The sequence below is a fragment of the Rattus rattus genome, chromosome 14, assembly GCF_011064425.1.
Source record: "Rattus rattus isolate New Zealand chromosome 14, Rrattus_CSIRO_v1, whole genome shotgun sequence".
NCBI classification, from domain to species: domain Eukaryota; kingdom Metazoa; phylum Chordata; class Mammalia; order Rodentia; family Muridae; genus Rattus; species Rattus rattus.
The window spans coordinates 67,976,482-68,213,269 of NC_046167.1; the positions used below are offsets into that span (position 1 = coordinate 67,976,482).

The window sequence follows — 236,788 nt, forward strand, 5'->3', positions numbered from 1 at the left end:
GCCCTCTTCTGTTGTGTCTGAAGACAGCTACAGTGTACTTATATATATAAATGAATAAATCTTTTAAAAAAATTTTTATTCACCTGTCATCTCCGAGGCAGTCCTGCTGGAAGCTTCTAGCCTCCGTACAATCCTGTGTAGGCTCAGAAAGTTCTCAGCCTCTGAGACTTACTGTTGAATCAGCTCACTCTTTTAAGCTCTTTCTGAACTCTGGCTGGCTGGTTCAACTCAGCTGTTCTGGCTCCAACTCCTCTCCAAGCTGACTGCTTCCATCTGGCCTCTCTCATCAACTGGATGAGAAATATCAAATTGCTCTGCTTGGCTGCGAACCGACTTGAGCAATCTGTTCTCGCCTTCTGGCTCCTTCCTTCTCTAGTTCGTTCTGTCTTCACCTGTGTCTCGGTTGTTCCCTTTTCAACCTGACTCTGTTAAATTCTTTCAGTAGAGCAGCCTCCTCTCTCCCCGATGCTCTCTTTTGAGTAGCTTCTCTTTTCTCCCTGTTCTTGTGAGAGCGGGGCATCTCCTTCTTTGACAAATCTTTCTCTGGTTCATCACTGCGTCTGCCACTCAATTACTCATCACTTTCAAACTTGGGTGCTTCCTTCTACAAACTAACTTTACCTTCATCTGGGGGGTGGGTGTTAAAAGTGTGTACTAAGGGTGCATCTGTATTCCAGCCAGAGGGATTAAAGGTGTGTGCTGAGGCTCTCACACCACAAGTAGAAACAGGTTTTTCCAGTAAACAACACAACCTCAGGGTTCACAGTGTGATCAAATATCCTGCAAAGCTGGATAGCTTCTTTTAAATTTTGTTTGCTCACCATGGGTGCTGGGAGCCAAAGTCAGGTCTTCTGCAAGAGCAGCATATGGTCTTAGCCACCGAGCCATGTCCCTAGCCCTGATTTATACAGCTTCTTTTTGAGGTTATGAAAATTAAGGAACTATACATTGACGGCAGATGTGAAATAAAAGTCAGTAATTGTACGCCATAAGATGCTTCAATGGGAAATTTTAAGTTATGTGTATTTTACTACAGTTTTTTTTTTTTTTTAACTGATCCTGTTGGGGCTGGTGAGATAGTTCAGGAAGTAAGAGTGCCTGCAGCTAAACTGAGCGCCTGAGTCAGATCCATGGGGCCGCATGGGAAAGAGAGAACCAGCTCCAGGAAGTTGTTCTCTGATCTCCACACCAGCACTGTGGAACGGACAGGAGCCCATTCTCGTATGCACGTGTGCACACGATAATGGTAAATACATAAATTAAAAAACATTGTACTACAGCAAAAAAAAAAATCATTAAATGGCACACACAGTTGGGTGGGCTGTGTGTAAATTATGTCTCAATATTTTATGTGCGCGGGTGTTTTACTACAGGTATGTCTGTGTAGCATGGTCTGTTCCTGGTGCCTTCGAAGGCCAGAGTGGCAGTACTAATTGGACTCAGTGGGTTATGAAAAAGGATAACAAAGAACAGACCATGAAAGTGAGAGAGATGATGGGGAAGGCTAGGGACAGACATGCTCAGGGTACGTTATATAAAGTTGTCAAAAAATTTTCTTTTAAAAATGTCGGGGGGGGGTTTGGGGATTTAGCTCAGTGGTAGAGCGCTTGCCTACCAAGTGCAAGGCCCTGGGTTCAGTCCCCAGCTCCGAAAAAAAAGAAAAGAAAAGAAAATGTCGGGGGGCGGGGGCCGCAAAGATGGCATCTTTGAGTCCGGTTTGGAGTTCCCTCCCTAGGTAGTCCCATAACTTAACTCAGCTCCAGGGGGGCTACACCTTGTTCTGGCCTCCAAGGGTACCTACAGGAAGGTGTCTAAGCACGAGTGCACTCTCTCTCTCTCTCTCTCTCTCTCTCTCTCTCTCTCTAAATTAATTATTTAACTAATTAACATGAAAAATGTTTTGTAAAGAGTTGTCCTCTGACCTCTGCATGGGCCCCCTGGAACACACACATGCCCCTCTACACACACACACACACACACACACACACACACACACACACACACACGGATATATGCATAACACACATAATAAACTTAGGGACACTTAAAATGAAATCAAGTCCAACAAATATGTAACTTTTAGTAAATGTCTGACATCTTGAATCATGCTGTAGCTAAACACAGACAAAACTCTCCTGCTCGTCTGTAACGCTGCACAAGAGGCCATCTGTACATTTGTGGGATAAATAAGTGCTGTAGAGAGGTTCTGCTCAGCTCCTTTGTCATGGGCCACAGAGAGGAAGAACTTGTTAACCCGTTGCTAAGCAACAGTACTTCCTGGACCGGGACTTCTGCACGGTGAAGGGAGGGTGCAGTGCAGATCTACAAAGGAAAGAGCGGGCGCAGTGCACGCATGAATAGAGAGACAGGAAGCCACCTCTGGAAACCAAGCAGAGGATTCAAGAGAGCATCTGAGAAGCGAGCCCCAGGCCCCATTCTCAAGTCCTGCCAGCTCCTAACCCCCCACTGAAGAGCAGAAGACTGGCCTCGCCGCCACTCCATGAAATCAAAGTGAAAAGCAGCATGGTGAATTTTATGGACATTTTCTCTACAAGACTTTGCTAAGATCTTCAAGTGCTCAGAGAATAACAAACAGTGCTTGCCACCAAGCCTGGGGACCTGAGTTTGATGGCTAGAACCCACTCCCACAAGTTGACCTCTGACCTCTGACCTCCACATGAGCACTGTGGTATATGAGTCACATTCTCTCTCTCTCTCTCTCTCTCTCACACACACACACACACACACACACACACACACACACAGACACTCATGCAGTCATGCATACACGTGCGTGTACACACACTAAATAAATGTCGTTAAAAAAAAAAAAACAACTGGGGTTGGGGATTTAGCTCAGCGGTAGAGTGCTTGCCTAGCAAGCGCAAGGCCCTAGGTTCGGTCCCCAGCTCGAAAAAAAAAAAAAGAAAAAAAAAAAAAAAAAACCTACCATCTTCACCGTGATAGAGAAAAGGCACTAAGATTGTACTAAGAGTTCAGTAAGTTCTCAACCTGAAGCACAAAACCAACTTAAGTGGAAAGGTTAACCTGCTTCATTAAGATTAGAGACTTAGATTTTCCCTTAAATTTTAAATTAAAACATGAATTCTATTTACTTCTTTTTTTAAAGACAGGACAGGCTCTCTCGTTGAAACTAGAGCTTGCTATCTTGGTTAGCTGGCTCCAGGGACCTGTCTGGTTTTGTACCCTTCCGCCCGGAGCTGGAAGAACAGTCGTACTGCCTGCCGTGCGCGTGCGCAGGATTAAGGCCCAAACTCAACTCCTCGCGCTTGCTCAGTAAGCACTTAACTCTGAGTCATGTGTCCGAGGCCCCAGGCTTCATCTCTTAATGACCCTGCTCCTGCTGCCTTACACATCGTCAGCTGAAGACCAAATTCCTAAAACACGAGCTTCTAGAGGAGACACACAATCCCACCCAGACCTTAGCACAATTACTGATGACGTGGGAAAGAACTCGTCGGTGTGGCTGATTACCAAATGAAGCAGGCCATGTCTTAAGTTTCAACTCCCTCTGCTGTGATCAAATACTCGGACAACTGCAACTTAGAGGAGAAAGGGTTTATTGAGCTCACAGTTCCGGGTTATAGGTCCATTGCTGTGGGGAAGTCAAGCCTGCAGGAACTTCACGTAGCAGCTAGTCACATCACGTGCATAGTTAAGCAGCTGACAGCATTGCAAGCGCGCTATTGCGCAGTTCACACTCTCCACTGGAACGCAGTCCAGGATCTCCGGCCTAGGAGTGGTGTCACCAAACTTGGTGGGCCTTCCTGCATCAAATACTGCTGTCAAGACAGATATGTCCACGGGGCGAGGGTTCTAGACAATTCCTCACTGAGACTCTCTTCCTAGGTGATTCTCGATTGCATCAAGTTGACAATTAAAAGCAACCACCTTGTGCTGTTGCCCTGGGAAACCGCTTGGTAGCTGTGCAGAAAGTTAAACTTAGAACTGTCATATGTTGCAGTCATTCCGTGTCTAGGCATTTATCCCCAAATAACTGAAAGCAGGTACAAAACAGACACTTTGCACTAATGTTCATTGAGGCTTCATTTCCCAACAGCCAAAGACAGAGGGACGGACACACACACACACACACACACACACACACACACACACAAATACTCACCTATGAGCAGGTGAGTGTAAAAAATTAAAATGTTACATATATGTTATACTCTGTTAACATGAGTGTAACATCTGTAACATAACTGTTACATATGCTAAATGGAATAGTTTAACAATAAAAGGAATGGAATGTTGACTTATGAGACTACATGAATTGCACTAGCTTTCTGTCACTGGAACAGAGAACCTTAGAAAATACATTTACAAGATAGATTTATTTATATAAATCGCTAGCTCAGGCTTGGTCTCAAAATCACCACACAGCAAAGAATGACCTTGAACTTCTTTCAGGAAAATGTTTTTAGATATATTTACTTCACTTTATGCTCAGGACGCTTTTGCCTGCATGTACTTATGTGTACCGTGTGCATATCTGGTACCTGCAGAGATCAGAAGAGGGTCAGATCCCCTGGAACTGGAATTGTAAGCCACCATGTTTGTCCTCAGTAGGCCTCACCTCCTTCAATTTGTATCCCCTCCCAACAATGCCATCCCCTGGCTACTAAGGCTGACATCATCATCATCATCATCATCATCATCATCACCATCATCATCATGTAGCATGGAGCCCCTGTGCTAAGGGAAATAGTCCCACACCAAAGGACAAACATTGTATGGCTCACAGAATTTGAAATGTATAGAACTGGTAAATTTTCAGAGAAAAAGTACATAGGGCAAACAGGCTGAGGAAAGGGAAGTTGTTCGTGGGAACAGAACTTAAGAATGATGAGTTTCTGGAAACAGCTGTGATGTTTGCTGAAGAGTCTGACTATCATTAATGCTGCAGCATTTAAAAATTTAAAAGGGCTGGATGGTAGATGTTATGTTGTATACATTTTACCAAAAACTTAGAAAACTATATTAGGGGGTTGGAGAGATGGCCCACTGGTTCTGAACACTGGCTTCTCTTGCAAAGGATACAGGTTTAGTTCCCAGCCTCTTCAAGGTGTCTCACAACTGTTTATAACTCCAGTTCCTGGGGATCCAAAGCCCTTTTGGTTTGATACAGCACACTGCACACACAGTGCACAGACATACATGTAGGCAAAACACCCATATACACAAAATGAAAATCTTAAAAATTTATATTTGGGGGGTTGGGGATTTAGCTCAGTGGTAGAGCGCTTGCCTAGCAAGCACAAGGCCCTGGGTTCGGTCCCCAGCTCCAAAAAAAAAAAAAAAATTTATATTTGGGTATTGGGATCTATCTAGCTCCATAGTGAAGCATTTGCCTGGCATGCGAGATGCCCTAGGTTCCTTCCCTAACACTAAAACCAAAATCCCCCCTCTCTAAAGAAAGGTACCCACTGCATTCAAACACAGCCCCACTCCCGGCTGTGTAACGAGACAAGTGAGGAAGATGTCACGTGACATCAACGCAGCTCCCAGAATGTCTCTACCCACAATTCCCTTCTGCAGCCAATCTCCTCAAAGCTATATCCTCAACAAAGAACCCCTGGCTTGAAAGTCCTCAAACAGGGGTTGGAGATTTAGCTCAGCGGTAGAGCGCTTGCCTAGCAAACGCAAGGCCCTGGGTTCAGTCCCCAGCTCCGAAAAAAAGAAAAAGAAAAAAAAAAGTCCTCAAACAGTTCGTCAGTTGTATAGGCTAATGAGGCAGAAGTGGCTTCTGTCTGCTAGGTCACTAGGGTTTGTATTTTTTCATAATGAGCTGAGATGTTTTCGTCAAATGCCTACCGATATCAGACTCCAATCTGTACACATCCAGCTGTTTTAAATATCCTCCAGATGACCAGAGTATAAGTCACTTGGAACACGCCTGTTTTGCATACTGGGAAACCTGTGCCCAGCATTTGCTAAAGTTAAGACTAACCCCCAAACTGTGATGACCCGCAAGTCATTGCTGCTCCTGGAATTCTGTGACCTAGAATGTCCCTTCCATGCTGCTGGGTCATATCACCCAGCCCCGACAGCATTCCTACAGTCCTAAAGGATCTCTTTCCTCTGTGTGTCTTCCCAACCTCTGACTGCATCTAGCCCAAAGGACTTCTCTGGCCGCATCTCTTCAAGTTTTTGCGTTCTACTGCCACCTTGTGGTCATACTTTCTCCGTACTCCTGGTTTCCTCTTGAACCCCAACCCCAACTGTAACTGGTCTGAGTAGAAGGGCTTCATGGGAAGCAGCCGGCAGATAGAGACATGGAACTAAGCAGCCTGGGCTCTAGTCTTGTCATCCTGCAGATGGTTGGCTGTTAGCCTAGACCCAGACTCAAGCTCCCTAAGGCCTCATCTATAAAAAGGGCTAACAGAAGTACCCGTTGTGAGGTGCTGTTGTGAAGATTAAATGAATTGTCTACCCGGAAAGAGTCTGACCCAAAATAAGCTCCCAAGTGGTGGAACCGTGATCTCCTGTGCGAGTGAAAGTAAATTCAGGTTCTCTGAAGCTCACCAGGGCAAAGTTTCACTAACATATCCTCCGAATACATTTCAGCTCACTAAAAGCCGTTTCACAGGCACGCACATGGGTGGACACAGCGTGTTAACAATTTTGCGATCTGTTTGGCGCAATAACATATTGGTAGAAAGTTCTATGTGAAGCCTTCAGGTTGACAGCATAATATTTTTGGCCTCAGAAGTCGTCCCCAAACAAATAGGCCAACGCCATTATTCCTGGAACTTAGCCCTCCCAAAACCCTCAAAGGCCCTAGCCAATTTCAGAGTTAACTGAACCCCTAGAGATAGAGCCAACCAATCAAGATTAAAGTCACCTGTCCCTCCCTGGAGTTCCCCTAGACCTGCATAAAAGGGGGCCTGCCAGCCCCTCAAAGGGTCTCCGTTTGGATCTGGAGTACCCCAGCACGCTGGTAATTTCTGCAGAATAAACACTCTTTGCCTTTGCATACTGTTTGAGTCTGAGGTCTCATCTTTCAGTGGTTCATGGACCCTAACAGCAGGGCAGAGAAAAATCAAGCTGGAAGTGAGCCAGAAGTACCTTCCCTGCTGGGTAGTTTTACAGTGCTGGAAGGGGCTGCACGGGTCTCTCGAGAAGAAACATCACCAGTGGAATTACCTAGCAGTATATTCTCCATGTTTTAATGCTAACTGCACACAAGATGTGCCAACTGGCTCATTACTGGCACGACTGTTAACAGGGCAATCTGATGCTTTCTGATTGGGTTTGAGGCCCACTCATTGGGAGGGAATCCATGTCTGGTACTGATCAAAAGCCCATAGCTAAGGACGGCATAAGCTACAGTGGGAAACCTACCAATGTTGGTTTGCTAAGTGGACACTGCTTGTAAACATGTATAAAATGCCTTCTGAATATTTGCGTTTCTGCCCATGGAATAGTGCTACTCCAATCTTAGCTGCCGAAGCTCAGTTTTGCAGTGGGCAGTGGTTGATGCCAAAATGTGCAACCAGTAACTGTTGGGGGTTCAACCCTAACAGGACACAGCATCCACCTTCCCCTCATTCTAGGGGAATTCATGGAAGAGTGGATGGGAAGAACGTAAGAGCTAGCCTGGCAGTGGTGATATACGCCTTAGGAGGATCTCTGTGAGTTCAAGGCCAGTCTTGTCTACAGACATAACATGGTCATTGCACACATGGACTCACAACAACTGTGGTTATTTGCCCAAGACCTGCACACAACTGAGCCCATCAACACTCTACACTCCAGCATTTATGGAAGAAGGGCTTATGAGACCCACCCCACTTAGCTGAGGATCTAGTCGGTTAATGCAGCTGGTGGCGGGGGAGCCATTTTTCTTCAGTGGTGTAGCCACTGGTGATTTGCCCATGGTTCAACAAATAACCCCAAACCCAAATAAAAGAAATGGTAAACTATAAAAAGTAAAATAATAGCAATTTAGAGCTGGGAAAACAGTTCCATTGGTCAAATACTTGCTTGGTAAGCATGAGGATCTGGATTCAATCCCCAGAGCTCACGCAGAGAGAGCATGAGTAGGGTCAGTGCAAAAACAAAACTCTCACCTCAAAGGGGAGAAAAGATTGTTTATTCTGAAGCTAAATATGAGTGGCCAGGACTGGGGAATGAAGATTCAGGTTACCCCAAATTCCATATTCCAATGTGGTAACAATTCAATAAAGGTTTTATAGCAACAGAGCAAAGAATGTTGTAAATGAAGACGCTTTTCCACAAACATCGGTGGAGACATTACAGCAGAACAGCGAGAGACTATAGAAGCTATCCGCTGACGCTCTTAACTTTGAGCTGGTAGAAAGAGGTTTTGTCCAGTTAATACATTCCAAAGGGTTTTCTCTGTTAGTCACAGGATGTTAGGTCAGACATAGGATAGAAAGGAATGGCGATTTAGGGGGTTAGAGATGGCCCAAGATAAATTGTAATTTGACTATGGACCTGCAACATCCCAACCTCTCCAAGGTCACTAGAGTCCTAATCGGTTAATCAGCCTTGTGGAAGGTTCAACAGTCATGAGCAGTAGTGGTCCCTGGGGCTCGATGACGCACAAAACCAACAAGACTTCCTGTCTTAGTGGTGCCTGAGGGGATGACATCCCTCTAGCCTCCACAGGGACATGCACATATCCGCATCACCACCACCACCACCCCCCACTCAAAAATCATTCTTTTCGTTTGAGGCAAAATTTCATTATGCAGCCCAGATTGGCCTCAAACTTACAATCCTCTTGCCTCTACCTCCCAAGTTTTGGAATTTCAGGTGTGTGTCTGGTGTGAGATAATTTTTAAATAGCTATATTACAGGTTGATAAACATACTATTTGGGAGCAGTGGAGTTTGTTTTTGTTTGTTTGTTTTTGTTTTGTTTTGTTTTTATATGTACTGCTATCTGGTGTTGTAGGAGGTCTTTTTCCCCCCTTACTTTGAGTCTTCACTGGTACAGTAGGCTGGGCTGGTACATGAGGATGGCGGAAATTAAGCAGAGGGACAGTGACAATGGTAGGGTCTGTTGGGGTAAGGGCAATGGGCAGCGCTCAAATGAGAGAGAACGTCCGGGACAGAACCACAGGGAGAACAAACAGGAAGACAGGGCTATGAGGCACTGACCTCTCCCTGAAGGTGCTGCAGGCCTTCTCCCTGGAAGCTTCTCCGGAAGTTGCCGAGACTTCAAAGCTGAGTAAGAGCTCCAGACACAGTGGGCCTAAGGGCTTTAGCCTCTCCTGCTCTAGGGCCAATGCGTTGGCAAAGGAAGCACTTCTCCTTGTCTGTCCACAGTTCCTGTTTGGATAGGCTAAAAGTCCCCAGCTGATCAGTTACAGGGAGACTTCAAAAGATTTATTTATTTATCATATACAAGTACACTGTAGCTGTCTTCAGATACACTAGAAGAGGGCATCGGATTCCATTACAGATGGTTGTGAGCCACCATGTGGTTGCTGGGAATTGAACTCATGACCTCTGGAAGAGCAGTCGGTGCTCTTAACCACTGAGCCATCTCTCCAGCCCCCACAGGGAGACTTCTGAAACAAAACATGTCCCATATTTGCAGAGACAGAGGCTACCCCATGAACTCTGTTTCAGCAAGAGCTGGGGAGAAGCTTTATTTCCTGTTGACAGAAAGCCCTCTCCCCCCAGAAGATGGTCACATGCTGTCCAGTTCAGCCACTGCTGTGCCACTGCTGTGCACAACGCTGAGTGATGTTTTCTCAAGTTCCGTAGACAGCACTGGACTCCAGAGAGAGTACTTCTCAAAAACATGTTCCTTTTAAAAAATTTTTTTAAATATTTATTTTATTCATATAAGTACACTGTAGCTGTCTTCAGACACAACAGAAGAGGGCATTGGATCCCATTACAGATGGTTGTGAGCCACCATGTGGTTGCTGGGAATTGAACTCAGGACCTCTGGAAAAGCAGTCAGTGCTCTTAACCACTGAGCCATCTCTCCAGCCCTAACATTTTTTATGTTATGTATGCATGTACATCTTAGGGTTTTATGGCTGTGAACAGGCACCATGACCAAGGCAACTCGTATAAGGACACTGTTTAATTGGGGCTGGTTTATAGGTTCAGAGGTTCAGTCCATTATCATCAAGGTGGGAGCATGGCAGCATCCAGGCAGGCATGGTGCTGGAGGAACTGAGAGTTCTACATCTTCATCTGAAGACTGCTATCAAAATACTGGCTTCCAGGCAGCTAGGAAAAAGATTTTAAAGCCCACAGCCACAGTGACAAACTTCCTCCTAAAAGGCCACACGTACTCCAACAGGGCCATATCTTCTAATAGTGCCATTCCCTGGGTCAGAGCATATACAAACCATCACATGTATATAAGTATGTGTTTTGTGACTAGTTCTCTCTATGTAATCCTAGCTATCCAGGAACTTGCTATTTAAACCAGGCTGGCTATAAACTCATAGAGATTTGCTTACCTCTCTCTGCCTCCCAAGTGCTGAGATTAAAGGCGTGCATTGCCAGGCTCTCAGTCATTACAGATTGTGTGTGTGTGTGTGTGTGTGTGTGTGTGTGTGTGTGTGTGTGTGTGTGTGTGCGTGTGTGTGTGTGTGCAGGTGCATATGTGTTATGTGTTTGTCGATGCATGAAGAAACCAGAGATCAATTTTGGTTAGACCCGGAGTTTTGCTTGTCTGTCCTACCTCTTCCCCAGAGCTGGCATTGTAAGCACACGTCACCATCAGGTTCTCAAACATTTGCCTTGCAAGGCAAGCACTGTACCAACTGTGACCTCCCTAGCACTCCCCGGCGGCGTCTTAGTATGTACTTAGTTTTGTTTTGGTTGGTTTTCATTCTCTGTGTAATCCTGGCTGCCCTGAGACTCACTTTGTAGACCAGGCTGGTTTAAACTCACAGAGAGCCACCTGCCTCTGCCTCCTGAGTGAGTACTGGGATGAAAGTTGCGTACCACCACTGCCCAGAAGGATGTACTTCTTTTGGACACATTATCTTTACAATAACAGAGCCTCTGCAGTGAGAATAAGAAATTTATTTTCAACTAGATTAAAAGCTCCTGTTACTAAAGCCGCCCTTGAGGTTTGGGGTGGGCAGAGTTTAAGATGATAGACAACTGTGTACGCTGAGAGCTGCCAGTGATAACTCTGACAGATTGGCTGCCTTGTGTACATATTGATCAGTCTAAAACAGTGATTAAAAACTCACAACAACTAAGCAATAAACCCAACCTGTCAAAATGTGGGATATTGTCATTAAATTATCACCACTGCACACAGATTAACTTAGGGTCTTGTCACCAGCGACCATGGCTTCTTTTCCTTTTGCTCTGAGTCTTTAAGGTCTCATCTTTTCATGTGTGTGGGCACGTGTGTGTGTGTGTGTGTGTGTGTGTGTGTGTGTGTGTGTGTGTGTGCGCTCATGCATGTATATGTCTCTATGTGTGTATGTGTCTCTGTGTGTCTGTCTCTCTGTTCACAGATACATCTCACGACATGTGTGAGGAGGTCAGAGAACACTTTGAAGGCCTAGCTTTCTCCTTCCACCTTGAGGGCACCAGGATTGAACCTAGGTCGTCAGGCTTGGTAGCAGTTGCCTTAAACTGCAGCATCATCTTGCTCATCCCCTTGTTTGGAATTTAAAAGTAATTTTTTGTTGTTGTTTTGCTTTTAAGTGATTTTTTTTTTTATGTAGTGAAGATAGAAATCTGTGTCCTATGAACTGACGTTAGAAACTACTTACTAGGATGGGGGCCTTAGGAGTACAGTGCTTGCCATACAAACCTGACCACCTGAGGTCAGATCCCTAAAGCCCATGTAAGGGCTGGGTGTGGGGCTGCTCCCAGGAGATGGAAAGTGGAGACCGGAGACTCTCCGGAAGCTCAAAGCCTAGCTAGCCTGGCTTACACAGTGGCCAAGAGATGGCCTCTCAAACCAGACCAAACCAAAGGACTTGAGAGCTGTTCTCCAACCTTCCCTGGCATAGGCATGCCTACTCCCTCACACACACACACACACACACACACACCAATCTTTATAGATTAACTTACCCAATGAAAAGTCTTCCTATAGTGGCAAAAATATGGACACACTAACACCCCATTTCATACACACTAGAAATTAAGGGACAATGGTGACCATATCTCATGACTCAGTCAGTAAGAGCAACGCTAGAACTCAGGAGAGAACTGATCCTAAAGGTTGTGTTCTGACCTTGAAGCATGCCAACACCACACACACACACACACACACACACACACACACACACACACACACACACACACACACACACACATACACAGAGTTACTAGGGTGTATTATCTATCTATCTATCTATCTATCTATCTATCTATCTATCATCTATCCATCTAACATCTATCTATCATCTATCTATCTATCTATCTATCTATCTATCTATCTATCTATCTATCATCTATCCATCTAACATCTATCTATCATCTATCTATCTATCTATCTATCTATCTATCTATCTATCTATCTATCTATCATCTATCTATTTCATGTGTGTGCATTAGGTCTGGTTGAATTTCAGTCAGTACACATACATGAGGAAGAGGGAAAAGCACAAGAAGCCATCTTTGGTGCTCACACAAGACTAGGGAGCATTTCCATACCACGCCCCGCCCCATCCAGGGAGGGGGGCATCAGGAAGGAACTGTCGAAGCAGCAGCTGAGGAAAATGAGTTCCACATTCAGTTTTCCAACCTTAGCATCATGGTCGTTCTGTGTTGGGTGGTTCCTCACTGTGTGGTTGTCCTTCCACAGCCTTGTTAACAGCAGTTCAGGCTTCTACCCTCCAGGCACCTTAGCAAAAACCCTCAACCAATGACGAAAAGACTTGAAATAACTCCTCTTAGAACAGTGGTTCTCAGCCTGTGGGTCGCCATCCTTTTTTGGGGGTGGAATGACCCTTTCAAAGGGGTTGTCTATCAGATATCCTGCATTCCAGATATTTACATTACGATTCATAACAGCAACAAAATTATAGTTCAGGTTTATGGCTGAGAGTTACCACACCATGAGAAACAGTACTAAAGGGTTGAAGCATTAGGAAGGCTGAGAACCATTGGCTTAGAAGGAAACAGTCTCTGTTGAACTCTGCTGCTTAACAATGATAACCACTCTTTTTCTGCTGAGCAAAACTTGAACAAAGTCTCAAAAGAGTCAATCCAGTTTAAGTAAATCAACTGCATTCTAGAACAAAGTGTAATATTTACTGGAACACAAAAATAACTGGGCATGTCAAAAAGGTTAAAAAAAAAAACAAGCACCCCAAAAGTACAAGTTTACAACAGCTGGCATGCAACCTGAAAGACCTCCGGAGAGGACCTTTCCCTCAGGAGGAGACCCAAGTGCCCAATGACCGAGCCGAGACCTCTCGGATGCAATCAGCAAGAGGGTTTATTGGAAAACACAGGTACCTGCGGGCACACAGTCTCTTCGGAGGACTTGCGCGCCCAGCAGCTCCAGCATGGGACTTTTATAGGGTTTGGGGAAGCAGACGTGGGTGTACAGAAGCAGATGCATAGTTACGGGGATTGGTGGATTCAAACGAGGCACATAGCCATGTTCACATATGATTGGCTATTTCACATGATGAGGTAATAAGGTATAGCTACACACATTGGCAGGTTTGAATCATATTCAAATGAGGTTGTAACGTGGTAAGAGAGTACATGCAGGCTGGGGCGTCCTGAATGTTGGGGGCTGGGGGCTTATCTCTTCCTGCCAGGTGGCTGGTGAGTCAGATCCGGTACTCCTGGTCTGTTCTGCATTCCTTTCCTTTTATGGTCTGTTAGTTTTAAAGGTGACTTGGCCCTAGGTATCTGGGCGTGCCTGGGCTCATTCCAGCCTGTTGCAGCTCTGAGTTAAGACTCATGGGGGTCTTTCAAACCAAAGGTTGTCAGGCAGGGCTGGATGTGGTGGTGCACACCTTTAATCCCAGAACTCGGGAGGCAGAGGCGGGTGGATCTCTGTGAGTTCCAGGAGAGCCAGAGAAACCCTGTCTCAAAAAACCCAAAAACAAAGAAAAACAAACAAATGAACCATCAAACAAACAAAGGTTGTCAGGCATGGAGTAAAGGGGAAGTAAACGAATAAAAACAGATTCAGAAATAAGACACAGTAGAATTAATAATCGGTGACATCAAACATATATTTAGGGGCTGGGATGATGGCTCTGTGGTTATGAGCACTTGCTGCTCTTGCAGAAGACCAGGTCTAGTTCTTTTCACTCATACATTGGCCTATACCTATCCCTAACTAACTCCAGTTCCAGGGAATCTAATAGCCCCAGGTACTGCATGTATATGGTGCAGTGTACATGCATGCAAGCAAAACACTCATACACATAAAATAAATCCATCTAAAAATTTAAAAGTATGACGAGTTAGATTATAACACACTCAAGGCATTCAAGAAGACAAAAGAAGGGCTGGAGAGATGGCTCAGTGGTTGAGAGCACCGACTGCTCTTCCAGAGGTCCTGAGTTCAAATCCCAGCAACCATATGGTGGCTCACAACCATCTGTAATGGGATTGGATGCCCTCTTCTGGTGTGTCTGAAGACAGCTACAGTGCACTTATAAACATAAAATAAATAAATCTTTAAAAAAAGAAGACAAAAAAAAGATTCAGTATATATATATTTTTAAAGATTTATTTATTTAATTTTATGTATATGAGTCCACTATTCCTGACTTCAGACACACCAGAAGAGGGCATCAGATCCCATTACAGATGGTTGTGAGCCACCATGTGGTTGCTGGGAATTGAACTCAGGACCTCTGGAAGAGCAGCCAGTGCTCTTAACCTCTGAGCCATCCTTCCAGTCCCAAGACTCAGTAAAATTTAACTGAAGACATGGGAGCATAAGAAATGACATCTGAAAAACATTCTGAATGAAAGCCTGAGATAAATACATAAGAGAATAGGATACAGTCATACAGGGCAGAGGACGTGAATTCGGCTGGAAGCTAAACAATAGACAGCGTCGAAAACAGAACTGAAAAGACCCAATGACAGCTGAAGAGTGTGCCAGAGCTGTGAGATCTCAAGTGTTCTAGGGCACAGTTCTGGAGTGTTTAAAGGAAGGGAAGACTTGGCCATTTTGAAGAAATAATAAAAGCTTCCCAAATTTAGTGAAATTATAAAATCCTTTGTCCCAGTAACTTCTTCTGCTGTGGTTTGCCCTGGAGTTATCTGTATTTTGATGCTAATTTCTCTGCCCCAAGGACAGCTGCCTAGTCACTCAGGAATCAGGTGACTTCACCAGAACCTTTTCCCCATTGAATTTGTAAAGTACAGGTGAGGGGCAGGTACAGGATAGAAGGAGGCCTGTCATTGGAGGAGAAGGAAGGATGGGCGGGAGAGAAGTTTGAAGGAAGAGGAGGAGACTGGAAGAAAAGGAGAGACAGGAGATGGAGAGAGGGGAGAAGCCATGGCAGGTGATGTTAAGATTCTGCTCTGTGTATTTACAATGTTCCTAAGGGATGGATGGTACCGGGCTTTGTATGTTTAAGTGGGCAATTATATCTTATCAATTGGGTCTAAGATTATTGTGTTGTGTGTTCTTTTATGTGAGGGTTTGAGTGTAGGAAAGTGTGGCTGGGATGTGTTTCTGCCAAGATATCTAGCAGATATCTTGGGGCACCGAGGTGCGGACCTAGCGGGGTAAAAGACAACACAACTCTTTTTTATTTTTATATTTTTACAACAACATTCATCAAGCCCAAAAGACAAGAAATACAAAGAAAACGAAGCCACGAACATCACAGCCAAACTGCTCAGAAAGTGCTATAACAAGGATATATTAAATGTAGCTGGAGTAAAGAGAGACACGTTAAATGCAAAGGAACCAGGGCAAGAACACAGGAGTATTCAAAGGAAAAAGAAAACTATCAACCTAGAATTCTGTAACTAATGAAAAAAAAAAAACTTCTCACAATGAAGACATAATACAGACTTTTCAAGGAACACAGAAAAGGAAGATTTAATGAGTGGCAGGCTAGTCCAACAAGAATGTGGCTTTCTGCCTTCCACAAAGAAGAAAATCAGTACCAGGAGACAGTCCAGAGGCATGGAAGCCAGTGAAGAGAAGTAGAAAGTGTAATGCTAAAGAACATGCAGATTTCCACTTTGTTTTAAATTCTCTAAAAGTAGAACTGAGTGTTTAAAGCAAAAGTATAGTATGATGTGTATGGAATGCACATAGTAGAGTCGTACAACATTAGCCAAAAGGAAAAAAAAAAATAAATAAATAAATAAATAAATAAATAAATAAATAAATAAAAAAAAATAAAAAAAACCCAGACTCAAAACGAAGAAGGATAGGATCATGAGAGAACTGGATTATAAGATCATAAACGCTAAGTGGGTCTAAAAGGAGGCAGAAACAGGAAAGGGTCCATGAGGAACCGACGAGACCTGCAGATAACAAACAGCGAGGAAGCAAGTTCAAAGCCAGGGTAGTATGGCAGATTAGAGGCTGCCTCTGTGCGACTGCGGGTGAAAAAAATCAGAGGAACAGAGGGTGATGCTATTTAGAATACAACGCAAAAGCCCTAGGAATCATTAAGGGTTATGGGGTAGGAACTGAGATGTCTAGGTGGGTATGGGGCTTGTTGGGTAAGAACGAGGACCAAAGCTTAGATTCTAAACACTCTCGTGAAAGCCAAGCATGAAAATGTGCACCTATTATCTTAGCACTACGGAGGTGGGAATGGATGGATGCCTGGATCTTGCTAGCCAGTCTAGCTAACTGGTGAGCTCCAGGTTCACTGAGAAATCCTGTATCAAAACAAACAAACAAACAAACAAACATAAGGTAGAGAACTGAGTTGGTTCTTTTGTTTTTTTTCTGTTGCTGTGACAAAAGAAGTGGAAACTTAAGTGTTCTTTGGAGGGTCAGTTGTGTTGGATGGTGTTTTACTGGGACAAGCACGTGAAGGAATGTTTTCCTGAAGTGGACACAGGTGAAAGACTAGGGCAGACTTGTGAAGAAATGTTTTCCTGAAGCAGGCACAGGAGAAAGGATGTTCTGCTAAAGCAAGACCCATGGAGGACACATGATGTTTGGAGGGACTATAAAAATGAATCCATGGATAACGACGGGGGGTTGAGCTTGGTTTGCTGGTAGAGCTAGCTGTACAATGCTTGTTGGTCTCTTGTCTTCACTGATCTTCGCTTTGCTGAGGAGGCACAGACAAGAAATTCTCCTGACATTTCAGTTGGTCCCTCCTGTTGACTTGAGTTGAGGCTGAGGCCTGGCTGGCTCTGCTAGGTAGTGCCACCACTGTACAGGCCTTGAGCAGGTAACACTGTGAGGTCACGAGTGCTAGAATCTTCTTGTGTTCAGAATATAATATTTTGAAACAGTCTTTCGTGAACTCTGGCCCTTAGGATGTTTCTGCCCACTCCTCTGTGCTGGCCCTTCACTTTCGCGAGGAGGGGATTCCAATATAGATATTATATTTATGACTGAGCATCCCAAAGACATGATTTTTCTACACTTAGGTGTTTCTGCATTAACAAGTATCTACCGCACCAAGAAGCTTCTCTGATGAGGATCAAGAGCTACATTAATCTATACACAGAGAGACATAAATTGGGAAGACAATGTGATACTATGTTACCTTAGCAATAGATTCACTCCTGGAACCTATGAGCTACCCACTCATGGGTACACAGCCAGTACCAGGCACATGTTTGCTCCTATGAATGGGGCCTTAAATCCATGAAAAGTGGGTGGTTACTCCCACATTTTGTGCCACTATTGTGTCCACGGCCATATCTTGCCAGGCCAGTTGGCAAAGTTGCAGAGTTCATAGCTGGGTAATACTGGAATTCTAATTAGCATGTCTGCCACATCACTTACCCCCCCTTTTTTTTCCTGAAACTAGAAATGTATCCATATCTCTTTTGAAATGTTCTAAACAGTACTGTCATATTGCTATTCAGTAACTCTCAGAGTGTGTTCACCTTTTCAACCTGAACAATCCACCCTGGCCCACTTGACCCTCACCTCACTTTGCTCCTAGCCTCTGGTGACTCCCAATCGACGGCCTGCTTTTCTCAGTTTACACTCGTATTCCATAGATAAGTAAGACTGTATGTGTCACACTTGTCTTCCTGGGATCACCATATTTTACCCAATGCAATTTGTCCTTCAGATTCATCCATTTTGTCACAGCTATCCTGGACAGGTTTTCCTGGCACTCCTAGAGACAAGCCCAAAGATACACCACTATGCCCAGCTTTGTTTTTTGAGAAAAGTTTCTGTACACAGTCCTGGATGCGCTGAAACTCATGCCCAGCAACTTTTTTTTTTTGTTGTTCTTTTTTTTTTTCGGAGTTGGGGACCCAACAGGGCCTTGCACTTCTAGCAAGCGCTCTACCACTGAGCTAAATCCCCAACCCCCAGCAACTTATTTTTAATGGCTGTGAAGTATTTTACTGTGTGTAAATGATATGGTCATTAATTGATGGATATCTTAGGTTGGTTCCCCATTTCGGCTCCTTGGTAGTCTCATCACGTGCCAGGAACGGATCAGCTGAGTAGAGGCCATGCCATTAAGGAGTCTCTCTAGGTTAGCAGGCACAGGTGCAGTTAGTCTTCAGAGGGAGAGAAAGCAAGTGATGGTTTTTTTTTTTATGATTTATTTTTATTATATGTCTATGGCTGTCTTGCTGGCATGCATATCTGTGTGCACCACCACCCCCAGGAGGCTCCTCTTGAGAAACCATCCCACCAGCCCCGATCCCGGCTTGAGGAATTAGAATTCTCAGCTCTAGCTTCCTCCCTCTACTCTCTTACCTTAGGTGCCAAGTACAAGCTGATGCCCTAGGGCAGAACCCTACAGTCCCCAGCTGCGTCCCTCAACAACATCCCTGGAGGCCCACTTACCGAAGGGCCTTTTGCCAAGACTTCTCCAGCAGCTGACAGTCCGAATGCATGGCTGAACAGCCTGCTTCTCAGATGTACTCAATTAAAGAACTCCTCCCTGGATATTTGTATTAAAACATCCTAAAACAAACGTCAAAACATTGTCTTAGTTACCAGTTTTGTTCTGCTATATACAAAACACAGGGAAACAGAATTCGTTATTTCTAAACCAAACCACAGGAATTTGAGGGGGAAACATTTTTTTTTTTAAACTTCTTTGTATGAAAGGATTTCTTTTGTTCCATGACGATCAGTATAATTGTAGCAAAGACAGTTTCATGAGCGGCCGCTATTCTTGGCAAGCCACGCTGTGTTAGAAAGTGCCTCCTGAGCCTCGCTCGTTAAGAGCAGAGGCTCCGCCATGTTTTCAATGGCTCCCTTCCTCTTCCCATCCTGAGGAATTTTTTTCTTTGAGATTTACAATGAGACTGGAAAGTGCCCCAGCAGGGAAATGGCTACACCATACAGGTGCGGGTATGCACCGAGTCTGTGTCCACAAAGCTGCCATTCTCAACTCACCCATAGTGACACATCCCAGGAAGCTGGTGACTGTCTGGTTTCCTTATAGCCCACAGGTGGCCGTTCAATGCAGATTTTCTAACGCTGAATGAGCCTGAGCTCCTGAATGCTGTGAGCGTCTGCCCTCCTCTCTAGGCATTTGCCTAGCAATCTCAATAGGAGTGGATACTAAAGAAACAACTTTCCCCGCTGGGGATACAAAAGAAACTACTTGACCGGAAACAGGAAGTCCTACCTTTGTTCTTTTGTTATTCTGTTTCTTAGAGTGCGGGAGGATGCAGTTTGGGGCTAGGCCAACACTCTCGCTGAACTACAGCCAACCTCAGTCCTTGCTTTCCTGAGAAGATTCACTGTAAAACCCAGGCTTGGCCTAGAACACATGGAACATCTTGTCTGCTGGGGTCACACCCCTGTGCTACCAGAGCAGGCTCACACCTTGGTTTCTGAGTGACACCTTCTCTCGGTGTTGACTCCTGTGTTGGCAGTGTAATCCTTCACTGCTTGAGCGCACTGTTCTTTCCCCTGTTTACATTTTTCTTTGGGAAGTCTCTGGTTATGAACGTTCCCGCTGGCATGAACTCTCATTTGGGGGCTGCGTTTCACAGTTTCTCTTTATATTTTGAGAAACTTGCTTATGTTGTGTACTGATGCAGTTTTCTGTCTTTTTTCTTGTGTTTAGGGGGGTGTGTCAGACTTTTTAAATTTATGGGTTTACACTTTTTATCAAAAAATTTTAAATTAAGTAAAAGTATTTCTTATGTTCACCTAACTCTTGAGAATACGGTGCTAATTTCCTGTTGCTGTGACAAAAAAGCAAACAAACAAAAAACAACAACAAAAACCCATGAGCTAAAGAACTTGAAAGAAAGAGATAGTTTGAGCCGTGGTTTTCAGGATTCAATTCATAGTAGATTGGCTTTGCCGGTTTCAGGCCAGTGTGAAGGCTGAAGACCAGTGCAGGGAGTATGTGGGCTTCCAAATGGCTGGCCCCTTCTTCACCCTCCTGACCCGAGGCAAGAGCCTGGCAGATTCAAACAAAAGCCTGGAAAGCTTTTCCCTGCCAGCAGGGCCCCTGCCCATAAACTGTGGACTGATCTGACGAATCCAAGGTCAGACCAAGGTATGTTTACCCTAAACTGGTGGACATATCAGCCTCCCTGTCTTTGTTCAAATTGGGAAGGCAGTTCCTTAAAAGCACAGCCCTCACAAGGATCCTGGGCTTCTGCTTCCCCAGCTGCCCCTCCCCCGCTCCTTGCCCCCCTCCCCCGCTTTGCAGAGTCTTCTTTTTTTTTTAAATTGTGTCCCTTATGTATGAACCTCCTTACCCTTAATAAAAGCCTTTCTCCAGCAGCCAATTCTCTCTGCTGTGTCTGAGGTTTTCCCCACGGCTACCTGCTGCACTTGACGTTAGCGCTCCTCGAGTTAGTTTTTCAACTCGTAGAGAAAAGGAACCAGATCAAGACCTCTAGTGGGTAACATAGAGGACGCCTGTTCACCTCCTGGCAGCTGAGAGAGTAGGGGAGACACAGGAGGTGTCTCGATATCCCCTTCAAAGGCCTGCCCCTCAACCACCTAACTTCCTCCCTCTACACCCCAACACCAGGAGGTTCCACAGCCTGGGATGGACCGGGCTTCCCGGTAGATGTACCATACACAGCAGCTGTGAGTTACATGCAAATTATTCTGCCTGAAATTTTCTCAGTGTTCATGCACGTGCTGTTGGGCATTTTAATAATTCTTTTGTTTGTGTACATGGTCCTCTCTGTGTGTGTGTGTGTGTGTGTGTGTGTGTGTGTGTGTGTGTGTGTGTGTGCGCGCGCGTGCACATGTTCGTTATTTGTGTGTTACAGGGAGTCGTGACCATACGGATGTGGATGCCGGGGACCCAAACCCAGATCCGCAAGAACAGCAAGCATTCCTAACCGATGAACCCTATCTCCAGCCCAGACAGTTGCTTCTTCGCTTGAGTCCTTAACTGGAAACACGCATGGAGGCGGTGTTTGTGCTGTAGGCCTCAGAGCCCTCTGTGTGAAACACACGGTGCCCCTGTGGCTCACGGGTGGCAGACTCCTTTCTTTCTATAGAGCTCAGAGTACTGATGGGAGGAGGGAGGGAGCACATTGTATTAAGGCGCGGTTTTTGCTGGCACAGCACACTGTAGAAATGGGTCTCAGCTTTGAAGAGGAAGGACGAAAACACGCTACCATCATAAGCGAAGGGGAAATGTGTCTCTGTCAAGTGCGCATTCTTAAAGCATCGCCTCTAGGGTCTGGCTCCTGGCTACCCAGATACAGGAAGAGAGGGATTTTGGGAGAAGATTAAACACGAAGACATGGCAGTCTGCGTGTTGTGAGACGTGAATTCTCTCTTGGCAAGTGTGATGGGGCAGCTAGGCAGCTACAAGAAAATGAATACGGTGTTCCTAGTGCCAGGCTGTCTTGTGCATAAAGAGCCCTTAGTCCGGGAGAGGCGTGGTGTGACGTGCGCTTTCCATCTGGTGGGCCAATTTCCAGGCCAGCTTAGTCTTGGTGCCCGCCCTGCCCTGCCCTGCCCCCGCTTCTGGGGATACGCCAGCCGCTGCATTAGCGATGCCCTCAGCCTCAACCGATGGGTGCCCTCCCTGCTCACCACCCTTGAGGGGCCCTCAGTCAGCAAGCTCAGAGCCTGAGGCAACCCTGTGTCTGAGAAATACATGGCTTACAGCTTGTATCTGTTATGCCTGGATCTCTCAGCAGGCTCGGCTTATTTTTGCAAGTGCCACCAACTGTGAAGTCACATGTCAGCTACACAGCTTGCATTTGGGGCAACAAATAAGAAAGGGGGCAGAGCTAACTCATGGGTCTTCTTGAATAATAATTTAGTTCAACTCTAAAAACTTATCTTTTAAATTAACCTATCTTTAATAATATCCTTTCTTCTTTTTCCGGTTTTGTTTTTGTTTTTTGCTTTTTTTTTGTTTCGTTTTGTTTTTTGCTTTTTTGTTGTTGAGACAGTCTCACTACGTAGACCTGAGCTCACAGAAATGGCTTTGAACTCACAAAAATCTGGCTACCAATGCCCCCTGAGAGCTGGGATTAAAAGCATGCATGTACTCAGCTAATTTATATATTTTGAGCATAAAATTATTTCTTTTTTCCCACCAGAAAAGAATGTTTGGGGATCTATAATTGGACTGACAATTTAATGTCCATAAATAAGATTTCTTTTTAATATGGTGTCTTAAGGTTTTACTGCTGTGAACAGACACCATGACCAGTGCAACTTTTATATATATAATATTTAATTGGGGCTGGCTTACAGGTTCAGAGGCTCAGTTCATTACTATCAAGGTGGGAGCATGGCAGCAGCATCCAGGTAGGCCTGGTGCAGAAGGAGCTGAGAGTTCTACATCTTCATCTGAAAGCTGCTAGGAGAAGACTGGCTCCCACATGGTTAGGAGGAGGGTCTCATTGCCCACCCTCACAGTAACACACTTTCTCCAGCAAGGCCACACCTCCTCCAACATAGCCACACCCCCAAATAGTGCCACTCCCTGGGCCAAGCATATTCAAACTACTATGGTCTGGCGCGTATCACAGTGTAAGTACTTCCTTCCTGTGGTGGTTTCGATGAGAATGACTTCCATAGGCTCATATGTTTGTATATTTGATCCCTACTAGGTGGAACTGTTTGGGAAGGATTAGGGGTATGGCCTTTTTAGAAATGGCGTGTCATTGGGGGTAGGAGGGATTTTGAGGCTTCAAAAACACACACCAGTCCCAATCTGGCTCACCCTCTGCCCTATCCCTTTGAATCTGCCCAAGAACCATGCCTGCCTGCCTGCTGCCCTGTTCCCTGCCTGGAGAGTCATAGACTAAGCCTATGACACTGTAGGCAATTTCCAGTTAAATGCCTCATTTTATGAGTTTTCTTGGTCAAGGTGTCTGTTCACCAAATGCCTGGCTTTGATTTCCCACTATGCACCAAGAATGTGCGCACACACACACACACACACACACACACACACACACACACAATAGGCATATACGTGCTCATTGTGAAAATTTAGGAAAGTGATGGAGAGATGGCTCAGTGGTTAAGAGCATTAACTGCTCTTTTGGAGGACCCAGGTTCTATTTCCAGCATCCACATGGTAGCTTACGACTGGCTGTAACTCCAGATCTAGGGGATCTGACACCCTCTTCTTGTGCCTGCAGATATCATGCACACACATAGTGCACAGACATACATGCAGGCGAAAACAACCATATACATGAAAAAATAAGGGCCGGAGAGATGGCTCCGTGGTTTAGAGCACTGACTGCTCTTCTAGAGGTCCTGAGTTCAATTCCCAGCAACCACATGGTGGCTCACAACCATCTGTAGTGGGGATTTGATGCCCTCTCTTGGTGTGTCTGAAGACAGCGACAGTGCACCCACAAGCATGAAATAAATAAATAAATAAATAAATAAATAAATAAATAAATCTTTAAAAAAATAAAGAAAAATAAATGTTTTTAAATATGCAAAAAAGAAAGAAAATTTAGGAAATACCAATCACCAAGAGAAATAAACAAAGAAACAAAGGAAAGAACATAATCTCGTGATTTGGGAATAACTGTAAAATTAACCAGAAGAAAAGAGACAGGGTGGGTTCATCCAGGGGAAGACTATGGAGGTGGGAGTCCAAGAACCCCAGAGTTTGCTGTCCATTCATGGCTGGGGTAGTTACAGAGCAGGGGAGGGGAAAGGCAAAAGGGAATGAAAAGGTTTTATGGCTTTTGGTTGGCTGTTAGGGGTAGCTTGTTGCTGTAAAATTATAAAAAGGCTTTCTTTTATCTCGCTGTAGGTCCAGCACCGTAGTGTCCCAAGATATTCATAGATATCTTAATCTCAGTCAGCAAAGCCTCTCACCTCTCTGCTCCATCCCATATCTCACTGCCGATGGCCTCTCTCTGAGCCTGGCAACAATCTCTCTATCCATCCAGTTCCCAAGGCAGGTTGCCACCATGCCAGACATACACATCCCAATTCCAGGGCGGCTTAGTGTCCCAGCTCTCTTAAACTTAATTCACCACAAGAAAGAACACACAACACAATAACCTCTGATTCCATTGATAAGATATAATTGCCCACCTAAACATACAAATCCCTGTACACATCCATCCCTTAAGGACATTCATAACAACCTGTAAATGTGCAGAGAGGAATCTTAACATCAGCCTCCATGTTCTCCCTGTGGCTTCCTCTGCCTTCCTCTGTCTCCTCCTCTTCCCTCAAACCTTTCTCCCACCCGTCCTTCCTTCTCGTCCAATGACAGGCCTTGTTCTATCTTGTATCTGCCTTCACCTGCACTATGATCCCATAGTAGCTAAGGAAAATTGTTCAGCCCCACTTCCCGTCTTCTCTCTGCCCTCCTGTTCTACGGCGTGAGGCCTCAGTTATACTCTCTAACCACCATGGTGCCACCATTTGTAACGTTTTGCCCCTCTGTGATGAACCAAAGATCCTCAAACTATAAGCCAGACCCCTTCCTCCTCTGGTCTATTTGTCAAGTGTTTGGTCCCAGCCATGAAAAACAGCTAACATTGAAAGGAAATTTTAAAGGGTTTTGAAGCTTGATTTTTTTTTTTCATGTTTAGTATTACAAGATCGCTGAACCAATATTCTGCCACACTATTGTCTTAACGGGATAATACAGCCAGCCACGTTTCATTGTGTGACTATGCGTTTACGTGTAGGGAATCTACGGAATATATTTTTTTTATTTTGAAAAAAATTATGAAGTTGCTGAGTAGCCAGAAGCAGATTTTTTTTTAATTGTATGAGTAGTCTGTCTGCATATACACCTACATACCAGAAGAGGGCATCAGACCCCTTTATAGATGGTTGTAAGCCATCAGGTGAGTGGTGGGAATTAAACTTGGTACCTATGGAAGAGCGGCCAGTGCTCTTAATCGTTGAGCCATCTCACCAGCCCCCCACCCGAAGCAGGTTTTTAATAAACTTGTCCCAAATCACTTGAAAATAACTTGTCGACATGACACGCTTGCCTGATCCCGAATATTTAATACCTGTTTCCCCCATACGAGGACATTTTCTTCTACTGTTTAAAACAGTCAAGAGATCCACAGTGCTAAGTCATGAACACCTACTTCTCAGAACCTGTTCCCATTTTGTCAATTGTCCTATTAATGTCCTCGGCAGTCAGAGTCTCCGTATCAGCTTTCAGCAATGACTCTGCAAGTCCTGGACCCAACTATAGCAGAGGTGGCCTGTGACAGGCTGGCCTGGGAGCACGATGAGGGTCAGGAGTGTGCTAAGCCTCAGAGACATGCCGCTGCCCTTCCTCCACTGCTGAACATGACGGCAGCTGCTGGGGACAGCTGGGGCTTGGCTGCCTTAGAGCCACACTCTGCAGCTTCCCAGAAGCTTGCGACCTGGAGGCTATGCTGAGCGACAACTGCCATTCCACACATTCTGATGTTTCTAACCTGCCATTCTCCCACCCCGCCCACACACTTCCTCCCTCAGGGTTACTTACAGCACAGATTAAAGCTCCTGGGTGCCTGAGAGGATTTGGTTTGCTCGCTTCTTTGTTTTACGGTAGTCTTTATTAAATAGAAGAGATATATGTTATACCTTGACCTAATTCACACAAATAAATATCAAAGTCATTGAAAGAACACTCTATTGTTAATCCTTCTTCTATTGCTTACTCCTTCTTACGGTTTTTGTTTTAGATTTTTTTTTTAATGTATATGCTTTTCTGCCATATGTCTGTGTGCACCTTGTGCATGCCTAGTGTCCTTGGAGAAGAGGGTGTTAGATCTCTTGGAACTGTAGTCGCAGACAGTTGTGAGCCACCGTGTGGGTCCTGGGAATTGAACCTGGGTCCACTGCAAGGGCAATCGATGCTTGAACTACTGAGCCAACTCTCCAGCCCCTGTTTTATGTTATTCTTTTAAACGTGTGTGTCTATGTGTGTTGTTGTAGATGGGTGGTATGAAAGTTTCTGTAGTGTATGCATGTGTGCCTATGACAGCCTGTGAAGGCCCAAGGTTGATGTCAGCTGTTTTATTTTGATCCTACGCTCAACTTTTTTATTAAAACATTTTAAAAGAATTGCTTATGATGGAGTGTCTGTTTGCAATGTGCGCCTGGTGCCCAAGGAGATGTCAGACCCCTTGGAACTGGAGCTGCAGATGGTGCTGGGAACTAAGCCCAGATTCTTGGCAAGAGCAGAGTGCTCTGAACCCCGGATCCATCTCTCCAAACCCCATTTTATTTTTAAATATAATCTCTCTATTAATTATTCTGAGACTTTCATACATGCATACGAATCATGATCATGTCCACCCATGGTCTTCTCCCCTAAATCCTCCCAGATCTATCCTACCCTGTCATCCCCCCAACCTCATGTCCTCTTTTTTTTTTTTTTTATTTAATAATTCAACTTGTGTTCTTCATATACCTATGGAGCATATACCTGGAGCATGACCAACCTGCCAGCACAACAGCCTTAAAGAAAACTGTCTCAAGTCAGGTGGTGGTGACACATGCCTTGAGTCCCAGCACTCAGGAGGCAGAGGCAGGCAGATCTCTGAGTTCAGGACCAGTTTGTTCTACAGAGCTAGTTCCATGACAGCCAGAGCTACACAGAGAAAATACCAGAAACCGAGCAAAGAAGCAAACAAACAAAAAAGGAGAAAGAGAAGAAGAGAAAGGAAGGAAGGGAGGAAGGAAGGAAGGAAAGAGTGAAGGAAAAAAGGAAGGGAGGAAGGAAAAAAGGAAGGAAGGAAAAAGGGAAGGAAGGAAGAAAGGAAGGAAGGAAGGAAGGAAGAGAATGGATTCTCCTCCTCCAGCAGCCATCAACTATCAATGGCTTCTCAGTTGAGGGTGGGAGCTCATTCTCAACCTTTTATATTTTGATAAAGCATTGCTCATTGAATTTCATTAATTCAGCAGAACTGGCTGGCCAATGCGCTTCAGGGGCCTCCTTGTTTCTGCCCACCCAAGTCCGGGGTTACAGACATGAGTTGCCATGCCTAGATTTTTTATGGTTTTATGTGGATCAATGATCCAAACTCAGGCCCCGTGATTGATTGCCCAGCAGGCACTGTACCCACTGAACCTTCTCTTCTTCCCAATTCTCACTTTCTCTTCTCTCTCTCTCTCTCTCTCTCTCTCTCTCTCTCTCTCTCTCTCTCTCAACCAGCTTGATTTTGTGACTAAAAGATAGGTCATGGACTATCGTCTGAAGATTGCTCTTATGCATAAAGCTGGTGAGGAACTTTACAAGGACTAGAATGGGGCGGACACCTTATTAACATCCTTACACATGGCACGGGGCATATCTCCTGAGAGGTGGCTTTAGGTGGTATGCCATAACAACTGTAGGGTTACATGTGCTGGACCAGGAAGTCTGGAGGCCAGGGACACAATAAATGACATTGGATGGAAGCCATCAGCTTATTCCAGAACGGGGGGGGGGGTGTCTTTACACAGGACAGATGTCCTGGCTTCCTCAATCTACAGAGTCTGGAAAGAAAAAGTAGAGGGGGAAGAACCACTTCAGAGGAGAGGGACTGAGAGGAACCTGGGCTGTGGGTCTAGTTCCTACTGGACTGGAACAAAGCAACTACATTATGGAATGTGGAGACAGCCAGGAGGTCCGATCCTAAGCAGTGACTGCTGTTGGTCCCAGAGAGTCACACTTCAGTACTTACGCTCTAAGTGGATGCTGTAACTCTGCCGCAAATAAGGAAAACGGAAAAGGAGGGGGCGGGGAGACAGGGCACAGCTGGGAAAGGTGAGCGGTGACGAGACACGAGATTCATTTATTATCTATTTTTACCTGTGCTTGCTATTTTCCAGAATAACAATTCTTAAAATAAAGGATTTGCTTTTGCTGGGGTGGTGGTATTGCAGGATTTTAATCCCAGCACTCAGGAGGCAGAGGCAGGCAGATCTCTGAGTTTGAGGCCAGCCTGGTCTACAGAGTGAGTTTCAGGACAGCCAGGGCTACATAGAGAAACTTTGTCTCACAAAAGCAAGCAAACAGTAACAAAAGAATTAATCTTCAAGTGTGTGAGTCAGGAAAAGAAACATCTAACGTTTATGTTTACCTGCAGTCCTGGCTCTACACCTATCTGTGTATCATAAATTGTTGACTCTTTAAAATGCAAGTTTGGGGCCTGGAAGAGGAGGTTCAGAGGTTAAGAGCGCTAGCTGTCCCTCCCTCCCTCGGTGATTCCTAGCACCCACATAGTAGCTCACAGCCATGGGCTCTAGCACCCCCTTCTGGCCTTTGTGGGCACTGCACTGTCATGGTACGTGATACAGGCAGAACATTCATATACATAAAAAAAAAAAAAAAAAAAAAAAAAAAAACTTTTGGGGTTGGGGATTTAGCTCAGTGGTAGAGCGCTTGCCTAGCAAGCGCAAGGCCCTGGGTTCGGTCCCCAGCTCCGAAAAAAAAAACTTTTAAAAATTAAAAAAAATGCCAAGCAACCAGAGCTTCCAGGGACTAAGCCACTACCTAAAGACTATACATGGACTGACCCTGGACTCTGACCTCATAGGTAGCAATGAATATCCTAGTAAGATCACCAGTGGAAGGGGAAGCCCTGGGTCCTGCTAAGACTGAACCCCCAGTGAACTAGACTGTTGGGGGAAGGGCGGCAATGGGGGAGGGTGGGGAGGAACACCCATAAGGAAGGGGGGGGGAAGGGGATGTTTGCCCGGAAACCGGGAAAGGGAATAACACTCGAAATGTGTATAAGAAATATTCAAGTTAATAAAAAAATGTATTTAAAAAAAAAAAAAAAAAAAAAAATGAAAGTTGGAACTTCCAGCAATCCAGTTCTGAACACAGCCACACACACATCTGTGTGGTCTACCTGGACAGTAGACTAGATATGATGTAATACTTAGTTAGAACAACAGACACACAGAGAGATATACACAGATACACAGAGAATTCCAACCCCCCAAACTACCACACACCTCTCTACAAGCAGACATACACACACAGACACACAGATCTACACCTCCCACTACTACACAAACACAAAGACACACAAGCACACCGCACCACCATAACAAAACAGCCTCCTCGTGCCTGGCTCACTGTACGCCATCGCTACGGGCAGGTACACCCGCGTCTTCCCTCAGACTGTGTAGTCTGTTAGCGCTCAGCAGGACAGCTCCTTCCTCCAGCCATATTCAAACATCTATGGATGATCTGGGAAGGAAACAAACCGGTGATCTGGGGGGGGGGGCGCTGCCTTTTCAGAGAGCAGCTCTAGGGACCCTTGACAAAGTCCGCGGTGCAGGGAGGAGCAGTGAGCAGCCTGGGTCATTCCTCACTTCTGACCCTCGGCCTGCACCACGTGATGAGCTTTCCAGGGAGCTGCTGGTTCCTTCTCTCTGCTCTTTGTCACTGGTCTCTTAGGAGAATCTGATTATCTCTTTGCCAGTTGGAGTAAAACACACATATACACACAAAACATGTGCACATAAACACACATAAATACACACCCTGCACACACATTCATACACACACATATATACACAAACACACACATATCACATATACACACACCACACATACATATCACATATACACACACACATGCACACACGAGGTGGAGAGTCTGGTTACAGGGTGAGGTCCAAGTTAGTTATCCGGAAGCAGGAAACCCATGTGGAGTCTTACTCTGCCCTGCAGGGTGAGCTGGGCTCATGTGAGGTGGATACACTCTACCTGCAGCTGGCCCTGAAGAGGAGGGGGCCTGCACCTTTCTCCAGGCGACACCTGCAAGACAGCCTGAAATTTAGGAGTCAGAGGGGACTCATCTGCTTTCATTGGGTGATCTCTTATTGTGACTCTTGCGCTGTCTGTCTGTCTGTCTGTCTCCTCTTTCCTTCCTCTCTCTCCCTCTTCCCCTTCCCCTTCAGTCTTCTCTTTCCCTTTCATTGTCTCCCTCATTGTATCTTCTTGTTGGCTTCTCTCTCTCTCTGTGAGGCTTGTCATCAACACAGTCAGTTTGCATTACTGTGTTACAAGATATTCGATCACGCTGAACCCCAAGATTGTGCTGTTTCCTAGAAAAACCTGTTTCTAGTTGTGGTGTGGCTCAGTTAGCCCACATTTTTAATCCCTCTGGCTGGAATAGACACACCCTTCATATACACCCTTAATCCCAAACAACGACAGGATTAGTTAGTTTGTAGAAGGCAGCATCTATGTTTGAAATTGATGTGTAATTGAGTGGCAGACACAGTGAAGAATCAGAGAAAGATTTGACAGGGTAGGATATGCCCAACTCTTTCGAGAACAGGGAGAAAAGAGAGGCTACTTAAGAGAGAGCAGACAGAGAGGAAAAAGAGGAGGAAGGAGAAAGAGGACGTTTTACCGGGAGAGTTTTACAGAGTCAGGTTGAAGAGAGAACAATTAGACACAGGCAGAGACAGAATGAGTCAGAGAATGAGAAGAAGCCAGAAGATTAGAAAATATTGAAATAGTGTAAGGCCAAGCAGAGCAGCTCAGGAGAAGCCAAGAGAAGCCAGATTGAGTCAGTCAGCTTGGAGAGGACCTTGAGCCAGATCAGCTGAGTTGAATCAACCAGCCAGAGTTCAGAGAGAACTAGGAATGGTGTGTGTGTGTGTGTGTGTGTGTGTGTGTGTGTGTGTGTGTGTGTGTGTGTGACAGAGACAGAGACAGAGACAGACAGAGACAGACAGAGAGAGGGGAGAGAGAGAGAGAGAGAGAGGGACACAGAGAGACAGAGACAGAGAGACAAACAGAGACAGACAGACAGACAGAGACAGAGACAGAGAGACAGACAGAGAGAGAGACAGAGACAGAGAGAGAGATCTTATTCAGCAGTAAGTCTCAGAGGCTAAAATATTGTTAGGCCTAGATTAGATTGTACAAAGGCTAGAGGCTTCCAGGACTAGGCTTAGGTTAGGAGATGAAGGCAGGAAGCCTCAAAGACCATTATTACCAGGAGAATAAAAGACACATTTACAGGGTTGAACACCCGATGGCCAGTGAGCTGGCAGAGTGGGTAGTGAGTGGTTCTGTGCCTACTGTTTACAGAGGAGATAAGGGAGCTGGGCCTCTTCCCAGCCTCCTTCCTGACATGACCATCCTGCCCCTCACCCCCAAACCTTCCCGGTTGACAGCTACTGACCATTTGTGACCAGCCAGGTGTGTTTACCCAGAGAAGGTTGGCACTCTGTGGTTGTTGCTTGGTTCTAGAAGGCACAGCATAGGGAGGTAATTGGTGGGGCTTCTGCCAAATGGCTGCATCTGACAGCACACTCTCCTGTCTCTAGCACAGTGCACTGCCTAAAAACGTCTACTCTCCATCCTTCGGGGTTTTCCACATCGCTCAGAGCTCCACCTCTCCCACGCTGCCTCTAGACTCGGCTTTGCTAATAGCCTCCCCATTTATCCTTGGTCTCCATGGTTTCTGTTACCTAGGCTCAATTCAGACCAGAAAATATCACATGGAAAATTCCAGAAGCTAATAGTTTGAAAGTTTTACATTGTACACCATCCTGGGTGGTGCGATGAAGTTTCACACTGTCGCGTTTAGGCTTAACCATCCTTGTGCCTGGAGTATCCATGCTGGATACTCACGATATCTGCTCGTTAGTCCCTCAGTAAGCATCTGGGCAACTGACTCATTGTAGGGTCAGTGTTCAAATTATCCTCCTTTTGTTTAACAATGGCGACAAAGCGATCGTTTTTATTACATTTTTTTTTTTCTTTGAGACAAGGTCTCCTGGACCCGGTCTGGCCTCAAACTTATCACATAGCCCAATCTGATGCTCAGTGCTTTTATTTTTATTTATCATTGTTGGGCAGGAATGTGATTATGTGTGTAGAGGTGAGCATTTGGGGAACAACCTTGCAGAATTGATCCTTCTTGTAGAATCTGGTTCTCTTCCTCTTGGGGACCAAACTCCGGGTGTCAGGCTTGTGGGACAGGCATTTGAACCTGGATGGATGCGTAGGTCCAGTTTCCTCGAACTTTCATCCTCCTGCCGCCGCCTCCCAAGTACTGGGATTTGGATCACGGGCCACCATGCTGGTTATGTAGTGCTAAGGCTCGAACCCAGAGCCTTGTGCTAGCTTGGCAAGTATGCTTTCCACAGCGCTCTGTCCTCAGCGCATGTATTTAAACCATTTCGTCTTATTATAGTTGTTAACCTCTGTTGTGGTAAATATTAAAAATAACCACAAACCCTCGCTAGTCGGCATCATCGAGCCATATGGCATTAGTGGCGGGGTTATAATCATCTCAGCGGTGGCCAGTTCTAAGCCACCACACCACGATACCTCTAATTACAGCCACGCAGAGAATGATCCTCTTCATCCCCCTCCATCTTGCCTTTTCTCCCCTCCTGGCTTCTCTCTCCTATCCAAACTCTGTCCCTGCCTTACTTTTTACTATCCAATCATAGGCCTTGTCTTATCTTGTGCCTACCCTCCTTTAATTTCAACCACAATTTACCTTTTCTGTCTAATTAAAAAAAAAAAAGAACTTTTCTCTCAAATATAAGCTGAGCACAACTATTATCATTTTGTAATTTATAAAGTATAAAATATACCTAACACCCAGTCTATCATTTTTGTCAATGAAATAGAACATTTTGATATCTATCCTAGCTTAAGAAAGGCTTAAAATCTATGTTATGTCTTGGCTAGCTTGTGCACCATCTGATAACTATCCAATTAAATAAATATGTTCTCTTAAAGTTAAACAGCCTGGGTAGGCTATGAGACTATAATTAGTCTTCAGTTCCATCAGGAATCTGAGAACGGCTAATACTATCTGTAAATATATAGGAAGCCTAACACGGCTTCCAGGACTGAGACAGGTTGTAGAGACAATTCCCTATCTGCCCAGTTTCCCTGTTAGCAACACGTGAGAGCATCAGTCTTCAGCCTTCAGGCCTAGGATCATCTGACAAAACTTTGTAACGCAGAATTTTGAAGGACTGACTATTCTGACTTGGCAGAGATTATCAGTCGACTATTCCGCATAGTGTGTCCTTTTCTGGACAGTATTTTGTCTGTAGATGAAATAGGCAATTTCTGCCCAGTGGCTACTTAGCCACAATGTATTACCTCACCTGGAGGTAGAGATGCTCAATTTCTTCTTTGAATCCATAAAAGGGGAGCTCCTAGGAGCAGCTGTGTCTCAACAACAAAAGAATAAATAACATTAAATGTCATATTTTGTGGATTTCTGATGTTTTTGAAAACCATCTATCTATGTAAAGTAATCTGGACTGTTGTCTGTTTTTTTTTTTTTTTTTTTTTTTTGGTTCTTTTTTTGAGCTGGGGACCAACCCAGGGCCTTGCGCTTCCCTAGGCAAGCGCTCTACCACTGAGCTAAATCCCCAACCCTGGACTGTTGTCTGTTAACTACTCTGAATAAATTATCTTGAAAACACCCTAACAGTAAACGCAGAGCCATGAATTTGTTATCTGGCCCTTAATTCCTATGTTTAATCATCTCACATTCGTTTTTAAATAGCAGTTAAAGGACTGGGTCTAAGCCTTGTATTCTTAAATGTATTGTATAGGCACAATGTCTATATGCAAATAAAATATTAATCTCAACTTTAAATCAATAAGTTTATATCAATGAAAATCTTTTTTTTTAAGATTTTATTTTATTGTATATGAGTACACTGTAGCTGCCTTCAGACACACAGAAGAGGGCATCAGATCTCATTACAGATGGTTGTGAGCCACCAGGTGGTTGCTGGGATTTGAACTCAGGACCTCAGGAAGAGCAATCGGTGCTCTTAACCACTGAGCCATCTCTCCAGCCCTCCAATGAAAATCTTAAACTTGTAATTCTGTACCAATGTAAAAGATTATAACTTCACCTTAGTAACAAATATAAGGATTTCTACCAAATGAGATTATGGCTGCACAATCAATTTGAGCTAATTCCTCCCTGTTAAGTTATGACCATTTCTAAATTCCCCAGAAAGACAACCTTAGAATAACCACCTTCAGCCTTCCAATGTTTAGGGAATTGGGGAGATGCCTCTTCAATAATTTCTTCAAGCTGCACATGGGCATTGAGATATCTTGAAGTGGTGGGTAAGGGAAAATAAGGGAGCTGGCCAAGGCCTTAAGAAGGCCATGCCAAGGATTGTTGGAGTCTCTGATGTCAGTCTTGACTGGATCCCGGCTGAACGTCCCGGATCTAGCAGGTCAGTTCAGCTTTCTAGCGATGAGACTCACCAAAGCTGTACACTCTGTAACAGATAAATCTCAGAACAACTTTAGTCTCATCAAGACATCCATATGGATTGTATCAGTCTGTGTAGGGTGTAGACTGGTTAGGATGAACTTTTGTTCTTTTTGTTGTTGTTGTTGTTGTTGCTATATTCTCTTAAATCTAGTTCTTCAGGAGGTCTCCCTCTATCAAAATCTCATCCATCTAACTCTAGAAGGTGTTCAGAGCCCAATCACCCTTTTTAAAAACACCGAGTCAAGAACCTTTCTCCCAAAATAGCCAGAAAAGCTTGTATCTTGCACTCTCTCCCAGAGAAATAATATAACAACAAGACTCAAAATCATACCCATTTTGGAAATTAAAACAATCTTAAACAAACGAAGTTATCTAAAACATTGCATGAGCCTATTTCTTAGGCCTCTCTAATCTGTCACGTCAGGAAATCAACCCAAAATTCCCGTGTAGCCCACGTACAAAGAATATGAGTATCTTGTAGACTTTAATATACCATCTTTAAAGTAAACTTTATTAATATCTGTCTGTAGGAAGTAGGCAGCTTTTATCTATTTTGTTCTCTGTTTGGAGCATCAGACCTCTACTCACTAATAGCTTCTATAATATACGTCTGTTATGCACTCTGCCTGGTGCTACAGACGTCTGCTTACTATTGTGCCTAATCTACAAATTAACGTTTTTCATGTACATTTAGGGAAAATACGGTGTGTGTAGGGTTTGATAGTCTGTGGCTCCCGATCTCCACTGCCTTTGAACTGAACTCTCAGGACAGAAAGGCTATGACTCTGTTTACATCTTACCTTTTTCCCTGGATGAGGTGCTGAGTGTGGTATTCCATCCCGCGCTAGGCGCGCCATGTTTTTTCTTTAGGGCGTGCTGAGGAATGAAGCCTTGTGCTTGCTAGGTGAACACTCTGCCATCAAGCTGCACCCCAGCTGTGGGGCTTGAAGTAACATTGTAATGAACAAAGACAGTAGTTTTCACAGAAATAGTTGAATGGGGCATTCCCGTGTTGGTTTGTAAGTCTGGAGTCGAGGGAAGTCAGAATTTTGCGCGGAGAGTGGAGGGTGGGGGGTGGGAGGGTGGGGAGGAGGCGGGGCGAGGCGATGTTTAGCAGCCAGAGAAGGCCACACCCACCCCAAGCTTCCCTCACTAGCCACCCAGCTCAGCTGACCTCACTCACAACCTCTCATTTCTGATGCAGAAACAGCGTGTTTGGGCTATGCTCATAGCAAAGTCCTCCGTGAACTCATCCCTAGAATCAGCAAGGCCTCACTGGCGCCTCTCTCACTGGGGTTACCCCCTCAAGTGGCTTTCCCTTTGAAGACACCATTCTTCTAGGGGTCTGCGTGGGAGTCAAGAAGCAGCCATTTCAAGTAGACGCCTGCAGGGTCCCTTGACAGTGACTTTGAGCGACCGCCACAGCCACACTCTGCTATCCCGTGTGCCGTAGCCCAGCCGCTCTGCTGTCTAAGTCCCTCTCTATAGATTGTGTTTATCCTCCCGGACCACTCAGCAGTTGGCAGTCATTTAATTCGTGTTTATGAATTACTCTGAAGATCCATAATGAAAAGCTCTACAGACATTGAAAGAAAGTATTCTCAGTGTACCATTACGCAACAGACTATAGGGCAGACCAGCTGTTCTTTTTAAACAAAGGAATTAACCTCTTCAACCACCTTTTAATATGTTAGACGCCATTATTTGGAGATGCAGAGGCGTTACAAGGAAATAGTTGCTCCGAGATCTGAGCAGCAGTTCCCCGCGACCGAACCGTGGTATCAGGCTTTAAGAGTGGCTCTCCTGGACCCTCTCCCTCAGTCTTGCCAGTGATCGCGGGGGTGGAGGGTGGGAGGTGGGGAGGTAGGGGATGGGGGTTGGGGTGGCACTGGGCACAGCTGACCGGCTCACCTGTCCCTGCTGGAGTCCTGCCAGCCTCCCCAGCCTGGCTCAAGGTAGAAGAGCAGGGAAGCTGACTGATCATTTTCAGTGGAGGCAGAGGAATCTGCCCCGTACAATTCCCAGGAAGTGCTTTTCTCTTCCCTTTCAGGGAGACAGACAGTCCTCCCCTCAGTGATCCACGAGTTTAAAAAGCTAGACAGCACGGTCACAGTAAACAAGGGTCACAGATACGTGGACAGCCCGAGTCCTCTCTGTCACCCAAGCATTTCTTAACAGGTGCTGCTTTCAGAGAGCAGCAGTCTTAGATAATCTTAACAGTCTAACTAGAACGCACCCTCAGCAAGAGGTCCAGGGCCACTGAGCATATATATAGATTTGTGTTCTGCTGGGCCTCATGGGCTAGATGGTGTTTAGAAAGTAGGAAAATGTATCCTCGAATTGTATCTACTGTCTGATAGGTTATTTCTCCACCGCCGGCGAAATGAGACAATTCAAGCCAGATTAGAGTATATTATATTAAAGGCAGAGTTATCGGGAAGCTGCTGTCTGGATAGTTCACTGGCCCCAAGGACCAAGGCCAGGGAAGTCACCATGGGGAGAGAGGAGCAGGGAAAGGGAAGAGAAAGAGAGAAAGGGTGCATACAGAGAGAGAAGGAGGAGGAGGAGGAGGAGGAGGAGGAGGAGGAGGAGGAGGAAGAAGAAAAGGAAAAGGAAGAGGAAGAGGAAGAGAAGGAAAGGAAGAGGGGAGGAGGAGGAGGAGGGGAGGAGGAGGAGGAGGAGGAGGAAGAGGAGGAGGAAAAGGAAGAGGAAGAGGAAGAGAAGGAAAGGAAGAGGAGGAGGAGGAGGAGGAGGAGGAGGAGGAGGAGGAGGAGGAGGAGGAGGAAAGCACAAAATCAAAATGTCTGGATTAAATAGGGAGGGGTCTCTGAGGGAAAGGCAGCCCAGCCCCTGCATCATAAAGTTCAGGGTTAGGGACTGGGTATGCCAGGTAGGGACTGAGGGATGCTGGGAGAACCTGGAGGCCAGACCTGTTTGATATCTAAAATGTACACCTCGGTCCCTCGTTCAGGGGTCTGAAACCAAACACTGTGCAGTGGGCTCTACAAGCCTTCTCCAAAGCTGATCTGTTGAAACTGAACCCCACGGTGGTGCTGGTAGGAGACAGTCTTTGGGAAACGAGCCAATCTTGGGGTTTTACCGCCCATGGGTGGGTCAGTGCCCCCCAAAAGGACTGGGGAAGCTAACAGAGACCCATAGTTGCCTTCTTTTTTTTTTTTTTTTTGGTTTTTTTTTTCGGAGCTGGGGACCGAACCCAGGGCCTTGCGCTTCCTAGGCAAGCGCTCTACCACTGAGCTAAATCCCCAACCCCATAGTTGCCTTCTTTTACGGTTTCAGTATGAAACATCCCCATAGGCCATCGTTCTGAGCAATCGTACCACGGCTGGAGATGAGGCCCAGTTGGCAGAAGCAGGTCTCGGAGGTCAAGCTTTTGAAGGTGGTAGCTCTATTCTTAGCTGCTGACCCCTCTTTCTGCTCCCTGGTCTGACAGAGTGTGAACAGCCACCCCCTCACACTCTCACTGACATGGGCGGAACTGAACTGCCAGGCTCTGTCCATTAGAGTGGACTGAAATCCCTGGAAACTAGGAGCCAAAGGAAACCTTTCCTCACTCAAGCTGTCACTCTGATGTAATTTGGTCACAGCCGTACAAAAACAACAACGTGCCTGCCTATGCCAGGTGAGGCACACAGCAACCAGGCACCACTTCGTGTTGCTTTGAGGCAGTGTGTTACGTAGTCCTGACTGGGCTTGAACTCTACATAGCTAAGGATCACCTTGAACCTCCTGAGTGTTGGGATTGTAGGCGTGTGTCATCACCCCTAGTCTGTACTCGGTACAGGGGATAGGACCCAGGGCTCGGCGCATGCTAGGCAAGCATTCTAAATACCGAGTTACATCAGTGACCTGTGGTTCCATTTCTGAAGCAGAGGGAAACCCTCTCAGGACTGAATGCTGCTCCAGATGTCAGAGTTGATTCCAACCTCCAGAATGTTAAGGAGGGTATTTCACTCTTTACAAATTACCCAGTCTTGGAAATGGCTCCGTGGCCATGTAATCCTGAAGGTAGGAGTCTGGATTACTCAGATGAAGCCAGATGCAGGAGCACATTATCTGTGAATTCCAGCATGCCTAAGGCAGAACGGGAGATGGAAAAAGAAATCGCCAAGGGGTGTGCACCGACTAACGGAACAGCAGAGCCTGTGGGTGGAAGGGGAGCACCTACACCCAAAGTTTGACCTCTGACCTCCACACATGCACTGTACCACACATACTCCTGAAAGAGTCAGAGTTGGGGGTCAATCTAAGGCCAATGGAAAATTCCACCACAAACCTCGGAGCACTAAGACTCCTCCCTTCCAGGAAGGGTAGAACCAGCTTAGTTCCTGGAAAAACTATAAGCCAATTGCCAAACAAAGCCACCGGTGACTCCCAACCAACCCTCTTTGGAAAGTCCTGAACCATCTACTGATCAGTCAGTTTGAAGGTCGATTTGCTCCACCAGTAGTACCTACCCAGTTACTGTTGTTTGAATTCTGCCCTTATCAAATGTCTATAATTCCCCGTTAGAGTCTGCTCAGAGCTGGCTCCCTCTTGAAGCGGGCGGCCCCAAAGAGCTGGAACAATAAAACTCCTCTTGTTTTTGCATCAATCACCGCCTCTGTGAGTCTCATTCAAGGGGTCCTGGTAGACGTCCAATTTGAACCTCACACTCCCACATTCTCACACATACACACAAACACATATGTTCACACATCCTATGCATATGCATACATACATACATACATACATACATCATACATACATACTTAACACATACATACACGTACACAAAAATATTACCCAGTGTTGGGTATTTTGTTACAGCAGCACAAAGAACTAGAAAAATACCTTACTTGGGCCCTGCATCATGTGCCCTGTAGGAGACCCACCTGGTGAGCAGGCTTGTCTGATTTCCTCACTGACAGTACACAGCTTTGGAATGACCTGCATGTTGAGAGGACAGCCAGGGACTGAGGATAGACAAAAGAGGTGTGTCTGAGAGACTCCTTGTCCACATGTATACCTGAGAATTTTCTGGAACCTGGGTTCAGAGGTCACATTGAGATCCTCATGGAGGCCAGAACTTATTGTGAGGGTGTCCTCAAAGCCACAGGCAGAAAGAACCCCAGCAGCCATTTACCTTGCCAACCTGCCATTTTTCCTGACCATCACCACCCCACAGTTCATAGGAGACCACTCCTGCTTCCTTTAAAAGTTCAAACACAGGGGGTTGGGGATTTAGCTCAGTGGTAGAACGCTTGCCTAGGAAGCGAAAGGCCCGGGGTTCGGTCCCCAGCCCCGAAAAAAAAAAAAAAAGAACCAAAAAAAAAAAAAAAAAAAGTTCAAACACAACAATCTGAGGAATGTCCTGGGTCCTGTACAGAGTGGAGACCGGGAACTTCTTGGAACCTCATTTTCCCTCCCACGAATCAGGCAGACTGACAGAGCATCCAGCCCATAGGCGTTCCCAGAAAGCTTCAGTGTTGGTACTCTGGGTGTCTAACAGCCCGGATCCCACATCTGACAAGAAACAGAATCTAATTATTGTTTTACTTGATTCCAGTTGACTCTTCATGCTGGGGGTAGGGGCTGCTTTTGAAAATGGCTGCATGGCACAGAGCACAAACACATCATCTCCCCCTGATGACTACTGACCACATAATTGCACACATGCAAAAAGCGAAAGCTTGTAAGAACAAGATAATTATAGGCCCATCCCTGCACTTTCGAAAAGTTTTCAAAATGTACTACGCAATTATTTTTAGACCTTTCCAAACACCTCTGGCAAGAAATGATATCAGCCCCTGAGGGATGGTTTGTCATGGGCCCCCGATCTGCAGCCCTTCTATGGGGACTCATGAGGACAATTGGGTTCCCTTACCCTTTTGCTCTCAAACCTGGGAGAAAGCATGTGTACACTCTGGTTATGACCATTTGGACTATACGTCACACAAAGAGAGGAAAGATTTTTCTCTACAGGAATGTGAGGTGTCTCTCTGGCCAAAGATACCATGTGAGGGAGCCACACAAAGTCCTTTGATGGCTCAGCCAGAGCTGCAGACTGGGCTGCCTTCCATGGGGAATGTAGTGTCCCCTTCTGCTGGGGTCACACACGGTGGCCTGTGGACCAGAACCAGTCTGTAAACAGTGAGGATGTGTCTTAATCAATGTCATACTCGGTGGGAATGTTGAAATGAATACAACCTGGAGATTACTATAGAATGATGAGCCCTGTGAACTTAAGGACAAGCTCTAGCAATGGCCAGCTAATGGCCTGCTATAGTCTGACTCTAGACTGTCCCCCAAAGGCACATATATTCAAGCTGTGGTCCCCGCTGTTATGTGAAATGTGAAGTGTCCCCCATAGGTGAAATGTTCCCTGTAGACTCCTGTGTTTGAACATTTGGTTGTCAACTGGGTGTTGTTTAAGGCATCGTGGAAACACTGGGACTGTGGCCTCCTTGCTGGGGGAAGAGTGTCTCTAGAGGTGATCTCAAAAGGGATGTCTACTTCTAGATCTAGCCCAAGCTCTCTGTGTCCTGTCTACCATGATGTGAGGAAGCCATTTGGACAAAGTGCCCACTGCCATAGAGCAAGCTGCTTTAGTCACCGCACTTTTCCTGCCATGAAACTGCCTTGTACAATAGTCATGTCTTCCCTTAAGTGACTTTTGTTTGGGATTCTACCATAACAAAAGCAACTGCTACCCCCAAGGCCTTCTGGGAGATGATAGAGCCCTTAGGAAGCGGAGACTAGTAGAAATGTGTGTGTGTGTGTGTGTGTGTGTGTGTGTGTGTGTGTGTGTGTGTAGACTAGTAGTCAACTTTGGGTGTCTATTTCAGTTGCTTTGCACCTTAGCTTTTGTGAGAGGATCTCCCACTGAACTTGAAATTCATCAATTCTACTAGACTGGCTGATTCCCTGTCTCTGCTTCTCCCGTGCTGGAATCACAGGTACATATCACCGCAAGTTTTTTTGTTTCCCTTTAAAGATGGGTCCTGGGGATCAGATTCAGGTCCTCCTGCTTGAATGGTAAGCATGTTACCCACTGAGCCAGCCTTGATGGGAGATTGAGGTCAACAGGATAGACCCTGAAGGAGACTCTGGGACGTGGCTCTTCCACACAGCCAAGGTAAGATACTTCGCTTCTCCATATGCTCCCATCTGCCTTGCTAAAATCCCAAAGCCTCAACCCCCTGTCATGAACGAAACATGTAGAACTATGAGCCATGAACACGCCCCCTCCTCCCATTCTAAGCTGAGTTTCCCAGGGCTTTCTCTGTAGTAATTGAAAGCTGGCTATTACTTGGTTCTGTAGGCTTTGATTTTTTGCTTTTCCAAAACGTACTTTTAATGCTTTAACCTTCCTTCTGGCCCACCACCCACCAGAGGTAGTAGAAAAGAAAGGTTATTAGGATACAGGGGAAGTGGACCTGTTTAGAAATAGTTTTTTTTTTTTTTCTATTTTTCGGAGCTGGGGATCGAACCCAGGGCCTTGCGCTTGCTAAGCAAGCGCTCTACCACTGAGCTAAATCCCTAACCCCTTAGAAATAGTTTTATGGAGCAAATCTAATCTGCGTTGTCAGGAAATCGGGAGAAATTTAGGAAAACAGGATTCAGCAGCGGCAGCTCGGTGCACTCTCAAACACTCCATGAATACACCAGCAGTCCAGTTCAGTATTGTCGGGAGAGCAAACACGAAACAGCATCGGTGGCACAACCTGGAAGAAACAGCCAGGTTTCAGCCAAATTGGCACGAGTCAGCAGGTACCATTAGGACTACCTCGGATGCCAGGAGAAGTTCTTTGCTGTGCCTTTCTCAACAAAATGGAGATCAGCAAAGATGTGGCGGCAAGAAGCATTGCAAAGCTAGCTATGCAGGTCCCCCGCCCCCAGCACTGTCTGTTGGGTCCTATTTATACGCCCTCCAAACATCACGTGTCCTCCCATGGGCCTTTGCCTCGCCAGTGAGTCTGTCTTCTCAAAACTCCACGCGAGTCTGTATCAGCTGACATCACTCTGCCAATCAGCGCAAGTCCAAAGAAGAGGCAAGAAGCCGCCAGAGGTTTCTGGGTACGTTTCTCTCTATGAAGTCACAGTAAGCGGAGTCCAGCAATGCAATGTAAGGCAAACCGATACATGCGTGTCATCAGGGAAGAATTCTTCACCGTGCGTCCTTTCCTGTGTTTGCTTTAGCAAAACATCCTTTACCTGTCTCCGCCTCAGGAAAACATCCTTTAACACAACCAACTTTCCAAAGAAAGCGGAAATCTCCACTTGGTGGTTCCTCTCTCTTCTGCCAGGACCTGAGTTGGCGTGATCACGATGTCGTCGTTAGAGTTCTTTATGTTCTAAACAGAGGTCAGCTGTCATCAGTCTGTGGCTTCCCTTCTCAGGCTCTCTCATTTTTTTTTTTAACCTCTTTTTTTTCTTTTCTGTTTGCTTTTTTTTTGTTTTGTGTTTTCGAGACGGTTTCTCTGGGCAGCCCTGGATGTCCTTGAACTCGCTCTGTAGATCAGGCTAGACTCCAACGCAGAGATCTGCTTGTCTCTGTCTCCCGAGTGCTGGGATAGAGGTGTGTGCCACCATGCCCAGCTTGACTCTGATTTTTTTTTTCTTTTTTTTTTTTTCGGAGCTGGGGACCGAACCCAGGGCCTTGCGCTTGCTAGGCAAGCGCTCTACCACTGAGCTAAATCCCCAACCCGACTCTGATTTTTAACAAAAAGGTTTAGCTTAATTTTTTTTGACAGTCCCAGTTTCACACACACATACGATGTGTTTTGATCGTGTTCATGCTCGCTACCCCACTTTGGCCTTTGGAGCCCTATCCTTTCTAACATGCTTCCCTCCTGCCTTTATGTCTTTTCAAATCGTAGTCCACTGTGCGGAGTTAGCTCTGCGTACCGTCAGCAGTTGTTCATTCCCAGCATCTCAGCATTTTGATAATACAAGTTACAGTTGTATTATCATTAGTGTGCATGTGCTTGTGTTTGGGTACATATATGTATGTGTGTATGTGCAGGCTTAGGCAGACATATGCCACAACATATATGTGGAGGTCCCAGGACCATGTAAAGAGTGGCTCCTTTTCTTCCTGTAACAGTTTTTCGGTATTTTGTGGGTTCTTTTTTCTTCCACCCTTCTCTCCACTTTGTCACCCTTTCAACCCCCTAATCCTAGATAAGAGAGAGGAAAAAGATAGAGAGGAAAGGAAAGAGATCCCTGAGTAAAGTCAGGGGTCGGAAAGGGGGAAACGTATTAGATTACTTCCTGCTGAGTAGGGGCGTAGAGTTCTCTGGGTCAAGACTGATCTTCGTCTTCAGGATAACGGATTTCTTCTCGTTTCTTGTCTGTGCACAGACTGTGCCCAACAACAACCAACGACCCATCCCACCTCTCAGGGCCCTAGCGTTTATATATCCTCTGAAGCGTCTCGCAGGATTCCAAATGTCACACAACGGCAGAAACGATCTGCAGCTGGCAAAAATCACACCCATGCTTAGGGCATGAGGCAAATCGTAGTCAGCTGCTGTGGACAGTTCATGTCTCCTAACTTCAAAATGACTGGCAGAACTGTTCATAATATTCCGGGTAGTGCTTTGAATGTCCATGGACAGCCGTGACCCCCCACCTCCCCTTAATTTTAAGACAAAGTCTTACTGAATGGCTTAAACCTTCTCCCTCGGTCTCTAGAGCAGTGACCCCTCTAGGGGTTGTGTAGCAGATATATCTTATATATCTGATATTTAAATCCATAGCAGCAGCAAAATTACAGTTATGAGGTAGCTAAAAAATAACTTTATGGCTGGGGGTCACCACAACGTGAGGAAGTATGTTAATGGGTCACAGCGTTAGGAAGGTTGAGAACCACTGCTCTAGGGTAATGGGACTATAGGTCCTTATACATAGCACAGCTTGTTTTAATTTTTATAAACATTTCTGTTTCTATTTTCACTTCTGATTTCCTCGGCGTATAGGCTATTTGGAAGTATGTTGTTTCCTTTCCAAATAATTTAGGTATTTTACAATGATCCATTCTTGTCTTCAAATGTAGCCTTTCCTGGTCAGAGAACATATTCGTTGAACCCTTTAAAATAGGTTGCCAGAGATATTTAATGTGTTATTTAATAGGTAATGGGTTATTTTAACTCCAGACTATGATTCTCTTCATACATACATCATATGAACATAAAGAACTCTGTGTCGGGATGGGGGTGTACGCCTGTGACACAGCACCTGCCACTGTGCGAGGCTCTGGCTTCAGTCTCCAACAACAACCACAAACGTAGGGGATACCAGAGGGAGAGGAAGGAAAGGAAGAGAGGACAAAAGGAAGGAAGGAAGGGGAAGTGGGGCTGTGTCTGCAGGTGGAGCATTCTAGAAATACCAATAAGGCCTTTGTGTTTAAGGTCAGTAGTTGGGCTCAAGTCTTCTATATTCTCAGTGAGACACAGGATGACCCTAAACCCAAAATGGTGTCTGGATATTGAGAGTGGTGAGCACACCCATGGGCTGGCTCTCTCTCTCTCTCTCTCTCTCTCTCTCTCTCTCTCTCTCTCTCTCTCTCTCACACACACACACACACACACACACACACACACACCAAGAGACGAAGAGGCTTGACAACCCTATAGTGAGTCTTTCTAGGGGGTACAGAATGGCTTTCTAAGTAGGTTCTAAATGGACAGGATAGGGAGAAGAGACTGGCCAGGGGCTTTCAGAGTGGTCAGAGAAGGGCAAGTTGAGGGCATGTAGACGGGAGCCTCAGAGGTTGATGTGACGCTTTTATTCCTGCCAGTGTGAAAAACAGCCATGCTACCCTCTCAGACTTCCCAGGTGGGTACAAAAGGGGAAGGCAAAATGAAGGCTGTGGGCAAGCGTCAGACACTGGGCCAGACTCTTGATGGAAGTGGCTGTCATCTTCTCGTCACATTCATGACTAAGATGAACATTGGAAGGACTGTCATGGATTTCTCTCTGCAGTTTTGTCAGTTTTGCTCCCACATTTCAAAGTGTTGTCTTTTGGTGCACAAACAGTGGGAACACGGTGGGCTGACCCCTTTGTCATTGTAAAATGCTTCTTAATTGGCGATATCCCACTATGAAAACTGCATTGACATTCTAAGACCCACCCACAGTGTTAGGATGGTGACTGCCTTTTACTTTTGTGTGTCTTTAAAGTCCAGTTCTTAGAACTACTTCCACCCCTTTTCACTGGGATGGTATGCCCATGTTCACCTTTTACCTTAGCCCATGTCTTTAATTTTTTTTTAATAGGCAACATGTTTGAATCTTGCTTGTTTATGAACTCTAACCTGACAATTCCTTTAAACCAATCAGACCACTTATATACCATTATAAAATGTGGTCACCACCATAGTCAGGTCTAAGTTGACTAGGCTGTTTGATTCTGATCTTGTCCATTCTCTGATCCACATTTCCTATGAATTGACAGCCATGAGTTATAAAATGACTTCTGTAGCCCTCAGCCCCTGTCTGGCCAACTGACCCTTGTGTGGCTGGCCTGGTGGGTGACCGCCATCCATGGTTCTGTGTAGTCTATGACTCTGTGGGGAGGGGCTGCATGGGCTCCATCTCATGAGCCCATGTAGAGCTCAGAAAAGGGTGCTCCTTACTCTACATTTTCTGCCTTTGAACTTCTCCCCTCCTTCCTCTTATTCTCTTTATAGACTCGGTTTTCACTTGGTAGCTTTGAGGTACAAGCGGAGACAAGTATAGATAGATAGTCTCCGCCTTACCAAGGATTATGTGCCAAAAATTCAGTGAACCATATTTTATCTACTGAATGCTATACCCTCCTAAATTCCTACAACAAAGACCCAACCTCCATGTAGATATATGGGGAGATGGAGCCTTTATGAGTGGGATCCTTGAACGACTTTTACACAGTACTAGTAAAGAGCTCTCAAATATGTTCTTATGTTGCCATGTTTTAATATAAAAATCTTGAAATCCTTTTTTAAAAAAAAGATTGGGTTCCCTTACCTGCTAAGACTGATATCCTATAAGGAGCACAAATACAATCTTTCTGTGTATGAGAAAGGCCATGGGGGTCATAGAGCAAGATGGCTACTATGTAGAGCAAGAGAGAAGCTCTACAGTTTAACCCACAGTATACGTAGGTACTTGATCTTGGGTGTTCCTGCCCCTGTGAAGTGGCACGCAAGTGGGCTAACCCGTCTGTGGTATTTCCCATGGCATCCCTGAATGACTAAGGCACCATTTGCCTTTGTTTTCTACAAGTCAAGGCTGGACTCCTGGTTTAGGACACCATGTGTGGTTTGTATATGCTTAGCCCAGGGATTGGCTGTATTAGGAGCGGTGGCCCTGTTGAAATAGGTGTGCCACTGTGGGTGTGAGTTTTAAGACCTTCGTTCTAGCTGCCCAGAAGCTAGTCTTTTCCTAGCAGCCTTCAGATGAAGATGTAGAACTCTCAGCTCCTCCTGCACCATGCCTGGCTGGAGGCTGCCATGCTCCCACCTTGATGATAATGGACTGAACCTCTGACCCTGTAAGGCAGCCCCAATGAAACGCTGTTCTTTGTAAGAGTTGGTCATGGTGTCTGTTCACAGCAGAAGCCCTGAGACACCAAGTTACCTGTATGTTTGAGACAGATGTAGAAATCTCACGATTTCAAATGCTGAGGATCTTGGGAAAAAGTGAAGCTCTAGCTTTTCCTGAGTCCTAGAGAATCAGCTAGATCTCCAAGGCAAAACTTTAAATCTCAAGGGCTGTGCACTTGGTCATGATGGATGTGAGATGGTGGGATGACCTCTAGTAATGACAAAGTCTAGGTGTTGGGAACAGCTCCCATACACAGCTGGAGGACACCCTGAAATGCACCTAGAGGCTAACACCACCCAGACCCAGCTTTGTCATGTTTTGATGTTCACAAACCCTAGGGGCGGCCTCAGACCCACTCCTGTGGGCAGGGATAGGTTGCGTAAATTATTTCCACAGCATGTTTTCCTGTCAAGGCAACTTAGAGGATGTGGGTTTTCTTCTGAGGGTGTACATACACATGTACACATGTATGTGGAAGCCAGAGAACAAGGTCATGAGTTGTGGGAAAACTCTGCTCATTAAGGCTGAAGTCTATCATCGACTGTTCAACCTTCTGGGGCTCAGCACAATATGGAGGATTCCCTTCATTGGCAGGATTTCTCCTTCTCCGACCTTGTCTCGGTAGTTGAACACCAACTGCCCCCTACACACACACACACACACACACACACACACACAGAGCCCCATGGAATGTCACCTAGCCTTCAATTACAAGATCAACTTCCTTTATCCTGATAAGAACCCATTCAGCTAGCACCCGAGATTCTTGAAATGGTTCCCCATGCTGAGGTATTTTGGTACTCTAAGCCTTCGGCCAATGACCTTTGCCCATCCTGGATGTTCCTACCCACAGTCCCCAAAATTGTCTAAATATCCTCCCGAGTGAAGTCGATTTGACTCCCTGTAGCTGGTCCTGGTGTGATCATTCACTGTATGCACTCACAGGGCTTCCTTACCCCCATCATCTCTGCTCCCTTTGCCTGTGTGGACGACGTCAGCAGGTGATCCACGGAGGCAAGGAGACCCACGAAGGTGGCTCCTCACCAGCTGTCTACCTCCCTTCTTGTGTATATGTGTACTTGTGTGTGTGTGTACGTGTTTGTGTGTGCACTTGTGGTGTCAGAGGTCAGCTCTGGATTTTCTGTCTCTGTGGCTCTCTACTTTGTTCAGACCGGTCTCTCACTGAACCAACAGTTTGGCAGATCACCAGGCAAGCACCAGGGATCATCACTCTGGTACATACGCTTACGCAAGTGAATGTGTGACCCACTGAGCCATTCCCCCAGGCCTGCTTACCTCTCCGAGACATCATCGTCCACTGGCTTAGAACTCTCTAAGTAGGCTAGGCTGGCCTAGAACCCAGAGAGTTCTAGGGATCTGTTTCTACCTCTACAGCTCTGTGATTACAAATGTGGGCCGCTACACCTGACTTTTCATTTAGGCTTTGAGGATTGAACTTGGGTCACACATTCTACTGAGCCATCTTCCCATCCTGGTTTCCCGCTTGTTTTTATGTGAGCTTTTGACATACTCCATCATGGGAGAGTATAGATCTCCCTGGAGCTGGTGGTCTTGTCCTCCACCCCCGAGAGGGTTCTTTCCTGATGGCACCCACAGGTTCTGGAAAGGAGGCTCTCTCTCAGACCTCCACGACGCTCTCCCTTTGGTGGGGGCAGATGACTTTGGTCTCCTTGGGCTAGAGAACAGACCATGTGACATGGAGCTGTGGAAGCTGCATCTGAGAAGGGGCACTTGGTGAGGAGCCTCCGGGATTTGCAGAGAATGGGCTGACTGACCTCTCTCTCCAGCTCTTCATCTCTACCTCCTACCTGCCCAGAGGTCCACTGGAAAGGAGGAAGTTTGAAATACCAAAGTCCTGTCTCCCCCAAAATATGTTTTATTCTTGCATTACATTTGTGTTTCCAATTGTGAATAAAAAAATGGTTAGAAAGTGGTTACAAAACAGCGTGAATGGACTAGAGGGGTGGCCGCCCTGGGCTCTGCTGCTTCTTCGCCTGGATGATGCAGTGTAGGCCTGGTGTAGGGGCCGGCTCAGTCGGGCTTTTCACTCTCAGGATCTAGAAAACAAAATGGCCACAGCTCACTACCGACCTCTGAGGCACTGGCTCTCACCGAAGGCTGGACCCTGGTACCTATGCACACAGCCCTGCCTAGGCACCTGGCCCCTTTCCCAGGAACTTCTAAAGCAAAGGAAGAAGGGTAGGGTCAGAGCCATGCCAGTAGGTGGCTGTGCACTGTACAGACAGTCAGCCCTGTTCTCTGCACAGAACTGGGCTGACTGCCACCTGGATATCTTCTAAGAATAGCCAGACACTCGGCAATGACCGTGTAAGCCCAGAAAGACAAGGCCTCTCCCCTGTTCCACTGGACCATTCTGGATTAAGCTGGCCTCGGAGCCCTGGCAGAAAAGAGTGACACTCAATTTCTGCTTCTGCTTAGCGCCAGTGCCAAGATAAGGGAGGCACAGTGGTACAGCTGCAGGGGTCCGAACAGAAGCAGCACGCCTGGGGCTAGATCTTGAGATAGCACCTCTGACAGGATGAGTCTCATGTTGTCCGGACCAGATCTACAGTGCACACAAACAAGGCAGTCCCCTAAGGGTTTGCCGAACCACAAGGCAGGGCCTTTCCCTAAACCGGCATCTTTCAGAGTGTTCTAGGCTTCTCAGGAAGGCCAGTGCCTCTCATATGAGCTAGGCTGGCCCTTGCCCAACTCTAGTTAACAAGCTCAAGCGCCTGAAAGAGAAGCCCCAGCAACCATGAGGGAGGAGGGACCAGGAGTTCCTATGACTCACACAACCTGGGTTTTCTAGGACCCAGTGCCAGTTCTAACGAGATCGGAAATGCAGGCTGCCATCTGCGAGGTTCACCCTTTCTACCTGCACTTCTGAAAGCAATGCCTGCCCAGGCACAGTGGCTTGCGGACCAGCCAACAGACTGCAGGGTAGGCTGCAATACCAGGCTAACATCCTGGTGACAGGGGCTCCGGGCCACACAGCAGTACCAGTGCCAAGCAACCGGCAACCCCACCAGAGGCTTGGTTCTCATCTCCCAGGTCTATGAGCTCTGTCCTCTGGGGTACAGGACACATGGCTAGTGGCTCCAAGCAGAGGCCAGGCCAGGTGAGCCACCCATAACTATCTTCTACGAGGCCAGTCAGCCTGGCTTTGATGTGAAGAGAGGGCAAGAAAAAAGCTGCCGTTTCACAGTATTTTCAAGCAAACGTTTATTTTTTTTCTCCTTCACGCATACAGACTCTTGGGGATCCCATGCCACTAGCATAGTCAGAGTAGGAGGGGACTTGGGCACAAGAGGGGCGAGACGACCCAGGCTCCGCTTTACTAAGTGGGCCTGGGTGGTGTTCAGACCAGACACAGAGGACAGAAATCTCTTATTGCAGCATGGTGGCCAGGTAGAAGCCTTTGCACAAGTCCCCTGAAAATTCAATTCTAACCGAATTGATGGAATATCGTGCATTTAAACCAAAATAATGTAGCTGGTTCTCCTGGGTATGGCTGATCTGAACAGTTCACAGCAGGGTTGGGGGCTGTCACCTCAAGCAGCTCACCCTCTAACTGGAGGCAGAAAATATTCACCCAGAGGGGGTCAGGGAGCCTCCATCTCCCACCCCCACCCCCAGACCAGTGTCATGGAAACCTCCAGAAATGCTCCGCCCCTCAGTAGGCTGGCCTACGATGGCCTGGAGAGGAATTTGCAGGGTGGGGTGGGCAGAACACAGGCCTCTGTGACAACCGTGGAAAGGGAAGAACGTGAGTGGGACCCCTGAGCTGGAAGGTGGGGTTTGTCTGTATGGTGCTTACAAGGGCTCTCAGGACATTCGCCTGGCAGGGTCCTCACGGCTCGACAAAGCTGGTGACACTCCTCACAGGGAGAACGACTTCAGGTGAACCCTGTGGCTCTGTTACTGAAGACACCCAGGGTGACCTCACTCCATCAGGGCTGAGCGGGGCCTGCATTTGCAGGTCACATTGTCAGTGTTCCCCTCTGCTTCTGTTTAAGAAGGCTTTTCACACGCTTAACTAGCTATCTGACGCACACTTGTACCCCACTCCCGCCTCGGCAACGTAACACAGTGGAGACAGCAACACGCACATCAACCGCGATGAAACCCACTCTCGCGGATCAATGGCCTTTTTAGGTATGCATTTCCATCAGGAAACAGAAAAGCTGGGATTCAAGGCACTGAGCTGCTGCAGGGGGATGACCGGGTTCTAACCCTCTCACAAGGACAGGCCGTGGGTGTGAGTGAGGACTGCCTGTGTAGGCTGCAGGAACCTAAGGGTAATGGGGTCTGAGGCAACAGGGAAAGTGTCTTGCTGCCCTCTCATGGCCCCCTGGGCTGGGGCTCGCCCATGTGGAGGAGCCAGGAGGAGGCCAAACCACAACTGGGTTCTTCACACGCTTCAGAGTGTTCCACTTGGCCAGGGGCAGGGCAGGAGGCTACGTAATGTGCAGCCGGGGGCCTGGAGTGCTGATAACAGGTGGCCGTAGAAACACTGGGAGCACGGGGACCTGAGTGGGGCTCTGACTGCTCCAAGACTCCTCTGGGTTCCCTGAGGCCACCCAGGGTCCCCAGGACACAGGAACAGGGAACAGGCCTCCATACTGACACAGAGGCAGTGCACAAGGAGGGCCCAAGAGGCTGGAGTGGACAGTACCTGGTGTGGGCACAGGCAGGGCTGGGGCGACTCCAGGAATGGCTGTGCTGGACAGAGGGCCAGGTGCTGGGGTCAGACACGATGTTGCCACTCCTCCTCGAGGCACAGTTGTCTGTGAGTCACAGAAACAAAGAAGAAGGCACAGAGGGCTGCAGTCAGTTGGTTGGTCTCCTTGTGTTGTCCAAGTGTTGGTGTGGGAATGGCTAGCCTCCCTCCCCTGCTCACTACACAGAGGCCTAGGTGGCCATGGGTCATAAGCTGCAGCCGTCCTCCAGCCAGAGCATGTTTGGAGCAGAACCTTCAGGGTGTGGAAAGGCACAGAAGTGACCCACACATTTCCACCCGGTTGATACCATGGCATTGTGTGTGATGGCCTAGTAGCACGATGCAACTATAATAGCCCGGGAGATGGGGACTCTGGGGGCAGCCCTCTGGTTTCTCAGGCATGTTGGCCTTAGAGGCAAGGGAAGGAGTTGATGGCTTCCAGAAGCAGCACCTCTAAAGACAGAACTGGATATGACTACATCAAGAGAGATCAAGGACTGGCAGTCTACAGCATCCTAAATGGAATACTTGGGAAACCGAAGACAGTAACTATAGAAGATTTAACATCACAGTCCAGCGGGCTTCGATTCCGCCTCACTCCAGGGTAAGCCCCACTGGAAGGGCTACACTTAGAGTTCCACAGTGAGCACTTGCCTAGTGCATAGGAGGAGGCCCTGTCTTCTCTCCTAAGCACCACAAACATACAGATAACATAGAACACCAGCTAGCTTCTCCATACAAAGTGGGACAGATATTCCCTAATCCCTTACAGAAGGCACGCTCAGCAGTGAAGGCCTCCGTGGAGACAGAAGCCATACCTATTGAGGGGTTAGCATTAGGCCGTTCCCCCAGGGCTCCTTCATGCCTCTGGTCAATACAACAAGGAGACCCAGCCAAGATGAGACAAGGAAAGGAAAACCGTATGACAAGGTGATGTGTACAGAACCCCACAGGAATGGCTGAACAAGCGAATTTAGCAGGACCATAGGCTTCGAGGTACCAGAATCAGTCACATTTCCATGTCCTAGAAACATACAACTGGGAGATGATATTTCCAGAGCTGTGTAGTTTATGACAACAGCCCTCCCAATCATTAACCACCTTAGGATGAATTTAATGAGTGATATTAACACCCTACAGAGATATAAAGAAACAGATGTCAAGTTCACAGGGACACGTAAGACTGGTAATAACGATAAATCTGTCCAATTCACTGACAGACTTAGTCTACTGCCAAGAGGCACTCCAGTGGGTTACCTAAAACCTGCAAGCACTTAGGGCTCATCAAAACCATGGACGTCCTGAAGTTCAATAGCAGATGCTCTTTCTATCCCTCTAAATCAGCTTAACAAAGCTAGAGGAAGGCAAGGACTGTGTACCATGACACATAGGTATACAACAGCTAAATAGAAAAACATAAAAAACAACCAAATTTAACCTCTTCTACTTTACAATCACCTCTAAGAAAGTCAAAGAAGGGTCTGTGAGAGGTCCTGTGTGTAAACATGAGTTCAGAGTCCTAGCACCTCAGCCAGGTGTGTGGCACTTAGTGTGGGGGAAGGGCAGAGACAAGTGGATTCCTATAGCTCGCTGGCCACGAGGTCTAGCTAGTCGGTGAGCATCAGACTCCGTGAAAGAGACTTTGTCTCCTAAAAGCTAAGGTGGAGATAGATAGAGAAAACATTACATGTTAATGTTTGGCCTCCATATACATGTTCACATACAAGCAGGCTAATACATATAATACACACACACACACACACACACACACACACACACACACACACATACATACATGGTGGGGGGATAAGGCACATATGAGTCACATAAGACAAAACAGACACAGCAGACTCCCACAGACCATTAATAAAAAGAGAAGTCAACCCTGACCAGGCACTTTATAGAAGATGCCTGTTAAAAACAAATCAAAGACAAATACAAGACAATAAAAGAAAAATCTGAATTTGACATAAAAAGATCTCAAATTATTTTCACAAACAATTTTTTCATCCCAATGTTCTTCAAAATTAAAACATCACAGGGCAACGCAAGGAACCAAGGAGCAAAGTAGAGGGGAAAGAAACAGAAATCCAGAAGATGCAGCATAAATAAGATACGGCATTGAAAAGTTTGGCTGAGAACTGTAAACATTTTAAAAATTTATTTTGTGTGTGTGTGTGTGTGTGTATGTGTGTGTATGTGTGTGTGTGTGTGTGTGTGTGTGTGTGTGTGTGTGTGTATGTGTGTGTGTGTGTGTGTGTGTGTGTGTGTGTGTGTGTGTGTGTGTGTGTGTGTGTGTGTGTGTGTGTATATGTGTGTGTGTGGTGTGTGTGTGTATGTGGGTTGTTATGTGTGTTGGTGTGGTGTGTTTGGGTGTGTGTATGTGTGTGTGTGGTGTGTGTGTGTGTGTGTGTGTGTGTGTGTGTATCTTGAGGTGTCTAGAAGAGCCAGAAGAGAGCCCTAAACATTCTGGAGCTGGAGTTATAAGCTATTGTGAGCCTCCAGACGTGGGTGCCGGGAACCAAACTTGGGTCATCTGCAAGAACTAGAAATGCTAGAATCAGTGGCCTAGCCAGATTAAGATGTTTTTTTCTTTCTTACTCTAGTGCTGGGAACCCAATCCAGCATCCTCATAAACACTCTGCCACTGACTCACAGTGGAGCCCAAGAATCTTTCTAGAGAAGGTTAAGCCACAGACAGAAACAATGAAATAAGTTTGAAACGAATGAGATACACAACAAAGAATACCATCAAATGTAACATGGTTGCACGAAATTAACAAAACCTTAAGAGGTAAGTACAAAAGGCAGGAAGGGAAGGAAGAACAGACACACAGAACTGGGGAGTCAGAAACCACCAACTTGGGAATGACAAACAGCGGGGATCGAACACACTGCTAAATGATTACATGGTGACTGATTTGAAAACTTAGGTAAACTTAGGGACAAGGTTAACAATTACCGAGGAAACAAAATTTAACAAAACTGTCAAGATGTGACAGAACACCCAAATGGTGTTAGAACTGGAAAAGAAACAGGGTTCCTAAGGCAAGCCTTCTCCTAGAGAAGGACGGATGTGTGCGTAGTTCCACCAGCAACTCTTATAGCCCAGGCTGGGGTGTGCAGTGTTCACTGCAGTCCTCCAACTCCATGTGTGTTTGAAAAGCTTCACAGCCCAAGATCACAGAGGGATGTTTTCCACCCTGAAAACAACACCCACACGATCCTTCAGCCCAGATGGATTCACCCATGAACTTCACGAGTCACTTAAAGCAGAAATAACACCAATCTTCCACACACTCCTCCAGAATGCTGGAAAAGTGGGGACACGCCTACAACCAGCTCTGCCAAAGACTTACTATGTGCCAACGCCTTCGAGGGTGGGCTCTTGGCTCTGCCCTGTGTTGGCCCCACATGGATGCAGTTGCCACTCAGGAATGAGGTACACCTGCCCTCTCTACAGCCCAGAGCCAGATGGACATCATGCAGATGGAGGTGTGTCTGTCCACAGAGTGTAGACAGACTTCGGGCTATCTAGCTCAGGGATTCTGGTGTACCCGAGTTCTAGAGTCACAGACTCAAACCTGTCCCCTGCTGGTCACAAGGACCACAGGACGTCATTCTGACCTCCTGCTCATCACAGGGGCAAAAGGCCTAATTCTTTCGGACAAGATGGACCCTGACCTTGAAAGCCATTTAGCAGGATTTTGCCATCTGGCATCCAGGATTCTGGCAACGGCTCATGGCCACAGCCACCATGCCTACTACCATATCCCTCCTGGTAGAACCAGTGCCCATGATCACTCACAGCCCGAGCCTCTCCAGAGGCCTCCATGTCATGCAGCTTCTGCGTCTGCTTCAGCTGGTTGAGCGTGGGCTTCACTTGCGCCGCCCCCACTGTCTTCGTTGTCCACTCATCCACCAGCTTGTGCAGATCATCCGTGAAGGTGCCCTTCTTGTTGTTGCTGTTGTTCACCTGCGCCTGGACGTGCAGGGTGGGCTGGGGACCTGGCTCAGGGCCTGGGGCCAGGCTGCTGGTGGAAGACCCTGGGGAGTCATATAGGCCAGGATTGGTGACGCCACACACTCACCTGGCACCACTGACAGGCTGGCCACAGTCATTCTCACATGACAGCTGGGACAAATCAATGGCCTACTCTGGCCAAGCAACACCTTGCTTCAAGAGGCGGTCTGTATCAGGGGGCTTTGCTACCTGGTGCTAGACACCATGAGGACCCTGTGAGGCTACCGGGTGACTGGGCTATGCCAGTTTAAGTGGTTTAGTTTTTTTAAGTTAGGCCAGGGAAGGGGACCCTGAACAGTTGACAGTCTCCATGAAGAGTCTACCCTAGGCCCACCACTGCATGTCCCGTTAGATCCACATGTGAGAGCATGGGTAGTTCATGCTACCTATAGCCAGATTCAGGGGGCACAGCCTGACACACATGGACACTGGCATCCCAGGGACAGGGTCAGGTTCTCAGGCTTACTTTTTAGAATGCTCAACAGAGGAGCACCGCCACCAGCCTTCCGGCACCCCCTGGACATTGTGCTCTTGTGTATTCCGATTGTTTAGCAGTTTGGAATCAAGATAAGGAGATGGTGCCTTTTCTTATCAGAGCATTTGGGAAGGTGGTAATGAAAGATATCATACCCCGAGTCCCTTAGGCAGGCTCCACACCCTCTAAGCCACAGCTAGGTGATACTGGGAGGCAGGGAGCTGGGAACCGGTCCCCTGACTAGATAGCTTGTTTGCCTCACTGAGAGACTGTTTTAATGGCCAAACACAGGACTTGTTGATTTTTCTCCTCCCCTCCTTGGCCTCCCAACGCACATAATTCCACCTAGCAATTTTGAATAAGCCAATTATACACGCCTCAGAAAAAAAAAACCGAAGAACAAAAAACCCCAAACAGCTAATGACCATCTCTTCAAACAAGCTGTTCCAAAATGTAGTGAACTTTAGTGGCCAATGATGGGGAGGCACGGACGAAGGACTACACGTTAGTGATGAGACTCAACAGACAGCTACCGCTATATGAGGTTTTCAGCCAGAAACAAAACAAAACGAAACAAAAAACAGGGGTGGGAAAATTAAAAATAAACAGACAAGGGAGAGCAGAGGGGTGTGTGTGTGTGAGCGGCCCAGGTTGACTAATACCCATTCAGCCTTGGTATCCCTTCTTGGGGAAGCATTCATCGTTAGCGCTGATGCCTAAGGTTTTGGAAAAGGTCCCAATTAATAAACAGCCATCAATGGACGCCGTAGAGAAGGACAGGCCTAATAAGAGGTGACTGGCAAGATAGCACACATTGTAGGAGCCATGGAGACACAAAGAGGAGCTAGGAGGAAACAGCTATCCAGACAGGCAGAAGCAAAGCAGAGCCCTGTGGGTCAGGTGCAGAGCAGGCCACACTTTTGTGGGAGGCCCTGACGCGCGCTAGCCACGACAAAGCCCATGCAATGAGAGGGGACAGAGGAGGTTAAAAAAAAAAAACCCAGATAATTACTACTGCTGTGTTCTTTGCCTAGGCAGAGACGCTTCAGGGCTGACCCTGTAAGGGAAGAACAAAGGACACAAGACCACAGGGTTAGGCAGAACAGCACACACCGATCACGCTACCACATGTAAGCAAAAGTCATCAGTGTGCAGGGAGGGGGGACAGACACAGGTAGCGGTCGGAGAGGGAGGCCAGCCTGGCCTGGGAGAACGGGGTGACATCCCCAGAGTTCGTGTGCAGGCTCTCATGGGCTTCGCTGAGGAGGCAGAGGTACCAGGGCAAGCCTCCAAGCTCCAGGGAGAAGTGTTTTGTCTCTAAAAGTATATTCCAGAAAAAGAGAAAGAAAAAAAGAAAAGCAGAAAAAAACCAAACCAAAAAAAAAAAAATAGTTGTAGATCTCACTGCTTGGGTTTCAAACACCAGGCCTTTAGGAGCCCCACTGGTTGAGGCAGGGGAACCCACTGAAAGTCAGCCATGGGGTCCCTGAATGGAGCCAGGTTCAGCCTGGGCTGGCCAGCAAGGCCACCAGAGGTTTTCCAAGTGCAAAAAGATACATTGTTTTGCAGGTCTGAGGCCAATTCTGGATCCCAGATGGCTGCCTTGGACCAGGTCATACAGGGACACCTAACAGGGACATTAGAACCTATCTTGGGGTTGATACGGATTTTGGGAGACACTGTACCTCTTTTCTATAGTTTCCCCAGGGGCATGAGAAACACTGTTATTGGACCACCACTAAACAGGTCTAGCCCCACTGCCCTGAGCCCATCTAGGGTTGGGTGGACAACATACAGAATGTGACATCTGGCAGTATCTAGAGGAGTGGAGTAACCCAGGAACCCAGGGCCAGCCTGGGCTACAGAGTAGGTGCTGCCATTCTATCTTAACCTGTGGCTTACTCTAGGAGGTATAACTGGCAAGGAAGAGCTCAGACTTCCCCAAGGTCACTTGGCAAAGCCACACTAGCATAGCAGGTCTGTACTCCAGCCCTTAGAGTCCCCCAGTCCTAACGGTGGTCTCACCTATGGCACTGGCTCACTCACAAGTCAGCCAGGCTAGAGGTTTGGGAAATCTGAACATTTACAACTTTTCTAGGGCTGGTACTCTTACCCTGAGGGATAGGGCAGAAGTGCTGGCCACCCCTTGGCCAGAGTTCGTGGAACCCAAGGTGTGTGTTGGATCTGAAGTACAGCTGCAATGGACTTTAATTTGAGTTTATTCTATATGGTCTTTAAGGCTACAGTTGAGGGGAGGGGGTTGAGGTGTTTTGTCAAACAATTCAATTTCCAAATAGAAAGAAGGGTGCTAGACAGGAGGGATCTGGAAAGACAACATGTATTGCAGGGATGGAATCCCAGTCTACTTTTGCAGGAAATGGGGCTGTGGATTGGGGACTCAGTCCTGGCTATTGTCATAGTTCATAGTGTGCCAGATGGACTGGCTGTGGCTGTCACCAGACTCAGGTGACTATGGTCATTAGCTCACCCCTCCATATCCCTCCTGGACTGGCCCCAGATGCCCAGGGTACACAGCACCAGCCTCTAGACAAATCAGTGTCTGTCATTCTGTCAACACTAACACCGCACTGCTCTCTGCATTGATGCTGAACCTCGGGGGAGTATCCAGCACCATGCCGACAGCCCTGCGGATTCCTACATGGCACTCAGTAACCACAGACACCATCTCTGCCTGGGGCATCTGATGAACGAAGTTGGCCCCCACCTCCACTGTGCCAGGATCGGGACCGGCAGACTCTCGCTACTTAGGATGGCACTAGGTGAGTAATCAAGCCAGCAGAGGCAGGATGGTTTCAACCAGTCCTATCCTAGTCTCCTCAGACACCTACTGGTCCCTGCAGTGAGGTGAGGTTTCTGCATAAGGAGATGGTTCAAACCATGCACCACTGCTGGGTTGACAGCACATCCTCTCCACCATCCACAGCCAGGGCCTTGGCTGGTGACAAGGACTTCTCAAGCATGGCAGATGTAAATCTCAGAGTGAAAGACTAGGACAGACACTTAAGAGTGGCTGCAGCCTGGAGCAAATCCTCACATCTGTTCTCTGAATCTCGGTATTCAAATATCATCGATGAGGTTCACAAGAACAGGCCTCCGTGGAGACAGCCCTCATGGTACCAAGTGGCTCCCACACAGCATGCCCATAGGCCAGTTCTGACTACAGACCGCTAGCCCTGCACACCTCCACACTACCCTGATGTCCAAGGCAAAGATCCCTCAGAACTGTCTCTATAAGGGATAATCTTATTCACAAGTAGAGAAAATAACTAAAAACTACCCACGAAGCATCAGCTCAGAAACAAGATGGCTACCATCAGTGCAGGGTGGCTCAGTTGGCTTTGAGCTGCATATCCCCGGGTCTTACAGAGCCTGGAGCTTACACATCTGCATACACAGTCCTCTGTGGTAAGCCTAGGTTACAGAGTTGGGATGCTGTCTCTCTTGTGCTCTGTTGGGGACCTCACTGTATTCTCTCTCACCGCTCTCGCCAGTAAGAGATAAGAACAATCCAAAGTGGAAGAGGGCTGGGAGGGCTTAAGAGGGTCCGTGAGACGGCAAATGAGAACAGGATGAAGTGATACATCATGAGATCTCATGTTTCTTAAGCCGCAGCAAGAAACGAGAGGTGGCCATGCCTGCCTGAGCATCTGTTGGTAGGCTGTACCAACGGTCTCTCACCTACGGGAGCCCAAGTGTGGCCTTGGCTTCCGGCTCACACCTCTTCTCTTACGGATAGTTGTTCTTTAGAGTAAGCATGGTGGCACTGTTTAACACAGAGAGGGACAAGCAAGTGCATTGCTGGGTCTGTGCCAGGACCCTGCCCAGGCTGGGAGAAGGGAACTGATTTAGGATCTACCCTCCCTGGAGGCTTGTGGTGGCCTGAGTAAGAATGGTCTCTGTAGGCTCATGTACTTGAATGCTTACTCATCAGCGAGTGGAACTACTTGAGAAGGATTAGGAGGTGTGGCCTTGTTGGAGTGGGTGTGGCCTTGTTGGAGGAAATGTGTCACTGGAAATGGGCTTTGGGGTTTCAAAAGCCCAAGCCAGCTTGGTTGGTAGGTAGGTAGGTAGGTAGGTAGGTAGGTAGGTAGGGAGAGAGAGAGAGAGAGAGAGAGAGAGAGAGAGAGAGAGAGAGAGAGAGAGAGAGAAATGGGGGTGGGTGTTGGAGAGATGGCTCAGCCGTTAAGAACACTGTCTGCTCTTCTAGAGGTCTTGAGTTCAATTCCCAGCAACCACATGGTGGCTCACAACCAACGATAATGAGATCTGGTGACCTCTTCTGGCCTACATGCATAATACATAATTAAATTAAAAAAAAAAAAAAAAAAAAGCCCAAGTCAGGCCCGGTGTCTCTCTCTTCCTACTGCCTGCAGACCCAGATATAGACCTCTCAGCTGCTTCTCCAGTACCACGTCTGCCTGTGGGCTGCTATGTTCCCCGCCAGGTCGACAACTGAAACTCCAGAACTCTAAGCAAGCCTCAAACAAACGTTTTATTTTATAAGATTTTCTGTGGTCATGGTGTCTTTTTACAGTGATAGAGCACTGACTAAGACAAGGTCTTCTCTCTACCCATAGCCTATTTCCACCTCCCTCTTGTCTCAGGTTCAAATCTGCCTTTGGAGCGCTCTATGACTCTGCCTGGCTCCACCAGAGACAGGTCCCCCAGTTCACCCAGTGACCCGAGCACAACCTGACCTTCAGGGGCTCTTTCCTTCTCTGGGCTTTGTGGAAGCCCAGATCTTTCTGTACTCAACGTTTAAAGAATATTTTGTTTTCCTGGAGCCTCCTGTATCTAGGAAGTTGGGGCGTCACACACCAAAGCTGTGAGCTGATGCCCTCTAGGTTGATCAAGGTCACCCCTAATCACACAGCTTCAAAGAGGTAGGCATACTCTGAGTATCTTAGCAGCTGCCTGCACACTCTGTCTGCAAAGGCCTTCTCTCCTCGCAGGCTCTTGGCCAGGCTCCCTCCTTCTGCTACTCGTCCTCTCATGCTCATGAAGCACTGCTCTCCCCACACTCCAGGTTCACATCTCCTCTTCAGGACACTCTGCAGGTTGCCCAGAAACCATCACACAGACAGACAAATGGACATCTTAGTGAGAGGCCTGGATCCCTAAAGCTCAGAGGCCAGCAGCATGAGGGATAAAAGGGCCTTTGGGTCTTCATTTCCATAGAGTGGGCTGGCACAAGACTCTCGGTACTGTGTATCACAATGAATCACAATGAGAGGGGCCGGAGTAGGGACCCACCTGGGCCCTGCCTGGCAGCCACCTGAGAACATATAGGGGCCCTAGAGTGCTGAGCCAGTCCAGCCTGGTTTGGCAGGCCAGACTATGAACCAGCAAACTACACACGGGTAGCACCACATCTGAAACCACCTGGCCAAGCCTGCTCAGATGTCCCCTCTCCTCTCTCTGTGTGTGTGTGTGTGTGTGTGTGTGTGTGTGTGTGTGTGTGTGTGTTTTAATCTCAGGCCAATAACTCACAATAAAACCAATGAACACCATTTAAAAACACGACCTGAGATACAAAAACTGCTCTCATGTGACTGTGGTCACTGTGACAAATTACCACGTGCTCTGCCCTGGGGACAGGATGCACCCAGAGTTCCAGTTGCGTTCACACCCAGTGACCGTTCTCACGTGAGTTGTGTGCCCACAAGGCACAGCAGGAGAGGCCTCAGGCAGGCAGGTGCCAGAATGAGGCTGGCAGGAGGAAGACCTCCCAGCCCTTCTCATCCTCAACTCAACAACTGACCAGAAGACGCTAGAGAGACCCACTGCAAGCCAGATGTCACCCTGCCACAAACGGGCAGACTACTGAACAGAGGAGAAGATGCCAAGAAGCCCCTGATACTTGCACATCGCCACAAGCCCTGGACCCGTCCACCTTGAGAAGGATGACCCACTGTGTGCCCCTATGCAAGGAGTGGGAATGACAATAGTCCCTACCACAGACATGGCCTCTGAGTCCCCACAAGCACAATGTATCTTTATTGTACAAGCAAAAAGTCATGTGCCCCAAACCAGTATCTCCAATCCAATTGTCAAAAAGCTCCTTTTTTTTTTTTCCTATTTAAAAAAAAAAATCAAACCAAAAACCTAAAAGCTCCCCAGCTTTGGATTGATCTGGCAATCATAATGAGGCTTAAAAACAAATCCCAGCGGGGTTAATTTGTCCCAGTAGGTGGGCACTCCTGGGCACTAGAAACAAGTCCCAGGGTCTGTGAGGGAGACTGGCACTGGGTTTGAGTCTGGTGGAAGTCGGAGAGGCTGCCTCACTGGCTTCATCCCTGATGTTGCACGGGTTAGCTGAGGTCTATGAAGAGTGCTCCAGCTGGGAGGGAGAGGACAGGGACCCAGGCAGGATTAGGTTCCAAAGCAAGAGCTATGTGGGACGGGGCAGGTGTCTATTCATCTTTTTGTGTTGGAGTTAGCAGAGAGTAGGGAGAAATGTCGGAAGGGACGAGCCCCCCTGTATGATGGGCTTGAGGACCAGGAAGCCCTGGTTGGAGCAAGTTCTTTGTTTTGTAGCGCAGGGGATAGAAAAGGACCCAGGGCCTTTCTTTTGCATGCTAGGTAAGTGCTGTGCCGCTGACCTATTACACCCCCCTGCCCCCGACACCCCTGAAGCACATTCTTAGCATCTCCACATGCAGGGAACGGGAAAGAGGGTGGAGACACAGCTGGGGGCTGGGCTTCGGCCCTATACAGAAGTCACACCTTCCAGGGACATTAGGGCTGTATAAGTCTGCTACATGCATGTGGTGGGAGTTCAGGTACATGTGTGACACACTGGTTATCTGGAGAAGGCTGGGGTTGTCTTTTTGTTCTCATTGGAACTGGGAGACAGCAGACATGTATACTGGCCACGATTGCAACAGAAAAGAAAACTACGTTCAACAGAAGAAAAGAAAAGACATGAGGTGACAGGAGGGGTGCAGAATGAGCCGGCATGTGTGGGGTGGAGGGGCCGTGGCAGATGTAGGTAACGCTGTTGCACATGATTTTGGTGCCTGGATGCAGCCAAGAGCATGCACACAGCTGTCTGGAGCTGGGTGACTATGGACACCGTGTGCAATAGGAAAGGCTTGTGGGGTCCACCTCCTGCATGGAGGAGGTGACTTTTAGGGGTTGAAGTGGCATCCTATGAAATGTATGAGAGGTAATGAAGATGGGGTGGGGGAGGGGAGAAATCGAGGGCTAGGAGGTGGGAAAATACAAAAGAACAAATACAGACAGATGGACACAGATACGGGTCCACTGAGGAATCGAGCACGAGGCTTGCTACTAGACTTATAGGCCCCTCTCTCAGACGTTGGGTGGTAAACCGTCCAGCCTGCAAATGAATATAAAGGGAAGAAAACAGAGAGACACTTATCAAGTACAGGTTGCTGCGATTCCTCCTCCATACCAACAGCCACACCAGCCTTGTAACTTAACATCCACGGCTCCATCTAGCCCAGCCCAAGCACCAAAGCCACTGACCACAGAATGGGAGGAGGCAACGGTAGGAGCAGAAGAGAAGCGGCCCGGAGGAGGAGGGGTGGGGCAGGTGGGGCACCTTTATCGGTCACCATGATTTCTCTGGACAGAGATGGTGAGGACAGGAAAGCGCCTTATCGAGCAGCGGCTGCCGTCCATGGCAGTGATGAGCAGACATCCCAGCCTGAGAGCTGAGCCCTTGTCCCCTAGCCGTCCCGTGGACTTTGGAAGGACCCGGTGTTTAGCACCGTCTGGCTCTGCTGTGGGAAGCAGGCAGGGCAGGGTAGCCAGGGCCTAGGAACAGGCATCGCAGAACACAGCAAGATGCCAGGCCCCGCCCCCCTCCCCAGTCATTGGGCTGATCCCTCCTGGTCATGGCCACTTCCTGAGGTCCACTTTAGCAACCCATCGCCTGCCTCTGAGCCGCTTACATGGCGGGACAATTCCATTCTTTGTATCCAAAGACTATACCTTTACGATTCTCTCCCTCTCTCTCTCTCTCTCTCTTTTTTTGTTTGTTTGTTTTTATAAAGCTGCTCAGCAGCCTTAGCTGTGGCTCTGGCCCCCTCTACACACACAGGCGTGCTCCTGGGACACCACCGAGGCCCTACGTGGCTGGCACATGCTTGGAGACAGGCAAGCTGGAAATCACCTTGGCCACGCGCTCCGCCTCCATCACTGGCTAAACCGGAGCAGATGTCTGTGGACAGGGAGGCCCGAACGGAGCAGGGCTGCTGAGTCTGAACTGCCTTGGTGCCCGGGGCGTGCTGGCGTGGGCAGGGTCCTTAGTGGGAGGGCCTCTGCTGGAGTCAGACAAATGACCTGGGCGAGGGGGGGAGAAGAGGTGACAGGCACCATGAGGCGCCACTGGGCAGGGAAGGGTGTGGCTGGATTGGCTTCCTGCTCTCTGCTGGGTGACCTTGGGGATAGTTGAGTCTCTTGCAGAAAACCAGTATACAGTCGAGCTCCTGGTCTGAAGTGCTGGGGCCAATCAAAGGAAGTGCCCCCTTCCGCCCCGCCCCTTACCAAGTCCCAGTGCCCGTGCCAGACCTATGCTGTGCAAGTAAGTGGCAGGTAATGGATGTGGGCTCAATGTGACAGGGCCTTTGCACATGTCGCTGCAGAGCCTCCCCTCAGCTTTGGGGTCGTGCAGTGGTTTCACAATCAGGGAGTGCTTGCAGGTCATTCAGTAGTGCCTTCCCATCTCTCATGTTTGGAGATTGGGGTTCATGGATCCTCCCCCGCTGCTCCCCAGAGTGCACCCTGCACCACAGCTCTAGGGGCCTCAAGGGAACCCCTAACATGCAAAGGGTGCTGCCTGGTGCTGCGCCTCTGCAGCGCCAGGGACTGGGTACCACTATGGCAAGGCTTGGAGAACAGCCCATCCTCTCCGCCTGCAAAGGCAGCCACCTGATACCCAGAGAGTGGGGGCCTAATGTGTGCACGGAGTTATAGAGCCAGAGGAAGTAGTCACTTCCATCCCAGGGTGTATCCTACATGTAGGAGAAGGGATGGGGTGCCCTGGGGCTTCCTAGGTGCAATGTGGCCCAAGAGTGGCTCCCTCCTTCCACATGGGGTCAAGGCCTGGCTTCATGTAGCCCCTACCCTCACACAGGCCTTTCTATTGGCACTGGAGCAGAGGCTGGGGGCTTTCCTGGTCTTGCAGAGACTCCCAGCTCCAGTATAAGGAGATCCAGGAAAAAGAAAACCCCGCACTCTTTCAGGTCTGGGGATACTATACCAACCCAGAGCCAGCCTCTCAGGCTAACTTGGGGTCCCCCGGCACCATCCCTCCTCAGCCAGGTACAGTCCTCCCATAGAAGTGGCAGACCTGTGCTGGAGGCCACGACCTTGAGCTGTTGCACCAGGGGATTCAGCAGTTTGCCCGCCTTCAATTTGCTCTTGCTGGTTTTTCTCCTGCGGCCCATAGGGGGTGCGGTGTGGAAGAACCCCACATTGGGAGGGAGCGGCTTGCCCAAGCGTCTGTACAGGGCTTCAATCTCCTGTTTCTGCTGGCTCTGTAGCTCAGAGATTTCCTTCAGGTGCCTGGAGCGGAAGAGAGGAGGCAGGACAGGTGGGCCTCACCTTCAGGGAAAGGCTAGGCCACATCAGCACAAGGAATGCTGCCTTGTCTGCAGGCTTTCAATGGCACTATTGAGGCCAGGTCGTGTTTTCAGACATATAGAGTCACGGTCATACATTGTCTCAATAGCCAAGGAAGCACACTTGCTTCTGCTTACAACGAAAGCCCTATGACATCCACACAGACAGAAAATTAGCAGATGCCTGGGACCAAGATGGCTTTATTTCCCTTTGACACTCACACACACTCACACTCACACACTCTCTCTCTCTCTCTCTCTCTCTCTCTCTCTCTCTCTCTCTCTCTCTCTCACAGGATCTCGTTTCCCTCAGATTTGCTATGATAGCCAAACATGAGCTTGGACTCACGATTCTCCTGCCTCTACCTCCAAGTGCTGGGATTATAGGTGTGGAACACTGTGCAGAGCTGGTCTACCTCTGCTTATTAGGGCACATCAGGGCAAGGCGTATTATTTACCCCCACGAAAGGCAACGGAGGAAGCAGGAAGGTGACTTAGAGAGTGACCGGCACTGTGTGAGACTGTGCCTGATGAACAGCTCCACTAGTCTACTGCAGAGGGCCACTGTCACGGTTATGGTGTCCGTAGACTGCAGATAGAACAGGGTGTGGGTGGGGCAGTCTCCAGGACAGGGAAGGGAAGAATGCAGGTCCCTGCTGGGACCTATGGGTCTCACTTACCACCTCCCCTGCTACTGCTACCCTCCTGCAGTGGTAGGAGCTGAACATCACTGTACTTAGGAGGCCTGGTATCACTCTGACATGGGCCCCAGCCTACTCCCTCCATCTCTTATGTTGGGAAAACGGGTGTTTTTTAAACAGTTGAAAATGAGAAGACAAGTGCTAACCTCCCTCCTACATCTTCAGTGGTGGCCAATCTTTTGTTTTAAGAAAGAATTTCCCGGGGCTGGGGATTTAGCTCAGTGGTAGAGCGCTTACCTAGGAAGCACAAGGCCCTGGGTTGGGTCCCCAGCTCGAAAAAAAAAAAACCAAAAAAAAAAAAAAAAAAAAAGAAAGAATTTCCCTTATGGATACCTCTGGCTGGCTTGGTGCTCAATAGGTAGCCTAGGCTAGTCTTGAGCTTTCTGCAATCCTCTTAGCTCGGTCTCCAGAGTACTGGAATTATAGAAGAGGTGTTAAGCCTTGCTCTCTAAATTTTTTTTTTAAAAAGACGTTCTTTAGCTAAATAAAAATAAAAATTATCAAAGACCTATTGAGTAAAATGCCTGCTATGGAAGATGAGGTTCTGAGCTTGGGTCTGAAGCACACCTGTAACCCCAGCACACCTGTAACCCCAGCACACCTGTAACCCCAGCACTGCAGAGGAAGAAACAGGAGGATGCCTATGGTATCCTGACCAGGAAGTCTAGACAAATTTGTGAACCCAGGTTCAATAAGATACTCTTAAGGGTTGGGGATTTAGCTCAGCGGTAGAGCGCTTACCTAGCAAGTGCAAGGCCCTGGGTTCGATCCCCAGCCCCGAAAAAAAAAAAGTACTCTTAAAACTAAGGGGAAAGCAATGAGACATATGATCTTGACCTCTCTGAACTCTTTTTTTTTTTTTTTTTTTTTTTTTTTTTTTTTTTGGAGCTGGGGACCGAACCCAGGGCCTTATGCCCTAGGTAAGCACTCTACCACTGAGCTAAATCCCCAGCCCCCCTCTGAACTCTTGATCTGCATACACAAAGGTATGTATGCATACATGCACACCGACACATACTAGTACACACACACACACACACACACACACACGTTCATTCACACGCACATTCACACGCACACAAACCAATTAATAAACACCAAGTGGAAAAGTGATTTTTCTCCCTGCAAATTTAGGGAGAGATAGAAGTATTTCCAGAGCAAGGCTGTCTGCCTGGGGTCTGTTGGGGTCAGCAGACAAGACTCCTTCTTTAGGATTCAGAGCAGACGTCTCCAGTGGTGTCCGCTCCTCCATTTCTTCACCTCAAGAGAAGTTCCACTATGGTCACCTTGCTAAGAGCCCCAAGACTGGCAGTCTTCATACCCCACTGCCCCAGAATCTTGCAGAAACTTTGCATTCTCAGTGTCTCCTCCTCTCTCAGGGCACCTGAGCTCATTCAGACAGTGGAAGCTAATCTCTGCTCTCCAGCCGCTGGTGGTGCCTCACGGGCCACACTCCAGGAGCTTCCCTGCCGAGTTCTACCCTCCCACCCCAAAGGGTAGCTCAGGGCATTGGTGATCCATGATCATAGACGGGCAGAGTGAGGACTTTCTGGGTGAGAGGCAAGCTGAGAGAGACAGATTCTGAGACAGGGAGGGACGGGCAGGTCAACAGAGAAGGAGGGAGGTGAGGAAGGACAGTCTGAAGAAGATGCAGGTCTCCTGACCCCAGCATGGACTCTGAGAGCCAACAATAGTCATGCAGGTGGCAGAGCGTGGCTGCCCCAGTGCAAAAACATCCTAGAGGGAGCCTCAGCTTGGAGGGTGGAAATTAACTGGCCTCTTCGCTGTCCCATTGCCCTGTCTAGAGCCTACGAGTAGATACCTCGTGGCTTGATCTAACTTCCATCCAATAGAATTGACTAGGTCCAGGCTGGCTAGACGGACCCTCCCCAGGCATGGAGGCTACAACCCCCTCCCTGTGCTGACTGGGTGAGCCCCACTCACACTAGGCAAGCCACACCCTCCAAAACGTACTTTTCCCGCAGGCTGCGCAGTTCCTTCTTTATGTCTGCGTCCTCAAACTCCGAGTCGTTGTCACTGCTGATGTAGGATGACTGGGAGTGGAAGGAGGTGATACTGATGGTAGGGACCTTCACACCTGCCCTGCTGGGTGTCTCAGGGCCCAGCGAGCCAGCCCTCGATGACCTGTGCAGGAAGGCAGTGGCCTTCTTCACAAAGTCACTTGCCACGCCACCGCTCCCCGGCAGGGAGGACTGCTTCTGCACCTGGGTCCTCCTTCTTGGGCATTCATCCCCAGAGTCACTGGAGGCAGGCTCCTCAACGCCAACCTCGATGGAGGAGGCTGTCTGTACTCGCCGAACTGCCAGCTTCACCTCAGGGCTGGAGGGGATCTCATCCAGGTAGACATCAGGTGGGGCGGAGTACCGCAGGCTGTGAGGTGACGCCAGAGTCCACTCGTCCTGTGTGCTGACCACGGAGAAGCGGCCTACAGTTTTGGCTGGAGAACTGCTGTCCTGCTGCCCTGGCCGCTTATGGGGGGACCCGGAGTCCCGGACGCCACGCAGCTGGGCTGGGCTGCCCTCTGTAAAGGTCCCTGGGCAACTCTGCATGGGTGCTACCAAGGCTTCTCTGGGAACGCTACCCTTCTGATCTTTGGGATCCATGTGCGTAGGGACGGAAGAAACGAAGGTATCCTGAGGGAGGGATGGAGATGAAGAGTCTGTGAGAACCAGCTGAGGTCAGAATTCCCTGCCCCCTTCTGGCTAAGGGCGTGTTAAGAGTCTCCTTTACCTGGGGGACACTGGGTGCTGTGGGGAAGTCCGAGGCCACCTGCCCTGTGTCACTGTCACAGCCCAGTGTGTTGCTGGAAGATGACTCTGCTGTAGGAATATGACAGCGTTACTGAGGCTGGGGAGGGAATAGTAAGGGATTGCTCACAGCCCAGAGGCCCACGCAGTGCGAGTACGGCTGCTGGGCAGGGAGGGGTGACATTCCAGGGGTTCTGAAGACCGAGAATGCACTGTGGTACCCTATCTGGGGACATCACATCCTGGGAGACAGCCGCAAGCACGGAGAAGGGAAGACGTGTCAGGTGGATTACACTGTACTCCGGTGGCCAAAACCTTTTCCCAGAAGCTTCTGGCTTTGGGAGGACCTCAGAGGATGCCGTAGAGCAGATCCTAGCCCTACTTAGTGGGGCACAGGGAGTGCCTGCTACACACACCATTCCCCAGGTACTCTGTTTTCAGAGTGGGCTAGTACGATGTTTCCGGCAAGCTTCCTTAGGCTGCTTAGAAGAGCCAAGGAGAAAATCCTAGCTAGGAAGTATGTGTGAGCAGAGAGACCTTTTCATGATGCGGCAAGTCCCAGGCAGGCTAGGGCCAGAGTTGGGCCACATGACACCTGGGATGGGGGAGGGGAGAGCACAGGCACCCATGAGGTCTCCAGGGGGTCACCACATACCAAGACAAACCACAGACTGACACATGGACTTACTTACACAAGTGTGCCCTGTATACCCTGTATAGGAACCTCACATTTCAGAGGAGACCCAAACCCGGTCTCTACTGTATGTCCCCAACTTGTAGGCAACCCTCGATCCCTTTCCTCATTGCACACCTCCAGGCTCTCAGTACCAACTGCATTCCATCAGTTTCTGTGCCTGTTACAAAGTCCACCTGTTTTGGGCCAGGTGTGGCAGTGCACGCCTTTAATCCCAGCATTAGAGGGCAGAGGCAGGGGCATCTTAAAGTTCAAGGCCAGTCTGGTCTACAAAGGAAGCTCCAGGATGGCCAGGGCTACACAGAGAAACCCTGTCTTTAAAAAAAAAAGTCCACTCATTTAGACCCGGATCATCAGTCAGCCTTTTGCAGCAACTCCTCTACTGCCTACCACGCGTTCTGAACTCTTAAGAGTAAGGTAACCCCCTGTAGGACACAGAGGCTCCACTATCTCTTTCTATAAATGACCTGGGATAGAGACCTCAGCCAAGGCTGGCACAAGGTTAGGGTCAACTGAAGAGCTGCCTCCAGCCTCAAGGAGCCCAGAAGCCAACACAGCCGCCCCTTGGGTCCACCAGGTGGAGCTGGACTGCACCCCTCACTGCCAAGGTTGTTCAGACCCGAGGGGTCGCCTGCTAGTTATTGCCAGGTCCCGCCGCTTCCTAACACTTACCCTGCAGATCCCCACAAAATCTGGTGAGGAGCCCTGGCACCTTAGAAAGCAGAGCAGTCTCCCCTAGGGTGACGACTCAGATGTCTGATATAACAAATCAGGAACCGTATGATCTCAGCAACTGGGAAGGCTGAGGCAGGGATCAACGCAAGTGCAAGGCCAGCCTGGGCCACACGGCTATCTCAGAAGAAAAAGGAGGGCTGGTGAGATAGCTCACTGGGCTAAGGTACTTGCCATTGAGTCTGATGACCGAAGTTTAATTCTCAAGATCCTCAGGATGGCGGGAGGGAGCCAACGGCTGCAAGTTGACCTCTGACCTCCACACACCCCACCAAACCCATGAACCTAAGAGTTCCCCTCAACGTGCACAGCTACTGGGGCCACAGAGGAAAAAAGCAGTGCGATCTAAGGACCCCTCCACACTCTCTCTGTCTCCTTAGCAGTCATCAGGGAGCTAGCCGGGGCCCTAGATATGTTTCTCACAGAGCCCTAGTACACCACTCCCTTGTTCTGGCTCTCATGTTCCCAGACAGGACTCTTTCTTTGGATTGTGAGAGCGGTTCCTTCTGAAACTCGATGGGCTGTTTCATCCCTGAAAACATGAGGGTATAAAAGCTCTGGTTTCCGGAAGGCCTGTGGCACCTTCAGAGTGTAGCCTGCGTTACTGTGATCTTGAGATGTTACCTGTCATTGAAGAGGACGCACCCTGTTCCCGCTGGGCCAGGGCCCACCCTGCAGGGGCCGTTTCTGACTTTTCCAACTAAGAGAAGAAAAACAAAAAGAACTGTGAGCTCAGTTTATCAACATCTCAGGAACTAAATCCCAAGCCACTGATCTGCTACCTCTACAACCGGAACTGTCCCCTGGCCTGCCCTGCCTCCTCCGTATAAACAACTGAGCTGAACTGCTTGGCACCACACACCAAGACGGCCAGTCAGGCCCTGCATAGCTGGGATGCCTGCCCACCTCCAGCCATGGCCAAGGGAGTGGGCACTGGGGTGAACTGAACTACTCACTGAGGGCTGGCTCTGCTGGGTGAGGCTTGGGGTCTTGTCACTCAAGGCCGAGGGGAGGTCTCCTCGCAGGGGCTCCAGGGTGAAGTCTCTGTCGTTTGCCTCCAAGGGGGTCCCAGCCGAGGCTGAGGAGGTGGGCACATGTTCCTGGTAGAGCAGAGTCCGCAGTTTCTCATCCAGACTCTTGATGGTGTTGTCCACGAAGCCCACCCTAGGGGGTGGCCCTTCCCCATCAGATTCCAAGGCTGAGGGTGGTGGTGGGGGAGCAGTAGGCCCCAGAGGGGGACTGGGAAGCTGGGGAGTTGCCAGACCGATAGTCCCCACTGTGATGGGCAGTGGGGGTGGTGGCTGACTCGGTACAGATTGTACGGCCCCAGTGGGAGGGCTGGGCTCTGGCATTGAAGCAGACAGGGTCCCTCCTTGAGTGCTGACCTCCCTGGTTGAGATGGGCTCTCCCAGACCTGTGGAGCAGTGAGAGGCTTCCAGAGCTGGAGTGCAAGGTCCTTGGCCAGTGCTAAGGGGCTGGGCAGCACCCTGGGCACGATGTGTCTCGGCCAGTGGCTGGAGGGTCTCATGAACACTGGCTGGTCCTTGATGAGTCCCTGGACCTCCTGCCTGCATGGCAGTCCCTGCTGCTGACTCTGGCACGGTGCTGGTGGCTGGTGCTGAGGGGATTACAGAAGTCACAGGAGGGGAAGATGGGGCCGTGGGGGCTGATGCTCCACCAGGAGGGTTGCTGGAGCCTGCCTGGCTCAGGAGCTGCTGAGCAGCTGGGAAACTGGGTTTGTCCGTCAAGGACAGCTGGTCTGGATAGGGCGCTGGGTCTAGGAGAAAAAGGGATCGATTGGGATCATTTGCCCCAACTCTCTTCATCCAGCCCTTTCCTGTCTACACTGATGACTATCTGCTTGAGACTCCGGCAAACTTATCTTTGTTCCCCCAAGGGGCCAGGTACCTGTCTGTCATTCTGTCCCCTCATGCCCAGTGCTGTCAGCCTCCTGATTCTCACCTATGGCCCTCTGCCCCTATAGAGGACCCTATGGCATTCTACATCACCTCACCATCTGATTGTAGCACTTGTCATGCATGGCCTTCGCACCACCACCCATCTGCCTACACTGCTTGTCTATGCTGGACAAAACTTGAGCATAAATTTACAAAGTGAAGGCGTGGAGGGAAACAATGGGCTATATTTTCTTCCGTGCCCCCAGAGCAAGGCAAAAACCCAGAACCTTCCAATCCACCAGATGCCCAGTGTTTGGTGCATTCAGAACGGAGAATCGGCAAGGAATCCTGGGAATGCACGGTCTGGGCATCATGTAAGACGCAGTCCAACAGTGTCCTGCTATAGCACCCAAGGCCCTAAAGGCAGTCACAGGGACTGCAGTGAGAATCAAGGGGAGGGCACAGGCTGTGGCACGTCTCAAACCAGTTTCTCACTTTCAAACCAGAAGCCCTGTGTCCTTTCGCAAACATGAACATCATGCTCAAGACTGGCTGGGGAGTTGGCCCCATGCATAAAGCGCCTGCTATTCAAGCATAAACCTGAGTTAAGATCCCCAGCGTCGGGTTTGGGGATTTGGCTCAGTGGTAGAGCGCTTGCCTAGCAAGCGCAAGGCCCTGGGTTCGGTCCCCAGCTCCGGGGGGAGGGGGGAAGATCCCTAGCATCTGCCTAGAAGGCAAACATGGTGGCCCATGGGTGTGTGTGGAGACAGGTTGATCTCTGCAGCTCACTGGATAGCCAGCCTAGCCAAATTGGGAAGTTTCAGGTTCAAGGAGAGACCCTTTCTCAGGAAATAAGATGGCTGCCATAAAAAAAAAAAAAAAAAAGGAAAGCAACCAAGACTCCCAATACCAACTTGCAGCCTCCACACATGTGTACACATGTAGACCCCCCCAACATGTGCAAACACCATACCTGCACATAGTCTCTCCTGCACACCCACAATGAAAACTATAACCTGGGGTGGTCACCAGGTTTGAAGCCCCTCTCTTGTCCCCAGATCCACATGGAGCCTCCATCCCTACCCCACCAAAGGTAAATGACTGACAAGCTTCCCCTCCCATGATACCGATGGCACTGGATGTCTTCTAAACAGTATCCTTGCATCTATGGTTTGAAATGTTCTATCCATGGGTGGTGGTACACAGGTGCCCTTGTCCAGCACCCAAAGACACGGCTGGCCACAGAGAACCTCTGTGATAAGGCACCTCCTCCCTCCCTTGGGGAGTGGGAGAGATCTGACTTCCGGTTGTATAAACAGTTAATAAGAAGTCAACCCTTTTAAATTCTCAAACACACAGTATGGTACTAGCTTGCATAACTGAATGAAACCTGCTGCATAGCCACCGTCTGTCCTGTCAATCACGACTCTGCTCTCTGACTGTTCAGACACCTCCTTAACGTACAGTGGCATGCTATTTGTGCTTTTGTGAATGGCTTCTTTCATTCAACGTAACACCTCCCAGGGATACATTGTTGCCGATGACTGGATTTCCTTTTTAATGGCTCAGTAGCAATCTACTAGGTATATACATGTTCTCTCTAGCCAATATCTGGTAAACATTCCATTTGTTTCCATTTGACTATGGCAAAGGATGTTGCATGACACGGGAGAGCAGAAATTCTTCCAGAACTCGCTTTCAGTTCACTTGAACACTCCCATATGTGGGGTTGCTAAACCATGTAACAGTTCGGCTTTGACTTCGTGAAGAAACCCCATGCAGCTTCCTATGACATCTGTCCTAATTTACATTCTCACTAAACGTACAGATGGCTCCCCATTGCTCCACATCCTTGCCAGTGTTTTCTGTCTTTTGTCTTTGTTTGGCTTTTACATCTGTGTGCAAGCGTGCACACACACCATGGCACCAGTGTGGTGGTCAGAAGAAATCTTGCAGAAGTCGCTTCTCTCCTACTATGCTGGTGTAGGCTCTAACTTGAGTCACAGGGCTTGGAAGCAAGCACGTTTATCCACTGAGTCAGCTCAGCTGTGTGGTGCTGGGGACCAAGCCCGGGTCCTCTGCAAGAGTAGCAAGTGTTCTGTTTTTTTTTGTTTTATTTTTGTTTATTTGTTTCTTTTTCCAGACAGAGTTTCTCCATGTAACAGCCCTGGCTGTCCTGGACTTGCTCTGTAGACCAGGTTGGCCTTGAACTCATAGAGATCCACCTGCCTCTGCAGGTGCTTTACTCCCTGGAGTGCTGGGATTAAGTGTGCTCCACCACACCGGCCTGTGCCAGCACATGCTCTTAACCACTGAGCCTTCTCTCCAGCCCCATCCACCTTTTCACCTACCTACACTATTTACGTTTCTAGTAGACACATCTATTTAGCTCACGTTGTTAGGTTTATTATGCTATTAAAAATTTATTATTTTCTAGGAATTTTTCTCCCCCTCTAGGGTTTTTGTTTTTGTTTTTAAGTTCTCTCTCCTCTTTCCTTTTGGATTACTTGACTTATCTTTTAATTTGATTTTATTTATTATGATTTTGAGTTCATCCTTTTGAACAGTTCTTTTTAATGGTTATGCTAAGAATTCCAAAGCACACACTCGACTTCCCAATCTTCTTCGACTTCATTGGAATACACAGTCCACTGAGAGCCACTTCAGCGGGAATGCAGAAGCCTTGCAGACACAGACTACTTTGCCTGCCTTCTCACAGCTGTGTTCCCGATCTACACAGATGAAAAGTTCATCTGCTTTATGGTTCTGAAACTTCAACTGCCACATTTCAAATGACTCAAGAGGAGAATGATCTGTTATACATACATACACACACACACACACACACACACACACACACACACACACACACACACACACACACAAATTGTTCTTCCTACGTCCTGATGACGCTGTCTGGGGTTGTCTCCCTTCTGTCTGAAGATCCTGAAGCTTGCAGAGTAGGTGCTCTGGAAGCAAATTTTCTGAGGCATAAGGGTCACTTTCTCTGAAGACAGAGGTCTTGGTCATTGGGGCCTTTCTTTTACCGCCTTTCACATGAGTTGGCTTGCTTCTGGACATCATGGCTTCCATTGAGAAATCTGCAGCTCTGTAAAGGTCACCTCTTCCTTTTGGTGATATCATTTTTCTGGCTGCCTTTGCTTTTGAGTTTCCAGCAGACTGATGCTGTGTTCAGGCATGGTTTTTCTCCAGTCTTACCTGCTTAGAATTTGCTTGGTTTCCTAAATATCCAGGTTCTACCTCTGGCAAAATCTGAGGTACTTTGTGCATTACTTTCTCTACATCCTTTTTTCTATGTTCTCTTTCCTCTCCTGAGCTCTGGTACAATGTCAGAGCTTCTGTAGACCCTTGAAGCTCTGCTCATTTTACCCCACTTTCTTCCCTGTGCTCTAGCTACATAATTTGGATTATTTCAATTTTTAGTGTTAAAACTTGCATGCGTTTTTTTTTTCTTCTTCTTCTCTGTATCTTTCTTCCCTTGACACCTTCTACTTAACATTTGTTTCAAGAATGTTTGTGACTGGTGGTTCAGTCGCATTTATAACGGCAGCTTTGAGCTGCCAGATCATCCAACATCTGTGTCATCTCGCTAATGGGCAGGTTAGCTTTTTCCACGAAGCTGACATTTCCTAGGTTTCTACTTGCCAAGTAATTTTTGGGTTCTATTTCCAATATCTTGAATGACATATCAAACTTCAAATTTTTTTTTGGCTGCTATGGTGACTGCTGGTATTTTTGCTTCAGCTGACGGTCAACATGACCAGGAGTAGTGACCTGCAGATTGCAGCCTGCCTTTGATGGGCCATGGTTACAAGTTGGATCAATTTTCAATACTTTTTTTTTTTTTTTCAGGACTAATCTATTTGAAACTGGTTCAGTCGCTTAGAGGCCAGTCAGAAACCTGGGTGGGGTTTATCCCTTAGCTTAGTTGCCAATTTTATATGCTGATCAGAGTACACACACACACACACACACACACACACACACACACACACACCAGCTGAGAGTATATCAAAGACTTCAGATACTGAGACTACCTTCTAAGATTCTCCCATTGCGTGCCCTTGTGATATTTCTTGGTTCCCTTGGACTTCCTGCTCTGAACCACACTGGTCAGAAACCAGCCAGTATTATGACTGTGCCAGGTGGGTCTGGGCAGTGGAGAACATAAGAAAATCAGCAGGTTTCAGAATGCTACCACAGCTCCAGAGCTCTCCCCTCAAGGTTCAGCTGGCTCCTGCTCCATAGATTTCCCTAGGCACCAGGGTTCCTCTCTGAAGGCCTGCCTCTTTCAGTCTCTCAGACACAGCCTCAGCAGGGGCACCCAGATGCCTGGACTTTACAGCCCTTCTCTCTCCAGTTTAGTAGCTGCAGCCTTGCTCAGACACTCCTGTAGGATGGGAGATGCTCCCAGTTGCAAAGGGGCCAAGACTTGGCTTATATCTGGTTTCTGTACCCCTAATTAGGACCTGATACATTTTCACTGTCTTCAGGTTTCCAGTGCCTTTGACCTGTGACTTTCAGAACTCATCAAGTCTTTTGGTCCTCCCCTGTGGATAGTTAATTCTGTCACCTACTTCTCCACCCCAGGGCCCCACCATATCCAAACTTTCTGTGAATGGTTTCCAGGGTCCACTCCAGTATGTAGATGATTGGTGAAGGTTTAACTATGCTCTTAGTGGCACTTCACTATCTGTTAATGTCATACCACGTGGTGACACCTCATAGTCCTACCCTATGGCACAGTAAAATGTATCTAGCCTTGTGACAGGACTTTCCTCAAACCAGGGAGTGTGTAGAGGTCAAGGAAAATGGATTATGTGAAGAGATCCTCATTGTGAAAGTCACTCTTCAGGTGAGGTCCCCAGCCCCTGGCCTCTCAGGACAGGCTCAGTCCACACCAAGCATCCTTCACTGAACCTTACTATTAAGATGACCTCCAGGTTGGGGATTTAGCTCAGTGGTAGAGCGCTTGCCTAGGAAGCGCAAGGCCCTGGGTTCGGTCCCCAGCTCCGAAAAAAAGAACCAAAAAAAAAAAAAAAAAAAAAGATGACCTCCTCCCTGTGGTAACAAATCTCCAAAAGTATTAATGGGATTTGCTGGAAACATACAATAAGGCGGTAAAACTGACTTACATATCCTCTTCACGAGTGTAGTATACTGGAAACCCAAGCTACTTAACGATCAGCTTTCTTGCCAAGTGGTGAGGAATTGAAGCTTAAGTTTGTTCCAATGACTAGTTCTGCCTTCTAAAATCATAGGCATAAAAGACTTAACCAACCGTGCCGAAGGGGAAGTTTACAGATATCTGTGGGTGCAGGCAGTCTCAGGCGCAGGTAAATGACACGGACTGTCATCCGTGTGACGACTGAGAACTAAGTAGTCTCAGAACCCACCGTGCAGAGCAAGATTCAGAGAGCATGTGCACCATGGGTATAATGGAGGGTGACGAGGACAGGTAAGGGAGACAGTTCACACATTCATTATGCTGGCACCTCGCGTGAGTGGCGAGAATAAAGACAGCTCAAGCCAGTGCTGCCCCGGAAAAAAAAAAAACCAAAAACCAAAAACAAAAAACAGCTGAGAACAGGAAGAAACGCTAACACGACCTGTAGGCTGTCCTCAGCTTTGGAGGGACAGCACGGGTCAGCAGCAGCAGCAGCAGCAGCAGCTGTCACGGTACCAGGTACCCCATGTCTCCTAGTCCAGGGTTGCACAGACAGGAGCTCCTGGGCTGTTCGGGAAGGTGGTCTGGGTTCGGTGTACTCCTACCTTGGCTGGCTTCTGGCTGCAAAGAGCTTAGAGGAAGTGGGGGTGATGACTCAGAAGTGTCTGCTGCTGGGTGCTCAGCCACTGGACAGATGATAAACCACCTCTTCCCCGTGTGCAAGACTGAGAAACAGAGCAGAAAGAGGTGCTAGGAGAAAGCCGGTACCTCTAGGATAGGGGGCCATACCAGACCCCATGAGGAGCTCTAGTAAGCTCATCCCATCTGTGGAATTTTCTCCCAAGGGAGTGGGCAGGGACTCAAGCTCTCTCTCAGAATCCTAAACAGCTTCCCTCCATGGCTTCCTGCAGGCCCCTTGATAAGGAGACCTTGGGAAAGGAATTCGATCCGCTCCTTTCAACCAGAAGAGTATAGGGTGGGCACCCTGCCGGACACGCAGAAAAGCCTGATTCAGTTCTTGGGGTGTCTATAGCACCAGCTTTGAAGGAAGTGATGGCAGTCAGAGGTTAGTAGTTGCTGGGACAGGGTAGCCATTACCAACCGAGAGACCAACATCACCACTCCTACAATCCTTCTGGTGTAGCAGCCAAAGCCCGTGCTGCTATGCTCAACAGGGAGCTTCTGTCAGATGCCTGCTTTAGATCGCAGAGGATGCAGGGAAATGGTTCTTTCCTGAGGCTGGCTACTCTGCCAGGTACTGCTGTAAGAGACAGACTTACCATTCTGCTGATAGACAGGGGCATTGGCTTGGGACTGTCCATTCTCCTGCACGAGGGAAAGGGATTGTTGGGTCAGAAGCCTTGCTCACTGAGAGCTTTTTTTTCTGAGCCTCTTGCCTGCTGCACCCACCAGCATGCCCCGGGGACCTGGGCTCTCACCTCCCCCGTGGCCAGACCACAGGTACCCAGGTGTGGAGGGCTGGTCCCTGTATCAGAGCCATGATCAGCATCTGTGTCCTCACTGAGCATATCTTCTGCCTTGTCCATGACGTCCTTCATCTGCTCGATAAACGTCTCTCGCTCAGCGGGCAGGATGAAGTCATGCTCTACCTACAAAGAGACATGGGACTGCAGGTGTCAACCTTCCATAGACTATGGCTGCTTTGAGGCTCTATAAGGACACGCATACCTCTACCCTGCCCTAGGTATCCAGGGAAGACAAGACAAAGAAAGGGGTGTCCCCTGGTTGGGTCTCTGAATAGCCAAGGGTGAAAGTTGATGGCCCCAGAGACACAGGAATGCGGTTGAAGCTGAAAACCCTATCCCACACAACCGGATGGCCTCATGTGGCACAGCTTTCCTGAAGCAAGAGCTGAACCCCAGGCTAGCCCAAGAATTTCCAAGAAAAATAGGTGAACTAGTACTGGGTCTTGGGCAGAGGTCCTAATAGGGACACAAGCACCAGATAATGAGCCACACTTATTTTCCTAATAATATTAACAACAATACAATTGTTTTTAGACAGGGTCTCATTGAGTAGTCCTGGCTGTCCTAGAACGCACTATGTAGACCAGGCTGGCCTCTAACTTGCATAGACACTCTGCCCCTGTCTTCCAAGTACTGACTGATACTACAGGTGTGCAACCCTGTGACTGGTTCCCCAGTCACTTTCCTATCGGCTGTCTTTACAGTTCATCCTCACAGAGCTCTTGCCCTACAGCCCCATGGCTCATCTCAGCTTTTCCAAAGTCACGTCAGACTCAAATGAACTGAACAGGCAGATCTCTGGGTTCCATCCTTGCTGCTGTCCCAGTAAGGAACAATACCACAATTTCTCCAGCTAATGGTCTTTGGACCTTAGTGTCCACGCACAGGCCTTTCCAGCACCCACTTCGATCAGATATTGCCCTCCTGGCAGGCCAGGTCTGCATCTAGGAACCCATGATTCTATAGTGCCTGCGTGGGCTGCCTCCTCATGGTCAAGGAGTTCTGGTAGAACTGACTGTCTCCCATCCCTCACCCAGCAGCAGGGACAACGAAACAGCCCTGGCCTGGGATGTGGAGGTAACTAGAAGGCTAATACCATAGCCCAGATACCGGGGCCTCTGGGCTAGGCTCACCAGGATACAGTAATTGCCCTTAATGCTCCCGGGGTGACCTTGGCCCACTGTGTCTTGGCCACCTTAGGCAGATTGAGCACAATTGATCTCTCCCTGTACAATTGCTCCAGGGAGAGACATCAACTGTCTTCTTTCCTAGGGGGTCTGTAGTACCTGCTCTTTCTAACCATTTCTTCCCATGCATACAGATGGGTAGCCTCACACATGCCTGGACCATCCATCCTTTGTGAGTCGGCCTGTGGCTCCTACCAGATAGCCAAAGAATAGTATTCTTCCAATCACCTAGAGTATACCCCCAGGAGTACCACTGCTCCCCCGATGAGGCTGAGGCTGCCCTCCTTAGCTACCCAGCCCCGAGTGTGGCTTGCAGGCTGTAAGTGCAGGGCTGCCTGAGGGGCTAGTGCACCAGCTGTGTAATCAAGAGCACCCAGGCAGGCGACACAGGCTGAAGCATGCAAAAGCGTGTGGAGTGTTGTACGTCTGGCAAAGCTAAAACGCAAGCCCCCTATGGCTTCCTGATAGGAATAGGTTTCTTCTTTTTTTTTTCTTTTTTTTTTTTTTTTTTCCGGAGCTGGGGACCGAACCCAGGGCCTTGCAGTTGCTAGGCAAGCGCTCTACCACTGAGCTAAATCCCCAACCCCAGGTTTCTTCTTCTTAAGAAGAAATTAAAGAGATCGAAAACACACTTAAAAATAAAACAGGGAAGAACATAAAAATTCTGGGTTCGAGTGTGAATTGAAACCAAAACCAAGCTAAATTCAAACACCTGGTTTCCACTTCACAGTGGTCTGCCAGGGTAATCAGCCCAAGACCCAAGGAGCGCAGCATCCCACATGTGGCAAGATGATCCCGGACGAGGCAAAGCTTGTCTAACACCCGTGATGACCAATAATTACCGTCAAGTTGAAGGACCTGGAGTCACCCAGGAGACAAAGCTCTGGGCAGGTTTATAATGGGCTTCCTACCTTAGGTTCATTGAGGTGGAAAGGCCCTTCCTAAATGTGGACGGGAGTGCCGGACTGAATACAAAGGAGAAAGCTGGCTGGATACCAGCACTCGTGTCTCTCTCTCTCTGCTTCCTGACTGTGGGTGCAAGGTGACAAGCCACCTCACACTCCTGTTGCCAAGACCTTCTCTAGCCGTGAGCTAAATTAAACACTTCCTTCCCTGCTTCTTGTCAGGTGTTTTGTCTCAGCAGTGAAACGAGTAACTCCCACCGAGCCCCAGCCACCATCTACACCTGTGCTTCCACGGATGCTTCCAACCCCAAACGGGCAGGGAGCAAGGCAGGGGGCCATCGGGAAGCATGGACTGCGCGTGGGCTGTCTGGACACTCACATACTGCTTAGTGGGGAGAGCTTTTAGGTAACTAAGTGTCTCAATCCTTTATGGAGTCGTAGGAGGAGAAAACAATAGAATGAGAGGAGGGCCTGGGTATCCAGGGAAACCTGAACCTGAAACCAAAAGGATGTAGTTTAGATTGAGAGCTGTGCAGGTGCTTTGCACCTGAATTGTCCTTACACAGGAGTCTGCGTTAGAACCCACAAAAACCACCCGCAGGAAGCTGATGCTCTCCCTGGATATCCACAGCTCTGGGGACAGTTGCTAAGTTTTGTGCCCGACCCACAGGCCACCCAAACACCTCCATGCAGGACTGAACTCAACGTTTTCACTTTTACAAGAGTCTACGGACCTCAAGGAGGCGGCCTCACCCCTGACCCAGCCTTACCATGTATGTGGCAATCTCATCTGGAGCGTCCCCATCGAGGTCAAACTTGAAGGTCACCATCTTGTGGTTATGCGTTTCCAGCTGACACTCCACCATCTTGTCCCCCGTGTTACACACCTGTAGGAAGTCACGATCAGATTGCAGAGGACGTCACACCCATGTGCCCCAAACAGCAGGTCACTCACATTCAGGATAGTGAGCCGGGGCCGGCTGGCCCTCTCCTGCCGGGAGCGTGCACGAGTGGACCTACGGTGGTGTTTCCGGGCAGCCCTTCCCTCCAGCCTGCCCGTTCCAAAGGTGCCTTCGCAGTTGTCACTCAGATCTCTTCCAGAGGTGACATCAGAACCTCCCAAGCTGAGGGGAAACAAGGATGTTAATGGCATACATGGATTACCAGAAAATGTCTACCCTCGGAGCTTTAAAGCCTTAAGTGCCTAGAGTTGAGATGCTCCTGGGGGTGACCTAGGGATGATACTCGGCCTGTGAGGGGACCCAAGACCTCTCTCTCTTTTCCTCCAGTGCCCACCCGGTACCACCCAGGGGCCAGGGGAAGCACTAGCTTCCCAGTGACGGGCTGGATGGTTCGCTAGGCCCTTCTGCCTGTGAAGTGGATCTGCATGCTTCTCTTTCCCCATTTGAACAAGACCTCAGGCCCTCTGGGATGCTGTGAGGGCTGTGGAGTCCGCTGAGCTTCCTGCATGCACAACATCCACTTTCCCGGGGTGGTGGGATCCCAACTCCCTCCCTTACCCACCTCAGTAAGGACCAGCACTGCCACCCCAGATCACAGGAGGAGAAACCTGAACATCTGGACCTAGGTATACCACACAGTACTGAGACTCTGCCCATGACCTGCCCCTTTTGGAATGCCCTCAGCACAAGGACTAGTGCTAGGACCCATAGCTCATCAGGGACCAAGGACAACCAGAACTCAACCTGGTCTGACGAAGCCCAGAAAGACGCTCCCTGAGCCACTCTGGCTCAGATTTGGAAAAGGGACGTGGGCGTGCAATATCTGTTTAAAAAAAATCCTGATAGTGCCCTGGCAAAGTAGGGCAGGATCTGAATGAAAGTGCCAAGCAGTGCTAGGCTGGGCTAAGCTGGCTCCTGAGCCTGCACCCGCCCCCCCATCCTGAGGGCGAGGCTGAGCGGTACCTCTCACAGCTCTGTGGGGGGCCAGGGGGTTTGTCTTGTGAGACCTGCTCCTAAAATAAGAACAGAGTAAAGAGAACAGGGTTACATTGTGCTGATCTGCCTCCCCTCAGCAGGGAGGCCAGCCACAGCATGCAGCTGCCTCCCCACCACCTCTGAGGCTCTCCCCACACAGAGCCCAGTGTGTGGTAAAGGGTAATCTTAAAAGGCTTAGAGGCAAGCAGATTCTTGAAACCCAGGGTTGCTTCCTTCCACAAATTGCTAACCTACTTTGATCATTCCCTAAAAAGGACACGCAGGGTTTGCAAAAGCCCTCGGCAACCTGCATACACTCTCTGAGGAAAACCCATTTCTGAAATCCATGCTCTTCCTCCTAATGTGGGCCAGGGCAGAGCGAGAGGCAAAGCAGCTTGGAGGAGCTCTGTTCCAGAGCCCCCTGTGCCTCCTGCAAGCTTCCCTCACCTGAGGGCTGAGACCCCAGGTGGCTTGAGCAGGGGACAGGGGCGCACACACCTCTTGAGCCACTTCCACCGTCAGCTGGACAGCAGGGCAGGGGCCAGCGACTGCAGGCCCAGTGGGCAGAGGTGGGTTTGTTGGTGGGAGGAGTGTAGAGGTCTGTGTGGGCGCACTCTGAGAAGCTGCGACCACCGTAGGGGCCAGAGAGCTGGGGAGCTTGGGCAGGAGCTCAGGGACAGTAGGCAGCAGAGTATCTGGCAGAGGAGGGGAAAGGACAGCAGGCGGCAGGGACACAGCAGAGACTGGAGCAGCAACATCCGTGGTGTACGAAGGAGGGTGGCCCAGCAGGACCTGGGGGGCACAAGGGATAAGAACACAGGCTGGGTGCCAGGGGGCAGTGGCAGAGGCGGAAGGGTGAAGGAATGACCCTTTCCTATCCGCGTGTTTCCCGAAAGCAGTCCCTGTCTTAAAGCACATCTGGAGTGTGGATTTGGCAGAAGCGAGAGGACATGAGCCTCCTCACACAGCTCTGTGTGGGAAGACAGAGGCCTAGACGCCTAGGAACTTCAGGATAAGCCCAGATGAAGGAAGACTCAGAAGGTAACACACACTTAGTATCTAAGCTGGGCTCTGGTGGTTTTCCTGGTATATCAACATCTTGCTTCTCTAGCCTTCAACCTAGTTCAGAGCATGGGGTAGCTGTTCCTAGTCATAGGTGCACTCTGAAGAGTACTCAGATACCTGCCATCTCTCAGGAGACAAGGAATTCGGGCTAATTACCTCCCCCGCTCTCCTGCCCCGTGAGTGTTTCTCTCAAATAGCTCTTTGGAAGTGAAAATTAAAAAAAAAAAAAAAGTGAAAGAGAAAGAAGATTTCGGTGTGAGAACCGTCCACAGCCCTGGGAGGGCTGAGAGGCTGGAGATTCAGTCGCTTTCTTCTCTCAGGAAAAGGGACAGCAACATTCACTTAGACCTATACTTGGTTAGCAACCCCTGCGGCCTCAGAGGCCACTTCTTTCCTGGACACACACTCCCTCTGCTGGAAGGGACGCCCGAGGGCAGCCAGCCCAGCTCCTCGATAAACTTCCAGACATTAAATGTAATTTAAAAAAATTTAAAAGGGGGTCAAAGCCCTGGATAGTTTTGTGTCAGCTTGACCCAACCGAGAGTCATCAGAGAGGAGAGAGCCTCAGTTGAGGAAACGCATCCCTAAGATCAGGCTGGAGACAAGCCTGTGGGGCATTTTCTTAATTAGTGATCAAGGGGGAAGGGCTCATCCTTTGTGGGTGGGGCCATCCCTGGGCTGGCGTCCTGGGTTCCATAAAAAAGCAAGCTGAGCAAGCCAGGGGGAGCAAGCCAGTAAGCAGCACCCCTCCATGGAATCTGCATCAGCTCCTGCCTTCAGGTTCCTGCCCTGTTTGGGTTCCTGTCCTGACTTCCTCCCGTGATGCAGAGTGACATGGAAATATAAGATAGATAAACCCTTTTCTCCCCAAGCTACTCTTGGTAACAGTGTTTTGCCATAGCAACAATAACCTTAACTGAGACTGTCAGCCAGATGGCTCAGTGGGTAAAGGCCTTGCCTTCAAACGTAATGATCCAAGCTTGATTCCTGGGACCCACATGATAGGAAGAGAAAAATCAACTCCTGTGAGGTCACTCTACATGTGAACTGTGGCACACATGAACAATTCCCCCTATTAAATGAATACATATCTGCTATTTGAAAAAAAAGAACAAAAACAAAAACAAAACAAAACATAAAGCGGGCCGGAAGCAGTGGCTCAGTGTTTGAGCACACACTGCCTGCTCTTGCAAAGGACCCAGGTTTGTTTCCCAGCATTCATGTTGGGCGGTCACAACAACCCATAACTCCAGCTCTATAGGGATCCAATGCCTCCGTGGACACCTCCACTCACATACCTAGACACATAATTAAAAATAAAAATAAGTCTTTTTAAGATTAAAAATAAACCTCTAGAAGCTCTACTAGTCAGTGGAAGAACCGACTGATCTGTAGCAACCAGAGAGGCCAACAGGAATGAAAAGGCCCAGAACACACAGACGGTGCCAGACCCTGCTCTCCTGCACACAGAGTTGCTGCTTAGCCGCCCCCCCCGCCCCCCCCCCCAGTCATCAGTGAGCTCAGCGGCCGTTGACACCTCGTACTAGCAGCTCACTCAATGAGGACACAGGACCAACACATTTCTTCCCACCAGCTTTTTAGACAAATGTCTTCTGCTGGCCAATAAACACTCCTCCCACCCCCATCTCTCCAAGCGCAAATGCCTCCAGAAATGAAAGAGCGAGACGTCGAATCGAGGGTGTTGTGTACACGCTCAGAGTGAGCGGCGTAAAACGGAGCCATGTAGTACCTGACACCAGGCTGCTCCCCCTGGACCCTTCCCAGCAAAGCCAGAAGGAGGTGTTGGTCTGCGTCAGAGGTTCCACCGGTAGGGGACATGCCTCAGCTTCAGAGCTGTCAAGGCTTAACGCTGGGGTGAGATCGGGTTTGGAGAATCTCTCAGGTGAGGAGAGGCTCAAGTGTGTGTGCATGGGGGTGGGGTGCCGCCAGGTAGAGAGAATATCTACATTGGGTACCCAGTACCCGGAGACATCCAAGTGTAGAGGCCTCTAATGAGGGGACTCTGAATTCAGAGGGAGGTCCAGGCCTGCTTTCCCTTCTCCTCACACGGATTTAAACAGACCAGACCAGACAGTCAAACATAAATGTCCTAGGCAGGTGTGTGAAGCCACGTGGCAGGCCTCTTGCAGTGAGGCACCATCCCTACGTACCACAGCATCCATTCATAGTCAACCTGACCCACTGCGTGAGTCCCCGCCTGACGCCAGGGCAGTTGAACGTCATCCTCCACCCGGCGGCTCAGAATCCTTAGACCCCCTTACTGCTGCTCTCTGCTTTGCTTCTCTTCAGATGGGAATGCACATTCTGCCTGGCTTTGGGGTCTGGGAAGGATTAACTAGGGTACATACAAGTCCCACAGAGGGGGCACTTCAGGCCAACAGGACTGCCAGCACTGGCCTGAGGCTGAGGGAATGCTCAGTCACAAAGCAGAGGTCGGGAGGGAGTGTGGAACACACCAGCCTTTCTGATGCTCCCAGTTCCCAAGGAGGCAGCAGATACTTCAGGCCAGCTCAGGCCTCTGTCTCCAACATTCTCTTCATAAGGAAGGCTAACCAGGGCCAAAGACGGCTTAGAGTTAAGAGCACTTGCTGCTCTTACAGAAGACCTGAGTTCAATTCCCTAGCACTCACAACTACCATTAATTCCAGTTCCAGGGAATCCGACACCCTGTGCCAACCACAGACGGGTACAGATAGTATATTGCACACAGGTAGGCAAAGCATTCACAAGGGTAAAATTAAATACATCCTAAAAACGAGAGCGAGCGAGAGCGAGAGCGAGAGAGCGAGAGAAAGAGAGAGAGCGAGAGAGCGAGAGAAAGAGAGAGAGAGAGAGCGAGAGAGCGAGAGAAAGAGAGAGAGCGAGAGAGCGAGAGAGCGAGAGAAAGAGAGAGAGAGAGAGCGAGAGAGCGAGAGGAGAGAGAGCAGAGAAAAGGAGAGAGAGAGAGAAGGAAGAGAGAGAGAGGCGAGAGAGAGCAAGAGAAAGAGAGAAGAAAAAAAAGAGAAGAGAAAGAGAGAAAGAGAGAGAGAGAGAGAGAGAGAGAGAGCGAGAAAAGAGAGAGAGAGAGGTTAGCCACAGGGCAGAACTGCCTCCCTGCCTGGTCCTCTGTGCCTCTGAGTCTAGGTCGTAACAGGAGCCATGGCCTTGTGACGGGAACAGCTCAAGCGCGTCTTGAACCTGGCCCCAAGGATCTCGAGGCACCGAGTGGTAAGTCCACTCCCGCAGTGGATTACCTGGGTCCCTGAGGCAGCAGATGGAGCAGCCTGCTCAGGTAGATGAACGACACTGGGCTGGACAGGCTGAGGAGGCACAGACGAGGCCAGCTGTGGAGGGGTGGCCCGTAAGCTCTGCACTGTGTGGTGGGGTGAGGGAGGGACGTCTCCAGGAACCATTTGTGGGAAGGCTGCTGGGTACACAGGCTGGGCTGGGATCTGGGCTGGGATCTGGGCCACTGCTGGATGGATGGACAGTGCGGCCACACCCTGCGGGGCCACGGCCAACAGGGGGATAGCAGCTGGTGCGTTTGGCACGATGGTCTGACAGGGCACAGCCAGGGGTGCCCCAGGGGGGTGAGGCAGCTTGACGGCCTGCAGAGGCAGGGCCGGGGATGTGGGCAGGGGCGTTGTGAGGCTTGGCAAGATCACAGCAGGTGAGAAATACTGAGGTGGCGGCACAGGGGCCACGTTTGCAGCCGGCAGGTCAGCGAGGGTCTGAGGGAGGCCGTCGAGTCCTGCTAAGGGAGTGATGGGGGGAACCACAGGCATTTGAGGCATCTGGAAAAAAAGTATAGCCTCGCGTTAGTCAAGCTGCCATCCGGGGGCTCGGACCACAGCATCTGTGGGGAGTGATCAGTCTCCCAAACCGGTGCTGCTGGTGAAGTAGTTCCTAGTTAGGTCGCTCGCCATAAGGCATTACAAACACACTCAAGCAGAGCAGGAGACCACCAGCATGGAGGAGTCGGTGTGTCCAGATCTCCAATGGGCTGGCTGGTGGCTCTGAGGGAGTCAGGCTTGTTCTCATGTGGAATCAGAGAACTTCAGAGCCCTTTCGTTTGGAAAGACCGAGACCATCAAAGCTACCAGGCTGGCCCAGTCACCAAGTTTCTCATCAGCCTGAAGTCTCATCCTGTGAACTCCACGGAAGCCAGCCCCTTGGAGGGTTCTCAGCATAACCTTCTTTGATAGGTGAGGCAATTCAACTCCCTGTGGCATTTGGCTTTTCAACAGCATACAGTCCAGAACTGTTTGCTCTCTCCGTATCAGGTGGTGCCTGACCTGGAGGGTTAAACACGTTGGCCTCCACAGCCACTCCCCTAAGTAGTGCTTCGTCTGCTTGCTCACAAGTATCGTGTTAACTACACCTCTGTGCAATGATGAGGGCACACGAAACAAATCCGCTGTGCTGCAAAGTGACAAGCAGCTAAATGACACCCGCAATGACAAACGCGCCTCTAAGGAGCCAGTCTCAGCTGGCTTCTCGGAGCCCTGCAGGACAATCATCCAAAGCAAGCGGACAGCTTCTATGCTCACCCAGTCGCTACAGAGAGAGCCTCGTCCTTGGCTTGGACCAGCCCTTTCCCATCCTGGTTAGTAACCCAGTAATAATGTGATGACAGCTGCCTCACTCACTCCTTGAGGGACCCCCCATCTACATCACTCACAGCCAGAGGGATCTCAGCCTGGGAGAGAGGTAAACCAGACAAAAGAGGCTGTGCCCTGGTCCCTGCCCTGATCTGTTAGTCACAGGGGTCCTAAGCATGAGATATACAATGCACAAGGTACGATACCATGCTGCTCTATCTATCTCCCTAGCCAAAGCTCCTGGTAACACGCATGGACAGACCCAGCCCATGGTGCGGAACCTCACCCCAGGGGAGCAGGCCGTGGGCCAGAGGTACCTGCGGAGGGACTTGAGCAAGAGGTTGTAGAGGTGGCTGTGGCATCTGGAGAGGCTTCAGCTGAGCAGGGGCCACTACCTGGGAGGTTGGAGCCAGGTACGGAGGCAAATGAGAGGGCACTGGCTGGACAGTGCCCATGGGCTGTGGGGCCAGGACCTGCGGCAGGGTAGGTGGCTGGGCCATTGGAAGAGGCTGGAGGAAGAGAAGGAAGCCTTGCGTTCAGACACAGAAGAAATCCAGTGCCCCTTGCACATGCTCGCACATGCTCGCACATGCTCACCTACACAGACGCTCCCCACATGATGCACACTCAGATTCACACGCACTGGGTCACATATACACACCCGCATAATCTCAAGTCTGTTATGTTTTCACACACAACACACACACACATACACACACACACTCACAACATGTGCCCACATACAGTTCACACAAACACACACAGATCCCCACACTCCTGCTAATCTGGAACTGGCTCCTAGAAAACATTACGGGTGAACAGTCTTCCATCAGCAGGCCTTGCATTAAACTACAGACTTTCCCTATTTAAGGAGATAAAATGAAGTGGAGAACTTACCTGCTGGACTGGGGGTGCTGGCTGGCTTGGGCCCGTGGGCACAGGGGTGCTGGGTGGTGGCAGCACAGGGGTGAAGCTCATGGAAGGCTCTGGAAAATGCTGCTGGAGGAGTGGAGGGCGGGCAGGGGGTGGCACAGGGCCCACTGATAGGCCAGGCTGCAGAGGATGCGGAGGCTACATTCAGCGGCTACTCTTGGCCCTTCTTTCCCCTGTGCCCACCCCCTCCCCACCAGGAACATTGTTCTGAGGAAGGCAACTCAGCGGAAGCCAGGTGTGGTGGCCCTGCAACACCATCGACAACACTGAAAGGCCACATGTGGCCACAGCTCCCAGTCAGGGATGTTCTAGAACGTAAGCCCCCTGGAGCATTACTCAACTGTGTAAAAAGATCACCAGCACCGTAGACAGACTCTTTAGGATACAGGCTGTGGCCAGCTTATTACAGACACGATTCAGACAAAGAGGACGAGTCCCTATAGATAGTTCATGTTGTGGAGAGATATGAACACGCAGCCTGCGGCTACTGGGAAGGTACCAGCACACAAATGGGAGCAGAGCTAGCACAGTGAAGCCCTTGGTAAGGAAAGGGCCTCAGACTTAGCCACTAGGGGACAGAAACAGAGTCGTACACAGGGAGGACACCAGTGCACGGAGCCAGCAAAAGGACAGGAAAGCAGCCCGAGGATGCTGAGGCTGACAGTTGCTGCTATTTTGTCAATATTTTGCAGGGTTCTTTGTTTTTGTTTGATATTTAAAAAAATTCATGGGCCTGGTGTTTGGCCTGCGTGTCTATGTCTGTGTGTCACGTGCATGCCTGGTAACCTGAGGAGGCCAGAAGCAGACATCAGACCCCATGGCACTAGAGTTACAGACAGTTATAAGCCACCATGTGAGTGCTGGGAATCACACCAGGCCCTCTGCGGTCCTCTATTACTATGTTTGACTCTAAGTATCTTCACTCTGCAGAGAGAGAGGATACGTAGCACTCATGAGAAAACCTTTCTCCATGGTTTACAACAGGGAGGGTGCTGGCGGAGGAAGGGCTGTGGGGGAGCACCTCTGAACACGAGTTCAGGGTTCAGAGGATGGATTGATGTCCACCACCCTCCAGCAGACTTCTCTGGGACATAGCTGGGTGGCAGAGGAGTAGGGATCTCCAAAACATCCCCTGGCTTCTCCTTTCCTGGTGCTCTAGGTAAGAATGTGGGGGAGTAGGTGTATTTGGGATCAAGCCTCAACGTGGGATTTACCTAAAACCATGGACAGGTGAGCTGGCCCCAACTCGACCAGGCCAGGACACATTGGGCTCCTGTATGTGTCTCAGAAGCGAAGGCAGGGCCTGGTGATCCTCTACCTCTGGTGATCCTCCATTTCATCCTCTCCCTCCCACTCCTCCTCTTTCCTGCGCGTTTCCCCCACTGAATCCCAGAGACGCATCACCACGGCAGCCTTCTTCGGGAAATACGGAGAGGTCAGGATGTACTGTCCACAGCACAGCCATCTTTCCTGCCTAAGTTACCTTTATGTCGGGAGGCAGGGAAAGAGGGCAAAGTGCTCTGGCCCCAAATCTACAGCTCTAGTCTCTGCCCAGTCACCTGATTTACATGTAGAGGGTGACACTGACTGAATCAATAAAGACCCATAGGACAGAAGGGGCCCGGTGAGGACCAGGGCGCACAGTACATTCCACGGCCCAAGGCAGCCCTAACCGTGATTGGAAGGATGAGAGAGGCAGGCAGGACATTTTGGCTCCGCCCCAGCTAGGCAACCTTGAAAGAACAAGCCTCTGGAGTGGCAAGTCCTTTTCTATGAGGTCTTCCGGCCATTTAAAACCAAACCTCATTTCATTTTGTTAAATGAATAAAATTGCCAATGCGTGCATCGCAGCAAATCCCGGGGCTCAGGGAAGCAGAGGCAGACACAATCCAGTGTCGACCGCTTTTTCCAAAAGGCTTGCAGGGCCTTTTCTAACTGCTCGACTCTATGTGGACACGGAGGAGAGAACCTGTGTGCTCAGAGGACAAAGGCCACACAGCAGAGTTCAGCCAGTGCCAAGAAGCTACCACAGAAGCCCAAGACTGTGACAACAGAGGCTACCAACATGGTGCAGCCCACCCTTGGTCCTAAACCTTCCTCTGAGAACTCAGCTGCGCTAAGGAGTGTGAAACAAGCATTTTCTTCAATGTTTAGAGAAAAGGCAGAAATCACAGGGCTTGCCGTGCAGGCACAAGGACTTGCGCTTGAATCCAGAGCACACCTGTACTCTCGGTGGTGGGAGGCAAGGGGCAGGGAGCATCCTGGAGGCCTGCTGGCCAGCCAGGGAGCTCCAAATTCAGTGAGAGACCCAGTCTGGAAAAACATAAGGTACAGACTCTTGACACGGGTCTCTTGTCTCCATGTGTACATGCAAGGGTGTGTGCACCTGCACACACCACATACACAAACACAGAATAACATAGGCTCTGCCTGACCCCTCCCTCATGATCCACTTCCCAGATCAAGCACTGCCTATCAGGAGTTTTCGCAGCCTCTCTTGCCTTCTACAAATACTGAAAATGCCCCCCTGCTCCAACCCCGTTTTCACCCCCCTGACTTATTACAGCTGCCACTACCTGCGGGAGATATGCCAGGGAGTCTTGGATATTCCCTAGCAGGCTGGGCAGTGGTAAAAGTCCCGAGCTCCAGCTGCTGGTGGTGCAGACCTTTGATCCCAGCCCTTGGGAGGGAGAGACAGGTGGATCTGGTCTACTGAGTGAGTTCCAGGACAGCTAGGGCTACACAGGGAAACCCTGTCTCAAAAAGCCAAAATAATAATAAAATAATAATAATAATAATAATAATAATAATAATAATAATAATAATAATACTTCAAAGCTTCATTATCACAATGGATACAGTCCTGTGATCACTGGGATAGACTAGAAAGAATCCCAATGTGCCAGCATCATGCACCTGAGTGGCATGGGTGATAACCTAGGATAAGGCTGGTTGGTTCTATCATAGTTCCCTAACAATACCCTAAAGTCTGTTCCCAGACACTCCACATTGTCTATCCAGGAGTCCTTCATATCTAAGGCTCCTCAGCCTACATAGTTCTACAGCTCCCAGCAAAGATGGCCCTCAAGATCCCCAAGGAGACGTGGCTGGGAACTGACCATGCTTAGCACAGCCCAGACAAGAGGCCAAGAGAAAAGAGCAGGGGTGGTTCTCAACTTACCACAGCGGCTGGCTGCTGGAAGGCCCCTAGTTTAGGCAGGCTGTGGGTCAAGCCGGGCCCCTCACTCACAGGGGGGCTGCATACGCACGAGGCTGGGGTTGGAGCTGTGTCCACAAGGGAGCTGAGCACCATGCTATGCTGGCTGCTCTGGGAGTCCGAGTACACGGTAGAGCCCTGGCCACTGTCGAAGGTGCTGTCCGCTGGGGAGGACAAAAGCAGGACTTAGTGTGGACACCTCCAAATGCCGCATCCCTGATACTGCAGGCGAGTATAGTGGCTTGTTCCTAAATTTCTTCTGCAAGACCATCTGGGTTGTTTTCAGGAAGACTGTTTAAACTGTTAGACCTGCTACCCAGCAGCGGGGGGAGTCACACCTGTGATCCCAACACGGTCTAATGCCAGGAGAGGCCAGGTTGGCTAGCCCCATCATTCCTGCCCACTCTGGTTTGCAAGTGTCGAGGCTGCCCTGCTCTGACGGTACTTGGCAAGGCAGCCTGCCCACATGGTCAGCCAGTGAATGAAAACCGGAAACCCATCTGAAACAGCACTTTGAGGTTACGGCTTACAGCTTCCAAAAGCCACAGGCTTTAAAGCTCGCCACCAAAACACCAAGCTATTTTCACAGGGGGCTGTGCTTCAGAGTGAGTACTCTGTCCACGGATAACACAAGCCAAGTGTGGGAAAGTCCTGCTGGTTCTACACTAACAATCTTTCCAAAGAGTGATCTTAACCTAAGAAGACAAGGAATGCTGAGGTTTAATTGGGCAAAACCAATTACACAGGCAGCTCTGGTTTTAAATGAGCCAACGGTTCATTAGAGCGACCACTTCTACCTACATGGTTGGGGAGGGAGGGGAGAGGGAGAAAACACAGGGGAAGAGGAAGGTGGGGAAGAAGAAGGAGGTCCTCCCACTAACAAGACTCAAGAGGCACAGCTCCAGACGTGTGTGACACTTGAAATAGTGCAAGTAACTTGTATAGATTACATGTTTAATTACAATTTCACTTGGTTTACCCCCCTACACCCACCCACACATTAGTTGTGTTGTCTTGGTCCTCAACATGTGACAGCAGAAGCCACCTGCTCTGGTCAGTTGGGACTGCTGGGGAAGAATCGTGAAAGTTGATGTGGTGTGGCATCGCCCAACACGAATGAGTGCTCTGTGATCCTGTGTGGGCAATGTGTGATCTGGAGTCCTTACCGGCCACTGTAGAACTCTCACAGCTGGTGAGAAAATGAAGACAAAAGGCAGAGCAGCGTGCAGAAGGGCATTTGAAGATGCTGCTCATTGCTGAATATATTTATATATATTTATATTTATATTTATATATGTGGCTTTTAGAGACAGGGTTTCTCTGTATAGCCCTGGCTGTCCTGGAACTCACTTTGCAGGCCAGGCTGTCCTCGAACTCAGAGATCTGACTGCCTCTGCCTTCTGAGTGCTGGGATTAATAGCAGGCACCACCACCACCAGCCAGTGAGTATATTCATGTATACATCTCCACATATACAGTCCCATGTGTGGAGGTGCATGCATGTGTGAATGTGTGTATACGTATGTCCATGTGAGTACAGGAGTAAGTATGACATACGATATATGTGTGGGTCTTTACGTCCATGGATTCTCTCATATAAGGGTATGCACAATGGGTATGCACCTGTACATATATGCTGTGTGTGTGTGTGTGTGTGTGTGTGTGTGTCCACATGTGGATGGGCACATATAGACCATTCTGGAAGAACAGTTAAAAGATGTGGCAACATCTGCAGCCTCTGGGAGGACAAGTGATTTTCCTGAACACCCTTAGGGGTTTAAAATTCTGAAAAATATGACTGTATCATCTATTTTAAAGAAAATACAGTAAGCGAGCGGAATCCCTTTGAAAAGTCACACACATGGCCTCAGTGCTGAGCCCCCTCTGTGTCCCGAGCCACCTTGGAAGGGCGGTCTGTTGGCAGAGAATTCCTACGCTTGACATGAACTGATCGCCTACCCTCCATCTCTGTGGGATACTTCCACATTGGGTCGCCATGACCTTCAGCATCTGACCACAATTGGGACATTGTTTTTAGGTCTCAAGCTGGATCTCTCCGAAGTACAGCGCACAGAGCTCGGCGTGGGGTGAAACAAACCGTGGGCAAAGGACTTCAAAGTGAGGGCCGTTCATTTGCATGTAAGTAAGTCTTCTTGGACGGCTCTGTTTGAGTCGGGAACGAAGGGGGCTGCATATTAAATAAACAGGGCCTCAGTCTTTCCACATGAACAGCCTCAAATATTGGTCTGGGCAGGTCACTGGGCCCTGCTGATCGGTTCCAGGCTGGTTCTCAGAGTGGGCAAAGCCATGTCTCCTGCCTCAGCTCATTGCTGAAGTTTCAGACATGGAAGGCGAAAAGGACACTGGCTGCCTATCCTGAAACTTACTGGAGCCTCTCAGGATGGCCTCTGGTGAAGCCTGCATCCAATCCACCCCGAGAGAAACAACCCTTTGAAAGTGGACAAACGCTCTCAGAGGTTTCTACTGAGAACAGAGGCAGAGATGGACAATCCTGGTGATAAACACTCCAAGCCAAGCAGCCACCACTTGGTCCCCTGCACAGTCGCTCCCCACCCCACCCCCACCCCCAGAGACTGGGCAATGGTACTCCCCTTGGCCTTTGTATGCCTCCATGAGGCCAGGACTGCTCCTCTAAGAGAGAATAAAGAACCCGCTACCAGTCCACAGAGCCACAGGCGAAAATGGCTCCCTCAGACCCTACAAGGTCAAGAACGTGAGTTGGGAAGCCGGACTCCAGCGCTCCTTAACCCTCTGATCACAAGTCAATGGGTGAATGCAGGGGGAGCACAATCCTTTTCCTGAAACAATCATCCACACCCCGAAGGGTAGAGGGTGGGAATGAGCCTGGACTGGCTAAGGAATCGGGACACGTGTCCTAGCACCTGGGGGCCATCTGCTAGCCCTATAACCCCAGGACACACTCTCTTAAAAGATCACCATGTGCCCTGGCACAAGGTGGCTGGCAGGAAGTGAACCTGGAACAGGAGACCAAAGCCTAGACAAAGCTTCAGGGAACCACTTACAGCTGAAAGCCAACAACCCAGCCACCTGAGGACAGGCAGGAGCTCCCTGGGGACCTGCCTTTCTCACAGAGTGCTATAATAAAAGGTGAGGACTCTGTTTTGCTTTGCCCTAAAACTGGTTATGCTGGTAGGGATGGGAGAAAGAACACAGCTACCCACGGTGACCCCATGCCATATACTCACAGGCTAAGGAGGTAACGCTAGCTGGCAAGGTAGGGGGCAGGAGATGCTGGTCCGCCTCAGGCTCCTCAGGTTCTGGCTGTCCAGGCTGCCCGCTCTGTGCGTGGTAGGTCACCTGGACCTGCAGGGGTGCTGGCAGACCCCTGGCCTTGTCAGGGCTGCCCGTGTCCTTTGGCTCCTGAGACTGCAGTGCAGGCCAGATCCTCTCACGACGCCACTGAATGAGTGCTACCCGGTCCCGGATGGACTTGGCCACAATCTTCACATCACTCTCATGGAAAAATCCGGAATCAATCTGCGAAGGCAGACACATGGTCAAGTGTCTTGGGGATCAACCATCCTGCATGCATCCCGTACACAGTCAGACACACCCTACTGCTTACGATCACCCCTGCCCTAGCCCTCAGGTCTGTCTCCTTAGCCACCTCAGGATCTTCGACACTCTTGGACGTTTACGGGCTCCGGTTTGTGGGATGGCAGGTCACGTCCAGCAGGTAGTCAACGATCCTGTAAACCCGACCATCCGGGAAGGAGGAGGCCCATTCGGTCATTGTAAAGCAGTACGGGGAACACTTGGGCCTGACAAGATCCTAAGCTCCCTTTATCAGCAGAGCGTTTCAGGACCTCCAGGGAAACACAGAGAGCTCACTGGGAATGTCTGTGGCAAAGCCACTCCCTGAGACAGACCCCCTACTATGGTCGAACTGCAGAAGCTGACTAGGACTCACAAAAAGCTGGGATTAAATCCCTTTCCCTCATGAAGACTACGGCTCTAAGAAAACTGAGCAGGGATGCTGGAGAAATAGCTTAGTGGTTAGGAAAGCTAGAGATCTATCACCAGCACCCATGACAGGTGGCTCACAACCACCAGTTAGTAATTCTAGCTCCAGGGGATCCGACACCCTCTTCTGGACTCTGTGAGCACTGCACAACTGTGTCTATTACCACGACCACTACCCCACCCCCCAATACACATAATCTAAAAATTAATCTTTTTTTAAAAAGAAAGAAATAATAGATATTAAAAAGAAGAAGGCCAGGTTTCACTGTTCATCCCTAGCTGGCATGAACTCACTATGTAGACCAGGCTGGTCTTGGCTGTGGAATGGACCCTGGAACCACAGAGTCCCTGACTATTAGTAAAATAGCCATGAACCCAGAGGCGCACGGATGGCCTTGTATGTGAGTGGGCAGCTAACTTGTCTCCATGCTGTGTCTGACCTAAGGGTCCTGAAACAAGGTCCACAGTAGGTCACAGGAAACCAGAGCTGCCACTGCTCGAGGGCTCAGGGCCGGGCAGGAGAAGAAGGAAGAAAAGCCAGAATGGCCTGGACACACTCAGGGAAGGACAGGGACGTGCAGAATGACATGGGAGCTGGTACTGGGGCAAATCCAGGACCATCAGAACACCAGAATGAGCGGCAACACGGTGATGCCTTAAATCCCGGCATGCAGTCTGCATAAGCAGTTTGCAGACCACACGTGAGGACAAGAGGGGCAGGGTACCCCATGGAATCAGGTTGGGAGGTATGAGGGGTCCCCTCAGCCTTCTATTTCTTCCTTCCCATGACTGTCTCTGTGCATCTGAGTCTCCCCTTATCACTCCCGCCGACACGCACCCCGTTTCTCTCAGGCATTACTGTGCTGGGTGAGATCACATCATGAGCTATTCTCCACAGAGACTCAGGTCCTCTGCCACATGGTCCGCCAGCCCTGACTGACTGTACCTCATGAGAGGCTGTAAGCCACCCCTTTCCCCCAAGTTGAAGCCTGCCTGCACAGGCAGGAGCATCTGAGCGCTATGGTCGGGGTAATCTGCTGTGAAAATATGCACATCTACATAGAACTGTGCTGTGTTGTCTCAGAGCAAGTAGTCGACACAATGGGATGGACAGAAACAGCACCCCAGGCAGGCCACGGTGACAAAGTGGCCCCTTCTGTGAGAGTCCTGAGAATGCATTGCCTACCCCAAAGGGGCATCTGAGCTCTTCCCAAGTGTCAGGCCACAGAAGAGAGAGGACTGAAATGCCTGGAGTCCTGTGATAGTGGCCTAGTGCTTGGACACCAAGAACCCAAGGGTCCTGAGGAACGGCGGTGGCATACTGATGGCATTTTTGATTCTGGTGCATAGGAAATAACAGACAGGAATGTACTCAGGGTGAAGGGTGCTAGGCAGCAAGCAGCTCACACTCCAATAGGATGTGGTGGGGGTAGGAGCTGCTCTCTGTAACACCGTCCAACTGCCCAGGGGGGTTGCCCAGATCATTTCAAAGCAGTTTATTATGAGAGACAACTCTGCTTGTCGGAGAGATCCCCCACAGAAATCTCCCAGGTGAAGGCCTCGCTGACTGCCAGAGCATAAGCTGGGCGTGTGGCCAAGGAGAGCGTCAGGCGAGGGGGGGCCAGAGGACACAGAATTTTCTGTGGGATCTGCCTACTGGCACATGGGGGCCTGGGGTTCAGCCACCACCTTGGTGGGGAAACGTCCCACCAGCAGGACATTCCTCACCCCAGGAGAAGACCAGAGAAGGGTCTTTTTCTGTCCTTACAACCTGGAGCGGGCTCTTTCCAGAGAAAGAAGGACCAGGACTGACCCAAGTCAGTTGTTGCCTAGAATGAGTGGCCCCAGGCAGGTGTAGTAACTATCACTAATCCTGGGAGAGTCTACAAAGGTGGCCCGAGCACGAAGCACATGGTCAGGGACGTCCTTCAGGTCTCAGGTGACCTCCGTCCACATTAAAGACAGTTGGCTATTTCTGCCATTTGCAGGATGCTTGTCCTAAGGCTCCATGACTCTCCTGGGCAAGGCCTACCCAACCATCTTGCACACACACTATGGTTATTTCCACTTTCTGTAACGCTTACACACACACACACACACGCACGCACGCACGCACGCACGCACACACACTATGGTTATTTCCACTTTCTATAATGCTTCAGCCATCCCCAGGATGGGCCTAACTTCCTGCAGCGCAGGACCATACAGAACCTGCCTTACTTAACCTCACTCCGCCATACTGACCTGCATCTGCCCCCTACAATCCAACTTCATCCTCATCCCCTTCTAGGTGGGTCCAGAGGTTCTCATCTGGATTCTAGGGTGTCTGTGGCACCTCACATTTCTGTAGCCTCAGGAGTCTAGGGTCTTGCCAGAGAGTGACTCCTACTATAGCCTAGGCCCAGGGAAGGGCTGATGACCTAGAAAGTATGACTGGGAGGTCTCTAATATACAAGATGTAGAAGAGCAAAGACAGAACCTTGACAGGCCTCCTGGGACCCAGAGCCCATTCTGAGGCTCTGTCAGAGAATGGCAGAGCTATGAGATGTGTGTGGCTGCTCACAAAACAGAGCCCTCACAGGGAGAAGGGGGGTGGTGGCTTTCAATTTGCCATGTGTGGTAACTGGGCTTGGCAGAGTGGGAATACACATTGGTGGTATTATTATTGTTATTGTTTGGATTTTTGAGACAGGGTTTCTCTGTGTAGCCCCAGCTGTTTTGGAACCTGCTCTGTAGACCAGGCTAGCTTTGAACTCAGAGATTCTCCTACCTCTGCCTCCTAAGTGCTGGGATTAAAGGTGTGTGTGTGTACCACTATCATCTGATACTTATTATTATTCTTTAAGAAGACACAAGTCATATCCTTTCTACACGAATGACCCTTTTATGGACGATAGGCCTCATAATGGAAAGAAAGTGCAGTTCGAGGCAAAAGAGAGGTAAGAGGAGAAGGTGGGAAGGAAGAGGAGAGATTCAGGGGAGGGTGCTGGGCCCAGGACTTCCCTAGAACTGACTCAGGGACATAGCCTGGGAGTTCAGCCAAATAGCAGGGACCAGCTGAGGTGACTCACCTACGATGGCCCTACCCTGCAGGAAGCCCTGTCCTTCTCTTCCCTATGACAAGCAGAGGTAGGGTAGAGCCTTGGGTGTCAAATACTTAAGAAGCAGTTAAGCAACATCCAGGAAGGGTGCGAAGGGTGTGCTTAGGTTTAGGACACCGAGTCTTTCAGGGAACTGAAATCAAACCGGGCAGCTGAGGTCTGGATGAAGCCAGACACTCAATCTCCCTGTCAGGGATACTGAGCCTCACCCTGAAAGCAGCACTCAGGATGCAAGCACTCACGCTGGGCCCAACATCCCCTTACCACATCTTACCCATCCTGTAGCCACTGATCCCGAGGCTGGGCTCCCACATCCCTCATGCCCTACCTGGCCCGGTGCAGAGCAGGCTGAATCACTTCTGTAGTGCAGCCCTGGCCTCATTTATGAAGGCGAGTGTGGCGGTTGGAATAGGTATGGATCCCAGAGACTCACGTGTTGAATTGCCCAGAGGGAGTGGCACTATTAGGAGATGTGGCCTTATTGGAGCAGGTATGACCTTGCTGGAGGAAGTGTGTCGCTGTGAGGGTGGGCTTTGAGGTCTCCTGTGATCAAGCTATTCCGAGTATGGGACACAATCCCCTTTTGTTGCCTTCGGATCAGGATGTAGAACTCTCAGCTCCTTCTCCGGCACTATGGCTGCCTGGATGCTGCCATGTTCCCACCATTATGATGATGGACTAAAGCTCTGAACTGTTAAGTCAGCCTCAAGTAAACATTTTCCTTTATAAGAGTTGCCCTGGCCATGGTGTCTCTTCATAGCAATAAAACCCTAAGACGGCAAGAATGTTATATTACACCAAGAGATTCTGCCATCTTAAAACCACAATGGCCAACCATAATCCCCATTCTTACCCTCTGGAAGCTCCAACACACGCCTTATGAGCCCGGTACAGTGAGGCTTCCCCAGGACTCATCCAACTGAGATCAGGAGACTCTCCCTCCTCCCAAGAGTCCTCCTTCCCACTTCTGGGATTTCCCCAGACCCCGTACCAATGACCAGCACAGTGTCCACAGCACGCTCTCAGGAAGTGGTTGACACTGAACTTCAGCAGCTACACCACTGTCTACCTCACACAATGTTTACTGTTTGTAATAAAAAAGTATGGAGACACAGCTGTTAACATCAGCGAACAGCAGTGTGTGCTGGCAACCAGCCGAATGCATACACAGTCGCTCTTGATGACTGAATTGGAAAAGCACACCGTGTACCACATACAGTCATGGCTTCCATTGTGAGCCATGGGGGCCCTCCTAGAAGCACGGAGCTAAAGAGCCCCCAGGGGATGTGTTCAGAGCAGAAGCTCTTCTGGCTGAGATGGGATTGGAAGCAAGCTTTGTGAAAGTGGGTCAGCCTGGTCACCTGGCCACTTTGTGGGTCTTGGGATGATGATACAGCAGCCCCCAGAGAAGCCAGCCTAGACTCTCGCCCAGCAACAGCATGTCACATCCATCCTCAGCCTTATTGTGTCACACACAACTGCTGCACAGGGAAGACAGCCCTGGGGAGCACACTGGCAGCCCGTGAATGTTTCTTCCCCCCCAGGAAGCTGGAAGTGAGGCCCTGCACTCAGTTGTACTTCAGAAGGCCATGGAGAGAGGGTTCGCCAAGATCACTCTATCCTGTAGCTCGGGCATCAGGACCACTCAGCAATCTTACCCTAGCGGGACCTAAGGCCACCGAGTATTTCCTTTCTACCTCAGCTCCCTAGGAGTTGTAGATGCTGAGGCCGTGCTGCCAGGGGGCTCCTCCCTTTTGGCACTGACCTCTGCGAAAATTTACCCTCGCCCACCATGTGCTGTGGGACTCATGTTGTAGACATGGCTTGGTCTTAAGAGGGAACCAACACAAGGCTCATGGAACCCCTCTCCTCGGCTATGAGGACTCGCACAGGCCAAGGCATCACTACCCAGCTCTACAGGGACAAGTCCACTTCTGTCTGAAGAACCAAGGAACACACCATGCCATGCACTTGGGACTTATATTTTCAACAAATGTGCTCTGTTCAGTGAAAAGCTCATTGAGGAATTGGGTATAGTGGTTGTAGGCCTACTACCCAAGCTTCTTGGGAAGTTGAGGCAAAAGGATCAAAACCCTAGGCTTCTCTAGGATACAGGGTGAGTTCAAGGCCAGCCTAGACAACTTAGTGAGAAGGGTCTCAAAATAAAATGTCAAAAGACAGGGCTGCGGATGTAGTAGAATACTTGCCTAGAATGTCTAAGGCCCCAGGTTCAATCCCTAGCACTGGTGGTGGTGGTGGGGGCAGTAAAATTAGAGAGAGGACTGAGATACACTTTAGTGGCAGAGTGGCTCTGGGCTTAGTCCCCAGTACCACCAGAAAAAAAAAAAACAAAAAACAAAACAAAGAAAACAGTTTATTTTAAAATAAATTTGAAAGGACAACACTTGTGTGACAACCGTGGGTCAGGCTGCCACCTCAGATGAGGTGTCTGCTGTCTTCCCTCCAGATATTAGCAGCGTCCTGACTTCAATTTGCCACCCTCTTCACTGCAACATGGAGGGCCTTTCTGAACTCCTGTCCCCTGTGGTATGGGGACAGACACAGATACATACACACAGACACACAGAGAGACACACACACAGACACACACACACACACACACACACACACACACACACACACACACACACACACACACACACACACACCCCTTCCCTCAGACCCTGAGTAGCATGTCAGTAGAACAAGTTTGTAATGAAAATGCCCATGTTGTTCAAGAGTCACTCACCTCCGATGGCACTGAACCCTTGAAATATGGCCAGTGAGACTAAGTTTTACACTTAATTAAAATTTAAACTTATTAAATTTTAGTAGGCACTTGTGGGTCACCTCTACTAATTTTGATGGTGTTGGCCTAGAAAACTGAGTAGAATAATCCAGTAGGGCATCCAGGCTCTAGAAATTCCTATGCCGTGGCTATTCTCTTAGATGCTAGGATCTTACAGTGGTGCTGCAGGGCCTGGACCGGCACATAGGCCTGGGCCACTCCTTGCTGTGGAAGGGTTGTTCTGCTCCTTCTCCTACCCTGTTACCCCAGTGGGCTCAGTGTCTCCTCCTGAGGCCCAATCTGACATCTCAAGCAGGAAAGGGTCACCCTGCTACCACAGACAGGAAGTGGGGCACACCTGTGCTCGTCCATAACCTTTCAAGATGGTGAAGTACCAGAGTCCAAAACAACATGAGAGATGTCCAAAGAAGGAGAGGCGCCTCTCATGTTCAAAGCCGCAGCCCTGCGGCGAGACTGGCACGAGTTTGGTTAAGGCAAGCAAGGCCCTTCCCTCTCCCCACTTTCCCACTGGATTCCTTCCCTAATGTGCCCCGATGATGCTTGTCTCCCAGGTCCTGTGCAAGCTCAATCCTTCACCCTCACGCCACCATATACACTGAACCCCACAGGAGAGACCTCCTCCCTCGTTACTGCCCCTGAGCCTCCCGCGCCCCTACCATCCCTCTGGGGGGGGGCAAGTCCCCTTCTGGAAAAGCAATCGATTTGTGATTTCTTTTTTTATTAACCCAAACTCTCCGCTGGGTAGTCTGGGCCCCTTTTTGTGTACGTTACCATTTCTTGGGCCACCTCGTCGGGGGTCTCCTTCTCCAGGTCAAAGGTAAACTCTATCGCTCCATTGTCTTTGGGCTTGCCCTTCAGCTTCTTGGGGTCTTCTACCCAAAGCCGCAGGGCTATGGTAGACTTCCTGCCATGGTCCTCCTCTGCAAGTTCCACCCGGACGCCCGTGTCTTCCGCGAAGAAGGCGTGGCTCAGCAGGTCCTTAATCTCGTACCTGGAGGGAGAGTGGCTCCCAGGCAGGGCTCAAGGGACAAGGGGGTTCCAGACCCATCTACAGGCACAGCTTCAGGTCACCGCCCAGCACACTGTGCAGGTTATGCTAGGAAGTTCTCGCCCTTCGTTTCCGGTTGGCAGGCTCTGCCCGCAAGGGTAGGACACAGATGCGCACACTAGCATTCCCTAACTCCCGGGAGACGCTGAGAGATTATAACCTGAAACGCGCTCATTGCACTGTGCTCTAAGACAGCTTCCTACCCCAACTACAAAGAGAAATTACACTCTGTACCAGGCCACCGGCTCGGCAAGGAGAAATAGACTCCGCTGAGGTAGACGTGAGTCTTCCTTCAATCCTTATAAGGGACTTCTGGCTCGGGGAGGATGAGAGGAAATAGAACCCAGGATTCCTGGACCTCACTGCAGCAGTGAGGTTAGTAGAGAACATCTCTTGGGAAGAAGGGGTGTAGAAGAATGAAGGTGGGCAGATAGGAAGATAAACCTTTGCTAGACCTATGGATCTGGAGCCATAACCCAGCCATAGGAGGCTCTGCCCAGGGGCCAGGTCATCTAGCAGCTAGGTGTTGCTATACGATCACTTCCAGGTACCCAAACACAGGTCCCTAACCTGTGTCTGGTATGCTCTCTAGTGAAAATGCAACCCAGCATCCTTTGCCCTAAGCCTGGCTTCCTCTGGACATCATGCTGATGGCAAAGAAGGCCGCCCATCCCTCTCTACTTCTGAGAATGTCATGGGGATGGCTGGGTGTTTGTTTTATGGGCTGTAAGCTACAAGCTACCCCTAGTTCCTGGTTGTCCAGCTTGGACATCCAGTTCTGTTTTTGAAGAGGAACTGGCTTTATAGAGCCACTGAGGGATCCAGAGGTGAAAACTATGGGCTAAGATGTGACCGGAACGAGTACACTCCTACGGTGTACAGCCTGCTATTCAAGGAGGGACAGAGAAAAGGCCTGCGTTCCCAGCACTTCAGACTGGATTAGGGGGGCCTGTCTCTGGAGCCAGGGAAGGGTGTGGGCCCTACGCTGCTCACAGCAACTCACAAGCCTGGTGTCACGTAGCCTGAGCCCGTCTGCCTGACCTGGGAAGGCTGCATGGAGAATGCCACCCTAAATGCCAGCTGGACCAACATCAGCTGGAGAACACCAGAGCACAGCCTGCGGCTCACCTCTCCTCTTTGTTCTTGCAGATGCACTCCCCGATGATCTCCTTGATCTCAGGATCATGCACCTTCTCAAAGCTGGCCGGCTTGATGCCCTGAGGAGAACAGAACAAAGTTACCTGGCACCACCCAGAGCTGGAGGCACTGTGGACACCCTGGTGTATCCCACGGCTCAGCTCGCTACCCAGGGTGATTCCTAGCCTGAGGCCTGGGACCCATCGGAGCCTGGGCCTCACTGAGGTGAGGGCAGGGGCTGTGTTCTGGGGAATTCTGGGAAGGAAAGAGTGATAAAGATCCCAAAAGTCTGCAGTCTCCTCCAGCCTTTGCTTAAAACCAGGATGAGCACCGAGACAGCACTACCGATCTGGGCAAAGAATCAAGGAGCTGTAGGCTGAGGCACGGCTATAGCCTACACAGAGCAGGGAGGCTGCGACAGTGAAGCATGTGCCGCTCAAACAGAAACTACTAGAAACGCTAGGAGGCGAGAAGACAGGGCTTCTCACTGGGCAGAAAGGCTAGGCAACAGAAATGAGAGCACGCTGGAAGCTAGAGGCAAGGGGGCAGGGGTAAGACTCATCGCAGCTGTGAAGGAGTCACCAAACTTCTGGTGATGAGCAGAAATTATAGATACAAAGAACCAACCAACCAGAAATGGAAACCTCGCAGGTCACACATGCGGACGGAAAGACAGAAGCTGCTGGGCATAGAGCAGAGAGACAAACGGAGGCACAGCTCTCTGTCCCCTTGTCCTCCAAATTTGTGACATTAAGGAGGTGCAGGCTGGCACATAACACACATATTAATTAGGCCACCAGAACAACAGGACGGTGAGCTCTAAAGGAGAATAAGACAGACTTAGACTGAAACGATGGCTCGGGCAGTCGAAAGATCACTGCAAACACGAGGGCCCATAAACCTGGTGCCCGGCACTCACTTCACTGCCAGGTTTGATGCCATGCGCTTGGAACCCCAGCACTGGGAAAGGCAGAGTCAGGCGGGTCCCAGGACACACTGGCCAGACAGTCTCGACAAAATGACTTCTACAGCTCTAGGTTCAGTAAAAGACCTTTCCTCCTAAGTAACGTGGAGACTCGACTGAGGAAGGCACCTTGGTAACTTGTGGGCCCCACACATGGCCTGCACAGGGAGGAAGCCTCCGTTCTCTAAGCTCTTCCCTTCAGCACGGGGTCAGTAGCCAATGTTCCTCTCGCTCAGGGAGGACACAGAGGACATGGTGGGACTATATAAAACAGCCCCAGCCTTGAACTCAGGCCAAGGCCCTCCGCCATGTTGTAATGAAGACACCAACATACAGCACAGCCTCCCCCTGTGCCGTAGACTCGGATGCTTCAGATCCACAGTGAGCATCCACAAAGCCGTTCCTCAGCTTGGCTGCAGATCCTGCAGGCAGAGACCCCAGGGTCTCTCATACAAGCTGCCCCTCGTCCTGGTGAAGATCCTCAGCCCACGGTGGATTCCACACTTCCCACAGAGGCAGGCCTTTCCACCCACACCCGGGCTTCTTCCCTCTACCATCCCTTCCCGGGGGGAGTTGAGAGCACTGTCTGTGGTCACTGCTACTGGCCACGGGCCAGGAAGAGACTTGGGAGGGGGAGGGAACACCCCACCAGCCACTCAAAGCCAACAGATCTCTCTCAGATCAGAGGGAGGAGCTGGCAGAGTTTAATCTGCTCTGTTGCATGGGGGTTGGGGGGAGGAAGTAATTAATTAAAAAAATAAAAGACGTGAAGGCTTAAACCCTCCTGTGCTCCGTCCTTCAGCAAGTTTCAGACTTCAAAAGCCTTGCCCTTTAAAAAGGGATTTTTTGTTTGTTTGTTTGTTTGTTTGTTTGTTTGTCTTTTGTTCTTGTTTGTGTGTTTTAAAGGAAAAGGCCAAGAGGGAAGAAAGGGCAGAAGGACACCTGCTGAACCTGGCTGCTGCATCCCCACTTGGGAGAGACAAGAGGGAAGAATCTCAGAGGGGTCAGCACCATGCCGTCCACTAGCCAGAATGAGGGGTGCATCCAGTTCTTCTGCCTAAGATGCCCTTCCTTCCTATTCCCAGCTCAGAGGACAAACGGACACCTACAGTGTACAGAACAAGCTTGAAGCCCACGGATGCTCTTCCACACCCCACAGCAATACCACCAAGTTCTCTCAGGCCTTTAACACCCTGCTTGGCAGATAGCCCCTGCCTCCCTGGAGTAACTTTATACCAATGTGGCCTTCTGGGCAAGGCCACCAACCGAGGGCTCTTGCCAGTCACCACCTATCTATACTGCACACAGGAGGGGCTCAAGGCAACTACGTGACATAGTTCAGATCTAACATCAGAAGGAGTTCTATACCGTCTGCTAGAGGGCTCAGCTGGGTGGGTGGGCCCAGAGTGGAGGCTACATGGTCGTCTGGGCCAGGCCTACTTGCATACAGACCAAGCAGCACAGGGTCCCACTGGGCTGCCCAGGATGAGCAGGTCACAGGAAGGACGATGGAGATCACAATAACCAAGGTCAGGGAACACCCTGAGGGCCTCTCCAGGAGAGCAAAGATGACATGACACGAGAACCAGCCCAGAAGAGCCTTGGCCCAGCTGCTCCACCTCAGATGCTGTGTTTGTTCCACCAGCATAGGGGCCACCACAGAGAGAGGGGGCACAGCCCAATCTGTTTGCACAGCTGAAGGCTTCGGATCAACTCAAAAATCACAGCGACAGCTAAACAAGGACCGAGGTTCCCAGGCTGCGCGGTGCTGACAGCCGCCCAGAGAGGTGCTTGGCTAAGATGATGGTTTAGCAAAAAGGAAAACAGACTGTGATTCTAAAATAAAGAAGACAGGCCTTCCTGACAGCCAGCCTAGGTGCACTTCCTGGAGGGAGGCCCCAGCAGAGTTATAGTCTCTGGAGCCTTAGTTTTTCTTCTTCCTGGGTCTCCCGGCTCCATGCAGGTGACAGCCTCTGGGCTCACCAGTACGCACTGCACTGTTACTTTTGCTAGACTCCTTACCCAGGCAAGCCTTGGGGTCCCCAAGGGAAGGTGCCCATGCTCACTCCTTTTCTTACACAGCTGCCCACAGGACTAACCAAAGCTGCTGTCCTTACTAACAAGGTGGCTGAGTGGACTCACACAGGTGACCTTGCGATAGATCTGGGCGGCGTTCTGGCACTCCGAATAGGGATACTCTGAGGTGGCCATCTCCAGCATGCACATCCCGAAAGCGTAGACATCAACCGACTCGTCGTAATGCTCCTCGTACATTTCGGGTGCCATGAACTCGGGGGTACCTACACCAGGAGCAGCAGACACAGTTATTACTGATCATGGCTCCTTGGCCCCATAGATGCTCCCAGCCTCCTCTGTATGTGCCCCATCATACACATGGGACAACAGTAGAGTCAACAGATTTCCAGGGTTTAAGCAGGTGTGCTCTACAGACTAAGTGTCCAAAGCTCACCTTAGGGCTCCAGGGATAGCCATCGGGGTTCAGGGATAGCCAATGGGGTTCAGGGATAGCCATCGGGGTTCAGGGATAGCCTTCAGGGTTCAGGGATAGCCATCGGGGTACAGGGATAGCCATCAGAGTTCAGGGATAGCCATCAGGGTTCAGGGATAGTCATCAGGGTCCAGAGCCATTCCAAGCCACAGGAATGGAAAACAGAGCTTCTGAGGACCATATCCATTTTCTGAGCATACCCTGGCTTGTGTGTGGATATTGTGCCCCTCACAAACAGCCCAGCATCAGCCAGCTGTCTCAAGTCTCCCCAGAGATGACAAAACCATCAGTTACCCCAAAGCTGCCTCTGCCTGCAAAAACTCAGGAAGACCCTCAGTGTCCCCAGAGAGGGCAAAGACTAGGTCTTCCAGGTATAACTAACAATGAATGTGACATGTGGCTGTCATTCTGGGAGGGGAGAAGGATGAGCAACGGCGTTCACCTGAAACACCCCACAGAGATGCTGCTCCCAAGACATCAAGCACACACAAAAAGTGAAATGATGCTTGCCCCGGCTGGCTGATATGTACACGAACATGTATGCACATGTGTGTGGAAGACCTCACAGTGTGTCACTCCTCCAGTACCGTCTCCCACAACTCCTTTTCTCCTTTTCCTTTTGAGTCAGGCTCTCTCACTCTCCTGAAGCTGAGTAGCTTAGGCTAGGTAGCCAGTGGACCCAGAGATAAGACAGTAACCTAGCTTTTCCCTCAGAAATCCAAATCAGCCACTAGTCTGGCTAGCCTGCTTGCTCTGGGGATCCTGTCTCTGTCTCGTAACCAATAGGATTAGAGGCTGGTTGCCACTCCACTGGCTGTCACTGTCAGGTAGGGACCTGGACAGCTTAGGAACCCTCAAGCTTAGGTGGCAAATGTTTTAACCTCTAAGCCATCTCTCCAGCCCTGTGTTTGTATCTCTTGACCGTTATTTTGGTTTAATATGCGCTATGAGACTGGCCAAAAACTGACAAAATATAAAAACATAAGCATGGGCTTGTGTAAAAGACACAGAACTATAGAAAAAGACACAGAACTATAGAAAAAGCCCATCAGAAATGACAGAGACCAAGAGGAGACCTCGTGCGGAGAACTTTCATCCTTTTGTGCCCTCGAAATTCTTTGGTGCTATTACTAGTGATGTTCAGCATGTTTACGTTTCTTCCCATCCCTTGTCATAGAATAGTGGCTATCTAAAGCCACAATATGCATGACAGAAGTGCCCCAGGCATGGGTAAGCCTACAAGTGGATCTGGTCCTTCCCACCCCTTCATATATCCTTGGGACCCCAGGGTATCCTGTGGATTACATGGGCCCAAAGCACAAGATCACTCAGGAGGGTCACCATGGTGACAGCTGGAACACAGTGATCAGGTCAGCTGACTTGGCCGGAAACCCCAAGTTGCAGGAAGGAAAGGCTCCCTCCCCAGGGCTACCTCTACTGCCCATAATGCCACCCTGTGAGGCCTCTGCCAGGGACTGTGTGGGACAATTTGTCCTGTGATAACAAGGAGAAACCACAAAGCCCTTTCCTGCTAGAGGGGCCAACAAAGGGACTAGAGGGGCGTGACCTGGGCAGGCCCTAGAGAGGACTGTGACAGAAGCCAGGCTCCCACAACTAGGCCAGCTATAACTTAGCACATGCAGGAACCCCCCACTCTGAAAGCAGAGACTCCATTCACTGGCTGTCCACATGATATTAGGGTCAACAGGCAGCGGCGTTCCTGGGCCTGGACTCTTTTGGGGACCTGCATGAACTGAGGACCCTTCTCTGCAAGAAGACGGCCTGACTCCGGGAGACGGGTTAGAGGCTGGAAGTAGCTTTGATCCAGGATAGGAGACCCTAATACTCCCTGAACATATGTGTACTTGACTCATTTTTCCCTTCTCATCTCATTAAACCTGAATTTTAGAAATAACATGTGCATGCGCTCATAGGCACATCTGCCAGGCATCCCCAGGTCTCTGCAGATGAGCCTGTGTGAGAGGAAAAGTGGCAGTCCCCGCCCCCACCCCAGGCCCAACTGTTTTACCCGGTGCTTAGGGAACTTTCCTCACACACCAGTGCTCTCCAAGCTCCTCTTGCCAGAGTCAGGCAAGACTTCTGTGGCTCTAGCTCCTGGCCACCTTCTCCTCTCTAACAGAGGAGTAACTTTAACAAGACATCTCTATCCTCTAAGGAACAGGAGAATGTGTGCTGAAGCCTGGAGCCCGGCAGTAGTGGCGTAGGTAGGAACCCCCTCCAGCTTAACACTATACCCATCCTACAGCCCTGAGTCTGTGTGTCCTGAAGCCCCGAGTCTGTGTGTCCTGAGTCTGTTTGAAGACAAACGGTTTCCTTCACGGAACCCAAAAACTTTATATATATATATTTAACTCCCTTTATGCTCTTGACTGTTGTTATAACAAGAACACATTTACAATTGGCCCTTGCCCATATCCTCACTGAGTGGCAGAATTCATCTCCCCGTGTTCTAGGTGGCCCCTACACTGCCTGGAACTCCTAAGCGCTTACCTGTTGCACCCCCATGGTGCCTGACAGCCTGGGCCCCCGCCTTCTCTCCACCTGGCATGCCCACTCACCAGGACTGACTGTAGCCCTTTCTAGAATACCTATCTTCAGTTCACCTTGGCCTCTTTCCCATTTCACTCCTCAAGGGCAAACTTACAAATCCTGCTTGGACACTGCCCAGAGCTCAGGGCCTGGGTGTGCTCCCCACAGAGCCACCAGGAAGGAACACACAGGCCTTCATCCTGCTCTACTATTTCACAGATCAGGAAAGCAGGGCCTCGGTCACGCCCTCATGCCTACCACCTCCAAGAGGGCCTCTTGGTTGGGTCAGACCTCAGCAGCCCCAGGGTTCTGCCTTGGACACAGCACAAGCCCTACTCCACCTACTTCATTCTCAGGCCCAGCAAAGGGGCCACCGGGATCTCCAGCCCCACCAAAGCATCCAGAACACACAGTGAGGATGTGAGGCCCATGCAGCCTGCTATAGGTATGCTAAGGTTAGAGGTATGCATGTAGCCATGTGTGGCTTTAAATATATATGTATTTAAAAACTGTAACATATGACATTGTACTTAGCCTAGTGATCTGAGTACTAACATTTATTCTCTTCTACTAACAGGCCCAAGAAGAAGCTCTGTTTGCAGGGCCTGGGGATAACTGGGTAACAGGCCTTGAGGAGTCCCCATTAGGCCTCAGCCTCCCCAAATGCTGGCACTGGCTGGGAACAGGACTTTCCAGTCAGTGCCCATGGAATCCCCTAAGTGTCACCCCTAATCCTGCTCCCCCCCCAAACCAGAAGCATCCAAGCATACTCCTGAGCCTAACCTAACTCTCTAGGTATCAACAAGCAGAATCCAGGGTGACAAGGGACACCCCACAGAGCTGGGCACTCGTAATGGTTCAGTGCCTTCCCAGGCCTGCCAGAAATACCATCCCAACGTGTTCTTATCATCCAAGCCAGCAACTCTAAGCCTTGTTCCCAGAAAGGCGAAGAGCTCACTGGCTGTGGGACACAGGGCCTCAGCTTCCTTAAGTGGGATCAATCCAGCTCTGAACATTTATCTCTGAGGCAGGTGACTGTGAGGAGCTCTCCAATCACAGGTCAGAGCCCAAGGTCGGCCACCAGAAGTCACATCCAAGGAAAAACAAAATCTGGCTAGACACTCCCCAGCCCTCAGAGTCAGGGTGCAGTAACCACACGGCCCTGAATCCCCACCCATTTCTCTTCTTTTTTAAAAGATTTTATTTTATATGATGAGGGTGTGTGTGTGTGTGTGTGTGTGTGTGTGCATGATATATATGCATGCATGGTGTATGTATGTGTACACACACACGAAAGTCAGATGATGCCTGGTGTCCAGTTCTGTTGCTCTCCCTTAGGGTCTCTCACTGCACCTGGAGCTGGACTGGAGGCCAGAAAGTCCCAAACCTCCTCTGGCCTCCCTGCAGGGCTAGGGCTACAGACATATGTGCAACCACATCTGGTTTAAAAATGCATAAGTGTCAGGGTGCTGACAGAAGCCAGATCCTCTGGAGCTGTAGTTAAAGATAGTTGGTGTATGCTGGAAATTAAACTTGGGTTCTCTAGAAGAGCATTACATACGCTAGTGAAGAGCTCAGCCATCTCTCCAACCCCACTGCCTGGTTTCTAAATGTACTCTCAGGGATTTGAACTCAGGTCCTTATGGTTATGCTGCAAGTGCTCTTCCTAGTTGAGCTTTCGTCCTAGCTTAGTTCTACCTATTTCCACAGACAGGAATCTGAGACTTGGGTCAGTCCCAGCTCCCCACCGTGCTACTCTATTGGGATAAAGAGACCAGAGGTCTAAGCTCCAAAGGGCCACTGTCCAGACAGACAGCTACGCTAAATACTATATTCCAAAGACACTACTGAAAATACAGCAGTTCCCCAAGATTGCCACACTGGCCAATTTCTTTCCCCAAACAATTCATAAGGACTTGAAGCAAACCTTACTCCTTGTCCTATTCGTGTGACAGCCTTGATGGAGGGGCACACCTGACTTCAAGACAGTGAAGAGCCCAAAACAGTTGTTACTGAAGTTCGTCTAATGTCCTTTCCAAAGCCCACAAGATCCTCCCCAGCATCTGCTAGACACTTAGTCCTATGCTAGTCATTTCAAGGTTGGGCATAGAACATGATCCAGACTCCCTTTATCCTTACATAGAACTGCAGGCTAATATCCCAGGACCCAGAGTACCATCCCCCAAAAGTTGACCAGGGAGGTCCCTCAGAGGAGGAGAGGCCTGAGGACAAGAAAGGACTCAAACTCTCAGCACCACCTTCCACCACCATGTAGATACCATGCTGGGCCTCTGATCCACCTTCCTGGCCGGACACTGCACATTGTTATTTCTTTATGCCCCACAGCCTTGGGTACTCCTCTCCCTGACTGCTGGGACCAGCTCCATTTCCCACAAGCAGTGTAATTCCTCTGTGGTGACACTACTTCCTCCTCCTGAGCAGCCATAGTGTCCACCACAGCTCAGAAGTTGGCACCTAGCCCACACCCTTGGCAGGCAATCATAGGTGGTGCCCAACATAGCCAAGAATCTGATGCAGAGACCACCCCAGCCCTGAGCGTGACAGGAGGAGTCTCTATGGGAAGCAGAGCCAATATCTCCAGGCAAGCTGGAAGGAAGTGTGTTCCCCCACAGGCAGGTCCTCTGGCTGAGCCGCCAGAATCCTGAGGCTGCTTGGATACCCGGACACTCTGATGAGCCTCCTGCACCAGGTCTGAGGTAATGGAGCAAACCCGTGCTTCTGTGGCTCCTTGAATGTTGTGCGATTCCCCGTGTGCCTAGGGAGAAGAAGCAGGCTCACCTATCACACTTTTGGCAAAAGATGCTCTTTTCAGGGTGGCCAGACCCAAGTCGCCAATCTTCACGGAGCCGGTGGGCCCGGTGATGAAGATGTTGTCACACTTGAGGTCTCGGTGGATGATGGGGGGAGTCCTTGTGTGCAGAAACAGCAGGCCCTTCAGGATCTGCCGGCACCAGCTTCTCAGTACCTTGGGCTTCATCACCTTGAACCGCTTCAGGTACCTGGGGGAGGAGCAGAACTCATCAAGCGCTCACCTGCTGTAGGCCCTTAGGAAGGCCCTGCCTGGCAAAGACCGTCTGTGACAAAGCACAGCCACATGAGCAACTGTGTGGGACAGGCGGTGAGGGGAAAGGGAGATGCCAACAGCTCTTCTCCTACCCGGAGTGTCTCAGCTGGATCGAGGCAGCCAGGATCCCGGCCTTCCACTGAATCTTTTCAATGGCGACCTTGCTACCAAATCCATGCCAACCAGAGCCTTAATCTCCTGGATGTGATAAAAAGCTACCAAATGGGGCAGCAGGCCAGCCTAGCATCTGAGTGATAGAGGAATACCTACAGGTCATGAAGGCTAGGCAACAAGCTGTGTGCTGGGCCCTGGTTTCCCCTTGTGGGGGTAAGTGGGATAGGAAGTGACATTCCCTCACTGAATCTGCACAGTCAAGGGAAGCTGCTCAGAAGCAGAGAACATCAAGGTCCTACTTGGGGCCTCGGGGTTAAAATGATTCAGAAGAACTCATCTAGAGCCACCCAGAGGGGTCATTCCCATACCCCCATAGCACAGACCTCAGGAAAGAGAGCTGCCATGGCCACTGAACTCCCAGCCCCTTTCTGTGTTCCGTTTGGCCCTTAACGTCTGTCTGTCTGCTTTTTGCTTCCAGGCCACTAGAACATGCCAGGCTGGCCTCTAGGCAGATATTGGCCAGAAATGAGGTCCCAGACAAAGCAGACAAAGGAACTGTGTCCCTGGGAAGTGTCCTACACAGGAAAGGGGAGTGGAAATAGTTGAGTGGTCATGAGAACCAGTCTCGTTGGTTACAAGAAGCCAGAGGGAGCCAAAACTAGGAAGAACATTAGGTTTGAATCTTCTCACTTGGGGAATGGGCTTCCCATGGCTTAGAGAAAGAACAGGACTCGTGAAAGACACTGCTGTGTGGACACTAGATCACAGACACCAGCCAGGTTGACCCAAGCATTCCAACACCTGTTACCCTACCACAGCCCCTACCCAAGGCTACCCCAGCCCACGTGTGTGCTGTTCTTACGTCTTCAATGTCCCTGAGGTCATCAGCTCCGTCACCAGCACAATACATCGTTTGCCCTTGGCACTGGACTCCCAGAAGTCATAGAAGCGCACAATGTTGGGGTGCTGTAGACCTTTCAGCATCTCTGCCTCCTCTTTGAACCGCTGCCGTTCAAGTTTGGTGAGCTTCCGGTCCTACAGCGAGAGACAGATGCACTGGGTGAGCGGAGCCCTGGGCCCTGTCAGGCACACTCCCTTCATCCTGGGGAGTGCGGGCCGGAGACGCCTCACGGGCAGGCAGTAACCAGCAGTGATGTATAGCAGAATCTACCCTTCCTTTCTACCCACAGTGACAAGTGGCACACCACAGCTTAACCCCCTGGGCCCCACAACCCCGGATGCAGCCTGCCAGGGTCCCTCTATAAGAAGTTGCTCCAAGAAACCAGCAGCAGAGCAGCTCACACCCCACTCTGCCAAGCTCTTGCTCCCTCAGTGAACATTCATTTCAGAGTGTCGCTCGTTAAAGGGATGAGATGTCAGCTAGCTTCTAAAGCATACACAGTAAGGGGAGGTGCTCAAGATGCAGGGGACTGCAGTGCCACAAACCCGCACTGAGGTGACGAAGGGCCATCTTGGCCAAGGCAATCCTGAGAGCAGGCAGCCCGGCCCTCGGAGCAGAAAGAGGCATGCTTCTCCTGGCCTTGGGCCGCTGTGCTTGGCCTAGGGGGCAGAACTAGTCTGCTGTCCCAAAGTTTACAATGGATCAGTAAACGAGTGTCACCGTAGGTCTAGGGATGTAGCTCACTGCATAATGTGCTTGTCTGCCACACACAAAAGCCCTGGGTTCAATCCTCAGCACTCAAGGAGCAAGGCCTGGTGGCCCACGCCGTACTTGGGAGGTGGAGGCACAAAGATCAGAAGCTCAAGGTTATTTTCAGTTAAACATCGAGTTGGAGGTCAGCCTGGACTACATGAGAGCCTGTCTCAAATTAAAGAAAACAAAAACCGGGTTGCTATCTTGAAACTTTCAAATTGTCAGCCCTCTGCCCTCTGCTCTCTCCCCTGCCTTATTAACCCCAGCAGCCTGACTCTACCCCCGTCCCCAAATCCACCCATGGATTCTCCTCCCGAAGCACTCAAAACAACTCCAAATCGCCCACACGCCTCCAAGCTCTGCCCCATGCTTCCAAGTTTTTCTCATGAGATGCCACAGCCATGGGCCCCAGGGTGACCTCCCCCTACTCTACAAGCACAGAGAACCCGTCTCAGCTCTACCTAAGTGGAGTCACCCTCCAGTCCTGCCTCCCCCTACAACATACCCCAGAGCCACAGGAGAGTGACTAGACAGGTGTTTATATTCACAAAGGAAACTGTTAACACAACTGAACCCAGAACACAGAGACTCAGAGGAATTCCAGGAGACAGGAAGCAGATGGTTTGAGATAAATCAAGGAGAGATCAGAGCTGAAAGGAAATATAAGCAAAGATCCCAAGGACTCTTTTGGAAGGCCCCGCATAATGCCAAGCCAGAGCCCAGCAGAAGCAGTGGCTCATAGGGTCATGATAAGAGTCACTGTGTTAAGAAATTATACCACACATGCACACATACCCATTTAGGCCAGACCACAGCCCCGTAACACAGACCCTCATCTGACCCTTTGCTTATTAGTGAGACAGTAGCCATCATCAACGAGGCCAAACGGCCAAGAGAAATCATAAGTGTAACCAGTACCAGGAAGGACAATCATTCAGAGACTTCAAAACAGGTAAGTAATGTTCTTCTCATGAAGACCCAAGATGTGAACCTGCATATTCAAGAGCAGACTTCTATTCTAAAAGAAGACGCCCAGAAAAGAGTTCTTACAAATTCTGAAAGCTGAGCTGGCTTTGTTTAATATGCAAACATATTCCATAATCCAGTGAAACACTGAGTACTAAATGAGTTAATCTCTAATCTAGACAATAAAATGGCAACATGTTCCGCTCATTAAAATTATTGTTTGCCTAAGATAATGAGAGCAAAGCTACACACTGGGAGAGACCATTTCCAATATAGACCTCTGACGAAGGACTTGGCCCCGGAATGGAAAGACAGCACCTATAAATGATGCAGATAGACAGATGCTTCCCCAAACAACATGGAGAAATGGCCAGGATCTCTCGGCAGCTTCCTACCAGCTCTCGGTCCCATCATTCCCTTTGTAGAAAAGGCCCATGGAGAGAAAAGAAACACAAGTCCTCAAAGGATGACACAAGCGAGGGTGCCACCACAGCTCCAGAGTGGGCTGAAGGATCCCAGGCCAGTAAACAGAAACACGTTGTCGCTACACCCACAAAAACAGTATATGCCTCAGGAACTAGAAGGAAAAACAAAAGCAAAAACAAAGCAAAAAAGTCCTCTTGATCAAAAAACTATTCTGCATGAATTCCCAAAGCATCATTCTGAATTAGGAAAGCCAGGCATAAACACGTGTCTGGTGGGAACCCATTTTGATTGGGAACTGTTAGTAGACGGACTCATAACAAAAGGGTCAACTTCAGAACAGTGGTTACCTCTGGTGTGGGCAAGATCTGGAACTGAGAATCTGGTGTGCAGGGGTCAAGGGGGAGTGAAGGATTTTTGTTTTGTTTTGTTTTGTTTTTTTGTTTGTTTGTTTGTTTGGGTTTTTTGTTAGTTTAGGAGAACTGGGGATTGAATCCAGGGTCTTGTTCTTGCTTTTCAAATGCTCTACCACTCAGCTCTAGCCATAGTCCAACCTATGCTTGTGTGTGTGTGTGTGTGTGTGTGTGTGTGTGTGTGTGTGTAACATAACCTTGTTTAGTGTGTGTCCATGTGCATGTGTTCAAGCCCAAAAACATATGAAAGCTTAAGATTTACGTTTGATTTCTTTTGGGGTTGCAGGGGAGTAAGACAAGGTCTCTCTGTAGCTCTGACTGGCCTCACATTCACAGAGATCTGCCAGCCTCTCCCTGTGTGAGCACTGGAGTTACCGATCTGCATTAAACCCAGAACTCACTGCCTCTCCTAGTCTAGTTAAGCAGTTTGCTCCCAGAATTCTTCGTCTCTGTCTCTGGGATTAAAAGCGGGCTACACCACCCATTCAGTTTACTTACCCACTATGCTTCAGATATAAACTAATGCTTTCTCAGCCAATGATTCAACAACTGGACTGGCTCTCCGGCCCCAATTTGAATTTTTCAAGATACATATTTCTGTGTTTATGAATTACACTTCAATTTTTAAAATGCAACAAAAAAATTAAAAAGTTAAAACTTTCCAAAGAATGAATTAGAAAGGTAAGTCTAAAAGGAGAGAGAGAGATTGATTAAGAAACAACAAAGAACTACCTGGAGGACAATCATCCATGTGACTGTGGCTCTAAGGAAAGACATCATGAAATGTATACAGCGGAATAGCATTTCCCTGGATTGAAAGGAGAATGACTTAGGCTGATAAGGCCTGCTGAAGTCAGGTCAGTAATGAAAACTGACCTGCCCTCCAGATCTGTCCTGGCGAAACTTCAGAAAGGTCTGAAAGGATTTCCTATCTGCAAAGAAATGGCTCAGGCGGCAGCAAGTGGGATCAGAGATACTGGTTGTTGGGGAGGGCAGCATCATCCTCAAAGTGCCGACTAAGAATTCTATACCCAGCCAAATGTACACCACGCCAGGCTAACAAGTCCATGTTCCCACATGTAGGAACTTCCCATGCCCTCTAGATGAAGTGAACCTACTGCAAACAGAAATGGATGTGTCAGGGTTGGGGAAACAGCTCAGCAGGCAAGAGAGCTTGTTGTGCAAGCACCAGTTTGAATCCCCATAAAGGCCAAATGTGGTTGTGTGCATCTAGGACTGCCTACACACAGTGCTGTGGGAGGATTGAAAGGCTTGCTTGGCCATCAGCCTAGCTCCAGGTTCAGTAAGAGATCCTCTCTCAAGTGAATAAGTGGAGAGTGATAGAACAGGACACATGCATCTGCATACAGATACATGAACATGAACCACACATACTCACACATATGCAAACACATACAAAAGGAATGAAGCTAAATTGACTTTGGGGGTCACTGGTGAAGCAGCTAAGAAGATGGCTCCTGGGCCAGCTCAGCCTCCCCACAAAGCCTTCTCAGAGCAGCAATATTGTCTCCAATTCCCTTCCCTTGGGCCTAGTTAGTGACTTGAGAGAAGCCTCGGAGCACCATTAAAGCCTAAGTTATTTTTCAATATTCACCATCGACCAACAGCAGCGTATGGCTCAAAGTGCAATGTCTGAGCTGTAAGTAACAAAACATAAATAGGACGTGAGAGAAGGCGCCTTGCATAAGCTACGGTCCAGCACTGTCTTCCCCGTGTGCGTGTACGTGCGTGTGTGCATGCGTGTGTGTGCGTGTGCATATGTGAATGTGTACATGTGTGTGTGATTGCATGCATGTGTGAATGTGTGCATGTGTGTGTGTGTGTGTGTGTGTGTGTGTGTGCGTGCGTGCATGTGCATATATTCACGTATTGATGGTTATCCACCCCAGGGTCTGGCCCAGTATTAATGATGCCAAGTAGCTAAAGGCCATAAATTAAAGACACTGAAGTCATAAGTTGTTAGCCATGGTGCCTCTAGGAGGGGGCCAGAAAGTGAGGCAGAGACATTATAATACATTCCATGCCACCAGGACGTCTTACCAAGGTGTCATGCTCCTTGGTCACTTAAGATCAGATCACACATGCTCTTCACTAGGTTATCCAACTTATCCTCATCTGTTGTTCCAACATTTGCTGGTCATGCAAAGGGAAGACAAAATGGCAGCCTCCAAGGTGGGGAGAGGGCCATTCAGGGGTGCTCAGGTCTGACAGCCTAGGTGATCAGGTAGCCTGTTCCTGGTGGGCTTCACCCGTGCTTCAGGGTAACACGGAGGCACACACTAGAGGGTGCTTTTGGTCTGAAGAAAGTCAGAGGCAGCACACCTCTAATCCCAGCACTCGGGCGGCAGAGGCAGGCAGATCTCTGTAAGTTTGAGGCCAGCCTAGTCTACAGAGTGAGTTCTGGAATAGCCAGGGCTACACAGAGAAACCCTGTCTCAAAAAAAAAAAAAAAGTCATTGTTGCTGCCTAGAAAGTGCAAGTGTCTGCAGGTAACCACCCCTGTGGCAGCCCAGGGCCACAGCACCATCACAACAGTCCCAGTGGGTGATGGCCGAGGGAGTCGGACCCAAGAGAGACTCGCTGCAAGAGTGCAGAGTCTTTCTACAGCAAGAGAAGAGAACCGTGCCTTCTGAAGGCCGCAAGAAGGGGAGAGCTACACTCAGGTCGCGGTGGCAGGGTGCTGGCTGGCACGGGCACACCGTAGCTGGTGGCAAGCCTCTTTCCAGAAAATGGCCTTGTGGTCTGAGTCAAACCAAAGAAACACCACAGGATTTTTTTTTTCACAAAGAATGAAGATGTGTTATTTGTAGAAAACGGATATACTTGGAATAGTCACAGCAAGAGAATTATGTCTTCACAGAACGACAGTATTACAGGTTCGCTCTCATTTGTGGGTGCCTGAGTTTATGCAAACCCATAAAACCCACATGCAGACAAGTAACACAAAGGAAGAAGTGAAACTTTCCAGGAGAAAGGGGAACCCTGGGAAGGGAAGAGAGGGCGCCCACAAGGGAAAGGAAGTATGGAGAGATACACTCACAGTATTTCATGTACTTTCATGAAAATGTAACTCAGTATGATGGTTTTCAAATTTTTTAATTTCACACATATAGGTATTTTGCTTTGCATGTATGTGTGTGTGCCACACGCTTGCCTGCTACCTGCTAAGGTCAGAGGCTGTTGGATGCCCTGGAACTGGAGTTACAGAGGGTCGTGAACCACTACGTGGTTGCTGGGAATTGACCTAGGTCCTTTGCAAGAACAATAACAAATACTTTTAGCTGCTCCGGCCCCTGAATACTATTTCTTTTAAGCAAAGAAAGGCTCTGCACTCTGGGTCCAGAGCTATCCTATGAAGGGAGACGAGGCCTAGTTTGGTCTCCAACTACCTAGACAGAATGGGGTTACAGGTCCCTGGAAGAGTTCGAAGATTTCCCTCCCTCATGTGTTCATACCCAGAGATGCCACCACCCTGGAGCCAGCAGGCACCCGGTCAGGTAGCACAGAGCTGCAGCTGCACACCTGTGCCCCTCCTGTCCCCTCACTTCCTAAAGCACCTCAGTATTTCAGAAAGGTTCAGTGTCCCTGAATGCTCCATGCTGTCCTGCAATACAGGGCCTCCCTCCACCTGCAGGTCCCTAGGGGTTGAATCAGGTCTACTGTCCCTTCTAGTATGGGTACATACTCTTTTCCTCTCAATCACTTCCTAGGGACAAGTGACAGTGTGTGATCTGGACATCTGTGGGCCGGATACGTGGACAGGGTGCAATGTCTGAAAGGGTAAGCCACTGTATCCTCCAAGCTCTGCTTCGGGTTAGCATATAGCCAAGCCAGAAACCTTAGGGGAAAGTCACCAACAGACAGGAAAATAAACATACAGTTGCCCATCGAGCCAAAAAAATAAGGCTGAAGGAACACGTGGGCAATGCCAGCCAGGGCACCCAGCCGCCAAACAGAACCCTCTCTGCAGGCAGCCTGGGAGAACCATGATTCCCCATCCTATACGGGACACACACAGGGCCAGTATCTCTGCAGGAATGGGCTTCTGGGAGGACATAATAAAGTGAGACCGCACAAGCTATAATGCAAGCAGGCTGTGGACAAGCCCTGGACAGCAGTGGGTGCTGCTTCTAGAGCTTGTGGATGGCTCTGGAAGCTGGTTTCAGGCTCCCAAGGCTTGGTTAGACTCGGTACCCCTATGGCCAGCAAAAAAAGCACCTGGTTTTCATTCCCTCTTATACCAGCTGCAGGGAGAACCCCAGCCCCTCTTGGCATCATCCTGGCAACAGTCATATGTATCCACAAGCAACCAGGGCTTACCTCCCGATCCCTGTTTAAGAAAAGATATTGCCACTGAGGTCAAAGTGTTCCTCAGAGCTACCAGATTAAAAACAGCAGATACAGATGCGACCCAGAAATCCAGACAGTAGATGACACGTACCTAGAGTCAGTCTCTGAGAGAGATAGTGACCATCAATGCTGTGCCCCCCTGCCCTCCTCATAAGTCCAAGCATGTCCTCAGATTGAGGGCTCAGGACTCAAGGAAGTCACCAGCAGGTCCTTATCCTACCTAGCCTTCTTTGTCAAAAGCACCAAGAAGTTCAGTTATCTGAGGCAGAAAAGTGTACTGGAAAGTCCAGCGCCTTGGTGCCTTTGAAGATAATGCTATTTTCTTCAGAAGGGAATGGATAGGGGCAGGGAGAGAATGACAGGTGTCAGGTGACTTGAGGCCCTGCTCTCTCAAAGCCAAGCTCCTGACCCTAGGACTCTCAGTCAGTCACTGACCGAAAGATATGGGTACCTTCACCAAAGGGAAGCAAGTCATACTGTAAATACTACAGATTAATTTTGAATATGAACATCAAAATGCCAACTTATCGGGGCTTCATTATTTTAAATGACTTACTGGTTCAGGCTAGCATAAATCCAAAAGCTTGGGTATTGGGAATGGCTTTAAGGTTCCCTTCCCCATCTCCAACGATCTGGAAATATCAACTCTCCATTATAGATGTCTCCTATAGGATCCAAGTGTCAGCTCTCCATCGGCCACTTCACAGCTAAGCCCATTTGCAAAGTCGCCTCCCACTCCAGTTGAATTCAGAGTCTGACTTCTGCAAGCCTGACAGTGCAGCGGCCACAGGGTTCTCAGTCTCTTCTGACATTCCCCTGTCCTCCCCAGTGTAGGGCTGCAGATTCTGAGATAACAGCTCTTTAAATAAAATCCTTGTGGACCTAAGAGTCTGAGGCCACCAGAACTGGGTGACCGTTATGAATTAATAATGCACAGGTGACCAGAACAGAAAATGGGCTTCCCATAGTCAGGGCCTCGGGGCTGAGGGTCCTGCCCTGGAGGAAGATGGGATAACAGTGACCCTTTAGCCCAGTCCCCTCAATACCAAGTAATGCTCAGCGACACCATATCCTGGAAGAGCTCGGTGCAAGCTGAGATGGGGCCACTTTTTGGGGAGGGAGGGAGGGCGGATGCCAGTGGGGAGCTTGTGCACCTGCGCTCAGCTGCGCCAGATAGAACAGAGCAGCTGAGCAAAGAAACAGGTGGACACGCCAGGAACGGCAGGTGGAGCTGGGTACAGGGCATGTGGGCGTTTCATTTCCAGGTAGAGGTGTTACAGTTTACAGAGTCAACCTACAACTCTGGGGGAGGAAACTAGAGAGCATTCACATGCAACCTCTTCCACTCCTCAGGACAGCACCCAAGGGCCTCCTCTCCAGCCTGTGGTGGCCCTACAGGACCTGAGCTACAGCCCACGCCTCACCCTTGAGCAATGCCACCTGGCCACCTTCCCGGGGACCGGCATCATCGGTGATAATTACATGCAGAAAAAGCCTAGGGCAGGCTTAGGAGTGGCAAACACGTCAGGAGAAGGGAAGGGTGACTGCCAATCCTCATCCACTCTTTCTGGAAGTAAACATCACTGCTGCACTTAGAAGGGTCACAGAGTGTTCACTGTGCCATGCACTATGGTCAGGCACTATCACCCAGAGCGGCCTCAGACCCCTCCAGAACAGCAGCTGGCCCCACCTGCAGTGTGTGTGCCGACAGGGACTAGGGTGTGAGCAGACGTAAGCAATTCATGTTTGGTGGGAACAGGTGACCTCATCACACTTGGAGGGGTCAACTAAGAGGCAGAAAGACACCTCTTTGGAAATCACCTATCCCACAGCACCCTGCCTTTGGATGAAAGGGACACACACCTCCCACCTCCCCAGAGGAATCCCTAGGGACCCTTCCTACCCAGGCTATTGTGAATAAGGAATGGAGTTCACTGACCTCTAACCCCACTCTGATCCCAATATGAAGCCCAGTGTTCTCCAAAGCGAAGCTGGAAGCCAGCACGGCTGTTTCACCCTCAATGACGGCCATAAATTGTCCTGGCCCTGACTGGAGCCCCCACTGAGGACAACAGCTGACAGCAGAGGCTGACACTATGAGTGTGGGCCACTGTAAAGGGAGGTCACAGTGGAGAGAGCCACTTCAGAGGAGGACAGCTGTGAAAAGGGGCCGTGACAGAGGAGGGCCACCATGGAGGAAGGCCGGTTGTGGAAAGGGAGCTTGCTTTTTCTTTTTCTTTTCTTTCTTTTCTTTTTTTTTTTTTTTTCCTGGCTTTTGAGACAGGGTTTCTCTGTGTAGCCCTGGCTGTCCTGGAACTCACTCTGTAGATCAGGTTGGCCTTGAACTCAAGCAAAATCCCTCTGCCTCCCAAGTGCTGGGATCAAAGGTATGTGCCACTAGCATCCAGCTTCTTCAATTTCCTTAAGGGAATATCAGCTTTCCTTTCATGTAGAGAAGCAGCTTGGAAGCCTTGGATGCTGCCTAAACTAGAAGGTCATAAAGAGGGAGCTTCAGAGAGCATACAAGCCAAGAAGCTCACGGAATCCCCCTGCCCTGGAAACCCCTCTGAGGACCATCCTGCACCTCCCTGAATACCTGAAGGGTCCAGTCCCCCTTGCGCTGACCATACCATATATCTGATTTCTAGAAAGGGTAGGTCCTACTTCACAGCCTCTCCCCTGCAGGGTCACCTAAAGATAGATTTGGACGGCATCACGGCCTCGGGTCAGCAGGATTAACACAGCTCAGTCAGCAGGGACAGCTCCCTCAGGCTGTGGGATTCCACTTGGTCAGTTTCGGATGCCAGGCTGGCAGGGCTGCCCACTCCCTTGGGGGTTGAACTCTGCTTGCCTACCTTACCAGGCAGATGCTGCATTCTTCTATCAGGTCTGAAACCTTCGGGGCATCTCAGGGTAAGTAGCATAGGTACTGGGTCTTAACATTCTGCTGAAAGCTGTGACACCCTCTCCTAGCAGGTAAAACCCCTCCATTCTATACTATAATGGCCAGACGTGAAGAGGGTTGGGATACATGTGTGTTGCTGTAGCAAGCCCATTTCTGGCTCAGTACTCCAAGGCCTGCTTCTCAAACTGTGTGTTACAACCCCAAATAGGATAGCTGAAAATGGATTGAGGAAATAGAAGTCTGGCCACAGTATAAAAAGATTTATGAGGGCCAGTGAGATGGCTCAGTAAGTAAAAAGTGCTTGCAGAATAAGCCCGGTGACCTAACGATCCCTGGAACCCACAGTGGAAGAAGAGAATGAATGCCTCAAACTTGTCTTCTGACCTCCACACCCACACTCTGGCACACATGTGCCTGTACCTGCACTTCACACACACACACACACACAAATAAAATTTAAAAAACAGGAAGATAATTTTAAAAGGCTTATGAAAGTGTACTGGCTGCACACGGACTCAAAAGGCACAGTGAATCTGTCGTGTTTCGGACAGCATTTGCTGGTGTTAAATCATAAGACTCAGCTGCCGGACGGACCCTGAACACACAGCAGGAGCACCATGTACTACGTCCGCTGTCACACCAGCAAGTTCTATGCGCAAGTAACAGGCTCCTTTGTGCTGTGAACTGCAGCATTTTTACTACACACACACACACACACACACACACACACACACACACACACACACACACTGTTCTGCTCTTACAGAAACACAATGGTCTAATTATGGAAAATAGAAACTATTTTCTGTCATCCCCCAGCATATAAGTAGTGTCAAAATATCATCTCTTTGTATCGTGTTGTATCAAGAATGTTTGATTTTAAAATTTCTGTTGGAGTCGCTGGCTTACGTTTCATTTTTTCTCTTTTCGAATCAAGACTGTAAGAGTCAGAGCACAAGGGGGTTCGCTGTGAGATTGTGTCTTGCAGCAAAGTTAGGAGCCTCACCCATACAGTGTCACCAACATGAATAACAAAACATGAGCTGAAAAAGGACAACAGACACGTGCCAAAGTTGACCAGGGAAAGGAGAGGGGGAGCAGAAGGCCTCAACCCTGCACAAAGAACTATAGGCAACTCAGGAATGCTGGGAGTGGGGAAAAATGTCTTCCCCAGGGAGGAGCACACCCATTCCAAGGATGAGAACACAGGAGAATGTAGAGGGTTTAGCCTAGTGTTGGGACCAGGAAAATGAGAAGAGATCTGTCATGTTGGGAGAGGTGGAGGAGAGAAGAGAGACACCATGTCTGAGAAGAGTACAGGACAGAGAGACATGGCCGCTATGGGAAGGAGCTGGGAGAGGGTGGCCCCAAAGCACAGCCCAATTAAACAGCTCTCTGGGTCCAAAATAGCTAAGGTAAAATATAAAACTTAATAAATAGTAACTCAAGATTATTGGCAGGAAGTGGATTAATCACATAGAGATTAGACAATGGCCAACTACTGAACTACGTAAGACATATTAAATATAAAGACTGTGTGTGTGTGTGTGTGTGTGTCTGTCTGTCTGTCTGTCTTTTATTTCATTGAGAACATAAACCACTGAGGCGGGTAGCAAACCTGCCAGCAAGAATTTATTAATTAGTTGATTATTCCATCAGGAGAATTTGAAGGAAAGAAAGAGAAGGGGGAAATGATGCAACTATGCTATAATTTCACAAAGAAAGAGAAACAATAAAACTAAACTTAGTATCATTCACTGAATTCTAGCTGGGGCTAAGATAGAATTTCTAACGATTCTGCAAAGGCCATAGACACATTTCTACAATTTTGTACTACATATTTCTGTGAATAGTGTTCTCAGTATTGACAATTATAAAGTCATAATATCGATCAAGTCTGGGAGCGCTGAAGCGCTCTGGGTCCAGCAGTATCAAATATTCACCAAGATTTAATTATTTATGTAAAAATAAACAAGCACATCTTTCTCATGAGTGTGTAAATTTGATTTTGTCTTTGACGAATGGCAAAAATCATAGGTATACCGACAATTTATTTTAAAATAGATTTCTTTATAAATTATTATATTTGATTCATAGACCTATTTTACCTATGTATGCATCCAAGGTAATAAATACACAAAGTTTAACCAGCTTTGCTCATTAATATCCCCAAATTGAAGTTAACTGTGCTACATTCTCTCCCCTCTCGCAAGTCCCTAAATGGTCTGAATGATTCCCACCAATGTCTATAATGGCTTTGGAGGTCAGGCTGCAAGGGCTCAAGACCAGGGAATAGCTTCACGCTGGATGTCTGAGTAGCCATGCTTTTGAGCATGAACATCCAGGGTGGCCCTCTCAGCCAGACACAGTCCTAAGATGCTGGCAGAGTGGTAGAGACATGGGCTTTATTCTAACTGCCCTGAGAGGCAAAAGGAAATCTCTGAGAAAATCAGCCAGGCCTGGAGGGACAGTTTAGCAATTCCAGCACTCTGGAGGTGGAAGCAAGACTTCAAAGAGATCCTTGATTTTTAAACACATCAATAACATGTCCAGAGGAACAACTGGCAAGAATGAGAAAAATACACAATAGTAACAATCCTGAATATTGGATACAGACTGTAAAAGAACCACATTAGGGGCTGGAAGGATGGCTCAGTAGTTAGGAGCTCAGGCTGCTCCTTCAGACAACTGGACTTTGATTCCCAGCACCCACACAGTGGCTCACAACCATCTTTAATTACAGTTCCAAGACATCCAATGCCCTCATCTGGCCTCCCCAGGCACTGCTATACACCACGGTGAGCACGCGTGCGTGGGCTTGAGCGCGTGTGAATGCGTATATGTATGTATATATGAGATTAGTGTGGCCAAAGAGAATAGAAGATGAATCATTTCATCAGCACTAAGACCTGCAGCATAAGAATATAAAGATCTAGAGCTAACAACCGAGATGAGGAACTTAATGTATAGGTTTGACGTAGACACAGATGAGGGTAGATCTAGCAGACTGGAAGGCGAGCCACAGAAAATACAAGATCAGGGCAGAGGCGATTCAGTTCAGTGGGTAAAGTGCTGGCTTCACAAGTATAAAGACCAGAGTTTGGATTCTCTAGAATCCATGTAAAAATCGGTGGGCATGATCACCTGCCTGTAATCCCAGAGTGTGAGAAACAGAGACTGGGGACCCCCCCCCCACCCCAGAGCAAGCTGGCTATCCAGATGTGGTGGTTTGGATAAAAATTACTCCCACAGACTCCATAGGGAGTGGCACCAACAGGAGGTGTGGCCTTGTTGGAGAAAGTATGTCACTAGGGGCGGGCTTTCAGGTCTCAGATGCTCAAGCCAGGCCCAGCGTCTCTCTCTGCCTGCTACCTGGGGACCCAGATGTAGAACTCTCAGCTACTTCCCCAATACCATGTCTGCCTGCATGCTGCCATACTTCCTGCCTTGATGATAATAGACTGAACCGCTGAACTGTAAGCCAGCCCCAATTACATGTTTTCCTTTATAAGAGTTGCCGCGGTCATGTTTTCTCTTCACAGCAATAGAAACCTTAACTAAGCCACCAGACTTAGCTAAAACAGAGAATTCTGGATTCAATGAGAAACCCAGAGGCACTATATATGGCAGAGAATAATCAAGGAAGACGTGTAATCTAGCATTAACTCGGGTTTCCACACATGCATGCACAAACATGAACCTGCATACACATATGCACACACCACATACAAACATAAGCAAAGGAAAATACATAGGTTGAAATCTGGACAGAGAAAAAACAGCAAACACAGAGGACAGTAAGAAATGTCCAGCCCACTCGTAGATGAGTTTCTGGGAGTAGAAAGCATAAAGAGTGGAACCAAAGAAATATGTAAAAATCAATGCTCTCCAATTAAAAAAAAATCCGTAGATTAAAAAAAAAGCATAAGCCCCAAGCAGACTAAATAAAAGAATATTATACCTGAGCACAATATATTTAGAATTAAAAATCTCAGACACATAAAGGTAATCTTAAAACAGAAGGGAGGAGGGGTACGTGCTGCTCCCCTGCAAAGAACTCTCAGTTCCCAGCATCCAGGTCAAGTGGTTCACAGCTCCAAGGAGCTGGAACCTCTTTCGCTCACGGCAGCCGCCTGCACTCTCGTGCACAACACACACACACATATGCACATTATTTTAAATGTTTTGCTTTAAATAGCAAATAGGTTGGGAGGCAAGGTATTTACTACCTTCAAAGGAGCCACCAGAAGAGGGGCAGCTGGCCTCAATGGAAACCATTAAAAACGGTCCGCAGAGGGTTGAAGAAAGGGCAACGGTCAACCCGAGATCATAAAAACCAGGAAATAAACCCTCAAGAATAAAAGATGTTTTAGACACAGATGTTCCTGACAAACAGACACTGAAGGGAATACAAAGGAGAGACCTTCAGGTAAAGGACAAACTGTCACAGCTGGGACCGCAGGAAAGATTAGAGAGCAAAGGAAAGAATAAACACATTAGTCACACGCAACTAGTACTGACTGCCCAAGAGGACAGTAATGTCACCTGAGACACAAGACAGATGTGCACAGCTGCAGGACGAGGGGTGGCTTAGTTGGTAAGTGTGAGTAGGAGGTCCTCAGTTCTATCACAAAAATCCAGGTGAAATAACAAGTCACAAATCTGGGATGGGGCTGGCAGGGAGGAGGGCGTGACAAGGGCGATAAGGATGTGTAATGTATGTGCATGAAACTGTCAAAGAACAAACAGAGCAGGAATCATGTAAAATTTAAAAGTCAGGCGAGTAGACACTTGGCACCTCTCGGACGGTGGGGAGGCGGAGACAGGGGGATCTCTCAGGGTCTGTGGCCCCCTAGCCTATGGCAAGCTCTGGGCTGAGAAGAGACTCTCTGACATAAAAAAATAAGATGTGGGTGGGGAGGTGGCTCCGCAGGTGAGAGTACTTGGTACTCAAGCTTGTGGAGCTGAGTTTGGATCCCCAGTACCTGTGTGAAGAAGCCACGTGTGACCACGCACGTGCTTGGATCCAGCGCTATGAAGGGCAAATGCAGGAAGATCACTAAGGTTTACTGGCTGCCAGCCTAGCTCTAGGCTGAGAGACACTGTCTGAAGGGAATAAGAAAGAGAGAAACAGAGAGGAATACCATACATCCTCCTCTGGCCTCTGAATGTAGGCACAACACATCACACATGCACGCACGTGTGCACGCACGCACGCACACACACACACACACACACACACGCACACACGCACACATACAAGATGACTCCTGAGGAATGCAGGAGTGAGGCCCAAGTTTGACTTCTGGCTTCCACACGAATGTACACATATGTGCACACACTTGTATGTGCACACATTAAAAACATAAAAAACAGGTAGGAGAGTAAATTACCTAATAATATTAAAAAAAAGAAGACAGACTAGAGCAGTCATACAATGCTTGTGTTGCCTGGGAGGTATCCAGAAAGTATGAGTTTATGCCAAGCCTTTTCTAGTATAGCTGGGAAAAGAAAGATAAAGAGAGAGAAAGAAAGGAGGGAGGGAGGGAGGGGGGAGGAAGGAAGGAAGGAAGGAAAGAAGGAAGGAAGGAAAAGAAGGAAGGAAGGAAGGAAGGAAGGAAGGAAGGAAGGAAGGAAGGAAGGAAAACTCAATGACAACAAAGTAAGTGCAAACTCAAACCTGCCCAGAGCCCAGAGCCCAGAGCCCAGAGCCCAGAGCCCAGAGCCCGAAGAGCTGCTCATTTAATTAAAGGGCAGCCACGCCTGTGAAGCTGAAACGGCCGAGAAGATCGCTGATGCAAGCATGTGCATGAAATAATGACCCCCGAATGGCCCAGACACGATGAATGAGGAGAGACGGTGGATGAAACCGGCACCACCTCACAGAGCCACCATGCCGATTACCCTGCTGTCCTAAAGTGCCCAGCTTTAGCACTAGCCTTCCCCAGAGCTTGCCCACGGCTGCTCCAGCCGTCCCTGGAAAGTTAGTGCATGGTTCCCTCCTCGAGATGCAGAGTAACTGCACATGTGATACAGAGCTGTGCTCCACTAACGTCCCTTCCTGGAAGGAGGCCGGTACCTGGGTGAAGACAGACCTCCCACTCTACCTCCAACCGGATCTGAGGCTCTGCAAGATGCTGTTCCTCCTTCAGCCAGGACATTCTACATCCTGTCATCTTCGAGCTAAACATGCTGTGACTGCATGTTGGAAAGATCTTGGTTTGGGGATCTCTCTCCCTCAAATGTCCCTTCCCCCGTGTCTCTATGTCTCTCGTACTTTATCAGTTACTGAAGCATGATGGGACAAGTATGAATGCCCTGGGCCCACAAGTGACCTGCAGATAGGACCTCTGCCCTCAAGTTTCAGCCCTGCTCCCTCAGGCAAGCAGATGCTGGTCCCACCTTAGGAAACTAGATTCAGGCAAACTCGACAACTGCAAGTATCAAGTCACAACCTGAGCTCCCGCAAACGCCTCAGGTGTCTATACCACATGTGCATATGAGACAGTCCAGAGCCCTGGGTCCACCTCACTCTCAGAGGCCTGAAGGACCCTGACTGGAATATCACTGCCAGGGGCCATCAGCAGCAGGTGTAAAGGACAAGACAGCAGCCATACACACAGGGCACAGTGTCCACATTGTCAGCACAGGCTTGTCTCTCTGGGACCTGGTGCTACTGCTGGTGGACTCACATTCTCAATCACTGAGACCCAATAGACAGGAAAGTCACACCAAACCCAACGAGTGATTGAATGAATGAATGAATGAATGAATGGACTTTCCCCATCCTAGTTGTTGACTTCACTGAAGCTTATATGAGTCCAGGAAGAAGAGGACAAGAGCTCTCCATTTCCTCATCCCCTAAAAGGTCTTGGGGTGTCTCTCACAACTGAAATCCCTGGGTTTGGAACTGCGGTCATGAGCTGCAGTGCCTTTCCTGTGGTGCTAAGTCCTTCACTCTCACAGGGACATAGTGTAGCTCAGGCTACAGGAGACCCTGCCACACGGGAAAACAAACCAAAACAAGCAAATAAAAAATTGCTGTTTGAGTTACTGACATGAGTTTCTCAAAAACTGTCCCAGCTCCGAAAAAAAGAACAACAAAAAAAAAAAAAAACCAAAACAAAAAACCAATGAATTTTGGCTTCAGAATGGGATAGAATTTATAACCGTTTCTGGAAGGGCTTGAAACACACTTCTGCCGTGCTGCACTATGGATTTACATGAACTGGCATTTTCAGCACTGACTTTTTAATTACTTAATTACTTACTTAATTAATTAATTAATTACTATCCAAATGCTGCTTCACCTCCTGGTGCCCCCTTTGAGAGTTCCTCCTTCCATCTCCCCTCCCCTTCTCCTCGGAGAAAGGTGGGGCCCCCACCCCCAGTGCTTCAAGTCTGCCAGATTAGGTGCATCTTGTCCCCCTAAGGCCAGACAAGGCAGCCAAGGAGACTGAGCCTTGTCCCAGCCCATGTTTGTTCTTTGGCTGGCTCAGCACTTATTATAAATCAAAATATCAACTATGGAAAGTGCCAAAGACACTCCATCCCTTTCATTTAATATCCAGCCAGTACTTAATTCTGTGTGTGAAAATAAATAAGCACCCATCTAGTTAGTATGAAAATTTGCTCATATACATATATACATATATACTACATATAGTATATATATAGAATTTGGATCTGTGTGTTGTATGTACGTATAGCATACAGTTTGTGCAGCTACGTGTGCGTGTGTGTGTGGAAGCCAGAGGTTCACATCAGGAGTCTTTCTCAGTCACTCTCCACCGTATTTCTTGAGAGAAGGCCACTCACTGAGCCTTGGGCTAACCGATTGGGGTAGGCTGGCCAGCGAGCTCTGGGGGTTGCTTGTCACGAGCTCCAGCACTGGTACTGCAGCTACTCAATCAACTGGGCCATCTCCCTGTCCTCCAACTAACTGCTTCCAAATACAGTGTTCATGGCTTATTTTCAGTAAATGTAATCTTAGCTCTATAGACCTATAAGTCTACATTCCGGGAGTCACATAACAATTTCTCACGAAGAAATGGTGAAGAAGCCCTGGTGTGTGGCCTAGGCCATGAGGTGTGAGTTGTGTGTGTAGAATAGAACTTGGGATGCAGGATGGTAGCAAGCTCCGGCCTGTACAGCGGCCTAGTGTTCTAGAACTTTCACTTGCAGGCTTTGGGAAATTCCAAGGGGAGGAGGTGCTGGGGTCTAGGTGCTGACTCTTAAATCTTCCTTGTTTCGTGTTTGCCTGAGGTTAGGGAGGGGGCTAGGCTCCACGTGTCTCTCAGTCCCCGCCCACTTGCTTTCTTATTCTCAGTCACCCACTCATTCACTAGTCAGTTACTCATTCATTTACTATGTATTCATTCCCTACATTCACTTATTCCTCTACCCATTCATTCATTCATTCACTCACTCACCTGCCATTCATTTGCCATGGATTTGTTCATTCACCATTTATTTACTACACATTCATTTCCTACATTCACTTATTCATCTACCCATTCATTCATCTACCCATTCATTCATTCATTCATTCATTCATTTTGTCTTGCATATTTCCCGTCCATCATTATTCAGTTCATCTGTTCATTCAGTCATGCCTTCCTCATTCTTCATCTACATTCTCAGCTACTTCTTTGCCATTCGGTCACCCATCTTGCCCATTCTTTCTCCCATCATGCCTTGCTCTTCACTGCCTCATTCACTCAGTGTTTCTTCATTCAATGACTCAGTTTCAGTTCACATAAATCTGAAGTGCAGTGCGGCAGAAGTGTGTTTCAAGCCCTTCCAGAAACAGTTATAAATTCTATCCCATTCTGAAGCCAAAATTCATTGGACAGTTTTTGTGAAACCCATGTCAGTAACTCAAACAGCAATTTTTTATTTGCTTGTTTTGGTTTGTTTTCCCGTGTGGCAGGGTCTCCTGTAGCCTGAGCTACACTATGTCCCTGTGAGAGTGAAAGACTTAGTACCACAGGAAAGGCACTGCAGCTCATGACCACAGTTCTGAACCCAGGGATTTCAAGCATGGTGTTTCCCAGTACGGAGGCATGCTCAGACACCGGTGAGGGCTGCCAGAAACACCTGGGACACCTCACACGTTTGGCTTTGGATTGATTTTTTTTTTTTTTTTTTTGTCACTTCATGTTCAGAAACCTTTTCTTGTTGCCAGATTTTCCCAGTCCTAGATTCAGCCGCATGACTCTCCACGAGGCCACTACCCCATTTAAGAAGCTTGACGAAACACAGCACGCCACATGCTTCCACGATACGTGACATCACAACACATTTCATGTCATGCAACATGCAACAGCACATGTCTGGGTGCAATCCTGGGCTACACACCACACATCAGATTACATCACCACCTCCTCAATCAAAACTATGGCTTCCCCTTTGTGGTAAAATCAACTCTTCGGTAAGATTTGGTAGAAAGAGGAACTGGAGAAATGGCTTAGCAGGTAAAGTCTCTTGCTGCCAAGCTTGATGACTTGAGTTCCGTCCCCGAGATCTATAATCAACTCCTGCAAATTGTCCTCTGACCACTGTACGTATGCCGTGGCACGTGCACATACACACGCAGTCACAAAATAAATGAATTAAAAAGATAGATGAATGCAATTTTAAAAATGTTAAAGAACTGGTAAGATAGGCATTCACTCCATCCCACCTTCACCTGGGGGACCCAACGGGACGCCACACTGCCCAGACCTTGTGGTTGGACACAAGGGCTCCCTTTCTGCCACAATGCAAGTTGTCCCTTGACCTAAGCACAGCCCGTTGGTAGGAACAAATCAAGACCAAGAGGACCCCAGGCTCTTCTCAACTGAGGTCTCCAAGGCTTGGAGCTGACCACAGAGTCTGCTTCCAGAGAGAGAAGCCCAAAGTTGGCCCTGAGGCCACCATGACCCACCATATTCCCCAGGCCACTGGCAGCAAAGGACAGTGGGGTTCAGCTGGGTCATCATCCTGTCCACATTCCAAGTGGGCAATGGGCATGAGGACTAGCACGTCCTGACCCAGGCCCAGGTTCAAACGCCACTGTGGGGTAAACACAATTTGGGTAACGAATGCACGTCCTACAGCTGCTCAGTTCCATCCACCTGAGACAGACCCGGCCTCACGGCCACCCTCCCCAGATAAGAGGTCGACACACACCTGTCAGGTCTCTAGAAGCTTTTCTCTGGAGACCACTGTTAAGACAAAAGCTATTTCCAAGGGGCTACATTTCTCGGTCAGGCTGCGGCAGCCTTGGGTAAATGAGGCTGGAAAGCTCAGGATGTTGTACCCCAGCACCAGGCTCCTCTAGAACCACAACCATTGAAGGCTCAGTGAGTGGGAACAGCTCACCAAATGTAGGAATAAGAACACAGAGAGCACACACAACAGGGAGAGGAACCAGACGCATGAGAGAAGTCCTCGCTTTTGACAGTGAGGATACATCTCTTCTACTGTTTCTTCAAAAGTATTTTTCAGAAAATTATAGTGTCGTGTAATGTTAGCGCACACACACACACACACACACACACACACACACACACACACACGCCACTTGCAGGAGAAAACTGCCCATCCGGGCAATGGGTGCTGGGACAAAGACGTAAGACACAGCCAAAGCATTCACTCACCTGGGACCATCAGCTCCAGGCTCATGAGGGAAGAAGCTGTCAGGCACCATGCTGTTCTGTGTCTTGCCTGGGAACTGTCCCTGCAGTGTTACAAGTAGCAGAAGGAACCAGATCCCCAGGAGGACCCAGCAGAGAACTGAAAGGGGGTCGTGGGACCCTCATGATGCCCCTGGATGGGGAGGCAGGGAGCAGGCACGAAGGTGCAATGCAGGCTTGACACATAAAACTGAAGCCACCGCTGAGCTTCCCTGAATGCAGGAGGCTCCTCCCTCACGGCTCCACCATCTGCAGAGCTTAGTGAAAGCTAAGACAGCCGCTGGTGAGCATGGAGAGCAAGCGTCCTCCAGCGGACCTGGGGCCATGACCCAGGCAGCAGCGGGCTGTTTACAGCGAGACTATTTTCATTTCCACGGCAAGGTTACCATGGAGTTTAATTCCTCAAGTGCTCCCTTCGGCATCTGCTCTATAAATGGCTTCGGGTTTGCACCGATAGACTCACTGGAGAGAGAACTGCCATTTCTGCGAAGCGTGACTGCCTGTCCCTAAGTTTCCGCCACCTGCCAGGATACTCCTGGAGGAGCTGGAAAGGAGGGGCTGGCCTCACCAGCCAGGAGCATAGGCTGGACACCTGTTTCACACTGACTGGGGTGTGAAAGGCAGGAGACATGGCCCCCTGAGGGTGCTCAGCTGAGGATCCCTTCCCTACGGAGGAACGGCAGGCAGAGACAGGCTGAGCCCACCACGCTGTAAGCAGAGGCACTTGCATTTTCTCATCTGACTGACGCTGCCCTGGGTAGTAGTACCTCGCTGCCCGGGCCCTCAGTTCCCCGTGTGGCTAGGCTCTCCACATATGGAGAACCTCTCAGGTCTAGGGAGGGTCTGGCAAAGACTGATTTGGCCTCATCTTTCCTAGGTCTGACAGCTACAACACAGCTCCCTACAGCCCCCACCCACATTCCTACCCTGGGATGCACAGTTCTTTCCTCCCCACTTCTACAACAGTCAGCTGACGCCACATACATCTCCCAGGGAGAAGAGGGAGAGGAAGGCAAAGTGAGGCCCTAATAGGAACTCTTCATCTCTCTCCAGGAGGCATGGTCCCTTTTGTCTGTCTTCCAGCCAGGAGCTCACCCACAGGGCATAGCAGCACAGGACCATGATAGGGACCACTTCTCAGGGCGGACAGGCTTGCAACCACCCAGTACCTTGTGGGACACACCTCAGCTATCCCTATCAGCTGCAAGACCATCAATCTCATGGCACACCAAGAGTCAGAGCTGGGCAGCCCATGTCACTAACGTCTCGAAGGAGGAAAGGAACCAATCTGGTGCCGCCTTGCCCTGGACCTCCAGGTCCCTTGGCCCACACACAGTCACTTGCTGGTGGCTCAAAGGTATCACATGACATTATTCTCTTCTTGGTCTAAACTCCCAATTCCACAATCTCAACGTAGCAGCCCTGACTTGCAGAAATGACCTCTTGGTAGGGGACAAAAACCACCACCATATAGCTCATACCGACCATGGGGGCCTGCCAAAGAGCAGAGAGGCTTCAGAGCAGCTCTGAGACCAGCCTTCCATGAAAATATCATTCTTTGCAGCACTGTGTCCTCATGGGTCCTACCATGAGCTGCCCCCACCGTGACCCCAACACCACTCAGCCAAGGCTGCTGTCGCTCCAGGGCTCAGAATCACTCGGTACCCCTGTTCACCAATACACATCCATTTCTAGTGCTGCCCAGCTCCTCTGGCTAATCTGTGGCCTAAGACCTGCTCTCCAAAATAAACCCATATCAGCCTTGGAGCCAGGATTTCGCAGGTGCCAGGAAAGGGCCTGAGGACCAGGTGTCCCCGAGTCAAAGCCTCTCCAGTACTGCCCCAGCTCTGTGCCACCAAAAGTCAACACCAAAGATAAAATAAAATCCCTCAGCAGTGCCAAAAATACCTCCCCACGGGATGAGACTCAGCGGGCGCCAGCTTCCACAGCAGCAACTGTTGCTATGGAGACCAGGCTCCAGACAGGCCGCAGGGAGGGCCAGAGGAACAGAGAGGAGACTACAGAGGGACGGAGAAGGGCTGGCCAGAGCAGTTGGGGAAATAGAGGGACAGCCAGGAGGGTTGACAGGCGTGGGAGAGGCCTGGATTCCATAGCCGAAGCGGCCAGAGAGGACACTATATGGAATGGAAGCTGGAGAATAGGGGGTAGAGAAGGCTAGCCCTCAGGCAGTCTCTCCAAGTGACAACAGTACTATTCTAGGCAGAACCCAAATGATAGCCTTAGTCCATCACAGTCATTAGGTCTTCTGACATGGGGTTGAGTCCACCCCGTCTTCATCACAGCTGCCCCTCCCCCTGAGCCCCAGTGAGACTGAAAGGTACAGCCTATACAACATACTGAGACACCCCTGTCCCTGGAAATGGTGGTTCCCACAGACCCACCTCAGCCACAGCTCCTACCTATTCCCTAGACACTGCTATAAATGACCCGCTAATGGAGCTACAGGGAATTTCTCAGCACTGTATCTGATGGCCAAGTGCAGGAGGGAGACAGGATCTGGGGATGAGGGACCGGAACAATGACCTGTCATCACACTTCAGGTCAGGCTTCCCTCAGATGGCCCTGTTCCCCTACCCACCAAGCCTGGCCTAACCTGTCCTGACCTGCTCTGAGTAGACCTCAGCCTAAGGCAGGACACAGCTCTGTAGCCCTGAGAGAACCGGGGACAGTAGGCTAAGCCCACCTTAGCCCTGCAGCCCTGCCACACTGGCCAGACGTACCCGACGTATACCATGCCCTCCTGGGGGCGCTCTCTGGGCCTGATGTGGTGCCCCATTAGAACAGGAGACAAAGCCTCCCAGCCCATGTCATAGAGCACACACCACAGCCATTGTCCTCTTCTCTGCTACACTCAGGTCCAAGGCTCAGGGAAGGTGCCTGCCTTCTGGAAGGTTGCCTTGCTCTTGTGGCTTCCCTGTGCCAGGCCCCTAGAGCTGGGCGAACAGGACTTCCCATACATTTATGTGGCACCCTGAGTCCTCAAAGGACACCTCTAGGCTTCCCATCTAAGTCAGATGGAAGCCCTGTATCCGCCTGTCCGTCAGGGGTACTGATGCCCTATGACCAGGCTTGGAGAGACTCAAGCCTCAGCCTCCACACTAGTACTATGCTCCAGGATATGGCCCTGACAGTTGCCATTTGAACACCAGCCTGCACATCTGACAAATGCCATCAGCATGGTTCTTGGTGACAAGGGCACAGTTCCCACAGGAACCCCACAAAGGCAGACCAGCCCAGAGCTGTCCCCACCATGAGCCCCAACACCACTGAGCCTGTAGAACTGCAGCACCCCCTCCCAACTGTGAGTGCCTGCCAAGAACACCGTGCATGCATCTTGATGTTCCCCAAACCCCAGAAAGCCTTCCTGCTAAGCCAGCAGGGCATGTGGGCTGCAGTGACCATTCACAATCATGGCTTTGACCCTCGTGATTCGGTCTCCACCAGGAAGCCTGCCACGGCCCCACCCGCACATGAGAGAAAACATGCAAAGGCCTTTGTCTAAAGGTCGTCAGCCGTGCAAATGTTCACCCTCCATAGCAGAGCCCCAGGGCCCCCAAGTAGTTCCTGCTCCTCCTAAAGTCATAGTATCCCCTGGGTCCATGGGACAGGTGGCCCCTCCATAAAGCTTCCCCAAAGAGCTCCTCATTCCTACAGAAGCGCCCCGAAGGCACGACTGTTCCCAAGCAAGCTAAGCAGAGGATATATACATGCGAGGGGACACATGTGACCCAGCAGGGCTGTCTATGCTCACAGCCATACAGGAGACCCAAACAAGCCATGGAGCAAAGCACCGGGGCCTGCATATGGCCGAGAGCCTGTGCTGTACTCCGGTCAGGATTTCTTCCTAAACCTGGCCCAGTGGCCAGGGTTAGGAAGCCCGAAGGATGAGACCCTAAGCCAGGCCCAGACCCTCACCACCCAGTAAGCACTCCAGGTGGGAAGCTGGCAGCGGCCACTGTTCTCCCTGGCAGGCAGAGGGGCTCTGCTCTGGCCTGGGTTGAATAGACACAAAGAACCTGCCTGAAAACCATCCACAAGCCATCAGGGAAGCAGCCAGAGAGGCTGGAACGTTCCAATGTCACCATCTCGCTCCCCGGCAGGGAACAGAGTAGGTCTTTGTCTTTCTATCACTGCGGTCATCAAATATTTACAGAGGCTGACAGGCCATTTCAGACAGGCCAGAAGTGAACCTCACAGGCTCTTCCTGGGGCCAGAGGAGACAGAGCTGGGGAAGGGGGAGGGGGCAGTAGACACAGAGGTGCAAGCAGCCACTGGGAGGGAAAGGGGGAGACTCCAGCAGGATGCTGGATCAGGGCCTCAGCCAACATCTCACCTGGGGCTTACGCCCTAATCATCAGGAGAAGGTACCCAGGGCTATCAGCCAGCTGGGCAGGTACTCTGGCCCGGCTCCCATGAGTTCTGCCACACAAAGGAAGTGGCAAGGGTATAAGAGGCCTGCAGAGAGCACTCAAAGGGAGAACCTCCCCCCAAGTTTCCTGCAGCGCTCGCTCCTACAGACGTCCCTTCTCTTCTCACAAAGACCACCCTAAGGCACTACTCTAGGGACAGGGGTGCCCGCAAGGTCTTGTGTATCCTAGGTTGGCCTCATCGTCACCATGCAGCCAGGAATGACCTTGAATCCACCTACTTCCACTTCTTGAATGCTAGGATTAAAGGTACACACAACAACACACCCGGTTTGGTTTAGTCCACGCTCGGGACTGAGCCCAGGACTTCTTACGCGCTAGCCAAATACTCTGTCACCCGAACTAAAGCCCCAGCTCCTATCACTCGGTTTCATCTTGAACTTACAAAAGCCAGTAACCCAGAAGGGACAGGCTATGGGCCACCACCACCCCTGTCCCCAACACCACCAAAGATGGGCAGGTGGTATAGAAATCCAGAACAAATTCCAAACCTCTGATGGTGTTTCAGTAAATACCTCTCCATTTTGCACATATGAGGCTACCTATAAATGTAGTATCATCTCCACTCCTGGGGCTGAGGCCCACATACAGCACCTGCCATAGCCACTGGGCCAATATAGCAGGCCAGTAAGGGGAAAGGGGACTTTCTTCCCACCTCCAAGCACTGTGTAAGTGGACCTTGGCTCTCTGGAGACCAAGGTGCCCACTTGGGCTCAGCAGACAGAAGTTCCCAGCATGCTTTCTTAACCAAACACACTCTCAGCGGCTAAAGCAACCTCAGTCAGCAATGACCTGTCTGCCGTGGCGCTCGGCCAGCGCCTGACATTGTGCCAAAGGCTTGGGGATCACAGGGCTTCTGAAACTCCCTGCCCCCGAGGGGTGAGGGGGACAGGGACACATGTCCCTGTCCCTTCTTACTCCTCCACAGCCTTGTGTTTTCCACACTTCCTCTAAAAGGTCAAATTCTCTCCTCTGATGACACGGACTACTAAGGAGAAGACATACCCTAGGCTGTCTGAAGCGATGTTTGAAGCTTGTGGCTCACTGGCCCGGCAGGATGATCTCCTGATGTGAAGATGAAATGGCACCCCATAATACCTCCTGACTTCCAGAAGTACAAACCCCGCTGCCAAAAGGGGGTCAGGGGGTGAAACAGTCAGGCTCAGACAAGAGAACAGGAGAAGCATTGAGACCCCAAAGGCATGAGGACAGCTAGGAGGTACTCCACCTCAAACTCCACACTTTAGCCACCTTCTGGGAGGAGCACCCAGGCTGAGACCACACCCCAGAATAGGAGGAAAACTCTCCTAGTGTCTCAGGCTCAGACAAAGACAGTAGCCTCAAGCCCAGCCTGGGAGGATACAGAAGTTTGGGCCAATTGGACCGGCAGAGGTAGGGACTGAACAAAGTCTCTGTCCACCCCTGCCTCCCAGCAAGGGGATAACAGGTAGGGCTGGCCCAGGCGCAATTTACAATATAATGGACCTGTGCCCACATTGTTCAACCAATCTTAGGTGGGACTAGGGTGGGTGGAGGTGGCTTTGGGCAGTGGGTGAGACCTCTCTGCGTATGTCAGCGAAGATGTAATGAGTGTGACATTGAAAGATTTCCCAAGAAGATGACATCAGACAACGGTCCCATTTAACAAGGAAAGAGGTTGTAGGCTCCATACCATATCCCACCCCTAGAGACGGCCACTCTTGACAGTCACTCCTCTATTAGGGTGTCATCCAAACGAAGAGGTACAGGGATGGCAGAAGAGGAACAGCTCAGACATACTCTGCCCCAATTCAGGCCAGCCAGGCATCCTGTGAGGTCTCGGGAAGTCACAGGAGTTCAACCAGCAGTCAGTGGACAGGGATAGGTGGAGCTCTTATTCAGGCCTCCTAACCAGGAGCTCAGAGTGAAGGGAGGCTACGGGGTCCCTAGCAGCACCAAGTCAACTTAGAACCGAGTGGCCCTGGAACAGCCACAGCCTACCGCCCAGAGGCATCAGGCCTCATGGCAATCCTGGACTCAGAGCAGGTGCCTGCAGGAAGACTGATGGACCACCCAGATATCCCTCTGCTTCTTCCTCAGAAGGAGAAATGGATGCAGTCCCCGCTGGGAGCTGCTCAGTCTCTAGAGTACAGGGCGTCCGTGAGTGTCGGTACGGCTATTTCTGGGCTAGAAGTACTCATGTCTCCGCAGGGACAGTGACTTGGCCAGCCCTGTGACCTGCACGTGTAGCACCCCGTGGCAGCCGCTTCAGAGACACACAGTCCAACCCCACTGGCAGAAGCACCAGGCAGAGGTTCCGTACGCACCACTGTGCGGAGCCTTGGGAGACAACACCAAAAGGATAACCGGTGGTGATAAAGCAGTAAGGTTTGTTCTAGATGGGTGGCTCTTAACTTTCCTAATGCTGCGACCCTTTAAAACAATTCTGGTTGTGGCGGCCCCCACCCATCAAATTATTTTCGTTGCTACTTCATAACTGTGATTTTGCTACTGTTACGAATTGTAGCGTAAGTTATCTACGTTTTCCGATGGTCTTAGGTGACCCCCGTGAAAGGGTTGTTTGACCCTCGCAGAGGGGTCGTGACCAACAGGTAGAGAACCGCTGTTTTATATTAAAATGGATGTGACAAGCAAACACTACACCCGTCTCTTCACTGACTAGACCCCAGGTGCAAACGGGGGACGCAGAGAGAACCATCGTGGGAATCGCAAGGCTACACACTAGAGGCATCCAACGAGATCCACCCACCTGGGCCCTGGACATGACCCTGCAGAGGCTCTGTGGGGACCTGTCCCTATTCCTGTCAGGAGATGCTTGCCGAGGTATTCAGGGAGGAACCCAAAGTGGGTCAGATAAAATGCACACAAATGGAGTGACAGAGAGCCGGCGGCTGAGTGCCCGGCTCCTAACTCCACTCTGCCAGTAGCTAGAGATTTTCAAAAATTAAAAGTTTGGGGGAAATGGAAACCGGACAGCTGGGAGGAGACAAACACTGTAATGGGGCCCAGATGGTGGGTAAAGAGCAGGACATTCGGAAGGAGAGAGAGAGCAGCCTCAGGGCCTGGGGGTGCCCACAGTGACCAGGTGTGGATAAGAACGGACAGGCTAGCTGGCAGGTGGGACCGACCCAGGCAGGCAAAGGCTTTGCACGCACAGCACCAACACTTCTGAGGAGAAAGAAATTACTCCACTGTCTGCTCTCCCACCTTGGACATCCAGGGTACTCAGTCCCAGGTAATAGATCAAAAAGTTATCTGAATCAAGCCTTTCCCAGACACCCCTGCATCAATGAGGGGTCACAGATCATCTTACAGCCTGAAAGATCAAAGAAGATACCTATAAACATTTTCCTTTACGAACTGAAATACAAGCTGAGCGGCACAGGCCTCTAATCCCAGCACTTGGGAGGCAGAGGTAGGTGAATCTCTGAGTCTACAGAGTGAGTTCTAGGACACTCAGAGCTACATGGTGAGAGCACGTCTTGAAAAAAAAAAAACCAAAAAAAAAACAAAACAAGAATTAAAATACAGATTAGCTTTTAAAGGCTGCTAGGCTCCTGTCTACTCAACTATGCATTTGCTTCCTGCCTTCAAGTGTGGTTATGCTGCCTGGAGCTGTGGCAGCCCTTCCTGGCTGTGAGACAACAGATAGGAATAGGGTCAGATGTCAACGTGGATGAGGAGAGCTAAAGAGAAAGAAAAAATATCTTACGCCCCTACCAGTACTGAAGAGCTTCTTCTGGTCAGTTGCCTCTGGGGTTCTTAATTGGCTATCTCTAGAGTTCAGATCCTGGGCATGGCTCACCCCAGCTGCCTCACGGTTGAAAGTCTTCACAAGTCATTCACAAGCATACACACCAAGAGAAAGGCAAGGACAGTGAAGGGAGGTGGCCCTCCCAGGCCTGAGATGGGTAGGGCTCACAGGGTGGAGACCAGCTTTCCACAGACAGTTTCGCATGCCGTCCACAGCACTGCTGACTTGTGTGCAGGACAACCCACACTTGCAGAGATTCAGGAAAATATCGAGAGAACACCCCCAACGCCAGCCACCTTCCACCAGTGTTGTCCCTCCCCACCCTGGCCACCAGATGCCCCACAGAGAGTGGAAAGACAGGGTCATGCCCCAGTCTCCCATAACGCCCCAGCACTTCACAATGCAGTTGGCATTTTAAAGACTCCAAGAAGTTCTGCAATAGCAATGCCTGGTTGACCCAGCATTTCCCAGGCCTCTTTCCATAGCCACACTTTCAACACACGCAAGGCACGCAAGCAACAGAGACACCGTGGGCCATGCCATTCGACACCACTCTGCCAACTGATCATTCGTGGGATCCTTCCAGACGAGCCTTTCTCATCTCTGAAAGTAGACTTTTCATGACTGATGGGTTCATACGTGTCTTAACACCCAGGGAAGTTCTCATCAAACCCAAACCCTTTCCTCCCTGCCCTGTGACCATGTTCATCCTAGCTGTTATGTCCAGGTCTGTAAAACTGAGGCCTGGCCAGGAGCTCCCCACTGAGAAAAATCTGGGAGCCACGCTGAGCAAAATCTCCAGGACTCCAGACACCACCGAGGCTCTCACCGATCCCCTTCACCCTCAGGTGGGGACAGTGTTCCTGGCCATAGGAGCTTCTAGGACATAGCTGGCCCTTAAACATCAGGGTGATGGCCACAGCTACTTGAGGAATTCCATGACTCAAGGCTGCCCTGCTGGTCCAAGGGCCAGCATACCCTTCCCTACTTCCCCAGAGCAGAGCTGAGCTACACTCTCTGGAAACATCTCCCCAGGACCAGGACAGCATCCCTGAGCAAGGCAGGACCACAGTATGGCACAACCCCTGAAACTACAAGTTAGGAGAGCCTTAACAGCCGCCACACCCTGTGAGTGTGCAGGATACTGGAGGGTAAAACACAACCGGGCAGCTGCATTTGATGAACTTTTAGATGGAGTGGGGCTCTTCATAGTCTCTGTTTCGTGGAGACATTCAGGGTTTCGGAAGGATGGAGTTCCCTGTGCTGGAAAATGTCCACAGCTGTGCACATGTATAAGCAACGAGACAAAGTAGACATATCATGATTCTCTGGACACGACAGTCCAGGCTGACAGTTCCCTCGGCCATATGCCTGTGTCCTCAGATGAGGGAAAGCCACCTGTAGCCATCACTGACATTCACAGGGATGGCCTTACCATGTGTCTGAGCACCCAAGGAAGTTCTCATCAAACCTAAGCCCCTCCCCTCCCTTCCCGTGCCCATGGTCATCCTAGCTGATATGTCCAGGTCTGTAAAACCAAGGCCTGGGCTGTCTGCTGCTGCAACCCATTCCTGCTTTATCTTTATTTTACCTCCATGGCTTTGCCCCTCTTTTTTTGTTGTTGAACTTATTTATTTTTTTTAAATTATATTTATTGACTGAGAGGTCAGAGGTCAGGGGTCAGTCTTCTTTCTCTCTGCATTTGGATACCTTAACTTGCCGAGCCATCTTGCCAGCCCTGGTTTTGCCCTTTAAAGCAGCTGTCAGTTCATTTAGCACAGCCCCATCTGCCCCGGAGTGGCGTGTTCATCATAGGTCAGTTTCTCCATTACGCACTGCATTTAAGATCCTTCCCTGTCATTCACGGCTTGACAGCTCTGCTCTTTTTAGTGCTGAGTACTGCATTCTCTGGACGTGCCACAGAATCCACTCACCTACGGAAGGGTAGCTTCGGTGCCTCTCCGTTTCAACACGAACAAATGAGGCTGCTAAACCAACATTCACGCACAGGTCCTTAGCGTGGGTGTGTAACTTCTGATGGTTCGTGATAGGGTAAATACTAAGGAGGAAGACTGCCGGGGGCCACACGCCACTCCCCGTTGTGATAAGGGAGCTTTCCAGTTGCTCCATGTCCTCATGAGCATATGGTATTGTGAGCTGCTCTGGCTTTGGCCATTTTAGTGGGTGTTCAGTGTGCTCTCCCTGGGGCTTCAGTTTGCATCTCCCTGGCAACACTGTAACGAATGCTTCTTCTCATGCTTATGGCCATACAAACATCCCGACAGGCAAGGTATCCATTTAGGCCTTTAGCCTACTTTATGAATGTCAGTATTTTTTTTTTTTTAATCTCGTTTTCTCACTGCTGAAAATTTCTTTGTGTGTTTTGGATTCCTTCATCAGAGGTATTTGTCAATATTTCCTTCCAGTCTGTGGACGGTCACCTCATCCTCTTGATTGCGTCTTTCACAGACAGGATTTTAATTTTAATGAAGCTCAGCTTGCCAGTTACATGGCATGGGCTGTGCCTTAGGAGGTGCATGTAAAAAGTTATTGCCAAAGCCAAGGGCCCCTTGGTCTTCACCTGGCTTCTAAGCACTCTAGACTTAGACGTGATCCTTTCCAGGCTGATTTGTCAGGGGGGCACGCACTTGCACTCTGGGTCCTGTGTGCTTCGCCGCGGGTCTGAAGTGTGTGTGCCCTTTCTTGACTGTGTGTGTTGTGTCTTTTTCGAGGCCCTAAGATGGATCCTGGCGCCTCGCTCAGTCAGCAAGCGCTGCCGTGAGCTGCGTGCCTGGATTGGAAGGTCACCTGTCCCAGCACCATTTGTTGAAAGGCCTCACACGACTCTGCTGAACGCTCATTTATTAAAGCGACCATCTCTTTGTGTGCGTCTTCTTCCAGGCCCTCTCTTCCATTCTCTTCATCTGTCTCCCCTTCTGCCAACACCACGCTATCTCCATCAGTTCTCTTTTATTCTTTTCCATAGCCCTGATATATATTTAATGGAAGCTGGCTTGGAAGAAGTAATCCAATACTCTGGGAAACAGGAACAAAACTGGACTTCAAAACACTGGGGAGGGGGTAAATCTGCAGCTATCTGCCACCCCGCCTACTGGGCGGAAGTCTTCACCCTGGGGTATTAGCGGCATCTCCAGGCCCTGACTTGCCTTCCGAAGCTCCAGCTGCTGTGTTTCACACCCTGACCCTTATCTGCAACTTGGATGGGAGGCTGGCACAGCCCAGAGCCCCGGGCTCAGCCCTGCGAGGATCAACTTGCTCTCCGCAGCAAGTGCAGGCAGGAAGAGGACCACTGCAGGTCCATCCATGTGCTCTGAGGGACAGCACCATCCCCCTATCCCAAGGTAAAAAACACTAAGGTACCCACTGGCCAGAACACACACACACACACACACACACACACACACACACACACACACACACACACACACACTAGCCATGTGCATAGGGCCAGAATCTTTGATGACATACCTGACCTGGCTCTCTGTCCTCAAATCTCCTTCCTACCACTACTCAGTGTAGCACTTGCTGAAGCATCCATATCAGCTCTGCCAAAAAGACGCCAGGGTTTCACCACACACAGCCGCTGGTCCAGAGTAGACCACAAAGGAGACCAAACACGCAGCCTAAACCTCCACTGGACCAGGTCAAGTTCTCCTCCATTACTGCAGTAACCTGGGCCCCAAGCATTCACACTGGACACCTTGCAGCCTCGGCCCAAAGCCAGGTCTAAGCCACAAGCCCTAAGGGACACCCACGGGGCACAAAAGAGCCAGGAGTAAAAACTGAGCTTTCTGGAAGATGAACAGCCAAGTTCTGAACAAGCCGAACACAGCCTCGCACTGAGGGCCAGCCCTGCCCAGACTGTGAACTTGCCTTGGATAGCCAGCTAGCAAAATGGAGGAGATGAGACAGACGACAGAAGCTGTGGAACTTCCTTACTGTAACTTAGCACCTGAAGCGAGGACACACTTGCCCTCACCTGCATGACTCGGTGGACAGAACTCACACCTGACCCAGGGAAAGCCAGTGGGCAAGACTGGGGCTCTAGGAACCTCTCCTCTGGCCTGGCCTCTACTGGAACTCAGGCATACACCTCCAGCCCCACCCACTTCACGCTCCATGGCCGCCTCTACACCTGAAGCTCCTAAAGGCAGGTTCGGCCAGCAAAACTCTGTCCTGTGCCTGCTGGCCCAAGTCCCTGCCCATACCCACCTTCTCCACCTTCAAATCCTACACTCTCTTAACACAGTAGGGTCCACCAGAGTTGAGCCTCCTCCCCACCCTGCTCTCCTAGCTGGTTCCCTGCCATGCACTCTTGCCCTCTCCTCTGCTCAGAACACCCCAGACAAAAGTCCTGGTCACACCCCCAGACTGTGCCTGAGGCCCATCAAGTTGCCTCACCATCCATACAAGGACTCCTACCTGCTGTTCTAACTCCAACCTCAGGGCCTTTACACAGCTTGGACAGGGCCTTTGTCCAGTCCAAATGATGCCAGGCCCTCTCCCACAAGACTCCTAAGTACCCAAGTCTTCCCACCACACCATTCTCTGATCTGCTGATGCTTCTCCATGTCCCCTGGGATCATGATCTGATCTGTTTGTCGTGGTGCTCCCAGGCCTGGAACCAAGAGCCAGGCTCAACAAAGGGCCACCTAATCAATGAGCACGGTCACTCTAGAAACATGGAGTCTCAAAGCCTGCCCAATCCTCAGGTGACCAAGTGCTTAGAAGCCACCCTGACCTCAGATGTCTCTTGACCCTGCAATCAGCAGCCCAATCCTCCCAGGCAGCATACCCTACCCAGACTTTATCCCAGTTCAGTGCCCAGCCAATCAGATATCACCTTGAACCCCTCCAGCCCTCGGTGCCTCTCTGCGAGTCACCGTATGGCCTGTCTGCTATCCCAGTAACTACCTTTAGGTTGCCTGGGCCTCAGTCTTATGACCTGGCCACTCTCCATGTTTAGCATGCAGAACATCAAGAGTATGAGTACACAGCACATGCCCCCAGTAGGACCCATGCAGATAGAACATGGAGAGGGATGTGGCTATCCTCATGGAAAGTTCCAGGCCGGCACCATGGAGGAGGATCCAGTTGCCTCACAGGTATCTGGGTACCCAGAGCTGTAGAAACATCAGGTTAAGGACAGAAGGTCATATAAACTACATGTGCCATTTTACCCTTACATGTGAGATGGGTCTTCAGCAGAGACTGAGAAGACAGACAGAGCTGCCACACCTTCGTCACATGAAGACCTGGCCTTGAATGAGACTCAGTTGGGCACCTCCAAAGGCCCAGGCCTCTGAGAACATCCCTCAGCTTTATATGCATCTGTAGAAGCACCTGCCTCTACGGGTGCCTGGACTCCTCACATCCCAGCAATGGTAACCACAGCCTAAACTGCTACTCACCATATCTGACCACACAGCTCACCACACACACCTCATGTCACCACTCAAGTGTGGGGATGGAGGGAGGGGCCCAAGGGTGGGTGCCCACATTTCTACACCTGATGGGAAAGCCATACCCAGAGGCCATTCAGGCAGCCAGAGCCAACCTTTCCCACCAAACAAGACAAGACTGCGGTCAGGCTGCATGAAGGAAGGAGGTGAGCTCCGCGCTAACACAGACCAGTTGTCAATCACGGCTCTTTGAACAAAATTAGGCACTCGGGGGATTAAAAAACAAAAAGGAGACAGGAAGAAGGCCAGGTGACTGCTAGCCGAATCAGGCCATGCTGTCTCAGAGTGTCTTCTCCCTACAAGCACCACTGCCTGCTGGGACTATGGCTCACTGCCGCCTGCCCCCACACCACAGGGCCAGGGATGAGAGCGGATAAGGTAGCAGCCAGGCTTCCTACACAAGGTTATCACAGCATGATCCTAGGGCTCTCCAGGCCCTGGGCCTGGGCCTTCCACCTCACTTAGATCCTATGAAGGCAGACAGAACCCTTGGAAAAGTCTTGAGTTGTCTTCCAAGGCATAAGCCACACAAGATGACCCCTTGGGTGATACCTGATCCCTGCACTGGCAGCTGAGGACACAGTGCACCTGGCTGGAGCCCGAGGTTGGAACATGGAGCTCTTCTAGAAGACCATTATTGCCCGTAACACAGCAGCAGCAGGACCCACTTAGTGACTGGAGGACCCTGACCCCATGTCTCCTCTGTCTCTAGCAAACAAGGTTTAGGCCTCATACCATTCTGCTAGGGTCCAGTCAGTCCCCAAGCTAAGGACCAAGGACTGAGTACCTCTCCAAGGTGTATGGACTCATGCCTGGCACAGGGCCCCGCCAGGGAGAAGTTCCTGTCCTGCAAGAGCGGCACACATCAGAACTTCTGTAGCAGACAGAGGCACAGAGACTCTGGGACCCTAACTCCCCTGAAAGCAGGGAGAAATGATGAGAACAGAAGGATTGTGGGGGTGCTCTGTTTCCTCTGTTACCACTGTAAAGCACTCCTTTGGTAGGAATAAAGTGCAGTCAGAGGATAGATGACAGGGGGAAATATTTTCAAATACCACCCCACCCCCATAAAAGAAAAAAACAATTCAAGTTCCAGCTTGGCATGTCTACAGTTGAGAAGGTGGGCCATCACCCTGTCCTTGATGTGGAATGAGCACATACCACTCTCCCTGTCAAACCCTTTCAACACAGAGTCACTAAAGGGAACCCAGTGTCCTCTAAACTACTACCGGCCTGTGACCGTGTTGATTCCGCTCGCCTCTTGGCAGAGAACCCTGGAAAGAGACTTCAAGCAGTGTACCACTGTGGAGACCACACTGGGCCCACCACTGAGGGTGCAAAAAGGAAGCAGCCACTTAGTGGGCACCTGAGTAAACAGACCAAAGCCCTTTGGAGGCTAACCTCCCTCAGGAGAAAAACAAAGTCCCTCCAGATCCTCCCTACACCAAGCCATCCAGAATTCAGGAGCTTTCCCCAGCAGTTGGAAACACGGGAGATGTAGAGAGGTGGATAAACAAGACTCCCTCCTAGGTCCAAAACCAAGAGCTCTATAGCCTATACTGCAATGGGGTCCTCTGCATATGACGAACAGGGATCCCATCCTGACCCAGGACGAAGACTCTGGCTCCCCTCTCCTAGCCTAGGCCCTGATCTGGGTACCTACAGAATCCCTGCTGCCCCACTATCTCCTCCACCCAGGACACCACACAGGGGCCTCTGGGTGGGTTCTCCCATGGCTCTATACAGCAAGCCTGTGCCCCACCCCCCCAGTCAGGCGTCTGCCATCTCCTGAATGGTGTCAGGCAGTCAATCAGTGTTCCCATGATGGACATGACTTGTGATGTGGAGGCTCTCACCCAGGGGGCTCTAAGCAGGCCCAGACCCCTGTCATGTGAGCCATCCATTCCAAGGGTGATCCAGACAGAGGAAGATAACACCATGCAATGCATTGTAGCCCAAGCCAAACATTAACTGCACCTCTCCCTGAAGGAGATATGAAGGCAGTTTCCTCACCTACTGGGGGATCCCAGTCTCCCCCAACACTAAAGCAAGGCACTAAAATCTAGAAGCTACCCCATTTTTACCTAGAGCCAAGTATTCAAAGACCCCTGGCCAGGGGCCAGGCTCCACCCTCTGCTGCCCCGCCCACAACAAGGACAGGCTGACTTGTCTTGCCTTAAAGGGAAAGGAGAATTAACAAGTTCCAAGCCTCTGCAGTGCCTCAGCCAGATAGGCAGGCTTGGCCTGGGGAAGTCTCTCACATATGGCCTGCTGTAGCACCCCTGCTTTGTCCTCTATACTCAGTGACATTCCATAGTAGCAGTACCAGCAGGTGCTCAGAAAGCCACGCTGGTCATCTGGCAAGAGCAGGGAGGTGGGGAGCCAAGATTCGTGCCATTCTCCAGAACCGAGACTCACATACATCCCCTTTCTCCTGGGTGCCTCTTCAGGTAGCAGGGACACAGGGCACACTTCAGGATCCTGGGCCACACGCTTTGCCCCTCCCCATCCCCACCCATTCTGCATAATCAAAGCTGTCTCTGTACCAGGTCTAGGATAGTGGTTCTCAACCTGTGGGCTAAGACCCTCTCAGAGGGGTTGCCTAAGACTACAGGAAAACACAGATATTTATATTATGATCCGTAACAGTAGCAAAATTACAGTTACAAAGTAGCAATGAAAATAATTTTATGGCTGCGGGGAGGAGGGGCACCACAACATGAGGAACTGTATTAAAAGGGTTGCCGCATCAGGAAGGTTGAGAGGCACTGCTCTAGGACATGCCAGGCAAAAGAAAGGGGTGGTCCTCATAGGAACCGCGAAGGAGGAAGGAAACTCAACTCCTGCTGAAAGTCTCCAAGAGACACCACTGACCCTCTCGTGTGAAGCTGTATTTCCATGACAGAACCGAAGGGCAGTATGGAGACAAGCCCTTTGAAACTCTTTGTCTCAGAACAGATTGATAGGTCACCTCTGAAACGAGCGCAGTTTGTACACACATGCCGAGCACGCTGCGGGTGCTGAGAACACAGCCCCTGAATCTCATTTCCGAGCCAAAAGTGCAGGCATCCTGCAGTGGACAGCAGCCCTGGCACCCAGCTCACCCAGGTTTGCCCAGGATGCATTAGCCCTGGAAGGCCAGCTAACTTTACAGGCCAACGGAGTAGGCTTACACCTCTAGCCAGCACTCTCCCAGTTGGCCCCTGCCTGACAGCTGCCCCTCCCTCCCAGTAAGGGAGGGCCTGTAAACACCCCTTGTGACAGGAGCTGCCTCCTCTTCCAAGGCTGGCCCCAGGACGGCTAGGGTTGCGGTTTATATAATCTTCAGGCCCAGGGCTGACACAGCTAACGTGAGGGCAAGGTTATGAAAAATACATGCTGAGCCTCTCTTCCAGAAAAGAAAGGAAAAAAAGAGAGACAGAACAGAGATAGAGGTAGAAGGAAGAAGGGGGTGGGGAAGAGGTAGAGAGAGAGAGAAAGAAGAAAGACAGGCATTTTTTTTTGTTTGTTTGTTTCATGACTTTCACGCACTCATCTAATGTGTGAACAAACCAGGCTCTTAGACACCAGGAAGCTGCTGACAGAGCTTCTAGGCCTTGGCCCGCAGGGCCCCAAGGACCCACCAAGCTTCATTCCTGAGACCCAGGAAACCCTTGCAGGCATCTGCAGCTATCACACCTATATCTTGCAGGGCAAAGGAAAATGCTAATTTGAGGGCAGCTGGGAGCCTCCAAGTCCCCTAGAAAAGGGCTCAGAGACAGCCTTCTCTCTCACTACCCTCCGGTCTCTACTGAGTCAATAAAAGTGGGTTCTGAGGACGGACCAGGAGCATGGGCTGACAGAACGGATATCCACTGCCTACTCCAGAACCTATGTCACCGTGGGCACGGTTGGGTACAGCACATACCCAGCCTTGACCTCCAAGATGACAAGCCTCAACCTGTGCACAGGTCCAGAAACAGCACCAACAGGCTATCCATTACACACCGTACATGTCCTGCAGGACACCCACACAGATGGTGACACATACCAGCCACCATCCCCAGGGCTGCCTAAAGCCCTGCATAGGAGCAAGGACACACCCAAGGACGCATATGCTGACAGCCCACCTGCGGGCAGCGGCGCTCACCTGCAGTTCACACCATGCTACCTCCACCCAGGTCTCCGTGTCCAGCCCCTTGTAGACCGTCTTGAAGGAGCCCCGGCCCAGCTCGATGTCGAACTTGAGGAAGCGGCCGTCCAAAGAGGTAGCCACAGCCTTGAGGTCGTCCTCATCGTCCTCCTCCTCCTCAGGTTCATCCTTGCGTGCGCGCCCGGGCTCCGGCTTTGCCTCGGTAGCTCCAGTGTCCTCCTGGGTTGGGGCGGGCGCCTCCTCCTGCCGCGGGCCGCCGTCGGGGACCGGGGCGGCTGCGGCTGACGCGGTGGTGGGATCTGGGCTGGGCTCCTGCGTGCCCGCTCGCTCCGGGCCAGGGTCCGAGGGGGCACTCGGGGAGCCAGGAGGCGCAGCGGGCGCGGCAGGCGCGGGCGCGGCGGGGCGGCCCCGGGCGCGCTCCGCGATGAGGCGGCGCGTCTTGCAGGTAGAAGCACCCTGCGCTGCAGGGGCTGTGGGGGCTGCGCGCTCGGCGTCTCGGCCGCCTCCAGGCCCGGCGGCTCCTCCTGGTCCGACTCCACCACGCTGCGCCGCAGGAAGCGCTGGGGCCCGAGCCGCGCCGCCCTCGCTCGCGGCTCCGCCATGCCCGCCGACCCCGTGCCGCGCCCGGCCTCCATCAGCGCGCCGGGGGCGTCTCGGCGGCCGCCAACGCCGTCCATCTCTGCGGGCCAAGGACACACGGGCCCCGCGTGAGCGCCAGCCCCGCCGCACCTGCCTGGGCCGCGGGATGAGACAGCGCCGCCTCTGGGCCCGCGCCCTGCCCAGCCCCACCGCAGAAGTGGCCTGCCGGGCGGTCCTCTGCGGGCTCCGGGGAGAGGGGCTGCAGATCTGCTCCCGAGGCGTGGATTGCAAGGGGATGCCCTGCCTCACTCAGCCCCGAGCCGGGAACATGGCCTGTCTCAAGCTGTCCCAGGGACTCCACAGGGGACGACCTGCTAGGTGTCCCTGAGGGCCCAGAGGAGCTACAGAGGGCTCCGGAGGCTGGAAAAAAGGGTCAAAGCCAGCACAGAGGCGACCCCGTTAGGCTATCCCGCGGGCGGGTGGGAAGGGGACAGGGAGGCCCGGGGTAAGGGGAAGCACCGGACAGGAGCCGGCTCCACAAAGGACGCGGGCCCGGGGCGCGCGGGGAGGGGGCTGCGGCGGCGCGGCGCGCACACAAAGGCGGCGAGCGGGAGGGCTCGATACTCACAGGGCGAGCGGGCGCTGTCCATGCCCGCAGCCCGGGGACCGGGGCGAGCGAGGCGGGCGAGGCCGCGCTCTGGGGTAGGAGTCTTCTCTAGGGGCCGCGTCGCGCTGGGGCGGGGTCCTGACTGGGGCGGGGGTCGCCAGGCCGTTCTGCTCTTGCGTGCTGCTCCCTCGGGCCGGGCCGCTGCGGGGCCGCGCTCCCGCGTGCTCCTGCCGGCTCCGCGCGCCTCCGCTCCCGCACCGGCTCCGAACTAGCGCGCGGAGAAGGCGGGGCTTCCGTTCGTCCCACCCTCCCCAAGACCGGAGCGCGGGGCGGGGCCTGGCACGCCCACCTGGCTGCGGCTGAGCGCCGCCACCTGCGGGATGCTCCCCATCGCCTCCACCTACGGCTAGGGTCCCATTTCGGCGCCTGGCCCTGAAGCTCTTTGGAAGTGGTCGGCTGAACTGTGGACCTTGAGGGGCTTTATATTCCCCGGAGGTGGCAGGCCACAGACAACGTGGCTTAGCTAGAGCTCCGAATCCTGGAACGTATGCCAAGACAAAACAGACAACCCCAGGGTATCCTACTCTCAGGAGCCCAAGCATGGTCACAAAATTGGAGCGTCTTCCGGGCCTTTCTGTATTGCCAGGATATGGGAAAACCTCACTATCATCCACGGAAGTTAGTACCAGTAAGCACTGCGTTCCCTTTTTCGATTAAGCAAATCCAGATCTCAAAGACAGATGTCCTTTGCCCTGATCAGTGGCGTGGTGGCCCAAGCCTGTAATCCCACCACCAGGGGGAGGAGGCAGAAGGATGCTTGATCCGGGAGTAGGACCACATGGCAACAAAGGAACCGTCTCAAAAATAAATGATAGATAGAAATAGAAAGGACTTCTCTGGCCTAAATCTCAGAGGTCCCATGAGGGGCCCAAGATGGAGAGTGGAAGAGATTTCCAGAAACCTCTTGACTCACCATGTTGATTGTCATCTTCCCCCCAACCCCCAGGACTCCCAACTTCCTGAGCTACTCAACTCCTACAGACAAGCCCCTCCCCCAGGGATCTCTGAACCGACTGCAAGGGTCACAGAAGACTGAACTGATTTCTGAGCCCGTGCTAGGCACCTGCTTAAACCCACTTCTCACCTGCGCTCGCTCCTTGTGACACACATCCTGAGGTCCACTTCACCTGAAGAAAACAGCGCAAAGGAAGGTACCAGAATGTTCTGATCTCTTAGCTCACCCTGATGGCGCGGCACCCTGTCAAAGATGCATGTTACAAATATGAAGGGATGCCCAAGGGCTGCTGGCCCCGAGAGCCTTTGACACCAGCAACTTACGTGACATAAAAACCAACGCTGATGGGGCTGGGGATTTAGCTCAGTGGTAGAGCGCTTACCTAGGAAGCGCAAGGCCCTGGGTTCGGTCCCCAGCTCCGAAAAGAAAGAACCAAAAAAAAAAAAAAAAACCAACGCTGACAGAACAGTTGTTATCCAGTGATAGGATTTCCCTGGCTCTGCTAGGGGCTGGCTGTGGGTTCTAATAGCAGTCAAAAGTTACTTTATAAGACTGATATCCAAATCTTTTCCTAGCCGAGTTGGGTGGTAGCACACTGTCAGTCTTCTAAAAGGGGGACGCTAGGGCTACTTACATTATGAAAACTGAGAACCACTGAGAACCATCTAAGGTCAGGACTCCACTGTATACCCCAGAGACCCACTGGTTAAATCGTGTGCTTGGCACTGGGCTAGGCATTTGCCGGATGCCTGTTAATTTGTATTATCTCATTTCTCATCTACCTTGGGAGTCAGGCGTGAACGCAAAGCCCACTCAAGCTGGAAGCAGAGCACAGGTGCCAGCCCTGCAGGTCTGCGAGTCCTTGGAGATGGGGATCCAAGCTGCACCTCCCAGGCTGGGGCGGAATGTGAGCGAGGACCTTTGTGTCTTCGCCAAGGAGGCTAAAGACCCCAGCATTGGCTCTCCTAACCTGAATCTGCAGGTTAATTTCTCCCGGACTGGGTTTATCCCGCAAAAGCCCTCTGGGTCCTGACATGTGTATGGAAGCTATATGTAGGGCCTATGTATGAGAAATCACGACAGAAGGATCTCAGCATGCTAGTCTGCCTGTCTGTCTCCTTCTTCCAACAGAACATGGTGACAGCCTGTGGCATATACCTGCTGAGTGACTAGTGATGAGAGCAGCCAGCCACTTAGAACGCCCAGTAGAAGTGTGGTGTTACATACCGATAACCCTAGCAGTCAGGAGGCAGAGGCCAGTCTGGGCTACCCAGAGAGACCTTGGCCATACCTACAGCTGTTGTTCATACACCCTCATATGTGCTGGTGAAGAAGTATGACCCTACCCACAAAACTGGGGTCCAATCCAGGCTGAGCTGGATCTCAGAGAGCCTGTGTCTGACTGGGCACCATGTGCTTTATAACAAACTCCCTGGGGGTGTTTTCCCACTGCCCCACTTATATACCTCCTAGGGTGAACTCACTCCCTATGCCAGCCCTTGGAGTCCACAGCTATGAAACTACTAGATAAGGCCATTGATCTCAAGGACTTATCAGCAAGGAATCTCAGACTAGTATCACTAGCAGGCCCTTGGAATTCCAACAGAGAGAATCAAGGGCTCCTTTGTACAGGATTTAGAAGCCAAGGACCCACTCTGTGCCCTTCTTCAGGTCCCCGGACATCTCTGAGTCTGTCGCCCGATCCTAAACACTTCCTACTGCGTTGCTAGGTTTCCTAGGGCTCACAAGCCAAGGCTACGGGTGGATGCCTGCAAAAGCACCAACCCAAGGGCCTAGTTATAGCATCTGCTGTTGGCGCTCAGTAGAACTATATCCAGGGTTCCCTCCAGTTGAAGATGAGGATGCAGAGGCTGAATCCAGGCACTATTCCACCTTTAGTGGCTGCTCAAGATCCAAAAAAAAGTAACTTCTCTCTGTAGTTCTCACAGTTCTCACCTTAGCCTCCTCACTCAGCCCTCACCACCTCATTGCCTAAGAACCCTTCATGTGACAAGAGTCACCAAGGTCAGACACCTGAAGAGACATCTGATTTGCTCGCCTATGGATGGGCACAGCAGTCATATCCTACAATCTCACCACATACTCCAAAAAAAAGGAAGGAGGCTAAGAGGACAGGCCACTCCTGCTGGCTATTGCCAGAGCCCACAAGGCCTTAATTAGAAAGAGGAGTCAGTATTGCCAGGGGAAGCCTCACCAATCCCCAGCTACTGCTGTCAGGTACAGGTCTCAGTTTGCCGGTGTGCTAGCCTGTCTAGACCTCAGGTCTAACGCAGCCAGTTCTCAGCACTCGTTTTCCCTGGGCACTCCTGGGAAGTTGAGACAGATGAATGCAAGACACGCTGGTAGTTGCAGCACACGGATGGAGACAGTTCTGGAGGACGGGTCCCAAAGGGGCAGGGCAAGTGGCCTGGAGGTGAGGAGTGTCACAGGAAGTCCTCCCTGAGATCTGAGGAAGGACGAGGCAGGACAAAGGTCAGGCAACATTGTGTGGCCCAAGTTTGTGACAGTTAGGGGACAGAGCCTCAGTCCTAGGAGGCAACAGATGGCCGGGACAAGCCCAGGCCACGGTTTGTTCAACCTTGTACCTCACTCTAGAAAGATAGGAGCTCTTCCTGGGAAGAGCCTTGGGAAGAGGATTGGGTGTCACAGAGAGGCTTTACTACAATGGCTTTGCCGTGCTACAGGAAGGAACGAGGAATCCTGTTTCCTCCCAACGGTGAGGCACCATTAGAATTCCCTGAACTCTGGGCAGAGGATGTTGTTCAATTGGTAGAGATCGCCTAATGGGAAACAAAGCTGTGATGGCTCACTTCGATTGTGCACTGTGAGGAGTGGCTCTCCCGGGCAGGCAGTCCTAGGTTGTCTAAGAAAGCGAGCTGAGCAAACAAGAAGTGTTCCCCTGTGATCTCTGTTTCAGTTCCTGCCTCCGATTCCCCCAACCCAATGTTGGACTGTAACCTCTTTTCTTAGTCGTTGTTGTTGGGAGTTTGTTGTTTGTTTGTTTGTTTTCAAGACAGGGTTTCTCTGTATGGCCCTGGCTGTCCTAGAACTCTGTACACCAAGCTGACCTCGAACTCAGAGACCTATTTGCCTCTGCCCCTTCCAAGTTCTTGGATCAAAGGCATGAGCCACCACTGCCCCGTGGACTATTACCTGTAAACCAGATAAACCATTTCTTCCCCAAGTTGCTCTAGGTTGGCATTTGATGACAGCCAAAGAAAGCCAACTCGGATTGTACTAACCTGGTTTGGTGAGGCCTGCCTGAAATCCCAACGTTCAGGAGATGAAGCACAGACATCAGAAGTTCAAGGCTATCCTACACTAACATAATAGATTGGAGGGGAGCCTGGGCTACACGAGACCCCTTTTTAAAAATCCCAAAAGAAAAGGAAACAAAGAAAAAATAAAGTTACTGAATAAGACACATAAATCAGAAAATGGCCCAACGGTCTTCTGAGTAGAAACTGATGGCTGGGAAGGGCTCTCTTTGTGATCCCAGGGGCAATTGAGTTTCAGATGACAGTTCTGGGAAGGCAGATGATACCGTCTAAATAAAACTGTCCGGATTGGAGTAGAGTTCAGTGGCCTGAATGCTTCTGTAGTGAGCACAGGGTTTGGTCTCCAGCATTGCAAAAATAAACAATGAAGTATATTGAACACACTGAGAAAGAAATAGAAAAGGAATTCCATTCACGATATCCTGGAAGAAATAAAATACCTAGAAATAAACCTCACCAAGGAGGTGAAAGAATCCTATAACGAAAGCTTTAAATTAACAAAGAGTTTGAAGAAGCCAGTAAAGAGACCTCCCGCACTCAAGTTGACAAAATGGATGTTGGGAAAATGGCTATAGTCTCAAAACACACCTGCAGGTTTAACATGATCCTCATCAAAGGTCTAATGACATTCTTTCATTACAGCAGAAGAATCCATCTTAAAGTTCATGTGGAAGCACACATACAACACACACACAAGACTAACCAAAGCAATCTTAAGTGATGATGATGGTGATGATGATGGTGGTGGTGGTGGTGGTGATGATGATGGAGACACCACCATACAGGATTTTCAAACTGTACAGTCCTAGAACTCAGACTCCAGAATTGTCCTCAAGAGCCTGCTGAGCCATCTCACCAGCTCCTTGTGTTGATTTTTTTTAAAACTTCAAATATGTACTTTCAAAACTTTTAATACATGTGTGCATGCCCACGTGGGAGTATGTACATGTGAACGAATGTGCCCTTGGAAGCCAGAAGAGGACATCAGATCCCCTCCGCCCAACCTGGGGTGAATGCAAGGACGATCAGTACCGACTCTTAACCACTGAGGGAAGCCCTCCAACCCTTGTTTTGATTTTAGATTTCTTTTTTAAAGAGTACATGCTCATTTATAAGAAAACAAATAAAATACAAGTGTTTGGGGGTCTGGGGGTATAGAACAATGGTAGAATGTTAGCACACGTCAAGTTCTGGGCTCTATTATATATATACACACGTACACATACATATACATCATAGTCATATACATAGATGCACATTTACATGTTCATCTTTGTGTACATTTACATATAGATTTGCATACATTTGTCTATACATTTATGCATATATTTACATGTGCATTAAATGTGCATTTGCATAACATTTGCATGAATATTTACATGTACATTTGTGTATACATTTGCGTATGTGCTTGCATATGCATTTATGTGCACATTTAGATGTACATTTGCATATGTATTTGTATGTGCGTTTGCATATATGTTTATGTATATATTTTCATGTGCATTTGCATGTACATTTGCGTGTGTGATTACATATATATATGACGTACATATGTGTCACTACCCAAAATGCACGGGCTCTGGAGGCCACAGCTTTATCTACAGGCAACTTGTCCCCATGGGAGATGCTCAGCAAGTACCTATCGAACAAGCAGATGTAACTGATATCTTTTTCCCATGCTCAGATTTACTTAATTTGAGGCATACATTATATCTAGAGCCACACATATTTCTGGGCGTTTCTATTCCTGGTCCAGAGTGAAAGGTCCCTAAATGATATGGAATGAATAAGTGTTTGAGGTTCCCGAACCGGAAGGCCCTGCTGAAGGGGCGCCTTAGGTATGAAAGGAACCACAGCCCATCCTCCACTCACTGTTCCCAGCATGAACCAGGCCGCTTCTCAGGAACTAAATTCAGAGAGCTTGAACACAGAGGAGTGCGGAGAAGCCCAGTGGGCCTTGCTGCAGTGACAATAAATACAGCCAGCACTCACAGCACTCAGACGTACCAGGACTGACCTAATTTTCTTTTTCCCTTTTCTTTCTTTCTTTCTTTCTTTCTTTCTTTCTTTCTTTCTTTCTTTCTTTCTTTCTTTCTTTCTTTCTTTCTTTCAAGGGAAGCCCTCCTGTCACCCTGAGACATGACAGAGATGACACAGGTATAGGAGGGACTAAGGCACAGAGAGGGCAACCACGTAGAGTTTATCACCCAGCCCGTGTGTGTCTGGGTGTGAGGACTGAAGGCTTGCCACCATACCTTGAAGCTGCTGTATGGCCAGCCCCAGGCCTCGGAGAGAAGCCCTTAGCTCTCTAGAGGTTTTTGGTTTTGGTAGTCTGTCCTGTGGACAGGCAGGTGGACCAAACCCTCAATCCCACCCTGACCTCGGGCATCTCCATCTGCTCACTACCTTTGAGAGCAAAGCACTGATTCTGTGTACATTTCCCTTGTCCCTGATGCCTTCTGCAGACCTAACTTGTCGTGCGGCCTCTTTCTTGTCCCACTGCCCTTAAATGGAGGCAGCCGTGCAGACTGGCACAGGCTTTGTGGAAAACAGTTTATAGCTGAGGCAGCAGTCCATCTGAATACAGCTCTTACCGTTTAAGTCAGTAATTCCTTTTGCAGAGTCTGTTCCAATGGAGTGACCAGTGATGTATGAAGGATTATTTATAATAAGCACTGGAAATCGCCAGGATGCAAGAAATCGGGTTAAGCGAACCACACTATTCCTACACAATTAAATATGCCCGGGCCACATAAATACTGTCTGCGGAGTTTTGTGATGGCAAGAGATGGGATAAGAGAGAAGAGGGGTTACAGCAGGGCACTGCCCACAAAAGCCTCCAGTCGCAGCAGCTTTTCTACACTTGGGCCAAAGCAGCCCTAGCCAGATGTGAGATGAGGAAGGGTGTTCCACAGCAAGCACGGTCTGAGCAAATGCGCAGGACAAGACTGAAGAACCTGGATCAGATTTGAGACCTAGCACCTCCCCTTGGCCGTGACTTTGGATATATCCACTAATTTCTCTGAATGTCTGTGTTCTCACTAATCAGCATGACAACGGAGGTACCTGCCTTGCAGAGTTGTGAGTGATGCTACAGCCCAGACCCCTGGAATTCTGAGCAGTTCCCAAAGGGGTCAAAACATGGCAGAGGGACTGGGGTAGGGTGGCTCTGTCGTGAAGTGCTCGCCTGCAAGCACAAGGACATGAGCTCAGCTCCCCAAGGTCCCTGGACAAAGCCAGACATGGTGGTTTCTTATTTCAGGGCTGGAGCTCACTGGTCAGCCAGGCTAGCGTAATTGGTGAGCTCCAGACCAATGAGATGCCCTTGCTCAAAGAGTAAGGCAGCGTTTCTGGGGTCTCCTTTGGACAGCATCTGGTGTTGTATCTCTTATCTCTACATAAACAAACACACATGTGCACTCATTCCCAGACCCCTACACACAAAATAAATAAATAAATAAATAAATAAATAAATAAATAAATAAATAAATAAACTCTTCTTACTGCTGCTGAGACGGTGTCCTGACTCTGAGCAAACTCCTCAGCCAAGGCATCCTAGGTCTCATGCCCCCATCTTATTGGCCAAGTACTACTCACAAACAGAGGATTAACCACCAAGTCAGAAGACCTATCCTATATGTCCGGGACACGCCTTATCTCTCTGTTTCTAAAAGATGTGGAAGCCCACGAGGACTCAGTGGTAGACGTAGTTGCCGTAAAGCCAACAGTGTTATGCACAAGACTGCAAAGGCCAGGTGGCAGTTAGTCTCAGTACCTGCTAAATCTCTGTGACAAGGTCTGTTAATCCACCAGGTGAGATGAGACTACTACCATATTTTTTAAAGGATTTATTTATTATATATAAGTACACTGTAGCTGTCTTCAGACATACGAGAAGAGGGCATCAGATCCCATCACAGATGGCTGTGAGCCACCATGTGGTTTCTGGGAATTGAACTCAAGACCTCTGGAAGAACAGTCAGTGCTCTTATCCACTGAGCCATCTCTCCAACCCTACCACAGTTTTTTGAGCCAAATTTGAAGCAAGCTTTATTAAATACTGGCCAGGGTGATGGACACCGACCAGGCCCATACCTGGGATGCCCAGAGAATGGCTGTGAATTACATTAGGTGTTGATAAAGGCAAAATTCACAAGGCTACCTACTTCCTGCCTTTATCCAATAGGGGACAAGCATGCCTCTTCACATACTTCCTGCCCATGTACTTCCCACCTACCTGTCATCGGGCACATGTTTTGCATTTGGAGCAGTCAACCTTATTTACAGAGGTGAAAACTCGTGGCTTGTTATCCTACATGAACAACAGCCCCCAGCATTCCAGGAAGCTATCTGACTTAGGGCAAGTGGAGCTTACAGGATATTCATACCTTGGGAAAGTGGGGCTTACTTTCTCAAGTGAGTCATTTTTATTCTATAGATCTCTTGAGCACAGTCATTAAGACTTACAATATAGCTTTAACCCTCACAGGTTCTCTAAGCATAGCCTGTGCTTATTGTCTGCCACAGTCATTCAGCTCGGAGAGGCTGACTCAGACCTGTGCCAGCAGGGGTCTCTCTGCCCAAGTTCCTAATTTGCATCCAGCAGGGCCCTGGGTCATCTGAAAGTTCCCATGCAACCACCAAGGGGCTGCATTCTCCTCCTTAAGGAAGCAGAGGGGGTTTTTTCCACTTAGCGTGTGTGCAGTGTGCCTGGCCTCTGGTGTTTTTCCAGCAGGCTTAGTTCAAAGTGCCATTGGCTGTCTCTGGAAGCCCCTGGCTTACTAAGCTAAAGACATGTGAACCTGGCTGACACCAACAGCCCCCAAAGCACCTGACCCTGGAGTTCACACAAATAAATGAACTGGTCACATGACTGGTCACGTGGTGGACATCATTTGCCTGAGGCATGCTGCCCAGAGGATACCTTGGGACCCCAGATTAGAAGTCAGAGAAGATATAGAAGGTTGTCCTTTTCTAAAGGACCCAAGTAGGCGCGTAGAGGGAATGAATGGCTCAGCCATTAAGAGCACTGGCTGCTCTTCCAGGGACCTGGAACCCACATGGCAGCCCACAACCATTTGTAACTTCAGTTCTAGGGGATCCATCACTCCCTTCTGGGCTCCAAGGGAACTGCACACATACAGACAGGCGCCCATAAAACGAATTCCGAATTTTAAAAATAGACAAGCGGGGTAGAGGGTACGACTCAATTGGTAGAGTTTTATCAGCACATGTGAATGCATGGGGTAAAAGGGGATGGCACACACATATCATCCCAACACTTGGGAGATGGAGGCCGAAGAGTCAAGAATTCAAGGTCATACTCAGTCACACAGGTCATTTAAGGTCAAGTCTGGGCCATACAATACCCTGTGGCAGAAGGACAGAGAGAGGGATGAAGGAAGAGAATTGACAGGATACGAAAGGCTCCCAAATGCGGACTTTTTTTTTTAAAGTACAACGTTAATAATGAAAGAAAAGGGGTTGGGGATTTAGCTCAGTGGTAGAGCGCTTGCCTAGCAAGCGCAAGGCCCTGGGTTCGGTCTGGGAGGCCTGGCTGGGAGATGCCCTTCCTCTGCTGGGAGTGGGGAAGGGCAATTGAAAATAACAAATGCACCTGCCCTTCAAGGTTCCCGCCATTTAAAAGTGCTCTGGCGTCTCGTCTTGGTCTTCTACATTGGGGGATTAAATGGTCTCCGCATCCCACTTCTCACGCTCTCCTCCATTTTCAGCGGTTGTAACAAAATACCCAAGCACCCAAGTCAGGGTGCTTTATAAAGGCACACAGTTGGTTCACAGTTTTGGAGGCAATGATATTAGAGGGCACGACACCCACGGATGCTGGCCTCGCTGTGTCATAATCTGTGGCAAGACCGAGCAAGCAACCAAAACAGAAAGCGCTTTTCTAACAGAGCCACGCTTCTGGCAACCCAGCTGTCCATTAATCCCCGAGCGATTAAACCTCATGCAAACCAGAGTCCTCAGGACTTAGTCTCATCCGGAAAGCCCCATTCTTCCTGCTGTACTGGAGACCAAGTTTCCAGTGCACAAACTTTGGGGACACATGCTAATCTCGGTACCTGAGCAGTGAGGTTGACACGTGGAGTGGAGCCAACATTTCACCTTCAGACAACCTCACCCCACCCACCTGGGAGTCTCTAGTGGAGAATCAGAGAGTGGGGCGCAAAGACCCAGAGGGAACCACAGGTGCAGGGAAGGGGCCAGGCCCAGAAAGGGGCTTTTTTTCACTATGAGCTCATTGCCCTGAAGCCAGGGTCGGGTGTGGCCTCTTCCAACAAAATGCTTCGTGATAGGATCCAACTCCTCCCACGTAGTTCTGCAAGCAGATCAGGGAGAGTCCGCACAGGTGTGCTGCCGCCCTACACCTTCTGGCCCAGGGCAGATCTGGTCCCTGGACTGACCTAAAGTCCCACAAAACCCTCATGAGGTAGAACCTCATCTCTGCATTCTAGATGTAACAACAAAGCCAGATTATGTGACAACCCCTCATCGCCTAGGTCACATGCTAGCACCCAGGGAGCTGGCAAAGGCTGAGGGCATGGCTCCGGGCCAGACTCTGCAGGCCACCTAGCTCCTTGGGTCTCACAGGTTGTGGAGTTGAGTGCTAACAAGCCAGGACTGACAAGGAGGTAGAGCAGGGCAGAGCTTCCAAAAGGACGTCATCCCCTCCCCAAGACTGCACTGTTAACCAAAGAGTGATGGAGCCATAGGCTTAATGTTTCGGTTGTGTTTTCCCCAATGTTTATTTTGAAGAGTTTCACACCTGAAAGAAGAGTTGCGGATGAGGGAGACATGGCTCTGCGCTTAAGAGCGCACACTGCTCTTGAAGACTTAGTTCATTTCTCAGCACCCACAACTGTAACTGCAGCTCCAGGGATTCCAATGCTCTCTTCTGGCCTCTGCAGAAGACCTGCATGTAACACAAACATGATGGTGATGGTGATGATGATGGTGATGGTGATAGTGATGATGGTGATAGTGATGATGGTGATGGTGATGATGGTGGTGATGATGGTGATGATGGTGATGGTGATGATGGTGGTGGTGATGGTGGTGATGGTGATGATGGTGATGGTGGTGATGGTGGTGGTGGTGGTGGTGGTGGTGATGGTGGTGATGGTGATGATGGTGATTGTGATGGTGATGGTGGTGGTGGTGGTGGTGATGGTGGTGGTGGTGGTGGTGGTGATGGTGGTGATGATGGTGGTGGTGATGGTGATGGTGGCGATGATGATGAATTTCTTTATAAGAGACATCGCAAGATATTTGGCCCCCTTGCTTCCTTTTTCCAAGTTACTCTGGTTCCTGCAGTACTGTGGTAGGCTTAAACTATAGTTCTACCATTTCATGAAGGCATTCTTAAGAATGCTTTATGTTCTAAAACCCAAGAGTGCTTGGGTAAAACTGGTCTCTGGTCACTTAGATCAGCTCTAAATTCCTAAGGTAAACTGGACTCTGGACCATCCCTGAATTCCTGTGTAATGTGACCCTGAGCTAAAGGTTAACTGCCTGATCGTATAAGGGCTATCTCTCAGCTTCTGTAAATAGACTTTCCTGTTGTAGATGCCCAAAGCTACCTTCCCGGGTATGTCACCATTATGATTTCTTTTTCCTTAAAAGCTAGAACGAACTGAAAGTCCAGGCTGCTTCCCACTAATCCACTTGGAACAGTCCCACTACTAGCAACTAATAAGGACTGCATTCAATGTAGTCAGGCTTCTTGGGAACTCTTTTCTTTTGGTACCCCATCATAGTATCATCACCCTGTAACAGTATCACGACTATCAGTCCTGCCTCCATCCTCTCCTGTCTCCAGCTAGCCTCCATTATTCCTCCAGTGGAGACAATGTTACATCAGTATTGTGCCCTCCCTCAAAGGGCATGCATCCAGGGATACTCACTTGCATATGACAAATACTGGCTCAAACCAGCTGAAGCTAAAGAGAGAATTTCCTGATTCGTGGACTAAAACTCTAGGAAGCTGAAGTTTCAGGTATAGCTGGATCCAGGCACACAAGCGCAGCTCCTGGAATCTGCCTTTTCTTCTCTGCTCCAATTCATTCCTTTTGCAAAGGGTTCCTGGTGCACTGACCCTTCCTAGAGCTAAGCCCCACAGTGCTCCTTAATCGGTCATGCAGCAAAATAGACCTAAGAGGGAATCTTATGCACGTAGATCGGGAGACCCTCCCTGAGTCAATCACAATGAGCAGGTCTCAACTGCTTTGATTGGAAGAGAGGGTCAGGTGCTCTTTGGATGGAAGGGCTGGGTGTTGGTGGTGAGGTTGCTCCACAAAGAAGAGGAAGCTTGTACTGGAGAAATGTCTCAGGGCTTAAGAGTGGGTACTGCTCTTGCAGAGGACCCAAGTTCAGTTCTCAGAACTCACATTGCTTTTCTCAAGCACCCATAACTTTGGTTCCAGAAGGACCTGATGCTCCTTTCTGGCCTCTGCAGTCATAGGAAGGGGTGTGAAGGGGTGAGGTATATCTCAAGCTTCAGGCTTGAAGTTCATGAGAATCCACAGTGGAAAATGGAATACCAGATGAAGGACCCGCACAGACAAGTCCCACAGTCACAGTGCCCCCAGACAGCACCGAGGTCTCACCAGGTGCTGCTCTAAGGCCAGGCAGCTCCTCCATGTCTTCACAGATGAGCTCAGTGTCTTGTCCTAACAGAGCCGGGAGCTACCACAGGCATGCAAGTTCATTAGGAGAGCAGTTTGGCAAAAGTCTCACCTTCTGCTCGCCTCTCCATCTCCAGAAATTTACCTCAGAGAAGGTAAAGATATCATCACAACCTGGTGATCTCCAAGTTATTCGCAAAGCTGAAGGGGCGGGAGTGGCTCCAGGCTCCAGTGAGTGAAAGGGCAGGTTGTCACCTTCCTTATGACGGAACACAGGACTTCTTTGAGAAGTTCTAAACCCAGGCAATGGTCAGAGTACAGTATGTTTGTGATTTAAAGAGATATAATAGTTTGTACTTTCTGTGTGCTAAGGTAGATCTCTGTGTGCTTGACTGCCCAGCTTGGGTGGGGGTGGGGGTGAGAGGGCATTTATTTTACCTTGTCAACTATCCCTAAGCTGTATCTTTCCGAGGCAGATGCTCCTCAACTCATCAAAACAATTAAGACACTCTCTGTCCCTTGGGATCTGAGTGTAGGGGGCTGTCCACCCAGCCCACAACAGCTTCTCACATAACTGGCATTTATCTCAGCCCCTGTGCTCAGCCTGGGCTCTGGGATGGGAAGGTACAGGAACAGAGAGTGGCCTACACACGTCCCTTCTGTATAAGTATACCTGAAGTGAAGTGTTCTCATGCTAAGTCACTGAGGACATCAGTGAGACTTTTGTTACACAGCAAGCACTAACTGATACACTCTGAGTTGGGATCCTGGTACTACATGAAAAAGCTCCACGGGAAGGGGTAGAGGAGTCAAAGGGGCAGATGTAGGAACGATCTCAGGCAGGTGTAGTGGCTTATACCTTTAATTCCATCACTTAGGAGGCAAGGGCTGGTGATCTTTGAGTTCACAGCCAGCCTGGTCTACATAATGCGATCCAGGACAACCAAGGTTACATAGCGAGACCCTGTCTTGGAAAAACAAAGGGAAAAGCTTTCAGGGCTGGAGAGATGGCCCGGCTGTTAAGGGTAACTACTGTTTTTTCAGACAACCGGAGCTCAGAGCCTAGTGCTTACATCAGGGGACTTACAGATGCCTGTAGGTCCTGCTTTAAGGTTCTGACACCCTCTTCTGGTTTCTGTGGGTACCTGCACGCATGCATCACACACACACACACACACACACACACACACACACACACACACACACAGAGAGAGAGAGAGAGAGAGAGAGAGAGAGAGAGAGAGAGAGAGAGAGAGAGAAACTAAAATACATATTTTTTTTAAGGAACGATTGCAGAGAAATGAGCTATTGGACAATACCCTGGACGTCAGCAAGACTTATTCCTGTTTGTGTGGGTTCTATTTTCTCCCGGTGTGCTATTCCCGTATTTACAGACAGCCCCGCTGTACCTTGTGCCGTGCTGACAAATAGCACTGAACATCTGCTATAAAAATTTCCCAGAACACAAGAAAAGCTGGGATAAATCTTCCGATGATTAGTGTCACTGCTGTCAAATTTCTAATAGACATGATAGTTAAATATAATATTATAACACACAATCGGTAAGTAAGTGCACTAGAGATTTCTTTCTGGCACCCTCCACCCAGTGGACCACTCTGTTCCCATTGGCAGACAGCGCCACTTCTGTTTTGTTGTTGTTGTTTTGCTTTTGGAGACTTTGTGGTAGTGGTTGTTGCTGTCGGGTCTCATGTTGTGGGCTGGCTGTCCTAGAACTCGCTATGTGGACCAGGCTGGCCTTGAACTCACAGAGATCCATCTGCCTCTGCCTCCTGAGCATCTAGTAGGACTTGATATATATATATATATATTTTTTTTTTCCAGGAGAGGGCATCAGCGTCCCTGGCACAGAAGTCACAGACAATTGTGGCTGTTTCACTCTGGGGCTGGGAACTGAACTCCTGGAACCTGCAAGAATGATAGGTTCTCTTTCCAGCCCCATCTCTGGTACTTAGTTGCCCCATCTCTGGTACTTAGTTGCCCCATCTCTGGTACTTAGTTGCCTCCTACTGTTTACAAGAGAGAGCAGGCAGTATTCATTCTCTGTTTGTCCTGATGTTATCTTCTCCACTGTAGATCCCAGTTCCTCAGATGATGGGGCATAGTCTGCTGTCCAGAAGTCAGAGGTTTAAGTCTTCGGCCTGTCTGCAGTGAGTCTGTGGTTTGCTTGTGCTGAGCCTCCGGGAAGAATTCTCAGAAGCAGGGTTATTGAGTTGAAAGCTTGATGCGTCTCTAATTCTGATAGACTTTCCATGGCTGCCCTTTGGGAGAGGTTATATCAATTGGCACTTGTGCCAGCGAGGCAGGGAGTATCCGTCCCCACAGAACTGCCCACAGAATGTGATAATTGCATTTGAGATTAGGAAGAGAGTGGCAATTTCCACGTCTGGTAACCGCTCATACAGACTGACCTGACTCTGCCCTGGCCTGAGCTCTGGACTCTAAGCAAAAATCTTGACCATGTCAGTGGAGGACGACAACCAGAAAACACACACTGACATTGGGCACTACCTTCCCACAGGACACGTGACATTTCCTCATGTGCTGAGGGAGGCAGCCTGTGGTCACTCCTCATTGAGGGAGGTGGGGAAAGGAAGACTTGGAGGCACATGGTCCTGGCCCTTCATCTAGCCACACTGGACAGACCCTTTCCCACCCTGTTCCTGGAACATCTCTCTCTCTCTCTCTCTCTCTCTCTCTCTCTCTCTCTCTCTCACACACACACACACACACACACACACACACACACACACACACACACAAAGCTACCCCACCCACAGAAGTTCCCTCCATGACCACCGTAGTCTCTTCGGACAAAGCCTTGATACCGCCCCTCGTCAGTGCCACAGAAACATTATGATGCCCTAGGCCAAGCCAGGTCAGACAGAGCACCTAACCCCAGGTACTTGAGCCGACTAGAGGCAAATCATTCTGGCTCCGTCTTCCTGGGTCTCAGATATGTGGAGACCTGGCTAGCTCTTCAAATGGCCTCTGAGCCTTAATTGGGGTCCATTGGTAGCTATCCATCATGAACCTTCCCTCTGGGCCCAATGGCCTAGAACCAAGTCCTAGCTCAGGGCCGGGCCAGGCTAACTGCATCTGCCTAAGAGATGCCATGCAGCCTCAGTTTACCAGTTGAGTTCAGGGTGGAAGCCAGGAAAAGTCACCGGAAACTTAAAAATGAAATCTTTATTTTCTGAGAGGGCAGGAGGGTGGCCAGGTCAGGATCTGCACCGCATCCCGGAAGGGAGATTGTGCATTTTTATAGGAATGAAACACAAAGCAAGAGGGAGCAGGGGGAGCTATTGAAGTGACCAACTGTTGCATTGACCAATTAACGTCGGTGACCACGTTGGTGACCAGGCCTTATCCGGGTCAACTGGCTTCAGGGTCCTTGAGTCAGCTTTTGCAGTCAGGTCCCCTCCTGGACTCTGGCCCGGAATTTTAGAGTGATAAGAGAACAAAGAAGCAGGCGAGCAGCACGTAGTCAATTAAGTCAGACAAGTAACACATTTACGACTTGTGTGCTTTAGTTTAGATAACGGGATGACAGCATCTTCCCTCTTTGTCTCCTTTACTGGTTTAATAGGCAAACATGAAACATCTGAAGAAGCGGGAGAGGAGTTGGTTCTGGGTCTTGGGAACACAAACTCAGTTTTGAGCCTGCCAGCAAGGCGGAACTCATTCCTGAGATGGCCGAACTCAGGAAACTACGTCCTAACATATCCTCTGTAAACAGGGCCTGGGATCTGCTCACGTACAGAGAACAAGACAATGGGTGTAGAACTCGGGGTCAGCCAGGACCCCCAGTCCCTGAATCTTCCTTCTGTACTCAGACAGCGGAGAATATGTTGATCTCTCTTTCCTTTTTAGTCCCCTAGGCCATAGTGATGGAAGTGGACTTGATGGCCTCTCAGACCCCATTGGCTATGGCCCTACTCTACCAGTTACCAGGCTCTTTCCAAGAGGTCCAACTATCGGCATCAGGGAACTCAAGCCTGCCTGCATCCATCCCCATGTTCCTCAAGGCCAGCACGAGTGGTTTTCCCACCTCATGGACTAATGCCAGTGGAGAGTAATACTGGTCCAGGTATTCTCAAGGTATCTATGGAGTCCCACAGGTGCTGGGGACCAGTCTGGAGTCATGGCGCAATAATACCACAGTTCCCAGGACACACGGTCTGCAACTCTACTCTCACGGTGACTTTAAATCAGGAGGTGGGGTGGGGAAGGAGACAAGAGGACCAGGCATTATTACCTCAGGAGATGAGTAGCCAGCTGTTTTTGATAACACCAAGGAGATAGATTTATCCCTGGTTAAAGTGTGAGCTTGGGGGCTAGGGAGGTGGCCGGATTTGTGAAGTGCTTGTTATGGGAGCATGAACATCTGAGTTCAATCCCATCCCCCATGTGAAAAAGCCAGGCATGGAGGTGTGCCCTTGTCACCCCAGCGCCAGGGATGCAGATCCAGGTCCCTGGAGCTCATTGGCTGGCCAGCCTCATTGGATCAGGGAACCCCAGACACGGTGACAAGGACACCCAAGGTTGGCCTCTGGCAGCCACACACACATTCACACGTGCCGGGACACATGTGCACCAGCACACAGGAAAAGCACAGAGCCCCCTGTGCAAGGATGACATGCAAAACCATGAAGTGTGCTATACTTTGAAGCAATGAGAGATCATCTGACCCAAAAAAGAAAAGACGGATCCCTCTCCTTCCTCAGGACCCCAGTGTATTGTGTTGCCAGGTTCTCCTCCTTAGCTGTATACCTGGGTATGTCTTCTACAGGTAAATTCACTAAGCCCATGCTTGGCAAACACTGGTCCCACAGCGGGGCTCAAGTGGTGTCTTAGGACACTGCCCTGAAGGAGGCACAGGGGCATAAGAAGCCCGGGTCATCTTAAAGTTGTGTCCCTACTCTTTCTAGAGCAAAGTGGGAGATGGGACCCAGCCCTGCACTCAGACTGACTATCAAGGAGGAGCTCTCACTTACCACAATGGGGAGACCCCCTCCCCAACTGCAAGGCAGGACCTGAGAAAAGAAAAGGAACCCAAAGTCTGCTGAAAGACATTAGACAGCAAGGAGGGGAGGGGAGGGGAGGGGAGGGGAGAGGAGGGGAGGGACCAGAGTAGCATGCACAAGTGACATACTGAGATACGCTGGGGGCCAAGCTCAGACGCCAGCATCTTCTCCTGTCTCTAACCACCCCTGTGGGATGGGAATTGCCCTCCCTCCAGCCCGGGCACACCGTTATGAAATGCTGTCTTCACGGCCACGGTCTCCAGGACTCGCAGGCTTCCCTCTGCCCTGGAGAGAGTCATGCCAGCGAAGAGTCAAAACCTGGTAAAGTTGCTGAAGGTTTGTACCTTGGGTGAGCCTGCAGAAGGGCAGGCTGCAACACGGGCTTCTTTTCTTTTGGGGTTTTCTTCCTTCCAGCAGTGCTCATGCGTGCATATGCACTCCGCCACTGAGCCCACACCCCATTACTCAGTGGAATACGTTCACACTCCAAGGCACACTTGCAACTCTGAAGTTCTAAGAACCTCTAAAAACTCCTCACCCCAATATGGCCGAGGAGGGCTCAGTGAGTTAAAGAACTTCCCATAGAGTGTGAGACCGGAGTCTCCAGAAGCATGTAAAAGCGGGATGCAGAATAGTAATCCAAGCACCAATGCATAAAAATGTTAGGCAAAAGCAAGAGACCCCCTGAAGTGCCAGGACCAGCTGGCCTGAAGTACAGACACAGGAAGCAAACAGCCAAGAGACTCTGCTTCAGACAATGCAGAAGGGGAGGGCCACCACCCAAGGGTGTCCTTCAGAAGTATGCCATGGCACAAATACCTACCCCCAACCCACCCTTACATACATCCAGAATTTGCCTGTGTTGTGTGAGCATGGTGGGGTCTAGCCTCTAGCAGGTGTGCGAAGCCTCTCTCCAGACCCTAACACCCAGCTGCCCAGATGGTTTTCCTATGTGACTGTCCCACATCGCAGCCCTAAGACAGGGAACGAACCCGTCCCAGCTGCCCTCTCAGTCCCTGACTGCAGCCTCTCAGCACGCTACAGAAGAAAACAGGCTTTGGAAGGGAAGAGGAACGTCTCTGGAAATTGGGTAGAAATGCTGACCATCACACGGGGGTTTGCCAAAAGTCCAGTGCGGCCAGGAAGTGAGCCAACACGCTCTTACATTAAACGAGTCATTTTATGACTGTGACATGATTTAGACGTCACAAAGTAGACCTGACAATGAGGGCTTGCTATGTAGGCCAGGCTGCCCTCTAAATCAAAATCCTCTTGTCTCAGCCTCCCAATCCCTAGGATTACAGACAAGCACCACCACACCTGGCAGACTGTTTTTTCAAACAAAGCAATTCACGCTACAATCAACTATCACTGCTATTTAAGACCAAAACATGTCACCACCCTAAAGGAAAACCCTGTAATCATGAGCTACCCCTCCCCACCTCCTGAACTCTGATAGCAACTCTCCTACTTCCTTTCTGAATGGAACTCCCAGTACTGAACAGTTCTCGCGTAAATTGACCACACAACCTAGTTTTTGTGTGTCTGGTTTCTGTTAGGTCTTAAACCCAGGACAGAAGGCTAGTGGAGGTGCTCATTAGCATATCAAAGTGGGCACTGATCCCTAGGTTCTCCCAGCATCCCTCAGTCCCCACCTGTTACAGGGCATGGCTGGCATATCCTGCCCCCTACCCTAAATTCCTCCTGTCTAGGGGCTGGGCTGCCTGCCCTTCCTCCCGCTGCCCTTCCATATATAATCCTTTTGGGTTTGGTTACCTGGTCTCTTTTTGTCTACCCTTCCTCAGCTCCTCTTCCCTCTCTCCTCCCCTATCTCCTCACATGGCCTGAGTCAGGGTCATCATTACTCTCTGGACTTTCCGGATGGCTCTGCTTCTGGCTATGATCTACCTTTTATCTACAATAAATGTCACCTCCACCAAACCCAGAGGCAATCGTGTCTTTTCTTCTTTGATTCTTTTTGCTTTCCAATCAGTTTCTTTCATCTCACACAGTTTCAACACTCATCCATACTCACGAATAAAATATCAGAACTTCAGTGCTTTCCCTGACTGAATAGACGACATTTTGTGCATCCAAGTCACCAGATGATGAAGATTCTGCGTTTTACTAATCTTTGTTCTTTATGATGCCTTATGAATAAAGCTGCAATTTTTGAGGGTGGGAGGATTCATGACGGGTATCTCTATCTAATCCTGGCATTCTGTAGACTAGACCAGGCTGGTCTTGAACTCAGAGATTCACCTGCCTCTGCCTCCTAAGTGCTAGGATTAAAGGTGTGCACCACCATTGCCTGGCAAAATATATATATATATATATATATATATATATATATATATATATATATATATATATCCTTGGCTGCCTAGAAGTCGCTCTGTAGCCCAGGTTGGCCTCAGATTCCCAGAGACCTGCCTGCCTCTGCCTCCTGAGTGCTGAGATTAAAGGCCTTGGCGCCACCTACCATTGCTCAGCTTAAGTAGATATTTTTACATTTAGCCATTTGAGGGTCTTCCAGGCAGTATTAAATACTATGGGGCTCCACCACGTCACACCGTCACAGCAATGCCAAGGGCTTCGTTTCTCTGCACTCTCAGTAGCACGGTCTTTTTATTTATGTTTGTATTCTGCCGTTCTGCCATCTGTGAAGTGGTAGTATTGTGGTTTTAAGTTGTTTGTTCTGTGACTAATGATACCCAGCTTCTTTCTACCTCCTACCCCCAAGCTGAGTCAATTTACATATCCTCATTGGAGCTGTTTTCTATTCAGATCCTCTATCCTCAAGTGGATTTGCTTCTTGAGGGGTGTGTGTGTGTGTGTGTGTGTGTGTGTGTGTGTGTGTACACGTGTGTATACGCTTCATTAATTTAGGTACCATCCGTTTATCATAAGAGGAAGGCATGGAAATTATTTACAAGGTGAAAGATTTCAGAAAGTCAGCAGAATGAGCAGTTTTCTATGATGCCATTTCAGCAGTGACCTCTGCCTGAATACTGTCAAACAGTGTCCCCAGCTCTAAACAGGAGATTTCTCTATAGGGCTGACCAGACAGCTCAGCAAGCTAGGTGCTTGCTGCGCAAGCCTAAAGGCCGGAGTTTGATCCCCAGGAACCACGTAATGAAAGGAGTGAGTTGGCTCCTGCAAATGTTTACATGTGTATCAAGTGGCATACAATTCCCTCCCGCCCTCTCCCCCCCAAAAAAAGAAATAAATGGCACTCTAAATTATCCTCTGCAAGTTCTCTGGCCGCTGTCCTGGGAGCACTTTGTCTCCAGCTGCCACGCTAACAGGTTAGCTTGCTCTACTTTTCCTCTGAGCTAGATCCACCGTTACAATGTTGCATGTGTTACTTTCCTGAGGATTTCCCTGGAATCCCAAAACCCGCTTGGCTACAGTTTCTGCTGTTCTGTTTTCAGCCAATTCGCCCGTCAAACAGCGAAGAAACTTTGTAACCGCTTGCGCTGTCACTCAACTCTGCTGCCCCGCCCCTGCCCAACACCTGCCATTTGAGGCGTCTAGGTGTTGAGTTCTCTAAGTTCCTTGTAAAACCCTGCTATGAATCCCTTATCAGATACTAGATTTACAAATATTGTCTCCCTTCTTCGGGTTTCTTTTTCAAATGTTCTACGTTTTGGTGGAATCCAGTTTGTGCCCCCCACTCCCACCCCCACTTTGATTGCGTGTGTATGATAAACCTTTGCCTGATTTCTGCTGCTCTTGCAGTGGACTGTCTGCCCTCTCTCCTTTTCAACCTTAGGCTGAGACTGCCCTTGAGTCCTCACGGCCCGATGCGCTGCGACCTCTACCGGCAGCCTCGGGTATCGCAGACCCTGCTGTCCCATCCTTGGAGGTGGGGCCTGGCCACCTGCCCCAGCCTGTCCATCCATAACAGGACTGCCCAGCTCAGGGCCATTCAGGTTAGGACTTGACAAAGTGGCCTCTGTGCTCCTAGATAGGAAAGAAAAGAAGCCGTGTGAATGCTCTAAGATGCTCCCAGAGCACCCATAGTTTCAAATACCAACCTCATATCACCCTTAGTAGATATATAAGGATTTATGTCCCCATTCTACAGAGGAAGAAGCTAAAGGCTCAAGAAAGTTAAATTCCTAAGGTCCCATAAGTACTAAATGGGGCAGAGGGGACTGAGGGATTCGTTCATTTATTCGCTCAATAAATGTTTTGTGAGGATGTACACAAACAGGCCTCCAATTAGAAAACAGAGACACTATCCTCGTGAGAATCCTGGGCTGCTGAGATAGTCAGCTGAGGAATGTCAGGAGGCCAGGTCAGTGCCTGAGGCACTTGACCTGTGAGTCAGGACTTTGGAAGAGCAAGAGAAGGAAAATGGCAGTCACCCTTCTGCAGCAGATAGCTGGGAACTGAAGGTTGAGAAAACAAGAAGAGGGGACCGTGGGCCTACTGATCCCATCCCACCAACCAGGACCTGCAGGGGCCAGCCAGGTGGCCCTGAAAAACAGGCAGAAGCCCTCGGTCGGGAAGGACGCAAAAATTCAGGAGTGTGAGAAAGGCCTTTCCATTCATCCATGCACACAGAAAGAACCTTTCTCTGTGTTTGACTCACACATTTGCACAGAGAGAGACTCTGGGAAGAAACAGACCTGAATTCAAAAATAAGAGTGTTTGCATGGGAGGGGTGGGGGCTGAGCAGGTGGAGTCATTTTAGAATCCAAACAGTCGCTGGATATGGCTATTCCAAAAATGAAGTCGAAACGGAGGATGCTGAACACATCTTGCAACTGGCGGCAGGCACGGCTCAGTGAGAATGCCGAAAACCATTAAGATGGACGCTCGGCGTGGGCGGGCCATGTGCCGTGAGAATTCTACTGCAACTCGTCTATTAGAGAAAAAGGAAGAGGTGGGAGTGTGGCTCAGTGGTAGAGCACCCGATTAAAGCCACACACACCCCGTGAGGGGCTGGGTTGCCTTGGCATCTGCCTACCCCCGCCCCCGCCCCCACCCTCCAGTGAGGAGCACCTGCTGAGAATCACCCAGTGAGGGGATTGGGGTGTGGTTTAGCAGTAGAATGCTTGTCTAGTCTTCAGGAGGCTCTGGGTCCCCCAAACTGAAAAAAGAATAAAAGAAGGGAAAAGGGCGATAAGGGAGAGGAAGGGAGGGGAGGGGAGGAGGAAAAAAAAGGGGAGGGACAATTGAGGCAGATGGCACAAGCAATGGATCTCCATGGTGTGATGGGGACAGAGACCTGCAGAAGGATGACCTTGAAGGATGAAGCTTGACCTTGACCTGGTGCATACCAGGGCTCTCAAGGGTCAGTCAGTGTGGAGCCGCTGGAGACCATGGCTGAACACACACAGAGCTTTGCAAGTCTGAAATTCTGGGGCAGGACACATTTTGAACCAGTGATGGCATCTGCGGACCCACTCAGTGACCCGCTCCCCTCCATAGCCTCTGGTCGCACTGAGGACCTCAGGAACAAGGAGCTTCATGACATACCACTGAATTTCATGCCGTATAACTGAGCTACAATGAATGTGTACACTGTAAGCTTCCGAAGTTACCAGAACTGGTTAAAACCAGACCTGTGCCACAGAGGTGGCCCAACGGCCGCTTCGTTCTTCCTGAGACCTAGGAAACCTGAACTTCAGTTGAAAACATGGCTGCCATGGAAACTACATCTCCCAAATTCTCTTGTGGCTAGGTAGAGCTGCCGGTCTGACCATTGGATATAAGTGAGGGCATCTAGAAAGTTTCAAACAGCTCCAAGAGTGGGGGTGTGCCTTTCTCTCGTTCCTTGCTGCTGGCCGGGTTGAAAACTTGATGCCTGGAACACAGTCAGCTCTGTGGGAGCAGGAGGTGGGGCTATCTATTGAAACTAACCACGCAGGAAGAGAGGAAAGTGAGTTCCTGAGGGTGTGGGTTCCCACCCCAAGCCCTTCCTGACCCTCAGCCTGGCTTTTATGCCGAGGAAGAAATATCTGTCTTATTAAGAACTTCATTTTTGTGGTACTCATAGTCACATTGGACCCTGAATGGCCAAACGTATGCAGTGCTTGGCCTGGGGCCTGGCTCATCTAATGTGTCAGCTGAGCATCTGACCAAGTCACACAGCTATGACCAGAACTGGAGAGGGTTGGATCTAGGCTGCATCTCCGGGACTCCTGGGAGCCTGGGAAACAAAGAGACAAGGAAACATAAAATCCTACACAGCCCCCACTGCAGCCCAGGCCCTGTGGGGTCATGAGCTATCAACCTTCAAAGGCCACGCTGCCCACACGATGACCGTCCCAGCTGGCACAGAGCATCACCTAACAAGAAGCCATGTGTCAGCCACTCGCCTCTGACCACATGGTCTGCCAACTGCATTCGTGTTTTTCCTCTGGGTGATGTGTGCTCTCTTTTCCTGGCCATCTGCTGTTTGGGTGGCAGGCGAGCCCTCTGGGTGCCAACAGAATGGCAGCCAGTGACGGGGACAGCTCCGCAGGAAAATGGGCTGTGCGTGGGAGGCCCAAATGTTGGACTGCAGCCTGCAGGGTGGACAGGGTGCCAGGTGTGGGAACGGGTGGTATCCTCAGCATCTCAGCCCGGGGCCTGACTGAGCCTTCGTCTCGGGCTCCCAGAGTGAGTACTTCGTAAGAATAGGTTTATGGGAGAACTGAGAGTGGAGAGAGATTTGAGAGGTGGGGTGGGAGCAGGGAGCACAGAAGTCACCCCAGCCTAGCACCAGCAAACGTCTAAGCATGTGCACAGGCTCTGGAGGGTTCCGTTACCGGTCACTCTGAGCTTCACTCTGTCTTAACACTGAGCAGGTGCCGGGGTAACCCCCCCCCATCACCTCTGCACTCACTGGGTAGCATGTTGCGGCCACCCGTGTTCATGAGAGTCAGGACACGGGCACAACTCGCATGTCCATCAGCAGATGACAGGGTAAGCAACTTGGCTATCCACGTGACTGAATGTTATTCAACCCTGAAAAGGAAGGAAGTCCACGCGTCCACTCTGACGTGGATGGCTGTGTGGATACTGTGGGGGTTGGGGAGAAGGAGTCAGTTCCAGGAGAACCACACAGTATACGGCTTTACAGAATGAGGTCTCTAGAGTGGTCAGAACCAGGGAAACAGAAAGTAAGTAGATTGAGGCTGTTGCCAGCTTTTGGTTTCTGGGAAAACGAAAGGGTCCAGAGATTTGTTACACACACAGAGAGAGAGAGAGAGAGAGAGAGAGAGAGAGAGAGAGAGAGAGAGAGAGAGAGAGAGAGAGAGAGAGAGATTAAAATGGTTAAAAATAATAATACGTAAAATACTTAAATGGTAAGCGGGCCCCACAGGGAGGGCACTCGGAGGGGCAGGCAGACTGGGAAGTGTCTACAGCAGTTTCAGGCTAGGCGAGACTGCAGGCAGCTTGGAATCATCTCTGAGCATGAAAGGCTTGGGAAAGGCCTGACTCTTCTGGAGCCCAGAGGAACCTGGCGTCCCGCAGCGCCGCAGCGCCCTCTGCTGGTCAGGCCTGGCAAAGCGCTCAGCGGGAAGGACTTGCAGTACCTTGGAGCCTCCAGCAGGCTCTTGGGCCTGGGACTAGACTCCACCATTGAGAAAAAAAAAAAAAAAAAAAAAAAAAAACGAGAGAAGTCAGACAAGCGGGATGCCTGTCTCAGCCTCTTGGGACAGGAGGGGTGGGATGTTAGAGTACAGAACCTGGAAAAAAATGTATAGCATGTGTATCAGAAAAAGAAACAATGTAAATACTTGAAAAAAAAAAAAAACACCAATACAGAAAAGATGAAAAACCAAGTTTTTAGACTTAGGCACCACAAAGAGATGTGAAACTCAGGCCTGTGGCAAACGCCTGTAATCCCAGCTACGCCATAGAAGGCAGGAGGGTCATGAGCTCGAGAGCAGCTTGGACAACTTGATGAGAACTGCCTCAGCATAAGGGTGGGTAGTGGGCTGGTGGTGTGGTTCAGTGACAGAGCCCTTGCGTAGCATGTATGCGGCCCTCCCTTCAATCTCCAGTACCAAAACAAGGAAAGAGATCAGGGGAGTGGAGGAAGAGAAAGAAGGAGGTAGAGAAAGAAGAGGGAGAGGAGCTGCAGCAGACGTAAGAACTGCTAATGGGGGCTGAGAGGTGACTCAGGTTAAAAGCACTGGCTGCTCTTCCAGAAGACCCGGGTTCAATTCCTAGCACCCACGTGTCCGCTTACAGTCATCTCTAACTCCAGTTCCAGGGCATCCAGTGCCCTCTCCTGGGAACTAAAGGCACCAAAAATGCACATGTTGCAAAGACTTACATACAGACAAAACGACCAGCTTCTCCTGGGGATGAGGGCACAGGCAGAGTGCAGCTACACAGTCTCCCGTCTGCACCTGATCCTCCTCTCAGCTACCTGGGCAGAGCCGCTGGCTGGCAGAGGCAGATCTTCCCCGAAGCCTGTCTCTTTGAGTCCTTCACAGGATCCTGTGATGGCCAGCATCCCACCACCACCTGAAGCCATAGGGTGGTAGCAAGTGCCTGGGCGCCAGGCTACTGAGGGAACACATCCTCCCTCAGGATTGGCTGGAGTCTCACAGAGGCTGCAGTCAGACGGTGTTGGGCTGAGGTTCTGCCTTCCAGGTGAATCTTGCTCAGGATAAGTTAGTGTTGCTGTTTACTGGGTCCCTCCTCAGGGCTGCCTGAGTCTCTTCAGAATGTGGCAAGCCATTCTGTCAGCAAAAGGGACCGGGGACAGGAGAATAGACACTATAGTGTACTTCGCGGGCCAGCCTCAAGGTTCACAGTCATTGTCACCTCTGCTGTGATGTGTTGGCTACAAGCCAGCCCCAAGTTACTCTGAGGGAAGATCCCACTGGGTGTGAGTACAGGAACAAGAACCACCGACCACGGAATCAAACCTCAGCTTTTAGAAATTAATACTTGGGGCTGGAGAGATGGCTCAGTGGTTAAGAGCACCGACTGCTCTTCCAGAGGTCCTGAGTTCAATTCCCAGACACCACATGGTGGCTCACAACCATCTGTAATGGAATCTGATGCCCTCTTCTGGTGTCTGAAGAGAGCAACAGTGTGCTCACATACATAAAATAAGTAAATAAATAAATAAAATTCTCTAATCAGCTAAGTATGTGCACAGAGTTAGCCACCAGAAGAAGTTAGCTACATTATTTTTAGAAGGCAAGACGCAGACACTAACAATAATAATCAGGTTGGATAAGCCATAGAGTGCCATAAAATAGAATAATATAGAGTTGTTTATGGTTGTAGGTCACAAAATAATTTTTTGACGTGTGAGGTCACCATGTTGCCTGTATTCCTAGCATCCATCTGAGAGGCTGAAGCCAGGGTGTTGGAAGTCAGCTTTGGGGACACAGTGAGATCCTGTCTCAAAAAAGAAAAAATGTTACGGCTTGGAAAGATGCAGCCGAATAGCACGGTTTGTGGAGAAAGCGGCACCTACGGAAAGCTTCTTGTGTCGCCAACGGCTCACCCTAGGAACGCACTGGAAACAGATGAGAAGATGTGTTCCCGGGTTTGGTGTGAGACCCTGCCCGGTGCCCTGTGGGGAAGGGCTTTCTTCGATCTTTCTGTATAAGCTGAAAGCAGGCGGCAGTAATTGTGGTTGGTTCCCAGCTGTGACCACACACATGTTCTGCTTGTGTTTCTGGGAGCGTCTGTCATCCGTGCGGGAAGAACGTGTCTGGGATGCTGTGGTCTCAGGGGCGGGAGGGACTACCTGAAGAGCAGCAGCCAAGTGAACAAACAGGCCTGGTACAACCAAGATCGGCCCCATGCTGGCCAAGGGACAGGAGTCAGACGTAAACACTGCACAGGACGTCTTCCAGGTCTGGGTGGTGGTTACCGACTAAATGAGAACATTTGCTATTTCTGGGCAGGAGTATGTTTTCCCCCTCATTCACTCCAGTTTTCTAAGTTTTCTAACAGAGAACACGCTTTTATAATAAGAAAAAAAATGTAGGTATGCGTATATTTAAATCAAGCTCTGGGAAAGTTTTAAAAAGGACACCGTCGGGGCGGAGCATAGGGGAGAGACGGTTCAGTAGATAAAGCACTTGACTCACAGTGTCAGGATCTGCATTTGGATCCCCCAGAACCCACGTAAGGTCAGCGGGCTTGTAGTTCACATCTCTGATTCCAGTATTCCCATGGTAGAATGGGAGGAAGAGATGAGAATCCCAGAAAGGTCAAGAGTCAGTAAGCTCGATGTATGGTACAGTAAACACCGATGCCACAGACCTCATCGCGAACAAGTCAGAAGGTGAGGACCAACAAACACTCAAGGTTTTCCTCTTACTCCACTTCTGCCCTGTGGTGTACATGGACCCCCCAAACATAGACGCATGTACTATACACAAACTACACACAGGAAGAAAAATATAACTGGGCCAGGTATGGTAGCGAGAGGCTGAGGCAGGAGGATGGTGAATTTGAGGTAAGCCTAGGCTGTATAATAAGATACCATCTCGAAACAGATAGATGGATAGACAGATGGTTGATTGGTAGGTAGGTGATAGATGAATGGATGGGATGGGTGGATAGACAGATAACAGATGACAGATGAGTGGATCGATGGACAGATGGGATGAATAGATAGATAGATAGATAGATAGATAGATAGATAGATAGATAGATAGATAGATCAACAGATGATGTATTGAAAACCAACCCTTGTCCTGTCCATTCCCAGCCTCCTACAGACATTCTGTAACCCACAATAACCACAGGGGCTTAGATAGTCTGTCTTTTCTCTGGAGTCTTTTGTAAACATTCATCTATGTTGGTGCCTGGTCTCGATGGCCAGTGACTGTCACAACATCTCACCAAGTGAATATAATATATAATTCAGTGTGCTAAGTCACTCCCAACTCTTGGAAACCCAAATTATTCCTTTGCCATTATGCCTAAGGTTACCTTGAAGGCAGAAGCAGACTCTACAAACGCATGTGAAGAGACCCAAACCTGAGGGGTGCCTCATCGCAAACCTTTGCCCATGTTGAAGAAAAGGAAATTCTGTACCAGCCAAGCCTTTAAGTTTCCAATCTCTGTCTCTAACGACTCAGTGACTTAGTAATCTCTCCAAGACACTGTATCAGCGTTGGTTTTTTGACGCACAGATGCTATAAAATTCCTAGCAGATGAACTACGGTTTGGCTGTGGTTGGGATGCCTTCCTGAGTTGCATGTGTTGAGATCTGATTGTCATTGTGTGGTACTTATTAAAAGTGGAAAGGGACATAGGCCAGGTGGTTAAATGCTTGCCTTACAAGAGCCAGAATCTGAGTTTGATCCCCAAACCCAAGTCAAAAAAAAAAAAAAAAAGCCAAGGCAAATGAGAGAGATCTGTCTCAAGATGATAATGACAATGATGACAATGACGATTGACGATGATGACGATGATGTAGACCGTTCCTGAGCAATGGCACATGATTTTGACATCTAACCTCCATAAGCATGTGCACACATATATACACAGGCACATACATACGTCCACATAAGTATGCACACACAAAGGGTGGAAACGCAATCCAACCACAGTGGGTAGAGGCATGACTTTTAGAAAGTGACAATCATTCCAGAAGTTCATCAGAGCAGAATTTCCCTTTCCCGCCCCTGACTCATCTTGGTAGTTTTCTAAGAAGAGGGACCAAGGACAGAACACACACACACACACACACACACACGCATGCACACACAACCTGCTTCCTACCTCTACTGATGTAATGCCCCAACCACCTTGGAACCCCAAACCGCCCCCCTTCAACTCCCTTTCTTCCCCATTTTCTAAGTCTGTGGCATCAAAGGGAACACCATTCTTTTCTGTTTGGTTGGGTTTGTTCTTGTTTTTTGAGAAAGGGTTTCTCTGTGTAGCCCTGGCTATCCTGGAATTTGTTCTATACACTAGGCTGGCCTCTAACTCACCTGCCCCTGCCCCTGCCCCTGCCCCTGCCCCTGCCCCTGCCCCTGCCCCTGCCCCTGCCCCTGCCCCTGCCCCTGCCCCTGCCCTGCCCCTGCCTTCCGAGAACTGAGATTAAGTCTGTGCCCACTGCCCCACTAAGAATATCATTCTTTTTTTGTTGTTGTTCTTTTTTTCAGAGCTGGGGACCGAACCCAGGGCCTTGTGCTTCCTAGGTAAGCGCTCTACCACTGAGCTAAATCCCCAGCCCCAAGAATATCATTCTTTGCGGATGTACTCAGAGGGACAGTAGACGTAGAAGAAATAACACCGACCAAGTTGAACATCTAAGGAAGTCGACACCATTGAGGACTCAGAAGTCACACCCTGCCTGAGAGATTCCAGCTCTCAGTTTAGTGAGAGGAGAGGTGAGATAAGGCAGTCCCCAGATCTAAGTGATTTGTGTCATCACTGAGGCCCAGTGTCTTAGCAAAGGTGTGACCTGGGTCTCTCTCCCTCCCCCTTCTCTCATTTCTTCTCTCCCCACTCCTGTTTCTATACCCTTCCCCATCTCAGACTATGGTGACAAGGAGTCCCCTCCCCAGTACCAGGAATCTCACGACTGGCCCCAGACAACTTGTTCAGCTTGAGGAAGAGCTGGAAATCGGCCCCTGTGTGGAGCAGGCGAGCCCAGCCCTGCTAGGCTCTGTGAAAGGCTATTTCTGTCCTCCCTGTGTTCACATGGACACATGCCATCCCTGCCTATAAATGCCCCTTTGTGCTAGGAGGTTCTTATCCACTCAGGAGATGCCCAGCAACAGGCCTCCTGGGCTAGGCTCCCTGCCAGCCGACGTCATCTGAGCCAAGGACAGGAAACGTGGCCTTTGGGGAGCCTCCCCAGAGGCAGCACCACAGAACATAGGCCACACCCAAAGACTGGATGGGCAGTGTGTTGCATCAGGCCTGCTCTGGACCCTCCTGGCTTCCTCTCTGGGAACTTTTCCTTAAGGTCTGAGACCCCAAAGCCTTCATATCCACTTCTTCAGACCTTGTCAGCTCCCAAGTCTTCTGTGAGCCCATAGGTGAGGAAAAGAAATGTAACAGGAAGCCCTGAGCTATGACCTTTATAGTGAGCAGGCCGGTTGTGATACCAAGGTCATAGGAGAAAGGGCACACCAAAGACCAAGCTCCCTGCTCCTCATGCTTCCAATCCATGCAGCGACAGCCCAAGCATTGCCTATTAACGAGGCTAAATGTCCCATCATCCTGAGATGGTCAGATTTGTCCAGGCTACACCAACCTGCATGTAAGGGTGTCAGCCATCCTATGTAGCTTAGGATAGGGGCCTCTCCTTAGGCCTTCCCCCTTCTCAGGATATCAGCAAGGGAATCGAGGACAGCACTTTCACACCCATTCGTCTCCAACAGACCACACCCCTGAATCTTGACTGTTCACCATAGAGGACACCTGCCCTTCCCCCACTCTGTCCCTTAACCGAATCTATAACCTGGGCCTTTCTCCCTTCTGGGGCTGCTGAGGCTGTGCACAGCTCGGAGTGGCTTTTCCAAACAGGAGCACCAGCCTGGACTGAGTATGACGGCTGGGTTGCATCTGGCACACTGCCTCCACTACCGGCAGTGGTAGGGATCTTCTACTTCTGAAGTATGTCTGAGTTTGAAAGTCTTAGACCAAGTCAGAGGCAAGTTAAGAAAGACATGCCCCGAGGCAAAGGGTGGCCGGTGTTCCCACGGTGGATAAAACACACAGCTGGCCCCTATCTTGTCCTTGCCACAGCATGGAGGCAGAGGGTGGCTGTAGGGTCCACAGCCTTGGATCAAAGCCCTACTTTACTGGGGGCTCTGCGGGAGCATAAAACTGGACCTCCTCGGGGCTGAGGGGCCTACCAGTTTACAAGGGAAGCAGAAAGAACCGTGAGGTAGATCCAAGGCACTGGATTTGGTAGGCCGGTAGGCCGGAGTAGACTGAAGCCACTGGGCTCAACTTCAGTCCTCAAGTCTCAGCTCTCCCGCTTCTTCCGTGGCGAAGAGGGGTTGAGACAGGGTTTCCCTGTGTAGCTCTGGCTGTCCTAGAACTCTCTGTAGATCAGGATGGACTCAAACTCAGATCTACCTGCCTTTGCCCGCCGAGTGCTGGGATTAAGGGCGGGCACCATCACCTGTTTAGTCCCCCCCCACCACGCTTCTATCGGCACAACTACCCAAGTGAAGGACGTAGCCTGGAATTGACCTGTGTCTGTTCCAACCCTTCCAGGGTGAAGGATGCATGCCAGGCGTGGACCTCTTTACTTACTGCTCAGTGGCAAGTGCTACTTCCTTGAACTGTTTAAGTGAAAAGCCATTACACTCTGGACACCCCACAGCCGCAGTCAGACAAGAACGTGTTCTGGTAATGTCTTACCCCACTAAACCTGTATAAAGACCATACCACTCAGTTATTATACTTACGAGCTATATTCCTAGGTCGAGCAAATTTATCATTTGCTCATTTATCATGTACTCATTTTTTCCCCAGCCGTGAGACCCCTCGCTACTTGTGGCTTCTCCAGGCCTTGTGGTCCTGCTCCATCTTCCTTCCACCTCCTTTTCCTCCACCTCCTTGTGGTAGACCCTTTGAGGGAGCAGAATTAGCATCAGAATACCGACAGCACCAGGGGCATTCACCAGAACTCATTCTCCTGCGTCATTTGTGGAAGGGGTCCTCAGTGACACAGGGTTGAGAGGAAGATGGGTGCTTTGAGTCCTAGAGGAGCCGAGTAGCAGTACACAAAAAGACAAGGCCAGATACTCCCAGGCTTCTGTGAGAACCTTCTTGGGAGTCGCTAGCTTAGAGTTCCCTACTAGTGTCTGACACAGTTCCTGCGGGTCCTCGATGACTGGGTTACCACTGACCACTTACTTAGACCCCATTTACTAAGGAAACACCGCCTCCTCATGGCTCCCCAGCTCCCAGACTGGCTGAGTCCAATGGCTGAAACCCAGCTCAACCTGCACCATCAGGAGAAAAGCAGGCGGTGCCAGGAGAGATGACCCACCTACAGACATTTCTTTGCCAAGCCACAGGCCACCAAGTCCCCCCACAGAACCCCCCAGCCCCCGCCAGCCTGCCACCCTCACTCCCACACTCTCTGACCAGTGGCTTGGTGGACCTCAGTGCGGTCCATGTGGGGGCCAAGAATAAGGAGTCCAGGCAGCCTCTGTCATTAGTGGTTTGCTGATCACTGCCTGGGCCAAGGGACACCTGGCATCATGCCTAGGGATGGATGAAAGATGTAGCCAGGACATGCCCCAAGGCAGACACCAGACGGTGGACAGCACCTGAGCTCTAAGGTGACCTTCCCTTCCAGGCTGACTGTGGTCAGACGCTGGTCAGGATGGGGCACACAGCATCGGCACAAACACACAAATACAGTGTTTTCATACCCAGGTGTAAGGAGGTCCCCAGGGAACAGGTGCATGGCTATCAGGTGACAGCCAGCTATTGGAGAACTGGGCAGGAACACAATGGCCCTCAGGTTGAAAGGTCTCAAAGGGACAAAAGGAAGAGAAGAGCAGAGGCAGGGCGTCTTCAGAGGCAAGGGAGAGCTTTCCCAGCAAGCCCGCAGAGGATTTGACTTGTCCTTTTGTTTTGTTTGGTTTGCTTTTGTAAGGTTCGATCTCAGATCTCACGTATCCCAGACAGGCCTTTATAATCCTCCTGCCTGTACCTTCCGTGTCCTGGGATTACAGGATACACCAGTGCTCTGGTTTTATGTGATGCCTAGGGTCTCGTGCACACTAAGCAAGTACTCTATCATCCCCAGCCAGTGTTAAGATTTTAAAACTAGAGTTGAGTTCAGCCGATGCATGTCAGAAGAAGACTAAATTACAGCAGATTCAAAACAAGATGAATGTGTTTTTCGTACAGTAAGAAGTCAGTAGACCAGAGCCCGGGCAGAGCCTGTGTTCCAGTTGTTAGGAACACAGGCTGCTTCTGTCTTTGGCTCTGCTGTGCAAGGCTCCCCTGCTCGAGATCCCCTTGAGGTCCAGTACGACTCTCATTTCCAGTTGGCAGGAAGGAAGAACTAATGAATGAAGCTAAACTCAGGAGTGTGGGGCTGAGGGCCAGGACCATGACTCCCTGCCTGTGTGCTCGGACAGCCTTGCCACGGGTAGGAACAGTGTCACTAGGGCATGCCGAAGTCACACCTGACCTCATTCTCTCTCTCTGTGAGATGGAACGGCACTCCTGCCTTGAGGCCTCTTGGGGACAGGAGTGTGGGTGTGCTCCCTAAGACTCTCTGCTTGTGAAGACATGGTCTGTCCTGTCCCACAGGTGTCTAGCCACTTACGGTCTTCACTGTGCCTCTCATTAGTAAAGCCACAACACTGTGCTGTGTGAGGGCTCAGATCCCAGTATTTCACCCAGGTTCCTGGGGCACATGGATAAGAGGGAAGGCCCCAACTTCCCCTAGAAAGACCTCTGGGATACAGGGACATGGGGACACCATACAGGACTTGTGTGTGGGATACCCATCTCTCCCAAGGCCAGCATGGTTGGATCTCAGTCTCGGGGCCACCAAGGATAATAGGCATCCTATTTCTACAGTGAAGCGGCACTTGTGGGTTTGTTCACTGTGACGATGTCTGTGCCTATCCTCTGCCCTGCTAAGGCCACAGGTGATAGCAACCTTTGTTCTGAGACAGGATTTCTTACTGGCTTGGAGCTCACCAAGTAGGCTAGGCTAGTGGGCTACTCAGGGAGCCCCAGGAATCTGCTTGCCTCTGTAGCTCCAGTTTTGGGATTACAAGTGCATACCACTGTACCCAGCTTTTAAAATGAGGATTCTGGGGACTGAAGTCAGGTCCTCATGTTGTCAAGGAAGGAGTCATCACCCCAGCCCAGAAGCCCTTTTATCAGCTAGGAGGGCAGAGCTGCATGCTGGGGGTTGTACCATTGGGAGGGAGGGGCTGGAAACAAAACCTTCAGGGCCCATACATGCCCTCTTCTGAGCATTTTTGCTTCACAGACTAGGATACAACCCCGAACCCCACAGAGTGGGCAGGGTGTCTGACATGTATGTTACAAAGACTATCCTCTTCCTATCAGTCATGAGTGACACAAGAAAGTCACCCAGTGCTAGGAAAATAACCCGTGACGCTGGCCTTGAGCTAGTTGGCAGACTCAGTGCCCTCGTGCAAACAGACACAGACATGTTGGGGGGGGGCTTTTGTATACACAGGGCTCAGCCACACTCCTCTGGACCCTTTCCTGTCCCGATTCTCTCCTGAGGACACTTCCAGTAGTCGCATCCCTGTGGACCATCTGCTCAGAGCCAGCATCTAGGGGAAGGCATTTCTAACAGATGTTGAAACCAAATGGGCAGCAGGGATACAGTGGGTGCTGCCCCTTTAAGACTTGCCCTGGGTCAGATCCAGCAGAGAAAAGTCTGGTAAACAGTCCTGAGCCCAGAGGGAAGAGGGGCACGTCCTAGGCAAGAAAGGATGACACAGCAGACTGGAACCCCCCTCTGCAGACTCACTTAGAAGGGCAGGCAGCCAGCAAAGCTCTACATGCCTTGGCCATTCCTCTCTCCCACTGATAGATGAGGAAACCGAGACTGGAGGAGAAGCCCTGCCCAAGGCCATGGGTGGAACACTGAGCAATTGCAGCAGCACAGAGTGACAGCTCGATTGTTCCGTCACAGTCCTCCTGTGTCCCTCTGAAAGAGCACTATGAACCCTCAGCTGGAGTCATTCAGGGGCTCTAAGGACAGAACAGGTTCCAGCGGTGTCTCAGAAAGCCTGCCTGCCTGGCACCTGCAGCCTGCCAGGACACACACAACACACACACACACACACACACACACCACACACACACACCACACACACACACACACACAAAACACACACACACAACACACACACACACTCACACACACACCACACACACACACACACACACACACACACACACACCACACACACCACACACACCACACACACCCACACACACACCACACACACACACACCACACACACACACACACACACACACACACACACACACACACACACACACACACACACACACCACACACACACACACACACACACACACACACACACACACAACACACACACACACACACACACACACACACACACACCACACACAACACACACACAACACACACACACACACAACACACACACACACACACACACACAAACACACACACACACCACACACAACACACACACACAACACACACACACACACATCACACACACACACCACACACACACTGCCCCACCTTCTGGAGCACGCACACGAACAGTGCTACACATAAGAGTAGGAAGGGGCTACTGACTGGGGATGGCTGCTCATGGCTGGCATGTGTATTTCAGATTTGGATTTCCAGCAGGGCTGGCAATGTAGTCCAATGGCAGAGTATTTGCCTAACATACACAAGGCTGCGGATTTGATCCCTAGCATGAGCATGAGCATGCACACATGTGTGTGTACATGTGTGTGTGTGTCCGCACGCACGCACGCACACACTACAGATTTCCAGCACTAGTGGACAGTCAGTGAGGAGTCAGTGACCTCAGTGGTGAGCCATGACTACCACTGTGACAGCCACATGTCACACCTTGCCTGAGAGAACGCCTCAGGCAAAACTGAGGCTGTGAGAATCTGGGCCTTATATCCTTGGCTATAAAGCAGCTACTATGATTTGGTGTGAATCGTCACTCAGGAACCCCTTTGTTGAAGTATCGGTCCCAAGCTCGTGCATCTAAGCACTGAGAGGGGTCTGGAACCCCTGGGCTTTGATTTAATCAATGGATTCACAATCTGAGGTCTTTACTTGGAAGAGTAGAAATGAAGTGAAACCCAGAGGAGGTGGGTCACTGGGGTGTGCCTCTGAAGGATAGACCGTAACTTTAATTTTTTTTTCAAATCCTACTTTTAGTGGTTCTTAAACGCTTTAACCACCCACCAGAGGTAGTGGAAAAGAAAGGTTCTTTGGAGCAACTCCGATCTGTGTTATCTGGAAATCAGCAGTGCAGTTCCCAGGTCAGCAGCGGCAGCTCCATCCACTTGCAGACACCTCACAGACGCAGTCCAGTTCAGTAGAGTCAGGTTAGCAACAGCGGTGACGCGACCTAGCAGAGACAGCCAGGCCTCAGCCTCAGCTTAATCAGCAGGAGGGACCAGAGGGACGCCAGGAGAAGTTCTCGGCTGTGTCTCCCTCAGGGAAGCAAAGATCAGCGAAGACCGGAAACCCACAATCATTGCACAGCTCTGCCCCAGCAAAGCAGACTCTGTCTCCGTCACTCTGTGGAGTCCTATTTATACCCTCCAAACATCACGTGTCCTCCATGTGTCTTGGAAGTGGCAAGAGACTGCAGCCCACCACCCCGAGTTTTTTGGTGCGTCTCTCTCTATGGAGTCCTGACGAATGCAGCTCAGCTATGCAATGTAAGGCGAACCAATCCATGCCTGTCGTTAGCGAAGAATCTTTTACCACACATGTCCTTTCCCGTGCTTGCTTTAGCAGAACATCCTCTCTCCTGTGTCTGCTTCAGCAAGGCGTTCCTTCGAAACGTTCCTTCCAGAGTCTGATTTAACCTTTCACGCCTGTGTCCTCTTTAATGAAATGTTTCTTCATATGTTTGCCTCAGCAAAACACCATCCAACCAACTTTTCCAAGAACCCTTACGTTTCCACTTCAGTAGACCTTTCCCTGGCCCCTTCGTGTGTGTGTGTGTGTGTGTGTGTGTGTGTGTGTGTGTGTGTGTGTGTGTGTGTGTGTGTGTGTGTTTGTCTGCTTCCTGGCCACTCCAAGGTGAGCAGTTTTCCTCTGCAGTGCCCTTCTGCCATATTGTCTTATCCCCTCACCTCAGGCCTCCTGTAATAGACCGGATGAAGCCGGCTGGCCACAGACTTAAACTTCTTTTAACAGTGAGCTGAAATAATCTGTCCTTTAATTCGCTTTGCTCAGCTACTCTGTGATAGAAGCTTGCTGCCATAACACAACAGGCCGAGATAGCCTCCATTATTTTGCGCCATGAGACTTGTCAGGCCAAAGGCTAAGGTATCACAGGCAAGCACTATCGTGGCTGCCCTTGTATGCCCTGGCTGGTGCTCCCAAACTCCTGCTCTAGTGTGGGGTTCAGCCCAATAGGGACTTGGTAGGCTGACCTGTGGGCTGTGGAATTTATACACTCTAGTTAGTGTAAGATCCCCTTGCCTCCCAGGGTAAGCACTTGCACCCCTAATTCCCAGGCCTCCCAACGGGGCAAAGCATGGAGGGGTGAACAGATGGGTGAACCAGAAGCTAAGTAATCGGTCTCAGTCACAGAAACAGAAAGGGCCAAGTTAGAATCTAGACACCTTGCTGCCATCAGTCTCTGTCCCTAGTCTCCTGTCCCCTCAGGTGACACAGAGGTACAGAGCATCAAGAAAGGGGGAAATCCCACTTTCTCCCAAACACCTTTGACTGACAGGCACTTTCTGAAGCTAACCAGAAGAGCTGGGCATGTGGGGCAGGCACTGGTTTCCCTTGTGAAGATCACCTGCTCAACCTGGAAATATCACTGAGGCTGGGGACTGCAAACACATTGCATCTGTGTCCCCCAAGGGGTCTCAAGTGTGGCCTACTGGCCTGAGAGCTCTTGACTGAGCCTTTCCCAGGTGTGGAGGAAGAACTTCCCAGGCTGCCTGTGTACACGCACACATGCCCATGTGTGACAGTGTCAAAGGACAAGCGTGGGTGCTGTTCCTCAGGGAGTGGAACCTTTCATTCCAGTCGGGGTCTCTCGTTTGCCTGTAGAGACATCAAGAAGGTCAGGCTAGCTGGCCATGAGCTCCAGGGATCCACCCATGTCTCTCCCTGCTCCTACTTTGCCATTACCAGAATTACTAATACACACACCACAGTATCACGCACAGCTGAGGGCCCTAGAGTGGAAAGCCTAACACCCTTTTCCTGCGTTGAGTTACCCTGAAGGGATTTATAGCCTCAGGGCGTGTCCTCTCCAAGGGGGAAAAATCTTCACCACTGGGAAACATGGGGCTCGCCCTTGGCATCACTTTTAAAAAGATTTAGCGCTCACGTTCAAAGTTTAGAGCCCCCCCCCCTGATCAACGACTTTGAGACAGGGTCCCTGGGGACCTCCAATGTCATCGCGAGGACAGGAGCCGGGCTACTTGCCCTAGCCATCGTGAAGAAGCCTGAGAATTGGGCACATCAAGGCCAGAGAAGTGTTATCCTGCCCAGGCGATTCCAGCAGCTGGCGTCTAGGCCCGGGCCCGCCCCGGGTGGAGGCGGAGTCCGGGGGCGGCTGAGCGCGGGGGGCGTGTCTGGGCGGGCTGGGGGCGGGCACACAGCCGTAGCCCGTGGCGGAGGCGCGGGCGCGCTCAGGCCCTGTGCTGGGCGGCCCGGGCGGCCGCACCATGGATCCCGGCACCGAGGAATACGAGCTCAACGGCGACCTGCGCCCTGGCTCTCCCGGTTCCCCCGACGCCTCGGTAAGCACTGCCTGCCTGGGCTGCTGTGTGACCTTGGCCGGCGCCGCCCTCTCTGGGCCCTCCTCGGCCGCGGGCACCTGTGGGCATCGGGCCCGGTAACGCGCGGCGTCTTCCCTGCTTGGTGGTGGTGATGGCTGTTGCTTCCAGGCAAAGTCGTGCTTGACCTGTCCCGAGCGCAAGTGGTGGTCCCACAGGTCTGGGGCCAGCACAGCAGGTAGGCAGAGGCGCCGGGCGGTCTAGCTTGCTGCCGTCGCCCCGCTGTGCAGAGCCTGTGTCTGGCTGGCACCACTCCTCGGGTGGAGAAGGCTGGCATCCCGCTCTCCGGGACTCTCCTAACCTCCCACGCCACCCTCCAACTTCCAGCGCCTCCGGGCTGTCTCCTCCTGCGTGCCCTGGGGTGGGCGGGAGAGGAGTCACCGCCTCCTGGTTGGAGGCCAGCATCAGGCAGACAGCTACGTCACCACACGGTGACCACACGGTCGCCTGCTGTAGCGGTGGGGGAAACCCGAGGTTGTGTCCCTGCTGTGGTCACCTGCCTATGAAAAACAGAACGCCACCCTCTCAGTCTAGGACTGTAAGGACCTGCTTGCCCTGTGTTTGCTCTGCCTAGCCTGTCAAGGCCACAGGGGTGGTCGGATGCCTATGTTGAGGAATCATCCTTCCTGACCCCTCACCTCATAGTCTACCTCCAGGGCAGGGCCTGAGCATGCTAGGGCCCAGCCTTCACTTGTATCACCCTACATGGCCTTCTGGCCCTCTGTGACATGTTGACTTTGGACATTCCTTCTATTTCCGACCCCCACCCCCACCCCCCACGCCAGGGATGGGGGTGGGGAATTGCACCAGGCTGGGATTTTTCCACAAGTCTCTGCGGTGCAAAATAGACCAGAACAGAGACTTTCTGCCCAGGTTCATATAGTGGGAACTGGGCTGTTCAGGGAGGAGGGACCAGAGAGGTGGGAACACAAACGTCTGTCCCGGGATGAGAAGAGAAAACAGGACAGAGCCTTGGGACCCGTTCAGGTGTGCCAGCTGAGACCTTGGGTCTGCCAAAACACTCTGGAAGTAGTGGGCAAGGGACATCCGTCCAGACTGAGTTCCTCTTGGGAGCCCATCATCTGTCTGAACCTTTTGTATGTGGGTCTAAAATGAAGAACCAGTGATCTCTCTGCCTTTAAGGACCAGGGATCCAAATCAGGAACAGGTGGGCCAGTGGTTTAGAAGCTGATTTGAAGAGGAACTGGCTGTCTCTGACCTTGCTCTTCAGTACTTGTCTGTTCAGCTCGGCAGACAGCTGGGTGAGCCGTGCCTCCCAAAGGAATTCTGAGCACAGACAGGGGAGAGATTGGGTTGGATAGATCAGGGGTCTTGGGTCTGGCAACAAGGAGAGAGATATATATCTCCACCATTCCTTGGACGAGCCAAGCGGGAGAATGAAACCAACTATACTGGCTTCTCAAGGGCATGCAGGGTTGCCGGCCTGCTGTGGTGGTTGGTAGGGAGCATAGGGGTCAGGGAAGGCTCCCCATGTGGTGGAGTCGTTTACATTGGCTTACTGGAGGGGCAGATCTGGCCCTCTAGGGGGAACGGAAGAGCACCTAGGCAGAGGAAACAGTACAAGTGGAGACCAGAAGCTGGATTACTGAGAAGATACAGGGTTGGGTGGGAGGTTTTTGCCTAGAGTCACTGGGGACAGGATGCTTCTCTGAGGTGCGGCTAACCGTGAAGGCTCGATGCCCGGCCCCCCTTCTCCAACCTCAGGATCCTACCTCCCACTTTCTAAGGCCTGTCATGCCAGCATTCTGTGCCTCAGTTTATCATCTGTGAAGTGGCCTAGTGTGTGCTTCTGCTAAGTAAAAGCTGTGTGGCTGCCGTAAAGGAAATGCTTGGGGCACAGTGAAGTGTACAGCGGTGGCGTTAGCTATGGAGACACTCTCCATGGTAGTTGAGCCCCAGTAGAGCCACCCTGGTTGGTTCCTGTCAAGTACAACACCGGGGAATCGCTACTGGTGCCCCTCCAGGTGCTAGGTGCCCCAGAGCCAATTACCTAAAGACCCTGTTAATGTTTACAGCCCAATTCAGTTTTTGTGAGTTCGCTCGCTTTTACCTGGCAGCAGAGAAACAGTGAACGCCAGTTTAATGTGGAAATGCCATGACACTGGGGACATTGGAGGAGGGAGGTGGCTGAGCTAGACCTGGGCCATAACCCTGTGATGCCCACCCTGTTTTCTTGCTCCTCACAGAACGCAGGGAGCTATGGCCATATCTCAGGTCTCCAGGTCATGGCATGATGTCCTGCACACTGGCCTTCCTTCTCTCTGCCTGGCCTCAGATGCTGGAAAGAAGCTTCCTATTTTCCTCCTTTCTGCTTGCCTGGCAGATCCTGGGACAGTCGGGATCTTAGCCAAGTTCTAAAAGCCACCCTAGTGGGCCTCCGGGTCACTCCTGGTCAGTTCTGACCCACAGGAAGTGAGTCTGCCCAGCCCGTGGCCCAGCTGCTGTGGGGACCCCGCCTCCCGTGCTTCCTGCTGTCTCACTGGGGTTTCCTGCCGGGAATATACGTGTGAAATCAGGAGACACTTCAGTCCTGCTTCTTGGGTTCCCAGGGCATGGGCAATGCAGGTAGGGGCATAGAAGACGGTACGGGAGGCTTTCTGCTGGGTCCAGCTCAGGGGTGGGCGTGCAGCTGCTGCACCCATACCACATTAACCCCCCCTGTCTACTGGTGTTTGACAGAGCCTCTGAGCAGTCCAGGCTGGGTCATCCAGGATTTATTTGGACTTGGACCTCTGGGTCACCTAGGGCGGCATTTTGGCTAATGGAAGACCCGTGCCTGGCTTGGCCTTTCTTTTCCTGTATCTGTCTTCGTGCGCCGGTATTGCTCAGTGACTAAGGTTAAGCCGCTGGGAGAGCCAGATGTTGAGAATAAAGGAACAGTCTGGCCCCGCCATTTGATGTAGGGTGTTCCCACCGGTCAGAGTCTCCAGGCCCCGCCTTGTAAAGTCCCCTGTGTCTTCCCATCTTTCTACTGATAAGTGTTCACCTTGATGGCCATTGGTGTGATGAGATTGGGAATGACAGGGTGTGTTCATGAAGGACGGCGCACCCTGCTCTGTGGGTCAAGCTAATAGGCGCAGATTCCCCACTGTGCTATGACTAAGCCAGCCCCTTGGGTACCCACTCTCCTCCCACCTCAGCCAAGGACAGTCCAGAGGGCCTAAGCCATATGACAAGGCCCTCACACACGCAGCCCTCTGTATGGGCTGACTAACCCACAATGGTCCTTCCTGGGTTTTAGAAGAAAATGGCCCTCTTCACACCAGTTGCCAGCTAACTGCTGAAGTTTCAGGGAATTCCCGCCTGCCCCGGTATATATTAACCAGTGTGTCCTCTCCCTGACCTTGCCCAGGTCACTGGCACAGGCCTGAAAGGGTTTCCTAGCATGATCAGGCAGCTAGTTAGGCCCACAGGGCTCCCTGATCTGTGGTCGGGTGGCCCAGGCAGCCTTGGATCCATCCTACTGTGCATCCCGGGAGAAGCCTGTGGGGTAGTCACCAGCATGGCTCAGGCTCAGACCCTGGAGGAATCCTACAAAGCCTCCTGAGCCCCGTCTCCTGATCCCTAGTAGAGCAGTGTCTCCTTTTATTCAGTTTCAGATAAGTTCCCCAGAGGGCAACCCCAGATACAGAGGTGGGGAGACCGGCAGCGCGTGGGGACGTGATCCAGGCTGTGGGGAGGTAGAGTTTAACACCATTCAATAGCCTGCTTTGCCTTTGGGCCTGTCCCTCAGCCTGAGGCCCCTGTCACCATCTTACAGGGTAAAAGGTAAGCAGGTGGCTGATGGTCATAGCCTCTGTGGGTCCCAAGGGCTCTGAGCCACCTCAGGGTGTTAATTCCGCAAGCTCTGTGACTTAGCAAGACAGTGAGGCTAAGCAAAGCTAGCTGTCCTGAACTAGTCAGAGAGCCCCTGAGATCTCCGTCCCTTTAGTCTGCTGCCAGGGCTCTGAACCCCAAAGCATAGCATCCACGGTAGCCTGGCCCCTGTTTGCCGTGTGGCTTTGGGAGGAGCTTACAGTACGGAGAGCCTTAGTTTGTTCATTGAACGAGCCCAGCGTGGGGCACAGGTCTTTGTGACTAAGAGTGCTGAGAGCAGTGGATGAGGGTAGGGACATGAGGTAGTTCATTCATGTCCGTTCCTTGTGACCGTGTGGTCAGGAAACCTTTACATGGTTCAGAATCAGAAGACATTCTTCTTTCTGCCCAGCGGCCAGCGAGCTCAGCCTTGTTGCTTCACCCATTGCCGTCCGCTGCAACTCCAACTGACCTACCAAAAGTTCCACTTTCCGTGTTCGTGTATGCATACATGCGTACGGCCCGGCTCTCTGCATGTGCTGATGTGTCACATGTATGTGTTGTGTGACACATGGGCATGCATACACGGTACTTTGAGCAAATATGTGTACTCATGTGCACCCCCACACATGTAAACATCTGCAATACATACAACTGCATGTACGTGTGAAATTATATAAAAATGCTCAAACACACACACACACACACACACACACACACACACACACACACACAATGTGCTCTCGAGTAAGAATTTCGACCCAAGTGAGCTTGCCATTCAAAGTGCCACTTACTCTGACAGCTGGTGGTTCGTATGTTCTAGCTCAGGTTCAGGTAGCAGAGCCCACCCGTGCCTCCCACCACCCCACACCGCCTTCCTTCTTGAATGCACAACTTCAGAAGAAATTTCAGGTTAATGATACACACTCTGTCCAAGGGAAGGCCTCCGCTCGGGAGGTTCAGTGGCACTAGCTTTAGGCTTTCTGGCCCTTAGAAAGTAGTCACGTGACTGTGGCGGACGCCTGCCGTACCACCTCCAGTCCCTGCATCTTTCATGAGTCTAGAAACAGGATCTTTCAGGGTGGCCCCAGGTGGCTGGCTGCCAACAGTAGGCCCTGACCACCTCTTTCCGCTCCATGCCCACTCCTTGGAGGCTACAGTGCAGGCCTTGATGGTTCAGGGCACCAGTGGACAAAGGCCTAAGCTTAGGTTTGGTGAGATTTTCCTAGGTAGCTGAGAAGGGGCCCCAACCAGGGCAGCTTGAGAGAGCCGACTGGGTCGGTGGAAAGAGGAAACCAGCCATTTAAAGGTACCTTAGAATGAAGTAGGCCAGCCAGAGAGGTGGACAAGAGAGGGCCAGGTCTTACCCGGGGAATCAAGGGTGGTATCCTGGAAGCAGGGGCCTCCAGGGAGAACCTTGGGTGTCTGGAAGGGGAAACCCCTGTGGGTAGAGAAAGATCTATAGGGCCCCTTGTGACTGGCCATGCAAGAGAGGTGGGGGTGACCTGGGAAATGGCCCCTGGGGAGAGGCAGTGGCTGGATCTAGCTCTAAGAGAAGAGAGGATGCCACCAAGGGGTGCCTACCCTTAAAGAATCCCAGAACTATATCTCATCACTGAGAAATCAGGAAATCCACATCCTGTTCTACCGCATGTGGGATGGCAGTGCATCTATTGAGCACTTGCTGTGTGCCCTTAGTGCCACATAGGCATGAGTAGCTATGGATAAACAAGGTGACCAAACCATCCTGTAACCAAAGGTGGTGTCCGTGTGTGGGGTCTCACTGAGCAGGGTAAGGCTGAGGCTGGGAGGTGAACCAAGGCGGGATTGACCAGCTTTTGGGCTCAGCCCAGGAAGGGTTAGTTCAAGCCAGGCCAGTTTATGCAGGGGCCTGTCTGTTCCCACCTCATTTCTCTTCCAGGCAAGCACCTAGACCCTGGGGGAGGGAAGCCAAGGGTGGTAGGCAAGGAAGAGTGCCTGTTGCACGGGATAGGGAGAGTCACGGGCTTTCTTTGCTGGAGACCAGTGTGTGTGTAGGCTGAGGGTGGTGTACTGGTTCCTTCTCTATGAATCCTTACTCCAGGAAGTTTCCTTAGAGTAATGATCATGTGCCAGGCTTGGGGCAACAGAAGCCCTACCTAGAGGCCTTGACAGCTCCCTACAGCCCCCGGGAGGGTCAGAACCCTGTCCTGACCTCTTCCTGTACCTCTCTCGGGTTGACCCTGTTCTGCTGACCACCTTGTTCCCACAGCCACCCCGCTGGGGTTTGAGGAACCGGCCCATCAATGTAAACCATTACGCCAACAAGAAGAGCGCCGCGGAGAGCATGCTGGACATCGCGCTGCTCATGGCCAACGCGTCGCAGCTCAAGGCCGTGGTGGAGCAGGGCAATGAGTTCGCCTTCTTCGTGCCCCTCGTGGTGCTCATCTCCATCTCTCTTGTGCTGCAGATCGGAGTGGGCGTGCTGCTCATCTTCCTGGGTAGGACCCACGGCTGCCTGCACGGCCCCGGGATGGGTAGGGAGATGCGTGGGGGTCGGGGGAGCGGTGGTTCCACCTCAGACACTTGGCCCTCGGGGAGCCAGGTTATGGTCCAAGCAGTGGCTCCCCACATCTGACCCTGCCCTTTGGAAGCAGAGTGAGGTTAGGGTTCTCAGGGTCTGGGAGGTGGGGTAGTGCAAGGGAAGAGGGAATTGGGTACCTGCTTCCTCAGATCCCTGTGGCTCCCTGACACAAGATAGCTTCTGCCAGGCAGTCCTCCCCGCCCAGACCAGCTCAGGCCTGACCCTGCTGCCTGTGTCCAGAAACCAAGAGCAGCCGAGTTATACAGGAAACAAGGAAGAGTCCCTTACCTAGAAATCAAAGAGAAGACTTTGGGTTGAGAGGCGGGAATGCAGGGAGGGAGGTGTAATGTCTTAGGAGGTGAGGAGGGGATCCTGGGGCAGGAGGTGAGGAGGGCATCTGGAATGGAGAATGAAGAGTCAGGGGTTCTGGATATAAGATGACTCCAGACCCAGAAGATGGCCTTGAACCTGGGCCAACTCTTCTTTCTGGTTCTGAGTGAACAATCCAAAATGTAGAGTGTGACCACTAATTCCCAGACTTAGCCACCGATCGTCCCCTCAGCAGATGACCCACAGGTGACCATAGGCACGGATGGATAGCTGATAGGACATGGGGTTGCGAGGGCAGCTTTGGTGCCCGTCCAGAGCAGAAGGTGTCGTCAGGAAGGGCGAGGTCCCACGTTTACTTTCTGGGAATGCGACCTTGGACTCATGAAGGATGTTTTAGGATCTCACCGTCTGTACCTGTGCAATGGGTGTGGTGGCAGAGGCTAAGGTAGATTGGAGGGTCTGCAAAGCAAGCCCCATGGGGAGTTCTTTCCCTCGTGGAGAAAGTGGCAGATATAAAAAGGAGGGATCTCCATGTCTGATGTTAGCCATGTAGGCAGGTTTCGGTGGGGAACAAAGCCCTAATTACAGCCAAGAGCCCTGTTCTCATCATTCAACGCTCCCTAGACACTTTGACCCGGGCTCGGCTCCCCTGAGCAGCTTCTGCCCCTCTCACCCACAGTCAAGTATGACCTCAACAACCCAGCCAAGCACGCCAAGCTGGACTTCCTTAACAACCTGGCCACGGGGCTGGTTTTCATCATCGTGGTGGTCAACATCTTCATTACGGCCTTTGGTGTCCAGAAGCCTGTCATGGACGTGGCACCCCGGCAGTAGGATGCCCAGGTGAGTCAGCGGGGGAGGCTGAGACCTGCTGCTGCTATCGCCATGGGTAGGTGTGGTGGGTTCTGAGCTAGCTATCCCTCCTCTATGGCATGACCGGGCCACTGAAAGCAGTTCTTGACGGCCCCTGAGTGTGTAGGTAATCTGCCAGGAAGAGGGTACCAGGGCCTGTGGGAACATAGCCGCTGTCCTCCTGACCTCTCTTTTTTTTTTTTTTTTTTTTTTGGTTCTTTTTTTTTTTCGAGCTGGGGACCAACCCAGGGCTTTGCGCTTCCTAGGCAAGCGCTCTACCACTGAGCTAAATCCCCAACCCCCTCTCTTTTCATCCTTCCAGAGACCTTGAAGGTATCTGACCTGCAGCCCAGCTGTCCAGACCCCTGCAACTGCTGTATCCCCAAGGCATCCCTCTCCTGTTCACAGCCCAAGGTGGCCTCCGCTGGACCATGGTCAAGGATGGACTTCCGTCCAACTGTGACTGCTGTGTGGACGGCCACCCGAGGCGTGTGGGAACTGGATGCAAAGCTATGAAGATCAGAACTGGACAGTTCCACCGAAACCCACGCCCAGAGGATGGTCACTGCCCGCCCTAGGACATGCAGCAAATCCATGATTGGACTCGACGAGGGGCCAGAACTGATCTCTGTCTCAGGACGTTCCAGAAGGACCAGGATATGCCCCTCCCTTTGCTGATACACCAGTGACCCTACTTCTCATGGAGCCTGCACAGGTCACCCTGGAGACTGCTGTCTTTGTTGTGTCCTGACCCAGGGACCTTGGACAGTCATCAGTACCTGCTGGCTCCAGCCTCAGTGCCTGGGCTTGGCAGTGCCTCTTGGCATCGAGAGGCAGCCATGCCTGTGGGGGCTGCAGGTCATGCTGGTACCTTCTACCAGTAGTGACTTGGGAAGAGTCCCAGCCCCCAACTCAGGGGCTCAGGCCCCACTTTTCTAATCAGGAATGACAATAAAGCTTATGTGCTTCCCTGCTGGGTTCCATGTGCTACCCTCTACGCTTGGGACACCACCCTCCACTCCCAGACAGTCCCTCCCTGCAGGGGCATCAGTATAGTCAACCATACTTGGTTGAACTCTCAGGAGTAGGTTTTGAGACAGATGTTGGGATCTGAGGCTCAACAGCCTTTTTACAGCAAATGCACAGGGACGTTTCAAGAGGTGCTGGCAAGACGGCTCAGTGGTAAAGCGCTCACTGCACAAGCATGAGGCCTCGAGTTCGAATCCCCAGCACCCATGTGAAAATCTAGGTGCGGTGGCATGTGCTGGGGTGGAAGGTGAGGTGGCAGGGGGAGTCCTAGCATTCCCTGGTCGGCCAGCTAGGGACCCCAGCTTCAGTAAGCTCTGGCCTCAAAAACTGAGATAGAGATCGAGAGAAGATAATGCCCGATTTTGACCTCCGGCTCTGCCAGACACACACTACCATGAGTATATATTACGCACACATGTTGCGAGAGTAGTTCACTCCCTTGCACAGTGAATATCTTAGCAGGCGTGTTATCTGCTAACTGGGAGCCTGCACTGCTGATCTCCTCAGGATGTAGGAGGAATACGAGTACCTGGGCTCCAACTGCTACGTGATCAGAAATTGGAGTCTGCCACTCTCTTGAGTACAAAGCCTGAAAGACACTGTAACTCTCTTCACTTAAAACTGCCAAGGGTGGGGTTGGGATTTAGCTCAGTGGTAGAGTGCTTGCCTGACAAGCGCCAAGGCCCTGGGTTCGGTCCCCAGCTCGAAAAAAAAAAAAGAAAAAAAAAAAAAAAAAACTGCCAAGGGTTTGCAGGCCGAGGGCTCGAAAAAGCCTTGGCTGGCCTTCCCAAAGCTGCGTGTCAGCCTGATGCACTCAATGACAGTGTATGCTGCAGACCTCAGTGCCATGCCCATGGCAAAGCCCTACTTTAGGACTCCACATGCCCCTTCTAGGCTCTCCATGTTCAGGAGCTGTCCCGCAGGCCTGCTCTAGGGAAATGGGTCATCTGGAACCCGGAGTTGCAGGACTGGAGGGCAGCATGCACCATGTCTGCCCAAAGCATTTGTTAGCTGGTGTCTTTGAGGTTATCTCTGGCTGTCCTTTACCAGTGAAAGACAGCTTGTGTGAACCTGGGAACAGCCATGTTCTCGTCTTTAGTTACCGGCTATGGCTAACACTTAGACATCTGCAAAATGGCATTCAGCACTGCCCGTGGCCAGCAGTGGCCCTCTCCCTCACCTAAGAGAAGCTGGCTCCCAGCACCCCTCTCCTCTTCTCTTCTTCCCTCTGTACCTCCCAGCCCCAGCCCTTTATCTACCCAGGTTTCTTCACATTGGCCCTGTGCTCTGAGGTATAAGACCCACCCATCCCTGATCCCCTCCAGCCAGAGGACTGATGGAGCCCAGAACTCTCTAAGCATCCTTCCCAAGGCCTAGAGTGAGGGACCAGGACTTCGTTCCTCAAAACCCTGACTCCCTATCTATCCCTCACTCATGAGCAGTAAGGCCCTCTATGAACTGGGGCCCTAAGACACCAGAGAAGCCCCCTCCCCCAACCTGGTACCTAAGTGATGAGAGAAAACACCTGTGGGAGAAACAGTCAAATCCCTTTAAAATGCCCCAGGAAAGCCATGATGTGTGCCCGTAATTCCACACAGGAAGCAGAAGCAGAGAGCTCAGAAGATCAAGGTGATCCTCAGCTACCCAGTAAGTTTGAGGTTATCTTTGGCCACAGGAAACCCTGTCTTTAAAAGAGTTCCAGGGGGAAAGCTGAGTGCAGGGGTACACATGTCTGCAGTCCCAGCTACTCAAGAAGCTGAGGCAAGAGGACTGATTGAGCCCAGAACCCATAAACTCAAAGCTGGGGCACACTACATAAGGGGCTGGGTGCAAAGGGCCGGAAAAAGAGCCTGAGAGTCTAGCATCCTGTGCAAATGGCCTGGGTCTGACCAGACCTGGCTTGGGCCATACCTCCTGGCACTGCGCCCCTGCTGTGTCCCCTAGCATGGGCTGGCCAGCAGCCACCTGCATGCCTGGACTCAGCAGCCGGATGTTGGCTAACACATGGCTTAGTTCCTTCTTCATCAAAAGAGGAAACCCCAGATGGGACTAGAGGGGCTCTGAAATGGCTTCACTGAGTCCAGCCTGTGACCCTGATTACCTCGGAGTGAGCGTGTAGCTTTCTCCACCAGGCTCAGACCTGGCCTTTGACGGGGCATTTGCCACCCCTGGTGAGATGAGGACCCCCCATGGCCTGATCTCTTGGTGTGTGTGTGTCCCTGTCCCCAACATCCATCACCTGTGGATGTGTCCCTGTTCTCTCAGCCCTGTCCTCTATGACTCCCTCACACTCAGAGACCCATGCCACCTGTCCCCACCAGCACTTAGCCTGATGCAAGGCCAGCACTGATATGCAGAGAATGAGAGTTATACCTGTTGCGTCTCCTGAGGGACCAGGGACCTCTGCTGGAGCTGGGAGTAATGGGTATACCCAGTTCTCTGCCTCTCTGTCTCTGTCTCTGTCTCTGTCTCTCTGTGTCTCTGTCACTCCATGTCTCTGTCTCTCTGTGTGTGTATGTCTCTGTGTGTCTCTCTCTGTGTCTTTGTCTCTCTCTGTCTCTCTGTGTCTCTCTGTCTCTCTGTGTCTGTGTGTCTCTCTCTGTGTATGTGTGTGTGTGTGTGTGTGTGTGTGTGAGAGAGAGAGAGAGAGAGAGAGAGAGCGCCAACAGCAGGCATCCAATTCTGTCTCTACCTCCCCAGCGATGGAACTGCAGGCACATACCGTCATACCAGGCGTTTTCTGGAGGTGCTGGGGATCAGGTCCTCATGTTTGCACAGCTGAGCATCTCCCCAGCTCCCTTGCTTCTCTTGGGGATAAAGCTCTGGTCTGGCCCAGCCCTCCACTCATCACCGCCCCGTTCAGCCTGTGGCAAACACTGGCCATGTCTGAGCATTACGGATTTTATAGGATGTCCCTGTAGCATTTCTGTCCTCACCACCTGTCCTTTGAGAGCCGATGTGGGCAGGGGGCTGGGCTGGGTGGAGGGCCTATTCTGTTGTGCTGACGTGTTCCTGGATAGTTGGGTGACAGGTGATTCCTTCTCCCCGCACCTGTCACTCAGCCTACTCCCTCATCAGTTCTCCACATGCCCTCTCCTCCCTCCTGACTTCATTGGGGGATAACTCCATTTCCCATCTTTCATAACTTTCTGTTGTTCTTTCCCAGATACTTTGTTCCTTCTCAGACACTTAATTTTGGGAAAACATTGACTCCAGTGCCACTAAACTGGAAGGGGCTCCAGGAGGGACCCCAGCTGTTGCTCTCTGTACCCTAGCTCACTGCCCTCGGCCACTACCCCTCCCTCACACCCATGGCACCTGCCAGGTCAACTGCAAAATGAGACATGAGGATCCTTGAAATACAACCTCACTCATTCCCCTGGTGCCCTGGATTCTCAGGGCAGGATTGCCCAGGATCTTGATTTATTGTCAGATTAAAACTGACAAGAGGCTGGGCACGGTGGCAAACATCCTTAATCCCAGTGCTTAGGAGGCAAAGACAAGCAGATCTCTGTGAGTTCAAGTCCAGCCTGGTCTACAGAGACCTTGCTTCAAAATTCAAAAACAAGCAAACAAAAAACCGAGTTGTGGGGAGGGCCTATAGTGGTTTAATCAGTGCCTCTCCAAGTTACGCCGTGCCATGCACACTCCCCTGTTGTTTAAACCAGGTCCTCATTCTCGCACTCATTGCACAGAGGAGAGACAGAGAACTGAGCAGATGGAGCAGAGCAGTGTCCCTTGGTTCTCCATCTCCCTGAGCACCTTTAGGCGCCAAAGTCAATAGAAAGTTCAGGTCCACTTGTCCCAGATCCTCATCTGAACGAGGGTACATGCCCAGCACCCACCAGAGAGAGCCGTGGTCGGGGGCTGATTGAGCTTATGGCTAGGGGACCTTGGCAGGGTCCCTCGAGCCATCTGCAAAGGGAAGGTGGCCCAGCCTGCCCATGCTGACCCAGCAGTAACTGGAAAAATGACACCACACAAGAGCAGAATCAGAACACCCCCAAATCATCAGCTTGGGTTGTGCAAGATGCAGATGCGTTTCTGGGCTCCGCCCTCGTGTGCCCTCTGTCCCCACTGACCTGTGTGCTTGCTGACCACTCCACCGCACTCTATCCATTCTACTCCAGAACCCCCTCGAACTCCTTGTGTTGGGAGGGCTTCTCCATTCTGCACTACCCACCCCATCCTCTTGTCTTCTGGGAACACTGCCCCAAGAGCAGGCTCTGTTTTCATTTGAGTGTCCAAGACAGTCTCAAGGAGTCAGGGACATCTTATCCAGGACCAGAAGGTTTTGTGGAGGATAGACGACAAGGGCTGCCCACAGAGGGAATGGCTTATCAGAACCTCTAGCACTGCGGTGTGCTGACACGAGATCCCAGCCGTCCTGTTTTACAAGGGGCATCAGTGAGCAAGCGGCCAGGGGGTGCCCCTTGCTTCTTGTGGACTTAAGTCATTCTAGGTCACAAGCACCATGTGACAAGATGGCTGGAAGGGAGGGCAGGGTCTGATGGAGATACTGAGGTCCAGGCAGGGAGTTCCTTTACTGTCACCTCCACAGGATTCAGCTTAAAGGAAAAGTCCTGTGGAGAACCAGCCCAGCAGCAAGCAGCCGTTAATGTCCAGGATGTTGAAAGCCTCAGCCACAGGCTTTGAGTCCAGCTATGGAATGGAGTTCAAGTGTCTGGGACACTCTTGGAGGGGTATCCGGGGGACAGCCTATGTCCAGGGATTGACAGGCTGAGGGCCTCAGGGTAGAAGGAGAAAGTCAGCAATCCTGGGAGGCTGCATTAGGGTAATGCCCTCCTGAACAGCCCGGTGGACCAGGGCTCACAGGTCTTTGGGGCATCTCAAGGAAGGGCATATGCGGTGGTGTCAAATGGGGACCAGACCAAGGACCTTCCCAGCCACCATCCTAGGCATCCCCAGCCTTCGAGTAACAGAAGGGGCCACCTGAGACCCTTCTTCATGTTCTGGGGCCAAGTTGAGCCTGTCCACACATGTCACTTCCACCAGGTGTCTTTACTGGGTCACGTATCGGGTAACACTCCAACAAAGTGGTCAGTTCACACAACACTCTTTGCCCAAGGTTCTTTAGTGCTCACAAGTAGGTGCTGAGAGAGAGAGAGAGAGAGAGAGAGAGAGAGAGAGAGAGAGAGAGAGAGAGAGAGAGACCCCGCCTCCCTTCACCTTTGCCTGCAGTTGGCCAATGACGCAGAATGGAGCATGTGCACTATACATTCAGGCACCAGCCTAAGGGCCTGGGTCAGCCGCTAGGCAGAGAGGTAACCAGAATCCTCTCCTTGTGTTTGCTGCTCCCACGTGCTCTATGAGCCCACGATTTGAGTGGAATCCCTCCCTGGGGTCCAATACCATGCCCACCACCTCTCACGTTTGGGTCATCTCAGTTTTGAGCCTGCCCTGGTACTTTCCAAGCCCTAGCACGTGTGACTCCGGAAACTTGGTAGAAAACAGACTCATGATGACTCCGCAAGTTGACGATGTTGTGTTTCCTCAAAAAAGGCTGGTGTGGAGGAACTGGTGGGGTAAACACTCAAGAACAAACTCTCCAGGCATCCTGACCCGAGCCTTACGGACACCCTGACCCAAACCCATCAGGTGTCCTGACGCATATCCCGTGTCCGGTGCCTTGTATGTGTGAGTTTGCGTGCGAGTGGACCCGTGTATCTGCACACACGGCATACATGTGAGTGAACGTGTACATGCACACAGCATGAGCATGTATGTACATCCAGAGTACTGTGCACACGTGTAACTTTGTAAGTGTGCCGCTGCATAAGAGGACTACTTTCTAAGCCAAACTGACCTCTCTGGTAATTTGGCTGGGCCTGCTGACAAAAGATCACACAGCTGGGCTTGTTGACTGACTTTCCTCATGGAAGGAAAGGGTAGGAGAGGTCACTGTACCCTCCCCTGAGTATAGAGCCGCCCCTCCCAACCAGATGTATGCAATTCTCCCTAATTGCACGTGGTCACAGGATGGAGGAAAGGAGCTTGAGTCCCTACTTGATAGGGAAGTTCTAGAGGAAGGAGGAACTGTCTGCATGTCCATGGGGGAGTCATCCATGCTGGGTACAGACCTTCTCCCAGTGTCTCTTTCTTCAGAAAAAGGGGCAGACCTCCCATGGAGATCAAATCAGCCTTGCATGTCAAGCTGCAGTAAGACTAGCCTTCTACTGAGACTAGATGAGGCAGCCCAGTAGGGGGAAAGGGCCCCAGAGGCAGGCAACAGAGTCAGAGACAGCCCCTGCTCCTGCTGTGAGAAGTACCACAAGAAGACCAAGCTACACAACTGTTATGCATGTGCAGAGGGCCTAAGTCAGTCCCATGCATGCTCTCTGGTTGGCCGTTCACTATCCATGACCCCTTATAGACCCAGCTTAGTTGACTTTGTAGGTGTCCTTATGGTGTCCGTGACCCTCTGGTTCCTACAGTCCTTTCTCCCCACTGATTTCATGTCTCCACTTCCACCCCACGCCCTGCCCGCAACTCCTCACCCTTTCCCCTGTAAATAAGTCCAATCAACTCATTAGCTCTCCAAAGTGAGCTTTGGTAGAACCATACATTGGTCTGTTTGGGGGAGCCCAGGAGAAGGAACTGATGTTCACATCCCCCTTACTTAGGGAAGGAATCTTAGTGGCTATGTGCGTGAAGGTGAGTGTGCACTAGTGTGTTGTGTGCGCTAGTGTGTTGTGTGCACTAGTGTGTTGAGAACAGCCCATTGTGTTGTGCACAAAGGACACATAAGGATATCTTCATGCTGGTTGAGTGGCCTTGGCTCTGACCCATTTCCTCGCCTATAAGACGAGGGTAGTTGTGGGATCGCAGGCATCCAGTAGTAGTGGAGGGCTAGAGCCCTCCCGTCCACCCCCATCCCAGCCCTGGTTAGTGTAGTTCATACGGTCTAAGGCAGGAGAGCCCTGGAGAGGAGGAGTCAGAGATGGAAGCCAAAGGCAGAGCATCCGCCTGTCAGCGTTGGGTGTCCCCCCTCATGGCATCCACAAGGGACCTTCCCAGCACAGATCCTGAGACAGGAGGGATACAGATCCTCAATCAAGAGAACCAGACGGAGACCCCGGATCTAGGATGCAGGAACAGCTGGATGAGATCCCGGAAAGGTCTGTGAAGAACCAGTGCAGAGAACCTTGACCGTACCATGACCTTTTCATCTCTGAAGGATCTAGAAGTTTCTGTGAACTGCTTGTTCTGTCTAGTGCCCTGGGCAGGGTGGCCCTTGTGGGTTAGTGACAGGGACTGTGTTTCCTACCATGCTGCACACAGCTGAGGCCTGGTGTCCAGCCTCACCTAGCCCATCTGTCACAGCACTGATGCTATTTCCACACTTGCTATTAGCTACGATCTGGGTTCAAGGGCTCACCTCCATTAGAACTCTACTCAGAAGGGTGTGGAGGAGCTGAGATTTGGTGACAGGACAGTGACCACCAGGCAAAGGGCAAGGACCCAGAGCCCTGACCTAGTGCTCACCTCCCCTTTCCTGGCTGGGTAGCAATGGCCAATGGGGAAAGTGGGGATAAAGGTCTACACTTTCTGAGGCTTTCAAGGGAACTGGCATTTCTGAGTGTTGGTGCTCCTGGGCTCTTGTCACCTACCGGGGTCACAACTACCAGTGGTGAGGCCTGGAACCAGTCAGCATCAGGGAGGGACTGCCATTCTCCCCATGCTGGCCTGTGGGCTAGAGAGCAAAGCCAGGTGATGAGGCCAACAAGGACATCCAGGCAGGAAGAACCAGGAAGGCTAAGATACAGCAAGGGAAGGGACTGGGCAGCAGGGCATACGTGGTAAAGGGGTCGGGGATTGGGTGAGGTATCGTTAGAAGATGATGGTTGTCTGAAGAGAGAGGGAATGGGAGAAGAGGGTATGTGAACATCTAAAGTGTGTGAATGATGAGAGTGAGGGGACGATGTAGGACATTTGATGTAGGAGAGATGGTGGGGGGTACCTGGAGGAGGCATGTCTCTGGGCCAAAGCTGGACTCAAAGCCTAGGCCAGTCCTGGGTGAGTAGCCATTGTTAGAACATGAACACGAACACACAGGCAGGCAGGCAGGCAGGCAGGCAGGCAGGCACGCGCGCGCGCGCACGCACGCACACACACACACACACACACACACACACACACACACACACACCTCCCAAGAGGAGGACATGAGACAGGCAGATGCAGCTGGAACATTTAATATTAAGCACCTTATACAGTGAAGGTGATGTGTTCTCATAGAAATTATAAATAATGAAAAATAAGTATTTAGAAAAGAAGTATGGGCCCCCACAGTGGGAAGCCAGGGGATTCTTTGGTTAAGCAGCGGGTAAGGCCCATGGTGTGTGATCGTCAAAGTCCTCCGAAGTCATCTGCCAGGAAGGCCAACAGGTAGCGGCTGGCGTGCCGGTCAATGATGATGGGGGAGAAGGCAAGGACGCGACGGGTCCCGGGCAGCACTTTAGGGTCTGGAAGACAAAGGAGAGGAGTGGCGGTCCAAGGGACAGCCATGAAAGGGGCTCTGCCCTGGATGCCTCTGGACTGAAGCAGGCAGGGGAACGGTCCTGCCCCTACTTCCCAGGCACACGTGGTCTTTGTATTTGGGTTCAAAGATCAGAATTGGCTCTGACCCTAGAGCCCATAAGCTCCTGCCTGGGTAACTCCCAGGCCTCAGTGTACAAGCCCACACCACCCTATCCCCAAAGGCCGTCCCAGATGGCAAACCCAGGCATCACAGAGCAGGGGAGGCAGAGCAGGCAAGGCTGGCTGCAAGCTTCAGGCCTCAGTGGGGTTGGGCTTGTAGGGGCTGTGATACCACATCTCATCAGGGGAGGTAACTCCAAGATGGCAGGGCTCTCTGACTTTCAACTCTGCTGTCTGCGTGCTCTGTTGATGAGCTGTCACTCTCTGACTCCCATCACCTCCTTAGGGGCTTGGAGGTGGCCGACACTCACCTGGCGGACAGCAGTAGAGGAGGAGGGCCAGGCCCGCTGCCAGACCCAGGCCTGCCAGGAAGCTCATGGGTCCTGGGGAGAAAGAAATATGAGTGACCTGAACCAGTTGGTGAGCACTATAGGGGGCCTGTCCCCTAACAGAGAGCCCGATGTGGGATGGAGAGGCCCTTGGGACACAGACAGAGCCCTGAGGGGAAAGGGAAAAAGAAAGGAGATGGTGGGGGGCGTTACCCCTGTCACTCGGCTCAGGCCTCTCGATGCCCCAGTCCAGCTCTCTGCAATCTGAGTTGTCTGGAAACAAAATTACAGAGCGTGGTTAGTAGAGGGCTGGGCTGAGAGTGGGGCTGTCCCCAGGGAAACCTGAGGTGGTCTCTGACTCCTGAAGCTGCTAGGCTCACTCGTGTTTCTTCCGGGCCACCACACTGGGTGCTGTGGGCAAGCCCACTATCAACAACTTTGCCCTAGATGTCCCCACAGGGTTAGCAGGCAGATGACGTGCCACACAGACCCCGGGCACCTAGGAACCATAAAAGGTGCTTTATTTCCAGTAGGGATGTGGCTGAGCTCCAGCAGGGTTCTGAAGGACCCAGCAAAATGCTTTCAGAGGGGAGAAGGGGAGCCTATTCACTCTGTCCCCCAGTGTCCACACGAGTCCCAGCTGAACTCATGGGCAGAGTCACCTCATATTTCCATGTGGTGTAGTGGCACCTCCTCCCAGTTTTCCAAGCAGAGAACTGTGGAATTGAGCCACCACGATCCCAGCAGCTCCAGTGACCCCCCAGATCTTGGGGACCTACATATCACCTAGGGCTTTGAGATCACAATCTCTCTTACCTACCACCCACACCTATACCCAAAGATGCTCTACAAAATCCCCTTTTGGAAGATACAAAAGGCAGATAGAGTTAGGGTCTGCTGTGGGCTTGGTCACACTCTGCTGGCATGGCCAAGGAGCACAGGGATGTGAGAAGGGAGATGCTACTTAGAAATGAAGACATAGTCACAGCACACAGGGGGAGGCAGACTGGATACGTGGAACGGTGGCTGCTATGTGAAAGCTGGCATCGGGGAGGGGAGCATCAGAGAGGGAGGAGGAGGACAGAGGGAGAGGCAGACCCATGCCAGCCTGCGCTATTCTCCCTGGGAGATCTCAGAGGAGGGACAGGTAAGGGAAGAGATACCCAGTCTGGGCATCTGAGGCACTGAGGACTGCCGTGCTGCCCACAGTTGAGCGGGTGCCGTCCCTGGTAAGTGTGGAACACTACAGGTAGGGACAAGGAGCAGGACTTACGAGGAGTGTAGCGGCTGGGCAGGTGGCTGTGCAGGGGCTGGGCATGGATGTACAGTGCTCGGTAAAATTCCTGACAGTGCCGTTCCCCACGCTGCTGTAGGTGGCTCAGGAGGTCACAGAGCCGTATGCGCAGGGATGCCTTGGGGTTCCGGAACTGGGGGCAAAATAAAGGGTAGGCTGGAGGGGACAGCTGTGAGGCACAGCACTCAGGACCACAGCTCAGAGCCACAGACCTCAGAACCGTCATAACCCCTCACACCACCCATTGATATACGCCCAACACTAGAGCAGTCAATAGCAAGCTAAGTGTTGGCTAATACTTGTGTCTCCAGGGCAATGAGCTGGGAGAGGTCACCAAGAAATCAGGGTGTGGGGGTCATCACCCTAAGTAATGAGACTCAATGTGGCTTCTCCCCCTGTGGCCTCAGTGAATCACTTCAACCATCTGGGACTCAGGTCTTGTAAAAGGGAAATAATCCCACGTGGTGGGGTTGTTACAGAGCACGGGTGACGGCATACGTGACAATCGCTACGATTTTTCAGTTTGTAGGGACGTGAGTCTCGTATTTCAAAAGCCAATCGAGAAAAGAGCAGTTTCTTCTAATGTGGTTGAGAAGGTCAGTGGACAGACCACTGGGCACCAAGCCCAGAACCAGGAGGTTGTGGTCTGGTGCTGCCCCCTGGTGGCGACAGCTGAAAACTGACCAGAGGTAAGAGAAGCCTGCCGGGCTGGGCCTGTAAGGTACTTCCCTACTTTCGGTAGGAACTTTAGAAACCTATGTGCCACAATGAGATGAATTTGAGCCTGTCACTTTTTAAAACCACTGTGTGACTCACACTGTAAGTGGCCGTGTTGACAGGCAACCTGAGTTGACCCTGCTTTGTGACAACGTCCCAGAAAGGATGACCCTCAAAGGGCTAGTGGGTCTCTGGCATCCACTGTCCTATGCAGTCCTCCCTCCAGTCTTGGTAGGACTGCCAGGGGCATGTACTGAAACCTGGGGAGATCTAGGCCCAAATTTTATCCCTTGTCCCCAAAACCTATTATTGCTTCTCAGGGTCCTCTTTTCAGGCCTAGAGAGACAAGGCAGGATTAGCCCTGTGACACAAAGCCCAGGGACCGCATCTGCGATGCTATCTCTGGCAGATCCGTTTTGGTGTCTGTAGCTGTGACCCCTGAGGCCTTGGTTGCCCTATCTGTAAAATGGGGTGATGATTTCAGCTATCACATAGCGCTGTACGAGAGAACCTGGAGTGGTACAGAAAGAATGTGCTTGGCAGCTATTCACCTGGCTCGGCTGGGCCAGGCCAGGCCCCGGTCTCTGAGCCAAGTGGAATACCATGCTTGTTTTACAGATGGGGTACTGAAGCTCTCGGTGGGACCAGCCTCCCTTAAGTCTGCCTGGCCAGGCAAGCTGAGCTTGGCTGTGCGTAGGGTCAGCGTCCACTGCCTACCTAATATAGGAAGGCCTTATAAACATGGGAAGAATAAAGAGGGAAATGCAGCGAGCCGTCACATGCTTTGACTCTCTGGAAAATGCCAAGCAAAGAGCCCTGGTGTGGTCCCAGAGTGTGTGTGTTGGGGGCAGGTATGGGTGCTTACCCCTGCGGGTGCATGCAGAGGCCAGAGGTCATGTGAGGATGCTTTCCTCAATGGCTCTGTACCTTACGTTTTTGAGATAAGGGTTGCTCACTGAACCTGGAGTTCACCATTTTGGATAAACTGTTTGTCCAGCAAACCCCTGGGCTCAACCTGTCTCTGTCTGCTAGGGTTACAGGTTCAGGGATGCACATTCAAGTCCTCGTGTTCACGCTGATATCATTTTACCAACCGAACCGGATGCCCAGCTCCAGGTCCAGACTTACAGTCCCTCCTTCCTGGGCCCCCTCGGATTCCTATGTTGTTGTGCGCTGGCGTGTGTGATGGCTAATTTTATATCAGAGGCTAGAGGCATCCGAGAGGAGGGAACCCCAATTGAGATGCCTTCATGAGATGGGGCTGTAGGACAAGCCTGTGGAACACTGATCGGGGAGAGCCCAGGCCACTGTGGATGATGCCAGCCCTGGGCTATGGTCCTGGGCTCTATAGGCTGAGCATGGAGCAAGCCAGGAAGCAGCACCCCTCCATGGCCTCTGCATCAGCTCCTGCCTCTATGTTTCTTCTCTGTTTGAGTTCCTGTCCTGACGTCCTTCAGTGACACACTATGGCTGTGGAAGCATAACCCAAATAAAGCCTTTCCTCCCCAAATTGCTTTTGGTCCTGGTGTTTCATCACAGCAACAGAAACCCTAACTAAGACACCATGTATCACCTCCCGAAACCTTCGCATAATCTGGAAGGGATCAGCAACCACAAGAACATCTGAGACTGAGGCAGAAAGATCTGATGATCTGAGCTCGTGGATTGGCCCCAGCCCAGAAGTGACTCCTGCGAGCTCCCGAGGCGTCTCCTGAGACAACAATTCAGGGCCTCCGGCCATTTTCCCAGCTCAGAGAGGAGACACCCAAGAGGTTCCCTGGTCCCGCTCACCCCTCAGCACCTTTTCGGCCTCCTTGTTGGTAAGGATTTGTGGGTAGTAACGGTTCAGCTGGAGGATGATCCTGTCTACTTGTTGCTCACTCAGGCGACCCTGTCCTGTCAGGAAAGGAGTGTCCTGTACCAGCCGGTCACAGTAGGTCTGATCTGGAACACATGCGAACAGCATGAGGTGAGCTAGCACGGCCTTAAGAGGGACCAAAGATGCTGACCACGGGAAGCCCACACCTGCTGGAAGGGCGACAGTCTCCTGGAGGGTGCATCTGTAATTTTCATGTTAAGAACAAAGAAGATATCTATAGAATATACACGAAATAAATAAGAGAATCAAAATGTTACCAAAAAACAAAACAAAACAAAACAAAACAAAAGAAATCAGTAAAGGTAGAAATGAAGGTTGAAAAAGCTAAAAGAGGGGTTGGGGATTTAGCTCCGGGGTGGAGCCCTTGCCAAGGAAGCACAAGGCCCTGGGTTCGGACCCCAGCACAAAAAAAAAAAACCAAAAAAAAAAAAAAAAAAAAAAAGAAAAAGAAAAAGCTAAAAGACCCACAAAACACAAATAGAGATAAACCTTTCATTATCAAAAATTACTTTAAATGTAAATTGGTCGAACTCTTTAATCAAAAGGCAAAGATGAGCAGAATGGCCTTAAATACTGACAAGATGCTCGTTATAGAGCTAAACACACAAAAAAAGACATTCCACATGGGCAGTCAGACCTTTTGACATTTCAACATGGAAAGTTGTTGTTATAAACGTTATGTTGAAAAACAACCTCATAATGCCATAAGTTTCCAATTTTGTATTGGGCTATATTCACAGCTGTCCGGAGACACATCCAGCCCCAGGTGGCCCCCAGGTGTCAGGTTGGACGCACTTGATTGTGAACAGAAACCAAAACAGAGTAGGCGTGGCTATATTAGCATTAGACAAAATAGACACTAAGTCAAAACTGGTATAAGAGATCAAAAAACCCAGCATATGTTAATAAAAGGTTAATTCATCAGGAATGTGTAACAACTATAAACTCATATGCACTGTTCCAGATCCCCAAATATCAGGAAATATTGGTGGAACTGAAGGGAGAAACAGACAGCTCTATCATATTTAGAGAGGTTAAACAACAGATAACCAGATAAGGTCGAAAAGGAAACAGAAGACTTACAATCCTATAAACTGTACCTAAAAGTCACACACGAAAACAAACTACCCAGTAACATAAAAACCACACTTCTGGGGGTTGGGGATTTAGCTCAGTGATAGAGCATTTGCCTAGCAAGCGCAAGGCCCTGGGTTCGGTTCCCAGCTCCGGAAAAAACAAACAAACAAACAAAAAAAAAAAAACTCCACACTTTTCCCAAGTGCATACAGAACATACTCTAGATCACAAAACAAGCAGATCCAGGGCCACAGAATAAGTCCTCGTATATTTAAAAGCATTTAAATCAAATGACGTTTTCTGATCACATGACATGAAATGATCGATCAACACCACCAGAGTTCACACATCTTTGGGAATCCAACTACTAATAGGTGGAAATGAAACCACAGAATACACTGAAAACAACATCGGGACAAATAAGAAACAAACTTACCAAGCGTAAGGGGATGGAGCAAGGGCGCCTCTGAGAGGGAGAAACAACAGCCATAAAGGCCCACATTTCAAGCGAGAGAGCTTGGACCAGGCACGGCACCTGCTTCAATCCTACCACTCCCTGGACACAAGCAGGCAGATTGCTATGGGTTTGAGGCCACCTAGTCTATATAAGTATGTGCTAGCTGGAGCTACATAGTGCGTAGTGAAACCTTGTCTAAAAAAAAAAGCTAGTGGGCTGGAGAGATGGCTCAGTGGTTAAGAGCACTGACTGCCCTTCCAGAGGTCCGGAGTTCAAATCCCAGCAACTACATGGTGGCTCACAACCATCTGTAATGGGATCTGACGCCCTCTTCTGGTGTGTCTGAAGACAGCGACAGTGTACTCACATACATGAAATACATAAATAAAAATCTCTTTAAAAAAACAAAACAAGCTAAAATTAATAGCCCAACATTACACCTCAGCCAAACTGTAAGGAAGGAGGAAGAACATGAGAAAAGCCCAATGCAAAGCTAACAGAAGACAAGAATAGCACTGACCAGACAAGATAACCGAGAGGAGAGGACATTTATAAAAGAGAAAAATCAACAAGACCAAAGTTTATTCACTGAAAAGGTCAACAGAATTAACAGATACTTAGCTAGACTGGCAAAAATGACTCAAACTATTAACAGCAGAGATGACAGAGAGTACGGTGATCGGCATCTGTAGTTTTGGCATTATGGAATGCAGAGGCGGGGGATTATGAGTTCAAGGCAAGTCTAGGCTAAATAATGTGAGACCAAAAACAAAAACAAACAAAAAGACAAACAAAAAGACAAACAAAAAGACAAACAAAAAGAATATGGCTCAGTTATGCTTGGGGCTATACACAGATGTGGGGACCAGAGTTAAATTCTTCAGAACCCAGAAACTCAGGCATGTTGGCATTAACCTGTAATCCCAGCACTGAGGAGGTTAAGATAGGCAGATCCCTAGAGCTCACTAGACAGGGCATCTAGCTGAACTGGTGAACTCTAGGACCCTGCCTCAAAAGTGGAGCTGGAGGCTGGGGAATCCCCAGCAGCTCATGGGTCATCTACCCTGGCATATATAGCAGTGAGTGACAGAAGATAGATAGTCTCAAACAAGGTAGAAGGTAAGGACTGCCACCGGTATTATCCTCTGACTTACACACACACACACACACACACACACACACACACACACACACACACATACGCACACATACAGATACATACACAACACATACACACATATACAGATATATACACACATATATGGATACATACACACACGCACATATACAACATACACACATGTGCACACACAGACACATCACACATACACACACAATACATACATGCACATACAGAACACATGCACACACATACACATATACAACATACACATACACATACAGAACATACACAATACATACACACACAAGCACACAAACATATACACACATACAGATACATACACACATATACAGATATATACACACACATACGGATATATACACACATGCATATATACAACATACACACATGCGCACACACAGACACATTACACATACACACAATACATACACACACATACAGAACACATGCACACACATACACACACATACAGAACACACACACACATACATATAGAACACATACACACACATACACACACATATAGAACACATGCACACGCATACACATACACATACATACACAACATACACACACACAAACATATACACACACACATACAGATACATATACAACACATACATAAACAGATATATATACACACACAGATACATACACACAAGCACATATACAACATCACATGCGCACACACAACACATACACACACATACAGAACACATGCACACACATACACATATACAACATACACAACACATACACATATACACATACACACATACGGATATATACACACATACAGATACATATATACACACATACACTCACATGCAGGCGCACACACACACATACAAACACATACCCATACACATCACAAGATGTGGGGGAGAAAGATGAGCTAAGCTGAGACAGAAGGACCTACTACTTCAAGGCCTGCTTAGGCGATTTAGTGAGGCCCTCTGTCAAAAATAAAAAATTTAAAGATACGATTCAGTGGTAGAGAGCCTGCCTAGCATGCACAAGGTCCTGGGATCAGCCCTCAGCACTGATAAATAAACTAGCAACACGGAATGGTGTGGAGGAGCCGTAAGTACACTTTACTAAGTGCAAGCGCTTGTCTGAGAAAGCCCCAGACCATATGGCTCTAATGATACCAAGCTGCAGAAAAGGCAATGCCAAGGAGACAGTGAATCAGTGGTTGCCAGGCATGTGTAGGGAGGGAGAGAGGGAGGGAGAAGCAGGCCACAGGGGAGTGGTAGGCAGTGAAACTATTCTGTACGGTGGCATAAAATATTTCTCAATGCCCACGGAGTGCCCAACCCAAGGAGGGGACGCTAGTGCAGGTTCTGGGCTTCAGCTAATGATAATAGGTGGGTAGACAGCAGTAATGATGTAAGGGGCTGCGGGGAGCCCACTCCCTCAATCTTCAGTCAACAGTCCCCAGAATAAAGCCCAGAGCCAGGCAGTGTACGTCTGCAGTCCTGCAGTCCTGGTTACTGGAGAAGCTGAGGCAGCCTGGGCAACAAAGAAAGACTTTGACTCAAAATGAATGAGACAAATAATAAGTCTATTAAGAAAACTTACTTGGAAAATTCCATTGTTGATGTTTGTGGGAAAACCAGGGCAGGAGGAGGGAGTCACGGAAAGCAGAGCCACCCTGAGTCAGGAAAGGCTACTTGAGAAGGAGCCGGAAGGGTCTTCCTGAGTCACAGAAACATCTAGATGCCATCTCCCTAATGCTTACACAGCTGTAGGCCTGTGTGTGTGTGTGCGTGTGTGTGTGTGTGTGTGTGTGTGTGTGTGTGTGACAGAGACAGACAGAGACAGAGAGAGACACACAGAGACAGAGACAGAGAGAGACAGAGACAGAGAGAGACAGAGACAGTCAGAGACAGAGACAGAGAGGAGAGACAAAGAGACATAAAGAGACAGAGAGAAAGAGAGACAGAGAGACACAGAGAGAGACAGAGACAGTCAGAGACAGAGACAGAGAGGAGAGACAAAGAGACATAAAGAGACAGAGAGAGAAAGAGAGACAGAGAGAGACAGAGAGAGAATATCAAATATATCACAACTGTTCTTTAAAAGCAAGTACAGGGGCTGGAGAGGAGGCTCAGCGGTTAAGAGCATGTGTTACTCTTGGAAAGAACATAGTCTACAGCTCCAGTTCCAGGGTATCCATGGCTTCCTCTGACCTTTTTGGCACCAGGAACATACATGGTACATGTAAGTATGCAAAATATTCATAGGCAGAAAATAAATCTAAAAGCAAGTGCATGTGTCTGCTTCCAATTGGATCAGACCTCTGTACGGTAGGATGGGTTTCTACAAATAGGGTCACCATGTCAGGAAAGGTGAGACCTGTCCCAGGCTTCATCCCAGCGTAGGGAATCAACAGGCCGCCTTCCTTACATCCCCATCCCCTGCTAAATAGGGATAGCGCTGTCCTGGTTGAAAGCCATTGCTCCCCCGAGGCCCACACTTTGGCTCATCGGCCATTCCATCCCTGTCTGAGGCCATCTGTACCGCCTCATCGTGCCAGCTGGGGACTCAGAATACTGGCCCAGCCCCCTGACAGTGTACAGAGGAGACAGACTTACCAACAGCCCGAGGACACCCAGTGTCTTGCCACATTGCCAGGTGCTCCAATGCCTGCGGCATCTCACTAAAGAGTTTAAATGAACAACACTGAACTAGCTCACAGAGCACTCCACAGGGCAGGCGTTTCGTGGTTCTATTTATACTACCTATGACCTCCATCCTCCCACCATCCCTGCAACTGTCCCACTTTCAGAGAGGAAAACGAAGGCACAGTAAGGTTGTAAGTCTGCCATCAGCCTGGAGGTAACAGCCACACTGGGGTTGCCTGTTGACATTCTACTTCTGTCATTGACATATGAATCACCCGGAATTCGGGGTCGGGGGGTGGGGGTCTGTTCTCTTCCAGACAGGAGCAGTCAAGGCTGTCTGACTTCACATTGTGCCAATGTGTGCAAGGCTCCACACATAGTAGGCACTCACTGAAGAATTCTGGAATGGGTGGGTTTCACTGCAAGGTCCAAAAGCAAGGCGAGGTCTGCTGGTGGATAGTGGCCAATGCCTCAGAGGAGCCTCCTCCTACCCTGAGAGCTACTAGCCAAGATGGACCTCTGCTGCCCACAAGCCATGAGTCACAGGAGCCCTGAGTCACCTGCCATGGGTGGCCCAGCCCAGGGCTGAGGCCGGCAGCTTTAGGGCAATGTACTTCCTGTGCTTCCTGTGGCTTATAAGCTGTTCATGCAACCACATAGAGGCAGCCACTCAGTGTAACAGAGACTCGGGCAAGGTTCTGCCTGGATACCAGGCTCTGGTAAACAAGGCCAGGAATGCCTTTACTAGATAAAGAAAGATAGATCACTCTGTGCAGAATTCATGAGCCCTTGCCTGTATCTTCCCTCCCTGCCAGCTGGTACCAGAAGCTTGGCCCTGTCACATCATCTTCAACTCCAGCAGCCCAGAGCTAAGTCCTCATCCTGGCATCTGGGACCCTGAAGCAGCCGGCCCCACCTGCCCTTTCTCTGTCCCTAGGATTGGTTCCAGAGCCTTCTGTCTGCAGCTCACAACTAGAGTCAGGACCCATGCTGCAGGCTGGGAATACCCAGTTGATTCATGCCCGGCTTATTTAGTCCCCTTCCAAGAATTCACCATTCTCCTGGGGTCCAGAACTTGGGCATCGACTCCTCTCTGAATCATGCCCAGAAGTTGTCACTTACTCCATGGGATACTACCTATTCCTATTCCTGAAGACACAACCTCAGTAGCCACCAAACAACACACACACACACACACACACACACACACACACACACACACACACACACGGGGGGGGGAACTAGGATACTGAGCCAAGAACAAGGGATCTGTGGTCCCAGGGCTGCCCATCCAACCCTCTCAGGCTTCCACTCTTCAGTTTCCTTCTCTCACTAGAAAAAGGTGGAATGGTTAGAAGTGTCAAAAAGCCAGCAAGTAGACAACAGAGAGGAAAGTGTACCATTGCCACAGCCACAGTCAGGGCCTGGCTGTGTCCTTCCAGCTAAAAGCACACCCCTGTGTCTCCCCCCCTCCCCCGTCTGCTCTGGAAATGGGATGCCTCATTCTCCATGGGCATCCTGTCTCTGCAATGGGTGCTTGGAGGCCAACCCAACACAGCTGGGATCTGTCCCATCCATCCTGATGAACTTACTGGAGGATCTGGGAAGACAGAGGCAGGGCAGGGCCCAGTCAAGAATGCTGAGGCCAAGGCTTCCCTGAATTCTGCTCCTACCACTGACCAGCAGGGTGGTCTGGGGGCACTTGCCCAACCTGAGATTTTATCTCCACATTACTACATAGATAATATTCCTTGTGTGTGTTCCCCACCTCCGCCTCCCCCCTGCCACATGGCCATTCTGAACAAGAGTGCCTATTAGGGGCTCAAGCAGGGCTCTACACATACAGAAATTGCGCCCCAATCAAGGATGGTCTGGAGGCACAACAAAGTAGAGAGAATGGTTAGAGATCGAGGTAGTCTCCTCTAACCTGTTCTAGAAGTCACCAGGTTGCAGCCCGAAGGCATCTTATTTTTCGTGTATAACCAATGCTGACTCCAGTGTAGAGACCCCTGGGTATTCTGAGGTTACCCAGACTCTCTGGGCTACCTCAGGTGAACTCTGCCATATAAGTAAGTATAAGAGACTCCCAGAAACAAAGTGTAGGATCTGGAAGCTACTGTATTCCCTGGGCTCTATGTCGGCAGGGGTCCCTCGCTGACTCACCCAACGGTCTTTTACAGGGAGAACTTAGCACAGCAATGTCACTGTGTCCCTTTGGGATCAGGAATAAAGTGGGCGAGTCCCCAGAGCAAAGAGTTGGGTTGGAGCTACCAAGCCAGCCTGGAGAACAGGGATTTAGTTGTTGGTTCCAAATTCCCTAGACCCATCTAGAGTAAGGGACTCGGCTGGAGTTTCATCCCGGAGCAAGCGGGAAGCACGGGCGCCTCCCTGGTACTACAAGCTACCCAGGTTTGCAGCGCCGGTCCCGCCTCCAAGGGGGATGTGTGCAATCGCCTCTCTAAAGTCTCAGCAGACAGCGGATGAGCACCATTTCCCTCTCTCAGATCCATCTCGTCCCGGGACACCGCCCCGCTCGGCAGCTGCAGCCCGTGCAGTGCACCGGGTGAGCGCTCACCTGCTGCTCTGCCTCCGTGGCCCGCGACGGCCCCCCACTCCGCACCCGAGACCCCTGGCGCCCCTGGACCGCCGCGCAGAGCCCGGGACACCCCGCCACCGCGCGCCTCTTATGCCGGCGCCAGCTGACGCCAAGGTCACTCGGCTCCCGTCGCCCTCCTGGCCCTGCGCCCACCTGTCATGGCGGAGGACACGGCGCCGCCCCGTCGTCCTCGGCTGTCCGCCGCCCGGCCCGAGGGCTCCGCTGACCGCCGCCCGCAGGCCTGACCCTAAGCCCCGCCTCTTCCCTAGAGGCCCCTCCCAGCGACGACATCTTAGCCCCAAGCCCCTCCCTCCAATTAGTCACGCCTCTTTCTGTACGGAGCTCCGGGGACGCGTCAGCACTGGCGCGGTCCCAGCTCTAAACAACTTCCCTTACTCTAAACTACATGCACCGGCGAGCCCCGCCCCTGAGGAGCTTCGCCCGTAGCGATGCCGGCAGTCCCGCTCCAGCCAGCATAAGTGATTTAGCGGAGAAGCTCAGTACCCGGTTCCCTGTCTGGACCAGAGAACTCAAACCCTGTCCTAGCCTAAGGCTCGCCCCACTCACAGCCTCTCCAATAGCTACCGGGGTCCGCGCCCCTTCGCCTTTGCCCCGCCCCTCCTCCGTGCTGTTTGCCGAGGTTAGGAGGTAGTTGTGAGCTTCTCGGTTCAGTTTTCGGCTGCTGCGCCCAGGCTACCCCACTCCCACCTTCAGGATGAAGAAACCGAGTCTTAAAGGAGACAAGAATTACCCAAAGTCACATAGGAGTTCCCTAGCAACCAGGAACCGAACAAAGTCGACAGGGCCTCCACCAGACAGTGAATTGAGACTTAACAGTGAGTTTGGTGGGTCATCCTATCGAGTCCCCCATTTACACAGAGGGAAGATGCCTGCCATTGCAACCTAGTTAAGAAAGTCATGTAGTCTGACTGAGCCTCTGTTTTCCTAACTATCAAATGTGTGGCCTCAGACTATAACTCTTTCCACCTCCCAACATGTTTCCCTTCTGTTGTAGGTAGGCTTGGCCCTTCCAGGTCTGGTACCCACCACAGGAAGCCCCCAGCCAGGAAATGGAGATCTGTGGGGGTAGTAGAGGCAGGACCCTCCCAACCAGCAATGGCAGCAGGCACCAGATTTTGCCTCTCTACTGGTGCGGCTAGGGTGGCACACTTTAGAGCTGTAATTAGAGATATTGGAACCAGAACCAGGAATGGGGGCCCCAGGTCTGGATGCATTTTCTGGATAGTCTCAAAATCCCCTGGGTCCCGGAGCCCTCCATGTCTGCCTCAGTCTTCCCCCGTACTCCAAACTCTCATCTTGGGAGTGAGAGGCTTGAAAGGCACCTGGAGATTGGCTTGCAAGGTCACTTAGAGCTCCAAACTCTTGGACCCAGTGGTAGTGATCAATACACTCCTGCCCCTTGCTAAACACTGCAAAAAGTGAGGTTTCCTCGCTGGCCAGGCAGATGGAGAGCCATCAGGCAGCTGCCCTGAGCACCCGTCTGTGCCTGCAGAGGGACAGACAGCATGGACAGACTTTGTTCCAGAGCAGGGACTAGTGTGTACCTGACCTACATGTGTGCCTGGGCAAGTCTGGGCTAGATCCAAGGGCTACATCTTGCAGAAACCCCGCACAGACCCCACTGAGACCATTCTGAAGGGCCTCCAGGATACAGCTTGACCCCAATTATTGCACATCCATTACTGTGTTATGGGGGGGAGGGGTGAGACCGAGGGCTCCCTGTAATGCAAATTCTGGTCTCAACATGCACTCACAGACACATCTTGTACATACTCAAATATGCACACACACAAACGTGCAAAGTGTCAGGGAGACTATACTGGCTGGTTTTGTGTGTCAACTTGACACAAGCTGGAGTTAGCACAGAAAAAGGAGCCTCAGTTGAGGAAATGCCTCCATGAGACCCAGCTGTAAGGCATTTTCTCAATTAGTGATCAAGGGGGCTGGTGGGATATTCCTGTGACAACCTGACCATGTTTTGGGGAGGACTGTGGAAGGACTTTGGAACTTCAAGCTAAAAGCTATTGGGATGTTAAGAGCTTCTGTAGGAGCTTGGAAGATAATGGTGTGAACAGTGCAGAAAGACGGAGGTCTGGCTTGTGAAATTTCAGAGGGAAGATTAAAGACTCTTATCAGGGCGGTTGCTGTTTTGATTGTGAAGATTCCGTGGTTTTGGTTGGCTGGGGCTGAAGAATCAGCTGTGATTAACAAGATAACAGAACTACTAAAGCAAAACCTTTGCGTTACTGGAACTATTGATGCTGGTCAGCTGGAGCTAAGAAATTAGTGGTGATTAAGAAGAGACCAGCATCACTGAGGTGAAATCTTCTGGAAAGCGTTTTCTGAGAGCACAAAGAGGCTGTGTTCCCGAGAAAGCCAAGGTTGTACCTTGTGCTGTGACTGGACTTGGTAATGTGTAAGAGTCACCCAGGTAGTACTGGTTTTGAAGGCAGGAAGGGGTCATGAAGAGCAGCTGAGGCTGGGCACTGTGAGAGGCCATGGAAGGCCATTGGTGAAGGTGCAGCCTCAGTTGCAGTTGATGGCCCAGGACTGAAGGGGTCATGCAAAGGAGTTGAGGCCTGGCACCATGAAGAGAGCCTAGGAGTGGCTATTGGTGAAGCCCAGTTGCAGCAGAAGACAGCAGAGTTTTGGAGATGCCAGTGCCATGGGATGACCACCAAGAATAGCAGCAGCAGTGGAGTACAGGCAGCTGGATCCTAGAAGACAAGGTGTGCACTACAAAGGGCAGAGCTGGAAGGATCCAAGCCCTTGGAGGAGCCTAGAAAATCACGAGTGGGCCCAGATGCTGGACAGTTAGTTTGATTTCAATTTTGATTGTGACTGTGCCCTGATATTTTTTCCTTCTTGAAGTAAGAAAGTATCTTGGTGGAGTCCACCGTTAAGAGACTTTGGATTTTAAGAAGACTTTGAATTTTAAAAGATATTGGATATTTTCAATGGATTGAACTTTTAACCTGTAAAGACTATGTGACTCTTAAAGTTATTCATCTTGAGGATGAATAAGAAAGTAAGGGTTGGGGTTGGGGATTTAGCTCATCGGTAGAGCACTTGCCTAGCAAGCGCAAGGCCCTGGGTTCGGTCCCCAGCTCCGAAAAAAAAGAAAAGAAAAGAAAAAAAAAAAAAAAAGAAAGAAAGTAAGGGTTGAGGCTTAATAGCTATGTGTTTGTGTGTCAAGTTGACAAAAGCTGGAGTTAGCACAGAAAAAGGAGCCTCAGTTGAGGAAATGCCTCCATGAGATCCAGCTGTAAGGCATTTTCTCAATTAGTGATCAAGGGGGGAGAACCCAGCCCATTATGGGTGGTGCCGTCCCTGGGCTGGTAGTCTTGGGTTCTGTAAAAAAGCAAGCTGAGCAAGCCAGGAGAAGCAGGCCAGTAAGTAATACCCCTCCATGGCCTCTGCTTGAGTTCCAGACCTGACTTCCCGTGGTGATGAACGGCAACATGGAAGTGTAAGCTGAATAAACCCTTTCCTCCCCAACTTCCTTCTCGGTCGTGATGTTTGTGCAGGAATAGGAACCCTGACTAAGACAGAGACTCTGGCTAACCTAACTGTGAGGTTTGAGTTTCACAGCTCAGACTCGTTCAGCTTAAACCACACAATGAGGTGGGACCCAGTTGGACTGCCAGGAGGTGATTAAGGTACTGCCCTCACAAATGGATTCATCCATCTGTGAATTAATGGATTAGGGGATTAGTGGGGGTACGAGGAATGGCTTTATAATAAAGGAAAGCTTGCTGCATCTCACCGTGTCCTTCACTGAGCTGTCCAGCAGGAAGACCCTTGCCAGATATCCTGGAGATGCTGCCACCATGCTCCAGATATGTAAACTAAGCTAACCAGCCATATACACCAGCTATCCCACCTGTGGTAAGCAGTTACAGCAAGAGAAAGCGGGCGGGGCTGGGGATTTAGCTCAGTGGTAGAGCGCTTACCTAGGAAGCGCAAGGCCCTGGGTTGGTCCCCAGCTCTGAAAAAAAAGAAAAAAAAAAAAAAAAAAAAAAAAAGAAAGTGGGCGAGACAGTGGCATTCTGTATTCTTTTTTTTTTTTAAGATTTATTTATTTTATATATATGAGTACACTGTTGCTATCTTCAGACACACCAGAAGAGGGCGCTGGATCCCATTACAGATGGTTGTGGGTCACCATGAGGTTGTTGGGGATTGAACTCAGAACCTCTAGAAAAGCAGTCAGTGCTCTAACCGCTGAGCCATGTCTCCAGCCAGCAATGTTCCATATTCTTGCTGAGGGCAGGCCAAGGTGATCAGACAGCATAGGAGGATGGTATGAATGAGGAACTTCATCGTATATAGAGGGAGGGTGCTAAACTGACACGTGGGACCGTTTGTTCAATCTAAACTTAACAAGGAGGTGTAGTTGGCCTCGGAGCCTGTAGGGGCTATCCCTGGTTGTCAACTTGACTATATCTGGAATGAACTACAATCCAGACTTGGGAGGCTCACCTGTGATCCAGTCTTGAGGCATAGTGTCTATGAATCCCAGGAGACTAAGGCAAGGAGATCTCTGAGTTCAAAGGTCATCTGGGGCAAAGCAAGTCCTGGATCCAGGCGTGGTGGTACACACCTTTAATCTGGGCCACACCTTCTGCTGGAGACCTACTTGAGGACATTGGAAGAAGGAAGGCTCCCTTCCTGGCCTGTCTTGTGGGACTGAGCCGCTGCTAGATCCTTGGACTCCATTCACAGCTGCTGCTGGTCATTGTTGGAGAGCTGGACTATAGACTGTCAGTCATCGACCAATTCCCTTACTATATAGAGACTACCCATGAGTTCTGTGACTCTAGAGAACCCTGACTAATACAGAGCCCAACTAAAGTTTGGTCAAGAAAAAAAAAAAAATCATTGTCAAGATCTCATCCTGACAGTCCCATCATGCCACCATGACAAATCTCAGAAAATAAGCATGATCCCAGAACTCAGGAAGCTGGGGCAGGAACACTGAGTTTGAGGAGCGTCTGCTACATGAGAGCAAGAAACTTTAAAAGTTGCACAGAGAAACTCATTCTCTTTAGGGCAATTTGTATTAGAAAGGTGGGGCCTGTTTCAGATTTTCACCATCCCCTCCTGCTGCTTCCTCATCTGTCAGCTGTCTCCCCCAGACATCCCAAATATCCAGTGTGTTTCCCACCTCTGTGGTCACTATTTCACTGCTAAACTGGATGGCGGTAGCTACTTCCTCGCTGGCTTCTTTTCCTCTCCTGTCGCCACAGCTGCACTCCTGTGGCAGCCACAGGAGCTATGACCGTAAGGTGGACGGACTCTCCCTGGGGTTCTTGACCTTCCTGCCCCTCCAGTGGTTCCTGCCTTTTCCAGGCCTTTGTTGTCTCTGCCTCCTTCCCATCCTGTTCCTCCCAGCTCCCCACTGGACGTCCTCCCTACCTTGGGCTTGGTCCCAGCTGCAATATTACCACCTCTGTGACCTCTGAGGCCATCTCGCAGGACACCGTGCTCCCAACTGCAGGGCACTGTCACCTCCTGAGGATGATTCCCTATTGGCCACTGTGGGTGCTGTAGCATACACACCACAGAGCTAGCATTCATGCAGTAGTCATTTAATGAATAGTACAGTGGATAACCGAGGTGAGGGACAGAGAGGCAGGAACACATACTGTCTGACAGGGTTCTTGACCCTTCCTGAGAGGATGAAGATAGACAAAGTGTCCCCAAGCTGGAGGTGGGGTTCATGGTCCTCATGTGTGGGAGGCCTGCACGGCTGAAGGTGAACATGACTACAGGAAGAGGCAATGGTGGCTGATGAAGGGCCTTTATGCTGAGCAAAAGACAGGGCGCCCTCCACATTCTCATGCGACCAGAGGACACCATCCATTCATTTATCTATTAATTTATTCTATAAATATCTCCAAAATGCTCAAGCCAGAACCAGATCACAAGGAAGACCACCCTCCCAGACACACACACACACACACACACACACACACACACACACACACACACACATGGAGGTCACAGACACACATCTGTGTAGGTGCTAATGAATGCTATGAAGTTGAATCAGATCAAGAGGCAGAAAATGCTTCAGGAGATTGTCAGCATGCAAGATGGCTCTGCCGAGCCTCATGGTATGGTTATGGTAATGTGTGGCTTCCTCCCACAGGGAACCAAGATGGTCCATGTGACACATGTGTAGCTTGGGGGAGATCGTATGACTTTGGGGGGTATATTCTTTGGAAAAGCAGCTGCAGTCATAAAATTGATCAAGAAGTCCTTGGGTCCCAGCTCCCAGCAGGCATCCACTCTGGTGAGGGAGTCTCCTTGGAAGTGGATCTTTAGCCCCAATTGAGGCGTCAGATGAGACAACCTAGCCAGCGGACATTTGACTATAGCATCATGAAACCTTGAGCCTGAATTCCTGACCCCACTGTTAGGTCCAAAGAGGATTCCCCACCCCACCCCCACCCCCGCCTCTATTTTTTATTATGTATACAGAAGTCTGCCTGCATGTATGCCTGCAGACCAGAAGAGGGCATCAGATCTCATTATATATGGTTGTGAGCCACCACATGGGTGCTGGAATTGAACTTATGACCTCTGGAAGAGCAACCAGGGCTCTTTTGAGCCATTTCTCCAGACCCCAAAGGGAACCCCCATTCCCACAAACTCCAAAAAGCATCCCAGTTGGCTCAACCTGGACTACAGGATTTCTAGTGGAGGAACTTGTGACGCTGGTTCCTATCTACCTAAAGAAGTCATTTCCCTCACCTCTGGCAGAAGGCACCTCTGAGGTGCCTATTAGCATATCAAAGCTCCTGCTGGCCCCCAGGCTCCCTGAGTATCACAGACGTGTCACCTTTCAGAGTCAGTGGTAGCATCCATGGTAGCATCCTTCCTCACGTCCTACCCTACTCGACTTCCTTCACTTCACAGGATCTCTACCCGGAGCTACTCATTCTCCTTATAACTGCTCTCTCTCTCTCTCTCTCTCTCTCTCTCTCTCTCTCTCTCTCTCTCTCTCTCTCTCTCTCTCTCTCTCTCTCTCTCTCTGCTCAGCTCCTGCTTCTCTCCCTGACCAGGTCCAGTCTCCTGGTCATGTTCAGTCTACTTCTTTCTCTCTGCTCTGGACTCTATCAGATGCCTCTGGGTGTCCTCACATCTACAATAAAACCCTTTTCCTTAACCATACCGTGGAACAGTCACGTCAGTTTATACTCTTGGTACCAAAACACAAATGGACCCCTTTCCAAGGGGCTGGATCTCTCCTAACTGAACCAAGCTGCTGATTAGGCTCGCCTAAGGTACAGATTGTTTATTTCTGTTGGCTTCTTCTGCCCACCATATTGAACTCCAAATCTGAGAGTCTACCTCTTCAGCTGCTTCTTCCCTCCACCTTCCTTCTCCTGGTGTCACCCTGAAGTTGCCTGCGCTGCGTCTGTCAGTTTCTGGAGCTTCCTAGTGCTACGGGAGTTGCACCGATTCATCAGGCAGCTTCTCTCATCCTAGAGCTGAGCATCCACCCCATGGAAAGGGATGCCTCTCCTTTGTGATCTGGGACATTTCTCTCTGACAAGACTCTTGGTCTGGTTGGGGACACTTGCTCTTCTCTTCCCTATCCTTGAGCCCCCTCCCCATGTACACTCAGTTGACTCCTGGAGCTTGCTCTGTTTCTTTTGCCATGGCCCCTCCCCATTCTGCTCTCGGTTGCTGTCTTGCCAGCTCCCTCTCAGCTCCCTCCTGGAACTTACTCTGTCTCTAACCATGGCAAACCATGTGTCTCTCTTCATATCCTCCTAGGAGCTAACTGCTCTGTCTCTCTCTGTCCCTCTCCCTGGCTCACTGGAGCCTGCTGTTTTCAGTCTCTCAGGATCATGGTGCAGTTTCCTTATGTCCTCCTCATCTCTAAGATGTTGGATTCCTCCCTCTGGCGGAGTTCCTGTTTGTGACCCTTTCCCCTAACCCTCTTCCCTCTTCCTCTAAAGGGTGTCTTCTTTTCTGCTTGCTCTATGAGCTGGCTCCTGTCTCTAACCTATTCCAGTACTTCTATTCCACAGTCTTTTCCCATCCAGGCCATCACCTGCCTTCTCTAATTGTTTTTTCCTTCTAGGACTCAGAGATTCCATTAAGCCTTGTTGTCTTGCTGCAAATGGCTTGGCTTTGTTACAGTTCAATGGTCAAAGACAGCACACAAGATTTCTGAATTCTCACAGATTGTAAGAACTTCTGTGCAAACAAATGATCCCAAAGTCTTTTATTTCTAAACTTTTGTTTCTCTGCTCTCCCTTCTCAAAATTGTTTTATCTCTAATTCTCTTGTGTTTGGTCACTTCTCCCTCTGATTGTTAAATTCAGTTTTACGGAGATTCAAATGTCTTTGGGCTATGGGTAATATTAAAGTTGGTTGTTTTTTTTTTTTTTTTTATGTTGTTCTACTCTATAAAAAAAGCTGGTTCTGGGGTTGAGTTTTGGCCCTCCCTCCCCAGATGTAAACACACTTGTCTCAAATGTTTCCTCCAAAATCTCTGTCGGGGTCAGGTGGGCCACTAACTCTCTGATAGGGCAAAGAACAAAACACAATATAGAAAAGGAAACTATGTATTTAAAAATGGTTAAAAAGTATTCCCAATAGGGATCAAGCTGCTTAACTCATGCTCCTGTCCTTGGTCTTCTCTAACTCTCTAAACACTCCCCTCTTATAGCAATTGAGACTTTTGCTAAAATATAAACTATCTCAACATTTGTCAGACTATAGTGTAAATTCTCTTTGTATTAGGATTTGTAAATTGATTAAGTGTGGATTTAAAAATCCGTAAAAAAAATCAGCAACAAGTCAGCTTAAAACTTGTAACAAAAAAATGTCCATAGTTTTAAAAAAAAATCTACACATAGATAAACTTAATTTGCTATAGCATACTGTATATCTAATTTAGATTCAGTTCTTGGTTTTTGAAAATAGAACATAAAACAAATGTTTTACTAAGTTTTATAAATTCCTAAGGTTATAAGTGTCTCCTCAGGTGAACAGAAACCGACTCAGAGATGGATGTCTAATCACTTAGTGTCTTTGCTAACTGTGTTCAACACCAGGCTTCTAGAAAATTTTAGAAAGGAACAACATGTGCTTGATGAATAATATGTTTGATAATTAAGGTTTATAAATTCCTAAGGTATATTTAGGCTAGCAGAAACTGACTTGAAGATGTGTCTATCCATTTTGACTTTGCAAACATTTTAGGCTTTGGGGATTCGGATAAAATGAGTCATACAAGAATCTGTAATATTGGGGGCTGGAGAGATGGCTCAGCGGTTAAGAGCATTGACTGCTCTTCCAGAGGTCCTGGGTTCAATTCCCAGCAACTACATGATGGCTCAACCATCTATAATGGGATCCGATGCCCTCTTCTGGTGTGTCTGAAGACAGCTGCAGTGTATCATATAAAGTAAAAAAAATAAAAGAATCTGTGATATTCTGTAATGGTTACACTACAAAGGAATCAGAAATAAGGTTCCCAGTCTGCTGGGACTACATTTATAGTTTAAAGCTTTTTTTTTTTTTTTTTTTTTGTTTTTTTTTTTCGGAGCTGGGGACCCGAACCCAGGGCCTTGCGCTTCCCTAGGCAAGCGCTCTACCACTGAGCTAAATCCCCAACCCCAAGCTTTTATTTTTATGCTAAAGGATCTCCAATTTAAAAATGGAAGGCTTGGGGCTGAAGAGATGGCTCAGTGGTTAAGAACACTGACTGCTCTTCCAGAGGTCCTGAGTTCAAATCTCAACAACCACATGGTGGCTCACAACCATCTGTCATGATATCTGATGCCCTCTTCTGGTGTGTCTGAAGACAGTTACAGTGTACTTATACACAGTAAATCTTTTTTTAAAAATTGAAGGTTCAAACTTAACAGGAATAAAACTGTAAAATCCTAATCTTATAAAAGCTACTAACATGTTATAAGCCATGCAAGTTAATGGTCAGTTACCTTCTAAATGATGAAATTCTTTAATGTGCTCAGAACTATGCTTGTAGTCATGGTAAGCACAAATGTAATGAATTCATTTACGGGGAAAAATTTTAGCCTTCTGTATATGCTATCAAGGTTAAGCCCAAAGAAGTAAATGTCTGTTTAAAACCAGGTATACTTAACCAATTAAACGATGTCCCTCGAGTTCCCCAGAGAGATCTGCTAAATATGGCATTTAAGTTGTTTAATCAAAAAAGGCTTCTTCTGATAGGTAGAAATACCACCTTCTGGTAGCAGCAGCTGAGGCTATCTCTAAAGAAGATGGGCAGCAATGGACTCCACCTGCAGCTTACTTCAACTGTGCTGACACTGACCATTGGGCATAGAACTGCCCCATGCCTGGTCTGCTGCAAGAGCCTGAGACTATCCGTGGACATGTTGGGTTGACAGTCCTACCCGACCTTACCAAAGTAGGTCGGTTTTCCTAAGTTCCTCCTCCAGAGGAAAATCTCTCTGCTCTTCTAGGTCTGTCAGCTGAAGGCTGATGCTGGCCTGTGTGTAATCAGAGGACTTAATGCCATCCCTGTGTGATAGCCCAAGGCTGATGACCTCTGTCCTAGACAGAGCCATCAAGATCCCCCTAGACAATCCCTGGCTAGTAAGTGTCTGTCCAGGTAGAGGGTAAGTGTCTGTCATTTTAAATGATACAGAGGCCATTTGGATATTACCTCCTACTCATCTCCTTCTCCCAATCTCTATGATGGTGTTGATAGCAAGCTGTATCTTCATCAGCTTAGCACCGGCAAGCCGTTCTTAGCAGACAGCTCCTCACGCCAGGGCCGCAGCTGCTGTGTCTACATGTTAACAATCTCATCTGTAAAATCCAGGCCTTGCTTTCTCTAGAGTTACTACCAGGTCTCCGGAGAAAGACAGACTCACAGATGGCTTTACCTTACTCACAGGCATCATTTGGTAAAACAGGTTTTAATGTAAAACCAAACCCAAGGCATCATGCTACTGTGACCCAAATTTTATTTTTAACTATCCCTTTATTTAAAGGAACTCTTCTCAGTGACTGGTCTCAATCATCAACTACCTATGTCTTGCGGTAAAGGATTGAATGGAAAAAAAAAAAGTTTAACGTTCATGTAAGCTGTGAGTCTGAGGAAGTGAAACAGGTATGTAAAATAAGTTGTGAGGGTCTAAGGAAGTGATTTAAGGTATGTAAGTGCTAGTTGTAAAGGTCCCAGAAAGTGATTTAAGATCTGTGAAAAAAAAGAGAGACTTGAAGATGATACATGGTATTAAGACTTCAAAAGTTCAGAGTTTAATGTATTAATGTAGTTCTGCTAAGCTATTAATCTAGCCTTAATAGAGCTCTGGCTACCATTACCATAATCACAGGCTCAAATGTCCTTTGGCTGTTTTCTAAATATAGACTAGAAAGTACTGGTGCCGAAAACATCTCTGTCATATACCTATGTATCTATATATCATATACAGACACTCCGATTCCCCAAACTCCAAAAGTCAGTCCGGTGGGCTCAACCTGGGCTATAGGAAGACTTCTGATGGAGGAACTTGTGAAGCTGGTTCCTATCTACCAAAAGAAGTCATTTCTCTTACCTCTGGCAGAAGGAACATAGGGCTATCTGTGGTGTCTATTACTCTATCAAAACTCCTGCTGGCCTCCTAGATCCCTGAGTATCCCAAGTCCCATCTCAGAGTCCATGGTAGCATCCTAGCTAGACTAGCATACTTCCCATACTCAACTCCCTTCAACTCACAGGCCTCTCTCTCTCTCTCTCTCTCTCTCTCTCTCTCTCTCTCTCTCTCTCTCTCTCTCTGTTTCTCCTCCCCCACCCACCCACCTTCTCAGGTCCTGCTTCTCTCACTATGCTCTCTCTGGTCACTCTCCCCTGCTGCTCTCCCCTCTCTCACAGACAGCCCTGGTCAGGTCTGGTCTGCTGGTCACGTCTAGTCTACTTCTTTCTCTCTTCTTCTCTGGGCTCTTCCAGATGCTGTTCTCTCTCAAATCTACAATAAAAGCCTTTTTCCCTTTAACTGTACCATAGAGTGGTCATAGCGTCAGTTTATACACCCACAAGCCAGTAGAGATAAATGGTTCTTGTCTGCGCACGCATACATGGTGCTGAGGATCAAACACAGGGCTTTGCGCAGACCCACAGGTGCTCCCCCGCTGGGCTGCATCAGAGCACAGAGCTGGCTGAAGTGAGGGTGCTAGGGTAACCAGGGAAGTGTTCTACATCTGTGCAGGATCCAAGAGTGGCCTCTCTGTATCTGTGGGGCATCCAGTGTAGCTGGAGTGGAGTGAGGGAACCAGCAATAGGAAGGATATCAGGAAGTCACTTGCAAATCAGTTGTGAATTCAAAGTTTTGAGGGATGACATCTTGGGGTTAGGGTGGGCTTACAGTGATCTGCTCTGGGCTGTCAATTCTCTGGATAAACCAAAGAACTGAAAGCTGCATCTCAAAGAAACATGCCCACACTTGTGTGAGTAGCAGCATCACATTTGGCAACAGAGAGGTTGAAGCCATTCCCGGGTCTGGCAGTGGATGAAAGCAGCAACCGAATGTGGTTCATCCAAATGGTGGGATACTTCTGTGCCTTAAAGAGAGCTGAGGATGTGGCTCATTAGAGAGGGTCTGCGTAGAGAGACCCTTGTTTTGATCCCTAGCAATCCACAAACTTGATGTGA

General features: G+C 50.0%; 3 protein-coding genes across 4 annotated transcripts; 1 reads left to right on the plus strand and 2 right to left on the minus strand.

The window, feature by feature from the left end:
* Window positions 1–49,228: 49,228 nt before the first annotated feature.
* On the minus strand, window positions 49,229–155,392 carry Wnk2 (WNK lysine deficient protein kinase 2). The gene is given in 32 exon segments (XM_032885292.1): window positions 49,229–49,432; window positions 52,054–52,165; window positions 55,907–56,145; window positions 57,610–57,654; window positions 63,862–63,960; window positions 64,759–64,869; window positions 64,872–64,928; window positions 65,938–66,152; window positions 68,884–69,563; window positions 69,661–69,749; window positions 71,728–71,803; window positions 72,060–72,880; window positions 78,795–78,914; window positions 79,470–79,515; window positions 79,629–79,799; window positions 82,539–82,655; window positions 82,724–82,892; window positions 83,694–83,743; window positions 84,204–84,497; window positions 88,025–88,564; window positions 89,689–89,880; window positions 90,269–90,424; window positions 93,486–93,685; window positions 96,749–97,040; window positions 104,208–104,427; window positions 105,613–105,701; window positions 108,728–108,885; window positions 114,444–114,664; window positions 115,706–115,878; window positions 154,069–154,517; window positions 154,520–154,750; window positions 155,279–155,392. Coding segments are annotated over 31 exon segments (6,456 nt in total). The 5' UTR covers window positions 154,749–154,750; window positions 155,279–155,392; the 3' UTR covers window positions 49,229–49,406.
* A 39,152-nt stretch (window positions 155,393–194,544) lies between these two features.
* Window positions 194,545–203,261, plus strand: Ninj1 (ninjurin 1). The gene is made up of 4 exons (XM_032885066.1): window positions 194,545–194,690; window positions 200,794–201,022; window positions 202,115–202,278; window positions 202,610–203,261. Exons 1-3 carry the CDS (start codon window positions 194,616–194,618, stop codon window positions 202,267–202,269), a joined length of 459 nt encoding a protein of 152 aa, XP_032740957.1. The 5' UTR covers window positions 194,545–194,615; the 3' UTR covers window positions 202,270–202,278; window positions 202,610–203,261.
* An 8,249-nt stretch (window positions 203,262–211,510) lies between these two features.
* Window positions 211,511–224,356, minus strand: Card19 (caspase recruitment domain family member 19). Of its 2 annotated transcripts, XM_032884945.1 has the most exons (6): window positions 224,251–224,356; window positions 216,119–216,261; window positions 213,580–213,733; window positions 212,520–212,579; window positions 212,289–212,360; window positions 211,511–211,802 (listed from the first exon to the last, which is right to left on the minus strand). In XM_032884945.1, exons 1-6 carry the CDS (start codon window positions 224,255–224,257, stop codon window positions 211,687–211,689), a joined length of 552 nt encoding a protein of 183 aa, XP_032740836.1. In that variant the 5' UTR covers window positions 224,258–224,356; the 3' UTR covers window positions 211,511–211,686. The 2 variants fall into 2 exon arrangements, with proteins under 2 accessions (XP_032740836.1, XP_032740837.1); XM_032884946.1 differs by lacking the exon at window positions 212,520–212,579.
* Window positions 224,357–236,788: the final 12,432 nt, after the last annotated feature.

Bases quoted from the DNA above. Each gene is read 5' to 3' on its own strand.
- Card19 (XM_032884945.1), bottom strand. The intron at 212,580-213,579 runs GTAAGTCCTGCT...TTTTGTTTCCAG, and splicing joins GCCCAGCCGCTACACTCCTC to ACAACTCAGATTGCAGAGAG. The intron at 211,803-212,288 runs GTGAGTGTCGGC...TTTGTCTTCCAG, and splicing joins CCTCTACTGCTGTCCGCCAG to ACCCTAAAGTGCTGCCCGGG.
- Ninj1 (XM_032885066.1), top strand. From the start codon at position 194,616: ATGGATCCCGGCACCGAGGAATACGAGCTCAACGGCGACCTGCGCCCT. The intron at 194,691-200,793 runs GTAAGCACTGCC...TTGTTCCCACAG, and splicing joins CCGGTTCCCCCGACGCCTCG to CCACCCCGCTGGGGTTTGAG. The intron at 201,023-202,114 runs GTAGGACCCACG...TCTCACCCACAG, and splicing joins CGTGCTGCTCATCTTCCTGG to TCAAGTATGACCTCAACAAC.